The 288358-nt window shown below is 39.5% G+C and overlaps 23 protein-coding genes and 4 pseudogenes across 23 annotated transcripts; 7 read left to right on the top strand and 20 right to left on the bottom strand.

Moving 5' to 3' along the window:
- The window catches only part of LOC115814132 (NLR family CARD domain-containing protein 3-like), a 4445-nt pseudogene extending 2824 nt beyond the window's left edge, over positions 1 to 1621 (top strand).
- A 38381-nt stretch (positions 1622 to 40002) lies between these two features.
- On the bottom strand, positions 40003 to 44337 carry LOC115814134 (deleted in malignant brain tumors 1 protein-like). The gene is made up of 6 exons (XM_030776862.1): positions 44280 to 44337; positions 43406 to 43714; positions 41763 to 42071; positions 41300 to 41434; positions 41126 to 41187; positions 40003 to 40011 (listed from the first exon to the last, which is right to left on the bottom strand). Exons 1-6 carry the CDS (start codon positions 44335 to 44337, stop codon positions 40003 to 40005), a joined length of 882 nt encoding a protein of 293 aa, XP_030632722.1.
- Positions 44338 to 46000: 1663 nt separating this feature from the next.
- On the bottom strand, positions 46001 to 56369 carry LOC115814138 (hephaestin-like protein 1). The gene is made up of 18 exons (XM_030776863.1): positions 56221 to 56369; positions 55761 to 56005; positions 55046 to 55258; positions 54603 to 54779; positions 52780 to 53034; positions 52434 to 52608; positions 52219 to 52349; positions 51483 to 51614; positions 51099 to 51304; positions 50782 to 50926; positions 50423 to 50635; positions 49777 to 49990; positions 49379 to 49509; positions 48715 to 48843; positions 48327 to 48433; positions 47576 to 47801; positions 46571 to 46704; positions 46001 to 46458 (listed from the first exon to the last, which is right to left on the bottom strand). Exons 1-18 carry the CDS (start codon positions 56367 to 56369, stop codon positions 46279 to 46281), a joined length of 3162 nt encoding a protein of 1053 aa, XP_030632723.1. The 3' UTR covers positions 46001 to 46278.
- Positions 56370 to 59981: 3612 nt separating this feature from the next.
- On the bottom strand, positions 59982 to 69416 carry LOC115814140 (hephaestin-like protein 1; annotated as a pseudogene).
- A 5888-nt stretch (positions 69417 to 75304) lies between these two features.
- LOC115814141 (hephaestin-like protein 1) lies at positions 75305 to 84909 on the bottom strand (annotated as a pseudogene).
- A 1647-nt stretch (positions 84910 to 86556) lies between these two features.
- LOC115814142 (NACHT, LRR and PYD domains-containing protein 12-like) lies at positions 86557 to 105548 on the top strand. The gene is made up of 11 exons (XM_030776866.1): positions 86557 to 86949; positions 87059 to 87180; positions 87612 to 87773; positions 95491 to 97296; positions 99452 to 99625; positions 99796 to 99969; positions 102393 to 102566; positions 102909 to 103085; positions 103939 to 104106; positions 104682 to 104855; positions 105371 to 105548. The coding sequence occupies exons 1-11, from the start codon at positions 86557 to 86559 to the stop codon at positions 105546 to 105548; spliced, it is 3702 nt and encodes a 1233-aa protein (XP_030632726.1).
- Positions 105549 to 107920: 2372 nt separating this feature from the next.
- On the top strand, positions 107921 to 110812 carry LOC115814481 (transmembrane 4 L6 family member 1). The gene is made up of 6 exons (XM_030777341.1): positions 107921 to 108186; positions 108887 to 109063; positions 109319 to 109387; positions 109703 to 109848; positions 109983 to 110169; positions 110329 to 110812. The coding sequence occupies exons 2-6, from the start codon at positions 108893 to 108895 to the stop codon at positions 110341 to 110343; spliced, it is 588 nt and encodes a 195-aa protein (XP_030633201.1). The 5' UTR covers positions 107921 to 108186; positions 108887 to 108892; the 3' UTR covers positions 110344 to 110812.
- Positions 110813 to 113429: 2617 nt separating this feature from the next.
- vstm5 (V-set and transmembrane domain containing 5) lies at positions 113430 to 117586 on the top strand. The gene is made up of 4 exons (XM_030778719.1): positions 113430 to 113557; positions 116154 to 116480; positions 116735 to 116878; positions 117512 to 117586. The coding sequence occupies exons 1-4, from the start codon at positions 113470 to 113472 to the stop codon at positions 117571 to 117573; spliced, it is 621 nt and encodes a 206-aa protein (XP_030634579.1). The 5' UTR covers positions 113430 to 113469; the 3' UTR covers positions 117574 to 117586.
- Positions 117587 to 120023: 2437 nt separating this feature from the next.
- On the bottom strand, positions 120024 to 128121 carry med17 (mediator complex subunit 17). The gene is made up of 12 exons (XM_030777534.1): positions 128053 to 128121; positions 127068 to 127327; positions 126689 to 126852; positions 125993 to 126349; positions 125662 to 125743; positions 125097 to 125249; positions 124832 to 124962; positions 123754 to 123938; positions 122925 to 123062; positions 122116 to 122233; positions 120651 to 120810; positions 120024 to 120435 (listed from the first exon to the last, which is right to left on the bottom strand). The coding sequence occupies exons 2-12, from the start codon at positions 127300 to 127302 to the stop codon at positions 120227 to 120229; spliced, it is 1932 nt and encodes a 643-aa protein (XP_030633394.1). The 5' UTR covers positions 127303 to 127327; positions 128053 to 128121; the 3' UTR covers positions 120024 to 120226.
- A 648-nt stretch (positions 128122 to 128769) lies between these two features.
- spcs2 (signal peptidase complex subunit 2) lies at positions 128770 to 132302 on the top strand. The gene is made up of 5 exons (XM_030777681.1): positions 128770 to 128832; positions 129526 to 129609; positions 129724 to 129884; positions 130376 to 130510; positions 130718 to 132302. Exons 1-5 carry the CDS (start codon positions 128794 to 128796, stop codon positions 130902 to 130904), a joined length of 606 nt encoding a protein of 201 aa, XP_030633541.1. The 5' UTR covers positions 128770 to 128793; the 3' UTR covers positions 130905 to 132302.
- A 5790-nt stretch (positions 132303 to 138092) lies between these two features.
- abcg1 (ATP-binding cassette, sub-family G (WHITE), member 1) lies at positions 138093 to 156069 on the top strand. Its single transcript, XM_030777443.1, has 14 exons — positions 138093 to 138327; positions 147846 to 147963; positions 148704 to 148836; positions 149419 to 149469; positions 149945 to 150090; positions 151814 to 151937; positions 152141 to 152255; positions 152708 to 152856; positions 153303 to 153404; positions 153701 to 153869; positions 154096 to 154196; positions 154827 to 154985; positions 155492 to 155610; positions 155841 to 156069. The coding sequence occupies exons 1-14, from the start codon at positions 138108 to 138110 to the stop codon at positions 156067 to 156069; spliced, it is 1935 nt and encodes a 644-aa protein (XP_030633303.1). The 5' UTR covers positions 138093 to 138107.
- Positions 156070 to 161027: 4958 nt separating this feature from the next.
- Positions 161028 to 172365, top strand: pgm2l1 (phosphoglucomutase 2-like 1). Its single transcript, XM_030777788.1, has 14 exons — positions 161028 to 161126; positions 163011 to 163178; positions 164698 to 164804; positions 165694 to 165778; positions 166073 to 166156; positions 166506 to 166699; positions 167243 to 167432; positions 167847 to 167944; positions 168090 to 168270; positions 168634 to 168727; positions 168904 to 169033; positions 170990 to 171179; positions 171441 to 171574; positions 172263 to 172365. The coding sequence occupies exons 1-14, from the start codon at positions 161028 to 161030 to the stop codon at positions 172363 to 172365; spliced, it is 1857 nt and encodes a 618-aa protein (XP_030633648.1).
- A 3068-nt stretch (positions 172366 to 175433) lies between these two features.
- LOC115814143 (olfactory receptor 6N1-like) lies at positions 175434 to 176360 on the bottom strand. Its single transcript, XM_030776867.1, has one exon. It carries the CDS (start codon positions 176358 to 176360, stop codon positions 175434 to 175436), a length of 927 nt encoding a protein of 308 aa, XP_030632727.1.
- A 6109-nt stretch (positions 176361 to 182469) lies between these two features.
- On the bottom strand, positions 182470 to 184468 carry LOC115814144 (olfactory receptor 6C65-like). Its single transcript, XM_030776868.1, has 4 exons — positions 184423 to 184468; positions 183703 to 183794; positions 183220 to 183327; positions 182470 to 182505 (listed from the first exon to the last, which is right to left on the bottom strand). Exons 1-4 carry the CDS (start codon positions 184466 to 184468, stop codon positions 182470 to 182472), a joined length of 282 nt encoding a protein of 93 aa, XP_030632728.1.
- Positions 184469 to 196530: 12062 nt separating this feature from the next.
- Positions 196531 to 197469, bottom strand: LOC115814148 (olfactory receptor 4E1-like). Its single transcript, XM_030776874.1, has one exon. It carries the CDS (start codon positions 197467 to 197469, stop codon positions 196531 to 196533), a length of 939 nt encoding a protein of 312 aa, XP_030632734.1.
- Positions 197470 to 199374: 1905 nt separating this feature from the next.
- LOC115814150 (olfactory receptor 2G3-like) lies at positions 199375 to 200307 on the bottom strand. Its single transcript, XM_030776877.1, has one exon. It carries the CDS (start codon positions 200305 to 200307, stop codon positions 199375 to 199377), a length of 933 nt encoding a protein of 310 aa, XP_030632737.1.
- A 4441-nt stretch (positions 200308 to 204748) lies between these two features.
- Positions 204749 to 205681, bottom strand: LOC115814151 (olfactory receptor 4S2-like). The gene has a single exon (XM_030776878.1). It carries the CDS (start codon positions 205679 to 205681, stop codon positions 204749 to 204751), a length of 933 nt encoding a protein of 310 aa, XP_030632738.1.
- Positions 205682 to 210934: 5253 nt separating this feature from the next.
- On the bottom strand, positions 210935 to 211867 carry LOC115814152 (olfactory receptor 8I2-like). Its single transcript, XM_030776879.1, has one exon. It carries the CDS (start codon positions 211865 to 211867, stop codon positions 210935 to 210937), a length of 933 nt encoding a protein of 310 aa, XP_030632739.1.
- A 6031-nt stretch (positions 211868 to 217898) lies between these two features.
- On the bottom strand, positions 217899 to 218831 carry LOC115814155 (olfactory receptor 1D2-like). The gene has a single exon (XM_030776881.1). It carries the CDS (start codon positions 218829 to 218831, stop codon positions 217899 to 217901), a length of 933 nt encoding a protein of 310 aa, XP_030632741.1.
- A 3366-nt stretch (positions 218832 to 222197) lies between these two features.
- On the bottom strand, positions 222198 to 223118 carry LOC115814156 (olfactory receptor 1D2-like). The gene has a single exon (XM_030776882.1). It carries the CDS (start codon positions 223116 to 223118, stop codon positions 222198 to 222200), a length of 921 nt encoding a protein of 306 aa, XP_030632742.1.
- A 9074-nt stretch (positions 223119 to 232192) lies between these two features.
- Positions 232193 to 233119, bottom strand: LOC115814852 (olfactory receptor 10J4-like). The gene has a single exon (XM_030777816.1). The coding sequence runs from the start codon at positions 233117 to 233119 to the stop codon at positions 232193 to 232195; it is 927 nt and encodes a 308-aa protein (XP_030633676.1).
- Positions 233120 to 240218: 7099 nt separating this feature from the next.
- LOC115814693 (olfactory receptor 6N2-like) lies at positions 240219 to 241130 on the bottom strand. Its single transcript, XM_030777623.1, has one exon. It carries the CDS (start codon positions 241122 to 241124, stop codon positions 240219 to 240221), a length of 906 nt encoding a protein of 301 aa, XP_030633483.1. The 5' UTR covers positions 241125 to 241130.
- A 3274-nt stretch (positions 241131 to 244404) lies between these two features.
- Positions 244405 to 245319, bottom strand: LOC115814159 (olfactory receptor 13D1-like). The gene has a single exon (XM_030776885.1). The coding sequence runs from the start codon at positions 245311 to 245313 to the stop codon at positions 244405 to 244407; it is 909 nt and encodes a 302-aa protein (XP_030632745.1). The 5' UTR covers positions 245314 to 245319.
- Positions 245320 to 253418: 8099 nt separating this feature from the next.
- On the bottom strand, positions 253419 to 254345 carry LOC115814818 (olfactory receptor 51I2-like). The gene has a single exon (XM_030777776.1). It carries the CDS (start codon positions 254343 to 254345, stop codon positions 253419 to 253421), a length of 927 nt encoding a protein of 308 aa, XP_030633636.1.
- A 7006-nt stretch (positions 254346 to 261351) lies between these two features.
- On the bottom strand, positions 261352 to 262263 carry LOC115814788 (olfactory receptor 6N2-like). Its single transcript, XM_030777744.1, has one exon. It carries the CDS (start codon positions 262255 to 262257, stop codon positions 261352 to 261354), a length of 906 nt encoding a protein of 301 aa, XP_030633604.1. The 5' UTR covers positions 262258 to 262263.
- A 12953-nt stretch (positions 262264 to 275216) lies between these two features.
- Positions 275217 to 276155, bottom strand: LOC115814164 (olfactory receptor 6N1-like; annotated as a pseudogene).
- Positions 276156 to 282805: 6650 nt separating this feature from the next.
- Positions 282806 to 283720, bottom strand: LOC115814167 (olfactory receptor 11A1-like). Its single transcript, XM_030776893.1, has one exon. The coding sequence runs from the start codon at positions 283712 to 283714 to the stop codon at positions 282806 to 282808; it is 909 nt and encodes a 302-aa protein (XP_030632753.1). The 5' UTR covers positions 283715 to 283720.
- Between the last annotated feature and the right edge of the window lie 4638 nt (positions 283721 to 288358).

The following is a 288358-nucleotide window of genomic DNA, read 5'->3' on the forward strand; positions in this document are numbered from 1 at the left end:
TGTTAACAGTGTTCATCAGGAGAGATCAGATGGGCCCAGGGAAACAAAGAGAACAAAAGAACAGAATATTGAACTTACAGAGGGAGCACACTGTGCAGACAGAAGGTGGGACTACCCTTACCTGTGAAAACAACAACAAAACGGCAAAAATGATAATGTCAGATATCTCTAAAAAAACGATGAAACAACAAAGAACAGAGTTTGACATCGAAGGACACTTAAGCCTTTAATATATCCATATGTGCGTTTACATAAAAGTCAGGAGCCACATCATATAATGAAGGCATATGACAGATAAACAGTATGATTTGGTGTGATAGCCTTCATGCAGCACTTGTATCTGAGGGATGAGGAGTACCATTTAATTCTTATATCAACAAATTGGTGAACAAATGAAATCATTGGTAAATAAAACATTATATAAATGTTTTTTTTCGTAACATAACATAAAATAATATTTCTAATACTTTCTAATGTAATATATACTTGACCATTCCATCATAATCTGGGGCGGAAGAGCGTATGAATGGAAATGGGGATTATAGACCTCTGTTGTGGGATTTAGGGGCGGCGAGTCTCTTTGATGTGTGATCTGCTTTTCCTATATGTGCCTCCATCACTTGTCTTGTAATTTACTGCTCAACATACCTTTATTAGAGACTCAGAGATATGAAGAGCCTTATGCTAATTTGCTGTAATCAATTTCATGTTTGAGGCCTGTATATTGTTATAAAAAACAGCTGTTGAATTGTCATTATCAAATCACTTAAAAGTCTTAATAATGAATATTTGCAGCTAATGAAACTTTATCTGTTGTACTTTTGTTGTGATTTGACAGGTATGAATCTAAGTTGGTTGAGACTGAAATCTATGATAGATTCAAATCGAATCTGAATCAGAAATTTCGGTGCATTTCTGATGGTTTTCCAAAGCAGGGAAACCCTACACTTCTCAATGAAATCTACACAGAGCTCTACGTCATGCAGGGTAAATGTGAAGAAGTCAATAATGAACATGAGATCAGACAGATTGAGACAACACCTAGGAGAGAAACAGCAGAGGACATACCAATCAAATGCAATAACATATTTAAACCCTTACTCCGACAAGACAAACCCATCAGGACTGTGCTTACAACAGGAGTCGCTGGTATTGGAAAAACAATCTCTGCACAGAAGTTCATCCTAGACTGGTCTGAGGGAAAAGCCAATCAGGATATCCACTTTATATTTCCACTTCCTTTCAGAGAGCTGAATTTGATGACTGATCAAAAACAGAGTCTGATGGACCTTCTCAATGGCTTTTTCATGGAAACAAAGAGCCTTGATTTGTCCACGAATGAGCAAAAAGTTTTGTTTATCTTTGATGGCCTTGATGAGTGTCGTCTACCTTTAAACTTTCAGAACAATAAGAGTCTGAGTGATGTAAGAGAGTCAACCTCAATGGATGTGCTGCTGACAAACCTCATCACAGGAAACCTGCTTCCCTCAGCTCTCATCTGGATAACTTCCCGACCAGCAGCAGCCAGTCAAATCCCTACTGAATATGTTGACCAGGTCACTGAGATACGAGGGTTTAATGACCTACAGAAAGAAGAATATTTCAGGAGGAGAATCAGTGATCAGAACCTGGCCAACAGAATCATTTCACACCTGAAATCTTCAAGAAGCCTGCACATCATGTGCCACATACCAGTTTTCTGTTGGATTTCAGCCACTGTTCTAGAGAAGATGTTGGGTGAATTGGAGCATGAAGGGATCCCTAAGACTCTGACTCACATGTACACACACTTTCTGTTCATTCAGACCAAAATCGTTCAAGAGAGGTACAGTGAGAACAAAGAGACAGATAAAGACATGATTTTCAAACTTGGACAACTGGCTTTTCAGCAGCTGGAAAAAGGCAATCTGATCTTCTACGAGGAAGATCTTAGAGAATGTGACATTGATGTGAGAGATGCATCAGTGTATTCAGGACTATGCACTCAGATCTTTAGAGAGGAGTCAGGGCTATACCATGGGAAGGTGTACTGCTTTACACATCTGAGCATTCAAGAGCATCTTGCAGCTCTATACGTTTATCTGTCCTTTGTCAACCACAAGAAAAATGTGCTTAACCAAACAGCACTCTCTAAACTTGTGACCAAGATGAAAGATGATACGGTTTCAGACCTACACAAGTGTGCTGTGGACCAGGCCTTGCAGAGTAAGAATGGACACCTGGACCTTTTCCTTCGCTTCCTTTTGGGCCTCTCACTGGAGTCCAGTCAGACTTTCTTACAGGGTCTATGAACACAGACAGGACAAGCCTCACAGGGCAATAAAGAGACAATTAAATATATCAAGAAGAAGGTCAGAGAGAATCCATCCCCAGAGAAATCCATCAATCTGTTCGACTGTCTGAATGAACTGAATGACCATTCTGTGGTGGAAGAACTCCAACATTACCTGGGATCTGGGAATCTAAACAGATCAAAACTCTCAACTTTTCAATGGTCAGCAGTGGTGTATGTGTTACTGACCAGAGAAGAGGAGCTGGAGGTGTTTGATCTGAGTAAATACATTGGCTCAACCTCTCACAAATCACCAATCAAACCGGAAAAAGTTCTTCTGAAACTACTGCCAGTGGTGAAAGCATCTAGATCTGCTGAGTAAGTATAACTGAACTGAAACACCGTGGATCCATGTGCGGAATTCTATGTTTATGTCTGATATCAGACAATCTGGGACACAAACCGGATGAGTGTGTGAATGTGTTGTGGTTCTCAGTGTTTATTCACAATTTTCTCCTTAAAGCAATTTTGAATTTTAAAACAGGTAAATGGCTACATTTTAAATTCTATTGCATATTACCATAAACATTCATATTTCCAAAAACTGATTATCTCCAGAAATGCATTAATTAGAAAAAATAATCAATTTGGTAAATCCAGTAATCCTCAGTAGGATCTGTTTCTACTCTCTTTAGCATAATGTTTGGTTGGTAAACTGTAAAAGCATCAGGGAACATCAGACTTGGCTTTCAAAAAGAAAGAAAGAAAGAAAGAAAGAAAAAAAGAATGAATGAAAGAAAGAAAGAAACAGACTGAGAGAATAGAAGAATCTAGAAAAGAAAGAAAACAGCCTTTACAGAGAAAAAAAGAAAAATCTAAAGTTCCAAATTATATAAAAGTCTGAAAAGAGTGGCTCCACACATATGCACAAGACTCCAACCACTCAGTTTTTATTCATTAGTATTAATTAGCTGTAAACAGGCTTTAGCAATTCATGAAAATTTACCTGAATGTTGCCACTGTAATTGTAAAAGGAAAATTTTTAAGAATCATGCTGGCAGACAGTTTTCTTATGTTGTTGATTAATCTATCCACACATTCCCATTTTGCTCCCAGGCTCTGTGATTATAATCCAACAGGGAAAAGTTTAACAGCTCTAGCCTCAGTTCTCAGCTCAAGCTCCTCAAGTCTGAGAAAGCTGAACCTGAGTTACAATTATCTGCATGACTCAGGAGTAAAGCTGCTCTGTTCTGGACTGGAGAATCCTCACTGTAAACTGGAGGTACTGAGGTGAGACTCAATATTATTCTCAAGATGAGATTAAAGAGATAAGCACACAGCTAATGAATGTCAGCCTGCCTTACGAGCATCCTTAACATGTGATGATATACATTAATATTGAGGTGTATTTATGAGATTAGTCAACTCCTGAGTTCTGCATGCAGTAGTGCATTAATAATGACAGAAATAGATATTTACTACTTTCACTCAGTGGCCTTTTTTTTTTCTTTTTTAAAGAAAGATCCGTCTCATACTAGACCATTTTGTCACTTTGTTCCTTCCTCCTGCATTGCAGCCCATAATAGTATAAACTGAAGAGAACAATAATCCTCTATGGTGTGTCTGTAAACGTGTTTGTGTCTCTTTGAGGAGAACATTGTTTGGAACTGACAATATTTAAATGAATAGCACATTAAGAGTTTTGTGAGTGGTGTGTTGCTGTTCTCTTTGTAGGCTGGTGCGTTGCGGTGTCACAGATGAAGGCTGTGCTGCTCTGGCTTCAGCTCTGAGATCAAACCCCTTCCATCTCCGTAAGCTGCACTTGACTCTGAATCCTCTAACACACTTCGGAGAGAATCTTCTAACTGCTCTACGGGATGATCCACAATTTAAACTAGAGAAATTGAAGTGAGTATTAAGGAAACTAAATGAGCTGAAACCTTTTATTGTCAGGGTAACCACACATATGTGGTGTCCTGATCATTAAGTATGTATACATGATCACCATCATGTATACTGTAACTTTGGGCTGTTTTATGATTGCTGGTTTTGTGTGTGTGTGTGTGTGTGTGTGTTTGTGTTTTCTGGAGTACTGAGGACACCCAATTCCAATCTGATATTTGATTTTCCTACTGATAAAGACTAAGGAGGCAGGAGGTATATAGATCTGGGTTTGTTTTATGAGAGGAATGGTCCATTCAGCTCAATGTATCTCTGTGTCACTGTATTCTCCTTAAACCTGGTATTTATAGGGAGCTTTTATAATTTGTTACTTAATAGTGGAGACAGCAAAAATGAAGTGTCCTTTTTAATAACCCCTGTTGCTTTCTTGTCCCTTAGAATTCATGATTATGTTTATGATGCTGGTGGGAGTTCCACAAACAACATCGAAGAAGATATGACAAGACTGACTATTGACAAGACTGTGGAAAACTGAGTCATTTTCCTCATGCTCTACACATCTGCAATGACATCCAGACATTCGACTCAGGGTGGTAAACTAGGTGAATCTGGACTGTCCTGATGGTTTTCTGTCCTAAAACATCTATATCGTTGCTACCATGATGCATTGACTCTCCTGTACATATCCAACAACACATTGATCAGCCCTTCTACCAAAATCTTTTATGTGTGAATAACCTGTACTAGTACTATAGAAAAGACAATGAGGACATTCTCTTATATAACCTTTCCCTGCCATCTCATTAATCTAACACTACATTAGTAGGATATTATATTATAAACTGATTTAGATCACTTTGAGCAACAAGCAGACTGGGGCCTCTCTCTCTCCCTCTCTCTCTCTCTCTCTCTCTCTCTCTCTGTCTGTGACACTCTCTCTCTCTCTCTGGATCTCTCTCTGCATTGTTGTTTCCCCACTGAAGGGCTCTGATCTGTACAGTCTAAAGGCTTACCATGTTCAGCATGGTTCAAAGCCTTTCAGCATGCCAGTGCAGGCCCAGGGCATGGCAGCACATGCTGTAGAGACAGTAACTGCAACTGAGTCTTCTTGTCTAAACGTTTGTACTTCTTAAACTTTCCATGCATTGTAGATTAACTTTAGTCAGTAATGATGGGCTCCATTTTTAACAGCAATACTATATAGAATATTGTTCACTATCATGTAATACTGTAACATGTAACAACTCTTGTGTGTTTTTTTTTATTTTTTATGTGAAATCAGCTATTATTAAAAAAGTAACGCATGCACTACAGATGGCTGCTGTGTGATTTATTTATTTATTTTTAATTTTTTTTTTAATTTTTTTTTTTTTTTTGAGAAAATGGCATTTTACAGTAACACATACTGCCGCTGGTTTAACAAGATAAATGGGGCTTCTACTCATGTTCATAGTATGAAAAAGAAAAAAAAACCTTACACTGTTTAATGTAAATTGGTTTTAGTGTCGTCTATTTGTTAGGAAAAAATGTAACAACATGTCACAATCCATATAATTGAGAATACTGAACATTTTCTCAACCGTATCAACAGAAATCTGTTCTTTAGACTGTGTATGTTCTACGTTATGAAACCACTCTGAGCCTCCAACAGGGAATCTTATCAGCCATTCCTATTAACACACTAACTTGCTGTGCAACAATGCAAACAGATCCAGTTCCACTACTTCTGTGACTCTAACAACATTAATATTGACATGTGCTTTATATTTTCCAGAGATTTTGGAATTCAGTTTATAAAGACACCTTTAGTAGAGCTCTAGGACTGTAACCATGTATGTTTTCCAGCTTTTGTGAGCAGAACCTTTGACGTAATCCTCTTTTACTCGTGTCACATATTCTTTTCTATGTCTGAAGACTTTGGAATCATTGTAAGGGACATATAATTCAAACCAGTGATCCAGAGCAGATGATTCAGAGAGCTTCTGTACTAATTTATTGCATATGTGTCGTCTGTAGAGGTTAAGAGGTCTTTGATATAAGTGAGGAAAGTAGGAAAAATTTGGAATAAATGAAGGGAAATAAAGGAAACCTTTACAATACAGAGGGTTACTTTTACTGAAAGTCACCTTCGTACATCATTAAAAGTAACTCTTTAATGAAGCTTTATTAGTGATCTAAACATCCACATAGACCCTTATCATTCTGATAGACATTCTACATCTTATCATTGCAGTTTAGATGACCATGGGTTTTGTGCATGTTGTCTTTGACTTTGCTTACAAAGAGCCCATAAGGAATTATTTGAGCATTCAACTGGTGCCTGATTGATGTAGTGCTAAATTTACACCCCTGCTGGGGTAGCAATTTTTAGCTCAACATCATGTTTTGGTCAGGCATAACAAAAACCATAGCGATCCATGTCTTTGGAGATTTAGTAGGATATGATGCCCATCACTCAACCTCAGAAGCTCCACTAGGGTCCTGGTATAGGTGAGAGCAAATCTATGTGAGCCCACACAGAGAGTGTTTCCACAGAGATGAGAGATCTCACAGAGCTCTTAAACTGTATATATATATATATAAAAAAATGCACCTGACATTGCATGCATCAGAGGATGCAGGAGCTCATTCTTGATAAGAGTATCTGCCAAATTTAAAAAAATATAATTCTATTCAAATTCAATGATTTCTTCATTCAATCATCAATGTTTTTTTCTTTTTTCAGCCATTTTTTTTTTGCTTTATGATCTCTCCTGGAGTGAGATGCGGACATTGAGCAGTTGTCCAAATCTGCCCCCTTTGGGGAGATTGATAAAATGGTAAAGCTGTTCAGATAAAAATGGCCCTTTGTCTTTACAGACTTTTTAAACTCTACAGATGCATGCACCCAAGGACTTTCTCGCTGTGAAGTGACAGTGATGCCCACCCTGCCACCATACTGCCTTTATGAACATTTATGAAAGTTTGTTGTTGTGGAGAGAATTAAATAAGTTGGTTTATCATAGCTAATATTTAATGTTTAGGCACTTTCCCCACAATGTGTACATCTGTGTTACAATAAAATAACAGGAGGCCCCTGCAAACACACATTTTTTCTGTTGAGAGGAGACTGTAATGTAAAGCTCATATTGGTGATTATATCAGGGTAAGCCTAAACAGAACTTGTAAGATGCGATCGACCTTTTGTCAAAAAATGAAAACAAGAAATGAAAACAGCACTTAAATAATCTGAAGCAGACAGGAAACAGCTCACAGAGCGAAAAGAAAACAGTATCACACATCAAGAAGAACATAATCAAGAATCCATCCCCAGAGAAATCAATCAATGTGCTACACTGTCTAAATTAACTGAATGATCATTCTCTGGTTTTGGAAATTCAACGTCACCTGGACACTGGAAATCTTAACGATGCAAAAGTCTCTTTTTCTCAGTGGTCAGCTCTGGCGTTTGCAATATTGAGAGGAGGAGCTCTGAGAAATGACACCAGCTGCGTCACAAAAAGTTCACCCATTAAACCACATGAAGTTCTTTCGAGGCTACACACAGTGGTCAACTCATGCACATCTGACAAGTAAGTAAAACAATAAAATACGCATTATTCATCTCCCTCTCAATTATGTTCAAGGATCAGATAGTCATTTCAGGGTAGACGCTGTGAAGCCAGGTGTGAGGTCAAAAAGCTAGTGGTCAAAGCAGCTTCGTAGTTCCGCCAGTCTCACCTATGCTCATCGATTTATGATTTTTTTTTTCAAAGACATTGCTAATTCTGTGGGGGAATTTTTCTCCTCGAATGAGGTAAGTGCTATTATGCGCAGTTCAATCTGTGAATCCTCTCTTTAAACTACGGTCTTATCTATGAACTGTAAATGTTTGTCTGAGGTAGGTCACAATTGTCTTTCAACTGACCAAATAAATTAAAATTTTTGTCAGTACGGTTGTCAGCAGTCATGGATCAAGTAAGTCCTAACCACATGTTAAAGATATCTGAACTGCACTGCACTGCACTGTTCTGTTACAGAGCTCCATTGCCTGGGCCCTTTCCACAACTAGAAACTGAGTTCTAATAGGATTGAGTATAAAGGAGCCAGGCCACAAATACGCTACATCATATGACCGCCTCAGAGTTTTTCTCAACTGCAATTATGAGAGTACAGTCACAAAGGTAGCCCTGGCCTAATGGTTTATGTTAATGTGTTATGTTAATGGTTTATGTTAATGTGTTAATGTGTTCACTACTTGCTGCTCACTGTGTGTGTGTGTGTGTGTGTGTGTGTGTGTGTGTGTGTGTGTGCGATCACAGAGATTCTAAATTCTAAGAAAGGCAGCACTGAACTGACCTGGGACAGGTTAATCACATTAGGTGTTGTTGAGTAGTTTATGAAGTCTTCGTGATGTCATTTATGCTCTGCCATGAGTTTCTGAGAACAAAGCTATTTTTTTTCATAGGGTTCCTATGCTGAAATGGTGTACGCTGAGTAGTTGTGCAGAGAAGTTGTGCAGTTTTGGGCTCGGCTCTAAGCTCAAGCTCATGTAAAGTGAGACCTCTAAACCTAAATAAGAATAATGTGCACTGTTGGTGAAGCTGATCTCGGTTTGGCTGGAAAATCCTCACTTCAACTGAAGGTACTGACATAAGATTAACTCTTTCACAGTGTAACGACCTCACCTTGTCAGCTTCAGCCACTAAGCGTTCAGCATCGCTGGTCTACTGATCACCGGTCTGATCACCACTAACCTTCCTCACCTGTTCACACTTTCTTTTCATTGATTTTCTACCTTATTTAACCCCTTTGCTACCTTATTCAACCCCTATTTAACCCGTTTTGCACCTTTCTTGCGAAGTCTTCACATGTTTTCCAAGCACGAAACTTTGCCTGACTACTTTGTGAGACAAACCCTATTTGAACGAACTTTGTAGGACGAATCCTGTTTGAACAAACTTCGTGAGACAAACCTTTTTGATTTAGCTCGATCCATTCCCTGTTTGGCTTTAGTCTTTTTCACAACCTGAACCAAACCTGATCCTTTGTTTAACTCTGCCTTGTTTAATAAATCCTGTGTTGCGCACTTGCATCCTGCCCTGGTTTCACTTTCTGACATAGCGTTGTGACATGACCTATGGAATGTATTTTATAAAATAAAATGCTCTTTCCAAAGCCTGTTTTCTCAAAAGGAAATAGAGTAGCAAAAATCAGCATGATGATTTGCATTCTGGATGTTTGTGTTATGTACAAATTATTTTAGTGAATGTCTGAATTATATTCAAATGAACTTAAAGAGGTGATAAAGTCGATTATGGGATGATCCACAGGGCGGGCCAAGAGAAGTGCACAGAGACGGGAGTGGGAGTGTAGTATTTTGTGTCACAGTCACTCAGTCTCACAGTGTAAAAGAGGGAGGTCATTCGGGCTTCTCATTGCTCCTATATTAATCTGCATTATAAATGTGAATTTTTATGGACTGTGAAATGAGCTGTTTTAGCACACTGTTTTATTTGTTAAAAATAAAAAAATAAACACACACGCTTTGAGTAATGTTCTCTTCATCTGCCAATATTTATACAATCTCTCTCTCTCTCTCTCTTTCTCTCTCTCTCTCACTCTCTCTCTGTCTATCTCTCTCTATGTGTGTACAGCGAGGAGAGATAATCTCCTTCTTTAGACATATGATATTTGAACATGTTTACATATGTTAAGAGAATATGTGAGTAGACATTTTGGATTGCCATTTAGACCTGCAATTTGACCTCAACTCATTTATACTCTGTAACTGTGCTTTGGGAAAATTTCTAATTGGTTGGTTTATTAATGTCATAACAATATGTGTACCCTAAATATAAATATTCCATATGAACATAAAACGTAATTAAATTAACATAAAACACATCATTACTGCTCTACATGTGTACCCTACGTTCTGGTAATGATGGGATTTTGGAGGATTTTACAATATGATTCTTACCTTGTGTAAAATTATGGATTTTCATTGATAACATGCCTAACTGAAACGGATATTATTTAAATGTACAGTCTCAGTAAACACACTGTTTCCAAATCTCAGTGCCATCTTTTTACTCCACACAACTTTTGGTCAAATTATACACCTCTGTATGAATCAGCCTGACTGATCTATTTCATTTTAAACCTGTGTTTTTCTTTACATTTTCAGCATATTACTTAAAACTCCATGTTTCTCCCTCATTGCTGGTACACATTGTCTTACTTTTACGATAAAAGTAGAACAATCTCGTTAAATAAAATATTTTATGTTGCATATATGTTTCAGAAAATTGACAGTGTGAAATGTTTATCTATGTGCATACATCTTTTTCCACTCTGCCACGCTACATGACGGAGCGAAAAAAGGTATGAGCACATGAAGCAATATTTCACACAGTCAGCTAGCGGAAACATATATGCAACATAAAATATTGCAATGTTGCTGCCACTAGGTGGTGCAAAGGAAGGTGTGCATTTTGTATCTTTACAACCTACGGAAGCCAACAGGTAAAACAGGACATCATTAAATCATATTATCTTTTAACGACTTCAGAGAGAGCACTTGTTTCATACGCCAGAGAAACAGTAAGTACATATTATTTTCCATGCATAAAAATGGATTTTTTAATGCAAATAGCTTGGATTGAGCATGCCTATGTTCAGAAATACTAGTTTCTACCGTGTAAAGGAAAGTATCATGTATAGAACAGAGAATACTTAGGCTGAACAGTTTTTTCATTTATCCTGAATGAAAAACAGAAAGCTCCAGAGAGGGCTGTACACATAGTGATGCTTGGTTAAGCTGGACAGTCCTTTTAAAATGTGGTATAAATAGTTTATGAGGAATATTTAGTTAATTCAGAGCAAGTAGTAAACCTCCTAACAGAAGAGCCAAATGGCTTTTTTTTTTTTTTTTTGCTAGGAGAATGAAGCCATAGGGCTCTTCTGTTAAGAGGTTTACTACTAACTCTGACTTAACCAACTCTGAGTTTTCACTAAAACCACTCTCTGGAACACCCCCCTGGACTGTTTTATCAGTTCAGTCACGAACTTTTATGTCAGATGTCGTCACTCAGCAGGGTGTAGTTTAAAATAAAATGTTCCCTGCTCACAGTATAGAACAGGATTAACAGTTTTTTCAGTGCCTTCAAGTTCTCTGGTGTTTGTATTTAAATATTCATTTGCATCCGGATGGGCACAAGTAGGGTGAGCTTAGTTGAGGTAGTTTGTGACATATTGATGAGAAGAATGCTATCTAGATATGAAATGTGGATGTGAATGGCAAACTTGTGGAATTAACTCAGTGTCTAGAGTTCAGCCAAAAAGAGGTGTTGATGTAAAGAAGTAGAATGTTGAACTTGGAGATAAACTTGAACCTAGAGATAAACTTGACATTCTTGGCAATGGCAGTGAATCACAGAAAGACAATCTACATGATATCCTAACTAGAAATATGACAGGCAATCTGATTTTCTCTGGGCTCCCAGATTCCTAAGAGACGCAGTCTTAGTTTGATATGTCTTTGTGCTCTTGTTCTGTGTCTGTCTCCGCCCCTCACCTGTTCCTGTTTGTCTTATTTATTAACCTTGTTAATTTCTACCAATCATGCTTTGCCCTGTTGAGTTCTCCCTTGTATTTAAGCCCTTGTGTTTCCCTTGTCCCTTGTCTATCGTTGTTTGTGTTTTGTGCACACTGTTATGCTGCACCTTTTTGTTATCGGGTTTTTGTCCCAGTTTGTATTTGTATTTTGATCTTCATTTTAAGTAAAGTCCTCCGTTTTGTCACCTTTATCGTGTTTTTGCACTTGGGTCCTGCACCACACCACCAGCGTGACAGCAGGATATCATTTTATAACTGAGACTTTAAAATATCCATAATATCCATAGATTTGCTTAATGGTCAATTCAATTTAATAGTCAAAATTAAATGTCCCTGATCATTTCTACTCACTGGGCAGGTGAAATAGTTTTCAGCTCTATTATTCATTTTATATAGTCTTTACATTATTTATTTTATTAATGCTGGCTGCATCAGGAAACAGAAACAGAAAGCAACAACAACAGCACTGAAGTATTGATAGTTGTCATTTTTCATTTAAAAGAAGCAAACCCATGCAAACACATCCACTGTTATTTTCAAAACTTTTTGGCAGTTTGAATCCTTCAGTATTATTATTGCTGTTATTATTATTAATAATGTATAATTAATCATGTAGTAGTAGTAATAGTAGTAGTATTCAGGCTATGTTGAGGAGATATACAAACCAGAGGTGTGGACTTGACTCATGACAAGTCAGATGACATGGACTCGAGTCAGAATTGAGTCACGATTTTGATGACTTCAGACTGGACTCGAAAAAATAAAAATGACTTGCAACTCGACTTTGACTTTAATACCAGTGGCTGTAGGCCTCAGTCGGATTTTACCTCTTTGACTTGTAATGACTTGACATATTTCATGGGTAAAAATATTAAATTTATTTATCTTATAAAAAAGTATGCAGCTATTTCCTGATATTCTTGCTCATATGGGACTTCAGCGGAGCCTACAATGAGCACCGATGACATTGCATTTACAACGGAGAACGAGGCACTGACGCGCAGACAAGGAAATGATACGTCGGGTTTTTGCATTCGGTTTCAAAGACTACTCTGTTGTAATCAGCAAGCGGATAACAGTATGTAAAACATGCGGGACGAAAATTACAGGTGGTGAAGCAACAATGTCCAACTTTGTTCAACACTTAAAGTTGCACAAAGACCGGTAAATTAAGTATAGCCTACTTTAATATTATAATTACAGGTGCTCCGCAACTTATGATGGCGGTACGTCCCAAAAAAACCCAGCGTAAATTTAAAATATGGTCAGTCGAAAATTCATTTAATACAGTACATCTAACCTACCGAACATCATAGCTTAGCCTAGTTTACCCGAAACACGCTCAGAAATGCTGGCGACACTACACTGTAGAGTATCGATTGTTTACCCTCATGATCGCGTCGCTGACTGGGAACTGCGTGGTAGCTTCCCAGCATCAAGAGGGAGTATCGTTCCTCATATCTATAGCGCAGAAAAAGATCAAAATACGAAGTATGGTTTGTACTGAATGCGTATGGCTCTCGCACCATCAGAAAGGCAAAAATTAACCTAAAACAATGAGTTCTCGACACCCTCTGTGGTAGCACAATCTTTTCTTACTCATTCATTCTTACTCATTCATTCACTTAGTCACCCACACACACCTCGCTCACACACCCACTCAATTCTAGTTGCTTTCTTAGCATGACTCTTAGGATACAGTGTTACTAAAGTCAGTATTCAATAACACTCAGTGTTCAGAAGTCAAAGCCAGTTTACAGTATTCACTCTCGCTTTTTCGTCTGCGAGAAAATGAAGAGAATATTGTTAGTCTTTGGGCTTGTTAGCTCTTTAAAACGTTTCAATTTGGAAAGTTTGAAAATTTGATGTGCTAATTTGAAAATATGCTGTTTAATCAGTCTTTCATTTCTAAATTTTATTTGAAAATAAACATTGTAAAAGGCATTCACTATCTGTGTTCATTGAGTACACTAACTGTTACCCTGCAGGCAAACATGCAGGAGCATTAATTTAGTTGAAGAGTGCACAGTGACTTGTTTAGGAATTGAGACTGGACTTTAGTTTGGAACTGGTAATCCTTGGTTTAGGACTTGCTTGGGACTTCTCTGTCTTGACTTGATAATTTACTCCGGACTTCATCGTTAGGGCTTCAGACTTGTTACTTGCCAAACAATGCCTTTGTCCCACCTCTGATATGAACTAAATAAATTGCAGATCAAACATTTTATTCATGTCATAATTTCAGAAACAATGGACCAAATCAACAGTGGAGCTCACACATGTACGATTTCCATGAGAGATGGAGAAGAGATAAGATTCAGCTCCTGGAACACAAATGGACTGAGAACAAAGATTGGGCCGGGCAAAGAAAAACAGAAAATAGACTATGTGATGGAAGAAATGCATGACAGTCACGTTGTTTTTCTGCAAGAATGTAAAATCACAAACACTGCCAAAAATATCTTTGATCGATTTGAAGAATGGAAAACATTTTGCAGCTGTTCCCGTAAAAAAAAACAAAAAGGTGTGGCCATCATGGTGAAAAGGAGAGTTTTGTCAGATGGCAGGTCCCATGTGAGTACGGATGGAAGCTATGTGGTGCTAACATGTAAACTGAAGGGTGAGCAGTACACACTTGTGCGTGTATACAATCATGTCCAAGATGCAACATGTTTAACAAACCTCACAAAATACTTACAAGATGAAGTTGAGGGTGTTCTAATCATCGGAGGGGACTTCAACGTCACTCTTAGCCCAGTCATGGACAGGTCATCATTAAGAAAATACAGAGACCATGACACACTGCGTCCGGTGGTTTTAGATTTTTTGAAGTCCTTCCGCCTTGTGGATGTGTGGCGACGAAAGCACCCAAATGGTAGAGAGTACACACGAGTGGAGTATAACAGAAGGAACACTCTGATGCCTAAAAAAAAACCACTCATTCGAAGAGAGCTCAGACATTATTTTAACTGGGGAACAAAATGAAGTAAAACAGAAAAGCTGCCAGAAGAGGTCATGGAATTGTGGCTCTAACTCAAATGATGCTAAACCTGCAAAAAAATCCAGACTAGACTATTTCTTCATCCCAGAAGAATCAATGTGGCGAGTTTGGGGCTGTACAATCAAAATCGAAGAGAATGACCAAACACAGGGTATATCTGACCATAGGTGTGTTGTTCTCACGTTGAAAACACCATGTGATCATCACGACAGACAAGTTCCAGAACATGAAAGAATGAAAAAACAAGGAGCTACCACATCATCCTGCAAACCTAAAGGCAATGTTAAACGAACTAAATTCAACATAACTGATTCTGAAATTAAGGATGCTATATGCTCTCTTTCAGCATCTGAGTCAATTAGAAGACCAAATGGCTTGTTTTTGACACATCAAAACATTCGCAACTTTCATCTAAGCAACATTCAGGATACAATTAATTGTTCAAAAAAAATGATTAATCAAATCTTAAATGGATCAAGGGATCTTAATATGAAGTCTTTTCATGCCTCTACACAAGTCTCTTCAAAGGGCACTAATGTACACTTCTTCAGCTTTGAGTACCTCATCATAGCAACCATACTGGCAAGACGTTTGGATACATGGATGACTGAAGCTACTTTACTGAGAGTAAACAGCAGATCAACTCAAAAAATATGGGTAACTTTTAGAGAACTTCCAGTGATTGTCAGTTGGCCATATCTGAATGAAGAGATTAAAAAACAAAAAGAGAGAATGCCCCCTTCTCCCAACCATGATTTCTTAATCCCAGAAAAGTTTCTAAAAGATGATGAAGAAGAACCTGCCTCTGAGGCTTACAAAAAGTTGTGTCAAGGCTGTCCATTGACACCTGTGCTGAAAACATTTTGCCTGAAAATAATTGCAGAGATATGCACTGAGCATGTAAAAAAGACAAGGATCATTACAGACAGAGAAGCAATCACAATCATGGTTCCATCAGAGAGTGTACACATAGTTAAACATAAACTTCACTTCTACTCAAGGGGTCCAAATGCCATCATAAATATTGCCCATTTAAAAGGGTAACAATGAAGTGGTTGTTTGCCATGAGAGTTTTTTTGGGTTCATGTACTTGTGACAGTTTGATTGTCAGAAGTGCCCGACAAATACATTTGAATTTGAATTTGAAACATTTTTAAATTCAAACTCCATTTTCAGATCTTGAGATGCATCTTCAGAGACTTCCTTTTCTGTCCAGGCCAGTCATTGAAAGTGACTGACCATACCATACGAGGGCATGCAAATGTCTTATTCAGCTTTAGCTTTTCCTTCATTTTTACACTGAGTTGAACACATACCACTGTTCTTTTTCATTTTTGTGACATGAGCCAAGAGATGCCAAAGTATCAAATGGCTTGTGGTATTAGCTTAAAGAAAATTTGTAACTCTCAGCAAAGTGTGATCAAATTCGTATACATTTATATTTTTCTTATTGTGATATTGTATTTCTTGTTAGATATTTTTTTTTATCTTTTGTGGATTTATGATTTACATTGTGAAAGTCCATCATGGAAGTGCAACCGCAATGTTATCCCTAAACAGTGGAGGGCAGTGTGGGACAGTGGTTTACCCTGGGACTGCAGTATGTGACAAAACTGTGGTTTCCTCTCATAATTACTCACGATTTGGCCAATGTAATTCATACCTTCCCATCCCGACATTTCTGTCCTTCCCTTCGGGATTTTCCTTTGACTGTTACGGTGGTACTGCCTCCTGGCACCTGTATCACACTAACACCAGCAATGACACTTCTACCATGACTGCTCTGAGTCCATTGTAGGACAAACCATTCATTGTTCTGTTTAGTCAGCTACTCTTGAGTGAATCCAAATATGTATAGAATATGAACAGATTTATGAAAGAAATTCATTCAGCATGAGCTATAAAGGATATGAACAGATAAAAGCTGACACTTCTGCAAGCTACACAAATGATCATCAAAAAGCTGCCTGACAGATGATCAGTCTGATATCAAGCACTTCAGCCAGATTGAATTTCACAGTGAAGAAGGTCAATGCTTGGTGCAGATACAGTGATGCAGGTACTATGATTAGAAGGCTTTGAAATCTGTTGTTTTGGCAAAGGATGTAGTGCCATGGCCACAGGGAAATGTTGAGCAATCCAGGAAACCTAGCCTAGCTTACCAAAAATTTGTGTAAACAACACCAGGACCACTCTGCACTCTAACCGAATTTCAAAACCCTATTTAAAGAGTGGGAAAAGATTTGTGTTGCAAAATATTTCACTTTTTTGATATGTGTATGAGCTTTTTATTTCTTTTCTAGCTTTATGTACCTTACGTAGGAGACGTGAGCTATGTAATCAGTTATTAAATAATTTTCTCATTTGTCAACTTTCATCCTTTGAACTTTTGTTTTGTTTGTGCTACTCTTTATTTATGCACTTATATGTATTTGTGTTACATACTTACTCTTAATTGCAAAATGAAAAAAAAAAAATCACTTACTATACCAAGCTGTTTGTCTGGATTTCAATATTTATTCCCCATTGTGGCAGAACTGCTTCCCTGCTATTTATAATTACCCTTCCCATTTATCAAATGATCATATATATACATGTATGGATGGGCTAAAACAAGACCTTTTGTTCAACTATGAACTCCTTATTAAGTTGTGCCATATGCTTTATATTTCAGCAGCTTTGTTTCAGATTCAGATTCTACTACAATGCTTATGCTCTGCACTAAACGTTTTGTTGCATTTACTGATACAAACATTTCAGACTTTTAGGATGGATATATCCCACTTTATTATAAACTAGAATTTATAGTCAAAAAGAGTTTTTCCAGTGATCAAGGGCCTGATATTCTGTTCTCAACTTTAAAAAATCATCACAAATACACACAGATGCAAGATGTACATGCATGGCAAGCTATTTAATTCCAAATGTTATCCAAATCCAAATCACAACACAGACAGACTTTACTAGTCAGAGCCAGGCTAGTAAAGGGAAACATATATAAAGAGAGACAAGATGCATTATTTTTTTCAGCAGTAATTCTTTCTAAGAGATTCTCTATGTACATGTCAATACAAACCAACACCCCCCCCCCCCCATATCTTGGTTACACCCACGCAATAAACTCAGCACTTGAGGAAATACGCATGGTCACATTTGCATGAAGTGTATTCTTTTGCCCACATTACAAGTGTCTCATTAGAAATGAAGCACCTACTGAAGCCTAGTTTTTTCCTCTAGATTCCCTTCCAACTATAAAGGCAATCAACAGTATAAATGATAATCATGTGATATCAGGAATGTATGCTGTCCAACTGATCCTGCAAGAACAAAGCCAGATGTAATAACACCATGAGAAATAAAAAGAAGAAAAAAGAAAAAAAAAGAGAGACAGAAAAAAATGCCCTGCTTGCAAGTTAAGATTCCATAGGCAGCTACTGAAAAGGTTCAAAAAATTTCCTTAGACAGGCACTCTCTATTAAACTGATAATTTTCCACACATCTGATGCACTTGGCTGCAGTACAGCGGTAAAGGGGCACCAAGGCATTCACTTCTTTTAATTTATCCGCAAGAGTAATGTTATTTACATCATGTTTCCAAACGTGTCTGAAAACAAACGCTTTATTACCTGAGTATTTTTTGAACATTTCAAGGGCTTTAATGATGTTGTTTTCTCCATTAAGGCAGGTTTTCATGCAGGGGGAGTTTAACGTAAAGAAAACAACACAATTGCCTTTCTTGCGGTTTAAGAGATTTTGCATCGGAGAGTGAGAGGGGTCCTTTGGATTCAGCAAAACAGACTCAGAATGCAGGGTGACTCTGTTACTTATGTGTTTTGGTCTGGCACCAATCAAATCTTCACTTTCATACAGCCTTTTTTGTGGATCTGACATGTCCCTCTTCACCTTCTCTGGATCATTATGAAGGAAATCAAGAGGTGAGGACAGCTTCATGCAGTTGTTTCTGTTGACGCTGATGGCCAGGGCATACTGAGGCTCAGGTTTATACCTGGAGCAATGAGAGAGAACAAAGAAAAAAAACGATGGTGAGCGAAGCCCCTGTACTTTCTGTGCAAATTTTGTTGCTCAGCAAACTCAGCTTTTAAGCGTCAGCCATGTGTCATTCTTAGAAACGTTTTGCTTTCTACTCTACAACATAATGTCAAGAGCAATTTTTATCTACTGATTAAGTCATAATGAAATGTCTTAAAACGCAATATTATTATAAAATGATTTTCTTTTAAGAATACTGAATAGATATATACATCTTTACTTATTTGGTTATTTATTTGAACTTAAGTCTTAGACTTTTGATGTGTCCTTGAATCATTTCTTGGCACTGCTTTAAAACCAAGCAGCTGTCTCATTTTACAAACATACAGCAACTTACTTGTCCTCAAAGAATTTAATAATCTGGTGGAGATTGCCGATTTTTTGATCCCTCCTCACTCCCGTTAAGACCACAGGAGAGACCAGCGCGAGGAGAAGACACCCCCTCAGCATTCTTGTCCATACCTGCTTAAAATAACAATGTCCATAGTATCACTGCTTACTTATTTATAGTTTTAACCTACTGTACTTTCTCACGGAAACTCATAGAAACTTATTGACAGTTATGAGAACAGGTACAAGAGCTTCCTGGTGCATCCTAGTGCATTATGTGCCATTCCTGGTCACAGATGGTGAGTTAATTTGAACATAAAATCCCACACTGAGGACATATATCTCTGAATGAATCAGTACCTTAATTAAAAATATTCTAAAATTTCTGCAAGAGGCAGGGTTTTTTGAGAGGCAAGCATTGTACCAGAAATATGTTTGACTCAATTAGGAGTATAGTGGAGTATGGTGGAATATAGTTTTAAATAAAGTTTATAAGTATAGGATGTATAGTTTAAAGTATAATTGCCACTGTTTCCAAATAGCGAACACTTTTAGGAACACTCCTGCACTTCTAAACAGTAAGAAAAAAAATCAGTCAAAGACGGAGAGCTACTTGCTACTTGCCATGCTGGTAGAGCAAAGGTACTGCTCAGATGAAGTGAGGGTTGTTGGTGTTCAGAGGAGTCTTCTTATAATGATGGCGATAAATTTGAGTAGTAGACAAGTGTCTTATAATTCTACATCACCAATAGTTCAGCCCATTTTTCTATGAAATGTGACATGTCTGCCTGTGGGATGGTATGTGCTGTGCACAGTGAAACCGCACTCTTATCAGTGTTGCAGTTTTTCAGAGTCAGAAGCAGAAATAGAAGTCCTTCAACATAGGTGTGACATGAAACTCGCCTCTAAACTACAGCAGAGTCGCTCACTTCAGTGTGAGAAGTTCAAATGACAACACTGCCCACGGTGCATCTTGACACATTCACAAATGAGACTCTAGAAACTACATCAGTTTAGAAAGCCAAACTATTCTGTCAAGATATTTAAATAAAATATTCTAAAATCAGTCTGACCGTGCTACAAAGTGGAACTAACTCAATGCTAAATATTGATGAATATTATGCAAATATAATACAGAGTATTGTGCATTGTGAAAAGACAAAAGAAATTCTCTCTTTCTAAGTACTGTGCTCCTAACCTGGCATTTGTATTCAAAATATAAAATATAATGTCTCAGAGAAAGTGCTGATTGGTTGTACAATATGTCATCGGCGTACATTGTAATAAACCTACACTCATGCAGTCCAGATACCACAAAACAAAGGACAAAAACTTCAGAATATATATCCCAGAATGACTGGAGAATATTCAGAGTGCTGCTCCTGTACAGAAATGAAACGATACCCACTGACATTATTCAGTAAAATTATACTGATATCTGTTGATTGCAGGCATGTCTGCTTGTGTGTATAGATGGGACTTTCTATAAACACAGAATGCATATGTACGCGCTCACACACACACACAGACACAGACACACACACACATACACAGACAGACAGACCCACACACACGCACGCACGCACACACACACACACACACACACACACACACACAGATACATTCATAGATAGATAGACAGACAGATAGATAGACAATACAGTAAAATAGCAATATGCCAAAAGATAATATGAATATATATGTAATTTCATAAACCTTCAAACCTTCACATGTAAAGTCCCGTATTCAAAGATATATTTTAACTAATCCTAAGAGAAGGAAAATGAACCAGCTTTCAGCAGAAGCCAAACCTTAAACCACATGTAAAGGTGACAAAAAGCACCCTCTAGTTTCAATGGAAATGACACCACTGACCACAACTTGCCATGTTGTTAGCACTGGCTTGACACCTTTGCAAAACGTCAGGCATTTTGTCAAGCTACTTGCCAGTTGCAAGATAACATGCCAGTTGTCATGCCCTCTCGTCAGCCCTTTGAACAAAACTGAACAAAACCCTGATGTTATCTGTAAAAACTATGCTGATATTTGCTGGCTGCAGGTCTGCGTGTCTGCTTGTGTGCAAGTATATATGTGAATTACTCTATAATCACAAAACACATAGATAGAAGACACAGCTATGTTTACAGATTTACTTTTTTGTATTAACTGCCCCCCTCCCTACCCCCACTCCCACCCCCATTTTTCATGTATGAAATCAATATGCATTATCTGTTCATTTTCAGTATACACCCTATGTTTAGACCAGAAGACCGATTACCCTCAGTGGGGACTTCTTCCTCTTTGGGAGCTTTCTCCAGCAAAGACAGATCTCTACTGGCGTGATTCCAGCCTAGGTAACGTGTCATGCTGGCTGAAGGGGAAAAGGAACCCTATGAAAGGACACCGCTAACCGGCAATAACCCATTTTCAAGGCTTTGCATGCTGCCAGCTGAGCTCAGTTCATGCCCTCACCACGGTGGACTGCTTTACCAACTGGCCTCCACCACCGCCGCTGGATATCTGGAGGATAACGTGTTCTAATGGTTCTGACTTCCCAGAGTGCTACAGAGCCAGCACGGGCAGAATTTTGAAACTCTCGTATTTGGGGAAGTCTGGCATTGCCTGAAGGTGTGGAGGACAGGAACAATAATGAGATTGACAGGCAAGCCACGCCATCTTCACCATCAGCTTTTTGCAGACTGCTGATTGGGTGGCCCAGGGAGGAAGGAAGGGACCTTAGGCCAATGGAGTAATCCTCCGTGGAAACTGTGCTGGTGATCGGGGGACGGGTGTGGCCATCAGTCCTGTTTTAATACTGTTTGAGTGTGGGAAAATCCGAGAACGGTTTCATATGTGACAGAGGATGCATGCAGAGGAGTGGTGCTGACATTTACATGTAAACATCTGAGATAGTTAGTAATTGAAAGAGAGAGATTGGGAGAAGTTCTTTCAAAGTAGCTAAGAAAGAAGCAGTTACTGAGAGGCAGCCACCCTAACAACATTCATTTATATCTCTTATTAACATAGTAAATGTACCTGTTCAAAGTCCCAAAATGGACAGTTTTTAAGCAATCTGCAAAAGTTACATGCAGACACTGTCAGTAAGACCTACTAGAAATGAAAATGAATAATTTAGTTGACAGCAATGAATACACAATAGTGACTGCTTGAAGCAAGATTTATTGTTCATGAGAAGTATGTGGAAAAACAGTTAAAAAAAGAAAGAAAACAGAACAGAACAGAACAGAAACATCCATTTATAACAAGCATAACTGAAGAACTAACAAAATAATATTGATTAATTGAGCACCTCTGAAAACAGGTTTTTGAAAAGTGTATGTTTAAAGTTGATTTAAACAAAAAATAGATTAATGAAATTCTTACTGCTCTCAGATTACTGGTGCTGAGTTTGTGGTGAATATAAGCATATGCAACACTTTGGGATCAATGTTTTTAGATAGGTGAAATATATAAAAATGTCAAGGCATGTCAGACTACCTCAACAGTGGCTGACAGGCCTCAGACTCCAGAGGGTTAAAAAAGGTATTGTATTGAAAAGTTTCTTGTATTGAATAATATTTAGCACAGGGGCACAGATATGTACAAAAAATAAAGCATTTTACTTATTTTCACCAGACAAACTTTTATTTTGTTTCAAAAATCTTTGGACATGCACTTCGCATCAATTTGACCATTCACTTTGCATTCAACGCACCTGACTGAAGAACACCGGTACAGAGGGACCCGGTCACTTACGCTCTTCAGTACATCTTTCAGTTTACTGTTATTTTCATCACCCTGCCTGATATATTTGAAAACGAATGCTTTCTTACCCTTGTGTTTCTTAAACATGTCCAGTGCGATGAGAATGCTATCCGGCTTACGGTGAAGCCATACAGAGGGGAAGTATAAAGAAAAAAAAGCCAAACAGGTAGTATTACCTTTATCCATGAGCCTTTTCAAAGGAGAGTTAGAGGGATTGGTTGGATTAAGCAGAGTATTCTCACAAACACCGTTGTCTTCATCTGTCATTAACGCAGAGCCGATCAGCTCTTCCCCTTCATACAGTCTCTTGTTGCGATCTGCCATTTCTTCTTTCACCTTCTCTGGGTCATCTTGGAGGAATGCCTTTTTAGTAGGGTCAAAATCCTTCCTGCACTTTTCATCTGGAACATTGATGGCTATGGCATACTGAGGTTCAGGTTTGTACCTAAGATGGACATGAAACAGAAATGGAAGGTGCCATTGAATTTGGGTTAAGTGCCTTGCTCAAGGGCACACAGCCATGGATGTTGGGCCTGGGAATCAAACCAGCAACCCTCCAGTCACAAGCCCGGTTCTCTAACCTTTAGACTGTGGCTGCCCTAGCATTGTAAATTTACTGATTCGCATGTAGTAGCTAGGTTCAGTCTAGGTAGGTCTAGTGTAGTCTAATAAAAACACAAACCTGCCCAAAAATAATCTAAAAATAAAAAAAAGTAATGATCTCTACCCCAATTAAAATTACCTTACCAATCTACTTGTGATTATTAATTTCAGGCTTTAAATAGCAGCACATTCAGTTCAAGGTATCTTTCAGTCATAAAATCCAGCCAGTGATAGATACATTAAAACAAAGTTTCAGTACTTTCCAGTTACAGTGTTGTAACCTCTGTCCCCTGTCCCAACATTGTAAATTTACTGATTTGGATGTAGAAGCTAGGTTCAATCTAGGCAGGTCTAGTCTGTGTCTTTTTCAAATGTAAACTGTAATCATCCCATCAGTGTGTTTACATGAAAACAAACAATTTCAATTGAGTCAGGCACCATTTTGTGCCACATTCTCATAACAGTGATTAAATAACATGTTTAAATTATCCCAGAAATGTCCAGTATCACTCTTACTTTTCCTCAAAGGTTTGGATAATTCGCTGGAGACCTGACATCTTGGCAGGTTTTTTCTGTTCACCTGCTTTGACAAAGGCAAAGCACAGAAGAAGGAGGAGAAATCTTCTCAGTAGACCTGCCCACACCTGTTGACAGCAGCGGTCAGTCAAAAAGCAACAGTGGTCTGTTAATCACAAAATTCCTTCGTTAATCACAAAAACCTAAACATGTTAAGATAACTCAACCATCGTGAGACAAAATCTATGAACAGGTGTAACTGTACTGTTTTAGTAGCTCTAATGAGAGTGCCTGAGAAGAAAACTACTTGCCATGCTGTCAGATGAAGCCCCGTTGCTCAGTTCAGTTCAGTTGTTCAGCTGAATATTCTCTTGTCAGACAGAGATAGAAATTGTTTAGAGGAGGGTGTAAGAGGTGAATAATGTAGTGCTCATAACAGTTCAAGTCCTTGCTTGAAAAAAAAAAGAAAAGAAAGAAAACTGACACGTTGTCACGTTGTGCATGCGCCAAAAAAAATAAAAGAAAAAGAATTCTCTTTTTCCTGTTGTTGCTGTTGTCTGATTTTGAGGCGGCGATTTATCGGTACCCTCCCATCTCACTCTTTGGCATGTTAAGAGAGATAAAAGACTAGACACTTCGCCATCTAATGGTAGACTGAAAGCTCAGTTTTATCATTGACTATCCCTGATGGCCATGTCGGTAAAATATGCACGCAAGCACACATACACACACACACACACATACACACATACACACACACACTTAATGATCAGTCAAAATTAATTACTTTACTTCTGGATTCCACTCATCAGATAGTTCTTCTTTTGGCTGATTGTACTGAATGTATTGCATTGAGACAAAGCTGTTTTATGCAGAATGATGAGCGGTAATTAATGAACATCCAGGAAAGATTTAATTAATGAGCTTTCTCTCTGTACGCCTTAACTTTTATGAACATCCATCTGTTAATTTAACACTGCCACGGTCATTTGGTTGACAATATTAAGATGACACATGGGAAAGACACATAGTCTGTATTATTTATTCATTTATTTATTTATTTATTGGGAATGTCTTTGAATCATGGGAAAGGATGTCTTTAGTGTATGCTTGAATTTAATGCTCCAAATAAATGTTTTTGTTAATATCTATTGTGTCCTCACTATGGAGAGCTTTGAGGAGTTTGTCTATAGAACTACAGCAAGAATACCATGTGCTCTTGGTCCCCTCCCTGTTGTTAACCGTCTGTGAGAGGTTCCATCGGAAGTTCCTCTCAGTGCCTGATGTGCTGTATGTTTGTGGGAAAGCATCAACATATGTCCTGGGTGCAATTCTACATTCTGTCCACTAGATGTCATTATTTGACATGTCCTCACCTCTTATTTTTTGTTCTTCATTTTTTAATGTGATTTCACAGATTTCATTTCACTCAGAAATGTTACAGGCAAAGTTCTGTACACAGTTAAGATTAGGGTTAAGGTTTGGGTTAGGGGATAGTAACTTTTCTCCCTTTTATTGGCATTTCTCAAATGTGAAGGAACAGGTCGTGCCATGACTGTCACATATCACATATGTCAATATCTGATGAATTTTTCCTGCTTGAGTTGATGCAGTCAGTATCACTTGGCTGCGTGAGGAGAGAGTGAATGTGCGCATGCCATTCAGACAGGATGTCATTTCGTTCGGTTAGTCTCTCACCAGAGGTGGGGTTGGCAGGGTGTCAACCAAATGACTGTCAGGTTCATAAAGAAGCCTATCAAATCACATCTGTTTTATACTCACTGATATCTTTGTCTTCTGTCTGTCTACCAGCAGTTTGGCGTTTGGTTTCTCTGAGACTGGCAGGTATTTCTATGTTTTTTCTTCTTTTTATGCCTGCGCGATGACATTATTTCTGACATTATTGGTAACTGGAAATAAGAGTTTTACACACCACAGGAAACTGGGCTGTTGATGTGCTTGCATGTGGACTGCCTACTTCTGTACACTCACATCCTGCATGCATGAGTCCCCACAGTGAGATCCATATCTTATGACATCAATGTCTCAGTCTAACACAGCAGTCGACAGTAGGACTGACTTGTTCAGGTGATGTTCAGGTGCTGTACTTGTTCAGGTGATTTCAAGAAAAAAAAAATCCATCGTTTTTTTTTTTTTTATTTGTCAAATCACACCTGTGCGTATTTTCAGTCTAATTGTACGCACACTTTTAGAGTTAAACCTGATTTAAAAAATGCATTAACAAGGCCCTTGACCCCCGCAAACGGAGGTGTTGGGTTTATCAGTTTTGATAGGAACAAAACAATATCGATGGAGATGATCTGGATGTAATGAGGAGTTTTGACTAAGTCAGGTGTTAGGATGTGTGGAAACTGTGTACATACACATCAGTAGGACAAATGTTTAGTCTATGTAGTTCAACTGCCCATTTTGTAATCGACATTTTTCTTGGGAAACTGTAATTTGGTATTATCTGCCTTATTGGCAGAATCATTGCCACAATTTATTTGTTGTTAAATGTCTGTTAAAAGACTGTTATCTGACAAGTGGTGGTTGTGGACCACAATGACATGGTGAACACAGATCCAGGGGCTTTCAAAATGGGGTCTCACCTACATAAACCCAGACAAAAATGAATCAGTGGAAAAACATTGGTAACCCTCAGATGTTGAACCGGGAATGAAATACATATGAATTACATTTAAAATCTTGTGAGTGACAGATTATTAAGCCTCTATGACTGCATGCTGTCTCCTGTCTTCATTCCCCTCTTTGGGCGGAGCTGTAAAACATACACAAACACCTTTTTTTTATATTTTCATTTTCTTCCACCATTTCTACATGGCCATGAGAATCTGATGTCTAATCTTTCTGTTTATGACAAATCATTCACTCATTTGAATAAAACTCAAATCAGAACGCTTTTAAGAATTATAGAAAATGTATTCAGGATTTGAGATTAGTTAGATTAAGAACTGTAGTCAGAACGAGAAAGGTCTTACCTCGAGCCCTCCAGAATTTGACCGCAACTACAATGGTCACCACTGCGTACGGAGAAACCACCAGCAGAGAGCAGATCAGTCTGAAGGGTGAGAAGTAGGCCTCTGAACCAGTTGAGGAAAAATTCACACACACACACACACACACACACACACACATGCACACAAACATGTACACACACACACACACACACACGCACGCACGCACAAACACACGTACACACACACGCACCCGCACGCGCACATGCGCACGTGCACACGCACACACACACACACACACAGAGCAAGAAAGAGACATAACTACACACATTTATCCAGACCTGTGAATTAGTATATGACGAGAAAGCTGAGAACACCACCTTTGACTTCAATCCGTCTCTTTGGGGACTCTCCTTTCTCAGGGTATTTACACCAGTACAGACCCTCATCTGACTTGGAGACAGTTGGGATGGTCATTTTTCCTGTAGTCTGGCTCTGGAGGAATTATCCATCTTTATAGAAATCAGCTCTGAGGTCAAAAGGGTTATAACGATATTCACAGCTCAGGGTCAAAGTATCCCCCTCAGTCAAAGGATGGACAGGACTAATCAGGATTACATCACCACCTATGAGACAGAGCACTGTTAAACACACTGCAGAGAATACATAGATACACACACACACTCTCACACACACACACACACACACGCACACACACACGCATGCACGCACGCACGCGCGCGCGCACACACACACACACACACACGCAAACACACACACACACACGCAAACACACACACACACACACACACACACACGTAAATGTAAATAAATAAATAAAATCAATTTGAAACATTTTCATTTTACTGACAGTAGTGAGGCGTTAGAGGCTTACTGGTTACAGTTATGTTGACAGGATTGCTCTTCCCTCCGGAGTCAGACTGACACCAGTACACTCCACTGTACGACGGGTAGAGGACGTTGATGTCACATGTGCATCCTGTTACTGATCCCCAGCCTGATGAACAGTTGGACACCTGTCCATTATATGTATATCGTCTCACCGTCCATCCGCTAGAGTTCCTCTGTACCTCACAGCTCAGTGAGACAGACTCAAACATAAAGTGTTGAGCTCTGTTGGGACTGATGAGCAGAGAGGCTGGAGACAGACCTGAGACACAGAGAAACAGATTAAGGGACCGTTCCCACAGGAACACATCGTAAAACCGGTTTGTTCCTGTTTTTCCTGCATAGGTGAGCCGCAGGTGGACTGCTAAACGAGAAGCAGTGCGCCGCGCGTTTGTGTAAGAAAGGGGCCCATGGCGCGTCGAGTTGAAAAGTGGAACAACGGCACTGGATATCGTTGCTAGAACTGCAAACAATCAAAGTTCTGAGAGTGCATTCATTACTGTGGGACACAGCAACATTGAATGAATATTCATTATTGCCGTGAGAGTGAACTGCTCTGCACATATTGCTGCTCTCATAAAAGCTCCCACATATGTCCTGTCTGGGACTGACTCTCCACTGATTGTCTTTATCTTCTAGGTCACAACTCTCATTCTCATCTCCGTGCAAAGATATTTCATCATTCATACAACATCCGCTATTTTTAACATTTAAAATATCTGTGCTGAGTTTAAGTATGTTTAATAGGTGTATTGTCATGCCTCCTTCTCAACGTCCTACCGACTTTTCTTATCAGCGTTCAGTGTCACCAGCTCACTGATCTTAATTTAGCTTAGTTAACAATACATATGGTGTTCATGTATACTTTTACCTACCTTATTGGTTTTTGCAAAGTCTTGCTTTGCTATGGGTACTGAGCTGTGAGAAGTCTGCTGGCCTGATCTTGTTTCGAGTTCAAGTTTAAGTTTATTTCAAGCCCAATATCACTGTTTACAGTCTCAAAGGGCTTTACATGCCCACAGGACTACAACAAAGAGAGCAGGGTGGCACCCCCTGACTTGATCCTCGTAGCGGGCAAGAAAAAACTCCTCAAAAAACCCAGACACTAGGGAAAAATAGGAGAAATCTTGAGATGGACCACAGAGAGAGAGGAGACCCCTTCTAGGCCAGTCAGGCGTGCAATAGGTGCCAACCCAGGGGGCAAATTACAAAAACAACACAGTGATAATGAACATGAAAACACAACTAGTAGGCAGTATGAAGGATGACAAGACAGCATGGGGCTCAGTTGGGGTGGACGACACAGCCACAGCAGCACAGGAAGCCATGAAGCCGCAGCGGCCATCAGGATGACGATGAAGAGAGAGATGACAGGAAGGGAGGGGGGGCACACCTAAGAAGAAAGTAGCCACATTCAAACCAGACACTCATGCTCAAACAGATGAGCCACAGCCATGCAGGAGAAGAGGGAGTGAAGGAGAGCATTATTTGGAGTAGCAGCACTTAACAGATGAAATAAGGAAAATAATTTTATAGAAGCATGAAAGTTGCAAGACTAGTGGCTGTGGAGGGCGCAGGAGGAGCAGGGCCACGCGGGGAGAGCAGGGCCAGAGACAGCAGGGCACAAAGTCATTCGGCCGGCCAAGGGAAGGCGCCACATCCAAGAAGTAGTTGTGAGAAGTCTGTTGGCCTGATCTAGTATCTGTGTTATGACGCTGATCTGTTTCCTGGGTTTGATTCTTATCTTACCTGAGTATATCTGTTTACTGTGTCTTGGACCTTAGCCTGTTTGTTCTCCGGAATTTGGATATTTGGTCTTATTAAATCTCTTGCTCAGAACAGACAATAGCCCAAGAGCTCACATAGTGAGTTCTTGACAAAATTCCTCAATGTTCATGATGTCATTTAACATGAAAATGAGGGGATATTACTAAACTACTAAAGCATTAAAATTCTTTGGTAATTAGTCAAAATGTAACTGTGTCCAGTGTCAACACTTTTACTATATCCTTGAGTAAATTCACAACCTGTATTGTGGTGCTGAAGGTCCACTTGACCTGAGCAGGTGTCGGAACTATTTTTTTGATCTATGTAACCTGTACAGAAGAGAGAGAGAGAAAGAAAGTTAATGTTAAATGCATACTGACAATCAGAAAAAAACATAATAGAGCATTATATTGATTGTAGAGTACAAATTAACAACTGTGAATGCAAAGTTTGTAGGCTTTTCAAGAGAAAAAAACAAAAAGGTTGTACAAAGGTTGGATGCACCACCAGTTCTCATAGGATGGAGAAACGACAGACCTAAACTATGACTATTTCTGATATTAATCACGATTGGTTGAATGACAAGAGGATGAATATAGCTGATGGAAAAACTAATTGTAAAGCTTATTCATTTGAATTATATTGGGATTTGGTTCAGCCCACCTGAACAGATGACTCCAGCATCCTCACCATGGTGACAGTAATGTACAGCCCAGCCCAGTGATTCACAGTTCTTCAGTGAAGTTTCTGACTCAGCACAGTCCACAGAATTCTTCCAAATTTGTCCTGATCCTGGGCCAAAAAAAGCATTTCTTGGTGCCTCTATGGGCACCCCACAGCCCAGTTCTCTACACACCACTGCAGCATCAGTCATATCCCAGCCATCACTACAGACTGTCCCCCACTGTCCGTCATGAAAAACCTCCACTCTCCCAGCACAGCGACGACCACCATTCACCAGCCTCACACTGTCTGTAGACAAGAGCAAGACAGTGAGAGGGAGAAAGAGAGAGAGAGAAAGAGAGAGAGAGAGAGAAAGAGAGTGAGTGAGAGAGAGAGAGATAGAGAGAGAGAGAGAGAGTGAGAGAGAGCGAGAGGGAGAGAGAGATTGAACCACATCATGTAAATTTTTTTGTATGTTTTCTTTTATTCATAGGATCGGGATCTTTCATGTTAAAACTTGGTAATCTTTAAAAGCATGTGAAAAATTTGTGAACACATCATGTATTTCCTCTTTCATATGACAGAATGGCCACAGTTTTGTTGTCTTTAAACATATTGGACATTTCACGTGTAAAGCATGTCCACATGTCAGTATGTATTATTTAACATTACAATCATGGCAAACCCATAATAATTCAGCCATCCATTCACCTTTTGATCACGAGTGGCACTTACCAGCTGTGGTGAGATGAACCATGGAGGACAGAAACATGATCCACAGACTGGTGCCCATCTCTCTCTGCTCCAGATGACTCCGTTTCAGCAACTTGGCCGAGAACACAACCTTCTGAAGGAACTGTCTCCTCTCAGCCCCTCCAGAGAGCAAGAGCCCTCCCTCCCTCACCTGCCAATCAAACTCATTATTCCCTTATCAGGATTCGTTGTTCACTTTTCTTGGCTGAGAACACAACCTTCTACTCTACTCTCCCAGAGTGAATGAGATTACTATGTCTACTCAGCCAAGCTCAGTATGGGACTATGAGAGATACTGAACAAGATCAGTCACAACTACACTGACAACTCAATTTCATTCTCCTAAAAACCTCAGAACAAAATCAGCTTTAATGAGCAGCACTCTCCCCTATGAATTGTCTTATCTATATCTGATCGTGTGTAAGACACTTGACTGAAAGTGAGGAAGTCAAAAACCTAAAAACAGATTTTTTTTTGAGTAAGTGATTGAGGAAGTACACACACACACATTCACACATACACACACGGGAACACACACACACACACACACACACGAAACATGAAAACAAATGAAGATACGTATGATCTAAAGTGAAAATAACTTTCATTAGGTTTATTGTTTGCATTATTTTATGATGATTCACTTGAAGAAAGACAGAGCATCAGCAGAAGGAGGCTCCCAGGAGGAGACTTTGATAAGCCACTAGGGGGAGACACAGTCTGTGTTGTGTGGCATGCGATTTGTGTGTATGTGTGTTTTACAAACAGATGGATGTTATCAATTGATTTTTTTTTCTTTTGCAAGCAAAAATAAATAGCTAAATAAACAAAGTTCTCACTGTAACAAAGGACTTTGAGTAACACCTCCGGTTTCCAGCAGCAACCAACAGCGCAAGCAGTCACTCGCTATTGGTTGTCCTTCTCCATTAGATGCGCCAATCACAGCTGCACGAGTCTCCATAATTACTGCAGCAAAAGCCGCCGTCTTTGTCGGCGCGAGATTCAAAAGGAGAAGACTTGTGGGGAGACTGCAATTGTGCGTACACTTTCGGAGAAACTGCTGTGGTGTTCATCGCGGAGTACTGTTGTATTCTGCATTCATCAAATCTTTGTAACCACACAAAGCACCACACAAAGAACACACAGTTACAAACACACCAATACATACATCCCCAAACAACAGCGCTGTATTCACAGTAATTGTATACATACCACACATTCACACATTCTCTGTACCGTCCATTTTCTACTTAATAAAACCCACTAAAGAAACATCTTGTCTCGCATTCGAACTGGATGCGCCATAGCAGCCACACCTTTCCTGTGAACCACACAGTCCTTTCACACACACATCACAAGACTCACCACAGACAGTTCAGGAGGTCTTACACATAAACACACAGCCACAGTGTACTACACTGTGAGGGAAAAACATGAAAAGCAGTTCCTGTCCATTGTTTATAATGGACACAGTAATACTAAAGATGTGACTATTTTAATTATTTTGGTGTATTTTGTGTGTGTATGCGTGTGTATGTTAATGCCAAGAGAGGAAGAGAGTGAAGATGAACTGGAAAACAAAAAACCACTAGGTTACTACCCATCCATCCTTTATAACATGATGTCCCACTATGACCAGGGATTCCAGTGCCCTGTAAGACTCACATAAAAGCTTGTTTATCTTACTGCGTATGCACCAAGTTGCACCATTACAGACCAGAGAAGGAAACAAACTCTCTGCATGTTGTGAATGTGAAGGATCAACATTGACTCAGCTGTGAAAGGAAGAGAGAGCTAAAGGAACAGAGGAAAGCACCGAGAGATGCTGAGGTTTTGCTCAGTTTTGGACCTGTGCACACTTCACCAAGCCTGAGATGTTGATTTTAGGCAACGAGCACGTGACAAGGCTGATTTGAGAAAACGAGGGATCGTGTCATCGTGATAACGAGGGAAAATCGTTTGTTGTTCTCTTTCTCAAGTTGAGAAAAAGTCGGAACTTGATGGTATCCCACTGCATGGCAGAATTTCAGAAGTTGAGACAGAAGATAGATAAGTTTATAAACTTGTGTTAATCCAAAGTCAGGAAACAAATCCAATGTGTCCTGTCATATTTTAGCATTTATTTATTTATTTAACTAACATTCTGATCAGCTCTGAAACAGTAGAAATATTATTAATAGTTGTTACATGGATATAGTAAACTATAGAAATACTGTAGGCAACGTGAGTATCAATAGAAATGACCCACCCACTTTCAAGGCTCTTCCCTACTCTCTGTCTCTCTCTCTCTCATCAAAGCATAATGCATACGCGCGCGCGTGTGTGTGTATGTGTGCGCGTGCGCGTGCATGTGCACGTGCATGTGCGTGTATGCGTGCAAAGTACTGAAGATAGCTGATCGCTTAAACTCAGCTCCAGTTTGGTCTATAATCTTCCCATAGCACTGATAAACATCAAGGCCTATGGGTGATGTGTGCTGTGTTGATATCCTGCTCTTCGTGAGGTATCTCAGTGTTAGATTGTTTTACGAGATTAGGAATGGTACATTCAGTCATCAGTATGAAAACTCACATACCTTGAGAACTCAAAAACCTTGGTCAGTGTCTTTTACAGTAGCATGTAACACAAACATACTAGAAATTTTTACATATGTGATTTTGAGAGTGTTTTTGGTCATTTTTCAACATTACAAGGCTGTGTTTATGTCTTTACAACCAAAGTAGCACACTTACTAAGAGCGATTTTGACATATGTCTCTTTTCACTCCTTTGTCAGTTATTTTTGACAAATACTCTGTGTCAGTACACAGAAAGCACGGTGACTCCGGGGGAGAGACTCCTGTACAAACTATGAAAAGACACTGATCTGAAAACACAAATTAGAAAAAAATATATAATTGCATGTAAACACTGTAATGAAATAAGAAAAGAACTTCATTGAGCTGATAAAGTAGTAGTCCAGGCAAGAGGGAATATGTACACAATGGGAGAGTTCATTTCTTTCTGAATAAGTGCTAAGGCAATTTAACACACCAGTTAGTGTCAAGTAGTGTTAAATTTTCATTGTGGAGATATTAACTCCAGTCTGCAGATTTTGCCATGTGTGTTTCTCACCATTTCTGTTTTATGAAACTGAGAATTTCTGTTTAAAACAGAAATACAGAGGTTCAGTTTCCTAGAAGAGTTCCTTTATCAAACTCAAGATTTTCTTAAGCTGCTGTGTGTGTGTGTGTGTGTGTGTGTGTGTTTGTGTGTGTGTGTGTGTGTGTGTGTGTGTGTGTGTGTATGTGTGTGTTGGGGGGGGGTCTCAGTTGTTGATAATATCAGCTTATACATCATGCTACCTTAGTGACTTTGCTGATGTGCAACCACTTACCACTTAACCACAGGTGGGAAACTTTACATGCATTGAGACCAGCATTAAAGCAAAGAATGTTTTAGGAGGTAAACAGTTCTAAGCAGTTTTTATAATACATGGAAATTCAAGGATTTTTAATGAACAAAATTAAAAAGAAACCATATTTAACTTTCTTTATGTGAATTTGAATAACAAAAGGGTGGTCACAAACAGTTAATGCTAAATTTGTGTGAATGGTTGACTTGTCAGCATGAAAAAAAAAGGGGAAAAATCCAGTACAAGACATGAAAGTGAAGGGTTTTTTTTGCACCTACGCTTGGATTAGAAAAGTATTCTGAATTTGAAATTTTAGTACTTTAACCTCATCACTCTAGTTCTTCTAAATTGAACCCTAAAACTGTCATGTGGCATGACAGAATATATATTCTCTCTAAAAAGAACATCTTTCTAAAGAAATGCACCCTATATTGTTTTCCAATAATTTTCCTACTTGGATAAATAAACAATCCATAATTAGGCACTACTTAGATAATTGGATAACAGCCCATTAAAAACAATTTCATGTCACACTATAGGACATCAATTCCTAAGACAGTATCTACTCACCCAGAGCTAACCCTAATGTAATGCATGGATCTCAGAATTTTTGTGTCATTAAAAACATATGTTTCTACATACTAAACTTAATGATTAGTAATTATTTATTTTTTTATTTTTTTATTTTATTCAATTGTGAACAGAGGATAACAAACTCACTGAATATTTTGATGTTCAGTTCAAAATTCTGGATAGAAATGTTTGACCACTGATTGAAATTCCAGCATACTCTACAAATGATCAAGAATATAAACATATGTTTTTAGACAGTTTATTACTTTCTATCTATGTATGAGCCTGGACACGTAAAACAGTATGTCATATGTCCAGCCACCTGAGTGTGTGATTATCTTATGTAGTACTGAAAATAATGAGTCTCTTGATCTCTTAAACTCCACCAGTTTAATCTCTGATCTTCCCATAGCACTGATTAAGAGTGACAGGGCACGAGACATATAGATAGCGTGCAATGCGTTGGTTGCCAGGTCATGGTGAGGTCTCACAGGGTCATATTACGTCTGGGTTTTACAGTGTTTCAAATAGAAATCTCAGAGAGATTTAGGCTGATTGTCTTTTTTTTTTTTTTCAGTTCACCAAGCCCAACTTTTTTACATACTTTTGAGTATTGTCCAGATGACTTTGGAACTTGTTGTCTTGATTCTAAGTGTGAAAACATTCCTTAATTCAGAACTAAAGAACTTTCAGAATTAAAAATTATAAGTGATGTATTCATAGTTATACAACCATGTCAGACTGTGACTGAACTGAGATGATTTAGGACGTTATGACCTTAGGCCTTTAGGCCTTTCAAACATAGCAGGGGTGATTAACCTTTTGTGGACATTTCCTCCCGTTTTTCTTCATAACTTAGCATATCCAATTCCCTGAACTTTTGTGTTTCTGTAGCATTACATGACACCTTTGGCAATGCAGGAGAGTAAGGACTGGTGTGTGCATTCTTTGATGCATGCAAAGTCAGCCACTGTTTCTTTTCAGTTGCCAAATTGAAATGAGATGGAATGACAGTAATGATGAGGTTGAAAATCGATCTTTATCATTAGCTGTAATGCATCAGGAAAGCAATATTTGTACATCAAACATCAGAAAATGATCTAAGCAACACAAATGTTTGAATTGGCATGTTTTATATCTCATGTACTGTTAGCATACGTTTAAATGAAATTTGTAGTAATAGAACTAAAATAATTAACTTTGAACGAAAACATTAAAAAGAAAGTATTACATTTTCATGTAAAACCATTAAGTATAAAACCTCATGAAAAGTGCTGTTAAATATGTCTGTACATTCAAATATTGAGAAGAAAAATGTGCAGAAATTATTGCAAAAGTAAGCAAATAATGATAATAATTATAATAGTAATAATAATAATTTTAATAATAATAACATCGAATCTGCTGCTTCGGTTATGGATAGAATTGCATTTTAAATGTGATAATTACTTTATTTTATTATTTTATCTCTATGACTGGGTGCTGTCTCTCATCTTCATTCTCCTCTTCAAGCTGAGCTGTAACTGTAGCCACATAAACTGTAGACATAAACAAGCCTTTTTTTTTTTTTTTTTTTTTGCATTTTTATCATCTTCTGTTATTTTTACATAAGCGCTTTAAAAGTGTAGCCATGAAGAAATGATCTGATCTTTTTCTTTCATGATAAATGATCCACTCGTTTGAATGAAATTCTAACACCAGAGGACTGAGAGAGGTCTTACCTCGAGCCCTCCAGCATTTCATCACAATTACAATGGTCACCAGCACATACGGAGAGACTACCACCAGAGAGCAGATCAGTCTGTGGGGTGAGAAGTGGAACTCTGAACCTGTATCAGGAAAAGCTAATTAACAAACGCACATGTTCAGGAAAGGAGAGAAAGAGCATAAATTGAGTGTGCTCACCCAAAGCTGTATATGAACGTATTCAAATCATGCTCTGTACCTTTGACTTTAATCCGTCTCTTTGGGGACTCTCCTTTCTCAGGGTATTTACACCAGTACAGACCCTCGTCTGACTTGGAGACAGTTGGGATGGTCATTTTTCCTGTAGTCTGGCTCTGGAGAAGTAATCCATCTTTATAGAAATCAGCTGTGAAGTCTGTGTTGTTATACTGATATCTACAGCTCAGGGTCAAAGTATCTCCCTCAGTCAAAGGATGGACAGGACCCTCCAGGGTTACATGACCACCTATGAAACAGAGCACAGTTAAACATGCTCTAGAGAATATACTAGTACTAATATTAGGATTAATGTAATTCATTGTAATCAGTATAATGAATCACATTTTTAGTAGAACACCCATATGAATATGTGGCATGTATATGAGGCAGGCCAGGTATCAACTTTTCGCATTTCCTTTTTCTGCTGGTTACTTGTTTTACTATTCGTGACAGTGTATAATCAGTGGGATGCCATAACATGTATAGGTCCAGGTAAACATTACCTGAGTGTACGTTTCTTGGAGGAGCACTGACCCTCCCCCTTTTTTTGTCGGTATCCAATGTTCCCAGCCTAACGAAGTGAGGTGTGTGTCAGCCATCAAGGCCTCTCCCCATCTTGTGTAGTATGGTTTACTTAGTTGTGTATACTAGTAACCTGTTTCAGGTGTTGTCTTGATGATCTGTGAACTTGAGTTTCCTCTTTTTGACCTGTATTATAATAAGAGCTGATTGTCCCTGGGGAGGAAGCTAGCTCTAGCATGCAGGGAGACCCCTCATTACATACTGCGGTTAAAAGCACCGGGGTTGTTTTTCACCCTGTGCTGAACGAACACATGTGACTGGTCAGGAGCTGGAGAACCCCCCCCCCCCCCCCCCCCCCCCCCCCACCTTGTTGTTAGTGGGCAATAGTTTTTAAAATTCGTAGGAAAATATTACTATTGGTGCATCATATTGTTGACTCTTTATCTTTAGTAATGAACAAAAGTATTCTTACTGATTGTTCTCGGTAATTTTCTTCATTTTCTTAGGTTTTTGTGTTTGTAGGTCTTACCCCTATTTCTGTTCATTTCCATAAAGATTGTTTTTTGGAAGTCCCAAGGTGGTGTAGTAAGCTCTATCTATATAATTTCTATCTATCTATCTATCTATCTATCTATCTGTCTATCTATCTAAAGAAAAAATGTATGCTACACTATTACATTTGGTCAAATCTGTTGATTAATCTGTACAAACCTGATAAAAGAAACTGCTAAAGGACTTGACATAATCCTGACATGATTAACACAGAAAATTATCAGGATTATGATCTTTACTTTAAAGTATAACAGCGTTTTGTGATGCTTACAGTAAGAAGTACAGTTATATTCCATCTGCTATTAATGACAACTCAGTAGATGAAAAAAAGGTTACATGTTGTTAAGCAATGTTGCTTAGTTGAAGGCTTATTTCTGCCTACCTGAGCAGATTACTCCAACATCTTCCTTATGAACGCAGTCATGTTTTCCCCATCCTCTTGAATCACAGTTCTTCAGATTAGTATCTGACTTTTCACAGTACACATCATCCATCCAGATTGGTCCTGATCCTGAACCAAAACGAGAATTCGAGCAGCACTGTATCTGTACCGCCTTCCCACAGCCCAGCTCTCTACACACCACTGCAGCATCAACCATATTCCAGCCATGACTACACACTGTCCCCCACTGTCCCTCATGAAGAACCTCCACTCTTCCAGCACAGCGACTACCACCATCCACCAGTCTCACACTGTCTGTGGGCCAAAGCAATAGAGTGAGAGAATTATGATTTGCTTTTTAATTTTGTAGAAGATGCTTTTCATAAGTCTTTGTAAGTCGACTTTTATCAAATTTTCTTTGCTTTAAAAAGAGTCTACATACAAATGAAATGCTTAGATTTTTATGATACAGTTGCTACAGTGATATTGCTATTTTTCTTTTTAGATGCAGTAGATACTTTTTTGGGAGAAAAAAATGATATAAGCTGATGTGAAACTTTGTTCAATTGCTGAAGTTCAGAATTGTTTTAAATATGAGTACCTTAAAGTTTTGTAATTACTGGTACCTCACATCATTTTACTAATACAACAGCTAATTTCTAAAAGTAATGAATGCACAGCGAGTTTGCTGTTACAAAATAATTTTATTTGTGACATTGATCATGAAATTTTATTTGTGATATTGACCATGGGAAATTTTACATTCATTTTTAAATACCAACAGTCATGGTATCTGCTTGCTCTGTAGAAAAAGCTTTGTATTGCAAACAACAATTTAGATATTTGGACAAATGATTTTTTGAATATTACATAATAGTTCCTCAATGAGTGTGTTCATCGCTTAAAGTGGTGTCACTGTGTGTCATGGAACCTTCATCTGAAATATGTATGCGTATGTATGTATACATATGTATTTGTGTGTGTGAGAGTGTATACACACACACACACACACACACACACACACACACACACTCAATAAAACAAAATTGTCTTTATTGTCCAATTAATTACTGTCACAGGTTATACAGCGTTAACTGGTTGGATGTAAAGGGGTTGAATATTTGTAAAATATGTTAGTAAATTTTAGAAAATATCTATTAGTGAATATATTACTGAAAATAATATAATATATTCTTAGAATTTATCATTGAGATTAATTTGTGCCTACCTGAACAGACGACTGAAACATCTTCACCGTGATCACAGTCATGTTTACCCCATCCTCCAAACCTACAGTTTTTAAGTGTAGTATCTGACTTATCACACTTTACATCATTCATCCAAATTTGTCCTGATCCTGGGCCAAAATGAGCATTCATCAGTGACTCTTCAGCGTCCCCACAGCCCAGCTCTCTACACACCACTGCAGCATCAGTCATGTCCCAACCATGACCACACACTGTCCCCCACTGTCCCTCATGAAAAACCTCCACTCTCCCAGCACAGCGACGACCACCATTCACCAGCCTCACAGTGCCTGTACAAATGGCAGAAAAATAGAAATAATGAGAGAATGCATGAGAGGGAGAGAGCGAGAGAATGCATGATGGGTGATTGGTTCATGGTATTATGTAGACAAAGAGAAGGAGAGACTGCAGAGTAAGAGGGACCGGGAGATCAGTGAAAAAGCCACTCTTTCTGTTGCCACATGGTGGCACTACACCAGAGTGTCACTTTGGGCATGTGGATATCATCATAACCATCATAACCAATAACCTGTGAAGTTTGAGTCGTGTCAAGCAATGTATGACGAATTTATGACACATTCCTATTTGTGTGGCGAGACATTTAAGTTTATCATTTCGCCATTTCAACACCTTGCAAGATGTCAAAAATCCCTTTGCAAGTTAAAATAAGCAACAACTCGAAATCACATGTCGCAGATCTGAAATGAATCCGATGAGCCGTCTAGGAGTATGTCAAAATGTAACGTGTCAAAACGCACAAAATCCAAAATAACTCACTTCCTGTTGAGTATGACTGATACAATGTACTTCAGATTTGTTCGTCTTGGAGAGACCTACAGGCCTACCAAATTTGGTGTGTGTAGGTGAAACTATATGCCACGCATAAGACTCAACGTCATATAGGGGCGCTATGGAGTCCCTGGGCAACACCTAGGGCCAAGCCTCTGTCCCTGAGTAACTGTCACAAGCACTGATGTGTGTAACAAATTTCATGAAGACAAAGTATAACAATCCTTAGGAAAACAGTAGGGCCTTGCACCTCTGGTGCATGCGCCCCCCGGTGGACAAGTGCTTGGGCCTTAATTAGGGTGAGACCAAGGACTTGCATGAGATAGCAGCCAGGGATGTGGATTCACTGGGTTTGAAACAATGAGCTATTACAACTGTCACAACAAATATCGACATGATACTCTCTTCTTCAAACGAATTCAAATATATTACATAGCAGAATCATCGTCCCTGTCTAAGATGACAACTGGAAGGTTTATAAAAATGACCAATTGCTACTGTGATGTTTTATCTGCAGTAAAGGATGACTGTGAAGAGGCTGAGCATGCTGCTGTGTAAATGACATAAAATTTTATAAACTTATAAAATCTATAATTGAGGTTTAGTTCAGCTTACCTGAGCAGATGGCTCCAACATCCCGACAATAAGCACGGCCATGTCTACCCCCTCGTTTCGATCTGCAGTTTTTCAGCATCGTATCTGACTCACTACACTGCACGTCCGACATCCAGGTTGGTACTGATGCTGGTCTATGAAAATGAAACGTTTTTGAAGCTTCAGCCTCCCCACAGCCCAGCTCTCTACACACCACTGCAACATCTGTCTTATGCCAGTGAATACTGCACACTGTCCCCCACTGTCCGTCATGAAGGACCTGCACTCTCCCAGCACAGCGACTACCACCATCCACCAGCCTCACACTATCTGTGGACAGATGGGCAGAGAGGAAGGATACGTCACTATATGTTAGCTATATGTATGCCAGTCTGTACTATTTCTAGAGAGGTAATGGTCATGTACTGAAAAACAAATCATCATGAAAATTTGACTGCGTATATAGATAAACCTATACATAAAAAAAAATCTGAAAGTTCCCTGTACTAACAGGATAACTGAATTTTTGAGATGACCAGAGAAATAATGACAGTTATGTGACATTGTGCAATCATGGTTACAGGCTGGATGATAAGATTAATGAAGTTGTAAACTTTTTCATCATGTCATCTCATCTCTGAGGTTTTGTTTGGCGTACCTGAACAGACGACTGAAACATCTTCACCGTGATCACAGTCATGTTTACCCCATCCTCCAAACCTACAGTTTTTAAGTGTAGTATCTGACTTGTTACACTTCACATCATCCATCCAGATTTGTCCTGACCCTGGGCCAAAATGAGCATTCATCAGTGACTCTTCAGCGTCCCCACAGCCCAGCTCTCTACACACCACTGCAGCATTAGTCATGTCCCAACCATGACCACACACTGTCCCCCACTCTCCGTCATGAAAAACCTCCACTCTCCCAGCACAGCGACGACCACCATTCACCAGCCTCACACTGCCTGTACAAAAAACAGAAAAATAGAGATAATGAGAGAATGCATGAGAGAGAGAGAGAGAGAGAGAGAGAATAAATTATAATTTGCGTATGTAATTTGCGTATGTTCACTTTCAGCAAAAATTCTTTTCACCTGAGCTCGTGTAATAGAAGAGAATGTTTATTTTGACATTAAGACATAAATTTAATTAGGAAACACACCCATGATCATCGCTGGATGTCACAGTGTGCAAAAGAGGCTGGATGTAAGTGCAGGCCAGTGGTCTCTTTATTCAAAGTAAACATAACAAAAGAGTTTCAAAGACTTACAAAATGCAGATTCAGAGATTCAGGTAAGCAGGAAAACCAAGGCAACACAGGACGAGCACCAAACAACGTCAGACGAAGAAACAGAGCAAACTAAGGAGTACTTATACAGAGCTAAATGAGGCTGAACGAGGTTTAACTAACTGAAGACAGACGTGGACCATGATAGAACTGATAGGGCTAAACCAAGAAACCAGGGAGTAAAAGACTTGAATCAAAACAGGACTGAACCAAGGAGCCTGGAAGAAAATAGCGACCACAACCAACACTGACCACTAGAGGGGGGAAAACAAGATAAACAAAGAGGGACAGAGAGTGATAGAGAGGAGCAGGTCGTGACACTGGGGTAAAACTAATATCTGCTATAATGAAAAACTATGCCAAAATAATGACAAAAATACAAGTACCTGATTTTTGATGATGATAAGAATTATGATGACGACGATGATGATTATTAAATTAAAACAAATCAAATCTGGATAATGATGATGACGATGACATTTCAAATGCGACAAACAATTAAATTGCAAAATACAGAAACATGGCATGTTGTCTAATACTGGTCCTTACACACCTGTACAAGAAATGTTTAAAACCATATGCTACTGCCATCTAACATAATGTTTTTGACAATTAAACAAAGACTTTCCCGGAAATAAGAAGTAGTGTCTAAAATAGGATTCCAGTGCAATCAGTATTGATGAGTAAATTAAATTTCATTTTAGTATTTTTGTTCAGAGTAAAATTAAGTATAAATAAGTAACTAAAATGTCACTGAATCAGATATAGAATTTATTCCAAAGACTAAGACTAAATCTACGTAAAAAAAAACAAACAAAGAAACAAACAAACAAACAAAAAAACGTTAGTCACCACAACAACGTGTGCATTACACTTAAACGTCTTTCACTCAAATGGAAATGAGCATAATAGGTTGGAAAATAGGAGGCATGAATGTTTTTGTTGCTTAAACGAGTTGTAAAATATATTAAACAAAGAACAAAATCATTACCAAGCTTTAGTTCGACCCACCTGAACAGATGACACCAGCATCTTCACTGTGATCACAGTTATTGTTGCCCCATTGTTCTGATTTACAGTTTTTGAGCGCGGTATCTGACTCACGACAGTCCACTAAAGACATCCAGATTGGTCCTGATCCTTCTCCAAAATAAGCATTTCTCGGTGCCTTTACAGTCTCCCCACAGCCCAGCTCTCTGCACACCACTGCTGCATCGGTCAGATCCCAGCCATGGCTGCACACTGTCCCCCACTGTCCATCATGAAGAACCTCCACTCTCCCAGCACAGCGACTACCACCATCCACCAGTCTCACACTGTCTATTTATGAAAGAGACAAAACAGTTTGATGAGGGTTTCCTCTAAAAGGGAGAGTCTGGAAAAGAAAACCATGGGGAGTAAACTGGAGGGAGAAATCAGATGCCTCCATGACTTTAACAGGGACCTGAGAGGTGAGCGCAGCACAGTGTGTGTGGCTATGTGTGCGTGTGTGTGTGTGTGTGATTGTGTGTTTGTGTGATTGTGTACACATGTGCGCATGGTTGAGAGAAAGAGAGAGAGAGAGAGAGAGAGAGAGAGAGAGAGAGAGAGAGAAATCAGTGCTCTGTTTTTATTTAGCCATCTAATTTCTTATTTCATCGTAATTACTTTGCACATTCATCAGTACCACAATAAAACATTTTGTGAATAAATTTGCATAATTTTACAATAGACATGAATCCTTTGTGAGTATAAACATATATTTTCTCTTTTGAGTGACATGATCGCAAATGTTTTTTCCTCACACATAGATACTTTTAGATATCAGCACATAGTGTATGACATTACAGTCATCCCAAACCCATAATCATTCAGTCACTTCTTGACCTGTTGACTAAAAACTTACCACCTGTAATGAGGTGAAACATGGAGGACAGAAAAAACACTCGTAAGCATCTCTCCATCTCGTTCTCACCAGCACTTCCTTCAAACAACTTCACCCAACGTTCTCCTCTGCTGTCCAAGAGTAAACTGTCTCCTCTCAGCCACTACAGAGAGAACAGGCCCTGCCCTAACCCCCCAGTCACACCCAACTATTGCTGACTAAAGAAAATAATCAAACATCAACACTGATATATCAGGTGCTTTTTTTCTCTCTCTCTCTCTCTCTCTCTCTCTTTTTTTTTTTTTTTTTTGCTGATACATCAAAATAACTTAAGCCCTATTGAACAGGAATCCTCCTTATCAGCATGGCTCTCTGAGAAGAAGCAAGACATCTGAGCACAGTACGACAGTCATATATATGTACACATGTGTATACACACACACACACACACACACACACATACAGGCAGGTGACAAATTAAAGGAAAAACCTGAATAAATGAGTGGATATATATATATGTATATAATTTTTTTAAAAATTATGCGAAGGAAGGAGAGACTAGAGTGAACTTATAACAGTCAGCATCAAAGATATTGAACATGTGTAATGCTATCGACACAAATTTAAACAGATTGTCAAAGTATGAGAAATTCTGAAAAGACACAATTAATTTGCTAATAAAATTAAATTTTATGATAATATTTTGTGCATTGAGAAAAACACAACTCCATTTCCATACATTGATTTCAGCTGTTGTTGTCCAGCAGGAGGCAGTATAATACAGTGTATTCTGCATTTCAGAAATGCAATGCATGGTGGATTACTTCACAGAGTTGCAGGGGGTAAAGGGTTAATAATACCAGTAGAGTGGTAAGCTGCATCACATTCCAACTCCTGCTAGTTTCATGTTTTCAGAAGTCATTAAGTTGCTCCTTAATACTTATTATTAAACTGCATCAATATGGTGCATGTTAACAACCATAAAGTAAAATAATAAATACAATTAAAAGTTGAAAAAATATAAATGTCAGTAATGTCAGTTAACACAATGAAAGACTATGGATTTACACTGAACTGAGCAGGACTTACTGTGTACTCATGTACTTAAGGAGGGGGGTCCGAATGGCTTGATGAAAGGTTTTATTTAAGTAATGTTTGCAATTTAATTTTGTCATTTCGGGACCACTGACCGTGTTGCGACCTGTGTGCCTATAGTGTAATTTGTCCTCTAGGTCTCTCATGTGGCTTACTTTGGCCTTTCACTTTTTCAGAAGCCTCAAGGTAAAAAAAAAACAAAAAACCCAAAAAGCCTCGTTATGGCATTAACCATAGTTCACTTAAAATCTCTGCTAGCCTGATTTACAGTTTAGTGTGTGTGTGTGTTACAATATTCCTGTTTTCTCACAGAAATTGAAAATGTAGTTGAAAGACACGTTTTGTAGTGTTTAAGTGTTTCACTTTTCTGATGTTTGTCAGCACAATCGTTAATGGTTTATTGACAACATTACAGCATCACAGAAGGATTGCTAAAAACACTTCTATAAACATCAAATCAAAATATGCAACATAGGTATGACTAAAATCTGTGAGTAGTAGGCCACAGACTGCCCCTTTTAGTGTTCTGATCCAATGTTGGTCATGAGGCCAGGAAGGGCTGGTGTCGAGGAGTAGAGGCCCTCATCTGTGTGGACGCCGAAAGGAGAAAGGGGCAGTGCAAGAATGACCCTTAAGCAGTTGTTCGTGGTAACTGTTCTGCCATATACAATAACCTAATAATTTGCTAAATGTGGTTTTGTTAAAATGGTTTTTGTGTGTTAGTTCAGAAAATAAAATGGCTCAGAAAACCGTTAAAAGTGCTCCCCGATCTGCTGACTTTAGATATTGAGAAGAGAAAAAAATATAAGTCTAGGTATGCGACAAAAACGTAAGTCTCCATTTCAAAAAAAATTTCCTCAGGCCCAGACCCAATATAGCTAGAATCAAACTCTCAATCTCTCTTTCTCTGTCTATCTCATATGAACTATGGTTTCTGACTTCCTCCAACAGGTAAAATTTTGAAGGTTGTTTCCATGCCAGAGTGTATGTGGTCAAACACATAAGACTGAAGCAGCCATGTCCCAGGGTTCCCTGCAGTCATCTCTATAGTCTGGAAGGTTCCAGGGACCAAGCTGAACACATCAGCAATGTGGGAGTGATCCGTCTGAGATAAAAAAAGAGACCAAAAAAGGAAGATAGGAGAGAATGTCCAACTACACTATTTCTTTAAGTAAGCTTATTTGTGTGTGTGTGTCTGTGTGTTTGTGTGTGTGTACCTTGTAGATGAAGCTCTGACCATGGAAATTGACAGTGTGGATCTCATTACCCAAACCCATTAGGTACCAGTTAATCTTCTCTCCCACATTCATCACCAGACCCTGGAGGTTAGCATACAGCTTCCCATTTATACCTGAGAGTGTGACAGAAATATGTCAGAAATAAACACAGAGTTTGACATTAGCACATCCCTGATAGATCATTTTGACAGATACAGTACCAGCTGCTCTGCAGGCTTAACACCTGACCTCCATTATCACTGTTCAGGTGTTCAGAACTGAATTAAGGTCCGTGTGTAATCATTTATTTGAATCTACAGGGTTCCTACAGCTTAATGCAAGTTAGATTTAAGACTTTCTAAGACTTTTTTAATGGCATCTAGAATGAAATTTAAGACCAACTTTACAACAGCTAAAATATGAATAAAGTGTATTCTTCATACTTATGCTTAAAACATTAGTGTGTTTTGTGTGGTATAACTAATTTGCATAGGCTCTTAACAGGTCTGACAAAAACTTGTAGAACAAAATATTTTTTTTTTTCCGTGTGCAGTCAGATTCTCATTCCCGTCTTAATGGCTTGATATCATCTAGTAAAGATAACCTCCCTCTCATTGATAAAAGCATTAATGCAAGAGGCTTTCGGTAAAGTATTTAAAAAACAGATGTTGCCAATTATTTTGAGATTTTAAATCGCAATGTCAAAAAAAAACAATTAATAAAATCCTACTTCCCATGTCTTAGCATTTTTAAAACTTTTGAAAGATTGATTTAAGACCTTTTAATACTAATTAAGGCCTTATTTTTAAATGAATGAATTCAGTGCCTTTTAAGACTTTTTAAGGATCCGCGGGAAGTGAAGTGGTTTCGTAAGTAATTTCATTGGTGTTTCTAAGCTGTTGAATATTGAATTCCAATTCACCGATTCAAGCAGGACCAAAAAAAGCTGTTGTATGATTATGTCTAAAAACTGAAAACAGATGACACACACAAGCATACACTCACCGTGCATCAGGTTGCTTTCCATAAACTCAGAGTCTTCTGTGTCAAAGTGTTTTGGATCCTTGTTGAGGTAAGTTTTAATGTTGTCATCCAGGTACCACGACTCATTCTCATCAAACACCATGAAGAGCAGAGCAAACTCTCTCTGTACGTCTGTCCTCTGTCTCTGATCATTCAGAGTCCCTTTACGACACACAACCAGTGGTCCCACTAAACCACTCATCAAGTCCTGCAACACACACACACACACAGTAAAACATCAGTGTACACACACAGACACAGATACATGCAGACACACACACACACACACACCACCAACAGTCCAGCTAAACCACTCATCAAGTCCTGCAACAAACACACACACACATACAGTAAAACATCAGTATACGTACAAACACACACACACACACACACACATACACAAATCACCAACAGCCCAACTAAACCACTAACCAGGTCCTATAATTCACACACAGTCAGACATCAGTGTACACACACACACACTAATACAAACTATCAATGACCCCTGAACTAAACCACTCAACAGACAGTTCTGCCAATTGCTCAAACATGTTGGAGAGGCAGGTACAAATACCCACATAACACATAAAGACTGCAGTTATTATAGCAAGAAAAAGACATCACCTTAATTTAAGTGCCTTCGTGTCACATCTTACGTTTTAAACATGTAAAACACATTTTGTGAGAATCCACTCACCAATACAATATTATTGCTTTTATTATTGTTAGTTACCTTGACGAAATCAGCTGTGGAGTAGTAGGCATATGTTATACATGCTGGGTCAGACGGTCCTGGGCCGGACCTTTCTGGAACATTCCACTCATATACCCTCACACTGCCTGTATAGCAAACACACACACACACACCACACACACAAACACACACACAAACAAACAAACAAATGAACATAGAGAGATATTTCAGAATATCTCCTGTAAACTTATCTAATTCGATAGATGCATTACGGGTGTGGTCATACTTGGCTTTGTCATAAATAGGCATTGTTAATTGGAAGAGGCTTAAAAGGTGACAGTTGGGTGTGGTTGGTTCACAGTGGGAATGGGAGTGGTTTGAGTGTATGTGGTTGGATACATGATGAGTGGGCGTGGTTAATATGTACCTGGCTGAGCAGGTGACCGGTGTCCCCCTCTGGTCTTCACACCATGAGCGTAAAGTGAAAACGGTTTAGTGGCTTTATTCTTAAACACAACCTGAATCCTTTCACCAACCTCAGCCCTGAGAATAGGACCTGTAACACACACACACACACACACATTAGCATTTCAACTGCATTCATCAGAGGTGATCTTTTTATTGTAAGTAAATTCAAAGAAAAGTTTTTCAGCTCTCACACTTATTTGTATGACTAGTTGTCATTGTAGAAAAATAAACCAGTATAATGCTAGACTCAGAGCACTGGATTTTAAACTGGTTGTACAGCAATGACTAGCTCCCTTTACTTTAGCCTACTCTGTTAGTCCCCTCATTTGGCAAATAAGGGAATCATATTCCACCAGAAAGTGCTGAAAATGAACCTCATTAATTTACATTTCAAAAATGTAGTTCCAGTTTCAATGATGCAGCAACCAGAGCTGATGGCTTTATTGACCACCTGACTATCTCTCACAGAAACATGATCAGTGGACTACAGCTTGCTAGCCATGTTTGTGTGTAAATCTTTATGGCATTTTAATAATAGTATTATTCATTTGTCCTATCAGCTCTGTCTAATAATGTATTGCCATTGTTCCAGGTATCATGTATAATGTTCAGAAAAAATTTACTCAGAATGCCCAGATGCTCCTCATGTTTTTTCTGTGTCCTGAAAGTGTCGTCTGTGTATTCACGAAACACGACCTTTTTGTATTTAGAGCCAATCTGATCCTCTGAGTGAGTGAGGAACACACTTCCATAACTGAGAGACTGACTGAGAAAGAGAGAGAGAGGGAGAGAGAGAGAAAGAGAGAATTAGGAGAATAAAGGGTTATAAAAAAAGAGAGAGAGAGAAGTAGCAAAAGAGGTAAACATCATGTAACCATTACTAAAAAGCTTTGAATGAAGTACAGAGATGGACACAGGGAGCTGTGCTCAGCTGTGATATTTGATTGTGTACATTTATCTAAATTCAGGCTGATTGTGAAGTTTCAGTCCCAGAATGAAAGAGATGTATGTTTGAGTGTACCTATCGTTGATACTGGCACTATATCTCTCCACTTCCCAGGTACGATCAGTGGCGTAATCCCACTCCACCTCTACAGCAGCCAGAAAGTAACGAACAGGAGGCTGAGAGGGCGTGGCTGTTGACCTTTGACTCCCCTTACAGTGTTTCACTGTGTAGTGTTGCCGCATGCCCGCTCTGTAGTGATCACTTGTTAGAGAGCTCACCTCAAATGGACCTAATGTCAGAGGTCAAAGTTCACAGAGAGGTCAAAGGATCGTGAGACAGAGGGTAATGGTAATGTAAGGAGTAAAACTGAGCTGAAATCATACAACCAAAATGATGTCTATCTGCAATAAGAGACAGAAATGCTTCTAGAGAACTGTCTGTAAATATTAATGTGTCCAGTTCATCTGCCTTGGCATTCACCAACAATTTGTTTCTGTATGTATTTATTGTTCCTGCTAATCTGTGTGCATGATTTATTATGTTTTATTGTCGATGTTTTCCTGAGCTTAGCAAAATCATTTCAACTAAGCTTTGGCAAGTAATATTCTGTGCTCTTCTATAACTCAGACTGTCCCCTGGAAAGCACTGAAGCAATAATTCCAGACGGTGTACAATTCAAAGGAGGATCTTCCTAATAACTGACTGTGGGAGATAGACACACCGTCGTTGTCTGGCGTCATGGTAACAGTAACACTGGTGTGGGGAAAGAGACTCAGTGTATCCTGGTTCGTGTTGTCCCTTTTAAAAGTGTTCCCCTGGAAATGAACACCATGAATGTCTTCTTCAGTTCCCAAACCCAGTGTGTGCCACACAACATGGTCCCCCTCACACGAATCCAGTCCAGGAAGGTTCCCGTACATATATCCATTCACCGCTGGGTGGAAACACAAAAATCAGACATGTAGATACATACAAGAACATTAAAGTTCAGGAGGGTTTGGCCAGGGAAGTAGGTGGAGTGAACACACACACAGACACACAGGCACACAGATTCACACACACACGCGCGCGCGCACATACCATGCATTTTATTGCTCTCCTGAAAGTCTTGGCTATCTTTGTCAGACTTGTCACTGCCAAACTTCTGAATGTTGTCATCCAGGTACCAGCTCTCATTCTCATCAATCACAGAGAACAGCAAGAACAGCTCCCTGTCTACCTCTTTCTGAAATACATATACACAGATGTGCAACAAATGTACTTACAAATACAATAACACACACACACACACAAACACACACATGCATGTATACAAAGCATGCAAACACATATTTATGCACGCTAAAATTTTTGCGCATGCATGCATGCGAGCGCGTGTGCGTAAGTGCGTGTGTTACCTGCTTCATACTGTCATCCAGTGCTCCTCTCTTACACACCAGTAGTGGCCCCACCAGGCCTGAGTTGGTGTCAGGGACGGGGTCAGAGGCAGAGTAATATAAATATGATAAACAGGGCGGGTCACTGTCAGAGGGACCTTCAGTCACTTTCCACCGATAGATGAAACGTTCACCTGGAGGTACACTAGCTCCATCCTTCTGGGATCCTGTATAGAAAGGGGTTTAGAATCTGTTCATCTAGTCTTTGAAGTTTGTGTTTAACTACTGCTGACTTAATCTGCACAGAACAACAAACATGATGACAAATGTACCCTTCCTAAACTATTTTTAATTCAATATAATGTGTGTTTTGTTTAAAAGTGTGTGTGAATGTGATCATCTCACCATCTTGGTACTTGGCTCCTTCATAAGCTTTTTCATAATGCAGACCGTGAGGCTGGATACTGTAGTTATACTTGGCTTTGTTCAGGAATGTTACCACCACAACATCACCTGTCTCCGCCCGGATGACTGGGCCTATCAGAGGAGATGGTGACGGATGTGAATAGTGTGAGCGATGAAAAAGATTAATTAGTAAAATGCACTAAATTTAACACGGAATAATTTATAAATACAGTATCTAACCAGTGTAAGGCTTGACAAAGGCTGATTTTTTGCAGTGACTGCAGCTGAGTTAGAGAGTGTGATAAAGGTATTGAATAGGAACATGTTCACACTGGAACAATCTAAACTGGGTTAACATAGCAAGTATATGAGTTGTCCTGAACAGATGTTAGTTAAACTGAAGTGAACTCATATACTTTATGGGTATCACATTCGTCTTTATTACATTGATACACTGGGTCAGAAACACTGGGTACTGGCTTGGGAGGTTTAGTGTGCATAATGATTAGTCTCATATAATCAGATGGTAACACAGAGGTGTTAGATTTTTTTAAGAAGGTCCTTCAACAAGTTTAACAGCTGACAGACTTCATCCATTGAACCGATACCAAAATATTTTTCTGTAATGTAATATATGCAGTACCAAATAAAACTAGAGAATATGTAAGAATATGACCCTGTGTGACTTCAGTATTGTCACAGTGAGTTTATGGTTATACTTTGAAAAATATATTACCCAGAATGCCTAGGTGTTCTTCTTGGCTTTCTACAGTGGTGAATGTACTGTCAGTGTACCGTACATAATGAACTTTCTGGTAAATTCCACCAAGTCGACCATCTTCTCTGCTGAAGAAAACCTCCGAATCACTGCACACAGAGAACAAGCAATGATGGTGTGTATGTCTGCATAAGTGTGTTTTTTCACTAGTTTACACATGAGCGTGTGTTTACCTGTCCGGTGTGGTTAGAGGTTGGCCAGTAAAGGTGTTCATATCAAGGGGAGCATAGTCCCACATAATCTCTTCTGCTGCAATGTAGTAATGTCTCTCATGGCCAGGGGGCGCTGTAGGTGCTGCTTTAAACTTTGAGTCACAGGCAGAGACCTGGTAGAAGGCCTGCATACCCGCTGAACACAGGACCAGAAAACAGAGGGAGAGCCAGAGAGAGAGACACACACACACACACACACACACATAGAGAGAGAGAGATCTAATTGTTTAAATACTGGCAGATAAAGAGAACATTAATCAAATCTTTATTTATTTATTTTTAACAAATACACAGTAATTATGAGTACCTTGTATATGGGCATTGACCTGACAGCTGAGCAACCATTTTCCAATTGTCCTGGGAATCATCTCCGCAGTAACAGAAGTGCCGGGAAACAGACTGAGGACATCAGTACGGTGACCTCTGTCCAGAAGGGTGTGGCCATGGAAGTAGGCGGAGTGAATATCACCTTCATTACCAATACCAAAGAGATGCCAGGATACCATGCTGCCCTTACAAACCTCCAAACCAGGCAAATTACCATACACATATCCATTTATAGCTGAGAGAGAGAGAGAGAGACAGAGAGAGAGAGAGAAAGAGAGAGAGAGAGAGAGAGAGAGAGAGAGAGAGCCCCTGTTTACACCTTGCATTAAGATCCGATTTTGGTGATCCAATCAAAAGTGGACAGCTCAAAAGTACAGGTGTAAAGCATCCAATGTGCATTGAGGTCGCATCGAGATTCGAACACTCAGACCACATTCTGAGGTGGTCTGGAAAGCATATGACCACATTCTTACAGCAGTGTAAAGGCGAATGCGAACTCGACCACATTGAACGACCCCCTACTCAACTGACGTTCTCTGCTTACGCGGAAGTATGAACTCATTCGTGTATGTAGCCTACATATTCGCTCGCCCGTTCGACGTCATATTGAATTGCGACAACAGGCAACAACAACAACAGGCAAAATGGATATAGTTTTGATTTCTTCTTCTTCTTCTTTTAATTTCCGGTAGACTTGGCACGGATCGTGCATTGATGCCTCCCGCCAACGTTTAACGTGAAAAAGCTTAATGTGGCTTAATGTCCGAAAACTGCGATCAATGATCACCAAATATCTCTAGGACATCTCTTGTTAGAAACGCCTCTTCCTGTCAAACATCTAAATCGAAATCCTAGGAGTATGGTCGTTATCTCACGTTAAGCGTCTTCCTCTCCACTGACGCCCATTATACGGAAACAGTTTAACGTGCTTTAATGTCCCAAAACAGTGATCAATGATCACCAAATTCGTCTGACATCTCACATGTTATAAGCACTATTTCTAATTTAAAAAAGCAAAAGTGAAATTCAGTGAAAGGCGTAACGCGTTGGAGATAATTTACGTCTTTATTTGCATGTAGAGCGGGGAAGTGAGATCCGATCTCAAGTGGTCATTCGAGACACGGATTCTAAAGCCAGGTGTAAACGGACATACTTAGAGCCAACCACCTGTGATCGGACCACCAGAATCGGATCTTAATGCAAAGTGTAAACAGGGCCAGAGAGAGTGTGAGAGAGAGAGATTAGCGATGTCAAGCCTTCAAAAGCCTAATATGTAAGAACACCTGTCACAAATAAATTGTATCTCACATTTTTTACTTTGCTTTTTTTTACTTTGTCTTTTCTTTTCTATTCTTTGCTTTTATTCTTGAAGTACACCCTCGTAGCCAATCATATTAGAAAGACAGCCATAATCAGAAAAAAGGGAAATGACTTCTTCATTTACGTTGTAAGGTTATCATAACAAATGTACTTTTTTTTTTCACTGCATTGTAAATTGGTCATGAGGAGAAATGTTACCTGAGATTTGAGTAAATTCAGAGGATTTCTGAGAAATTACAGAACGCAGTCTTGTTATAGGCTAACACAAGGTCTGCAGCTGACATGAGAGAAATCAAAAAATGATGTATGGAACCAAAAGGTATAAAATTTGAAATTACTGCAATAAGAATTTTAAATACCAGGTAAGTAAACTTAGAAAAGGTACTGTTTTAAGGAAGAGTTACACCTTAAGTTGTCTATCTGACACATTTTTTTCTGTAAATTAATGCCAGTGTGTTACAGGTAAAAGGTTGGGTGGCTTACAGTGCATTAAATTGGACTCCTGAAATTCCTCATCCTCCGTGTTAACCCCATCTGGGTCTGTGCAGAACCTCTTAATGTTCTCATCAAGGTACCAGCTGAGGTTCTCATCCACAACACTGAACATGAGGATGAAGTCCTGATCCACATCAGAGCGACTCACATCATCTTTCAGAACCCCTGAGGAGAGACAGACAGAGCTGTCACCGTGACAGACAAGAGAACATCATTATAGTAATATTATTTTAGTCACGACTTTACATGTTTTTGTTTGTGTGCTACACATAATGCTACGTATTGTTATCTGACTCTTTCATTTTAATGAGGGCATCTGTTTATGTGTTTGTATGCATGTTTTTTTAACACAGACATTTTGTGTGTGTGTGTGTGAGAGAGAGAGAGAGAGAGTGTGTTTGTGTGTGTGTGTGTGTGTGTGTATGTCTTACCTTTCTTACAGGTGAGCAGAGCCCCTATCAGTCCTGATGCGATGTCTTTGGGTGCATCAACATGGGAATGGTAAGGCCAGGTGAGGCAGTTGGCGTCGCCCTCTGCTGGAGCATATTCTGGTGTGACCCTCCATGTGTAGGTGTGAGTTTGCCCAGGTTGGACATGATCGTCCTCCTTCAGTTTTCCAGATGTTTCATCTGGATACCATGCACCTGAGGGGAAAACAGCATGATGTCATTCAACTGACCCATTCTCAGTGTTCATCAAATTTACTGAATCCTGACTGACTTACTGAGATACACTTGAATAGTTATGATGCTCATAAAAATTAGATAGCATGATATAGTATCCTGTGTAATACATGGTGTGCCACTAACATAATATCAAAATGTGGCCCTTTACTGATCATTTATACACGTATGACATAAGCATCTTCTAGATATGTGAAAGAATATGTTTACATATATTCATAAATAAATGAAAGATTTTTGCATATGTTTTACGTAGTAGTGGGAGGAAGGGTCTAATAGTTTAACTGAGAGTTACTAAATCTGTTATTATGTGCAAATGATCTCATAAGAGATAACCTGGCGGATAGGGTATTTTTAATGCATCAAGTATTGTTCATCTTCAATGTTTTTCCTGCATCTGAGTACGTTTTAAAGTAGATAATCTTTAAAACATGTATGTGTCTGTTAATATGAATAACATTACCCTCAGAGTCTTTCTCGTAGAAAACTCCATGTGGATGAAGAGAGTATGGTCTTGAGGCAAAGTTCTTCAGATGGACCACAATCACATCACCGACCTCAGCCCGGAGCACTGGGCCCAGGAAACCTAGCCAGGCGGGTTTAGGGATTTCAGTAGAGTATGTAGAATCCGTGTACTGTCTGTAGATGGCTTTCCTGTACACTCTGCCAATATGACGAGGGCCTGACGTCAGGAACACGGAGGAGTGTCTATACCAGACAAGGATTCAACAACAATGACCAAAGTGAAACTATTTTTTGTAGAGGATTTATTTATTTTGACATGGACTGTTTTAAGTTGTAATTGTAGTTTAAGATAAGTTGTATACTACTACTACTACTACTACTAATAATAATAATGAACTATATCAACTATATGTCACCAGCTCTGTTCATTCATGAAAATAATTTCTGAGAAGCCTCACTCATCGTCAGCGATGTTCTGGCCGCTGATTATGTTTTTGCCGCTGGGTGCATAGTCCCAGTCTTCTTCCCGAATACCGATAAAGTACGTTGTCTTGATACATTCGACGGTATTCAGGGCTAGCAGAACTACTAGCGCTAACAACGCCATCCCAGTTTTTTGTAGCTTTTTAAACAGCAGATCAAAGTACCTCGCCTTGAAGCGTAGAGAAACGCAAACAAACATCTAGCCAACCTAAAAGACAATGTCACGTAAAGTACATTTTTCAGCTATAAAATAAACATCGCCAGTAAATTCTTGACCTAACAGAAAGGTACTCTCCGTTAAAACCAAAAGTAGCAATTCAAGCCACGCCTTTTATTTATGGACATTTGGGGGTGGAATGAACTCCACACACCAACACCATCAGTCTCTGGTATCATTCATTGTAGATTCTCATACTTTCGTATGGTACTGGATGTCCGCAAATGCAAATGCATCTCACAAAATATTAAAACTGTGTTATAATGCTTCAAACAATTATTACTTTGTTATAGATAATACAGTTGTAGTTCGTCGAAATTGTGGAGTAATATGTACTGTTGGTCCTTCATGTGGTTTACTGCGGGAATTCGCTCCCTCTAAAGTCTCCTAGTAAAAATTACCCATTTATGACCACTATTATCCTCAGTCCACTTACAATCTGTTTAACTAAATTTTTCTTGTTTTGTTTCTGATTTTGGTTTTTGCAGAATTTCGAATTTTGCTATCAGCAATAGTGGTTTACTAATTCCTCTCTGTTACAAATGTATATATATATATATATATATATATATATATATATATATATATATATATATATATATATTTATTTATATAGCACAGTTTTAAAACAGCCTGTGGCTAACCAAAGTGTTTTACATGGTAAAAGTAAGGGGTATAAAAATTTAACAGGCAACAACAAAAACATATAAAACTCAGCTTTAAACATCTTAAAATCCAAAGAAAACAAGTGGGTTTTTAGCCTGGATTTAAAACATTTGATGGTGGGGGCTGATCGAACATGTAAAGGGAGGCTTTTCCACATCTTGGGCCTGGCCACAGAAAAAGCACGGTCTCCTTTACGCCTCAAACGACTGTTTGGGAGAAGATCTCAGTACCCTAGGGGGACACTGTGTATGTATAAGGTCACTGAGGTATGCTGGAGTTAGCCTGTGCAAAGCTTTAAAAACAAACAATTACATTTTGAACTCGACTCTAAATTTCTCTGGTAACCAGTGCAATGATGTTAAAATCAGAGTAATATGGCATGATTTTTTTTTTTACTTCCTTAGCAGGCGTGCGGCTGCATTTTGCACTAGCTGAAGACGTTGCAGAGTAGTTTGACGAAATATAGTGCGTTGCAGTAACTCAGGCGAGACGAAATAAAAGCACGGATAATTTTCTCGAAGTCTTTAAAAGAGAACACGTGTTTGACCTTGCTTAAAACTCTAAGATGGTAAAAAGACGACTTGACAACAGCATTGATTTGCTTATTAAATGTAAGATCAGGATCAAATAAAATCCTGAGATTCTCAGCATAGGGTTTCACATAACCAGAGAGTTACCCTTGAGTGCAAGCTACATTTCTAGCAACATCTGGAGATCCAACAATTAAAAATTGCATCTTACTCTCATTCAGTTTTAAGAGGTGGCTAGCCACCCAGTGTTTGATCTCGTTTAGGCGTTCGAACAAGCATTTCAGTGCACCAGGACCGCCAGGTCTCAAAGGGAGGTACAGCTGTGTATCATCAGCATAGCAATGATAGGATACTCCATGTCTTTTCATATTTTGGCCCAGGGGTAACATGTTTAATGAAAATAAAGTACAGCTGAGCCTCCTTGTGGTACACCATACAAGAGAGTGGCAGGGACAGACAACGAACAGCTAAAAGAAACTGAAAAGGTTATCCTCTCTAAGAAAGAAGCAAACCATTTAAGTGCTGTGCCTGAGATGTCCACCCAGTGCTCCAGGTGCTGTTGAAGAATGTGGTGGTCATATAGTATCAAAGGCAGCACTAAGATGTAACAACATTAGGATTGCACCGTCTCTACCATCCACAGACAGCAGTAAGTCATTCGTAACTTTGAGTCATGCAGATTCAGTGCTGTGCTTTGCACGGAAACCAGACTGGAAAATATCGAAATGGTAGTTCTGAAATTGGCCTTTAGTTATTTGGATCGGTGCCATCAGAAACAGGCTTTTTGTTGAGTGGATGCACTACGGCATGTTTAAAAAAGGTTGGCACTTGGCCGGAAATGAGAGAGCTATTTATAATTGATAGAATGGAGGAAAATTTGACTACGCTGTCAAAACCCTCTTTCCGAACTCTGGGAGGGACAGGGTCGAGTGGGTATGAGGAGGGTTTTAAATCTGAGATAATTTTGCTTAATTGGGAGAGGGAGATCGTGTGTATTGGAGAACCTGCTACAAGGGCACCTCTGGAACAAACATGGGCTCAGGTAGCAGATATCTTACTCACAAAGAAATTAAAAAAACTATCACAGCTGAGTGATGATCACTTATCACTAAAATCACTTATATGAACAAAAGATCAAAATATACAACCTATACAACATAAGTCTGTCTTAATTCTGTGTAAGGTAACAAGAGATTTTTCACGGAACAGGTTCAGCTCAGGACCAAGCAGGACCAAGCCTGTTCTCAGACAGAGTTTTAGAACAGAGCTGAGAGATTTCCTTAAATAGGCAAACCCTGCCTTTTCCCCTTTACATGTAACAATGACACCAAAACAGTAATGTGCATTTTTAATATTGGCTACACAAGGTTCCAAGTAGGAGAGATATTGGTGTCTCAAGTTTATTTTAGTGTTCCATAATCATAAATAACACGTATTACAGATGTAACAATTCAACAGCTACTGATTTTCTCCTATCTGAGCAGTGGAAGACTATAATTCCTGAGGTGCAAGTGGACTGTTAAGAACCAACTCTGCCTGGTAAACAAACAGGAGACTGGCCATATTGCAGGATGCTTCCATTAGTTCATTCTGTACCATAAAAAAATGAATAAATACTGATTGTGAATGTAACATTCATAGATTTAGACTGATTTGTATGTGTATATGTATGTGTGTGTGCGTGTATGTGTATGTGCATGTGTGTGTGTGTGTGTGTGTATGTGTGTGGCAGGCCATCAGCTTTCATAATCATAAGTAACACATAAAGCAGATAGAATGATTAAACAATTCAGTAATTTTCTCCCATCTAAGCAGTGGAAGACTATAATTCCTGAGGTGTCCGAGGACTTGTAAATGACCAACCCTGACTGGTAAGTGAGTAGGAGACTAGAAATGCTGAAGGAAGGCTTCCAGGAAGGCTCTGTGCCATGAAAAGTTACATAGCACCATTCATCTAAGCATTATACGTCATTCAAAGATCTACTGATAAAGAAAATAATAAGTATTAAGGTTTACACAGTGTTCATACATCGATTCAGACTGACAAATTCTATCTGTGTGTATGTGTGTATGTGTGTGGCAGGTATCAGCTACAACAGTGACCTAACAGAACCAACTGAAATTCTACATTTGTTATCTTACAATGCTAATCTGACTCATGCTGAACTATGACTTCAGTGAAATGTGTCCATTGTAAGGGTTGCTAAGATACAGCACTGCCTGATGTAATCAGAAAAGACGAGTCATATGATGTCACAGTCAGCTGTGATGCTAGGTGTGATGTCACAAAAGCAGTAGAAGCTTCATGTTGTGGTTTTCTCTTCTATTTTGGTCCTAGGGCCAGGAGAACCAATCCAAGAAGAGCCAGTGTCAAAGGGGAGTGACCTCTCATATGACTGGAACCTGAGAGGAGAAAAGGACAATAAAAATTACCTTCAAGCAGCTATGTGTGGTGACTACTCCACTTTCACATGTAGTCACAGAGGAATGGCTAGTCAGATTCTATAAAAATGAGTTTAAAGTGTAAATTAAGAGGAACTGAAGATGGCAAGAGAACCATTATGAATTTGTCCTGATGTTTGGTCTTGGGATCCTGGGTCGTCATTTCTAGTCACAAATCAACAAAGGTTTGTCACACTAACCATAGCTCTCTCTCTCTCTCTTTCTCTCTCTCTCTCTCTCTCTCTCTCTCATATAATTTTTCACTCCCGACCTTCGTTGATTTTGAAGGTTGTTTCCATGCCAGAATGTATGTGGTCAAAAACGTAAGACTGAAGCAGCCATGTCCCAGGGTTCCCTGCAGTCATCTCTATAGTCTGGAAGGTTCCAGGGACCAAGTTGAACACATCAGCACGGTGGGAGTGATCCGTCTGAGATAAAAAAGAGACCAAAAAAGGAAGATAAGAGAGAATGTCCAACCAAACAAGGCACATTTGGATGGATATTTGGATATGTGTGTGTGTGTGTGTGTGTGTGTGTGTGTGCGTGCATCTGTGTATGAATGTGTCTGCACATGCTCACGCACTTGTGTGTGTGTGTGTGTGTGTGTACCTTGTAGATGAAGCTCTGACGATGGAAATTGACAGTGTGCATCTCATTACCCAAACCCATTAGGTACCAGTTAATCTTCTCTCCCTCATTCATCACCAGACCCTGGAGGTTAGCATACAGCTTCCCATTTATACCTGAGAGTGTGACAGAAATATGTCAGAAATAAACACAGGATCTAACACAGGCACATCCCTGATAGAGCATTTTAACATATATTTGATTTGATTTAGCATAGACACAGTACTAGCTGCTTAATAAGTGACCTTTATTATCACAACCTTATCATGACCTCTGTGTGTAAACATTTAGCTAAAGGACTTTAATCTAAAGTCATTTTATTGGAGCCCACAGCTAATCCGCCGACTAATAAATGCCTTTGTAGGATTATAATTAAAAACTGACAACAGTCACACAAGTGTTCACTCACCATGCATCATGTTGCTCTCCAAAAATTCCGGGTCTCCTGTGTCAAAGTGTTTTGGATCCTTGTCGAGGTAACTTTTAATGTTGTCATCCAGGTACCAGGACTCATTCTCATCAAACACCATGAAGAGCAGAGCAAACTCTCTCTGTACGTCTGTCCTCTGTCTCTGATCATTCAGAGTCCCTTTACGACACACAACCAGTGGTCCCACGAAACCACTCATCAAGTCCTGAAACACACACACACACACACACACACAGTAAAACATCAGTGTACACACACAGACACACACACCACCAACAGTCCAGCTAAACCACTCATCAAGTCCTGCAACACACACACACACACAGTCAAACGTCAGTGTACATACAGAGACACACACACACACATACACACACAAACCACTAACAGCCCAACTCAACTACTAACCAATTCCTATAACTCACTCACAGTCAGACATCAGTGTACATACACGCACACACAGACACACAGACAGATTCACACACACACACAATACCAATGGCCCCTGAACTAAACCACTCAACAAACAGTTCTGCCAATTGCTCAAACATGTTGGAGAGGCAGGTGCAAATACTCACGTAACACATAAAGACTGCAGTTATTACAACAAGAAAAAAGACATTACCTTAATTTAAGTGCCTTCGTTCCATATCTTACGTTTTATACATGTAGAACACATTTTGTGAGAATCGACTCACCAATACAATATTATTGCTTTTATTATTGTTAGTTACCTTGACGAAATCAGCTGTGGAGTAGTAGGCATATGTTATGCAAACTGGATCAGACGTTCCTGGGCCGGACCTTTCTGGAACATCCCACTCATATACCCTCACACTGCCTGTATAGCACACGTGCACACACACACACACACACACACACACAAATGAACATAGAAAGATTTTTCTAACATGACCTGCATAAACCTAATTAAACAAATATATTGTGGGTCATACATGGCTTTGTCATTGTGGGCATGCTTAATTAGAAGCTTAATTAGAAGTGACTGAAAAGGTGACAGTTGGGTGTGGTTGGTTCACAGTGGGGGTGGGAGTGGTTTGAGTGTATGTGGTTGGATACATGATGAGTGGGCGTGGTTAATATGTACCTGGCTGAGCAGGTGACCGGTGTCCGCCTCTGGTTTTCACACCATGAGCGTAAAGTGAAAACGGTTTAGTGGCTTTATTCTTAAACACAACCTGAATCTTCTCACCAACCTCAGCCCTGAGAATAGGACCTATAACACACACACACACACACACCCATTAGCATTTGAACTGTAACCATTTGAAGTGCTATTCTACCGTAACTTCAGCTGTCTTTCTGAGGGCAGTGGTCACACTTATTTGTATGACTAGTTGTCATTGTAGAAAAATAAACCAGTATAATGCTAGACTCAGAGCACTGGATTTTAAACTGGTTGTACAGCAATGACTAGCTCACTCTACATTATCCTGCTCTGTTATTCTCCTCGTTTGGCAAATAAGGGAATCATATCCCACCAGAAAGTGCTGAAAATGAACTTCATTAATTTACATTTCAAAAATGTAGGTCCAGTTTCAATGATGCAGCAACCAGAGCTGATGGCTTTATTGACCACCTGACTATCTCTCACAGAAACATGATCAGTGGACTACAGCTTGCTAGCCATGTTTGTGTGGAGTGATATAATTAGATCATTAAGGAGCAGCTGTCACAGAACAATAATCAATGTTTTTTTCAATAAACAGGTTCGAGTGGAATGAACTAAATCACTGAAAAATTTCTGAATGCTGTAATAATTATGTAATAATATAGGTGGCATTACATAATGTAAATCTTTATGGCATTTTAATAATAGTATTATTCATGTGTCCTATCAGCTCTGTCTAATAATGTATTGCCATTGTTCCAGGTATCATGTATAATGTTCAGAACAAATTTACCCAGAATGCCCAGATGCTCCTCATGTTTTTTCTGTGTCTTGAAAGTGTCATCTGTGTATTCACGAAACACGACCTTTTGGTATTTAGAGCCAATCTGATCCTCTGAGTGAGTGAGGAACACACTTCCATAACTGAGAGAGTGACAGAGAAAGAGAGAGAGAGGGAGAGAGAGAGAGGGAGAGAAAAAGAGAATTAGGAGAATAAATGGTTATAAAAAGAGAGAGAGAGAGAGAAGTGGCAAAAGAGGTAAACATCACATAACCATTACTAAAAAGCTTTGAATGAAGTACAGAGATGGACACAGGGAGCTGTGTTCGGCTGTGATACGTGATTGTGCACATTTAGCTAAATTTAGACTGATGATGAAGTTTCAGTCCCAGAATGAAAGAGATGTATGTTTGAGTATACCTATCGTTGATACTGGCACTATATTTCTCCAGTTCCCAGGTACGATCAGTAGCGTAATCCCACTCCACCTCTACAGCAGCCAGAAAGTAACGAACAGGAGGCTGAGAGGGCGTGGCTGTTCACCTTTGACTCCCCTTACAGCGCTTGACTGTGTAGTGCTGCCGCATGCCCGCTCTGTAGTGATCACTTGTTAGAGAGCTCACCTCAAATGTACCTAATGTCAGAGGTCAAAGTTCACAGAGAGGTGACAGGATCATAAGACAGAGGGTAATGATAATGTGAGGAGTAAGACCTGAGCTGAATGAAATCCTTCACCAAACTGAAGTCTGTCTACAGTAAGAGATTAAAATGCATCTAGAGAACTGTCTGTTAATATTACTGTGTCCAGTTCATCAGCCTTGTCTCAATGCATTCACCTACAATTTGTATCTGTACATTGTTCCTGTATTCATTGTTCCTGTTAATTATCTGTGTGCATGATTTATTATGCTTTATCGTTGATGTTTTGCTGAACTTAGCAAAGCAATTTCAACGAAGCCTCAGTAATAAATGATCAATGCTCTTCTGTAACTCAGACTGTTCACTGGAAAGCACTGAAGCAATAATTCCAGACAGTGTAGAACTCAAAGGAGGAACTCAAAGTCTTCTTAATCATTGACTGTGGGAGACAGACGCACCGTCATTGTCTGGTGTCATGGTAACAGTAGCAGTGGTGTGGGGAAAGAGACTCAATGTATTCTGGTTCGTGTTGTCCCTTTTAAAAGTGTTCCCCTGGAAATGAACACTATGAACTTCAGTCCCCAAACCCAGTGTGTGCCACACAACACGGTCCCCCTCACACAGATCCAGTCCAGGAAGGTTCCCGTACATATATCCATTCACCGCTGAGCCGGAACAAAAAAAAGATCAAACAAACATGTTATTAATTAAATGCAGATGGCAAAACCATACACAAACACGCCCACATCCATACACACACATACGTATACAGGTACACAGACATAGACACACACCATGCATTTTATTGCTCTCCTGGAACTCTAAGCTGTTCTTTTCGCTCTGTTCACTGCCAAACATCTGAATGTTGTCATCCAGGTACCAGCTCTGATTCTCATCAATCACAGAGAAAAGGAGGAACAGCTCCCTGTCTACCTCTTTCTGAAACACACACACACACGCAAATATGCACAAAATAAATACAAATCAGGTAAAAATATAAAACACTAACAGAAACGCAAAATTAAACACACTAAAACTTAAACACACTAAAAGCATGTGTGTGTGTGTGTGTGTGTGTGTGCATGTGTGCTTGCAGATGTGTGTGTGTGTGAGTGTGTGTTACCTGCTTCATACTGTCATCCAGTGCTCCTCTCTTACACACCAGTAGTGGCCCCACCAGGCCTGAGTTGGTGTCACGTACGGGGTCAGAGGCAGAGTAATATAAATATGATAAACAGGGCGGGTCACTGTCAGAGGGACCTTCAGTCACTTTCCACCGGTAGATGAAACGTTCACCTGGAGGTACACTGGCTCCATCCTTCTGGGATCCTGCAAGAAAGGGGTTTAGAATCTGTTCATCTAGTCTTTGAAGATTGCGTTTAAACATTTGTTTTGATAGCTATAATGGGAGGGGGTCAGGATCTATGAGCTATGTGATTAAGACTTCATCTTTACAGAACAACAAAAACAATGACAAATGCACCTTTCATAAAATATTTTAATATAATGTGTGTTTTGTTTAAAAGTGTGTGTGAATGTGACCATCTCACCATCTTGGTACTTGGCTCCTTCATAAGCTTTTTCATAATGCAGACCGTGAGGCTGGATACTGTAGTTATACTTGGCTTTGTTCAGGAATGTTACCACCACAACATCACCTGTCTCTGCCCGGATGACTGGGCCTATCAGAGGAGATGGTGACGGATGTGAACGATGAACAAGATTAATCAGCAAGATTCACTGAACTTAACACAGAGTAATTTATTAATACAGTATCTAATCATTATAAGGTTTGACAGGCTGGTTTTATGCAGTGACTGCAGTTCGGTTAAAGAGTGTGATAAAGGTATTTAAAGAGGAACATTTGCACACTGGTACCATCTTAACTGAAAAGTATACATTTTTAGGTTAAGGGTTAACAAAGCAAGTATATGAGTTGTCCTGAATTGATATTAGTTAAACTGAACTGAATTCATTTACTTTATGGGTGTCGCGTTGGTTCTTACTACATTGATAAGTCAGAAACATTGGGTATTGGCTTGGGTGGTTCTGTGTGTATAACGGTTACGTTAATGTTAGTCTTATATAGTCAGGTGGTAACTCAGAGGGGTTAGACAGATATATTTAAGAAGGTCCCTCAACAAGTTTAAAAGTTGACACACTTCATCCGTTGAACCAATACCCAAATATCTTTCTGTAATGTAATATATGCAGTACCAAATAAAACTAGAGAATATGTAAGAATATGACCCTGTGTAACTACAGTATTGTTACAGTGAGTTTATGGTTATGCTTTGAAAAATATATTACCCAGAATGCCTAGGTGTTCTTCTTGGCTTTCTACAGTGGTGAATGTACTGTCAGTGTACCGTACATAATGAACTTTCTGGTAAATTCCACCTAGTCGACCATCTTCTCTGCTGAAGAAAACCTCCGAATCACTGCACACAGAGAACAAGCAATGAAGGTGTGTATGTCTGCATAAGTGTGTTTTTTCACTAGTTTACACATGAGCGTGTGTTTACCTGTCCACTTCAGTTAGGGGTTGGCCAGTAAAGGTGTTCAAATCAAGGGGGGCGTAGTCCCACATAATCTCTTCTGCTGCAATGTAGTAATGTCTCTCATGGCCAGGGGGTGCTGTAGGTGCTGCTTTAAACTTTGAGTCACAGGCAGAGACCTGGTAGAAGGCCTGCATACCCGCTGAACACAGCACCAGAAAACAGAGGGAGAGCCAGAGAGAGAGAGAGAGAAAGAAAGAGAGAGAGAGAGATCTAATTTTTTAAATACTGGCAGATGAAGAGAGCATTTATCAAAGCTTGTTTATTTATTCATTTATTTATTTATTCATTTATTTTTAACCAATACATAGTAATTATGAATACCTTGTATATGGTCATTGACTTGACAGCTGAGCATCCATTTCCCAGTTGTCCTAGGAATCATCTCCGCAGTAACAGAAGTGCCGGGAAACAGACTGAGGATATCAGTACGGTGACCTCTGTCCAGGAGGGTGTGTCCATGGAAATAGGCGGAGTGAATATCAGCTTCATTACCAATAGCAAAGAGATGCCAGGACACCCTGCTGCCCTTACAAACCTCCAAACCAGGCAAATTACCATACACATATCCATTTATAGCTAGGAGAGAGAGAGAGAGAGACAGAGACAGAGAGGGAGAGAGGGAGAGAGAGACAGAGAGATTAGCAATGTCAGGCATTCAAAAGCCTAATTTGCGAGAACAACTGTCACAAATAAATTGTATCTCATATTTTTTACTTTTCTTTTTCTTGGAGGCATAGTCTTTTCTTTTCTATTCTTTTCTTTTCTTGTTGAAGTACATTGTTGTAGCCAATCATATTAGAAAGACAGCCATAATCACAAAAATGGAAGTGACTTCATCATTTATGTTGTAAGGTTATCATAACCAATGTACTTTTTTTTATTACTGCATTGTAAATTGGTTATGAAGAGAAGTCTTGCCCAAGAGTTGAGTAAATTCAGAGGATTTCTGAGCAATTACAGTACGCAGTCTTGCTATCAGCTAACACAAGGCCAGCAGCTGACATGAGACCAATCAAAAAGCCATGTATGGAACCAGAAGGTTTAAAATTTGAAATCACTGCAATAAGAATTTTAAATGTCAGGTTAGAAAACTTTAAAAAGGTACTGTTTCAAAGACAGTTACACCTTAAGTTGTCTGCCTGACACATTCTTTTTTCTGTACATCAATGTCAATGTGTTAAAGGTTGGGTGGCTTACAGTGCATTAAATTGGACTTCTGAAAGTCCTCGTCCTCCATGTTAACCCCGTTTGGATCTGTGCAGAACCTCTTAATGTTCTCATCAAGGTACCAGCTGAGGTTCTCATCCACAACGCTGAACATCAGGAAGAAGTCCTTGTTCAAGTCATCCTTCAGAAACCCTGAGGAGAGACAGACAGAGCTGTCACTTTGTCAGACAAGAGAACATCATTATACTGATATTTGGGTCATATTTTAGTCAGGACTTCTTTGCGTGTTTCTGTTTGTGTGCTTCACAAAATACTATGGCCTATACTGTTATCTGAGTCTTTTTTTATTTTGATGTGTGTTTGTATGCATGTGCAATGCAGGATATTACACAGCGTGTTTTGGATCTTTTTTAACACAGACATTTTGTGTGTGTCTGTGTGTATGTATGTCTTACCTTTCTTACAGGTGAGCAGAGGCCCTATCAGTCCTGATGCGATGTCTTTGGGTGCATTAACATGGGAATGGTAAGTCCAGGTGAGGCAGTTGGCGTCGCCCTCTGCTGGAGCATATTCTGGTGTGACCCTCCATGTGTAGGTGTAAGTTTGCCCAGGATGGACATGATCGTCCTCCTTCAGTTTTCCAGATGTTTCATCTGGATACCATGCACCTGAGGGGAAAACAGCATGATGTTATTCAACTCTGACCCATTCTCAGTGTTCATCAAATTTACTGAATCCTGACTGACTTATTGAGAGACACTTGAATAGTTATGATGCTCATAAAAATGAGATAGCATGATACAGTATCCAAGGTGTGTCAATAACATAATATCAAAATATGACCCTTTACTGATCATTTATACACGTATGACATAAGCATCTGCTACACATGTGAAAGGTTTTGTTTACATATATTCATATATATTCATTTACATATATTCAATGAAAGGTTTTTGTATATGTATGCACTTATTCACATCAGTTTATGCTAGTTATGTAAGAGTAGTTATGTATCCTGTGTGTGTGTGTGTGTGTGTGTGTGTGTATATGTGGGATATGTGGGTACTAAGTCTTGCCTTATACTTATTGTTCAACATGTATGTGTATGTTAATGTGAATACCTTACCCTCAGAGTCTTTCTCATACAAAACTCCACGTGGATGAATAGAATATGGTCTAGAGGCAAAGTTCTTCAGATGGACCACAATCACATCACCGACCTCTGCCCGGAGCACTGGGCCCTGGAAACCCAGCCAGGCAGGTTTAGGGATCTCAGTAGAGTATGTAGAATCCCCGTACTGTCTGTAGATGGCTTTCCTGTACACTCTGCCAATATGATGAGGGCCTGACGTCGGGAACACGGAGGAGTGTCTATACCAGACAAGGATTCAACAACAATGACCAAAGTGAAACTAGTTTTGGTGGAGGATTTTTTAATTTTGACATGGACTGTTTTAAGTTGTCGTTGTAGCTTAAGTTAAGCTGTATAAAAATAATAATAATAATAATAATAATAATAATAATAATGATAATAATAGTAATAATAATAATTATATTAAGGGCGTAGTACGTCGAATATATGTCTTCACAGTCATATACGTGTCTGCAGTCAGGAGGTGCGTGTATACGTGGCCATGTTTTAACAGCAGACAATAACCAAAGTGAAACATTTGTGCAGGTTTTTTTTTGTTCCTTTGACCATTAACAGTCTTAAGTAGTAACACGTGTATAATAATAGTAATAATGATAATAACAATAACAATAATGAACTATATCAATTATATGTCACTACAGCTCTGTTTGTTCATGAAAATAATTTCTGAGAAGACTCACTCGTCGTCAGCGATGTTCTGGCCGCTGATTATGTTTTTGCCGCTGGGTGCATAGTCCCAGTCTTCTTCCCGAATACCGATAAAATACGTTCTCTTGATACATTCGACGGTATTCAGGGATAGCAGAACTACTAGTGCTAGCAACACCATCTCAGTTTTCTGTAGCTTTTTAACCTCCGGCGCTGATCAAAGTACCTCGCCTTGAAGCGAAGAGAAACGGAAATAATCATGTAGCCAACCTAAAAAACAATGCCACGTACAATACATTTTTCAGCTATAAAATAAACATCGCCAGTAAATTCTTGACCTAACAGAAAGGTACTCTCCGTCAAAACCGAAAGTAGCAATTCAAGCCACACCTTTCCTTTATGGAAATTTGGGAGTGGAATGAACTCCACACACCAACACCGTCAGCCTGTAGGATCGTTCATAATGGATTCTCATACTTTCGTAAGGTACTGGTTGTTCGCAAATGCAAATGCATTTTTCTCTCTGGTTAAAGTTGCAAATGACCTCTTACTGGCCTCTGATCAGGGTTGTGTCTCCTTGCTTGTGCTACTTGACCTCAGTGCAGCCTTTGACACCATTGATCATACCATTCTCCTTGATAGACTAGAAAATGTTGTTGGAGTTAAGGGAACGGCCCTCTTATGGCTTAGGTCCTACTTAACTGATCGTTATCAGTTTGTTGATGTAAATGGTGAGTCCTCTGCACATACTGAGGTAAAGTTCGGAGTCCCGCAAGGTTCTGTTTTAGGCCCACTGCTTTTCTCTTTATATATGCTACCTCTAGGTAATGTTATTCGTAAACACGGTATTAGCTTCCACTGCTATGCTGATGACACACAGTTGTATGTCTCAGCGAAGCCAGACGAGAGACACCAACTTAACAAAATTGAGGAATGTCTAAAGGATATTAGGCACTGGATGCTTACGAATTTCCTCTCACTCAACACTGAAAAAACAGAAGTACTTGTACTAGGATCACATGCAGCTAGGAGTAAGCTTTCCGACCACATAGTTACTCTGGATGGCCTTTCTCTTTCATTAGGTGCAGCAGTAAAAGATCTTGGTGTAATTATTGACCCCAGTCTTTCATTTGAAGCTCATGTAGATAATATTACCAGGATAGCCTTCTTTCATCTTAGAAATATTAACAAGATAAGAAATGCATTGTCATTTCAAGATGCTGAAAAATTGGTTCATGCTTTCATTACCTCTAGATTAGACTACTGTAATGCCTTACTGTCTGGATGCTCTACTAGGTGTATAAATAAGCTACAGTTAGTTCAGAATGCAGCAGCCAGAGTTCTTACTAGAACCAAAAAATATGATCACATCACCCCTATCTTATCCACACTGCACTGGCTCCCAGTCAAATCTCGTATTGATTATAAAATCTTACTATTAACATATAGAGCATTAAATGGTCTTGCGCCACAGTACCTGCGCGAACTCCTGGTCTTTTATGATCCACCACGCCTACTTAGATCAAAAGGTGCAGGCTATTTGTTGGTACCTCGAGTTATGATGGCTACAGCAGGGGGCAGAGCCTTCTCTTACAGAGCCCCACAGTTATGGAATAGCCTCCCAATTAATGTTCGAGACTCAGACACAGTCTCTATGTTTAAGTCAAGGCTGAAAACTTATCTGTTTAGCCAAGCCTTTTGCTAATAGCTCTTTACTAGGCAAAGGAGCAGATCTGGAGGGTTCTCGGGCATAGATTGTTTGGTGAACTGGGATGTTTGGATGCTGTCGCCCCCCCACTTTAACATGTTCACTCAGGTTTGTTGACTGTGGAGTGGGTGGCCGCCTTGTGTCCCAGAGTGCCATCATGTCCATATTACCTTCTAGCTCTCCCTTTTAGCTATGCTGTACTAGTTAGTCTTGCTGGAGTCCCTGCCTGCACTCGGCACACGATGTATATTTACCTCAACCATTATGTGGAAATGAACATCTAACAATGTCCCTCTCTCTCTCTCTCTCTCTCTCTCTCTCTCTCTCTCTCTCTCTCTCTCTCTCTCTCTCTCTCTCTCTCTGTCGAGCCACACATGCTACTCCTGAGACACCAGTGATCCTGACTCCTCCCGCCCTGTGGACTGATCCATCCTGGTGTCATCATCTTCCATCCCCCGTCAGCCTCCTGTCTACATCACCATCCCCTTTGTTCATGCCCCAATTTATTTTCAGCTGTAACTGCCCACGTGGTCGGCACCTATTGCACACCTGTCTGACCAAGGAGGGGTCTCCTCTCTCTGTGGTCCTCCTCAAGATTTCTCCCATTTTCCCATTTCCCTCTTGGGTTTTTGGGGAGTTTTTTCTTGCCCGCCATGAGGATTAAGTCAGGGGGTGCCGTCATATTTTGATTTGACTGTTGTGGCCTGTAAAGCCCCTTGAGACTGTAAACAGTGATATTGGGCTCTAAATAAACTTGAACTTGAACTTGAACTTGAACTTGAACATTTAAACTGTGTAATAATGCTTCAAGCAATTACTTTGTTGTAGATAATACAGTTGTAGTCCATCGAAATTGTGGAATAATATGTCCTTCATGTGGTTTACTGCGGGAATTCGCTTCCTCTAAAGTCTCCTCGTAAAAATGACCCATTTATGACCACTATTATCCTCAGTCCACTTTCAGTCTGTTTAACTAAATTTGTCTTGTTTTGTTTCTGATTTTGGTTTTTGCAGAATTTCAAATTTTGCTAATACCTCTCTGTTACAAATGTGTGTATATATATATATATATATATATATTTGTATAGCACAGTTTAAAAACAGCCTGTGGCTGACCATAGTGTTTTACATGGTAAAAGTAAGGGGTATAAAAATTTAACAGGCAACAACAAAAACATATAAAACTCAGCTTTAAACATCTTAAAATCCAAAGAAAACAAGTGGGTTTTTAGCCTGGATTTAAAACATTTGATGGTGGGGGCTGATCGAACATGTAAAGGGAGGCTTTTCCACATCTTGGGCCTGGCCACAGAAAAAGCACGGTCTCCTTTACGCCTCAAACGACTGTTTGGGAGAAGATCTCAGTACCCTAGGGGGACACTGTGTATGTATAAGGTCACTGAGGTATGCTGGAGTTAGCCTGTGCAAAGCTTTAAAAACAAACAATTACATTTTGAACTCGACTCTAAATTTCTCTGGTAACCAGTGCAATGATGTTAAAATCAGAGTAATATGGCATGATTTTTTTTTTTACTTCCTTAGCAGGCGTGCGGCTGCATTTTGCACTAGCTGAAGACGTTGCAGAGTAGTTTGACGAAATATAGTGCGTTGCAGTAACTCAGGCGAGACGAAATAAAAGCACGGATAATTTTCTCGAAGTCTTTAAAAGAGAACACGTGTTTGACCTTGCTTAAACTCTAAGATGGTAAAAAGACGACTTGACAACAGCATCGATTTGCTTATCAAATTAAAGATCAGGGTCAAATAAAATGCCAAGATCCTTAGCATATGGTTTGACGTAACCGGAGTTGTCCTAGATCGCAAGCTATATTTCTAGCAGCATCTGGAGATCCAAAAATTAAAAATTCTGCCTTACTCCCGTTCAGTATCAAGAAGTGGCTATCCATCCAGTGTTTGATCTCATTTAGGCATTCGAACAGGTGTTTCAGTGGACCGCCACGTCCCGAAGGGAGGTACAGATGTATAGCATCAGCATAGCAATGTTAGGATACTCTGTGTCTTTTCATAGTTTGGCCCAGGGGTAACACGTGTAATGAAAATAAAACACAGCTGAGCATCCTTGTGGTACGAAATGCAAGAGAGGGGCAGGGACAGATGACGAACCACTAAAAGAAACTGAAAAGGTTCTCCTCTCTAAGAAAGAAATGAACCATTTAAGTGCTGTGCCTGAGATGTCCACCCAGTGCTCCAGGTGCTGTTGAAGAATGTGGTGGTCATACAGCATCAAAGGCAGCACTAAGATCTAACAACATTAGGATTGCACCGTCTCTACCATCCACAGACAGCAGTAAGTCATTCGTAACTTTGAATAGTGCAGATTCAGTGCTGTGTTTTGCACGGAAACCAGACTGGAAAATATCGAAATGGTAGTTCTGAAATTGGCCTTTAGTTATTTGGATCGGTGCCATCAGAGACAGGCTTTTTGATGAGTGGATGCACTACGGCATGTTTAAAAAAGGTTGGCACTTGGCCGGAAATGAGAGAGCTATTTATAATTTATAGAATGGAGGAAAATTTGACTACGCTGTCAAAACCCTCTTTCCGAACTCTGGGAGGGACAGGGTCGAGTGGGTATGAGGAGGGTTTTAAATCTGAGATAATTTTGCTTAATTGGGAGAGGGAGATAGTGTGTATTGGAGAACCTGCTACAAGGGCACCTCTGGAACAAACATGGGCTCGGGTAGCAGATATCTTACTCACAAAGAAATTAAGAAAACCATCACAGCTGAGTCACAGCTGATGATCACTTATCACTAAAATCACTTATATGAACATCAGATCAAAATATACAACCTATACAACATAAGTCTGTCTTAATTCTGTGTGAGGTAACAAGAGATTTTTCACTGAACAGGTTCAGCCCAGGACCAAGCAGGACCAAGCCTGTTCTCAGAATGAGTTTTAGAACAGAGCTGAGAGATTTCCTTAAATAGGCAAACCCTGCCTTTTCCCCTTTACATGTAACAGCGACACCAAAACAGTAATGTGCATTTCTAGTAGAGGCCACACAAGCCTCCTAGTGGGAGAGACATCGGTGTTCCAAGTTTATTTTAGTGTTCCATAATCATAAGTAACATATATTACAGATGTAACAATTCAACAGTTTCTGGATTTTCTCCTATCTGAACAGTAGAAAACTATAATTCCTGAGGTGCAAGAGGACTGTTAAGAACCAACCCTGCCTGGTAAACAAACAGGAGACTGGCCATATGGGATAAAGCTTCTGTCAGTTCCCTCTGTATCCCATCAATTTGCATAGCAACATTCATCTCAGCATTACAGATCATTTTTCAAAGCATATTCATTCAAAAACCTAAATTAATAAATACTGAGGTGAATATAATGTTCATAGACTCAGACTGATGTGTGTGTGAGGGTGGTATATGTGTATGTGTATGAGTATGTGTATGTGTATGAGTATGTGTTTGTATGTGGCAGTATCAGCCATCAAGTTTCATAATCATAAGTAACATATAAAGCGGATAGAACGATGAACTAATTCAATGATTTTCTCCCATCTGAGCAGTAGAAGACTATAATGGCCATATTGCACGTAGCTTCCATTAGTTCCTTCTGTACCATAAAAAAACAAATAAATACTGAGGTGAATGTAACGTTCATAGATTTAGACTGATTTGTATGTGTATATGTATGTGTGTGTGCATGTATGTGTATGTGCGTGCGTGTGTGTGTGTGTGTGTGTGTGTGTGTATGTGTGTGGCAGGTACAGCCATCAGCTTTCATAATCATAAGTAACATATAAAGCAGATAGAATGATTAAATAATTCAATGATTTTCTCCCATCTAAGCAGTGGAAGACTATAATTCCTGAGGTGTCAGAGGACTTGTAAATGACCAACCCTGACTGGTAAATGAGTAGGAGACTAGACACGCTGAAGGAAGGCTTCCAGGAAGGCTCTGTGCCATGAAAAGTTACATAGCACCATTCATCTAAGCATTATACGTCATTCAAAGATCTACTGATAAAGAAAATAATAAGTATTAAGGTTTACACAGTGTTCATACATAGATTCAGACTGACAAATTCTATCTGTGTGTGTGTATGTGTATGTGTATGTGTGTGTGTGTATGTGTGGCAGGTATCAGCTACAACAGTGACCTAACAGAACCAACTGAAATTCTACATTTGTTATCTTACAATGCTAATCTGACTCATGCTGAACTATGACTTCAGTGAAATGTGTCCATTGTAAGGGTCGCTAAGATACAGCACTGCCTGATGTAAGCAGAAAAGACGAGTCATATGATGTCACAGTCAGCTGTGATGCTAGGTGTGATGTCACAAAAGCAGTAGAAGCTTCACGTTGTGGTTTTCTCTTCTATTTTGGTCCTAGGGCCAGGAGAACCAATCCAAGAAGACCCAGTGTCAAAGGGGAGTGACCTCTCATATGACTGGAACCTGAGAGGAGAAAAGGACAATGAAGAATTACCTTCAAGCAGTTATGTGTGGTGACTACTCCACTATCACATGTAGTCACAGAGGAATGGCTAGTCTGCTTCTATAAAAATGCGTTTAAAGTGTAAATTAAGAGGAACTGAAGATGATGAGAGAACCATTATGAATTATACCTGATTTTTGGTCTTGGGATCCTGGGAGGGAGAAATAGAGAAATTATGGGAAAAAATGTAAGTCTTCATGTGTCACAAATCAAACAAAAACTTCTCAGACTAACCATCGTTCTTTCTCTCTCTCTCTCTCTCTCTCTCTGTCTCTCTCTCGCTTGCTAGCTCACTGTCTCTTTCTCCAGGCAACAAATGAGGGAAGAGTAATGCAAATGATTTGTATTAGTAATGTGGTCCTCTGTTTTTACCGGAGTCGACTGGCAGATCTTGGACTGTTGTGGTGGATGCCAGGGCAGTAACATCACAGTCTGTGCACAGGTTGTCCCTGTCATGGCCTGTAGCGTTCAAGGGAATGATCATGTCCTCTGAAATATGAGTCATGTACAAACACTCATTTGCTTTCAGATGAATCTTGGTCATTGATAAAGCCACATTTAAATTTTTGATGGTCATTTTTACATCAGTCTAGTCACAAATCAAACAAAACTTTCTAAGATTAACCATAGCTCGCTCGCTCACTCTCACTCACTCTCACTCTCACTCTCACTCTCTCTCTCTCTCTCTCTCTCTCTCTCTCTCTCTTCCTCTCTCCCATATAATTTTTTACTCCCGACCTTTGTTGATTTTGAAGGTTGTTTCCATGCCAGAGTGTATGTGGTTAAACACATAAGACTGAAGCAGCCATGTCCCAGGATTCCCTGCGGTCATCTCTATAGTCTGGAAGGTTCCAGGGACCAAGCTGAACACATCAGCACGGTGGGAGTGATCCGTCTGAGATAGTCACAGAGAGAAAAAAGAGACCAAAAAAAGGAAGATAAGAGAGAATGTCCAATTTTTGTAAGTAAGCTTATTTGTGTTTGTGTGTGTGTGTGTATGTGTGTGTGTGAGTGTGCATGTACCTTGTAGATGAAGCTCTGACCATGGAAATTGACAGTGTGGATCTCATTACCCAAACCCATTAGGTACCAGTTAATCTTCTCTCCCTCATTCATCACCAGACCTTGGAGGTTAGCATACAGCTTCCCATTTAAACCTGAGAGTGTGACAGAAATATGTCAGAAATAAACACAGAGTTTGACATTAGCACATCCCTGATAGAACATTTTAACAGATACAGTACCAGCTGCTCTGCAGGCTTTAACACCCAACCTCTATTATCACGACCTCATCACGACCTCTATTATCATAACCTCAATAACTGACCACATTGTTCAGATGTCCAGTAATTGAATTTAGGTCTCTGTGTAAACATTTATCTGAATCTTAAGTGAAGTGGCTTCACAAGTCATTGTATTGGCATTTTTAAGCTGTTTAATGTTGACAGCTTTCAGCTAATTTGCCAATTCAAAGAGGACTAATAAATGCTGTTGTATGATTATATCTAAAAATTGAAAACAGATGACACACACAAGCATACACTCACCATGCATCATGTTGCTCTCTATAAACTCCAAGTCTCCTGTGTCAAAGCGTTTCGGATCTTTCTTGAGGTAAGTTTGGATGTTGTCATCCAGGTACCAGGACTCATTCTCATCAAACACCATGAAGAGCAGAGCAAACTCTCTCTGTACGTCTGTCCTCTGTCTCTGATCATTCAGAGTCCCTTTACGACACACAATCAGTGGTCCCACTAAACCACTCATCAAGTCCTGCAACACACACACACACACGCACAGTAAAACATCAGTGTGCATACATACAGACACACACATACACACACACAGACACACACGTACCACCATTAACCCGACTGAACCACTAACCAAGCCCTAAAATGCATACACACAGGCAGACAGCAGTGCACATACACACACAAAACCAATTGCTTAACCTAAACCACTCATCAAGTCCTTCAATACACTCACAATCAGACATCAATACATGCACACAGATACAGTCTGATGTACACATTAACATGCACGCTTACACACACACACACACACACACACACACACACACAAACTACAAATGGACGTCCACAACTAAGTTCTAACACACATAACACACAAACACGGAATTTGACACTAACAGGAGTAGAATCAAATGTAACAGAAACATGCTGCCTAAATATAGATTTACTAAATGTTTGCTGGTGTTCCAAACACATAATACTGTGAATGCAAGTCAAAAGACATGAGCTGGTTCAGCTGATTGCTTGAACTCTTCACCAAGTTGGAGAGGCAGGTGCACATATCCAAGCACTGCATGAAGACTGCAGTTACTGCAGTGAGACAAAAGCATTACTATAATTAAAGAGCTTTGTTTTCAAATGTTGCTCCAGTTATTTTTAGACGTGAAGACAAATTAGTGGAGAACCAACTGGATTCCACAGTGTTATTATTATTGTTAGTTACCTTGATGAAATCAGCTGTGGAGTAGTAGGCATATGTTATACATGCTGGGTCAGATGGTCCTGGGCCGGACCTCTCTGGAACATCCCACTCATATATGCTCATATTGCCTGTATAGCACACGCACACACACACAAACACACACACACACACACACACACAAACAAACAAATGAACATAGAAGGATATTTCAAACATGACCTGCATGAACCTAATTAAACCAATATATTGTGGGCGTGGTCATACTTGGCTTTGTCATAAGTGGGCATGCTTAATTAGAAGCTTAATTAGAAGTGGCTGAAAAGGTGACAGTTGGGTGTGGTTGGTTCACACCTGACAGGACAAGTGGTGAGTGTTTGAGTGTATGTGTTTGGATACATGATGAATGGGCGTGGTTAATATGTACCTGGCTGAGCAGGTGAGCTGTGTCCCCCTCTGGTCTTCACACCATGAGCGTAAAGTGAGAACGGTTTAGTGGCTTTATTCTTAAACACAACCTGAATCCTCTCACCAACCTCAGCCCTGAGAATGGGACCTGTAACACACACACACACACACACACACACACACACACACACATACACATCACACACACACATACACGCATCACACACACACGCATGCACCAAACACGCACACGCATGCACCAAACACACACACACACACACACACACACACACACACAAATTATTATTTAAACTACAACCACAAGAGCTCACAGACATGTAGAGATCTCATCGATGTAAATAAAATGAAAGAGAACAAGTTCAGCTGTCGTTTTGATGACCAGTCATTTTTAAAAAATAAGCCAGTGTAGTTATAAAACAAAACAGAGAGATCCAAACCACTGCCAGGGAGTATGTAACCCAATGAGTAAAAATGTAGTAAAAATATAGTACCAGTTTCAATAATGTAGCATGGAGCTAAACTTTATATGATAAAATGCATGGGATTTCTTGAATTCTATATGGAATACAAATAACAATGTTATTCATATATGGTATCACTTGTCTCTAATAACTTTCTAATAATGTTTCCATCTTTCTAGGCATCGGTTCAGAGAAAAAACTTACCCAGAATGCCCAGATGCTCCTCATGTTTTTTCTGTGTCTTGAACGTGTCGTCTGTGTATTCACGAAACACGACCTTTTTGTATTTAGAGCCAATCCGATCCTCCGAGTGAGTGAGGAACACATCTCCATAACTGAGAGAGAGAGCGAGAAGTGGCAAAAGAGGTAAACATCACATAACCAATAATAGGCTTTGAATGAAGTACAGAGATGGACACAGGGAGCTGTTATATGTGATTGTGCACATTTAGGTAAATTTAGACTGATTGTGAAGTTTCAGTCCCAGAATGAAAGAGATGTATGTCTGAGTGTACCTATCCTTGATACTGGCATTATATCTCTCCACCTCCCAGGTACGATTGGGTGCGTAATCCCACTCCACCTCTACAGCAGCTAGAAAGTAACGAACAGGAGGCTGAGAGGGCGTGGCTGTTGACCTTTGACTCCCCTTACAGCGCTTGACTGTGTAGTGCTGCCGCATGCCCGCTCTGTAGTGATCACTTGTTAGAGAGCTCACCTCAAATGTACCTAATGTCAGAGGTCAAAGTTCACAGAGAGATCACAGGATTGTAAGGCAGAGGGTAATAGTAATGTAAGTAGTAAAACTTGAGCTGAAATCGTCCAATCAAACCGAAGTCTATCTGCAATAAGAGATTGCAATGTCTCTAGAAAACTGTCTGTTAATATTACTCTGTCCGATTGATCAGCCTTGTCGCAATGCAATCACCCACAATTTGTTTCTGTATGCATTTGTTGTTCCTGTTAATTATCTCTAGACATGAACTATTATGTTTTATTGATGATTGAGCTTAGCAAAATCATTTCAGCTAGGCCTTGGTAAGAAATGCTCTGTGCTCTTCCGTAACTCAAACTGTAAAAGCACTGAAGCAACAAATCCAGACAATATAGAACTCCAAGGAGGAGCTCAAAATTCCTAATCATTGCCCAAAGGAGACAGACTCACCGTCATTGTCTGGTGTCATGGTAACAGTAACACTGGTGTGGGGAAAGAGACTCAGTGTATCCCGGGTCATGTTGTCCCTTTTAAAAGTGTTCCCCTCGAAATGAACACCGTGAATGTCTACTTCAGTCCCCAAACCCAGTGTGTGCCACACAACACGGTCCCCATCACACAAATCCAGTCCAGGAAGGTTCCCGTACATATATCCATTCACCGCTGAGTGGAAACATAAAAATCAGACAAACACATTCATAAACACACCCACATTCACACACACACACATATACATTTACACACTCACAGACACACACACACACACATACCATGCATTTTATTGCTCTCCTGAAAGTCTGGGCTGCTTTTGTCAATCTGGTTACTGCCAAACTTCTGAATGTTGTAATCCAGATACCAGCTCTCATTCTCATCAATCACAGAGAAAAGCAAGAACAGCTCCCTTTCTACATCTCTCTGAAATACATATAGACAGATGTGCAACAAATGTACTTACAAATACAATAACACACACACAAACACACATGCTTCTTTCTGAAACACACACACACACACACACACAAACACAGCTATGCACATGGCATGTGTATATACAAAGCATGTAAACACAAATTTAAACACCCCAAAAATTGTGTCTGTGTGTCTGTGTGCTTGTATGTGTGTGTGTGTATTACCTGCATCATACTGTCATCCAGTGCTCCTCTCTTACACACCAGTAGTGGCCCCACCAGGCCTGAGTTGGTGTCACGTACGGGGTCAGAGGCAGAGTAATATAAATATGATAAACAGGGCGGGTCACTGTCAGAGGGACCTTCAGTCACTTTCCACCGATAGATGAAACGTCCACCTGGAGGTACACTAGCTCCATCTTTCTGGGATCCTGACAGGCAGGGGTTTAGAATCCATTCATTTAGTCTCTACAGTGTGTCTTTAACTACAAATTTAGGTTGATATGATAGAGGGAGTCAAAATTACTGAGTTATGTCTGATTCTATGACCTGTGAAACAGACCAGCTGCCTTCATCTTTACAGAACAATGAAACCAGTTGCAAATGTACCCTTCCTAAACTGTTCTAAATTTAATGTAATGTGTGTTTTGTTTTAAAAAGTGTGTGTGAATGTGACCTTCTCACCATCTTGGTACTTGGCTCCTTCATAAGCTTTTTCATAATGCAGACCGTGAGGCTAGATACTGTAGTTATACTTGGCTTTGTTCAGGAATGTTACCACCACAACGTCACCTGTCTCCGCCCGGATGACTGGGCCTATCAGAGGAGAATGTGGAAGATGTGAATGATGAACAAGATTAGTTAGTAAAATTCGCTAAACTTAATGCAGAATAATTTAATACTGTAGTATCTAATCATTATAAGGTTTGACACGGGCTGGTTTTATGCAGTGACTGCAGTTCAGTTAAAGTGTAAAACAAAAGTATTTGAGGAGGAGGAGGAACATTTGCACACTGTGACCATCTGAACTGAAAATGATACATTTTCAGGTTGAGGGTTAACACAGCTAGTATATGAGTTGTTCTGAACTGATATTAGTTAAACTGAACTGAATTCATTTACTTTATGGGCATCACAATCATGCTTATTACATTGATAAGTCAGTTAGACAGATATTTTTTAGGAAGGTCCCTCAACACATTTAACAGCTGATAGACTTTATCTGTTGAACAAATACCCAAAGATCTTTCTGTAATGTAGTATATGCAGTACCAACTAAAACTAGAGAATATATAAGAATATGACCCTATGTGACTACAGTATTGTTACAGTGAGTTTACGGTTACTCATATATTACCCAGAATGCCAAGGTGTTCCTCTTGGCTTTCTTCAGTGGTGAATGTACTGTCGGTGTACCGTACATAATGAACTTTCTGGTAAATTCCACCAAGTCTGCCATCCTCTCTGCTGAAGAAAACCTCCGAATCACTGCACACAGAGAATGAGCAAGGGTATAAAGACGGTGTATATGTCTGCATAAGTCTGTCTTTTTGTTTGTTTGCATATGAGCGTGTGTTTACCTGTCCAGCTCAGTTAGGTTTTTGCCAGTAAAAGTGTTCATACCGAGGGGAGCATAGCTCCAGGTAATCTCTTCTGCTGCAATGTAGTAATGTCTCTCATGGCCAGGGGGCGCTGTAGGTGCTGCTTTAGACTTTGAGTCACAGGCAGAGACCTGGTAGAAGGCCTGCATACCCGCTGAACACAGAGCCAAAAAACAGAGAGAAATCCGGTGGGGGTGGGGGGAGAAAGAATGTTAACATAACATGCTAAATCTGGAAATATTGACAGATAAAGAGAATGTTAGCTTGTTTTCATTTAGTTACTTATTTTTAATGACATTAGTTATTATGAATACCTTGTACATGGTCATTGACTTGACAGCTGAGCCTCCATTTCCCAATTGCCCTGGGAATCATCTCCGCAGTAACAGAGGTGCCGGGAAACAGACTGAGGACATCAGTACGATGACCTCTGTCCAGAAGGGTGTGGCCATGGAAGTAGGCGGAGTGAATATCAGCTTCATTACCAATACCAAAGAGATGCCAGGACACCCTGCTGCCCTTACAAACCTCCAAACCAGGCAAATTACCATACACATATCCATTTATAGCTGAGGAGAGAGACAGAGAGAGAGAGACAGAGAGAGAGAGAGGGACAGAGGGAGAGAGAGAGAGATGAGAGATGAGAGATGAGGCATTCATAAGCCTATAATGTAAGAAGGAATTCAGCCAAAGAGCTTTAGCATCTTTTCTTTCTCTCTTATCAAATGAATTTCTCTGTCTTCTCTATTCACGAATGCTCTTGAATTCATCAATATTCAACCTCACTAATTTTTTTTATTGTTATTCTGCTCAGAGGAATAAAGTGATGATGTAACAACACAAATGAGCGATAGCTGTTTGGAAATCAGAGAAATGACTTCTACATTTATACTGTCAGTGGCTCTGATCTCATTTTCTAGAAAAATGTTAGACCTTACACAGTTGCAAAATTGAGCGGAAATCTTTTTGGTCAAAAGATATTTAGACAATACATCTGCCTACAACTAAATATTATCTCAAGGAGGCTACCATGAGTGTCAAATACAGAATAACATTTTCAGGCTGTATGGTTTAGCAGGTTACACTGATGAAAATTTAAAATTTCAGGTTAACAGGTAAGTAATTATAACGGATAACTTCAGTGACACATTCAGTTCAGTTACACATAAAGGTGTTCATGGGACTAGACATGAGGTATTTTTTTGTGTATTACATTCAAAGAGTTAAAGATGAAAGGTTGAGTGGCTTACAGTGCATTAAATTGGACTCCTGAAAGTCCTCGCCCTCCGTGTTAACCCCGTTTGGATCTGTGCAGAACTTCTGAATGTTCTTATCCAGGTACCAGCTGAGGTTCTCATCCACAACGCTGAACATCAGAAAGAAGTCTTTGTTCAAGTCATCCTTCAGAAACCCTGAGGAGAGACAGAGATCTTATTCAGTGTGAGAGTATGTATTAATGTGTGTGTGTGTGTGTGTGTGTGTGTGTGTGGTGTGTCTGAGTGTGTGTGTGTATGTGTGTGTGTGTATGTGTGTGTGTGTGTGTTTGTCTTACCTTTCTTACAGGTGAGCAGAGGCCCTATCAGTCCTGAAGCGATGTCTTTGGGTGCATCAACATGGGAATGGTAAGGCCAGGTGAGGCAGTTGGTGTCGCCCTCTGCTGGAGCATATTCTGGTGTGACCTTCCATGTGTAGGTGTAAGTTTGCCCAGGCTGGACATGATCGTCCTCCTTCAGTTTTCCAGATGTTTCATCTGGATACCATGCACCTGAGATACACAAGTATGATGTCATCAACCTACAACCCATTCTAAGAGTTCTTGAAATGTATTGATTCGTCACAGATTTTCCTGATGTAAAGAAAATATGAACCCATGTCTGATGAACTTATAGTGATCATAAAAAATAAGGATGGAGCATATCGTGCAACATACAGTATCACTGTACTGAAATATCAATTATGCACTTATTCCCATCAGCTTATGCTAGTTATGTAAAAGATGAAGAAACATAAGTATTATATACACATAATTATATATACATACATGTATGCTGTGTGTGTGTGTGTGTGTGTGTGTGTATGTATGTATATATATATATATATATATATATAAGATTTACATATCTTTTTTACATAGTGTACCTAGGTACCTTAGCTATGGTATGTATGGTATACGTAGTTATGATATGCACCACGTACTGTTGTATCTTACCTGCTTGCCCAAAAAGGATATATGGGTACTAAGTCTTGCCTTATACTTATTGTTCAACATGTATGTGTCTGTTAATGTGAATACCTTACCCTCAGAGTCTTTCTCATACAAAACTCCACGTGGATGAATAGAATATGGTCTAGAGGCAAAGTTCTTCAGATGGACCACAATCACATCACCGACCTCTGCCCGGAGCACTGGGCCCAGGAAACCAAGCCAGGCAGGCTTAGGGATCTCAGTAGAGTATGTAGAATCCGTGTACTGTCTGTAGATGGCTTTCCTGTACACTCTGCCAATATGATGAGGGCCTGACGTCAGGAAGACGGAGGAGTGTCTATACCAGGCAAGGATTTAACAACAATGACCAAAGTGAAACCGTGAAAGATTTTTTTTTTTGCCATTGACAGTTTTAAGTTGTAGTTATCATATACTACTATTAGGCCTACTACTACTAACTACAACAACAACAACAACAACTACGACGACGACGACGATAATATTATGGGTGTTCTAAGTCGAATATATGTCTCCATGGCTATATGCATTTGAGAAGACTCACTCGTCTTGAGAGATGTTTTGCCCGTTGATTAGGTTTTTTCCACTAGGTGCGTAATCCCAATCATTTTCCTGAATTCCGATAAAATACGTCCTAGTAATACATTCGACAGAATTAAGGGATAGCAAAATTACTAAAGCCAAAAGTGTCATCGCAGCGTTGCCTTCAGCCGCTTATCGCACAGAACTGGCTGTGAGTTTTCGTTTCGTGTCCTTGAACTGAAAGCGAAACTTTCTCCGACCTCCGCCCTTATTTACCTGACTCACTGAAGACATGATCTGACGGGTTGATCGTTTAAATTATACAACACGCGAAACTCAGCTCAGTCGGGAAGATTTTGACCTCGCTGCAAATCCGTGATTTCCTCAGAGTCAGCCACGTGCAATAACGTGGATTGGAGATAGCAGGTTTTCTCATTAAGATAGCAATCCACTGTTAACTTGTAATCTCAGTTTTGTTGCCTTGATGTCACAACGTAACACGCGATCACATTTGTTTCAAAAGATCGTAGTCTGTATGCAGTCTGAAAAATACAACTTTGAATAGGGATTAATACTAGCAGAAATTGCGTTGTAGCTACCTTAAAGATGACATAAAAATTTCTTTGCATAATCAATAACTCAGAACGTAAACGACAGCCATACTTTTCATTAATCTGACTTCAAACTTTACTTTTAAACAATTATTATTCAATTCAGCGACAGCCTTTTTCTTCCACTCGACGAATAACATGTATAGAGGTAATTAAGATACACATTATAAAATTGTGCTGCTTCCTAAGAAACAAATTACATGCACGCTCCGCTTCTCTATTTCTAACATAACATGGCGAATAAAAATCCGAGCATCCTTGTGTCTTTAAAAAAATTGTAATAGTTAACATTTGTCAAAAATACACAACAGTTGCACTGATATTTCCATTCTTGTACAGAAGTGTTGGCTCCACATTATCTCTCTGAATCGCCTGTTACCCTCAGTTTTGAAATGAGTCCATTGTGTGTGCCCAGACAGGTTGGAGACAGTAGGTGAAAATAATAAGGATTGTTAAGTCTGGTTCTCATTTCCTTATATGGCAGAGAAAAAAAATAACATCTTAAACATGGCATAATATCACAGACTATGACAGTATGTCATATGATGCTTAGCAAAATTTGACAAGAAGACTAATGTCTGTCTATATATTCTACAGTTAAAGTTAGTGATGGCAGCTCACATGATAGCCAACACCTAATTAAGGTTTTGCTTTGTTTTTTTCCCCCCTCACAGTTGTTCTTGATGTGTGTAATAAGGTATATAGAGAGCTGGGTGATAACAACTAGGGCTGGCTAGTTATGTTTCACACTAGTGCATATATCAATCCAAAACAAATCTTTTCTTTTTTTTTTTTTGGTGCCTAGCTCATATGACAGTTTACACTGTGATATGTTTTTTTGTTTTAATATTTTATCTAGCATACTGCATTCAGCCAGTTGAGGTGGTGGCCCACAATTTTACAAGAGAAAATACTTCCGTTCATTCAAATGAGTGCCACACCTGTACAAGCATTCCAGCACAATCCAATTCTGTTGTCTTGATCTTGGAAAAACAGTCTCTAATACAGAAGTTCATTCTAGACTGGGCTGAAGGGAAAGCCAGTCAGGATATCCACTTCATATTTCCACTTCCTTTCAGAGAGCTGAATTCAATGAAGGACCTAAAGTACAGCCTGATGAATCTCCTCCACCAGTGTTTCACCGAGACAAAAACATATGATTTCTCTAACAATAAGCATAAAGCTCTTTTTATCTTTGATGGCCTTGATGAGTGTCAACTACCTCAGGGTTTTAAGAACAATAAAAGTAGCAGAGTCAACCTCACTGGATGTTCTGTTGACAAACCTCATCAAGGGGAATCTGCTTCCCTCTGCTCTCGTCTGGGTAACATCCCGACCAGCAGCAGCCAGTCAAATCCATTCTAAAAATTTTCACGATGTCACTGAGATACAAGGGTTCTATGACTTACAGAAGGAGAAGTGCTTCAGAAAAAGAATCAGTGATCAGAACCTGGCCAACAGGATCATCTCACACATAAAGTCTTCAAGAAGCCTGCGCATCATGAGCCACATACCAGTGTTCTGTTGGATTTCAGCCACTGTTCTAGAGAACATGTTGGGTGAAGAAGAGAGGAGAGATTCCCAAGACTCCGACTCAAATGTACACACACTTTTTTTTCATTCAGACCAAAATCGTTCAAGAAACATACAATGAGTCCAAAGAGACAGGTAAAGACATTATTCTTAAACTAGGGCAACTCGATTTTCAGCACCTGGAAAATTGCAAACTGATCTTCTATGAGGAAGACCTGAGACAGCGTGGCATTGATGTCAGAGAAGCTTCAGTCTTCTCGGGATTGTGTCCTCAGGTGTTTAGAGAGGAATTTGAGCTGTACCAAGGGAGTGTGTATTGCTTTGTACATCAGAGCATTCAGGAGCATCTTTTCAGCTTCGTTTGTGTATCTGTCCGTTATCAGAAGCAGCAGGATTGTATTGAACCAGTGTCTATTCTCAGTATATGGAACCAGGATAAAAGGTGTTGCAATTTTTGACTTACACAAGTGTGCAGTAGATCAAGCATTGCAGAGTAAGAATGGACACTTGTCCTACCTTTTCTGTTCCTCCTAAGAACTGTCTGTATTTTTTGTAATCAAGCCCTTTCTTCCTTTTGGCCTCATACTTTTACAGCTTTATCATATTTTTTTTTCTTCTTGAATTTCCTGCTCTTCGTTCCCTGTTTGAGCCTGTTGCTATGTATTTTCCTCATCTATGACTGAGGATGTCTGACGATACAGATCTACCATTTTCTTTTGAGTGCTGCAGACTGAAAGAGGAAAACTCTGAAGCTGTGGCCTTGGTTTCCAACTCCAGTGTTTCCTGTCGGAGACAGGATGTGGATCTGAGTAACAATATTCCACAGGATTCAGGACTGAAGGTGCTCTGTACTGACCTCAAGTATCCTTACAGTAAACTGGAGGTCCTGAGGTGAGATAATCTCTCCAAGTCACCCATTACCTGCTTCTCATGACAGCACAATTTCTAATGGTGTGTTTACAGTTTACATCTAAAGCTAATTTAATCTCTGAATACAATAAATTAATTGTTAATTTGGAACTGAGAATCTTTAGTTATATTCATATGTTCTCTAACTCTGGTTTTGGGGAGTAATGTTTACTGATATCATGCAACATTTTTTCATTTATTATTTTGTCATCTAATAATTGTACAATTGTGTGTGTGTGTGTGTGTGTGCACTCGCATGTGTTTGTGTTTATATTTCATGTACATTTGTGTTTGCACCATGTTTTACTAGACTGTGGGACTGTAAACTGACAGAAAAAAGTGTCAGTGGTGAGTCTTTAGTCTACATTGAAAGCTCCTTCGCTTTGAGATGTGTTAAGTGTGAACCATAAATTACGTATCTTTAATTGTATGTAAATCCTCGGGTTGCGTCTCGATCAACCAGGGGTGTCCAAACTTTTTTTCAAAACGGGGGCCAGATTAGATCTTGTGAAAATACCTGAGGGCCAGCTTGTTGTTTTTAATCTTACATATGCTTTTATTTTCAGCATTATAATAAATCAACAATAAAATGGGCTATAATAAATAACATTAAATAACAAGCCATGTCTGCACCTCTTCTTACACTGACTTTTAGTAAAATTCAAAATGCACTGTGCAAATTTCAATGAATTATGAAACAGTAATATAGCAATGAAAAAACACATTTTTAATATCATTTATATCATATTATACTCAAAATATTCATTATGTCAAATCTTAGGCCTACTGTTGCTAGACACAGGTGTTTAATATGATATTGTATGTATTATTTGTAGACTTATTATGTGTTAGGTTTATGTATTCATTTTAATCTCATGAATAACACGACAATTTTTTCCAATCACTCTGACACTTGCAGTTATGAATCCAATCTCAAAGTAGGTTGCTATCCATTTGACAACCAAGAGACAGGCCCATAGCTTATGAGATGGATGAAATCGGGATTTAAATTCCAGTATATACATCAGGTCTGGGGTGGGATCTGTGGTACTGATATGTAGAGCATCACGTAGGTGGGAATCTGTCAGTCTGGACCTCAAACAATATTTGTTCAAGTTCATAACAGAGAAAGTTTATTCACATATGTACGTTGACCCCAACCAGCTCAGCATCCTCTTTGCGAGTGTCCAGCTTTATCTAGCTGCCGATAGAAGTTCGCCAGAGAGAGTTGCTCATGTTTGCTGTTCAAAGCATCATTGTGCTGAAAGTCGATAAGTTCTTGGCAAATGAGACAGGCAAAATTATCTTGGCTTTCTGTGAAAAGGTACTCCGTCTGTTTTCCATCTCTCTTGAAAGGGAATGACTGGTGGGCTACTGACTGAATAATCAATTAGTTTGTTATTAAGGGACAAGTTGAATTTCTTCCTCAATATTTTGCAGGTCTACAAATTGTAGTTACTGATGCCATCTTGTGGTGAGCCACTCGAATAGCACATTTCATGTCTTCACCACATAGCTTAATATTGTACTGTAGCACTGGCACTGTGGTGGGCCACTCACAGTATACTTTGGGAGAGAGGCAACGGGCCTTTTAAAGTCTGTCCCCGGGCTGCGTTTGGCCTGTAGGCCGGGCTTTGGCCACCCTTGCGATAAACACATCATAAGTTGAAACTGTTGTAAGTCGTATGCATTTCATAAAGTACATCTAACCCACTGAACATCATAGCTTAGCCTAGCTTAGCCTTACTAGAGTAACTAATGATCTTTTATTAGCCGTGGATGCTGGTGCTACTTCTATTCTTATTCTGTTTGATCTGAGTGCAGCGTTTGACACGGTCGATCACACTATATTGTTGAAGCGCCTGGAAAATCAAACTGGCATTCGTGGCCTGGCGCTCTCTTGGTTTAACATTACTCATAGTTACAACATTAACTTCCATTGTTATGCTGATGATACTCAGATTTTCTTACCTGTCCAGCACAATGACCGCTCTGAATTGGCTAACCTTGAGGAGTGTCCTTGTGCTATTGATGTCTTCAAATTTGCTGATGCTTAACGCAGGCAAGACTGAAATGCTGGTCATTGGTCCCCCTATGCATGAGCATCTTTTTAGTGATCTTACCCTACATTTTGACAACTGCATCAGCTCTCAAAACTCTTTTTTAACAAGGATGTTTGATCACATTACACCTGTCCTGACTTCCCTTCATTGACTCCCAATTCATGCAAGGGCAGATTTTAAGGTCCTCTTACTAACAAAATTGTACACCTTCCTATCTTTCTGAATTAATTACACCCTATAACCCCCCTCGCACCCTGCGTTCCAAGAGTTAAAAAGAAGTCCGTTGGCAACTGAGCCTTTTCCTACCACTCCCCCTTCCTCTGGAATGGCTTACCTACAGAAGTTAGGGAGTCAAACTCCACCATACCTTTAAAAGACTAAGGACCTATGTATCTTCTCTAACTTATGGATAATATGAGTTCTAAATAAACTTTTTATTATTATTATTATTATTATCATTATTATTATTATTATCATTATTATTATTATTATTATTATTGTACATACTTTCATAGTTTCTGAAATAAATCATTATGTAACAAATTAACCAAATTGTCTTATATTGATTCATCTCTGACTGAATCAGCTTAAATCAAATCAGACTAGAATGGAGAAATACTCAGCCCTACTCTGCTGCCATTGCACCCCCTAATTTCTGTAGTACACCAGTCATTCAGAATTAACAGTGGACGGAATATTACATTGTGCTCCATAGACAAGGATAAATGTAATAGGCTGTGGACTGAAAATAATACTGTCTGGGATTGAATTAAGAATCAGTGCAAACAAAGTTAATTCACTAAAATTAATCAACAAAACTAATTAATTCTGCAACAAAATTAATTCTAATGATACACACATCAAGATTATGCGCTAATGATACATACATCAATATTATAACATTGTCTCTGGTGCATATGGGACATTATCATTTATGAAAATATCATCAAATATCACCAGGTAAGTAATCCTTTTTATTTATTCATTTACATTTCATTTCATTTATATACATTTTTATGAAATGTTATAAAAGCAGTTGTTAATTCAAAAGTATTAAGGTAAACGCAAGAATTATGTCAAGCTTAAATTGAAATGGATTTTGATACGTGCTAAAGAAATTCAAGAAGTCTTAACAACTTTTTTTTGTAAGTAAACTGTAACAGAACAATCTACAGTAACATACCTGAAAGGGTTAAGTAGGTGGGAGCTATCCTTTTTTCCTTTTTTTGTGGGTAACTTGTAAATCAGTTGAAAGAGGAAGTCTGTCAGTAAAAATTTCCAGGCTTAGACAATACATGATACAGGGCTGCAAGTATTGAGCGTGAGACTTACGCAGCTTACACAGATATCACGATCTCACGCCACACATACCTTTTCTCACACTAACGTTTTGTCTTCACTTCCTCCGATGTACAATATGTGGTTTTTCAGCGAAGGAACAGCAGTGTGTACAACAACACACTGTGGAACGGCCAATCACAATGATTTTGTGGTCAAGCAACTAACCTGCTGAGCAGGAGTGGAGCAAGGCTGGAGCAACAAATACATGAAGAAGGTAAGTGCAATGGTTATTCGTCTAATTTTATGAATTTGCAGGATGTTACTCAGGATCTGTCGGTATAAAGTTGTAGAGCTGGCCTACATAGAGCAAGGTTAGCAAAGTTATCGCAGCATTGCAGCACTTATTTACATCGTTTTATGCTTAAAAACACGATAAAAGATACGCATGTGATATGCAGATATGCATGTGAAGATGCAGCTGACTTGGGAAAAGCAATCAATACAGGAAAGATTTTTTTTTTCCATCTTGTGTTCAAATAAAACGAAGCAAGTCTGCATGTATCCAGAACTTCCTTCGGTCCATGGAGCCATTCCATACAACCAGAGGGAAAACTGGGACTATGTAATAATAATAATAATAATAATAATAATAATAATAATAATAATAATAACACATGTTAGCAGTCATATGCTAGCTTGATCCACTTCTTCTCTGTAAACTCTAAGCACTATTGTCCTTGAAAATTGATTCAGCTTTGCTGGAACAGTTTGGCTGATAACAACAATTGCACCACATTCAAACTCACTGAGGTCACTGATTTTGCCCCTACAAGTCTTCACTTGAACTGAAACTGGACTTCATATGCATGCCTGAGACTCACTGTCGGTAGGAGTGATCTATTTTCAGGGTGGTATACCTAATGAAAACATGCATGCATTCAGTAGTCAATTTATTAGGTATACCTAATAAACTGGAAAATTGCTATATCAGGAATGTCTTCTGATAAATACGTGAAAACTTTTGGAGCATGGGAAAATGATTATGCGAAACTCATACAGAAAGTTCCTCTCATACATGAGTCATGTTTAGTTTGAGAGCCTAGGGGGCACTGAACTTGTTCAGAGACAGGAGAGAGAACTATAGGCCCAATCTATCAATCTCTCCCCTATGAGACTAGGCACAGCAAACACTTCCTGTAGACCAGTATGGTGTGACATTTAACACTGCAAAACCCCTACACTCCTACAAAAATTTCACAGTGACCCGCCCCCCCCCCCCCCCCCCCATCATAGATATTTCATAGATATTAAATTACAGACCTACAGAAAGATGGAATGTCTTGATTTAAATTGTGCCATGGTTGTTTCCAGAGACTGGATGCTGGTACAAATCGTCAGAGTTTTATTGAACACACAGCAGATTATGGAGTTTTGGACATGGCTTACAGTCAAACAGGAGGGCCAGTGACAAGAAAATTAATGAAAACAGGGCACAGTAACAGATACAGGTATGGATTCTTAAAGATTCATTGGCTCAGAATACCTCAAGAGTGTGGCAGAACATCACTGAGATGGTTTAGAAAAGAAGGGGTATATATACACAGAAAACACTAGGGTAAACGAACACAAAACAGTTTCACAGAACTGAACAACTGACTGATTAAAACAGAGAAACAGCACAGATTGGCCAATAGAGGGTGTGGTGAGGGCACAGTCATGAAAAATGAGATAGAGGAACCAAATTTGTCTGACTAGCTTGCTCTAACAAGTTGGAATGACATGTCTAATTCATTCATTCTGACTTCTGCTCAATTTGAATTAGTCAGGTAAATGAAGTTCATTTTGATAACTGAAAAACCTTTGGACTGGGGTTTCCGCTAGCCCGGAATAAATGCCAAGCTTTATTTTGAAAGATATCTCAGATATCTATGTGCATTTTTATACTGATCTGTGCATTTTCATCAGTATTTTCAGCAATTTTCATGAGTGTGTTTGTGTGTGTATATTTTGATGTGTTTGCAAGTAGAAATGGGTAATAACTCACTTTGGATGAACTGTAGCAAAATTGTCATACAAGGAAAACTTGTCCAGTGTTCAGTTTTTATGAAATGTGTTTCAATTTTTTAGACTCTTTGGTTTCATAACTTTTCTAATTCTTTCCAGTATGAGAAATCAATGTAGCAAGACTGAGCAAGCAGAAAGTTTTCAGTAGCTGTGCATCAGAAGTGTCTGGTATCAGTGGGCGGGGGTATTGCAGCTTAGAAGGATAAGCACTGCTGGGTGGAGGTCTTCACCAAATGCCTCCTGTTTACAATACAGCTTAAAGCATACGATGCAAATTCAATGACAAATTCTTAATGTTACTGCTAACATTCAACTTTTGAGTTATTGTGCAAGGCAGATTCTACAAAAATGGATTTGGAAAAATGGATCTGCACTCAGAAGGTCTGCCAACACAGAAACAGTCTCTGCCTTTGAACTAAGTCTTTCTGAAGAGTGAAGCAAGGATAATGTTTCTAATATGAGTCTACCTGGAGAACTTAGCACTGAGCATGAGGCTAAACGGTAAGATAAGGTCTTTTGTATGTATGAGAATGTTTGAGACAATGTACCTATTCTTTATTCACAAACACAAAAGGTCAGCTGTTAAATTATGTCATCGTAAAAACTACATTTCTTTAAATGCGTGCATGTTTAAGTACTCCCCAGAAGGAGAGCTCAATCTCACCAGCACCCAGCTGCATCTCCATTAGGAGTGACTTTTCCATGGATCCCCCACTAAAGTTTGGAGATGGAAACTGTTATCCTGAACATGGGTAAGAATTCATTATAGTTAGTTACTTCCTTCACAGAGTTTACATGAGAGTAGTAAAGGTTGTATGATCAGGCAGGTTGGGATACCATGTTTATTGCTCTATTTGGAGTATGTTGTGAGTAATTTGCTTCATTTAAATGCAAAAATCTGTTCTAAAGAAGATTCATGTGTCTGTATGGTTCAGGTTTATGCCAGACAAAAAAAGATGACAAGAAGAACTGTGGAGATCAAATTAATTTCCAAAGCATATGAATCCAAATTTCACATGCTTCAACACACTCAGCCTCAAACATACACCAGCCATTCAAGATGACAAGTAGATTTTTAGTTTGTTAAAACCCCAATAATGATCATTTCAGAAGAGTACACTGAATTCAGACAGACAATACATTTCAGAAAGACAACATGTTCACATGCATTAATAACTTAATATTCCTCTGTGCTGTGTGTTTCATAAACTGACTGAAAAGAAAAGATCATTTGTAATCTATCCCAGACCAACTGCTAAAATTAGACATGAAAATAATGTAGTGTCAGTATGAGAATTTATGCCAGTCATTTAGTCCCAGCATAAAATACAGCTTGAAAATCATGTTGCTTCTACAGTGACCAACAGAAGAGATCAGACAGTGTGTCCAGAAAGTGCACTGAGAAGCAAAACACACAATCAGTGTAACAGAGAAAGAAAGCTCTGTAGACAGAAGGTAGGACTACAACTTTGACCAGATCTGTTAGAGAAAAATCTCTTCGGTAAGAATAATGAGAATCAGAAAAATAGACGTATTTACATTAAAAGCATTAAAGGAGGCTGATGCTCTCAGTAACAGGAGGTGTGAATGCACGGCAGGACGAGAACTTACTCATTTGAGGGAAGCACGACCAGAGACAAAAACAAAAATACAAACACTAACAGTAAAAAAACACTGTTTCTTGTTATTTACTAGTTAGCCTTTCTGTCTGATAATACTATGGTAGAACATGTTACACTTTATTTGTTGGCTTGTTTCACTTAAGTCTAACTACCAATTCTTTCTGTTGGAGAAGCATTTCACACCAATATTTCTTCTTATTCTTCCTCTTTATATTATTATTATTATTATTGTTCCTATGTAACTGTTTAAATATTTAACTGCATGGCTCTGTCCTTAAGTCAAGAACTGACTGCAATAACAGTAACAGTCAAGACATCTTTAGATCTATCAATGCAACCAAGCTGTGCTTGGGTTCATCTGCTAACTGTCATGACGTTGAATGAGGATAGGATTTTGAAATGATATTATTCTGACATAAAAGTCTTGGGTCCTAAAATGGTTGAAAACAAGTTGAAGAAGTGGAAACCCTTGTCCACCCTATCTCACTTGGTTTCTCAGAATTCTAAACAGTGTGGTACTCTCTGATTTTCTAAATTTAAGTTATACCAATGTTAACTGAAAGAGATTCACAAAGCTGAAATCAAATAAGCAGTGTGTTACCTGAAAAACACAAAACAGTTGTCATTACACTGATTGGAATTTGTACTTGACGTAATTTGTTCTGATAGGTATGGGACTTCAATGGCTGAGCTGATAATCCGTGAGAAATATAAATCATATCTGAGAAAGAGGTTTCAGTTTATCAGTGAAGGTACAATGGAAGACCGAAACCCTAGAATTCTTAATGAGATCTACACAGACCTCTACATTATGCAGAGTGGAAGCAATGAAGTCAGAAATGAACATGAGGTCAGACAGATTGAAACACTGTTCAGGACAGCAGCAACAGAGGACACATCAGTCAGATACAATGACATATTTAAACCCTTACCAGGGCAAGACAAACCCATCAGAACTGTGCTGACAACAGGAATTGCTGGTATTGGAAAAACAATCACTGTGCAGAAATTTATTCTTGACTGGGCTGAAGGGAAAGTCAATCAGGATATCCACTACATATTTCCACTTCTTTTCCGGGAACTGAACTTTATGAAGGACCAAAAACACAGTTTGACTGAGATACTCAGCGTTTTCTTCACGGAAATGAAAGAATTTGATTTCTCTTACAAGAAACATAAAGTTCTGTTCATCTTCGATGGCTTAGATGAGTGTCGACTATCTCTAGATTTTCAAAAGACAAAGAATTTTTGTGATGTAACAGAGTCAGCCTCATTGGATGTACTGCTGACAAACCTTATCAATGGGAATCTACTTCCCTCTGCTCTCATTTGGATAACATCCCGACCAGCAGCAGCCAATCAAATCCCTCCTCAACATGTTGACAGTGTCACTGAGATACGAGGGTTCAGTAACTCACAGAAGGAGGAGTACTTCAGGAAGAGAATCAATGATCAGAATCTGACCAGCAGAATCATCTCACACATAAAGTCTTCGAGAAGCCTGTACACCATGTGCCACATACCAGTGTTCTGTTGGATTTCAGCCACTGTTCTAGAGAGAATGTTGGTTGAAGCAGAAAACGGAGAGATCCCCAAGACACTGACTGAAATGTACACACACTTTCTGTTAAAAATCATAAGACAGAGGTGTGCTCAACAGAGAGAAAAGGATAAGATGATTTTCAAACTTGGGAAACTGGCTTTTCAGCAGCTAATGAAAGGCAATATGATCTTCTATGAGGAAGACTTGAGAGAGTGTGGCATTGATGTTGAAGAAGCATCAGTGTACTCAGGAGTGTGCACCCTGATCTTTAGAGAAGAGTTGGGGTGGTACCAGGGGAAGGTTTACTGTTTTGTGCATCTAAGTGTTCAAGAGCATCTTGCAGCTTTATATGCGCATTTGTCTCTCGTCAACAACCACAGGAATGAACTGAACCAACATGTATTCTCTGCACTTGGAGACAAGATCAAAAGTGTTACAATTTTTGACCTACACAAGAGTACAGTAGATCAAGCTTTGCAGAGTAAGAATGGACACCTGGACCTTTTCCTCTGTTTCCTTCTGGGCCTCTCAGTGGAGTCCAATCAGGTACTGCTAAAAGATCTTCTGACACAAACAGAAAAGAGTATGCATAGCAATGTGGTGACGGTTGATTACATCAAGAAGAGGATCAGTGAGAATATCTCTTCAGAGAAATCCATCAATTTGTTCCATTGTCTTAATGAACTGAATGACCGCTCTCTGGTGGAGGAAATCCAAAAGTACATCAGCTCAGGAAGTCTAACTCACTCAAAACTCTCTAATTCCCAGTGGTCAGCTGTAGTCTTTGCTTTCCTGACCTCAGAAGAAGTGTTGGATGTGTTTGACCTGAAAAAATTTGCAGGCTCTATTTTGGATGACGACAATTCATGTATCACATCAGATGAAATTCTTCTGAGGCTGCTACCAGTGCTCAAAGCTTCCAGAAAAGCTTGGTAAGAAATGTATTATTTTGTATTATATTCCTCTCAGAACAATGAGTGTTTTGAGAACCATTTATTGATGAGAATGCCCAAAATGAGTAAAGTAACTAGAGTGCGCTTAATAAATGTGTGATAGCCCAGTGTAACGCTAACCAGTGATGAGAAGTAGGCTCTCTGAAGTAGCCTGAAAACAGCAGATTGTTCTGAACAATCTTGCCTCTGAACTTTCCAAACATATCTTTATAACAATTTAAAATCTACATCAGCCAAACAGTTAAAAACCAGAAAACTGCTTTTAAGGATTCTGTGTTTTCTATTTTGATTCTATTTGGAGCTATTTTTTTTGCTGTGCCTCACTCCTATATAGCATATCTCCCATTTTTGTCCTATGCATGACTAACTTCCTCTTGTATTTGCGGTGTAACTTAGTCTTAAACCCTATTGGCACTTTTACCCAAGGGCTGTCAGAAGCCAGACTCAGAAAGTGGCATGAAAAGCCTAAGCAAAATGCATTGTAACAATGAAATGAAATGAAAAAAAAAATCTCTTGAAAACACTAATGAAGACGGTTTCTGCAGAAAATATAACAAGAGGCAATGAAAAGACCAAAAAAGTAATGTGTCAAAGATTAGGAGATGGAAGGAGCTTGCAAAGGGAGGACTTCAATCCACCATATCAGTCTAAGTCGACCCTAAAGAGGTCGCTTACTTCCTTTTCTTGACACAAGACATATATTAAGCCCTTGACAATTCTTAAAAAAACAAGCAAACAACCAAGGGAGGGCACCACCTGTCCAAAATAAAGCTGTTCACAGGGAAAGAAGGCACAGTGAGAGAGATGTTGCAGTAGACACAATAGCAAGTCAAGAAGGTGCTGCTCCAGACTGGCAGCATTAAACACTTACCATATCCATATGGTTTCTCTGGGCCATCATACAGATTGGAAAGATTTTGCTTGCTCAATAACATTTGGCAAGTCATATGACATGTATGATTCAACTGACTGTTCAGTTTGGAGTAGCTGGGTGATTCTTCAACTGTGGTAATTTTTGTGTCCCTTGAAATAATAAGAAAAACAACAAAAAACATCTCTACATTTTTATTCTTGTCATACTTCGCACCAAGAGGAACTTACAAAAAAAATAATAATAATAGCTCAGTCATTAATTTTACTTTATAATAGGAGGCCTTTTATGTATGGCTTTTACTATATTGCCTTTGTCCTTAGGCTGGACTTTGGACCTGCAAACTGGCTTTATTTTGAAATTAATATCGAAACAATGTTGAGTTCAAATACAAATTAGACATTAATGTCTATTTTAATGAAGTCTATTATGTATTATAATATTTCTTCACATGTTCTTGTATTTTTCGTAAACAGAACCTATGTCCCTTGGGTTCACTGTCATTTCCACCACACTATACAAAATAGAATTCTGGGATCATGTTTTAGGATTTAGGCCGCTAAACAGAGGAACACATGGCTGGAGAAAAGAATGACCTCCATAGGGGGTAATAAAAAGAGGAAAATCAAGTATGAGCTAAATTGATAATATGTCTATTGGGTGTGATTTCCGAAGAGCTCATATTTCATATGAATATAAAGACTGGACCAATTTCATCTAATATTGTTTATTTTGTGTATATCAATGCTAACTCTCAAACTGACATTAGCAGGCTAACATATCATGAAACTTTAAAAGAAATATGGCAAAGTATCATTTCCACAACAGGAAATGATGATTTCCTCTGAATATTAGAGTGAAATATGTATTATTTAACAAAATCACCACAGCCACTATCAGGATCTGTTTCTACAGAATGGAGAAATAAACCATAGCAATGCATTTTTTAAAGAACATGTCAGATGCTAAATGCTAAAATTCTCTTGACCAAAATGGACCATAGTTGAAGAATTACCCAGCTATAAACGGTCACATTTACAGCTTGCAAACATTTTAACGATCACTTGTTGTTAATGGCAAAAATACATTTTTTGGGAGGCAAATCTTTTTACTCATTTTATTTCCTTTTCACGCAATTTTTATAAGTCTAACATTTATACACCCAAAAGAGTTGCTTTCTCTATCTTCCCGTCTTTCTGTCTCTTTGACACGTCTCCAAGGATATGAGAGGATTATTCATATGTGTACTTTTTTATTCTCCAGGCTAAGTCATTGTAAACTTACAGAGAAAAGCTGCGCAGGTCTGGCGTCAGTTCTCAGCTCAGATTCCTCCAGTCTGAGAGAGTTGAAGCTGAGGGATAATAACCTGCAAGATTCAGGAGTGAAGCTGCTCTCCGCTGGACTGGCAAATCCTCACTGTAAACTGGAGATTTTGAAGTAATATCATTTCTCTAAGAGTCACACACAGCTTAACGTTCAGTACAGCACTTTGTGTAGGAATGAAGCTATTATGTAGAAGAAATGTAGCATGCTACAGAAAAAGTGAGATGAATACATGATCTGTAAACCTTTCATTTGTTGTTGTTGTTTTGTCATTGTTTTTACAGTCTGAGTGACTGTAAACTGACGGACAAAAGCTGTGCTAGTCTAGCCTCAGCTCTCAACTCGAACCCATCAAGTTTGAGAGTGATGAATCTGGGTTTCAATAATCTGCAGGATTTCGGTGTGGAGCTGCTTTCTACAGTACTGCAGAATCCTCACTGTAATCTGAAGGTACTGAGGTGAGATCATCTCTGTGACTCATACATGGTCTAGACTTGGGTACAGCACATTCTGTAGACACAGGTACACAGTGGGTGATCTTGATCCTCATTAGAGCTCCATTTCATTTACATGGGGTGAAGATATTTTGGTTTTCAAAAAAGAGGATGGGACTGGGGGGGGGGAGGTGGGGGCAAATGCATCCACAACCATGCATCTACGTTATTGAACTTTAATACTGTAGCGTGTTGGGGGGTTAGATGGATGGAGCGTCCCAGCATGCATTGGGGCGACAAACTGTAAATTAGCGCCAGTTCACTATTGTTGGTTCATGTTGTCTTTGTGTTGTAATGTTTGATCCATGTGACAGTTTGTGTGCCGTCATTGTACTCACCTGTGCGAATGATGCATTCCCATCCTAACGTATTGGAGAATCACTCCTGGCCCCTGCTGTTGTGTATGAAAGGAAAGGCTGATGCCTAGCAATTACAAGTAGAACTGCATTATTACCTTAACGCAAAAATACATAGCTGGCTAGTGTTTAATAAGACAAACAGCTGCAGGCGCAGCGACAATGGCGAGATGACTGTTCTTCTTTCCATTCAACTTTCGACAATGTTTGGTTTTCTTAAGGTCTCTTGGCTGTTGATGTGGTGCTAATGGTAATGAATGAAATGCAGTTTGATTGATGTTTACGCGTGTGTACGTGACCGCCCGTCAGGGCCGGCCCAAGCGTTTAAGGAGCCCTAAGCAGAATTTGATTGGGGGCCCCTCGACCGCCTCATGTGCCAATGCTATTGACTGTTGCCAATGCTTGATCATCTGCACACCTACTGTAAATCTAACACGTGTATTATCAATTTTATTAGTGGTAGCTGTGTTGCTTACTTCATACCAATGTCAGCCTGGCATGTTTTCACCCATCTATGGTTTTTAACTCAGGTAGCAAACTCACAAGAGTGGTTTGGTGTTAATTTGCACTTTAATATTCAAAATGATACAGTACTGAACGTGGCATACTGAACGTGGTGTACTGAAAGGCAACAAAATAAACCAGCAGACAGTGCGTTTACTGTAAACAAGTTCATAGAGCATTAGGGCCACATATAGGGGAAAAAAATCTGAGATTTCAAGAATAATGTCATAACATTACGAGAGTAAAGTCGTAATTTATTGAGAATAAAGTCGTAATGTTTCAAGAAAAAAACGTTATATGACCAGAATAAAGTCATAATTTTACAAGAAAAAAATCATAATATCATGAGATTTTACTTAATCATCTTATCATTAAACGTTTGATAAATGCAGTTTGGCTTGTTGAGCAAACACAGGTTTACAGTTTGGTTCCTCATTTTAATGCAGGTGGCAAGCTGCCCTCATGATAATTCCCCTCTTAAGATAACACATAGCCTAAAATTATTACTTTATTCTCATAATATTACTTTTTTTCTCATAATATTATGGCTATATTCTCAAAATCTCAGATTTTTTTTCCCCTCAATGTGGCTCTAATACCCTGCTGTAAAAACAACAATCAGCTACAATTAGAATCAAATAACTTAGATAAACGAAGTCCTTTTGGGCGACGTTACTTTTTTGCTGCTTTTTCCATCGATTTAGAAATCGTGGCTGGACGCATTTTTAGGTCTGAAAAAGAGGATGTATGGTCACCCTAGTTTACAGTACAGCACAGTCAGCTTAGTTAAAAATAAAAATACAAAAATAGCAAGAGAGATGAAAAGCACAGTATGAGGATGTGGAAATATATTTCACAATTCATTATCTGCCAGTATTAAATCAATTTGATGCTTTTGAGGCACAAAAATTGCATTGCCAATGAATATCAGGTTAGAAAATACAACATTTGCCCAATTTACATGACTTCCAATATCAACCACTTCCGGTCTACTATCTAAATACAGATACAGATACAGACACAGACACAGACACAGATAATGATGTCTCTGTACACCTCTATGCTGTAGACTATAAGTAGATTCCAAAGAGAAAACTTTCAAAATACTTTCAGTGGAAATCCTGAGTGAGAATGATGGGGCTGATGGTCTGCTGATGGAGTAGTCATTCTGATTGGTCATGGACATTTTCGTTCACCTCTGCTTTTACAAATAACCTCAGGTCAAACAGTAACAGCGCCTAATATGTATTAAACGCACACGAAACCCTTTTTAAAAGAGAATTTTTAACTTCGATTTAATTCAGTTTTAGTGAATTAATTTAGTGAGCTGAGGGTATCCATTGCTCATCAGTGCTTAACACAAGTACTCACTGAAAAAAAAGAGAATCACAGGAGACTTCAAGGTTACAAGGGTAAAAAAAAAGTGTTGCACAGATCATTATGCCCTGCATCTCACTATGTCCTGCAATTTATGTAATCATTTTAGTAATCTAACTTCTGATATACTGATAACTGTATATTACATAGGCTGGGGAGATGTAACCTGTCAGAGAGAATTTGTGCAGTGTTGGCAGCAGTTCTCAGCTCCAGCTCTTCCAGTCTGAGAGAACTGGGTCTGAGTGACAACTGCCTGCAGGATTCAGGGGTGAAGCTGCTCTCTGACGGACTGAAGAATCCTTACTGTAAACTAGAGATACTGAGGTAAAATCATCTCTCTGTGAGCCATGCATTACACGCTCTGCACTGCAGCACATGCTCTAAAAGGAATTTATGATGTTATTTAAACACTATAAATCTAAGTGTTCACACATATTTGAGACTTTGTTATTTTCTGAAGATAGACAGAATTGACTAATAAACTGCCGAGCCCCAAATGATCCTAACATGTTTTCTCCACAAGAGGGAGACATGGTTTCCTTACCGTCAGAACAAAACTTGTTTACATAGGATATCATATAAGGTCACATCTACATTGGTAGTTCTCCTCTTTCTTGCTTTTGGCCATTCATTTCTGCCTGAAATGAATAAAGTGTTTGTTTTTAGGCTGAGATTTTGCAAACTGACAGAGGGAAGCGGTTCAGTTCTTGCCTCAGTCTTGAGCTCAAACTCCTCTAAGAATCTGAGAGAACTGGACCTGAGTTATAATAAACTGCAGGATAAAGGCATGAACCTGCTCTCTGCTGAACTGGAGAATCCGAATTGTAAACTGGACACACTGAGGTAAAATAAGTTCTGTTTTATCACCTTTGTGTCAAGTAAAGCACTTAAGTTCACAAGTCAAGGTCAGATATGTCTGCTCTCATCAAAATGACTGAGACATACGAAAGACATTTTTACTTTCAAAGCTCCTTCAACACGTATTCGCTTTCCATTCTGTTAATGTGTGCAACACAACAGTCAGAGAAAAATGACAGAGCAGTTACAGCTGTTACTCCGGTCAGTTTCTTTAGCCTGCCAAAGTTAGTCATTTGGATCATACATTTGTAAAGTGTTTTACGAGATACACTTCTGTTTTTTAGCTCCTGGTTTATATTTTTTTTATATAGTTTTTTTCCCCCTTGCTTTTAATGGGGGCAGCGTGGTGACACAGTGGGTAGCGCTGTCACCTCACAGCAAGAGGGTCTAGGGTTTGACTTCCGGTCGGGCAGCCAGAGTCCTTTCTGTGTGGAGTTTGCATGTTCTCCCCATGTCTGTGGAGGTTTCCTCTGGGATATCCGGGTTTCCTCCCACAGTGCAAAGACATGCAGGTTAGGCGAATTGGAGACACTACATTGCCCCTAGGTATGAATGTGCCCTGGGTGTTTCCCTGCCTTTTGTCCTATGAGCGCTGGGATAGGCTCCAGCACCCCCGCGACCCTAATTAGGATAAGCGGCTTAGATAATGAGTGAGTGAGATGAGAGTGTTTTTAATGGTTGCGTGTTGACAATTTTGGAATCATGAATACAAATGTTCATTTTAATAAAAACTTGCACACATGTCCAAGCAACAACACACCTCTCTCCCTCTGTTTTTTATGTGTGTGCATTTTGTGAAAGTACTATCAAAATAGTGTACTATTGGTTTTTCTCCCAGGCTGATTTGCTGTAACCTGACAGAAAAATGCTGTTCTACTCTGGCCTCAGCTCTCAGCTCCTGCAGTCTAAGAGAGCTTGATCTCAATCTAAATTATCTGCATGACTCAGGAGTAAAGCTGCTCTGTGCTGGACTGGAGAATCCTCACTGTAAACTGGAGATACTCAGGTAACATCACAGGTGTTGGGGTCACTCATGACGGCTTACTCTTTACCAGTGACTTTACACTCCAGATTTAGAGCTCTGTCAGACTGGACTATGTTATTGGTTAACTTGGTTGACATATCTGAGACCAAATCTGAGATGTGAGATTTATGTGTTCTTTTAAACATGCATGTATGATTGAGATCTTCTCTGTTCCACCATTTTGTGTGCATTTCTGCTGAGTTCATATTTTTGACACACAAAACAATGAAATAACAAGAGATATCTTCCTTACATCTTTAATATAGGATTTACAAAAAGGAAATATATGAACACTATCAACATGCTATTTATATATAATTAAATTTTGTCAGTTTGTAGATTGCACCGTAATAATGGATCATACTGTAAAGTATTCCACAACATAAAGATGAAAACCAGATTTATCTGCAAATTATTAATCCAAATGGAAAAATTTGTGTTCTTGCATGTGTCTGCTGGCGTACCTCTCTTTCTGCCTGCATGACGTTTTGAACAATAACAGTCATGCAGGTGGATGTGATCAAAGTATTCAGATATATTATCTTTTTTCCTCTCAGGCTGTATTGTTGTGAACTGACAGAGAAAAGTTGTGCAGTTTTGGCCTCAGTTCTCAGCTCCAGCACCTCCAGTCTAAGAGAGCTGGATCTGAGTGGCAATAAGCTTCAAGATTCAGGAGTGGAGCTGCTCTCTGTTGGAATGAAGAATCCTCACAGTAAACTAGAAACACTGAGGTAAAATCATCACTTGGAAGGTTGGCTTGCATGCTTAGCAGAACATCAACAGGTGCATGGTGTTAATGTGAAAACCACTCAATATTAATGCATGTATGTGTGTGTGTGCGCACGTGCATGCGTGTGTGTATGTCTGTGTTTGCGTGTGAAATAATGAGTACATAATCAAATGAACATTTTTTTTTCTAGATTGGTTTGCTGTAATTTAACAGAGAAAAGCTGTGCAGTTCTGACCTCAAATTTCAGCCCCAATTGTTTGAGGGAGCTGGATTTGAGCCTAAATTATCTGCATGATTCTGGAGTGAAGCTGCTCTCAGCTGGACTGAAGAATCCTCATTGTAAACTAGAGATACTAAAGTAAGGATGCAACGGTTCAGTTTGTCCCCAAAACAAATTTTTTATATATTTATATTTTTAATGAGTACTTAATGTTTTTGATTAGTTTGAAATAGGTCAAGATTGTGTATTAAGCCATTTATGGTTGATTTGCTTTCTGAATCGTTTTGCTCCCACAGGTTGAGGGGTTGTGAACTGACAGAGAAAAGCTGTCTAGCTTTGGCCTCAGCACTCAGCTCAAACTCCTCAAGTCTGAGAGAACTGGACCTTAGTAACAACAATCTGCAGGATGTAGGAGTGGAGCTGCTCTCTCCTGGGTTGAAGAATCTTCACTGTACACTGGAGATACTGAGCTAAGACAGTCTCTTTTAAGTTACACAAATAGTCAAGAGCCTGATAATGACTGGATAAACAGAATCAAGTGTGTCGAGGCAGGGAGAGAACTACAATTGCCTGCAGGAACAGGATTGTCCTGTACTGAATTGATGGTTTAGATGAGGACAGATGTCACAATAATAATAATAATAATAATAATAATAATAATAATAATAATAATAAGATAACAATGCTTTGGAAAGCACAAAACTAAGACCTGAATACAATGAAGACTTGACGGCCTGCCAGTGTTGTTTGTCTGAGACAACCTTTGAAGACTTTTTTTTTTAAGACTTATTCGCTACATTGTTTTGGAAAACACTTTCTTCAAAAGGCGCTGTTTTTTAAAGTTATTGATTCATTTATTTTTGTGTGTTGTACTCTGTGTTACCCTATATGTGTTATCTTACATTTGATACTCTTGGTGAATTTGACTTTTTTAAAAATGTTGTATGTGCAATCTAATCTAACTGTTGTTGTCACAACCTGCACCTCCATTTTGGACTTTTAGTTTGACATGTCTTTGTGCGCCTGTTCTGTCTGTCTCCGCCCCTCACCTGTTCCCGTTTGTCCCAATTATTAACCTTGTTAATTTCTACCAATCCTGTGTTGCCCTGTTTAGTTCTCCCTCTATTTAAGTCCTAGTGTTTTCCTTGTCCATTGTCTATCGTTGTTTGTGTATTTTGCGCACTGTCAAGCTGCACCTTTTGTTATCGGCTTTCGTTACCAGTTTTTGTTCCTGTTCTGCACATGTATTTTAATCTTTAGTTTGACAGTAAAGTCTTCCGTTTTTTCACTATCGTCGTGTCTTTGCACTTGGGTCCTGCACCACACCACCAGCGTGACAGTTGTGTACTGAGATAAATGTGAAATGACTCAATATAATACTGAGGTAATATGCATCTTAGCATGCAAGGTGATATTAGTCACCCTGTGTACAGGTGTATTCTACTAAAGAAAAATGTATAGGAAGTTGCCTGTAAGAGACCTCTCAGTAGCTTTTGTCACAGTACCATAGTTATACATATTATAATACATACATATTATACATATAATACTGAAGCATAACAGTAGCCATATATACTGTAAACTGTAGTGTTTTATACCTTACTTCTTTTGAAGAATGTTGAACAGTATGTAATTAATGAAACGTTATATAAATACATTTTTATTGATATTGCCTTCTCATCTGTTTCTGATCTACAGTTGTACCCAAATGTCCATAAAACAGTCTTTCACAAACTGTAAGGAGACTGGATGCAAGTGCAGGCGACATTTAGGGTCAACTAGGGTCAATACACTGGAGGGTTAACAGAGTGAACAGGGCTAACAGGGGAGCCAGGAACAAGGCTAACACAGCTAACAGGGAACAAGGCTTACAAGGAACAAGGCTAACACAGCTAACAGGGAACAATGCTTACAAGGAACAAGGCTAACACAGCTAACAGGGAACAATGCTTACAAGGAACAAGGCTAACACAGCTAACAGGGAACAATGCTTACAAGGAACAAGGCTAAGACAGCTAACAGGGAACAATGCTTACAAGGAACAAGGCTAACAAGGAACAAGGCTAACAAGGAACAAGGCTAACAGGATACAGGTTAACAAGGAACACTGAGAACAAGGAAACTAGGAACAAGACACAGCTCAGTATGTACAGCAAGTGTCAGACTTCACGAGGGTACAAAGATCGATATTTGAGATACGCTTGTCTAAAATTGTCATTTGTATTTTTAATCAGACACTAGGGAGCAAACAGAGTTATTTTAAAACTAAAATGAAACTGGCCATCCCCTAAATATTTCAATGCTATATGATAATTAAAATTCTTCCTATCAGCACATAAGACACATAAGGACTAATTTGGCACAATTATAAATATACAAATACAAAAAGTTACAAATATATTGAAGAACAGTTCAAGAATTTAGGGGTTAAGAAGTTAAAATTTTAATAATAATGACAAAATGGCCAGAATAAAAGTAATGGATGGACATGATACACGCTCTCAAAGTCTAAGTCATTCCTAAGTGAGTAGAAATTGCTTCCCTCTCTCTGTGTTATTCTCTGACTGATAACTACCCTCTTCCTTCTCTTGACATCACTGTCTCTCAATTCTGTGAACGCAGTGTGTCAACATTACCTAAGTCATTATGTCAATAAAGTCTCATCAATACATGTGCTTAACACAGCATGGACATACTCACACAGAGATGTTCATAACCACCACACACACACACACACACACACACACACACACTCAATCAGATTAAAAACAGAAACTGGATGAGGTTAATATTCCACAGTTCATTTAAGCCAGTAGCTTCAATAACCTGCAGTGCTCATGTAGAGAGGCGGTTATTGACCGACCCCGTCAGAGAAGAGAGGACGCTGACCGAGAGGACACGAGGCCCCCCTGTCTTCCCTGAGTTACCTGAATCTGTGCTCACGTTCCTCCGACAGTTTCACTCTCCCACGCTTATGAACCAGTAGCTATCTATATGGTCCACGGACTAAAGGGTTTTCAAACTGGTTTCACCCTTTCCAAACTGTTCAAAGGCCCAGACGGATTACGCACTGATTCTTTCATCTTGATAACTACTAAACTACCAGCCACAGGTAATTTATGACATAAATACAATCTAATGCTTTTTTGCTCTGTTGGTTTACTTAAAATTTTTCTACCTTCAGAAAAGAAAGCCGACGCATTTTAGCAATAGAAATTTAGTAATTATTAAAAAAGAAAAAAAGTTATGTATTGTGTACAATAACACATGCTATATGTATTTACCAAATAGCAGCTCTACATACTCTCTATTTAATTTGTACACAGAAATATATAAGCAGTATATGGTTCTGTATTATAGAAACTACTTGTACAGATTTGTGACCTGTGAAAACCATTGCGCATAAACAGGTTCCAAAGCAACATGTGCAATCACAAGATTACATTATTTTTAGTCGCAGTGTTTTTGAAAAGACAGATCACATATAAATATCTAGGAATTTAGGGCTGCCATAAAACATTGAAGTTTACTTTGTACAGCTGTAGAACGTATGTAGAGGCCCATACATAGCGTCATAGCTTAGTCTCGGCTTCCAAATATACTTTAGGGCGATACAGTATTTCAAAGTGGTATTGCTTTGTATGTTCCAGTCCTTACGCCATTTTACTAATAATAAAACAAACAAACAAACAAACAAAATCTAGATGATAGAGATCTGATCTGTTTGTCGTGATTTAGAAGACAATGCCACATTTTAAGCTATATTTGAAAGGTATTCTTGTTTATTCTGTCCTCATTTCGTATCTGGACAGGCGAAGATGTGTACTGGAAAGTGTGCAAAGTGTACTGGGGACATGCTGTTTCCACTGGGACTGTTGGCCGTTGTAGCGAACATTCTTCTCTTTTTCCCCAATGGAGAAGTGTTGAGAACGGAAGAGATCACTGAACAAGTCTGGTATTTCCCAGGAGTCATTGGAGGTGGCTTGCTAGTGAGTTTTTTAAAACTGTGTTTGTATTTAACGGCCCCAAAAAAAAACAAAAAAAAAACAAACTAATTATGTATGTGGTATTTGAGTGTAAAAGATAAATAACTACTTTTACTGTGAATATAGCTACTTTGTGTGTGTGTGTGTGTGTGTGTGTGTGTGTGTGTGTGTGTGTGTGTGCGTCTACATGTGCGTGTGCGTGTACATGTGCGTGTGTGTATATGTTTATTCGTACATTATAACTCTGTGAATATACAGATGTTCCTACCTGCTTCAATAATGCGGGCTGCAGGAGTGGAGGGGAGTTGCTGTGCCAACAGGTGTGGGGTGAGTGACCACACCGTGTGAATGAATATACTGATCTGTACGTGTATTTGTCTATTTCTCTGTTCATGTGTATAACTATGTGTCTTCCTGTGAGTGTGGAAATGCATCAATGTGGAAAATGGAAAGTGGAAATGGAAGTCCTGTCTTAATACAGCCTTCAAGTGTGTGCATGTCTGTGTCTATGTATGTCTCTGTGTTTGTCTGTCTAAATCTTCAACTCTTTAGCCTCTTTTCATTTTTAAGAAACATATTACATGCTGACTACATGTTCATGATTTGTGCTTGGAATGTGTGTGCACTTTGTTCTTGCTGTAGATGATGTTTGCCATGGTGATGTCTGTGGTGGGTGTAGCGGGAGCACTATACTGTATGGTGGTCTCTGCTATTGGCCTGCAGAATGGCCCACTATGTGATACAGGCAACGGAGAGTACAACACCCCTTTTATCAACCAGACCACCGAGTAATGCATAGACTCAACAAACAAACATACACCATACCACAACATCTTGTGATATATTTGCACTTATTTGTGGAAGCTCTCACGCCTGCGGCTATATTAAAAAGGTTTTTGTTTTTTTTGTGTTTTATTGTCAGGGAGAGTTACCTGTTTAACCAGACATTATGGACAGAGTGTAAGAATCCACAGAATGTGGTTCTGTGGAACGTGGTTTTGTTCTCCATTCTGCTGGCACTGGGAACACTGGAGGCTGTGCTCTCAGTTTCTCAAGTGGTCAACAGTTTGCTGGGATGCCTCTGTGGAACCTGCATGAGTAAAAGACAGGTACATCTCCTTTCTCCATGGCGCTAAGCTGTTGTTTCATATGGAGTTGGCATTTTCAGATGTGCACAAAGTAGAGCAGACATGCATACTCAAATATTGATTCTCTGTTTTTGTTTTTTTGTTTGTTTTGTTTTGTTTTTGTTTTTTTTTTTACTACAGGCTGGGATGGCGTAAGGAATAACTGACACACTCCACATCACATAACACACTGACATGCTCTAAGTATGAAATCTGTTCAACTTTTAACCAAATTGTTATTACTACACTCAAAAACAAGTGAAGATTTCTATGCTAATTATATTCTCAAAAGAGCCTTTTTATCTTCTCATGTATAAACAGCTTTAGACTGAAAATGATTCATAAACCAGTTATATGTAATTTTACACACAGGCTAACAATAAGGAGCGATCCCTCCTCTTGCCACAAACTGTAATTAAATCCTTTTTTTAAGATGCAGAAATAGGTGTGTAAATTGGTAATGTAATGTTTGGAGGTTGTCAGAAGTTCTTATTGTTAGACCTCAGTGATTTTCTAAAGGCATGTATGATTAGTTAACATTCCAGTTGTTTTGTTACATATATATGGATGATTAACTTGTGACAGTTGGTTATGAGATAAATTAAATTACCTATCTTAAATATCAGAGTTTGTGTGTGTGTGTTGCAGTACAAAAGAATATTTCAGCAATGATTAAACATTCAATCCTGCACCCCCCCCCCCCACCCCCCCCCACACACACACACACACTCGCACTCGCACACACACACAACACATACCACTCACTCACTATGTCCATGAAAAGTGTCCATGAAGGGTAAATAAAAGCACCGCCTCACTGTTAATATGTAACTGTGGCATTAGTTAACTTTTCCAACAATAGCTCCTTATATCTGATATGTTAACAAATCAACAGTGATTAATGGTGGAAAAACCACAAAAATTCCTGGTGGACTTACTACCACCCCGAAATCAATCCACAGAGAAATGGAGCCAAAATCTGCAGATAGAATTCCAGTGAACATGGTAAAGAAAGACGTTAAAATGAAGAACTGAATGAGACTGGAATCAAGACGGGGGAGAGAAAATAAGATGTGCCTATAGAAAGAGAGATATAAATAGAGACAAGGATAAAGAAACAGGGACAGAGAGTACTAGGAAGAGAGCATTTGGGGACCACTGACACCGATTACGCTCTTAAAATATGATGAAAGGTGTTGGACTGTAGGGTTAATTACATACCTACATCTAAATATAGAGGATTTGTAGGTTATTGAACTACACACACAATTAACAATTTAGTTGTTTGATGCTCTATATATGTGTGTGACGCTGTTATTTTACTCCATTGGCTACGACACAAAGGCATCATTTACTTCCTCTTTCATTGCCTTATATGGGTACATATCCTCTCTTGTACAGTGTGACCACTTTCATCTGGCTTATGCTGCTCCCTGTGTGTGACATCACGACATTTTCTGTACCCTTATGTAGAGATATGATATGATATGATATGATATGATATGATATGATATGATATGATATGATATGATAGATATTACTGACACTCCACACCATTGAACAAAAAGCCATTGTGTGTGTGTGTGTGTGTGTGTGTGTGTGTGAGATAGAGAGAGAGAGAGAGAGAGAGAGAGAGAGAGAGAGAGAGAAAGAGACAGAGAGAGACAGAGAAGGGGAGATTTCCTAGTCTCACTAATTCAAGAACTATGTGGGATTACGTCCAGGATTTCACAGGTGATAACATTGCAATGACTGAATCTGTTCACTGTTCGCCTGTGTGTGTGGGTGTGTGAGAGTGTAGGTATCTGTGTGTATTTCAAGCCACTGAGTCAACATTTCCTGTTTGACCTGTCTAATAGGCGTGGTCCAAGTCACCATCAGGTACTGAGCTGTGTGTGAGATACTTGGAATATGAGAGAGAGAGAGACAGAGGGAGAGAGAGAGTGAGAGAGAGAAGGAGAGAGACTAAGAAATCTATTTCCAATGTTCTGTGTCATTCTCTTTACCAGAGCAGTCTGGTTACATGCCATATACTGCCCCAAAGCATTTCTAGCTGGGAAAGAGCAACAATCCTCGGTCTAAAATGTAACACTTCAAAATCAAATTGAGGTCTACTTTCTGCAGAGATATTTGAGTGTCATAAAACTAAGTTGTTAACTCAAGCAGAGATTTAAACCCACACACACACACACACACACACACTCACACACGCATGCCCACACACACACACACACACACACACACACACACACACACACACACACACACACACACCTAGAAAAAGTGTTCCTATCTGGATAGTCAAATCAGGGGTTGTTTTTTTGTCCTGCAGCCCTTCAGTGTGTGCTCTGTAATGAAAGCAGGTGTTTGACTGTTGACTCAGACGTTTATTTTGGGTTTTTTTGCCACTCTGATCCGTAGAAATCTGTAGGTGCGACCAATTAAAAAAAAAAAAAAAAAAAAAAGGGAAACAGGCTCGGTTACTGTCCGCATTTTTGGGCACTGGAGAGTCTTAGGTGAGTCCTTAGCTTATCGTTGTGGTCCGTCAGTGTTGGTGTTTGTATATCTCCCTGTGCACTTTGGACCCAGGTGCCAGAGGACCACAGCGTATCTGACTAAATCCTCGCTGGTATTGTATTTCCTAGTGACTTTTTTTTCTTTCACATATTTTTCAGCTAGTGTGTATTGTACAGACAGCTTCTTGTGTACAGTGAGCATGTGCGAGTGTGCACACGCTCCTGCTCTGCTGCGTGTTTTTTTTTTTTTGTTATGTTTAACCTGTGCTATCCTGTTGAACCTGTCTGATAAGCTCTGCAGTGCAGGCATGCACTGATGAACAACTCTCATTCTCCACGAACACTCTGACGGAGCCAAAGAGCGAGAGAGAGAAAGAGAGAGCACTGAATAGGAAGACAGCACGAGGGAGAGAGAGAGAGAGAACGAAATAATGAAGAGATAGATCAAAGACTGTGAAAAGGATAAAGGGAGTGAAGCCAAAATATAAAAGTGAAGAAACAGAAAGAAAGAGAGATAATGAGAAGATAAGGTGAATGTGAGAGAAATGATAGGGACAGAGTGACAAATAGGGAAAAACAGAGGATGAGACGGTGAAAGAGAGAGAGAGAGAGAGAGGGAGAGAGAGAGAGAGAGAGAGAGAGAGAGAGAGAGTGTGTGTTTAGAGTGTTTAGAGAGAAACACCACAAGTCAAAGACAGAGAAAGAGGGACAGACTTACAGAGATAATGCACTTTGGGGCTTAGTGTGTATATATGTAAATAAATGGATGAGGGACTCAATGTGGCCCGTGAGGATTCGGGGATACTCTCAGGGAATATGGGCACTACTCATCGTGGTCTACCTCTTCAGTTTCGGTAAGTGCATTATACAAACATATAGACGTGTGTGTGTGTATGTGTTTGTGTGTGTGTGCGTGTGTGTGTGTGTGTGTATGTGTTTGTGTGTGTGTGTGTGTGTGTGTGTGTGTGTGCACGTGTTTCTGCAAATAAAGAAATCTCAGGTCTTGAAAATTAAACCTTCATAGCCTTTTTAAAGAGATAATCCACTTTTTTTTTTTACCCCAGAAGGACAACTGTGGTTACAGTGAGGCCATAAACGTCAGCACACACAAAACAGGTTAAACAGACACAGAAGCCGGGGGGGGGGGGTAGTAATTCTAGAGCAAAATACTGCAGCTCTTAAAAATATCCTGCTATTCAGGAACTGGAACATTTTTTTTTTTTGCACAATAAAGTTTTGTATCTGGACGAATAGCACATACTGCATGCATTTCCAACTGTGTGGAATGGTATTTTTTGAAGGACTGGATCATCCTACCAGTGGGTTGTTTACTACTGATGTTTGAAAATGCTTCTAAAGTGCTTCTTCTTTTGAGTGAGATGGTGTGTACGCATATATCTCCAAGGGTGCACTATACCAACAAAATAGTTTGAAATTCCTGACAAGTTGGTGCATTAACCACCAACATTGCAATAAGCACATTCAGTCAGGCAGTCAGGGCATGAAAAACAAGAGACAATGCCACAGCTCAATTTTCACGTCCCTGATGTGCGAACACATGTCGTTGTGTCATGGGGTGATTCTGTCATTTTTATGGTAGTAAAATATTAATCACAGACGAGGACCTAGATACAGTATTATCTGTTCTGGCTCATTATAAAATCATCAGTCATCTTTATCAAACTATACTTTTTCATCTTATCTCACTCCCTCTCTCGGTTTGTCTTCAATCACATTTCTTGTGAGCTTTATAGCTTGGCTAAGGGTTACATGCGAGTAACTTTGTGAGATACATGTTTTCTTGGCTTCGTGACTGTTTTACATACATCCATTTATAGGAGATCAGAGGTCATTTATGATCTTCCTGGTCGAGGTTGTTTTGCCTGCAGCATTTCTGAGTCAGTGTTGGTTAATTTTTAGCAAGGCAGATGAAGGTGGACGTAACTATTGCTGCCGTTAGATAGATCTTCACATCTTGGATCTCTGGATTAAAAAAAAAAAGAAAGAAAAAAGAAAGAGTTTGTTGCATTGTAGAGTCAATTATGAATTCGAGTGAATGAACTGATTTAAAAAAAAAAAAGCAAAAAAAAAAAACGTAAAGAGATGCAACTGATTTCTGGTGGGATTCGTCAGCGAGGCGGCGTGTGTGTGTGTGTCAGAAATACTGCAGATTATTTGATTTTTTCTGTTGGTAGATAATCCTTCTGAGATCAAATTTTACTTTCTTTATGTGGTAAAATCATCAGATGCTTAGATCTGTCTCAAAACAAATTCTGTGAAGGTAAAAATAATTTTTAAAACAACAACAAAAAAAAAGTTACGCCCATGAAACAACAGAAAAGAAGAAACACGCTGTACCTGAAAATGTGTTTGAACAGGAAACGCAACACAATAGGCCAACCAAGCAAAGCACGTTCCCTGTGATTCCACCTCTGAGGCCTAGCAGTCTCAGATGCAAATATTCACACGGTATAAAACCAGGCTTATGGATGAGGTTCCAAATACAGTGAATAATGTCCATTTTACCTGACAGTGTGAGAAATGCACACATATCTATTGTGTAAGAACAGTACAGAGGAATGCAGACTACCTTCTTGTCAGTAAAAACCAGGGCAAGTGATGTACAATACTGACAAGCAGTTATTTCTCATCGAGTTTGTAGTCATAAGGGGGGAAAAAATGTAACTAATTAAGGAATCAAATTAATTTAAGCATATTAAATTTAATAATTCAAAAATTCCTTCTCGAAAATTTAAGATTCAAGTCCTTTTATTCATTGAAAAGCAGAAATCTGGCTAAGGAAGGGACAGTGGAGTTTGCGTTTGTTAAGCATGGCCTTAGAATCAAAAGCCGTGAAGTAGTGATAGCTATGAGATCAGTCATGTACAGTTTTAAGACAGACTGGACACAAATGCAGGCTTCTGAAGAATGTCCAGTTCCTCACTTAGAATACCATCCACTGTGCAAATAGGGACACACTCAAGCACATGACTCTCACCTGTGTTTGTACAACCCAGTTCAAAACACCAGTGAAGCCTGGGGCAAAACTGAATCTTAAGTGATATAATCATTGGTAAAGATCCTATAATGTTATTAACAATAAATATCCCCTTACCTTTGCCCACACATTCAGCATAAGTCTTCTCAGAAATAATGGTCCTTTTCTGTCCAGATGTGCACTTATTTGTCTTTTACTGATCACCCAACAATCCAACTTAATTAAAGTAATAAGAGCTAAATGAGGATGGGTACCCTTCATGAATGGAGTCCCCTTCAGTGACCCTTACTGTCCACATTGAGTATTTTAACCAATGTGGCAAACCTGGAATTTTCATTTGTGAAGTTCAGAACAAATGAAAACACTCTACATTGCTTCAATGAGACTTTTTATTTCTCTGTGTCATTTTCTCTCTCACTCTCTTCCTTTCTCTGTCTCTCTCTCTCCTTAAGTTCAAGGTATCACCATTCGAGTACCAGAGCGCTCCATCACAGAGCCGGTTCAAGGCAGTGTGCTCTTCTCTGTGGACATTGCATGTACCGGTATACCAACCATCGGATGGACCTTCACATCCGAAAGCGAGCAAAGGAATGTTGTTTCTTGGAAGCACGGGGGGATTGTGAACATCTCCGAGTTTTACCAAGAAAGGGTGCACACATTTTCAAATGGCTCCTTCATTCTGTCAGATGTCAAGCTGCAGGACACAGGCTACTACATCATCAGCGTAACAGAACCTTCTGGTAACAGCAGAGATGCTGGTCTGGTGCTCCATGTTACAGGTGTGTCTGTCTGTCTGTCTGTCTGTCTGTCTGTCTATCTATCTCTCTATCTATCCATCTTTCTATCTATCTATCTATCTATCTATCTATCTATCTATCTATCTATCTATCTATCTATCTATCTATCTATCTATCTATCTATCTATCTATCTATCTATCTATCTTTTTTCTGATGTTGTTGGAATTCCTGGGTATGTAAATAATATGAACGTTTATCATAACTATTTCGTAACTATGTCATTCATCTGTTTCAGAGGTTATTTATGAGGATGTGCAGTACTTGGCTGTGTCAGCTCTAGCACTGGGGGCAGTAGCTGGTACACTGATGCTCTCCATGTGGCTCCTGAATAAACTGTACCACTATGTGATATCACTGAGGAAGAGGGGGCGGATACCAGGTAAATCAAACAAATCTGGCCCAAATCTCTTTCACTGGTCTTTCAAGTCTTTCCTGCTCTGTGAATCGGTTACGCTGCCGGCATTTGCGCTCACCTTGTACGACTACACCTGACCTAGCAAATGAGCTACCCTCCAAAGCTTCAGGCATGAGCTAATTAGATACAGTGCTGTAGAGTCTGGTTCACAATGTATATTATCACCTGGACTTGTAGCATAATTAAAAGGGCCTTTAGATGAGAGCCAAAATCACATGATTAGGTCTGGTTAGAGGCTCTTACTTGGAGGTCATGTGTCCTTTGAAAACCACACTTAACATCAATGCTCGACTCACAGTGAATGGGTAAGGAATCATTGCATGGATCAGCTTTTCCGCAGCTTGGAGCTGCACTATGTGTTTAAATCATTGTATTTGATAGTAGAGCAAAGGTAGTTCAGTGTGAGAAAAGGCTCCAGGCTCAACCTTCAGCACACTGCTTCTTTGTTAGGATCAGTAAAAGCTTCTGTTTGTTTGAACTGCGAACAGGAACAACAACTCAGGCAAATATCATTGTAAGTGTAGCTGATCCCAGATCAGTGTAATAGTAAGTGATCTGTAAATCATCTGACGGTGTTCCTCCCTCTTCTGTACACAGAACACTCCCATACTGAGCTGCAGATACTCCGGGAACACCCAGCAAGGTCCGGAGACAATTGATCGCCCGAAGGGGTGTGTGATTTTCAAAGTTCCCACGGTGACAGTATCCCCACTTCAAACTGCAGATTCTGCCTCTGACGTTCAGAGCAAAGTCTGTGAATTCAAACGCTTCCAAAGCAAAGTCATGGATTATGGATTAGAACTTGGATTATAAATTTGTTGTGGATCATTGTACGTTTTAAGCGCTTCGCCTTTACAATATGCGGCACATGAAATATCACCAGCTGACTTTCATCTACAGTGTTCAGCTCTGAAGAAATATATCTGGAATTTTCCACATGAAGAACATTTTCACAACAACCTTTAGCAGAAATGTCAATTTGTATAGGGATATGGACGGAGAGGAGGGAAGGCCCAAAAGAATTCCTGCAGGTGGTAGAGAATGACACAGGAATTTTCTACAGAGGGAAACTCTTTGATGAACCGTTTCTGAGGGTGTCCGTCCTCACTTTGCAAATATTTATTTACCTGGTGACATGTGACCTTTGAAATTTTTCTCAGGCCCCTCCCATTTTTTTTTCCTACACTGACTCCAAATAAATAGTGTAAAAAGAGATGACAAATAAAGGTTGTCAACCAGACATGAGGATCATTATGTATCAATCTACATCCACGATTTTTCCTGAGACCTTAATGAGGTCAATCAAAGTATGGTTTCAGTCTTCCAAAAACTTTATCTAACACATTTCTGATCCAATCCCTGAAATAATTGTCAAATAAAACCCTTGCTACCTCCACTGAGAAAAAAGTAAGATGAAAATCAGTCTCTTAGAGACATTTGAGTTGCCACTCTACTGTTATACACAACGTGGATTGATTAATGTAGATTTTGTGATATTTTGTGTGTGTGTGAGTGTGTATATAACTTTGTAAAATTATGACTTTGTTGTTTACAGCTAGCCAAAGCGAAACAGCAAACATGCTTCTCATGACATTTGTTCAAAAAGTGAATGTGCGTGGGTGTGAATGAGTGATTTACGTCAAATGAAAAACTGTAAAACATAAACAGAATGGCACGAACATATTTCCCGTTCGTTTCATTTTCCTCAAACCAAAGCACCTGCCCAGTTCCACTGTGAGATCCCTTTCTTCACGTCATTTTGTGGTACAGACATCACTGTCTGTTACCAGTCCTGTTACCAGTAGCTTTGTATGCTTTTTGTCTCTGTCGACTTACTGAACGCTCAATAAGAGACTTTCATCTTGGGGATGTTTCTAATTAGACATTCCACCACGCTATCACGTCAAGGCCATTATACAAAACCACAATTTTTCCGTTAGAATGTAGGGAGGGAGCGTGAATACACACATGTATAAAGCTACTGTTAAATATTACGTTTGTATGACAGGGAAAAAAAACCAAAACACACACAAAAAAAAAAAAGAAACAAATGAACTAAAAACCATCATAACCACAGACAAAAGAGGCAAAACCCAACATGGGCAAAAGCTATTTTAAGATTATGACAGATGAGACCATAACACTGAGGAGGGAGGGTTCTTTTTATTTTGAACTAAACATTAATTTAGCCTCCAAGTACCATCTCATTATTACTACTGTGAAAACAGTGGTAAAAGAGCATTAAAGGACTGTTTAGGAGACTCCATGTTAACTAATACCTTATCATTAACACACAAAAGAAGTCATGATCTCTACGTACAAAGCCTACTTCTTGTGAACATAGGAGGGTGAGTTTTGGCGTGTTTGAGCACATCCGTGTACATGCAAGACCGTCATGGTTTTTACTGTAGGTCTTAAGGAGTGCTCATTTTTGCTTCATCTCTCAGGAACATTATGCTCAAGCCTGAAATGATGTGACTGAACTCTTCAGATCCCAATCGGTGTGCATGTCTTAAAAAAGCCTTGTATGTTCTGTACATTTCTCACGTGTTTCGCAGTGTACACAGTGATGTTTTCAGACAGAGAGACCTGTTGAAAGGGTCTATGGTGTCTCTAACCAACAATATTTTCAAGGGCTTTCAAAGTCTCCAGGGCTGATTCTGTACGATGGCTTCGCTATCTGACGTTTTTAACTTGGACTAGCAGACAGACTGATGTCTTCAGACATCAACATGTGGAACTTCAACACAGATTTTTGTGAACATTTTTGTGTTCAACTCAAAAAAAAAAAAGAGACTTGAAGGCAATACCAACAGCCTTATCAAATGCACAACCAATGGCCAAGTGATATCTTTGAGAAATTTCATCAAATTTACTCTGAAAAAAACCAAACACAACTTCCAACACTCCGCATTCTCAAATTTGAGAAAAGAAATTCAGAAATGACCAACGCTACAACCTTGTACAAATAAATGAAAAAGTTTATTCACCCAACAAACTGGATATTTAACAGAAAGTTATATTTATGCTTGAAATAAAATAAAAACATTAAAAAAAAAACAAACAAAAAGACTACTCGTGGGGTAGGGGGGATGTGTGTGTGTGTGTGTATGCCTGCATTTGCATGTATTTAAATATCAGAGCATTTCAGACATAATTCAAATTTGAGAGCAATGCTCAGCAGCGAAAGAGAGATGGAGAGAGAGAGAGAGAGAGAGAGATGGAGAGAGAGAGAGAGAGAGAGAGAGAGACAGATGGAGAGACAACGGGAGAGACAGACGATACGTTTGAAAAGGACCGATAAAGTCAGTTCTAGGGACATGGCGTCAGAGCTGCCATCAGGAGCTCCATCTTATAGACAAAGTTCTTTCCCTCCATTCGGCTCCAGTGCACTTCCTTATACAGGCCCCGCAAATAGTTCCATTTGGCGTCCTGGACCACGTCGCTCTTGGGCAGGTCCTTGGCTTGACTGCGCGGGAACTGAACCAGTACTTTACAACCACTTTCAGGCCCATTTCGTACTACAGACAGAGGGATTGTGAAAAAGAGAGAGAGAGAGAGAGCGAGAGAGAGAGAGAGATACGGAGAGTGATGCACACTGTGTAACAGTAACATAATAGCATATATGGAGACTTGAGTGATGTCATATCACAGCTCCATTCACAATTTTAGTCAGTAGAGGCACTGGATATCTTACAGTGAATACATGTGTGTGTGTGTGTGTGTACGCGTGTACCTGATATAGCGTATTCCCCGTTTGGAGACGCCACAGTGATGGCTGAGGCGTTGCCGATGCTCTCGATGGGGCCATGGCCGACGTGGTTACTGAAACTCAACACGTGCCAGCCCATGACCTTGGCCAGCTGCTGCACTGCATGGATCTGGTGCTGGGACATCTGTGGAACACACAAACACACACACATATATGCATACAGAATGACACAGCACTGCTGATACACATATACATACAGAATGACACAGCACTGCTGATACACATATACATACAGAATGACACAGCACTGCTGATACACCTATACATACAGAATGACACAGCACTGCTGATACGTCACACTCACACAAACTGCCTTGACATTGCCACAAATTCAGAAACAAAGTAAAAAAAAAAAAAAAAAAATTGAAAAAGTTTAAAAATGTATTGTGGTTTATTAGAAATGTAGGAACAGCTATTAATACATGTATCCACAAACATAACATTTTGTAATCTAATAATGTATTTTTTAATAAATTTAATAAATAACTTTGTACGATCTGTCAATCCTGATGCGCTTAAGTAAGAGTTAAGTCATTTTAATACAAGGTACATGTAAAAATTTGCCCGAGGACATGAAAGTACCTTAGTTGTGAATCAGAGTGTGAAAAGACGCATTGTGTAAAAAGTGTGATGTAATAGCTCATGATCGTACACAGCCAAATGTGACAGCGGTTTAATCTTCCTGTCTAGCCGCAGTTATGAAGTTGCAAAATCCAATAGTTCCAATGATAAACACGGCTCAAATCTCAGCCAACACGTTTTCAACTACGCACCTGTGTTGCAAAACAGTTAAAAAAAAAAATACCCTCTCTGCGTACGTTCATTTGAATAATACAGAATTCAAAGCACTTTCTTTTGAAAATGTTTTTGCGGTATTTTCAGTGAATCCACTTTGGCCCTGCAGTTTTCTCTCCACCCTGACTGTTTTTTTTTCCCTTCTCTCACAGGTATGGCAAAGACGCAGAAATGAACAGTTTTAAACATATGCCACAAAACATAAACAATTTTTTTATTTCACTGCAAACTGCAAAGCCTGTGCAAAGTTTTGCGCGCACTTATGAGATAATATATCCTTTCATCCACCTTCATTCTCACTGTAAGAAGACTGATTTCCCCTGTTACAAATGTATTCTCTTATAGATCATACCAATGGCTAAGTGACCACCAGTTCACATCATTCAGTCAAGCACTTACACATTAATAATCAACTTCTATTACTGCTATGTTATTTCTTTTCTTCTGTTTTTTATTTTATTAAGACAATGTGCATTTTGCCTGTTGTTGACTACAAAGGCAGAAAGCCTGAGTATACTCATGAAAGGAGAAACGCTCTGAGACAGCTCTGTTTCTGTGTCTACACATGATGAAAAATGAGTGTGTGTGTGTGTTCAAGCATGCATGCGTGTGTGTGTGTGTGTGTGTGTCTCACCTGAGAGAGTAAGAAGTCCTGTAGCTCCTGCTCTTGGTGTGAGAGGGTAATGACTCTACCATCTCTGTGTACCACCCTGATCTGCTCCACACCAATATTCAACTGCAGCTGGATGGACCTGGGAGAGGTGATAGAGACAGGGATAGAGGGATAGAGAGACAGAGAGAGAGAGAGAGAGAGAGAGAGAGAGAGAGAGAGAGAGAGGGAGGGAGAGAGAGAGAGAGTGAGGGAGGGGGAGGGAGGGGGGGGGGGAGAGAAGGAGAAGGAGAGACAGAGGGAGAAGGAGAGACAGAGGCAGAGGGAGGTAGAGACAGTATCAACTGAATAAGACTCTTATTCTCAACACACTCTAAATCTGAGAGTATGTGCATACTCTTAGACAGTTCTCATGTCAAGCCCAATACATGCTGTTTTTGCTGTTTCTGTTAAAAACAAAAAGGCATCTCTCAACCCATCAGAGACGTGCCATGCCTGGCGGAAACAGAGTCCGACAGGGCTTACGATTTTGAGGGCTTGAATTGTGGAGCCCTGCCCAAGCCGATAACACTCACATGGATCTGCCTTTGACAGTCCCTGATTAGCGAGGTCACAGATTATCAGTATCAGCGTTTACACAAACAAACACTTTTCAGCTGCCAAATGCTTCTAATCACAGAGGTGTCAAAAGTCCCGATTAACTTGTAATCACGCTATCCTTAGCTATTCCATTCTCTATATCACAGCTGGTCCACTGATTGGCTAGTGACTGATTGGCTGGCGACTGATTGGCTGGTGACTGATTGGCTGGTGACTGATCGCTCTGGTCTTACTTGCAGATCTGTTCGTAGCCCTGAGACGTGATGAGCACTTTGACACTGGACTCGTAGACGTCGTTTATGTTGGACCAGTGGGCCTGGATCTGAGGGTCTTCGATTCGACTGGCCAGGCTGTCAATGGTACGTGCCGTCCTGAGAGAGCGATGGACAGGTAGAGAGAGAGAGAGAGAGAGAGAGAGAGAGAGAGACGGGTGTGAGACAATAAAAGAGAGAAAGAGAGAAAAGTATCACAGTTTCATACAGTTATACTGGATTAATTCATGTGTTACCCATAAATTCACACAATGTTGTTTTTTTTTTTTATTATTATTATTATTATTATTTAAATCTTAGATAAACCTCCTGATACATCAATCATTGTTTGTTTATATGGTGCGCGTTTATAGAGAGAATCTCATTGGAAAAAAAAAACAGTTGCAACAGTCCTGGGTTACCCTGCTTTATATTCTGGTTCTGAACAGGGAATAAAAATGGTATTTTCCACAGAAGGAGTGAAAAAAATGAAATTTTATGCAAACTGTAAAGCTTATGCACATATGATTAACATACTGGTTGCATAACATTTACCATCATTGTGTGTGTGTGTGTGATCTGAGAAGAATGTGTTTGTTTGTGTATGTTCTGAGAAGAATGTGTTTGTTTGTGTATATGAACATGTGTTTAGTGTGTGTGTGTGTGTGTGTGTGTGTGTGTTCTGAGAAGAACGTGTTTGTTTGTGTATATGAACATGTGTTTAGTGTGTGTGTGTGTGTGTGTGTTCTGAGAAGAACGTGTTTGTTTGTGTATATGTATGTATGTGTGTGTGTGTGTGTGTAGTCTCTACCTGCTCCTGAGGAAGATGTGTTTGGCCTGTTTGATGATTTTCTCCAGCAGTCCTTCACTCTGTTGCAGAGCGTTGATCTCAGCTTTGTCATAAGCCATTGGCCCAGCCAGTCGCAAACGTTTATGTCCAAACGGTGCACTCGCCGGGTGAGGCATTACCACAGAGCTCAGCGTTTGCTTATGGAACTACACACACACACACACACACAGACACACACACACACACATAGAGGTAAGACAAAAATCAACATAACCACATGTTTATCGAAAACAGTCACAAATGAGTGAATGATGTAGGAGTACATGTATGTGTGGCTCTGAAGACTCTGAAGGTTTGGAGGGTGTTCTGACCCTAAAGGTGGTGCTGGGACAGAGGTCTGTATGTGTGTGTGTGTGTGTGTGTGTGACAGCTGCACACTGCAGAATCCGCGTTACGCCCAACCTCAGCCAAGCGGCGCCACTTCAGTGCCACACACAGAGACGGCAACCGCTTGGCCGAGGTAACGTCAAAAACACACAGTCAACCAAAAAACACCACCACGTGGATACCACGTAGAATTTTTCGGCAGGAGCCCCTAAGGAGACACGACCGGTGGCTTGCTAAGTAATCCATTAAGTCTCAGCTAAGAGGGTCTGGGAAGAGATACAGAGAGACATCAGGGGAATCTTATGAACGCGCTTCCGCTTCCACACATTACCAGCTGAGCCGCCTCCCTAAATGAGTGCCACCGGCCGGGCCATCAAGAGGAAGAGCTCTCGTAAGCCACCCAGGGTTCGAATCCCAGCCGGACCTACAGAGACCGGCAACGTGGTCTTCCGTGTCCAGAGACTGAAAACCAACACCGCACAGAGCACCTCCTAATACCAGGTCGACAGCTAAAGCATCCCCTCATGTGTGTTGTCTGAGGCACAGAGTGCAAATACAACACCCATCCTGGGGTTAAACCTTTTCCCCCAACTCTTCCCTCATCAATCTCCTGCCATAGTGTGTAAATCTGAGGTTTTGTACACATGGGATTAAGTGCGTGCGCGTGCGTGTGTGTGTGTGTGTGTGTGTGTGTGTGTGTGTGTGCGCATACCTCTCTAATGAGCTGGTGCAGGTTGTGTTCCAACACGTAGAGATGATCGTCTGGTTTGGTTTTCTCCGGTGAAGCCCTCTGGTTCTTTTTCTCTCCCGTTGAATGACATAGAGATATGGACAGCTGTAGACCTACACACCAGTCAGAGAAACGTATTACACAAACAGACACACACACACAAAAAACACACTCTCCAGCAAATCTCACACAAAAGTAAAAGTGACTTCTGCATGTATTCGACTGTGCGCATGTGTTATGTACACACCTGGAAATGGCTGAGAGATGATTTGATTTTTTACCACAATGTGGGGGATTTGGGATTTAATCTGAACAGCCTCTCGGGAGAGCTGAGCAAAGATCTCCTTACACAGCAGCACATTCTGAGCTGCCTCCAGCTTTAAATGCCATGCCTGGGAACCTGACACAACAACAGGGAGAACAGGAGAGTGAACAGAAAAGGATGAACAATAGAAGCAGAGTATAAGTAACATCAAAAGGGAATAACAATAGAGATGGCAGAATGATCTATAAAAAGAGGGCTTAATAGTTGAACAATAATAAATGTAAATCTCTGTGAGCGCACACACACACACACACACACACACCATGAACAGTGAATTTGTCCTCTGCATTTAACCCATCCAACACACCAGTAGTGAGCACACACATCAGACGCAGGAGCAGTGGGCATTGGGGGTTAAGTGCCTTGCCCAAGGGAAGCGAACGGGCAACCCTTTGGTCACAAGCCCAGTTCTCTAACCTCTAGACCACTTCTGCCCACAAAAAAGATAAACAGTTGAAAAGTTGGCGTAAGAAGTGTATGTTTCTACCTGGTTTGGTTTTGGGTTGTCTCCTAAAGAGATTTACGGTGCCAAGATCACCTATATCAGGTGCCTGTTTCTGAATAGAGACCTGTGTGGAGGAAGGGAGGGAGAGAATGTGAAATCACTGCTGCGTGTGGTCCATTTAGTTTGACCACTATCTTCTTCCACGTCAGACTAAAATCATAGCCACTTGAGTTACAGCTTCCATTCCTTATACTGAAACACATGAAGAAACCAACTAAACTAAACTTGACTTGACGCGACGCTCTAGCTGATCTGAGCTCAGTCAAAGCCGAATCTAAGGAACACGCCTCTTCCCGTGACCTGTGATCCTTACCTTGATGTAGGCAGATCCCTCCAGGTCACTGGGAATCTGCACGTTGAGCGGACAGTGATCCTCCGGGATCTTCTTGTCTAGATCGATGTCTGTATTTTTAATGACTTCAAACGTGCCCTGGTGTGGAAACAGAGACCCAGCGCTGCGATAGCTCAGGTCTCCCAGGATCTTGTCTCCGACTTTACGGAGCTTCCACTGAGAACGCAGTCGCAGGAGCTCGGAGTTGAAGTCCCGCTGCCGTCGGTTCTCCTGGTTCTCGGCCACAGACTTGCTCAGTTTCTCTGCCCCTTTCAAGAGGATCTGGGCGGCAGTAGCCAAAGACTTCTTCTTACTGATCAACTGGAAGACCTGAGGCGTCTGTAAACACACACACATTATACGCACATGCTGTCATTTAAGAGAATGCTTAGGAGTCTGCATAAGCCATGGATGATTTCCAGCTTCACTTTCAATTTTCCCCCCCAAAGTACACTGAATCCATTTATCCATTTCTCTCTTTTTGTGAAACATTTCTGTAAGGCATGGTTGAATGGCAAAACAAGAGCAAGCTATATATATATATATATATATATATATATATATATTTTTTTTATAACCTGAGTCAATCAGTCTGTTGATCAGTCTTTAATCTGTTAATGTCCAAGTATACTTTTACATGTGGAAACTTGCGGAAGACTAAGATGGGCTTGCGGTTACCTTGGTAACAGCGGGATCCTGGGATACAGGGTCAAGAGCCATGTATTTCTTCTCCTTGACAATGCTTAGCACGTCATGCAGCACACACATCTCTGTCAGAGCACTGCGCAAGTTGTTACGCACAGAGTCCCAGGGCCAGAGAGACGGCTGGAACTTCACGGTCCCTGTGGGACAGACAGAGAAGAGGGAGGCGATAAAGTAAAGAAGGAGAGAGGGGGTTAAAAGAAGAGAAGTAAATTGAAAACAAAGCAAAGAGCAAGAAAAGAAGAAAGAGAGATTAGCCTATGACTCTTCACGTTTACATGGCTGTTCAAATGCTGTTTATTTTATTTTTTTCAAAAGCGAGTTAAAATCCGTCACAGATCTGTACTCGACTGACCCTCGTCCTCCTCCTGTTCCTGTTTGGTCCACTCCAGCTCTCGGCTCTCCGCTTCTGTCCCCTCTTCGTCCGAGTCGGAGCCCTGGCTGAAATCGATGCGCTGCGCGAGCTTGGCCAGGTTCTGCGACATGGAGAGCGGCGGGACGTAGGTTTCCGTCCCGTCCAGAGAAACCTCCTGGACCTGCTTCTCGCATGACGACTCGATGCTCACACGCACCGCTGGCCCACCAGACATAGTGCTGAGTGGATGGGTCTTCAATCTGGGAGAAAAAAAAAAAAAAAAGTTATGATGTTTACATCGTCACGGCTAAAATGACAACCACAACAACTACACTTTCGAATATTTACTAAAGGTTTCAAAGCCGATGCAGTCATTCTTGAGTAGATAAAAATACACAGATGAATTTCGCAGTGTCTTCACCCTCTAAAATTCAGACTTCAGCGTGTGGAGAAACTCACTGCGTGCATCTGTCAGTTGCAGCTGCAGTAGCCACGGATTTTGCCTAGCCCAGTACAAATTAGAGACATAGTATGGAGGCATATTGCTAACAACGGACCAATCACACAAGACTACGGGCTCCTAAGGTAGTATCGTTTTTTAACACCCATAATGTCACTAATAACAAATCAGAAAACGACGTTAATCCACTATGCCCTGCTGATACAGAAAACGGCTACACATGTCGCTGTTTTTTTTTTTTTTTTTTAATGACAGTTCACGTAATTACCTGAACATTCAACACTTTATTTCAACCTAGAGAAAGAATGCTTTGGACACAGTTGAAAAAATTAATAGAACAGATGTTGAGGAGAATGCTCATGAAAGCTAAGCTAACATGAGCTAAATTTGCTAATGTTTCACTGACAGATTCAATAATGCAATTCGTGACTACTCTGATTATACACATTATGAAGCTGCTACCAGTATTTCTTGCTGCTTTTCAATGTGCGTGTTTTATGTCAAAGCAACATATACGTTACTTACAGTACAATCTTTGGGAGCTGCAACCAATTGCCCGGCTATCTATCCCACCGCGTATTGCTAACAATAGTTTAAATCTCGCGACAAGTTGGGCCGGGATGTTCTGCTATCGCGATATATCTTGATGCTGGGGTACGTGCAACTTAAAGCTATGCTGAGGAGTGTTACAATAATAAAATAAAGTAAACTAAAATAAAAATGTGTGCTCAGAGCTTTAGTTTTGTGAGGCCGAGAATTTAAACACTGTCCATTGTTGTCTCGTTATGCTCTTATGGCTGATTAAACTCTTTTGGTAATGTTTTTCTTGTCCATGGAAAATCACATATAACTGAGGCACATACTTATTTCTATTTCAACACACTTTTCTAACAATGCACTTGCAATACAAATTATATGGTACATAAAGAACACTACAGCAGACTTTCATCTGCATTTCTGCAGCTTGGAGACGTTCAGTGAAAGTGTGCCTCACAACGTTTAAGTATATCCTAATGCATGCGTATTTCAATAACAATAGACTGCTGACAGTCGGTTGACAGTTAGTTATCTCCATCTGCAGCCAACCACAAAATGACAACCACAACAATGTGAAGTTCCGGGGAAACGGTTGTGGTGATGGTTGTTTTGCGTTTTTAAAGTCTTCCGCGTACGTAGAAATGTTCTGTTGAATATGGTTGGATGCTAAAATTATGATGTTATCCAATCAGGTTGTCCCAGGTCACAGCAAGCGAACAGGAAGAAAAGATGGCGGCGAGGAATGGGAAGAGTGGCATCTTGGAAAAAGTAAGATTTACTCTTTACTTTCCCCCGTTTACAATAAAGCCTTAGCAGTAGCGTTCGCTGTCTCGAGACACAATGTGATTAATGGTGTAGATATTTTCAGCAGTAAAATCTGCATCTCATTCCATGTTGTAGGCGCGCGCGTCACCGACCCCATTTGTGTATGAGCAGTAACGGTAGCTAGAAACTAGCTTAAACGGAAATTGAGATTTCAGTGTGCTTCGTGCAATCAAAATTATTTTTGCAAATTGTGCTCCTAGTATGCTGACATGCTGAGAATTCGCACGAGGGGAATTAGAAGTTATAGGGCTATTCCGCCCTTTTTACGTGCAAAATATCATCCATGTTCTGATACATTGGCATATAGAGGTTTCGCCCTCTTTCATATCAACCCACCATATGTTAAATATACATACCTCTCTGCCTTTAGTATTGCATTGCATTTTTTCAAAATTTGGACACGATAACAGATGGCTAAGGGAGGGATTATGGTGTTCTGGTTACTGTAATTTTTGTTGTGCCCAGCCGCCAATTTAATGGGTACGTGTGCATCAGTCATTTGGAGAGACATCACCCCATGTGGCATAGAAATGAGTTTTAAAACAAGTGAGTCACCATAATCTCAAAACTTAAAAAAAAAAAAACGGAATCCGGTTTGTAATTAAAATACTGTGATCCTTTTCTGCCGATTTGCAGTGGAGGATTGACGAAAAACCTGTGAAGATCGACAAATGGGATGGTGCAGCAGTCAAAAATTCTCTTGATGATGCAGCTAAAAAGGTATGTGTATATAATCTAGGTTTTAATTAGGTGATTTCTTCTTTGTAAACTATTAACTGGCTTTACATCGGATGCAGTTTTTTGAAACCGCTTTTTTTCCCTCTTTATTCACAGGTTCTCCTAGAGAAATATGGCTACGTTGAAAACTTCAATCTTGTTGATGGTCGTCTCATCATTTGCACAGTCTCCTGCCTTTTTGCAATTGTAGCTTTAATTTGGGATTACCTTCACCCATTTCCTGAGTCCAAGCCAGTCCTGGCATGCTGTGTTGTATCATATCCTTTAATAATTTAGCTGCAGCATCTTTATGCAACTTAATATGTGCCCGCAGGGTCATAGAGAACTGGTTCATTGTGTGTATCTTGTGATCAGTATGTATCAGTTTATGAACACTGGCCAACAGCTTCTGGTTGCTTATTAGTCATGATTAATATCAGATGTGTTATATGTGTAATTTTTGGTGTATGTTTTTGACGTAATTATTGGCTGTGTCTGTGATGTTTAGTTTCTTTGCATGTGTGTGTGTGTGTGTGTCACATGCTCACACAAATTTGCCCTACGTAACAGTCGAGTCTCGGGCTCCAGCGAACACAGCACCCCTTTACAATACTGGGTTTCACCCGGTCCTGAGTTTATAACTGCTGGTGAAACGGTTTAGTCTGTAGTTAAAGTCAAGAGTGACAACATGAAGATGTTGGTCTCACCACTTGAAAGCCAGTGTTTCTGCTGTTTGTAAAACAGTGTCATTTCCTTAATTGGTCATCACATATTTCATAATGATGGGTATTCTGACCCTCTACACAACCTACAAAGAGAAGAATATCTTTCTGGTGGCTCATCAGAGGGACCCAGCAGGCATGGACCCCGATCATATTTGGCAGCTGTCGTCCAGTCTCAAAAGGTAAACCAGCCCCTGATTTGAGTAAAACGCAAGAGTCACAGCTTTCTGACATTACATTGAATTCTCTTTTTGCATAACCAGTGGCTTTTGAAATCTACACGTTAAAATGTCGTAGTGTTTCAAACTAGTTTTAGAGGGAATTGTTTTGGTTAGCGCCGATCAGCCGTTAGACGTTTATATATTGCATCAAATTCTTTTTTTCTGCAGGTTCGACGACAAGTACACGCTGCGAGTGTCCTTCACCGACGGGAAGACCAAGCGGACGCGGGACAAAGAGGACACGCAGTCGGTCGCGGTGTTCTTTGACGAAAACGGAACGTTGGTCATGGACCAGTTTGAAAAGTGCGTCTCGAAGCTTCACGACACGTTGACGTCGGACAAGAAAACAAAGTAGGGCGAAGAATTAGGTTATTGGCGCCAGTCTCATTGTAACCCAACACCACAGGGTCACGGTCGCTGAAGAGGGAAACGCTGATGTTAGTTGGGTGTTTGTAACCAGTGGTCAGCTACGCAATTGCGTAGGAGTCTACACAATAGTATTGTGACAACATTTACATCTTTTCATCGGTTCGTTTTTTTGTTCGTTTTGTTTTTTTTTTTTTAACTTAACCGTAACTTTTTTTTTTTTTTTTGATGGGTCAGTTTGTTTCTCATCTTGCTTCTCTTTTTTTTAAAATTGCCCATTGGTCCAGTCTTTGTTCCCTGTCATCGTCTTTTTAGTATCCAGATAGATGTCTCAGATCTCTGTTTTGCTTGAGAATATTTGAATCCATCTTTTTTTTTTCCTTACAGAAGATGTAAACTCATTCCTGTAGTGCATAAACAGTATTAGATTTTTTTTTTTTTTTTCAGGTTAAACAAATTGAACTATGGCAAAGCCAAAATAAACACAGGCATATTACAACCCTCCATTTCTTTAATAAAAGGAAAGTTGTTGTTTTTTCTTTTCTTTCTTTCTTTCTTTTTTTTTTTTTTTTTTTACTTTTTCCGTTTAAAAAGAAGCCTCACAAATTGAAGGATGGACAGTGAGTGTTCTTCTCATGTTCCTCCATCCGCTACAAGTCACAAGTCGTATCAATGGATACAACGCCTTATAAAGAGTATGAAGACTATGACTGGAATCATGTGTTTTTATTTCTTCTTCTTGCAGATACTGTGTCCAAGAGACAGTGTGTAAATATATATATATATATACATATATACACATATGTATGTATATATATGTACATGTATACACACTGTAAATATATATTGTCCCAAGAGCCTTATTAAATGTGACTCTGCTTCTTCTTACAAAACTGCATTACCACTAGATGTGTTTTTTCCCCCAATCAGATTGTAAAGGGCAAACATATAAGAGTGAAAAAGGGACTGTATCCATAAATATCTTTGTGCTATTCACATGCTGTAGGTTTTAATTTGAAGCAGAGGTAATTAAGTTGGTTTTTTTTTGTGTTTTGTTTTTTTTTGTAATTAAAACGAGGGTGTGAAAAAGGAGCAGTCCTTTTTCACTTATCCTCACTCAGGAGAGCATGCCCGTGGGTTTTCTGTCTAAATGGACGTTTATCACAAGGGTGCAAGAGTTTTTAATTATTTAATTTATTTTGTAATGGTTAGATACACCTGGATACAGTTTCTTTCTCTGTATTAAGAGGTTAGATAAAGCAGAGATGTCTGCAGGTTTTTTTTGTCTTTAGATTTCCAGCTTTAGCTACCCTTATTGTATGTGCCTGTTCAACAATGATGACAAAAAAAACAACAACTTCAAAATAAAACGGTAAAGGCATTTTTACACCTGTCTGTTACTGTTTTCTTACATATTTATTTATTTCCCCGCTTGCAATTCATTTCCTGTGTATGTATATTTCAAAAGCAATTGACAGCATGCTTGTTATGGAAAACGGCAAATCGCTACATTGAGAACGGATCTCGTATACAATCACAAATGTCATCTTTATCTTTAAAGTCTTCCGTGACCTTTTTCGCAACACCGAAACAAACAAATTAAAAGTCAACCGTTCCTCGGCCAGCCTCTCTAAATCTCATTAAAGGATTTTTTTTTTTTTTTTTTAAACAGCACTCCGTGCTAATTATGTTCAACTGATCCTGTCTGTTAGGGCTTTCCTCAGCATGTGGGATTTCAGCCAAATTTGAGCCAAAAAAAAAAAAAAAGTATGTTCAGTCAAATGGCATACCACGAATGACGTGTTGTGAGTGGCATGACTGGTTGGAAACATTGGGCAGATTTTCAATGTCATTCACCCTTTTCTCTCCCTCTGAGACATATCACGAGTTTAACCTCTTTTGACTGGCTGTGTCTGGCTGTTCAGTGCACTCCGCAGACATTGTGCATACCCGTCACTTAAGCCCTCGTAAACAAATCTGTCGGCTTTTACTCCATTGTGGCAGTGGCACGCTGTGCTGACAGAGAGAGCAGGGGTACAGAAACGGAGCGATTACCCATAAGACAATGCGGCGCATGGTTCCCTCATGCTTGTTTACAAATGCCTTTAACCCCTGACGTGCCGGAGCGCGTCATATTTCTCTCCACGTACGCTGTGTACATTGAGAATTTCAACAGCACTGTTCATGTTGGGCTTAAATTGCAATAAGCCAGCAATATCTATCTATCTATCTATCTATCTATCTATCTATCTATCTATCTATCTATCTATCTGTCTGTCTGTCTGTCTGTCTGTCTGTCTATCTGTCTGTGTATGTGTGTTTTTGTGTCTGTGTGCATCTATCAATATATCTTTAAACAAAATATAGTAATATCTTAGTTTTCAATTTGATGTGAAGGCTTAGCTTTCAACAAAGATCTTCATAAATAGTGTGTTTATTAAAAGCATCACTGGACAGTTTTAATCAGTTACATATACAACACTGAAATCCCTGTGGTCACTGGAGTGTATTCAGCTGCGATGCAGAAAAAAGAACTCTCTTTGCATATCTCGGTATTTAGTTTCACAATGCAAATATTGTATGTTTCCATTCACATCTATGCATGTCCGTATAAACTATACGAAACTAGTATTAAAAAAAGACATTAGTTCATTTGACCAGAGATGACATACACAGTAAATTCCTCAGTGAAGAGCAATTTTATTTCAAATGTCTTTCCAATAAAATATGTGGACTGTAAAAATAGTATCATCATTAGATATGTTTTTGACTCTGTCAGCATATGGTGGACTTAACTGTGGCTCAGAGTCAACTCAGACACAGTCTCTCTATAGCACACAGATATCTAGGTCAGTCAACATGGTAATTGTCCTGTATGAATGTAGTGCATGGCACTGCATGACACATTGCATGACAGTCCTCACAGCAGATCAGCTTTGACTCTTGTAATCTACTTAAAACCAACAGCAGAGAGAAATGCACTGCATGCTCAAAGCAACCTTTGTCACACAGTCAGTGCCATCTCTAGGTAACAGCTTCTATGGAAACCGTTCTCTGGTAAATCGAGTGGATGTGTAAAGAACGTGTGTACTTTGCATTTCACAGATATTGCAAGGTTCCATTTGTGCCATGTGTCACATATTTTGACCGTATGCTAAACATCAATGTGTTCATAATGTTACGATTTTAGATCATGATCACAGATCACTTTTTTTTTTCCAGTACATGATTACAAAACTAGTGCTTAGATAGACAGTGATAATAATCCAGATGATATACATACTAAAATATCAAAATGTAGCAACGTGGAAACTCCGACTGCATAACAGACTGACGGTTAAGTTTGACGGAAAGACACAGCAAACCACAGCAAGAGGAAGTGAGACCAGTGTGATCTCTCTTTTCAGTAGTCGTTAGAATCTCAAAGCGCAGCATCTGCAAATGAACAGATGAAGAACAAATGATATTTCTATTCAGCACAGTGCAACAGATTCACACACACACAGCCACATCCCAGTCATAGCATCATATCTTATCATTAGCTTCAGGTCTTTCTTTAAAATTCGCTCAGAAATTCAACTGTTCTGCGTTGATCTGTCACCTGTATCTGCGAGGACAGCCGTGGTAACCAACCATGTACTCCTGTGCATAGCAATGCTTCCTGCACAGACCCCTGTAACCACACGTCCAAACCTGTACATCTGCGTCATTGGCTGTAAAGGTAAAAACAAAACAAAACCAAAATGATCACACACTGAGTTTCAAAATAGAATTTGTTTCCTTTTTTTCTGAAAATGGGAGTCTTCATCAAAGAGAGTCATACTGTTAGTAGCTGCTGAAGTCAAATGCTATTGCTCAGCACACACTACACAAAGGTGTCTAAACACAACAAGCTATTTCACTCTACGTATGCCAGCTATGCAGTGGGCCCTTGATTAACACAGATGACTAGACAGACTACACTCCCTACCCTCTGCGGCTGTCAGCAGCAGTAGAATAAGAATGAGCAGTCCCAGTCTCTCCATACTGGTTCCCAGTGCCCCGGACATCTCCAACACCGGGGTCATAGAGACACTGCCAGCATTTATACAGTGTTACTGCACCCTAAAAGGGGAGGGGGGTGGGTTGGAGAGAGCCTAGCCAGTAGCTCTCCACTATATAACACTTGTTGAGAAACTCACATCTTACGTAAGGGAAATATTTTTCATTTCAAAGTTTGATCACCGTAGAATATCATCCCTGTGTCTGAAAATGCAGTCCTCAAGACACAGAATAACAGAATATTTTTGGTTCTGACCTAGCTCTAGCACACCTGATTCAACTTGTCAGCTTATCATGGGGCCCCTGAACAGTGGAATTAGGCGTGTTTGCACAGGAACTGTGTGGTTCAGGGGGGTCTGCAGAACTTTGAGACACGTCAAATTAGGCAAGAGCACAAAAGGAATATTGTCACCGCCTTATCTTATAATGTCATTGATAGTGTTGGCCTAGGTTAATTTGAAATGTGATAGAGATTTGGCTGAATTATTTCTTGTGTCAATGATTATACGCAAATCAATAATGAGATGGGAGTGGGGCTGGTTTGTAAAAGTATGTGGTTAAAATAGAACTCATAAAAAAAAGTACCCTTAGTTATATATCTGTTTGAAATATGTAAGCCTGTACCTGACTGTTCCCTCAGCCTGCATCATTTTTTTTATACATTACTCCTTTACAATGACATACATTTTACATACAACTCAGCGATGATGCAGTTTGATCATGTTATTAAACAGGTTGTGGTGGGGAACAGATGATAGGGGCACCGTCAGCAGAAATTGCTATTCAGGGCCTGCAGTAACAGCCGCAGCCCTGGCAGAGGCACATGCAAGACCCTGTGACTGCCCCCCCCCCCTCCCTCCACCCATGCAAAACAAAGGAGTACTGGGTGGGAGTGGGGGTTGCTCTAGGTATATTAGTGTGGAGAAATGGGATGAGGTAAGACCTATGGTGATATTTATTATGTAATATATAAACTCTGTCTGTATGTTTTGTTAAATTCTGTTAATTTCTCTTCACGTTCATCTCCGCACAGAAAGAGCAACCTGTGTGGAATGGAAAGGGGAAGAATGTTTCTTTGTTCGTCGCGTGAATTTCAGGTACAAAGTACTGCGTTTATGTATCTTCCTAACACTTGGAATTGATGCTGAATAAATTTTTTGCAAAGAGACGATGATTATTTGCACAGAAAATCCACTAGGTGGAGCGTGCGCGCTGATGCATCCTTCCTCCGCATCCACGCACTGCACCTGAGAAGTGAGCATTACTAAGCGTTTTCCCCCAAGTGCTGACGAATTTCATTTCCCCTCGATTTCTCTTTCATTTTTGAATCGATTTTCAGTAATCACTGAAAACACCAATATAGGATTTGAACCAGGCTACTCTACACAACAGCTATATGTTTTTCGATAACGATGTCACTGTCCAAAATATCATTTTCAGTATTCAGAATAAGTAGGCACATTTCACGTGTAGCGCATGCATTAAGTTAACGGGCTATATAAACGAGTTGCATAGAACGTCAGACACGTTCTCAGTTCAGTTTTTACAGAACGTGCAATTTTGATATATGGGAACAATAAGAATAAAAATGCAATATTTAAAATTGTTATGTTGTGTGTCCATAAATTTCTGTCAAATAATGCACTCAGGTGTTCAAATGTCTAGCTAACAGCGCTGAGCAGACCGAGAAAGAACATCTTTGGCACTGTCCCTCCTTTAGAACATCAAAGCACCAGTAGCCGACGTTACAGTCGGTGACGTCACTATTTAAACACCCGGACCGAGTTGTTTGCTTGTAAACAAAGCAGAACGACTCCGTCTTCGGTAAGACAAAGTGGAAGACTCTGGCACTTTTATTAGGGGCAAATCGGACAGATGCTAAAACGTTTCTCCTAGTGGCCCAGCACATCTGGATTCTTGTAGTGTTCCACTTTCTAAAGGAATGGCTTGTCTGATGGCAGCCTTCTCAGTCAACAATACCACAGTCACAAATTCCATCATTATGGTGAGTGTAACTAAATGTACTTGTGTTTTATTGCAATGACAACGCTTGCAAACTTCTGACATAACATTTTTGTCTCAGTCTGCATGAGAATGTTTCTCAATATAAAATGCGTACATCACGTATAGACCACCGCAACTTGATGCTCAAAATAGCTTACTTGTCTCGTTGCGGGTCCGCTGAATGCACTAGAGTAACCTCCGTTGCGGGTGGACTGCCAGCTGATTAATGTCATCATTTTAAAGCATAAATGCAAAAGAGACGTTGCAAAATATTAGCTGTGGTTTAGATTCAAAGTGCTTGATATGCATGTAGTTCCATAAACAGAAACTTGATAAGATGTTGTAATAAGAAAAACTGATTTAATTAGACTTAATACATTCGTATAATTAATATAACCTAATTATGATATTAAACTGAAAACAAAAAAATTGTCAAAAAGCAATGTCAAAAGCAATGTTTACTCTACCTTACTACGCAACGCAGTTTTTATTTGTGTATTGTTTAACCAAATAATTAAATCATTAATGTAATGCTCACTGGAAAATGTGCTTAGACATAACAGAGTGTTGTCTTTAACAGAGTTTTCTCGTTTAACGTGTAACAAAACAATCGTTCTGGCTACCGTTAAGACTGAGAAATTTTTTTTTTTTCAAGCTTTGACCGATAGTAACCCCAGCTACCTCAGTAGATGGAGCGGATTAGGTTATCCCGTCTATATTTAGTTTGCTCCACAGCAAGGCTGGAGCTGATTTAAGAGATGCACTAGATGAGATATTTATTGTATTCATAAAAAAATATACTTTCATTAGACCTTGGGAATAGCCAAAATGCTAAATATGTTGTCAATGTATCCACAACATGTTGTTACTACTGATGCTTGCCATAACTGTTATATTAATAGATGTAGACTTTTCTGCTTAATCAATAAGGAAGTTTTTTTATGTTTCTGAATGTCTCATGATGGGGAAGGATAATACTGAAACCCTACTAAAGCCCCAAATTTCCCCCTTTCATAAATGTTTGGCAGTCTGCAGTGTGAAAATGATTTTGTATTGGATTTATTTTCCTTTAAAGTTCATTAGCCTGTGTGTAACCTTCAGGCTGTTTTCTACCTCCCTTCAGAATACAAATGGACCACCTGATCTGATGCTAGACCCCAGGACTGTGTGTGTATCCATCGATGAAGTGGTGTCTAACCATGTTGGAGGTCAGCAGACCCCACTGCTCCATGGACACCTGAAAAAGGTGGAGAACAGTCTCACAGAGGCTCAGCGTTTCTCTTACTTACCAAGGCGACCAGCCGTCAACATTGAGTTCAAAGACCTGTCCTACTCAGTGCCTGAAGGACCTTGGTGGAGAAAGAAAGGTATGGAGAAATATGCCAGTGCTGTACAGATGCCCTCAAATGGATAAAGTGACTGTTTTATAAGAATTACCACTCCGATAAGATGACTTTGATTACAGTTACAAATCCTTTCATCATAGAAATTCCATGTCTATTTCATTTCGATTTTTAAAGTCTGTTGTATAATTTGAATTACAAACACCAATGAACACTGAATCTTCATATAATCCAACTGTTATGGGTAAATTACTGCATGGTTCAGAGAGCAAACAATGCTGTTTGTTCCATAACAGACCATCAAGTGGAGTATGAAGAATACAAATGAATCCTGTAGATGTGTGTGTGTGTGTGTGTGTTTGTGAGTGTGTGTGTGCGTGTGTGTGTGAAAGAGAGAGAGAGGGAGAGAGAGAGAGAGAGAGTGGGAATACAGACGAGACCTCAGGGCAGTAGTCAGATGAATATGAATGTGCTCTGTGGTCCCATTGTGTGAGCAATCAAAAATGGAGCAAACAGCAGGTTTCATGGGACCATTTTATATCACCGTGACCTCATTATTTTATTTATTTCAGTTTATTTTGTTCATCTTGAGGTTAAATACAAAACGGACAATTAGAACAGAAAGTCTAAGTAGTTTAATTACTCACTGTGACATGATTACAGGTTCTTCCAAAGCATTGTCCTTTAAACTCATTTAAACAAATGAAATGGGTGCAGGCATATAAAAATAATTCGGTACAAGAGTAGTCTAAGAAAAAAAGGTATCGAGGAATATTTTTTCTTGTCACTGTTACAATGCACTGCCAAGCAAACAATGGGGATCTTAGGTTACTTCTTCCAATGAAAATTCTTTGAATGTGAAACATATGAAAATGTATTAAGTCCCTGCTGGTGATCAAGTCCTTGCAGCTAGCAATGCATGTTGTAGATCTCAGAGAAAAGCAGCAGTAAGCCAGCGATGAAATTAATCTTAACAAATAATGCTTAAATATCTTAAATAAATGTATTTATCTTAAATAAATAAACTCCTTAGTTGAGTAATTTAGGATTCAAAACTCTTCTTAGTCACCTGAGTTCAAAGTGAAACAGGATCCATATATCAAAAAACATGTAATGTGAATGCACTTTTCAAACTGAAACAGGATCCATACATCAAAAAACACATAATGTGAATGTATTTTTTTTAAATTGAAACAAGATCCGTACATCAAAAGGTACATAATGTGAATGTACTTTTTTCCCCTTCATGTTATGTATTCCATATTCATTTTTACCCAGCAGAACGCTGTGTTGACCACTGTTATGTAAGTGTATTTCAGTTTATTCATAATATATACGGAGAAGCTGCCTTCCAGTATTTTGAGGCCAAAAAAAAAAATCATATTTAATATTTAATGGACCAGTGGCCAAAAACTGAACCATTAACATTCTCTCTGTACAGGTGATATCCCAGGGCTTTGCTTTCTAGCTTAGCACAGTTCTTTTGTACAGTCTGTTTCTATTTTGATACTGTACGGGCCAAAAGTGTGTACATATTTGATGAACTGACAAAAAACCTCACATGGTCTCTTTAGCGATGCATGAGATATTACGCAATAACTGATCTATCTAGGTGGTATGTGATCTGTAGAGGAGGATTTGCCTTTTTCCTTTTTTTTTTTTTTTTTTGATCAGAAATAGCAACAGAATTGGATTGATTTGAGCTGGACGGATTTGTTTTCCCTGCTCAACAAGATGAAATGTGATTGACTGTATGGGCCAGAATGTGGCTTACAAACAGTGTGTTTACACTCTCTGTCTGAAAAAAAAAAAAACATGGGAGAGATAGGCTTCCAGCATTACTCCAATCCCAAGTAGCACTATGTGATCTAAATATGATAAACAAAGTCTGGAATGGTCCTCGCGCGTAAATATTGTTTCTGCTGTTCTCAATAGCTCGGTGTTTTTTGTTTCCTGGAATAAACACACTTCTAATTTACGCCCGTACGTTCTGGCCCGGAGGAGGACGGTTCATATCCCTACGTAACTCAAAAAGTGAAACGTATTAATGAGTTTGTGCCTTCATAGATGTGCGTAAGAGCGCAGGTGGCTGGTTCGTGCAAGGACAGTTTTACTTGAGGGATGATTTTCGCAGCTGCCCAATTGTTGTCTTCATTAACCCAGCCATCTGGACGCTTCTCGGCGTTTTTTTCCTTTGTTTTGCTTTACCTGCTTTATGTTGCAGTGTTTTTACTTTCCATTTCCCCCTTCCCTTTTTTCTCATCGTTTTCTTTCCTCGCCTATCCTTTTCTTCGGCGTTGCTCTCTTTTCCTCGGCTGCGTTGCTTAGATGGCGAAGTGGCAGTGTTTTGGCTCCTCTGCGTTGCCTGAGGGAGCTTTGTTGTCTGTCTGTAATTCTCCTTCGGCTAGACTCCAGATGAGGGTCAGAGATCAGAGTCCAGAAGAGATGAATCTTTCAGGCAGAGAAAGCGGTTTAGACTGACGTGATATTCGTTCTCAGTTTCGTTGGTTCTGTATTGTTGATTTGTGTTTCTGTCAGCATGTGACATCACATTTCTGTTTCCTGGGCTGCACAGAATTACTGTCCTTTCCTTAAAGCACGAAGATGTTTTTTTTTTTTTTGGAACAACTCATTTGTCCTGCAGTGACCTAATCAGCATGCAGTATCTTTTTGAAATGAACATCCAGTTTTTCATTTTTGTGTGAAGCTGGAAAAAACCCCCCCTGCTTATATTATTCATAAGTATTTGGAATCGCTTTGTTGGCATTAGACATAAAAATTCCAAACATACAAGGTGATTGGACAGCTTAGACTGATTAGACAGACGGCTGCCTTTTCCCCAACATTTATTCATTTATTTATTCAGTATCATCTTAATTCCTCATTCTCACTCAAAAACTGTTCTGTTATTCGACACTGAAGTCCACATGTATGTCCAACTGTGATTTAAAGTCTAGAATCACAGGTATGTGCATTATCCGCATTATTAATGAGTACAGAACACTATAAGCATGAAACATTTATGAGCATCGGTCCCATGGCTCATTCTGGGCATAGGTGACCTCTCCCTCCCTCTCCCTCTCCCTCTCTCCGCCCCCCCCCTCTCTCTCTTCCCCATCTCTCTCCCTCTCTCTCAGTCTGTCTCTGTGTGACTTCAGTTCACCTCTCCATTAAGGGCATTTGGGTATTTTTGACCCTAAAGGCACCAGAAAGAGCAGCCATCACATATGTACATATGTTATCTGTGGGGACAGGACCTTGGATTTTAGTGGAATGCAGCACAATCTCAGCCGAGACAGGGATGGCCTGGGAATGGAGTCAGCTTGCGGCTTGCGCTGAGCAGATGAGCAGCGTAGACCGGTTTGATCCTGTTGCATTGTGATGCTGTGTAGTCCTGTATGGAGGTCAGGGCTAATAAAGCCTAAGGGTGCATATGGATCAGTGTAATGCGACCCTTTCCCCTTTGTGACACACAGAACGTGACACGTGGTTACCATGGGTCACAGCTGCTTTTCTCCGGTGCACTCACTCGGATAATGAAGTTTGCCTGTCTTGGTTTGAGGGGTTTCGGAGGACGCGAGTGGGACGGGATAAGAATCGCGAAAAAATATATCACGACCCTTTAGAAGAGAGTCAAAAGCTGCCTCTGAGAATAAAATAACTGATGAATTTTCACATAATCATATATTCGAATCATATAAATCAGTCATCTTTCTGTGCCACGCAGGTGGAAACATTAACAGTTTTGGGAGCAACCAAGGCAGCGTGCACGTACAGTTGCTTTTCTCACTTTTCACCCAGCACCTGTGTGTGCAAACTCCTGAATGTGCAAATATTTCTTCTGTTTTCTCTGCAAACTTGAAGGAACCAAACTGGGTCACAAATGGATACGTCTCTCGATGGTCATTCCTGACTGATTGCAATCGAAACCCACGGCCCTCAGAGCCCTGTTCAGTAAATCTTTGTAATCCACACTCAGAGGAAAGCGAGAGCTCTCTGTCTCTCTTTTCTGTTGATCTGTTTTCTCTGTAGCAGCAGTAACAGCTCCGTTAGCTGAGGCTGTGTGCTCGCTCGCTCGCTCTGACTTAGCCGGTTACTATCGGTCAACAAACCATAGTAACCTCGGCAGAGCAGGGGGGAGGGGGAGGAGGCGGGGGGGGGGAGGGGGAGCTTGCTGAAAAGAGAGGGTGAGAGAGCGTCAGCTGTGCACTTGACAAGATAAGAGCAAAAAGTGAGAGATGCAATGTAGGAGGAAAAAAGGATGCTTGTTGCCAGGTAACACGTGAGTCTGTTTCTGTGGAAGGATTTCTCTTTTATAAACTGTCTCCTCTGGTGCTTGGACGAGGTCACTCAGCTGTTTCATAACCAGTAGCCAATAGCATACTTAACATACAATAAACAACAACAATAGCACGCAAGATCGTCTAAACAAGTGGAGTTGCATTTTGTAATCATCAGTTCAATAAACCATAAAACATCAGTTCATCTGTAAGTGAACGAACTGTCTTAGCTGAACCATTTGATAAGTTTGATGTATCTTTCCCACATATACATTTGTTATTCCATCCAGTCATCTGATGTTGGCATAATTATATAAAGAACATTCTTTTGTTTGAATGTTTTTACAACCCATTTATTTGGTGTTCAGTTGATATCACTGATAAATCCAAATAAACATATTGTCAACACCAATTAAAGGACATCACTTACACCTCATATAAACCAGACTTTGTCTTTCCATTGAATTCTAGGGACTGCACAAATATTGGGAAATACAGGGATTGGTTTTCACGTGAAATTACATTGTTTGGGATATTTAAATGATAGTTTCACTATAACGGTCAACTGTTCATCACTAATGATGTGACTACCTGTCTGTATATGCTTGTTTGGAGGATTTAGGTCTGGGTTTGTTAATATGTTAGTGTTTTTTGGCTCTTTGGTTATCTATGCATGATTATTAATATGTGGGAGGTTTTATATTTGTGGTTATCAATGCATGATTGTGTGTGTGTGTGTATGTGTGTGTGTGTGTGTGTGTGTGTGTGTGTGTGTGTGTTTGTGTGTATGTTTGTGTATGTGTATTTGTTTGTGTTTTTTTAGCGCATGAGGCAGGTTTAATTCCTCAGAACTTCTCATAAGCTGATGTACTCTACCATTGCTTGAAATAGCTCGCTCAGAAAGTTTGTGTACATCTCTCTCTCTCTCTCTCTCTCACACACACACACACACACACTCTCTCTCTCTTTCTCTCTCTCACACACACTCACTCTCTCTCTCCCTTCGGCTTTTAATAGCACCTAGTGCACAGCACCGATTAAACTGTGACATTTGGCACAATTTCCTTCATTTCAGCTTTTTTAAATATGAAATGAACCAAAATATTCTTATGATGAAGGCTCCTATCCTCTCCCCAGTTTGAAACCATGCTGTCTCGCCTCCTTGAGTTTCTTTGTATCCTCGTCGTGGTGTTGCTTTCAATATCTAGTTTTGAAATCCAGACGGCTGAATGTATAGAGAAAAGTTTCAATGACATAAATAGGGGCTAAAAAAAAAACAACGACTCCTTGATTATTCCAATCCAGATTCCACCGGTGACTTACGCACAGGCACATCCATTATAGAGCGTTAAAGACAGAGAACCTTGGAAAGGCTAGTGTCTGACCGTTCAGTGCCTTGTCTAGAAGTACACATAATTTTTCACCTTGACACCAGTGGACGGATTTTTTCACCTTGCCCGTAAGTGGCTTGTGACTCATTTCTTTGTCGTGGTGTCCCCTTGAGATACGGGCTGACTGCCCATCACGGTCGAACAGAACAGAAGCTACAGTAAATGGCGCTGTCTGCCTAAAACACCCAAGTTCTCAAGTGTATGCTGAGGCTGTGTGCTCACGGGTAAACAGTCCTCCAAAATTGACCAAAGGCAGGCTCTAGTCAGCCTTTAGTCAGCTTTTGGTTTTTTTTTTGTTGTCATCTGCCGGCACTAATGACATGTCTCTGGATGTTTATGGTTAGGTCAGGACAGGAACATTTGTGAGAAGGAAGGTTACAGTATTGGAGCGCCCCCCCCACCCCCTTGCTCAGAACTGGAGCCTCCAGATAAGCACATGTCATCAAGGGAGGATCAGACTGTCTTTCCACAGAGCAGATATGCAGCAGTGTTGATTTGCTGGAAGCTTAGTTAAAACACAGAGCCAAAAAAAGACAAGAGTCAAGAGTTACATAACCATAGCACAACTGAAAAACAGTCATTAAAAACACCGTGACGCTGTAAACACAATAAAGTTTAATCATTTTGAGTGGGTAAAAACCCCCCGATCCATACTACTCTGAGGACAGGCTTATCATATGTCTGTCATTCTGTAGCAAAAGTTACAAAGTATATTGGATATCATCTAGGTAGGAGTTCGCTTCACACCACCTAACATTAAATCAGGTTACAAAGATATCTACTTGTCTGCTACCTTCTGTAGTGGAGGAAACACTATCATGCCAGATTTGATTAATTTTATTTTGTTGTCCCAGATCTGGAATATTCTATTCTATTCTATTCTATTCAGTTCAGTTCAGTTCAGTTCAGTTCAGTTCAGTTCAGTTCAGTTTAGTTCTGTTCTGTTCTGTTCTATTCTATTCTATTCTATTCTATTCTATTCTATTCTATTCAGTTCAGTTCAGTTCAGTTCAGTTCAGTTCAGTTCTGTTCTATGCTGTTCTGTTAATTTAATTTCAATTCAGTTTGATTTGGTTTTATTTGCGTAACATATTTACAACAGACACAAACACAAAACTTTATCGAACATGGGGCCTGAGAATTAACCATTAAATGGCATTGCCTGTATTTATTTATTTATTTATGAGGTATCTTCTGGCCATCCTTGAATGTTACTGCAATGTAATTACAGCTGAATTATTACTCAATGACACTGTCATTTGTTGAGATTGAAAAAAGTGGAACTCAGAGGAATATTTACAGACTGATACCAAATTTTCTAAAATTGCATCTGTGACTGTAAGGAATACGTAACTCTTTAGCTTATGATTTCATATCAAGCCAAAATCTTTGATGTTATGAAAAACTGTGCTGTCCCTCCAAAATCCTGCATAATCTGATAAGAATTTTATAAAGCTGGCGTGGCACACTGGGGAATGAGACCTTCCCACACATGGGTCCTCCTCCCTGTTCAATGTAGCTGAATTTCTTTCTAGAACAAGCAGACCTCCTAACTTCTAATGACACACACACACACACACACACTCACACACACACACACACACACACACACACGCACGCATATTTGCCATGGCCAAAGCAGCTGTCACACTGTGGCGCGAAATGTACTACCCTCTCTCTCTCTCTCTCTCTCCCTCTCTGTCTGTCTCTCTCTCTCTCTCTCTCTCTCTCTCTCTCTCTCTCCCTCTCTCTCTCTCTCTCTCTCTCTGTCTCTCTCTCTCTCTCTCTGTCTCTCTCTCTCTCTCCCTCTCTCTCTCTCTCTCTCTCTCTCTCTCTCCCTCTCTCTCTGTCTCTCTCTCTCTCATCCCTCTGTGGGTTGACGTGGTTAGCCATGCACAGTGCAAGAGCAAGATCTGTTTTAGCTCTTTGCACCCGTTTTTGCATTATCTTTGCATGCTACCTTTGCTGAGAGTACTTGTACCAACCTAAGAAACAAAAACAAAAAGTGAAACAAACAAACAAACAAACAAACAAACAAAAAATGAACAAACAAAACAAAGGAAACAGCCTATTATGGGACTGTGATAAAATAACTTCTAAACAACTGATAGCTGTCAGATTGCAGATAGCTAAACAAATCAACTAAAGGCAAAATAAAATGGTGACCAATGCACAAAAAAATATCACAAAGCAATTATGTCTTCTCCACATAATTGCTTACCTCCACCCCTGGTGCGCTACCTGTGAGGACCATTTTGTGAATTGCAACCTAATTACTTAGAAACCTGATCAGTGTGCCATGGCAGAGAATTATTTTCCGACACAGTGAATCTCTATGAGTTCCCACGTTAAATAGACATTAATCCTATTGTTAGGAAATGCAAAGGTTTGGAGTAAAATTCTGTGTACCTCTGGTTGTGTAAGATCAGGATGTTTATGACTGCCGTGATCATTTGACTGTTGGTCAAACGGGTTTCTGTGGACTTTTGAACTTCCTTATGTTAAACACATTAGTTCTGAACTCTAAAAAGACACAGAGTAAAATGTACACAGGCTCCTGTTTTTCTGTATTCTACTTTGGTATTTGCAAAGCTTCTTATGCTTTAAAATATGAAAAAAAAAGCAAAAAAAAAAAAAACTTTGAATGTGACCTGCAGTAACCTGTACTTCATCAGTAACCTTGGATAACTGAAATCTTTCTTCTTATCGATTAGCTGCACAACACCTCAGCTGTACTTCAGAGGAACCACTTTACACTTAGACTCTTGTGTTGTTGCCAAGAGTGTAATAAGGGGGTTCCCTGTATACTTTATTTAGTCTTTTTCCACATGGTGTTGTCTGTGAGGAGCAGGAGGAGGAGGAGGATGATAAGGAGGAAGAGGTTACTATAGTGCAGACCCTCTGTGTGAATCCGCAGGGCTCCATAATAAAAGGAGAGCGGGGAAGGTCGCAGGTATTTGTGTATTGCTCTGAGGGATTTTCGTTGGAAATCCAATTAAGCTGGCAGCCATTGCAATCAACTGGATTAGCATCTCGGCAGCAGTCATTAGATAAATAGCGGGTTACCACCGGGCATTTGACTGGGGTTTGTCCTTTATTTTCATGTCCAGGCAGGAATGGAGTTATCACATTCCAGCTCAACGCAGGACATGCATTAAAAAACAGTAAAGACCTTATTAAAGATGCTATTGTTTCTGTAATTATTTAAGATAAAATAAAATACTCGCGTAAACAAACAAACAAACAAACAAATAAATAAATAAAAGGTGTTGGTTTGGAATAAACAAAGGCTAAAGAGAAAGAAGGGGGAAAAAAATCTAACAGGCATGGTTCCTGTTGATGTACAAAACACCTTAGTTCATACAAAGCCTTAATTAATGAGATGTAGAATGCACAGTGTAAACGAGGTGAGGCATTGTACATTTTGGAGGCAGGGAGTGGAAAAGTAAGATGGAAATCATAGGTTATCATGTGACCCTGAGTCTTTCGGGGCTCTTGAGAGAGTGTGAGTGAGTTCTTGCGACTTACAGGTCAGAGAAAGGTGAGAATGAGCTTACACCGTAATCAGCACTGCACACAGAAACCGGCACATTCACTGGAACGTTCCACAAAACAAAACAAAAAAAAAAAACTAAAAACAAAACGAGACCAAAAAAAAAAAAAACCCCCAACTAACAAAACGAAAAAAAGCACCATTTCACCTTGAATCACAAAGAGTCTTTTCTCTGTGAAGGAGGCCCCTTTGGAGTAGACTTTTAATCAGGTACATAGTGTGACAAAGAGAAAGAGCCTTGGCATTGATTGTGTGAACTGTGGAGTCTTTTTTTTTTTTTATTCATTGTGGGCTCTTTTTTGTTCACATGTGCTTCAGGTTACAAGACCCTACTGAAAGGGATCTCTGGGAGTTTCACTAGCGGAGGCTTGGTTGCCATTATGGGTCCTTCAGGAGCTGGGAAGTCTACACTGATGAATATCCTTGCAGGCTACAGGTGAGACTGGCCGTGTCGGATTGCAGTCCCTAAACTGTTGGGAAAATGAATATGTTATGTAAATGACATAGTTCAGAGATAAGTCAAGAGTTTCACAGTATATCGTGAAATTAACATTGCATAGTGCCTTTTTAAAAATGCACTTTTCATTTTTTTTATTTTAAATTGTAATGATTCTTAGCTGAAACATATTTCATACAGCGTGACCTGAGGAAATCCGGACATAATGCGTTAAGTCTAGTGTTAGGCCATATGTGCACAGCGAGCGATAAGCCCTTGGATGTACACATAAACATTGAAATGTGGGCTTTGGCGAGATGGAAAATTACTTCCCACAGTGAACTCACCCTTTAGTGGGAGTTCTTAGTCATTTCTGTTTTCTAGGTTATATCGAAATGAATGAATACTGAAGAGAAATTTACACAATTTTACATTTAAAAACAATGCAGTTCATTTAGCTATTTCATCTCATCAAGCTGTGTTTTTTAGCCATTGTGCTGCCCACTCGTCAGTTTGAGAAACAGACAAACAAAAATAATGTCCCATTAAATACTTCAGTTTCATTTTTTAAAAACTAATTTTTAAATGTTACTTTTTCAGGGGTGCCCAGAGCTCTCCCATGTAACCTTGTTTTAATTAACGACAGCTTCTCTTTACCAAAACACTCAGTACTAGGCTCAAACAGAGCACTAAAATTTGATTTTTGGAATTTTGTTTTTTTTTCTGATTCGCTTCTTTAGAGAGACAGGGATGAAAGGGGAGATTCTCATCAACGGACAACCTCGGGACCTGCGCTCCTTCAGAAAGGTGTCCTGCTACATCATGCAGGATGACATGCTGCTTCCCCATCTCACAGTTCAGGAGGCCATGATGGTGAGACTCCCCTAGTCACCGCTGTACTAGAGCAGTTTGCCGGTTATATCTCCTTCTTTTTTAGCGTGCATACAACCGCCATCAAAACTTCTATCTGACGTAAAATGTAGGCGGCGTATAAAAATCGTTTGCAGGCATGTGGAGCAGGCAATACAGAGTTTTATACACTAAAGCGTTCAGTACATGTTAAAAGTCTGAGCATGTACAAAATCAATAATAAAATCTAGGACTGATTAAGGAATATGTTCATCAAGAGTCACTGGACAATTATGTTGACTTTTCTGTACATTTTACGACAATTTTTACATAAACATTTGTGTATTATGTGTATTGAGGCTTTGACCTTAAATATTAAGTATATCTAATAGCATCGCACAGTAGTTTCTCAAATGGAGAAAAAAAAGGGCCTTCATAATAGAAGCTCTGTTAACTACAAACAAACATAGAGCGGTTTGTAGTTTGTGGCACCTTTGTAGTGCAGTTTCTGTTTGTGGCACCTTTGCAAATCCTTGTGTTGTTTTTAATTCTTTCTGTCTGTGCACTGTCAGCATGCTTTTAATCTCCTCTGCTCCTCCTCCTTAGGTGTCAGCTAATCTTAAACTCCAGGAAAAGGACGAGGGGAGGAGAGAGATGGTAAGCGTCCATCGCCGAAAGGCCACACCTCGTGCTACACCTTTAGGCTAATTTGGCACCTGTCTCACAGACATGCAAATGGAAAAAAAAGTGTTCTTTGAGCTTCTAGAAAATTCTGCAGTAGTTCAAGGGGCATGTTCTTGTGTTTCGTGTGAGCAAGTTTATATGTGTGCAAATGTGTGTGTGTGAGTGTGTGTGTGTGTGTGTGTGTGTGTGTCTGTGTGCGTGCGCACGGGCGTGCACAAATTCTGATTATTTATTTTGAAACCACGTTTGAGCTTTTCTGAGCGCACAAACAAATCCAATATTTTGTGCAAGTCACAAAACACAAGGCATAATATGCTTTAATTTTTCAAATCAAGAAATTAGTGCAGCTGGTCAACGGCTGACAAAATATTTCACCTTCTATGTAACTCATGATACGGAAGCACAACCTTCCACTGTAGAGCTACATTTCCCTCACTCTTTGTTGTAGGTGAGAGAGATCCTGACAGCTCTCGGTTTGTTGGAGTGTGCTAAAACACGCACCTCCAATCTGTCCGGAGGACAAAGGAAACGACTGGCTATTGCGCTGGAACTTGTCAACAATCCCCCTGTAATGTTCTTCGACGAGCCCACCAGGTGAGACGTGTGTGTGTGTGTGTATGTGTGTGTTTTGAGGACTCTTGTCAAGATCCGTATGTGACATGGGAATTATATGGAATGATACAGCACACACCCTTCTAACTATATCTCTCAAGGAAGCTGAGATGTAAACCACACCATAAGACATGTTTATTATCTTGTCCTTAAGCTGTGAGGTCAAATTTAGTGCTCTTTTCACTTAGGCTGTCACCCAGTTGGGTTGGGTCATATTGAGGAGGAGCTGACAGTAACAGAGGTACCCATTCCTCTGTAGATCCAATTAGACAGTCAGTGAATAGGCAAATAGTGAATTTGTCCCTCAGCAGATTTGTGTCTGAATATTCTCATAGGGTTTGCCTTGGGACATGAAACAGTCCCATTGCCCTCTGGGTAATTTAACTCAAGGGAGCTCAACTGAAATTAATTTCAGATATGAGAGCATGCCGCATTGATACAATTACCATGCTTATGCAAGGACAGGCGGAACGCCTGTGCCCATGGTCATGCTTCTGTTCGATCATTTAATTACATCCTCAGCGTGTTACCTAATGGCAGAACTGAAATTCTTAATGGATGACCTCATAATAGCGCAGAAAATTGTCATCTTCATGTGGAACGTTGAGCCTGAAGGTTCCACTTCATGGTCCACAGGCAACACATTGTACATTAGATTTACTGAACCAAGATCAGAGTCCATGAAACTTCTGCCAAGCTTTACATTCTTTCAACTTCCCTATACATTGTAAGCTTCTAGTAAGGTTTATGATCTTTTTTCTTTATCCAAAGAGTTGCAATACGCTTGAATGAAGCTTTAGAATCTAACGTATCATTGGAATTCTATGAGGATGTAGCATTAGACTCTTAACAACATTCTTTCCCTCTATCAACCATTTAGACTCCCTCAGTGTTCCATGCAGCATTAAAAACCACAATAGCAACCAAATTCTATCAAGCCTCTGTCAAGCATTCCACTCTCTCTGGCCTTTGCTAAGCACTAGATTAAGCGGACTTGCATTTGGCATGATGTCAGTGGGATGATGTCAGTGTTTTAGGGTGCAGCATTGCTAATGGAGGATTTGCGTCTAGCCCAATCCTCCGATGGTCTTTAATAGGGACACTTCATCTGTCTCTTTATCCAGTGTCTCTTCCACCTCTGGCAGCTTGATGTGGCTCCAGTACTCCTTGGCTTAGCCAGAAAGCTCACTAATCTCACGTTTTCACTTTGACTGGAATTATTTACACATTCTTACATAAACAACAACATTATATATGGAATAGACCGCTGCACCTATTGTTCTAAAGGAGAACAACCTTTGGGATTTTGAACTAAATATCATGAAACTGTAACAAAACTACCTGTTCTCGCCCTTCGGTTTCACCCTTCAATCATTGCTTGCCGATCATACGCGCAGAATTGCTTTATGAAGCACGTCTGTGATTAAAGTGATTATTAAGTCAAATGAAGCGCGACGATCACATTACTTTTAATTTGAACACTTTGGAAAACACAGTGGTGAAAATGATTCTGTCTCCCGCTGTCTCCAGTAAACAGACATCAGCAGAAAACGCTGCCGCTGTTTTGTTTTTTTTTGTTTTTTTCATTGAAAAACAATGGAGACGAGACATGCATTTAGCCCTGGTCTAGTAGACACTGTATTGACGAGAGTTTGGCTCATCGTTGTGTCTGTCTCTGTCTGTGAACTTTGAACCCCCCCTGCAGTGGTTTGGACAGCTCCTCGTGTTTCCAGGTGGTGTCACTCATGAAAGCCCTGGCCCAGGGCGGACGAACAGTCATCTGCACAATTCACCAACCCAGTGCCAAGATCTTCGAGCTTTTTGACAAGGTAACCGTGATAAAGTGTCTGCACGCAGCTGAGTTAAAATCCATGTTAGGTCTTTAAAAAAAAAAAAAAAACAGAGAGAAAAAAGTTTATGCAGTGAAAAAAAAGATATAAGAATCTCCTCTATCTCTCCTTGTGTAAATCTCTTTGCTGTGTTTGATATGCGTTTTGTTTTGTTCTTGCTTTTTTTTTTTTTTTTTTTGCAGCTTTATGTTCTGAGTCAAGGCCAGTGCATCTACAGGGGAAAAGTGTCCAACCTTGTCCCATATCTCAGAGAGCTGGGGCTAAATTGTCCCACCTACCACAACCCTGCAGACTTCGGTAAGAATAAGCCACATTACACAATTTACTTTTCAGTCAAACTCGTTTATTTTAAAAACCCTATAAGCTGAGAAGCAGGGTTGCATAAATACTCTCAGTTTTGTCTGCAGAACTATGACTGCATGTATTGACAGTGCATTAACACTGTAGATTTTAACCAACAAGTTTTGAATCAGAATACTAGACAAACACATGCACACACACACACACACACACACACACACACACACACACTAACAATGCAATACAATAAAACATAATAACAATGTAAAATAGCCAATGGATCTACACTCAAAAGATGGGTATTATAACATCAGCTGCACCAGTCTAAACAAGCGTCACAAAACATGTCCGTAAGGCTCATGGCTGAGGGCAGCTGTCCCATTGCAGCTGTTCTTTGTCATAGTGAACGTGATAACTGACAGTGGGTATATTTCTGCTGTCATTGTCAGTAATGGAGGTGGCATCTGGAGAATATGGTGACCAAACAGCTCGTCTGGTGAAGGCAGTGCAGGAGAGGAAGTGTGAGAAAGACTACAAAAGTGAAATGAATGGAGATGGTGCCCTTAACCCCTTCCTATGGCACAGACCCTCTGATGAGGTACAGGCTTTTTTTGGTTGTAACTATAGAGACCATATTTAAACCACTTCAGTACTGAGACACTATTTTTGTGTTGTTGTTGTTGTTGTTGTTGTTGTTGATATTGTTGTTGTTGTTATTGTTGTTTCCTTTTTACAGTAGAGGATGTGTTTTAATGAACCTCAAAAAATATTTTTGAATGCTTTGATGTATGTTATCAATACAAATGTAGGTGACCTCAATCATTTCTGCTGAGTTCTGTTTTGCCATTGGATGTTGTTACATTTAAAGCAATACATTCTTGTTGTGCTTACGATCTCATTAGGTATCATGCATATTTACAATCATAGCCTGTCAGCTGTGAAACTTGATAACAAAGAGATGCATGTCAGAACATCCTCCATTTGAGTCAACACCCTTAGCTGTCCAGCGGTATTCTTTAAAGGACATTATGTCTGTTTGTCTAGGATTCTTCTTCCACTGAAGGCTGTCACAGTTTCTCTGCCAGCTGCTTGACGCAGTTTTGCATCCTTTTCAAGAGAACCTTCCTCAGCATCATGAGAGATTCGGTGAGCAGCACTGCCACCTAGTGGACGACATGAGTAACACACATAATGTTTTTAAAATCCTCAAAGGTAGCCAAATGGCAGGGAACTGCAGTAGAACACAGTGGGATGATGTCATCTGCCTGCATTTAAGCATGCTCTCTGAATGTTAACATGGCTAACTAATGCCATTAATTACATCTCAATTTCTCATAGTAACACACGAACTGTCATTTCATGTCAATAGCCTGAATTATATATTCTTTTCAAATGGTGTACACTTCACTGATTTAAATGAAATGAATGTCTGTCTTTACCAGGTGTTGACTCATTTGCGTATTACCTCTCATATCGGGATCGGTATCCTGATAGGACTTCTGTACCTGGGCATTGGCAACGAAGCCAAAAAAGTCCTCAGCAATTCTGGCTTCCTCTTCTTCTCAATGCTATTCCTCATGTTTGCTGCTCTTATGCCAACTGTACTTACCTGTGAGTACCGTACTGTGTAACTGGCGTGTTCAAAATAGAAATTAGGTTTGCAGAGCACATGAGATGCTTACTACAACTACCATTTGAGATGTACCACGTATAAACATATTTGATAGTACAGTGTAAAATATGACAGGAAGTCACCATTACTTCTTTACATAACTTTAAATGCATGCATTTTGGCACGAATAAAATATAGCAATGTTTATTTCAATTTATGTTGTAGTTCCACTTGAGATGGGTGTATTTTTGAGAGAACATCTAAATTACTGGTACAGTCTGAAGGCATACTACTTGGCTAAGACCATGGCTGATGTTCCATTCCAGGTAAATACAACCCGGCTTTACTAATGTCACGTACACTGTAGGATTAGATGTATTGAGGTGACTAAATGGTGGGCTCACGGTTTCACGCCGAGGGCTTCTGTACTGAATAAATTAGGTAGTCAAATTACGTTTTCTCAGAGGTGAACAAATAGCATTGTTCAAACAAATAGTAGAAAAGAGCAGAGGAAAAGTTTGAACTCTGGGAACATGTAAACATGTTACTGGAGCTCAGAGTGGATTTAGACACTAGGTCACAACTCTGTTTTCTTCATGTAGACCAATCCCACAATGATGTTACATAACGTGGATTTTGTTCTAAATCACAAATGTTCCCTGTGCACTTAACCTAAACAAATATTTACTAATGTTTCAGATCTTTAGGTATTAACAGTTTGGTTCAGTCCAGCAACTTATTACATTCTGCACTTTCATTTGGAGGCTATTTCTTTCTCTTGAATATTTAATATATGTTTAGGTATTTTCTATTTACTGTTCATTTAATTGCACTGAATCATAATTTTGAGGGGACGGTCTTAGTGATAAGTTAACCACAGAGACCACAGAAACTATTTCTGTACACGAATCCTTTGACAACAAAATCAGTTTATCTTGCCATATTCTCCCCTCCAGGTGGTGTTCCCAGTAGCGTACTGTAGTATAGTCTACTGGATGACCTCCCAACCCTCAGATGCAGTACGTTTTATACTCTTCTTGGCTTTGGGCACACTCACATCTCTGGTGGCACAGTCGCTTGGATTGCTGATAGGGGCGGCATCTACTTCGTTACAGGTTCGTTGGTCTCATCCCCTTACCTTTCCCAGGTCCACTGTGTGGAAAATTCTACACTTTTATCCATAAATATCCTACGAAAACATGATCATGTCTGAGGGGATGACCAAGATGCTAGCCTACCCTCACCTCCTGAAATACCTTTAAACAGCCACTTAACCCCTGTCTGGAAATCTTTAAGCCTGGATAATAGTGTAATCTAAAGGGTTAACTGAAGAGGAGGAGGTCAAATGTTGACAAATGGTGGGACTGCAGTACCTATGCCATTCCCTTAGACTTGTCCATAGCAGTGGAGATAGTCATGGTGCTTACACCAGTACTTTGTGAATGAGAGTGCTTTGAATGCCCCCCTGTTTAGTGTCTTGATATATCTGCGGGTGTCCAAAGGCAAAGAGCTATACCTCGCGTCAACACTGACATCAAACAAAATGTCATTTTTGTGATCATTATTAGTTCACCCAAGTCAAGGCTCTTAAATCTTATTCTGTTGTATGTCATCCACTTAGGTGGCCACATTTGTTGGTCCAGTCACAGCAATCCCTGTCCTTCTATTCTCTGGCTTCTTCGTCAGTTTCGACACCATTCCCAAATACCTTCAGTGGATGTCTTATATTTCATATGTCAGGTGAGTGGACCATATTTTTCGCAGATGAGAAATAGTACTGTGAAATTCTTTAACATCTGGGTCTGATAAAAGGATCTCATGGTCATTCTCACAATATCCGCTAAAGAAATATTTGACAGAAATATTTGAATATATGAGCTGATTAAAGCCAGTTCATTAGAGGTTGAACAATAAGAAAACTACATAGTGTTGATGTAAACATACTGAAGTAGCTGCTCAATGCCTTACAGGTATGGCTTTGAAGGGGTCATCTTGTCCATCTATGGCCTCGACCGTGAGGACTTACACTGTGAAAAGGATGAGACATGCCACTTCCAGAAATCAGAGGCCATTCTGAAGGAACTGGATGTGGAGGATGCCAAGCTGTACCTGGACTTCATTGTTCTGGGCATCTTCTTTGTTTCACTTCGTCTAATTGCCTATTTTGTCCTACGCTACAAGATCAGTGCAGAGAGGTAGACTGCTTGGGGGTTAAGAGGGGGAAGGACAGGAGAAGCCTACATCCCCAGGACAGGTTTGGCGTCGAGGGCCAACAGTGCATGAGTGGTCCCATTTTCACAGCCATGCAGGAACAACTCTGAACTCAAGACTTACTTCTCCTGAGACTTACAGTTTGTAGATAGCCGGTTGAGTTACAATGCATACAAACTGGCTTTTTGCTGCTTGGTAGAAAAGCAAAGAGCCTAGAGAAGGACTCAACCATCCTGGAGTGCTTGACCCTTCAGTGTGGACTGACAGTATCATCTCCACCGGGATGAAGCCTCACATTGTTACATCTCCAAGATGGGTAGTGTATACAGTCAATAAGGGCAATCCTCAAGAAGGAAATGCTGAACTTTCTTGTGCCAGGTTGTTAAAACTTAAAAGGGTGGAGCTGGACTCTTGTCTAGAACCTAAGCTAAATGAAATTCCTCAATGTTTTGCATCCAAATGTAGAAATCTCTTGCTATATGTTGTACGATTTTGAGCTGTGAAGTTTAGGGATTTCAGGTGAGTTCTCCGCGGTCTGACTGCTGTCGTTTTCTTCTCTCTGATTCCGGCCTAGCCCCTCTCATGGCTGTTCAGGAGCAGACTGGCAAGAGGGGCTGAAGACTCAATAAAAAAAGAGCTGGTCTCTATGAAGTGAGTCTAGCAGATGAGAACAGGTTAATATACATTACCGTACGTAGAGGAAAAATGTATGACCAAAACAATTCCATATGAAGGTTTTTTTTTTATTATTATTATTATTATTTTACTGTTGGCATGTAAATACACATTGAGGTCCACAAGCCCATTCAGACCAAACACAGAATGTTTAAGAGAGCCTGACAGAGCAGTGAATGTACTTGTTCTGTTTTTGACTGGATGGTTAAGCTCATGTGAAATGCCACCTCTTTTTCTTGAGATGAAACCAGGTGAATACATCTCTTTGTTTTATTTCTCATATTAAAGCACATACGTCCATGCTATATATCAAAGAAGCAAGAGTGGCATGTTGTCTCAAAACAAATATGCTGGCTAAGTCAGGAAAACTTCTCTGGATTCTCTGGAATGACAAGAGCATATGGCAGCTTTTTTCATGTAAAAATGGCTTTTATTTGTTTACTTTAATGAGATGAAATTACACATAGCCAATTATGTTTCACATGTTAATACTATTCTACCACATAAGCAAACAAAATATCAATCAACTTCCCAAATCAATTCAAATATACAGAGCAGTATGGTCTTCAAGTGTTTTTAAACAAGATCTAAAAAATTAACTCATCTCTTTGAAGGTTTACAGTTGCAGTCCTATATAAAGTTTTTTTTTTTTTTTTGTATTCCACTAGTTTACATGCCTTTGACATACCATAAAATTCAACTTCAGCTTGGTCACAGTAACAGTATGCCAAACGATTTCAAACAACTGCACACAATAAAATACTTCATATAATATGGCATATCTACACACATACCGGCATATTTTCAACTGTTATAGCTACAGATTTTTAAAATCATCAGTGAAACTCATTGCAAATGACAATCTGTTCCTAAAACTTAAACAGATAATTCACCTTATTACCTTTTACTACCCTTTAGGAGTCTTTTTTATTTATTCGACAATAACAATTGTTTGATTTCTCTGATTTAAAAGTTACATTTACATTTTGACGCAGCCTACGACATTTTCTGTGGGAAGAACCAAAAAAACAAAATCAAAAACATCAACAAAACTATTGGTCTGCTTCTACTGGAGCCCAAAGATGTGTAACCAAAATTGTAATCACCAAAAGAGAGGGGAAAGTTTATGCAAAGTCAATGCAAATGTGTAAATTAACTTGATATTGTGACAAAATGTTTAAGCTAAATAGTATTTATTTCCATGATCTTTGTGTTACATAACCAGTTTCCAGCTAAACTCCCAGTTAGGTCCTAAAAGCATTATTTACAGGATGTTGTTATATAATTTCAAAGCTAAGATTTCACTGCAGTGTTATGAACATGTTAAGAATACTCATAGAATACCAAACCTTTGCCGTGGACCTTGATGTGGAAGTTATAATCTTTAAATGATGTAAATGTTTATTCAGAAACAGTCCTTGGTAGATGCACAATACTCCTGAAACATTTTGGAGAGAATTTCTACCGAGGATGTGGGGCATTGTCTTTTTGTTGTCAATTTTTTTTTTCGTATTGGTTTGTTTCCCTCCTTTATTTTCCTTCTCTGAAAGTCCTTTGCATACACTTAGGGACATTTTTTGCTGAACCATAGCTTTTCACAGACATTTAATGTCTTCTGAGCTGTACTTTACTCTTCATTTTAATGTCAGGCAATTAAAAGCTCCGTTGATAGTTTTGAACTTTTTTTTCAGTAAACTAAACATGTGATGTAAAAACCTGATAGAGAATAAAATGCATTATTTTCCAAACTGCTCGGTTAAAATGTTGAGCATCAATTATTTATGTACTGAACTGTGTCCAGTTACTGACCTAGTTTGTAAAGTCAGGTCGTTGTCCATAAGGAATTACTGAAAACTACTGATCAGCACTCACTGTTCGCTAGTTCACTCACTGTTTTTGGGGTGTCCAAACAGCCTGAGTTAATAATATTCATGGTCACGGTTTGTAAACCTTTTAAACTGAGTCTGCTCTGAGAATATGGAAAGAGCCCCCAAACACTCAGAGCAAACACTATCTTATTATTAATAAACATCTTTTTCATACCTAAAGAGGTTAGAAAACATTTCGGAATCATGTATGATAAGTTCTATATTAATATTTTAAACAATTTATTGTCACCTTACAGAGAAAAAGCAACTCATATTTAAATGTATTTTTGAGTTCTAAAATGTTTGTTATTCCTCACAGATACCAAAATGATTTTCAGTCATATTTTAATTTAATGTGTGCAGGAGATCTGATGTAGGTGAAGAGGATGACAACAAGAATGCCTAGGATTGAGGAGTAATCTACGATCATTTGAAATAATAATAATAATAATTATTATTATTATTATGATGATTATTAATCATTATTATTATTAATTATTATTATTATTAATAATTATTATTATAATAATTATTATTATTTAGAGCCCAATATCACTATTTATTGTCTCAAAGGGCTTTACATGTCTATAACAAAGTCACATCAAAATTATATTATGCATAAGTTCGAGAAAATAGATAAGTCTTTAGTCTTGTTTTAAAAGTATTGAGAGAGTTTGCCTTTCTAATTTCTGTAAAGTTATGCCAGGACAAGTTACCCATTGTTTGAAAAAAGTTGGTAAAATTATCAGTGTGTAGGATTTTTTTGCACATTTATACTGTGCTATATGGTAAACCTACTCGACTGTGGATGTACTATCATAATCACTGATTTCACATGGTTACCTCTCAAAATCCTTGCAGTAGACCCTATAATCTGAGGCCTGCCCAGGGAGAATCTACTGTATTTTTGCCCTGTTTATGCCACATTTATTGGTAATTTTAAGTTATATAATCTATTGTTTTCCTCTTTCCAAGTGCATAAAAAGTCATTCTTTAGAAGGTTTTTGGGGGGTCTTAAAGCAGTTCAGATCAATAAATTCATCATGTGTCTGTATGGAGGACATTACCCCCAATAGTCGAACTCCCTATGACTTTAAATATAAACCAGACAGTAAGATCCTCAGTCCTTTAATTAGTTCCTTCTCTGTATTTACAGTTTTAAATGTTTAAAAGTGAAAGTTTCTGCCCACGGGGCTACATTAAGAATAAATCCAGAATCCTTTTCAAGGCAGCTAAAAAGACACAGATTAGTAAACCTGTGCGAGAGACAGTTTCCCCTGCTCCGACCGACCGCTGCTGGGTTTACCGTAAATCGTTGTTCAAACGCACATTTCAATCTCTGTAAACAATGCGTTTCAACACATCCTTTAGTTTCAGAGAGTGAGAGCTTTTGCCTCATATAAGTATGAATTAAATGTATGGATACGAAGACAGTTTTAAGATAGTTTTATACATGTTCATAACTCTTGCATCACAAGACAACGTTCGGAGTGCTTTTTTTAGTTGCTTCAGGAATTATTACAAAGACTACATTTCCCAGTGTCCAATTCGCTATAGTTTCTGAACGGAAAGCAACATTGCCGCAAGACCCGATGGATAGTTTGTTGTTATTGCTTAATTCATTTGGATAATGAGTTGCACGATCTCAGAACTGTTTCGGTCGCAAAGAGGTTGTTGGAATAGCTGAATAAGTTGCTGGACGTCAGAACAGCTGCCTCACTAGATAATTTATGTCTTTCTACTTGCAGCTGCGCATATCATGTTTTTAGCTTGCTTTGCTAGCTGGTCCGTGGCGATTGATAGAGAGAAACTACTCACGCTCCTTTGGGTATCAGCGATACCCCAGAATTGATTTGGACCTGCTGAACGAACAGAGAAACAAGCCAAAGCCAGCAGGGGATAAGTAATCAGCTCGCGCTAAATTATGCTCACAAACGACTGCTTACCGACAATTTAGATAACGTTACTGTTAATAACTACTTAAACGGGCACCTCTGGTAGGTTTGCTTTGGCAAGTTGTCTTTAAAGTCAGGAAGTTAAGCAAAGCGCATCATTCTCAACGTTACTGATTCAGTTCTGCAAACAGCGAGCCTTTGTGGCTGTTGACTGTCTCAAAAAACACAGCAAGGGACCAGTGGGATGACCCTTTTTAGAGAGAATGAAGCCGGCAAGTCATGAAGTACTAGCTTGTGCGGTCGTGGTGGGTTTCCTTCAATCAAGCGCTCGGCTATCAGTTACACAGGAATAGGTTTGGCAAATGGGGACCCAATGGTAAAACCAGCGACGTCATTATCAATGCGCGTGCTTTTTTGAACACGTTCGCTAACCTACAATTCGCTTGCTACCGAGAGCTCCTAAAACAGCCGAGAGAAGAATCACTCCCGGCAGAATTTAGAGGCTGCCATGGGGTCAAATGGAGATTTCGACGCTAACTTGAACTGCCTTGGTACTGGAGACCCTGTTTTGGACAAGGCGATTAACCAGTGGATCACCTGGGATAAGGTTAGTGTGTCACCTAGCGGATTTGTTTGAACCTTCGAGCACTTTCCAGAGGTTGATGTTGTATTGATGTAACTATTCAGTTGTCGTAACAGCTGTGAAAACCGCGGGTAAATTTCCGTTTGGCTCTTCTAGTGTGCTTTGATGAATATTACGTAATTGCCTCATTTGTTTTAAATTCTTCGCCAGGTGCAGTGTATAAGTTACAGTTTAAAGATGCAAACTGGTTGACAGCACAGACGTTATCGTAACAATACGATGAATTTCGTCACAAAAGTTAAGCACCGTACTTATTGTGGCTTGATTCAGTCGTGACAGAAGCCATTCGGAGGATCCTGTGTTGCATGTTGCAGTGTAATGTCACATGCTGCATACATGCTGCAGAACATAACACATACGACTAAGGAAATAACTGATCTTTTATTAATGTTTTTTGAGCTCTCGCTACGGCTATATCCCGATTATATACAGTCATTATGATGTAGGAAAATAGATTATGATTTGTGTTTAGGTTAACACTCCGTCATCCTAGTCTTTGTTGGCAACCATTTGTGCTTAGATCTCAGGTATTGGTATACCAGTTTGAATGTGAACTAGAGTTATCTCTGAACCTTTTTTTTCTTTCATTTTTTAAATCATGCATGCTCTACAAACTTAGCCAGTGTAGCTGTCAGTACTGCCTCATCACCAGTGCTGGAGGACTGATGAGAAAGAACTGCTGAGTAACTGCATCTTAGGCCTATATTGAAAACAATTCAATTCATCCATAGACCCAGCTGTTCTGCCATAACATAACGTGGTATCAGTTTTCCTGCAAACTGGCTTATTTTGAAATCAGGCCCGAGTTTCCCTTGCCGATAACTGAGAGGGCAGACTGTTATTATCAGTTGTGAATCATTGAGTTGCACAGGACAGAAGCCAAAATACAAAAATAAAACACTCACATAAAACTCACAGGGTGAGCAAGGACTTGCTTCGACTATGCTTCTTTAAATTTTTTTGTGTCCTTCAGACTAAAATTGGTATCACAGTACACAGTAAAACAGTGTTTATTTTGATAAGGTTGCTTTAACTGCATGAAGGCAGTGACTTTCACACAGTGTCACCCAAACACTGCGTTGACTCAGCTGCAGAAAGGGTCTTTTTAATGATCTTGAACGGCATAGGCTAGATCTGGCTGACCCCCCTTTTTTAAATGTCAGAGCCGTCCAGCAGTGGAAGGTCTTTAGATCCAGTCTACCACCCCCTTGGACACCACTACTATCAGACCCAGTCAATTTATACCTTAAAAAGATGGCTTAAGTCTTTATGGATATTCATGAAAAGCAGTAGTGATTTTATTTATTTATTTATTTTTCCTCCACATTTCCTGTTCAGTTCTTGTCACTCAGTCTGAGGATAATGAATACATTTTGTCTGAAGTTAGGATTATACAGTAATCCCAGAGAGGTACTGAGATTAAATTTGAGCAAAAGGACACACAAAATTGGGATTTTTCCCCCCCCCTGTGGCCTCATTAAAAATAGGTCTGCATCTAAAGGTTTTGTAACTAGTTCATTATAGTCTTTTGCTGATGCTGTTGTTTGACTTAACTGTCAACATATTTTCCATAGTGCTAACCAGACACTGAGAGACATGTCCAGGTTTGTATTGTGCAGACCCACCCACGCACACACAAACACACACACACATACACACACACACACACTCACACACGTTCTGCTAAGAGATTTTTAAAGAGAGATGTGTGGAATTTTTTTTGTTTGTTTGTTTGTTTGTTTTTTTTTGCTGTTATTTTAAAGTGAGCTGCAAATGTTGTAGAGGAGCTTTATGATCATTATCCTTATCCTGTGTTGTGTTTTTTTTTTTTTTTCTCTCCCTTTCTAGAATCCTTTGACAAGAGCTCAGATCGAGGGTTTGGTGCAAGATGGGTGCGTGGAGGACCTCAGACGAAGGCTATGTTCTAGAATGTCTTTTGGAACCGCGGGGCTGAGGGCGGCCATGGGGGCAGGGTTCTCCCGCATCAATGACCTCACGGTGATCCAGTCCACTCAGGTCAGCCGTGTTCTCTCTTTGGATAGGCTTAGCTGGTACATGTGAATAATAAAAAAAACAAAACTGTTTTATAACTTTCTTAGTACAAGGGATAAAGATACCAGAGAACTGTGAGATTGTGGATGTATATTGCCCCCAAAAGACCTTTGGACATAGGAATGGTATGAGTTTAAAACTGTGACTCAGAGGCTTACCTGGCCTATTGAGACTATAGATAGTAGGCTATAAGTTGAAGCAGACAATGGGAATGATCATTTTTTTTTGGGTTGAAGGTGAAGAGCTGAAGAAGGAGAATGTCACGATCAATCCGAGAGTTCCGTATTTTTGTTTGTTTGTTTGTTTGTTTTAACTTGCAAGTGGATATTTGCATTGACCTTTCGATCAGCTGCCAATCGATATCTGGAAATCTTGGAGAGAGTGCGAACCGAGTGATTGCCTTGGAGTTTCGACGAGGCGCTGCGTGACCTTGGCCTCTCGGAGATGGACTTTTGGAATTCCTGCTGTGAACAGTTCACTGTTGCATTGTGCAGATTAGGCTGAGCCCGCTGTTGCACTTGAACAAGAGTAGCTGGAGGGTTTCCGGGGTCTTTAGGCATCGCTCCCGTGTTTTGGGTAAATAAAACAGTTTGGTTACTGTGTTAAACGCAAAAGGATTCAGGCCAACCGAGCGTTCTTCGGTGCAAGTGTGTCTAACGCATTTTAGAATGAAAGAGAGTTTTCAGTGTGAATGAGTGGTCAGTGTTTTACCTTTCTCACCTTTGCTGAGGTAACACTTGGGGTGTGTCTACGTGAGCTGCCTTGCTCCCTACTGCCTGAATAGGTAGCTTTTTCACCAAAACGGAATCTTAAAAGATAGCTTATCAAGATGCTCCAATTCGACAGCCATTACATCACTCCCACATGTTGCGTGTGACCAGTGTTTGCTCAGCTCAGCCATAAGCATTTGTCAAAATGTGCTGGCCATGGAACCGATACTACCCTTACATGGACGGTTAGTGCTTATAGTAATAACCTGAGGTTAGTCAGGTTAGCTTAAGGTTAGTCAGTTGGCCTTTTGAAACAACAGCCTGAGGTCACAGAGCTACCCAGCATGCTAATCTATGAATGTCCTCGTGTACTGAAAAATGCAAAGTGAGCATCGACAACTAAAACTTGTAAACAAAACAACATTTGTCCACTTTAAAGACAAAGACACAAACATCATATATTGGCTGAAAAGAGATGGATTGTTGTTAACATCATGGATTGCCTCATTGCCTCTGTCAGATATCTTGAATGAAAGTTTTTCAAGAAAGTTGATCGTTGCATTGTATGGTACCTTAGTAGGGGACATATTTCATCTGTCTAGGATTTGAGACAGCCTTTGTATCGGGGGCACACATTTGATGAATTAAAATGCTGCCTGTGTAGATTTTGGGACACACCCTTGATGTCATACTTGTCCACCAACATATCTACTCTTTTAAGCCAGTGGTCTAATTACTGAATGCTGTTCATGTCCTCAAAACACTTACTCCAGGGCATGTACAAATACCTAGCCAAATGTTTCTCTGACCTGGGAAGCAGAGGAGTGGTGGTTGGCTATGACACGCGTGGACAAGCGACCAGTGGATGTACCAGTGAAAGGTAGACTCTCTCTCTCTCTCTCTCTCTCTCTCTCTCTCCCACCCACCCCTGTCCCTCCCCCATTTTCCCGGTCCACGCTTTTACTCGTCCCAAACCGAAAACCCCTTACACCAGTCAGACACTCAAGTAGACTGCACTGCACCCAGCGACGTGCTGTCATTCAGGGGGGTACTCCCACGCGTAGGAGCTCGAAAAAGTTTAGACCTTTAACATTTTGAATAACCTTTGACATTTTGACCCTGGCGCGGCTTACCCTTACACACGACTCATAATGTTACGCACAATCAGGCCTATGGCACTGATTCTCCTAAGCTGTCTGTCACTCCCCCCAGTTTATTCTGGGGACTGCTCTGAAATGTCCAAGTGTATATATATATATATATTTAGAAGACTTTGCTGTGTGTAACAAATGGTCACAGAAGTACAGTAGCACCCTGTGGAGCCTAACTGTTCGCCGGCATGCTTTACTGTAAACTGAAATGTAACACCCTCCCTTCTTAGTGATGTAATCTCTCCTGTGGTGGTGACAGACTGTGGGAAGGTTTACACGTCACAGATCTCCAATGGTTTTGCATGGGGGGGGAATGAAACCCTGCATTCTGATGAAGAATGTACATTTACATTTAAAGTAGCACAACGGGACATGGTTGGTTACTATAGGATTCTCTACACAGATTATACACTATGCGTATTTGCTGAGAAAGCATTTCTAGACCATTTCCAGATAGCAGAACCGGAGGGACATGGAATTAAGCACAATGTTTTAAAATACTGATCTTTACCATAAGAATGTATGTACGCACTTCTAACAAGAAATGATGTGTATCAAGGTTACTGGATTGCAGTTTTCTGATTTATTTTTAATTTTTCTTTTTCTTGTTGTCTGCAGGCTCGCAAGGTTGACCGCAGCTGTCTTGCTTAGTAAAGATATTCCTGTTTACCTCTTTTCTACATATGTACCCACCCCATTTGTGGTAAGATCATCGATAAGAGTCACAGTTTCCACTATTTGTGTAGTTTTTAATCATGGCATTTGATTTTTGAAATTCAGTTTTTGAAGGTTTGTTCTGACTCACATAGAACTTATTTGAACGGGCTCACAGGCATGTGTTTTGGCCGAACATGTTGTCTGTGTACTTTTTTATATTACTACAACCTCCCTTTTTAAAGCCAGTGAAATCATCGTTTGGAATTGCAGTTATTGTTGGCTTTGAGTTCCACTGACCCTGGACTGTGACTCTGACTGCTCTCACTGTGTCCTCATGTAGCCGTATGCTGTGAAGAAGCTGGAGGCTGCTGCAGGAGTGATGATTACGGCTTCTCATAACCGTAAAGAGGACAATGGATACAAGGTGGGCAGCCGTGTCCTTCTCGCTGGATTCCTGACTGTCCTGTAACGCTAACGTCAGCATAGAAAAACACCTCTTTTTTTTTTCTAATTTTCACATTTTTTTTTTTTTTTAACTCTCTCACAACTCTCCTCACACATCAACTTCACTCGTTTTTTTTTATGCATTACCTTTCATCCCTCTCCTGTGTGAACTCCAGAGCATTTCTTGACTATCAGCGCTACGTGCATCAGGGAGAGATGATGTGGTTTATCACTGATAAAAACGTCCTTTTCCCTTTTAATGGGAATGCTGCTTCGTCGGAGAACCTGACCCCCCTCTTATCAGCTTACCTGTCCTGTGCTTTCTTCAGGTTTATTGGCAGAATGGAGCTCAGATATCCTCTCCGCACGATAAGGAGATCCTCCGGTGTATCGAGGAGAGCACGGAGCCTTGGCCGGACTCCTGGAACGAGAGCCTGGTGGAAAGCAGCCCCCTACGCAGAGACCCGTTAGGGGACGTCAGCTGCTGGTACATGGAGGAGCTGAGGACTGTGTGTTTCCACAGGTATCACCTGCACAAGAGCGGCGACAGAGTGGTGCTGATCTGAGCTGACGAACGCCGAGCTTTTAAAAAAATACACCCTGACCAAGCTTTTAATGTTGCACCATCTCATTTAAATATGCATGCATTCATACATGGTAAAATAATGCACACATGTATAAATAATGTCTTATTTTTTTTTGGTTGAATCCACTGGTTAGCCTTTTTTTTTTAACCTCATCTCGGTGGTGTAATAGTTCATCTTAACTTCTTAATGGTGTGTTCTTCTGTGGGAAACTAATGAACTTAAGTTCTAGTTCTTCTTCCCTGGTCTGATGTCAAAGGACCCTTGAGACAAACGGGTGGCTGGGGTTTGAATGACAATCCTGTGGGAAAAGTAAAAAAAAAAAAAAAGAAATTAGTGGCTAATTTTGGTAGTACTTTCAGTCCTCATACTATAGTCATCTGTTTAATGACTGTAATAACCACTGGACTCTGCTGTTAATTTATTCCACATTCCACATTTAAAATGATTTTATTTTATTCTTTTTTTTTTCCCCCCCATAGAGAACTGAATGCAAATTCTCCCCTGAGGTTTGTGCATTCGTCATTTCATGGAGTTGGACACGGCTACGTCCAGCAGGCGTTCAAAGCCTTTGGGTTTCCCCCTCCTATCCCTGTCCCCGAACAGCAGGATCCAGATCCAGATTTTTCCACAGTCAGCTGTCCAAACCCTGAAGAAGGGGAGTCTGTCTTGGTGAGCGCGTGCACACACACGCGCGCGCACACGCACACACACGTGCGCGCACACACACACAGTGCTGAAATGCTGATGCCACCTTTGTGTTGGTCAGGTCACATGTAATTCAGTCTCTCCAAAGAATCAATCAAAATCCAATCCATACACTGTAGTCTAAATCATGCACACTTTCTGTGATTATTTTTCGTCCCTGAATTGCATTGCTTTTCATCCCATAATTTGAATATATTGAAAATGAACAGGGCTCAGCCGTTCAATGATCTCCTTAAACCCCTACTGTTAAGAACATATATGGCTCTCAAAGATGAAAACCATTCGCTCTTAAATTTTTGTGTAAGGGTAAACACCAGTGATTAGAGTGAATGCCAAAAGTTGTCCACAACTCAATCTCCTGTTACCATGACGATATAGGAGCTTTCCCTTCGCCTTGCCGAGAGAGAGGGTGCCAGGGTTGTCTTGGCAACAGACCCCGATGCTGACCGTTTGGCGGTTGCCGAGCAGTGTTCAATGTAAGTTGTTTTTGGAGTAACATTGAAGAAAATTTTTGTTTAAGCCTTGAAACAGAGTTCTTAAAAAAAAAAAAAAAAAAACCTATAAAAGCATAAATCTTCTGAGCGTTTCATGTCGTCCTGCAATGTCTTGTGCGTTTTCAAGGTGCGGTTGGAAGGTTTTCACAGGTAACGAGCTGGCTGCTCTGCTAGGCTGGTGGATGCTCTTTAACTGGAAGGAATCTCACCCTGACCCAGCAGACACTAAAAGAATGTACATGTTGGCTACCACAGTCTCCTCCAAAATCCTCAGCGCATTTGCACGGATCGAGGGCTTTCACTTTGAGGTCAGCAGAAGTGGGTTTCATTTGTATAGTCGCCCGATGGACATTTTTAAGCACGTTTACACTGTGTTCTGATTCAGAAGTTGATTTGAGTGTGACAAAATTGGCTCTGTGACGTAGCACTGAAAACATGCAGGTTAGCTGCCATGATATTTTTATTATAGCTTTGACAGTGAATAGCACCTTTCTTTTATGTTGTTGGCTCGTCTGGGAACGTTGCCAGAGTGTGTTATTCAATACAGCTGGGGGAAATTTTTACTGAGACTCAGTTTTGCTGATGCAGTTCCGTTCACATGACCAGACTTGTTCATGGCAGGGACAGTCAGTTACCCGTTTCATGTTAAAAATGGTACTTTTCCATCTCAGGAAACATTGCCAGGCTTCAAATGGATCGGCAACAAAATTCACGAGTTGACAAAAACAGGAAATGAGGTTATATTCTCCTTTGAGGAGTCCATTGGTGAGTGGAACTCTCCGTTTACCCCTTGTGACACGTTCGCTGAGGTGAAAGAGCTGGTGTAGTGAAAACAATTGGAAAACATGACATTGATTTTCCCTTTTAAACAATGAAAAATCAATGATCTCCTCATGCTTTGGAAATGAATTGTGTTGTGAATTTTGTTCTTTGGGCTTCAGGCTTTCTGTGTGGAACTATGCTGCCTGATAAGGACGGAGTCAGTGCTGCAGTTGTCGTGGCAGAAATGGCTGCATACCTAAACAACCAAAACCTTACCCTCAACCAGCAACTTGAACACATCTATGAAATGTGAGTCTGTCCTCCCCTGTATATATATGAAACATTTATAATATAATTTATAAACACACACACACACACACACACACACACATATACAGTGTAGTTTATTTTTTTTTGTTATTTCAGACTCATCTTAAAATGGATTCAGTTCATTTTCTTTCTCACTGGTCTACACACAATACTCCACAATGACAAAGCAAACTCAAGTTTTTGGAGTGTTGTGTAAATTAATCAAAAATAAAAAAAACTGAAATATCCCATTTACATAAGTATTTAGACCCTTCACTGAGTACTCAGTTAAAGTGCCTTTGGCAGCAACGACAGCCTCAAGTCTTCTTGGGAATGATCCTACAAGCTTGGCACACCTTTCTTTTGGAAGTTTCTTCCATTCTTCATGGCAGAATCGTTCAAGCTCAACCAGGCTGGATGGGGAGCGTTGGTGCACAGCCATTTTCAGGTCTCTCCAGGGATGCTTTATTGGGTTCAGGTCCGGACCCTGACTGGGCCACTCCAGGACTTTCGCAGAGTTTTACCGAAGCCACTCTTTTGTTTTCTTCGCAGTATGATTCAGGTCGTTGTCTTGTTGAAATGTAAACCTTCGCCCCAGCCTGAGATCCTGAGCACTCTGGAAAAGGTTTTCACTCAGGATTGGTCTGTATTTTTCTGGATCCATCTTTCCCTCTTTCCTGACCAGTCTCCCAGTCCCTGTCGCAGAAAAATCTGCCCCCAGCATGATGCTGCCACCACTGTGTTTGACTGTAGGGATGGTATTAATGAGGTGACATTCAGTGCCAGGTTTCCTTCACACACGCCGTTGAGAATTGTGGCCAAACAGTTCAATCCTCGTTTCATCACACCAGAGGATTTTGCCTCTCATGGTCTGAGAGTCGTTCAGGTGCTCTTTTTGGCAAACTCCTAGTGGGCTGTCATTTGCCTTTTAGTGAGCAATGGCTTCCGCCTGGCCACTTATCCATAAGGGCCTGATTGGTGAAGTGCTGCACTGCTGCTCGGTTGTCCTACTGTAAGGTTCTCACATCTCCACAAAGGACCTCTGGATCTCATTCATAGTCACCATTGGGTTCTTGGTTACCTGTCTGACCAAGGCACATCGTCCCCGATTTACTCAGTTTGTCTGGGCGGCCAGCTCTAGGAAGACTGTTGGTGGTTCCAAAACTCTTCCATTTGAAAATGATGGAGGCTACTGTGCACTTGGGCACTTTCAGTTCTTGTTCTTCCCCAGATCTTAGTCTTGGCACAATCCCGTCTCGCAGGTCAATGGACAATTCTCTCAACCTCATAGCTTGGTTTTCACTCTGACATACACCATCAACTGTTGGACCTTGCATAGACAGGTGTGTGTCTTTCCTAATTATGTCCAGTGAATTTAGTTAGGCACAGGGGGACTCCAGTCAAGTTGTGGAAACATCTCAAGACCCACTGATAGAAGTAGGATACACCACAGCTCAGTTGAAAGTGTCATAACAAAGGGTCTGAAAACTTATGTATTCAGTTGAATGCATAAGAATCCAGTTTCATGAATACTGTTAATATAATGAACGGAACACTCCAAAAACCTGTTTTTGCTTTGTCGTTGTGGAGTATAGTGTGTGCACCTTTGGGGGGGGGGAACAGAAGAAAGAATCGATTTCCATTGTAAGATGAATCTGAAACATAAAATGTAGAAAACTTGAAAGGGTCTGAAAACCTACCTAATGCGCTGTATATGTATGTATGTATGTATGTTTATGTAATATATATATATATATATATATATATATATATATACACACACACACACACACACACATTTATATAATAGAGAGAGAGAGAGAAATCGAGAAATACAGAAATATGTATAGATTTTTTTTTCTTTTTTCCTCTCCTTTTTGTGTCTGTAGATAACATTAAATGTGACCTTACCTAATCCTGCTCCTTCTGTTCCCTTTCCTCAATATGTCTTTGCAGCTATGGCTACCACATCTCCAAAACCTCGTACGTCATCTGCAATGACCCGCCCACGGTCAAGAGAATATTTAGTCGTCTGCGCAACTTTGAAGGAGAAAACGTCTATCCGAAGTCGTGCAGTGGATACTGCATCACTCACATCAGAGACGTGACCACGGGATACGACAGCAGCCAGCCTGATAAAAAATGTGTACGTCACTGCGTTGGAATGTGGGAGATAAGAGAGGAAAAAAAACTGTTAACAACTTAATTGGAGAGTGGAAACAAAGAGTAGAAATTTTATTTATTATGATTATGTTGTTGTTATTTGTTTTGTCCGTTGAGTATGTTCCGTCTCGCCAAACTGTGCTTCATCGAAGCGTAGTGCAGTTCTTAAATTAACACCACTACCACCACCACCAACAACAGTAATAATAGTAATCAAAATAATTCTCTGTCTCTCTCTTTCCAGGTATTGCCTGTGTCAAGAAGTAGTCAGATGATCACCTTCACATTTCAGAATGGCATTGTTGCGACACTTAGGACGAGTGGCACAGAGCCCAAAATCAAGTATTACACGGAGTTCTGTGCACCCCCAGGAAAGAGGTCTCTGCATAAGCACTCACACTTTCACCCCTGCAGCATCTTACAGTGCCAGTGTGCCCCAAGTCCAGTGTGTGGGGGGGCAGATCTCCTGCCAGTTTTAAAGTCAACTAGATAATGTGGTCTCTAGTACCACACACTTATACCCCCAAAATTAAAAAAACAAAAAAAAAACCAGCCTTCAGTTAAGAGTTGAAGGGGGGAGGCTGCGATTTTAACTACTTGAATTGATGCACACATACATACATACATACATACATACATACATATACATATACACACACACACACACACACACACACACACACACACACACACACACACGTGTGTGTGTGTGTGTGTGTGTGTATGTATATATATATATGTATGTATATGTGTGTGTGTGTGTGTGTGTGTATATATATATATACACACACACCTCCATATGTAGTGATGAATCATGCTAGATTTTGAAGGATGATGGGGCAGCATTCAGGTTCACAGAATGTTTTGAGTCTTGTTAAGGGCATATTAGCATACAGCATAAACTCTTTAGTGTCTTGACAGTAAACAAAAGTTTGTTTTCAGATTAACATGGCATTATCATGTTTTTCTCTATGTGGCTAATATCCATACCAATGACCTTTTTTTTTTGTGTATCTGTGTGTGTGTGTGTCCCCCTCCATTTCCCCCCTCCTTTTTGGACCTGCAGTGACATCTCAACTCTCGAGGAGGAGCTTAAGAAAGTGTCAAACGCCCTTGTTGAGGAGTTTTTGGAACCGGAAAAGAACAATCTCATTCGACGGTCCTTGTAGTTTGTGTTCCACACTTCCGTTAAGTAGTCATTCACATGGGCTTAGTAAAATTTGGTCTTAGTGCCCTGTCAGTGTAAGTTCTGTGAACATCCTATGAATGTTATCTCTCACTGTGAAATTATTTCAGGCTGAATCACTGGTTCCTTAGTGGTTTTTTAGGACGAGCAATCCTAATCAAGCTGCTTGACTCTTTGTTCCAGCTGTTTTAATTTATACATTTTAGGTGTTTTCAGCTGAACCTTGATCACAGTAGAATGTACTCTAACAATCAGGTCCGTATGCACACAGGTTCAGGCTCAGACTTGGGCAAACTTAAACAAGTTGTTTCTTTAAATAGATAAATCTGTGTAGCGAAAGCATTAGGTTGTTCTCCCTTTGTAAAGAAGAGGATTTGACTGGTCGTTAAGAGATTTCATTACCGGAAGATGGACAGTTCATTCTTTGTATCCATAATCCCAGTAGTGCGGGATTCCTCCTGTTAAGGCCTGGAAGTCTGGAGTCTTGCTGGTTTTCCAGTTCGCTAAACAGTGTGGTCTCTAGTTGCCTGAAAACTACATACACACACTGTTCAAAATAAATAGCTGGCATCTAATTATGAGGTGAGAGGAAAGAAACAGTAATACTTCAGACCCACAGGGCCAAGTTTGAGGAGGCTTGCAATAGAGCACTTTCCATACCGCTGCTGTTTACTTTATGAAGTGTGTGTCTGTGTATATGTGTGCATGTATCTGTGTGCTTAGGAGGACATGTATTTATGAGTGTGTGTGTGTGTGTGTGTGTGTGTGCGCGTGTGTGTGTTGCTCATGATGGCACCTCTTCATGTGTGCTTTAGGGTAATTATTTAGGACATATGTGGCATTGCACTTGACCCCATTTGTCTCCATTCTTCATGCTATGCACCACCTGCTGTGACAATCAATAGAAGTTGACTCGTGTTACTGTGCAGAGTGTTCACTGCTTATGCCGACACACAGGGTACTTCGCATAAGTCACTACAGTGCTTACCAAATGCAAAGTCTTGACTCACTGTGTGATTATTAAGATGTATATCACCATTTATTTATTTTTTTTCCATAGCTAAGCTAGAGAGAGGGCCTCACATAATGAGACAGTGGATTTCAGGGGATGCGATAGTTCTCAGTCAGTTTAAAAGGGTTATTTCCGATCACGTCACTTATATTCTGCCCTTATATACTCCGACGTGTCTTAGCTTGTGTTGGTGTTATCCTGATACTGATCCTCATTTCATTTTCATGCACAAGGTGTCAGTGTTGAAGCAAAAGAAGGCATTGTCATTTTTTTTTTTTTTTTTAAGGGTTAAAACAGGTTAAAATTCCAAGTGTCGAATCACAGCAGGGTTCAGCAGCTAAAAATCACAAAGAAAGAATACACAATGCGTGACAAAAATAAATAGCACTGGGCACATGACAGATTGATCTCATTCAGAAGCCCCAAAATTTGTTTTAAAAAAAAAAATTGTTCCAAATGGTTTGTTTCTGTCCAGTTTTTTTTTTTTAGAAACCAAAGTGGTCTGTATTTGTTCAAAGATTTTTGGGTTGGAAAATTATGGTGTCTGGGCAAATGTTGCTAAGTCGCCCCCCCCCCCCCCCTCACATGACTTTTTTTTTCTCTTTTTTTTGAATGCATCGCTGTCTCTTGGCATACGTATAATTATTTTTTTTTCTGCGATGTCATGGGGGGGGGGGGGGGGGGTGGACATGTTCTATGCGTTTGATGAAATTTACCATAGTACTGAACTTATTATTGTTATCAGTACACGTTTAGTCATTTGGTATCTTTTGAGGTTCTGTATTACTTTGTCACAGTGAGGTTACCCAGAAATATGACATTTATTTATTTCAGTCTGTTTCATGTTTTGTTTATTTTCAAATGTTGCGCACATTACCAAAAAGGCCAATCTCTTATTATTATAAAAATTAAAAATATATATATACATATTGGCATTGTCACTGGTTCAGTGAAAAGCCTGAGTTAGTCCTTTAGAGGATGCACATAATTGCTGTCTCTGTAACATGTAAACTAGAGCATCTATTTTCAATCATATTTTGAGTGGAAGTGATGGAAATGATGGTAGTTTTGATAAAATGATAGTTTTTCATTGTGATATTGTGTAAATATTTATCCTTTTTCCTCTGTTTCTGTTTGCAAGTGTTATATGTACTTGCAGCTGTGGCACTCTAAATGCATACATTAGATTGCATGATGTTGTGAACCCTATTTGCTCCCGTTGACCAGTAAAAATTGATCTTGCAAAAGCAAGTTGTCCTGGTGAGTGTATTTAATTTGGTACAGGCAGTTTCACTGTACTATGGAAAAGTCCTGCTAACATATGATCCATGTTCCCCTCCAGGACAGTGAATACTAACCCATGTGTCCAATCCATACAAAATCAGTCATTGTCCCTTTTCACTGGCTAGTTTACAGGCATCTCTATGGGAATGTAATGTAAGTGGAAGCCCACATTTCCCCAGATTCACCCTGACCTGTGCAAGTGCACCACTGTTGTTATGAGTTAGCAAAGTGCATTGACTGTGCAAGTACCTAGTTAAGAGAGCAGCTGGGAACACAAAACAAAACACTGTTCTTTTCCCCACACCACCTAGATGGCAGTAACACAGAATTTCAACCTGCAACCTCAGGAATCGGGTGCAGTCTAAAACTTTTTTTTTTTTTTATAAAATAATTAGGTCAACATTTAAAAAGTGAAATGCTTTTCATTACCAGAAATTTCACTTCACCAGAAAACATTTTGAAGTTCCTCATACACTCAAGTTTCATTTGGAATTGGGAGTGTTTTGACCAGTAGCTGTTTAAGCAGTTTTACTGTTTGGCAATCAAGACATTTAACTTGAGGTAAAGTCCATCTCTTCTAAGATATAATGCAATACACAAACAACATAGCTTTTAAAATGCATTTTATTGTGAATTATGTGTGCAAAGTTCTCTAGTTTTCCTTCTTAAGCCTCATGAGTGTCTTTCTTACACACACACACACAGATGTCTTTGTGTTTAAATGGGAGCTAATGAAGACTTAAGTTTTGATTAAATCAACTCCTGTCTTTTCTGCAGCATTTCCTCAGTACTTTTCTTCGAATTTGCTGTAACTGCAGTCCATAGACAAGAGGATTAAGGAGAGGTGGAAGAACTAAGAATTGCAAGGCCATAGCATTCCGCACATTGAGAGGGAGATTTTGAGTGGCTTGCCAGCCATAAGCAACGTCAAAAAGAGTAGTCGTGATAAAAATAATCAGAGTCAGTAAATGTGGTACACATGTATGCATGAACTTAGTCCTTCCTTCACTGGATTCAATACAAATTCTCACAATACGAATGTACGAAAAAACTATCAAAAAGACCTGTGCAACTTGAATTAAGATGATGGTGAAACTCCACACCTGATTTGGAGTTGTGGAAATGCATCCAAGCTTCAGTATGGATGGATTGTCACAGAATAGTTTACCAATGTGAGAGCCGCATAAGGGAATTCTAAGTGTTAAAATCAATGAAACAATTGATGTGAGGAGAGAAAATCCCCACACAAAGCACAATAACCTAAAAACGGTCAGAGGGGTCAAAATAATGTGATACTGCAAAGGCTTGCATATTGCAATGTACCTGTCAAAAGACATCACGTTTAAAATAGTGATCTCACTTACAACAGACGAATAGATTATGTATCCTTGAGTCAAACATGCAGAGTAGGAAATCACATGAATTTCAGAAAAGAGGTCAAGCAAAAATTTAGGGTAAAAACCTACAGTCCCATACAGCCCATTTGCACATAAATTACAAACAAAAATGTACATAGGCTCATGGAGACTTTTTTCAACACAGACTGTGCTGATAAGAGTCACATTCAGAGCAATGATGAGGAGATAGGTGACAATAGTAAAACTGGCAGAAACACCCCTGAACGCCTCCAAATCTTGAAGTCCAGAGAGGCTAAAGAAGTTCACAGTGGATGAGTTTTCCATAGCCTTTGATATCCACGTGGTCTACAGAGACACAGGGTTTCAGTTGTTCAGCTATTTTCCTGTACCAGTTTTTGCACTATTGGTTGGTCTAGCATACTATTTTAGCATGGTTATTTTCACCAAAAAATGACCATATGTTATTTACCTCAAATTTGATGCAGGAAGTGCAGTGTGAAGATTTTTTTTTAACCTTCAGTTACCTTCTAACTGTGGCATGTGTGTAGTGTAAATTTTAGACATTTTAGATATATGTATATATATGCGGTCTCTGCACCACCCATTTATCTGGTATCAGAAAATTATTGGGTAGAGATATGAGTACTACTGAGGGGGTGTGGTGATGCAACCTGACAGGAACGATGTCAGTCAGTTGTTTTGGGAATAGCAAATCAAATATCTCAACCACAATGTTAAATTAGTCTGTATTACAACTGAAATGTGAACTTAAAAGGTTTCTTAGGCAGCATATATAAATAAATATACCAGTAAATAAATAGTAATCAGGGACTGATCTGTCATAGTCTTTCACCATGTAAAATGCAATCCATACGTATATTTATAGCAGTGGCTAACCGTGCCTATCAGAACTGGGCCTTCTGTATATTGGTTGTATTTTTTTTCCAACACAAAACCACTCAGATGCGCAGTGCATGGACAGAAAACAACAGAAACAAGTCGGCATAACACTGCAATATTACAGATAAGCAACACAGAGACAATTTTTATTTATTTTATTTATTCATTTTATTTAAGTTATATTTTATTTTATTTATAGAAGTAATCAGATACATTTGTTCATTTCTTTCATCTGAGGATTCCAGGGCCTTCTCTGAATACCTTGAAGGCTGTGATGGTGGGCCACTGATCTATAGCTAAACTTTCTGCTTGATAAAATCAGCAGTCCATTCATGGATTGCAAAATTCATAGATTCTGACGATTGTTTGAAGTGGCATCATTTGAGTGAGTGCTCATTTAATTGTTTGTATTCAAATCAGCAGAGGGCAGTAGATAAAAAAAGTGAAGAAATAAATACCAAACATAATGAACCAGCTTTCACATAATGTACCTGAAACGCCTTCATGTTTTTCCTGTCCTGTTAAGTTCTGTTCAGTTCTGTTCTGTTCTTTTCTATTTAAAATGTCTGGTGTCACAGTTATATTGAGAACATCCTTATCTCCTGAATCTATCAATCAAGATTCCAACCTTACAGTATAGGAAATTTAGATAAAGTTTGTTACTTTAACCCAAAGCTAAATCTTACAAAATAATACCCCATTTTGATAGATAGATAGATAGATAGATAGATAGATAGATAGATAGATAGATAGATAGATAGATAGATAGATAGATAGATTACGCTCCTGGAATTCTGTTACAGTAAACGATAAACACAAGACAAGGTTAGTAGTTTTTTTTTTTTTTTTTATTTTTAAAGAAAGGGAGGTTAGGAAGTGGGGGACAGGTGGGTGAAGAGGTGGGTTTTCAGTTTCCTGCGGAAGATGGCAAGAGATTCTGCAGTCCTAAGGAGGACTAAGGAGGTCATTCCACCACCGCGGAGCAATGGCGGAGAAGAGGCGTGGTCGGGAAGAACGGGTGCCGGGTTCCCGAAGTAAGAGGACCGTCAGCTGACCAGAGGTGGTAGAGCGGAGGGCTCTAGCAGGGATATAAGGAGTTATCAGAGACTGAAGGTAGGATGGGGCGGGGCCTCTTGTGGCCTGGTAGGCCAGCACCAGTGTCTTGAACTGGATGCGGGCTGCTACCGGAAGCCAGTGGAGTGCAGTAAGGAGTGGAGTGACATGAGAGTGCTTTGGGAGGTTGAATACCAGGCTAAACTTATAAACTGTCTGTGTCTTTATGAAAACACATATTTTCCAGGTAAGAATCTTTGGAAAATCAATCTGGTTAGGCACTCACTGCTCTAAAGTTAGTAATACTTGGTGCTACAAGTCATTCTAAAAAAACAGTCCAGGAAATGACATTTAGTAAGCAAAAATGTTTGCATTTTGACGGGAATTCTTTGCGCATTTTGAGAAGATGCGTGCTGCTGAACCCCTGAGTTGGGCAAAGTGAGTCAGTGCACACGAGGAAGCCACTCTAAAGATCAGGAGACAGAGTTTGTTTTGATGTGCAGCTGGAATGAAGAAACAGCCAAAATATTCCAATTTATACCCAGAAATAATTCCATGGCACAAACCCACCTCTAAAAAACTGAACTGAAATGAAACAGCCACACAATTTGTGCCTGTGACCACATTGTATTTTGTTATAGACATGCCCCCAGGCCCTATAACTGTGTTAACATTAAGAGAACTCAGCATGAATTTGAGAAATGTAGGTTCATATTGTTAGTATTACTGTACTAATGCGCCTTTAGGCAAAACTATCTAATAAGCATTACAAAGCTGGCAACAACATTTGGACCCTGGACAAAGTTGAATTGTTTTCACTGTGGTCTGGTAACTAAACAAACTGCTTCCCATGTTCTCATTCATTACACCAGTTGAAATGACATTGCATAAATATGGATTAATATGTGATTTGAAAATATTGTCAAAATACTATGTCTGCAATTTGTGATATTTTTATTGTCTGAAAATCAAATGCTGACAATACTTTCCCATAACATATTTGGTCCACATGTATCTTCAAGCGCTTTGATTATTTCATCACTCCCTCCTAATTTTTTTCCTGTCCCTTTTTTAGGGACAGTTCTGTCTCTATTATGTTCATGTTAAATCAGTTATGATAAATGCAACTACCTATATGAGTAATTAGTTGAACTGGTAGATTGATTGTGTCAGTATGGTGACATACCAGGGTTATCTATTAATTTTATTTTAGACTTTACAAAAAATGTGTATGTTAGAGGCCTGTTTTAGTCTTCACTTTACTCAATTCTTTTTTTTTTTTTCTTGAAAGAGCTTTATTTAACTATTAAAAGCAGGAAGACTGAACGAGTGGCAGTGGCAGTCGCTTAACAATTACTTTATGAGCATAATGCTAAATGAGCATAAGTTTAGCCAAATCAGTTGATACTAAGGCAGCATTTAGGTAGAAACAGTCATATCTGTTATGTTTTTGCATTTTAGATGTTTCTTATTTTAAATAAATATAATTGTCATCCGTACGGATAACATTCATTATGTTATCTGTTATGTGATCATTTAAAAAGCAAGTCATCAACAGGTATTTGTCATAATTTTAGTTAACAACAATAACACTGTGACGCACAGGATTTTTGAACAACTTTAGATAACCATTCTTGTTAGTGAGTCATCTAACTGAACAGTCTGCTAGTAAAGAGAATAACAAAGACTTAGTTTGCTAGTTTATTGGTTTGCTCTGTGTGCCTTAAACATGTCAGATATGCAGTGAGTAGCATTTAACAGGACTGGAGGTAAGGGCCCGCAGGCTGCAACCCTGTTTAAGCCTGAACAATTAATACCTTAAAAAATAAACAAACAAACAAAAAGAAACAAACAACCAACAACAACACAAAAAACCACCTATCTTGGCTTTCATATCTCCAGAAAATAATTTAGTGTGCAATTCCTCATGCTTTGGAAAAGTTCATGACCTTATCCATCTCTGATTTAGGGTCTGACTGATTTCAAACATTTTTGATGACACAATATAAGTGAGAGTGCAAGGATTACAGCAAATAACTTAAGACATGCAACATAGTGGTGACAAGTAAGGTTGAAATTTTCACATCATACAGTCTGTAAATTGTACATATCTGTTTCAGTCAAGTTATGCAAAATTTAATAATTAGAAAAATGTAATTGTCTGTAAATGCGTAGGATTTTGTTTTAAAATGTTGCTTTGTAAAACCACTTAAATACTGTTTTTCGAATTTGCTGTAGCTGTAAACCATATATGATGGGATTAAAAAAGGGTGGTAAAATAAAGTTTTGTAAGGCCAAAACATTGCGCACAGTACTTGGTTGAGTTTTACTGAACTGCCAGCCAGAAAAGAAGTCAAACATTGTAGCGATGATCAAAATGATTATAGTGAGCAAGTGCGGCATACAGGTTTGTGTGAACTTCACTTTCCCCTCAATGGACTGCATACAAATCTGAACAATCCTGCTGTAAGAGTATACAATAAAAACTATATGCAAAATATATCCAGTCGCAACAACATTTGCCCATCTCTGGTTTGTAGAAGTGGATATACATGCTTGCTTAAGGAGTGAAATGTTGTCACAGTAAATTTTTTCAATTTGAGATCCACATATGGGTACTCTAAGACTTAATATCAATGCTATGGATGCTCCAAACCAGGGTAAACCCCAAGAGTAGCACAGAAGTTTACAAATAGTGACAACATTTACAATGTTATGATAGTGCAAAGGTTTACATATCGCTACATACCTGTCATAAGACATCACTGTTAAAATTGAAAGCTCAGACACCACAGAAGTTTGAATTACATATGCTTGTGTCAAACATGCTTCATAAGAAATGAGAGAATCCCCTGAAGCTAAGTCAAGAAGAAATTTGGGGTAAAATCCTATAGTTCTATACAGTCCATTGACACTTAAATTGGCAATGAAAATATACATAGCCTCATGAAGGCTTCTTTCAACAATTACTGTAATTAGAAGAGTCAGATTAAAAGTAATAATCAGCAGGTAGGTAATGAGAAATAGCACAAAGAAGACAGGCCTGTCACCATCTGCTACCTCTAGCCCAGAGAGACTGAAAATCTTCACTGTGGAAAAATTTTCCATGGCATTTCATATTTACAAAATCTTTACGCTAACAGTTATAATTTTATCATCATAAACTGTTATGTATTCCAACAGTTGATCTCCTTTTGCGGCAAAATATGGCACTGTCATTCTTGCATAGTGCAGTTTTAGAAATCTTTAAACATTTTTCCAGACTTTCAAGTGTAATGTGTCCAAGCAGTCTAAGCGTTCAGTATTAAATTGAATAGATTTGTTAAAAAAAAATTGACAGAATTCTATTTCAGAAAATATTCTTTTTTACACTATGCTTATATCCTGTATAGTATCTTTGGTTGCGTCTCCCTTTTGCCTTTGAACCTCTGTTGTATGTTTCCTGTCAGAGGGTAATGTGCACTCTGCATGTATAATTTGAGGCTTTAATATACTGCTTATTCCACCAATGGTCACACCATGAAACGATCATTGGCTAACAGCACTACAATAGAGTGATGTAACTTGATAGGTTCATTTCAAGTCAGTCATTCAGGAAATGCACCAGAATGCCATGGAAAGCCATTTAATAACTTGAAAAACTGAAAAGAAATTTCTGGAAAAATTAAATCAACATAGTCTTTCCAAAACTTGCATTAGCACTGCATATTTTAGATCTCTGCCTGTCCTAGTAAGCCTGTTCAAATCACTGGGTCACTATGGAGCCCTTAATTAGCTGAGATAGCCGTCCTAAAGCAGGGCGATACCAAATACATGCTAAGTTGTGCATCTGCTGTTAAGGAATTTGAAAAAAAAGGCTATTATGTGGAATAAAGTGTGATTAAAGTGTTAACGTGTTAACATACATGTATTTACTATGTTATCATGGGCATACCAGATTTTTTTTTTCAATCGGTTTGTTCCAAGCAGAATCATTTAAACATTGGTTAAAACCAAATTAGGGGTTGCACAGAGTACTCGAGCATTCGAGTACTCAAGCAGGTACATCAATTCTCGAATTTCTACATTATCGTCGAGTACTCCCTAATTGTGTCCCAGCCAGCATTTCCATGTTTACTCAGTGTTGAGACATCTTTTACCTTTTATCACATTACAATATATTGGTCAACTTGCCCAAATTAGTTCAGTCGCTTTTTTTTCATTCCTGGAGCAAGATCAGCAAGCATTGTGTAGCACCTGCTAGTCATTAAAAATGCAAAAAAAAAAATCACCGTTGGAAATAAACATGACATTCAACATGACAACTTAAGAGATAAGGTTTTTCTTACACAAAGAGAGAGCAGGAGAGAGATTTATAGCTTGAGTGTGTACAGCTTATGACTATCAGTGGGTACAAGGAAATAAAATATGGTTTTGAAAGTATCTAACTAGAACTGGGGAATGCTATTTCAGTAATAAAGTCAACTCGACTATGTAGGGCTCAAACTTCCACACCACTTGTCCTACAGCAGGAAAACTGCAAACACAACACCACAAATGTCATTATATTCATTTTAAGTCAGGCTTACCTCACGGTGGCCCGTGATGATCAAATATTTACTTCTGAATAATACAGACATATATCCGCATTGAAGTCTATGGATTCCAAAACATTTCCCTTTTTAACTTCACATTTATGTTCTCAGTTTCATCATAATTTTTGATAAATTTTGGCAAAGTTTTATGTTTTTTTTCTGAAAAGAAAATGAATGTGAATGGACAATTTATATATATCCAGTCCAATATGTCGTGAATCAGAAGAGGGCAGCATATCTCAAGAAATATTAAACATTTCTTTCTTTCTTTTTGAGACAGACCTCTTCAACCATTATTGCTTACAAACATTCATACCTACAACCTTATGGACCAAATTCCAAGCAAAATGCACTTCTTCTCATAGTTGGAGTATTATTTCACATCTTTATTTGATATTTACATATAGCAACAGAAAGAATCCCCCGCCCCTTTAATAGCTCAGCAATTAGAATTTCTCAGTTGCTTAAACATGATAAGACATTGTATTTAAAAACATTTCGTAAGTGCTACAATTTGCAATTAAAAAAAAAATACAGCACTATTAGATAAAAATGTACAGAAACATTGTGTGTAACATTTTACATTTTACGCTTTGTCACATAAACTTCATGCCTGTCTGCACTTAGCACTTTTAAAAATGACAAGTTCTACATACAGCCTTTCGGATTTGCTTGAGTTGTAGACCATATATAATGGGATTGAGAAGTGGTGGTAGAACAAGGAATTGTAGGGACATAGCATCTCGAAGGCCTACAGGTAAATTCTGAGTAGTTTGCCAGCCATATGAAAAGTCAAACAGTGTGGTAATGATGAAAATAATCATAGACAGTAAATGTGGTACACAAGTCTTCATGAATTTCCTCCTTCCTTCTCGGGATGTCATACATATGACAATAATTTGAATGTAGGAATAGACAACGAAAAACAGCTGGACTCCTTGTGATAGAACAAGAATATATGCCCATATCTGATTGGGAGTGATGGGAATACACGCTTGTTTAAGAACTGATGAATTATCACAGAAGATCTTCTCTATCTGAGATCCACAAATAGGAACTCTGAGTGTTAAGATTACTGCCACAACAGCTAATAGAGAAGGGAAACTCCAAATATAACACAGTAGATTAAGAACAGCGACTTTGGATAGAATGCTTTTGTAGCGTAATGGTTTACATATTGCTATATACCTGTCATAAGCCATCACTGTTAAAATAGCAATCTCACATGGAACTGAGGATTGAATTACAAATGCTTGTGTTAAACATGCACTGTAAGAAACAACAGGAAAATCAGAAAGAAGGTCAGAAAGAAATTTCGGGTAGAAACCCACTGTTCTGTACAGTCCATTGACACTTAAATTACAGACAAAAATGTACATGGGCTCATGAAGGCTTTTTTCAACACAAACTACACCAATAAGAGTCATATTCACAACAATGATAAGGAGATATGTTGTAAGAGATAAAACAAAGACAGACTTATTGGTTTTTGCCTGATATAGTCCAGAGAGATTGAAGAAAATAACAGTGTTGTTCTCCAGAGTCTTAGACATGATCACATTAGAGCAAAGCAGTGTCAGAATACCAATAGATGGTTCTACAGCTTACTTCAAACATGAAAATTTCTCGGTCATAATACCTGTAGTGTCTGTTGCACTGGGGTGTGCCGTAATTAGGGGAGTTAAGCCAGTGCAGTAATTATGCTGAATGTCCAAACCTTTTAGAAATAGTTTTGAAGACACATGAAAACCAAAGCACAGACATAAATTATGTTAAGCTTAACTGGAGTTGTTCAAGACAAAGTAGAAAGAGTATACATCAGTCAACTGTTGACTAACATTACATTTCACTCAGGTTACCCTCAAGTTGCCCCTTCTTCCAGTGGTGCATGGAAAATGGAGGCATATTCATAGATGAACTGCTTATTTTATACTCTCAACCCTCCCATTATGTGATGTCCCTTGGTTAATACATCATAACTCTAATAGGAAGTGCTCTGGAGGGGCGGATGTCTGGGAAAGTGGGAGAGAGTAGGTAAATTCTTATGAATAGTTAATTTGTCTGTTTTGCTCTGTTTTTGACCATGCTTTTAATGAGCTCATTCCACAAGGGCATTCTTTAGAGCCAGGATTAAACCCTGTGTCTGCTTCTTGTGACCCCTTCTCTATCCTGCCACCTTCAGTGGTGCTGCACATCAGTGGTGGTATTATGTCATATCCTCAGGAACCATGTTAAGTGGAGGTGCCTCCTGAAAGGCTTTATGCCGTGAGGCCTGTGTCTTAGATACTGTCTCAGTTCCCATCTTAGTCCTTGCAGCAACTGTTGCAGCTCCAGTTTCAGTCACGTGTTCTAGGGAGACACAGTATTTCAGTTGTTCAGTTGTTCATTTTCCTGCACCAGTATTTGTACTTTTTTTTTTTAATTGGTTGCTCTAGCATGCTATTTTAGCATGGCTATTTTCACCAAAATGATCATATGTTATTTACCTCAAATTTGATTCAGGAATTGCAGTGTGAAGATTTTTTATTTATTTATCTTCAATTACCTTCTAACTATGGTATGTGTTTATCATACATCCTACATTTTAGACATTTTATATACACACACACACACACACACACCCACCTACACACACACACATATATATATATGTATATATTAATTAGTCTCTGCCCCACCCATTTACCTGGTATCAGAAAGTTATTGGCTGGAGAAATGAGTGAAGTGAAGTGCTGAAGTGGTATGATGATGGAACTTGACGGGAATGCCACTGATCTATAACTAAACTTTCCACTTGATAAAATCAGCAGTCCATCCATGGATTGCAAAATTCACAGAAGCTGACAATTGTTTAAAGTGGCATCATTTGAGCGAGTGCTCATTTCATTCTTTAATTCCATCACAGTGGCAGACATCCAAGAAAGAGTCTCATGTATAAAGTACTGGATAGCACCTCTCCCTGACATGGTCCATACCCACTGGCTAAAGAAGCTAACTTCACTCAATGAGTGCCTGGCTGCACAGATGAACCAGCTGATAATGGATGTGACCCACCCTGAATGGTTAACCAAAGGTAGGACAGTCCTGATCCTGAAGGATCCCCAGAGGGGAACAGTCCAATCCAACTACAGGCCGATAACCTGCCTCTGCACAACATGGAAGCTCCTGTCAAGCATCATAGCAGATAAAATGAGTAGGCACATGGTTCAATACATGAGGGGGGCCCAGAAAGGTATCGGAAAGAATATCAGAGGAGCAAAACACCGGCTACTGGTAGATAAGACAGTCACTGGAGACTGCAAGACCAGACAGACCAACCTGTGCACCGCCTGGATTGACTACAAGAAAGCCTACGATCTGATGCCTCACAACTGGATCCTGGAATGCTTGGAGATGTATAACATCAACAAGACACTAAGAGCCTTCATCAAGAACTCAATAGGGCTCTGGAAAACAACACTAGAGTCCAACTTCAAGCCAATAGCACAAGTCGCCATCAAGTGCAGTATCTACCAGGGAGATGCTCTGTCCCTGCTGCTGTTCTGCATATGCCTGAACCCCCTCAGCGACATCATCACGAAGAGTGGCTACGGCTACCGACTATGGAACAGAGCAACCATCAGCCACCTCCTCTACATGGATGACATCAAACTGTATGTCAGGAGTGAGCACCACGAGGATGTACAGCAATGACATTGGCATGTCATTCGGGCTTGAGAAGTATGGCTGGATGGTAAAAAAGAGAGGGAAGGTAGTCAGTACTGAGGGGATTGTACTACTAGAGGGCAACATAGCAGATTTTGAGGAAAGCTACAAGTACCTTGGAATCCCACAGGCAAATAGGAATCATGAACAGGTCGCAAAGAAAGCAGCAACTGCCAAATACCTGCAGAGAGTAAGGCAACTCCTGAGAAATCAGCTGAACGGGAAAAACAAGTTCCAGGCTATCAACTCCTACACCCTGCCGGTCATCAGATCCCCTGCTAGAGTAATAAGCTGGCCAAAGGAAGAGATACATCAGGAAGATGGCCCCAAGCGATGAAGCGCTTATTGAATACCTCAGGCAACAGAAACCTTGTCTCCTGCCATGAAAGCCCTATTCTTCCTGTTGAGGAGGGCTTTAAATGTCCTTATTAATCCATGGTTTATTGTTGGGGAAACAGTGGACCTTCTTGGTGGGTACAACACTGTTCTCACAGAGCTCTACATAGTCTGTAATGCACTGGGAGAATCCCTCAATGTCCTCCACGTGGTCCACCAGGAACAGGTTCCACTCTGTGCTGCGGGGCCTACTCAGCTTCTCTAGACCACACCTTCACAGTCCTGGTGGTAGCAGATTGCAGTCTGACTACAGGCTTGTACTGGGGCACAAGATGTGTCAGGTTGTGGTCTGATCCACTGAGGGGAGGGAGGGTGGTTGAGTTGTATGCCTCCTCCACACTGGCATGCAGCAAGTCCAAGATTTTATTCTCCCTTGTTTTGCATTCCACATACTGACTGAGATTAGTGAGGATTTTGGAGAGGGAAACATGGTTGAAGTCCCCACTGATTATCATGAAGGCTTCAGGATGTTGTTTCTATAATCCTGCGACAGTAGAGTGGATGATGTCACAGGAGTGGGCAGCAATCGCTGACGGTGGGATGTAGACAACAACAACAATGATGTGAGAGAACTCCCGAGGCAGACAGTATGGCCTCAGTCTCACAGCCAGAAGCTCTATATCTAGAGTGCAGATGCTCTCCTTCACTGTTACATGCCTGGGATTACACCATTTCAAGTTAACAAGACGGCTAGACCTCATTTCTTCTTACCACTCTGTTGTCCCCTGCCCGCTCGCACTAGTGCAAAACCGGCTAGTTCAACCGAACAGTCTGCATTGTTCCCTGTCAGCCATGTCTCCGTGAAACACAACAAACTGCACTCCCAATACTTGTGCTGGCGACTGCTCGCCAATGCTGTGAGTTCATTCATTTTTGTTGGCCAGCAATCTCATGCTCCCCACGACAGTCGATGGAAGGCAAGGTTTATGTCTCCTGTTCCTCTCTCGCCTCTCCCGTGCCTTCGCACCGACTCTGGGATAGACTCCAGCACCCCCCGCAACACTAAATAAGATAAGCACCTTAGATAATGAGTGACAGAGTGAGTATTTTTGTTTAAACAAAAATAAAACATAGAAAGGTATAATTTGAACCTGGTGGAAAGCTGTGATATCCCTGAACTGGTCTCAACCCATATGTATGTATGTATGTATGAATGTATGTATGTATGTATGTGTATACATATGTACATACATATGTGTGTATATAAGTATGTAAGTATGTATGTCTGAATGTATGTATGTATTTGTTTGTTTGAAGATATAGGATTGTCAAGGTATGAAGCGATAATGTAATGTGTATGCTAGATGTTTAAAAGTTGATGTCTTGGTGTCTTGGTGTCTTTTAATCTTTTTTTAATTGGATTACTTTGCTTAGTATGCATTATACTGTTGAAAGTCTCCTCTAATGCCCACTTCTAAGAAACTGAACTGAAATGAAACAGCCACACAATTTTTGCCTGTGACCACATTGTATTTTGTTGTAGACATGCCCCCAGGCCCTATAACCGTGTTAACTATTTAACTATTAAAAGCAGGAAGAATGAACATCTAGAGGCAGTGGTGTATATAGTCGCTAAACATTTATGTTATGAACGTAATGCTAAATGAGCATATGTTTAGCCAAATCAGTTGATACTAAGGCAGCATTTAGGTAGAAACAGTCATATCTGTTATGTTTTTGCATTTTAGATGTTTCTTATTTTAAATAAATATTATTGTCATCCATACATTCATTATGCTGTCTTTTTTGTGATCATTTAAAAAGCAAGTCATCAACAGGTATTTGTCATAATTTTAGTTAACAACAATAACACTGTGACATACAGGATTCTTGAACAACTTTAGATAACCATTCTTGTTAGTGAGCCATCTAACTGAAATGGTAACAGTCCACTTATAAAGAGAATAACAAAGACTTAGTTTGCTAGTTTATTGGTTTGTTCTGTGTGCCCTAAACATGTCAGATGTGCATGGAGTAGCATTCAACAAGACTGGAGATGAGGGCCCCAAGGCTACCCTCCGTACCTCTTCTGAAACTAAAAAATCCACCCCGTTTAAGCCTGAACAATTAATACCTTTAATAACAAACAAACAAACAAACAACAACAAAAAACCCAAACACCTGTCATGGTTTTCATATCTCCTCAAGGTGATTTACTGTGTAATTCCTCATGCTTTGGAAAAGTTCATGACCTTATCCATCTCTGATTTAGGATCTAAGTGATTTCAGACATTTTTGATGACACAATATAAGTGAGAGTGCAAGGATTACAGCAAATAACTTTAGACGTGCAAGGCAGTCATAAGGCTGAAGTTTTCACATCATACAGTCTAGTAAATTGTGCATATCTGTTTCAGTACAATTACACAAAATATAATAATCAGAAAAATGTGACAATCTGTAAATGAGTAGGATTTTGTTTTAAAATGTTGCTTTGTAAAACCACTTAAATACTGTTTTTCGAATTTGCTGTAGCTGTAAACCATATATAATGGGATTGAAGAAGGGTGATAAAATAAAGTTTTGTAGGGCAAAAACATTGCGCACAGTAATTGGTTGAGATTTACTCAACTGCCAGCCAGAAAAGAAGTCAAACATTGTAGCAATGATCAAAATGATTATAGTGAGCAAGTGCGGCATACAGGTTTGTGTGAACTTCACTTTCCCCTCAGTGGACTGCATACAAATCTGAACAATCCTGCTGTAAGAGTATACAATAAAAACTACATGCAAAATGTATCCAGTCACAACAACATTTGCCCAATTCTGGTTTGAAGAAGTGGATATACACGCTTGCTTAAGAATTGAAGTGTTGTCACAGTAAATTTTTTCAATGTGAGATCCACATATGGGTACTCTAAGAGTTAATATCAATGCTATGGATGCTGCAAAATAGGGTAAACCCCAAGAGTAGCACAGAAGTTTACAAATAGTGACAACATTTACAATGTTATGATAATGCAAAGGTTTACATATCGCTACATACCTGTCATAAGACATCACTGTTAAAATTGTAACCTCAGTCATCACAGATGTTTGAATTACATATGCTTGTGTCAAACATGCTTCATAAGAGATAAGAGAATCCTTTGAAACTAAGTTAAGAAGAAATTTGGGGTAAAATCCTATAGTTCTATACAGTCCATTGACACTTAAATTGGCAATGAAAATATACATAGCCTCATGAAGGCTTCTTTCAACAACTACTGTAATTAGAAGAGTCAGATTAAAAGTAATAATCAGCAGGTAGGTAATGAGAAATAGCACAAAGAAGACAGGCCTGTCACCATTTGCTACCTCTAGCCCAGAGAGATTGAAAATCTTCACTGTGGAAAAATTTTCCATGGCATTTCATATTTACTTAATCGATATGCTAACAATTATAACTTTATCATGCTCCAAAAAGCAGTATTAGTTACAAAGAACTAGCATGACATAGAAATAATCAAAAACTGTTATATATTCCAACAGTTGATCTCCTTTTGCAGCAAAATATGGCAATGACATTCTTGCATAGTGCAGTTTTAGAGATCTTTAAACATTTTTCCAGACTTTCAAGTGTAATGTGTGCAAGCAGTCCAAGCTTTCAGTATAAGAATTTAACCTTTTACAAATTTGTCAAAAAAATTGATAGAATTCTATCTCATAAAATATTCTTTTTTATAATATATCCAGTATAATATCTTTGGTTGTGTCACCCTTTCACCTTTGAACCTCTGTTGTATGTTTCCTGTCAGAGAGTAATGTACACTCTGCATGTATAATTTGAGGCTTTAATATACTGCTTAGTCCACCTGTAGTCACACCATCAAACGATCATTGGCTAACAGCACTACAACAGTGAAGCAACATGATGATGTAACTCGATAGGTTCACTTCAAGTCAGTCATTCAGGAAATGCACTTGAATGCTATGGAAAGCCATTTAATAACTTTCTGGAAAAATTAAATCAACATAGTGTTTCCCAACCTTGCTTCCAAATCTTGCATTAGCACTGCATATTTTAGATCTCTGCCTGTCCTAGTAAGCCTGTTTCAAATCACTGGAACACTATGGAGCCCTTAATTAGCTGAGGTAGCTGTCCTAAAGCAGGGAGATACCAAATACATGTTGAGTTGTGCATCTGCTGTTAAAGAATTTGAAAAAATCTGTGTATCATGTGGAATCTTAAAGTTTAAGTATGCCCCCAAATGTATGTTAACATACATGCATTTAATATGTTACCATGGACATACCTGAATTTTTTTTTTCAATCGGTTTGTTCCGAGCAGAATCACTTAAACATTTCTGGGTTTGCGTTGCACCTTATAATCACTGTTCCCAAACCAGTTAGAACCAAATTAGGGGTTGCACAGAATACTCGAGCATTCAAGTACTCAAGCAGGTACATCAATTCTCGAATTTCTACATTATCGTCGAGTACTCTCTAATTGTGTGATGCTAGATCTCGCGTGCACACACAGTTTCCAGTTACAGCCCTTGGTAAACAAGAGGAACGATGGCGACAGCATAAAAGGGTTAATCGATTATTGGTTTGCTTTATTGTTGTATTTCACTGTGCAAGTTTTCTTTCCCAACTGTCATTGTGATGGAATAAATGTGCAACATTTGTGAGTTGTGGATGGATTTCTCAAGGATGGCTCTAACATCGAGTCTGTCATATAATAGACTAGGCTACTAAAGCGGCTAAACAAATTAATTAATGTTAGAGGGTAGACGCAAGCAAATATGACTAATTTCATTTTTAAGTTGGGCAGGCTTACTATTGGTGACCAGGCAAGAAGCCATGCGTTTTTAAATTTACCCAGGTTTAACCCACTTTAGTTTGCACAAAATGCCTTGTTGACTGAGCTTTCTATCTTGGGCTACCGCAGAATGTTTCAAATGCTAATAACAGTCAGTGGTATGGGTGGGACTGGGTACAGAAGCCTGCCCCCCTTCCTCGCTGTAACCTTCTATCAGATAGCCTATATGTAATATTTAGGCTATATTTTGATAACCACAAAAACTTGTTAGGTGTTGCATGGTGTATAATACAGCAGTGGTAGGCCCATATAGCCTTTAATGTCATTGCACTGTCGTGCAGCTAAATTAAGATGGACTCTTCAAATGGAGCATACAAAAACACACTGAAAACATAATTTAAAAGGTTTGTTTTATAGGGTTTTACACCACGGAGGCAACACCTTTAGGCCCCACCCATTTCGGCCCATTGTTTTATTTTTAGTAATTATGTTTTATAAATTTTATATGTATATTTTATAAGTTTTTACTTGTAATAAAAACAACCATTTATTTTCTGTATCTGGGTCTTGCTCTAGGACTGCAATTGGACTGTACCTCTGTTGTTCACCCACTCCCAATTTGTGACACTAATACTAAGCGTCAATGTTTTTATATTGTGAAATAATGTTACCCATGCATAGCAATTATATTCATTAAAATAACAGTAGGCCTGCTATTGTTAATGCATGAGATACTTAAAACAAGACACTTGTTGTTAATGCACGAGATACTTAACAACCTAACGTATTCAATGGACTACAGTTTAGATAGCAACTAAAACAGCTAAACAGCATGAACAACGAAGATTTCGCAAATATGGATCTGGTATGCGTTTTACTGATATCTGTTGAAATCCTGCTGCTCAGACAGAGAAGGAGAAGAGCCACTGCACGGTAGAGACATTTGAGGACTATGCTCACTAGGCACTGTCAATGGGTAAAAAGTCATATTAGCTACCAGCTACCGTAGCACCCAACCTGTTGTGTTAGCGAGGTGACTTCAATTGCAGTAGTGATAAGTATACTAGCCTGTACATTCAAAAGTGTGTCGACACCCTCTCTAATTATAGAATTCAGCTGGTTAAAAAAAAAAAAAAAAACATGCTTACCTTTGTTGTATTAAACTGTGTTTTCCCATAATTTAGGAGACAACACTTTTAATTTTGGCATGTATTGTTTTATAGACAGTGCACAAAACTTTCTTTGTATAGAGCCCTGCATAACGTGTCCACATACTTTTTGGTCAAACACTATACATAAACATCAACATCACAGGGCACAAAAAATTAACAGTACTAACTGAAACACAAAATATAAGTCACACATCGGTGGGTTTTCTGTATTAGTGACACTTGTTATTGTCCATAAGAGCCAGAGCCTTCAGTGAGGTCTCGAGTGAATGATTCTCCAGTGAATGATTTTCGATGGAGTCACTGATCTGAGGGGAGATTTTAGACTCAGCAGGCCAACCCTGCATAAATTGATGGGGTTGATGACCGCCGACGACCACGCGTGCTCTGGCTTTGGACTTTAGCTAAAGATCCTCATATACCTTTTTTGGCTCACAAGTGCCACCTCTTACAGAGTTGTTTCCTGGGCATTCGACATCATTCACGGAATGTCGAAAAGAATCCTGTGGCTGAGGTAATCCTGTGGCTGAGGTAAAAAAATAATTTCACTCCCTCAAGCCACAGAATTGGGAACAATAGGCCGTGGATTTTATCAGCTGGCAGGCTCACCCGCCTTCTCAAATGTTGTGGGGAGTATTGATGGCTGCTAAGTCTGCATTAAACCACCCTCAAAGGATGCCTGTTATTTAAAGAGGGAACTGTTTTTCTCAGTTCAGCTCCAGGCTGTGTGTGACCACAAGGGGGGGTTAATTGACTACTTTATTGGGTACCCTGGATCCGTGCATGATGCCAGGGTGTTTAGGAACAGCCCCATCTGCGTGGAACAACTTTACCCACCACAATGATATGTTCTCCTTGGCAACAGTGGATACCCCTGCACTCCCACCATAATAACACCATATTGGGGACCTGGGGTGAGGGTAGTGCAGAGAAGATTCGACCACCACCATGCCAAGACCCGTTCAATAATCGAACCAGCCTGTGGTTTAATGAAGACAAGGTGCAATATTTTTGAAAGCTCTAGGGGTTACACCTAGAGCTTTCACAAGGCTAAGCAGCATTGCAGAGCCCAAAGAAGAGGCTGTCATGGGTCTTTCTGAGCTGTGGAGGAGTGTTTCTAATGGGTAGATAGGCCTAATCCTCTGTCCAGACATTTTGCTCCATCGTATTGCCCCTTTTCTTCCATAACTGTTTCTGACAGTTTTCACGATTCAGACGGATGCAATGCATGATGGTATAGGTCGACCGATGTAGGGTACAGCTTCTGTAAACTACAGTTTGGCGTTCCACCCGATGATTTTGTAGCGCGCTATATGGTGTCGTAAATTTTCAGTTGAGATTTTGAACAGCACTACAACATGGCCGACACGGTACCGCTCTGTTCGAAATGTCCACTCACCCACTATATAGTGCACTATATAGTGAGTGAGTGGACATTACACACAGAGCGACTGGTAAATTTATGTCTGCTATCCGAAGATGTGAGTGATGTTCAGAGGAAGACAGGAAGTAAACTCTGCACCAAAGTTATTGCAAGCAGAAAATATTTTCATTTGTTGGAATAAATAAAAGAGCGAAAAAATAACGTTATGAACCGGTTACCATTATTTCAAGTAAATGTTTCTGTTTTAGAACATTAAAAAATATAACGTTTCCGGTTTCATTTTTGTTCCTTGCGAAATATCATTTGTTTCTGGTTTTCGTTTTTTGAACCGGTTCAAAGCCTAGGTATTTACATGCATTAACTTAAAGTAAAATTACAAATTGAAGAGATAAGTCTTTTCTTACACAAAGAGAGAATGGGAGAGAGATTTATAGCTTGAGTATTTATTACTATCAGTGGGTACAAGGAAAAAGTATGGTTTTGAAACCTTTTTAAATCTAACTGGCACTGGGGAACAGGGGCGCCTGCAGCTGTATGGATGTACGCACAGTGCCTACCATGAGATTCCCGATTTGTTAGTGCACAACGAGTATGACAGAGTATTAGGGCCAGATATTTCCAGTATAATGTTGTACTTTAACGAGAAAAAGTTGTAATATTATGAGAATGCAGTCGTATTTTTACGAGATAAAAACAATAAAGTTCTGAAATATTGAAGGAAAAAAACCCATAATTTTTAGGAAAATATATTACCAGCAACCAGCCAAATGAGCGAGAGGACCTGATAATTATGATAATGTCGTGCTGATGTGCCAAAAGATTAAGTATTTCGTTATTTGTAAAACCTATTGTTGTGTCCTTGTTACACTGTGAAATACACATACGGACGAGAAAGGATGGGAAACAGAGAGCAGAACAGGAGGCAGGAGAGAGCACGTGTCATGTTGAAAACGTGGATGTAGAGAATAATCGAGGCTGAATCAGTAAATACTGTATCGGTATTATTGCAACTTTACACCTATACTACAGTCTAACCTCACAAGATGCCCTGCGTTCCTTATCCTTATTGCAGGCGGCACGCTGACATTGCCCCTCTAAAATAACATATAGCCTGAAATTACAATTTTATTCTCTAATTCATGCTTGCTGAGAAAGCAGCCAAGCTCAACATGGTGACAGATGGCAGACTCACTGGACCTTATGAACATTCATTCTGAAATGAAAATGGACAGTTAGGAAGTGCTCAAACAATTCAATGTGATCGACAGAAGGAGACTAAACTTCAAATTGGTAGGCCAAGTTTAATTATTCATTAATCAGTCAGTGGCGCTTCTCTCTCTCTCTCTCTCAGCTCTCTCTCAATGTATGTGTGTGTGTGTGTGAGTGCATATGTGCACGTGTGTGTGCGTGGTCAGGTTTCTGTGTGTACCCTAATGAAATCCTGCAGGCGCCCTAGCTGGGAAATACTGTTTTTAGTACTAAAGTCAGCTTGGCCATGTAGGGCTCAGTCTTCCACACCACCTATCCTACAGGAAGGGTGCAAACACAACACCACAAATGTCATTATATTCATTTTAAGTCTGGCTTACCTCATTTACCTCTGAATATTACAGACATATATCTGCATTGAAGTCTAGGGATTCCAACCATACTTCTAAAGGAAAAAAAATCCCCTTTTAATTTCAGTCATGTTTTCAGTGTCATCATAAGTTTTGATAAATGGCAAACTTTTATGTTTTTCTTTTTTTCTGAAAAGAGTAGACCAAATTTATGTGAAAAGGAACTTGAAGGTCTTAAATAATTGAAACATTGAAAATGAGTAGCTGCTGAGTTGCTTAAAAATTTTAAGCATGATTATGAAAGTGTATTCACAGAATTGACAGCTTATATACATCCAGTCCAATATGTCATGAATCAGAAGGGGGCAGCATATTTCTAGAAATATTAATCATTTCTTTCTTTCTTTTTGAGAGAGACCTCTTCATCCATATCTTAGCAACACTGTGTGTGTGTGTGTGTGTGTGTGTGTGTGTGTGTGTGTGTGTGTGTATCTGTGTGTGTGTGGGAAGGGGAGGGTGCTTTTTGGAAGAGCCACTGCCCCTCCGAACGTCTGAGCACATCACTGTTTAACATTATCGTTAAAATACAATTTTCCAAATATAAGATTGGTCATCATTGTTTCTAAACAAATAATTAACCATGGTCTCAGATAGTCTTCTTCATTAAAGATGATAAAGTACATTTCTTTTTCACTAAATGAGAAGGCCATGTTCCTTCTGGGAAATGGGGAGTAAAATCTACAAATAAAAATACTTGTCATGGCACTGTACACAAGATGTTTTGCAGAGATTTTTAAAGGTCATGCCATTTGTTAAGAAATCATAAAAATGAATGATGTATCATGTTCTGTGGTCAGTGTCAAGATCCACAGCTTAATCTGAAGTCTTTGTAAACTGTGTTTTTGGAGTTAAATCAATAATGTTTATCACCGTTCAGATGCATTTTTTTTATTAAGTTTCACTCAAAACACTGACATTTTACATAGCTATGAAAGAAGGAAACACTTTCCTAGTTAATGACTACTCCTTTATTTTGTCCAACACATATTTTCAACATGCTGCTTCGCACTTTGTGTAGACTCAGACCATATACAATAGGATTAAAAAGGGGGGGAACGACTAGAAATTCCACTGTCAAGAAATTATATAGGTTCTGAGAAATCATACTGGACCTGTATCTGCTGTATATGACATCAAAGAGAGTCGATATTATGAAATTTGTAATGGTCAGCAAATGTGGCAAGCATGTTTGTATAAATTTGGTCCTTCCTTCTCTGGACTTCAGACATATCCGTATTATCTGCCAATAAGAATACAGAGTGAAAGCTGCTTGAGATGCCTGTGTTAGGATTACAATAATTCCAATTATATTATTCTTGGTGGTAGGCACACAAGAGAGTTTGACAACTGACCAGTTGTCACAGTACAGTTTGTCAATGTGGGAACCGCAGATAGGAAGCCTCGCCGTGAGCACGATTAACACAACTGACCACATAAGTGGAAAACACATGGCAAGGAGCAGTAAATTTACCACCATCAGAGGGTTCATTACATTGTGGTACTGCAGGGGTCTGCATATTGCTACAAACCTGTCATACGCCATAACTGTTAATATACTTATTTCCCACAAAACAGATGTATAGATGACAAATATTTGTGCCAAACAGAAGTCATATGAAATGACATGAATTTCAGATGTCAGGTCCATTAAGAATTTTGGGTAAAATCCAGCAGTCCCATAAAGCCCTTTGCCACAAAGGGTGCACAAAAATATATACATAGGTTCATGAAGGCTTTTTTCTGCAGAGATGATAATTATCAGAGTCAGATTCACTACAATGATCAGAATATAAATGCTAAGAGTTAAACCAAAGTACAAGGACTTACTTGTCCTTGCTTCTTGTAACCCACTTAAAGTGAAAACGTGAACTGCAGATCTGTTGTCCATTTTCACACTAGTTTTATCATGTAAGAAAGAAAATGAGAGACGTCACCACAGCATGTAGAACTTTTCCTTTGCAAACATCAGTGTTTGTGAAGTCTTTGGAGGAAACCGACAGCATCAGATATACCTCTCAGAAAATAGTTCTTGCTTGTGACTGAGACACTGCTCCCACTGAGTTCAGCTTAGTTCATTTTATATTGTTCACTTTTAGTCTTACTGGGATTGACCCCTCATTCTTATGAAACCCCATGAGATTTGGATATTTATATGCTATGACTTCAGTGTCACAGTTATGAAGATGCTTCCCATATAACTATACACAGTTAATTAACCTAACAGCTCCAAGTAACGTATAGTCACATAGTCAACTAAACTTTAATGAGAAGCTGCCTAAAAATGAAGAGAAAAATCATGACAAATCCAGAAGTAAAATATACACATTTAAAACAGAACTAGATAAAAGAATGTGGAAACACACAATAATATTACCTTTGTTATATACATATATGTGTAATGAAATGGCAGAAAATCTAATTTACAGCTTCTTTATACTGCACTGGTTGCCACAGGCTACTCATTCCATGTGTTTATACAGAATAAGAAGCCAGTATACTCATTCTCTATGTTAGTTGTTAACATACTTAATTGCGAAGGAAATGGGACAGCATACCAATGCTAAAAGTGATCAAAGCCAAAGACGCTTTAAAAAGATTAATAATTAAAGTGTGGGCAGTGATATGCACCTCATATGTATTTCTAGTCTGTTTTAACTTTGAGTATGAGGTCATTCTTGTGCACACATCCGTATTCATCTATAGGAAATGGAAACATTTATTGATTGAAAAAGCATGAAATATCTTTTGTATATGTGACACCCGCTGTACACACCTCAGTAATGTGTCTGGAGAAGATTTGTCTTTTGCAACACATTAAAAGAAATTGATCAGTTAAAATGATCACACTGGTTTCTGTCAAAGCAAGAAGTGTTCTTAACATAGATTGTACTGAATTGATCTTGAATATATAATGGGCAGTTAATCCACAAGCTTCTGGGAAAAACAACAACAACATAAACAAACTAACAAACAAAAAAAACTCAATTTCTAAAGATGAGTAAAGCATTAATGATAAAAATTGTAAAATGTCTGCTGTCAGATTTTTTGTTCTATGATAAGGTTTCATTTACTTGTAGGTAGAGAAAGGCAGAGTGATCCAAAGGCTAGTTCTGTTTGAATTGTCACTTTTTTCTTAATGATATTTGTTGAATGAAGGATGACATGGTACATGCAGAAAATATTAATAATATCAGCAAACTTTTAAAATACCTTTTTCTTTCTTTCTTTCTTTCTTTCTTTCTTTCTTTCTTTTAATGCAGAATTCTTTGGATGATGCCTAACTTTTGCATGAGCTCTTCAATTCATTTATTCATTTATATGTGTTCAAAATTTTATGCATTCCCAGGGCTAAAAGAAGAGGCATCTTTGATCTTACATACAAAGATCTTTATATAAACTTAAACTTAAACTTAAACATACACAAAAAATTCAAGTGCATTATCTGTGATATGTGGAAGTATAAAATTTAAATTTATGAAGTAAAATATCGTCATCATAATATGCAAACTTGTAAATCCACATCAAATCCTATACATAATAGTAAACCAGTTTTCAAACAAACAGAGAAGCCAACAATATGGTAATAAGTGAGATCATACGAAGATCTTTTCATAAATATGTTATTCTGAAATCTTCAGCATAGAAAAGAGAACAGAAAATATTATGGTTCAGTGTTATTGACACCAGTTTATCCCCTGTGGCGAGGCATGACAGATTTCACATAATGCAAATTTACTTAATGTACTCAGACACGGGTTTAAGGAACCATTTGCAGTACAGCTATTTGCAACACTCAGTTTACAGCATTAACTTTGTGATGGAAAATTTTCAATAATCTGCTGCGGATAAGAGTCAACTTCATACCATATATGATGGGATTTAGGAGTGGAGGCACAACAAGGAACTCCACAGCCAAGATATTGCGTAAAGCCTGGAGTCTGTGGCTGTTGCCATAGCGTGCATATAATACATCAAAGATCGTGGAGACAGTGAAGTTTATAAGGGTAATTAAATGTGGTAAGCATGTTTGCATGAATTTCGCCTGCCCTGCCTTAGATGTAAGGGAGGCTCTAATGATGTAAATGTATGAAATCACAATAAAGCCGGCTTGAGAGACATGATAAAGCATCAGGATGTACCCATACAAATTGTTTAAAGTTGTGTCTGTGCATGCAAGTTTTACCACAGCCCAGTTTGAGCAGTAAAGTTTGTCAATGTTATATCCACACAATGGCAGTCTGATCGTCAGTGCGGTCCCGACTGCTGTTTCTAATAGGGAAGAGAGCCAGATAAGAAGTATTAATCTTCCCACTCTTTGAGGGGTGATGATGGAGTGATATTCTAATGGTTTACAGATTGCCACATACCTGTCATAAGCCATCACAGTTAGATTTGTGAATTCACAGAACATATAGCTATAAATTACAAATATTTGTGTCATACAGCCCGTATATGAAATAACATGAAAATCTGACAAAAGGTCGGCAAGCAGCTTCGGGTAGAAACCAGAGGCACCATATATTCCATTTACACACATATTGCATATAAAGAAATACATGGGTTCATGTAACATTTTGTCCAAGAAAATTATTGTAATCAATGTCAAGTTGATAAAAAGAGTCAAGAGGTACAGCAAAAAAATAAATGCAAAGTAGGTTTGTTTGTTTGTCCTTGTGTCATTCAGTCCACTAAGCAAAAACAAAAAATCTGTAGAGGAATTATCCATTGAACTTGAGCCTCGGCATACAATCAAGCAGACAGTAAAATCAAAAGAATATTACTTGCAGTTGTTACCTTAAGACATACCAAAGATTGAAGTTCATAAGAAAAAAAAAAGAAAGAACAAAAGTAATCTGTCATGTCAACAAATCTCAGAAAAGCCCTGTAGTCCCAGGTCTGTCATTGCTATGAAGACAGAGCATGATGCTTCAAAGGCCCTCGCAATATGTGCCTGGTACCTGTGTCTGTACATCCAGATTTTATGTATCACGCATGTGCATTTGGGAATTATCAAGTGGGCATGTCTTTAGCATTATGGAGCTGAGCCAATGAGATTACCTCAGTGATGGTGTAATAAACAGATATTTTTAACAACAAAAACCATTAACAAAACAGCATAATACACGTGCCACTGAAATAAAATGGTAGAATCAATGAATCATTACAAGACCAAGCATATCCAAACATGCCATGCTCAAACTGCAATGAAAACATGTCTCTTGTACTTTTGCTGTTTCATTTGCACGTTCATGGCCACTTGAAAAGTGGTGTTGCTCTTTTATTGAAGTTTCAGCTGTAGTAGGCTGACCATCAGAAACGTACAGAAAATGTCAGATGAGCCATTTGTTTGGATTTCATTGCCTGGGACATCTCAGACCATGTTCTATAGCCCATACCATTTTTCTCTCTCTGGTTTAAATTGTCTTGGGGTGACTCACATCTAAAATAAATAAGTGTCCAGGTTCTTTATAGTATGAATAAAAAGACATGCAGGCTGTCCTTGACTGATGATGGGGTCCTGTTCTGATGGCCCAATTGTGAATTTAATTTGCTCTGAGTTGGAAAGTTGGACAGATGTATAAAAAAAATATATCACACATCACTGCAACGTTGTGTGATGGGGCTTGTCAGGTGGCAATTGAAGGAGAGACTTCTTACAATGCAATATATGGCCAAATGAAAATGTACTTGTTTGTGTATTAGAAATTGCATAGACTCTCTCCCTAACCCCCCTGTCTCACCCCGCCTTGACACCTTTTCCTGCTCTCATTCCTCATCCCTGTGTCTGTCCCTGTCCCCTTGATCATGGCCCAAGCTCCTCTGTGTTCAGAGACAATGCAAAAACTCAGACGTGGTAGCACCTAACAGACGGCAGGGTTGACAACTCAACAGTGAATACTAGATAACCTCAGTGATTAGCTCACCCTGTGAAGGGAAATTGGATCACGTTTCGAGTCCAATCAACATTCCCTCACTCTAGACAGAGACAACCCCAAAAGGATAGCAGCAGATAAAATGCTAGATGCCCTGCTTTCCTACAGTTCTGCTACGCTACAAGTTCAGCGACACTACAATTCAGCTTAGCGTCAGTTGGGCTCCGGTTGTGTAAACCGTAATGTAGTCCGTCCGTTCCGTCCTGCTTGTCTCTGCGAAGAATCAGCTCAGCCTTACCACTTCAGAAGATCGATGATGCTACTGCCAACCTCGGCAATTCTGATCTCTAATACCTGAACGCGGCTGGGCCTGCTCTTCTTCCTCCCTGCTTTCTCTCCTTCCCTCACTACCCTTTTGTGGGTAACTATCTATCACTCAAATGAGTTCTTTTGGTTAAGCGTGCCTCTCCGTGAGTAATGCCTCATACTCGCATCATTTTTCAGTCACAAATACTTTAGGTAATGAGGATATTGTTATTGTCTACCGTTTGTTGCTTGTCTTCTTGTGTGTAGTTTAGATGCTGTTGTATGCGTGTGTATGTGCGTGTGTAGCGGATGTACCTTGTTTCCAAGGGAATCGCAATTTTTTCAAAATTAGATTCATTCTGTGCTGTTTGAGTTTGATTGTTGTAATAAATGTCTACATTTGCATCTCTACTCCTTGAATATGTGATAAATTATTGAAAATCTCATTGACAAGAATGTCTCAGCCAATAAGCAAGAGGAAATCAGCAAAAACCAGCACCTGATATGGTTTATATTAGATGGCATTATAATTAGATTAGAGGGATGCACAAAAAAAAAAAATCCTTCTAGTCAGTCCCAGAGTCTGTGATTCGAGCTCTATACTCGCTATTAAGTCATAGTTACCATAACACATAGTGAAAAGATAATCCTTATTTCTGTAAAGGGAGGGGGGGGGGGGGCTGTGAGCACCATTGTTGATTGCTGGATGAATGTGTGGTTAATTAACTTTCCAGATAACTTAGCACTTTTCTTGCTCAAAGAATCTTTCTAGACTTTTATATCCTTTAGAATGCAATAACTGACAATATCCTTTGGCTGCCATATTTGGGTTTTCAAGTCTGGAGGCTGAGATGTTTGAATATAAGTAAAGTAAGTAAGTCAGTAAATAAATAAGCAAATAAATAAACAAATGTTTGAGACTTGTGTGCCTTAATGTATACTTTCATCTACTTATTCATAGTGAACTTAATTTGTATGCCCTCAAAGATGTATTGCTTGATTCTCTCAAAATGTACTGAATATTTATGGGTTTTAAATTGACATTTAGTGAACTTAAAAATTACTTTATTTCCATGTACTTGCATTGTACTGAGGTAAAGCAGTCTGTACTGAAGTAAAGCAATCTATACAACAATTTAATTTAAAATGTTTGACATATGTTAAGAATGAAATTCTGTGTCATATTACTGATTAGAATGTTAAAATAAGTTCATACCACTGAGCTTTAATCATGAATCAGAATAAACAGTGGGCCTCATTCACCAACCATTCTTAAGAAGAAATTTGTTCTAAAAACCCACTTACGCAGTTTTCTGACATTGACCATGTAGGATTTGTTCTGTGGTAAGAACAGAATCTATGTACACTCAAGAGCACACTTATGCACATTTGGGTGCTGACATGTTTGTGCGAAATAATTGTTTATTGCATTTTCTTTAATTCTGCAGTTGTATAATATTATAGGATTTAAATTACAATAATATTTTTATGTTTTATAATATTTTTAATCATTTTCATTATTTTACAAAGCATTATGGTCATTGAAAATAAATAAACAAACACTACACTAACACTTCATGCAACACTCCAGAATGTAGTGCATATTTATTCATACTTTTGTACAATAAGCAAAAAGAGCAATATGAGAATATAACAGTTGATGGAGACTGTGACAAGTCACCAGTAGTTTTGCATATACTACATATGGGTTACCCTACCTGAAACCAGACAGGTTGTAGAGCAGTTGTGTGAGAATCAGTCAATTATACTTTTACATACGGATAAATATGAAAATACCTGGACAGAGCAGACGCAGCCATTGTAGCCTTTGTTCCTGTCTGCTACTGTACATGCGTGATGCATTGAACCATTGAGAGAGTGAGAGCAGAAGTGAGGGCTCAAGCTACTTGTTGGTTGTGAGAAAAAAACTCAGAATTACAAGAAATAAAGTCAGAATTGTGCGAAATAAAGTCGGAATTCCATGAAATAAAGTCTGAATTCCGTGAAATAAAGTCAGGATTCCGTGAAATGAAGTTGGAATTCCAAGAAATAAAGTTGCAATTAAGCAAACTTTTTTTTTTTTTAATGTGGCCAAAACAGGCTTCCATAGATTTTTCTCTAGTCTCATGCCCTTTTATGGGGATTGGTGGGGCGTTTACCTATGCTAATTATGAACAACTGGCACAAGCTTTCAATTTAGGAAGACAGTGGGATTCATTGTTTTAAGTGCAAAGATGCAAATCTGACTATCATGAATCTGACTTGGCCTTTTTCTTAGGACCCTTTAAGAAAAAAACGTACGAAGATATTGGTGAATGAGGCCCAGTGTTTGCTTGTGTCTGCCAAACTTGTCCAATTCAGTTGAATATTGCTGTGATTAGACTGTCGCTGTCAACAGCAAACTCTAATTCATGCTGACTAAATAACACAGAAATTATTATAGTACACTGTCACAGAAATGTATAATTCCCATTAAGCTAAATTTTTAATAGCATTTCCACAGTGATCTGCTTTCTGCATTATACTTTCACACTTAACTGTAATTTCACAGTAAACCTTCAAATATAGCATCTGCCTGTTGCTTCAGGTTTTTGCATGGTCAGAAGATAAATTCAAATGCAGAAAATCAGTGCAAATACACATTTGAATGTTCATGGAGGATAAATTAAAATGCACATTTCAATCAAATTAATTAATCAAAAATGAACATTGTCTTTGTTTTTCTTAAGATATTTGTTTATCTAAGAAAGAATTATTATCTATTGCATGTGTATTACTTTTTATGTGTTTGGTTTTTGAATATTTTAAGTTGTTAGAACTTTTCATACAGAGCAATTTTTTTTTTTTTTTATAAATTTTTGCTTTTGGGCAAGGAACACTGGGCTGAACAATAATTTTAAATAATCAGCCAAAGGGTACCCTGTCACTCTTTAGGGAGGGGAGCATATTAAACAGGCATGAAATTTTACTTCAACCATGACGAAGTATTCATGTCACGGCTCTTATTTTCTGACCCCAAAGTTTCAATAATCCATTACGGATTTGAGTCAGTTTCATACCATAAATGATGGGGTTTAACAGTGGAGGCACGATAAGGTAATCCACTGCCAAGAAATTGCGCAAATAATAGAGACTGTGACTGTTGCCATAAAGTGAATAGAGTATATCAAAGATCAGGGCAATTGTAAAGTTAATGAGGGTAATTAAATGTGGCAAGCATGTCTGCATGAACTTTGCCCTTCCTGCCTTAGATTTCAGGGAAGCTTTAACAATGTAAATGTACGAAATCACAACAAAAATGGCTTGGGAAATATAAAAAATCATTAAGATATACCCAAATGATTTGTTCAAAGTTGTGTCTGTGCAAGCAAGTTTTACAACTGCCACGTTTGAACAGTAAAGCTTGTCAATGTCAGAACCACAAATGGGAAGTGTGCTTGTTAATCCAGCCATTATGGCAGCCTCTAACAGACAGATAAACCATGTAAGAAGCAATAATTTCCCAGCTCTCCAAGGTGTGATGATGGATCGATATTCTAGTGGCCTACAGATAGCTACATACCTGTCATAGGCCATCACTGTAAGATTTGTGAATTCACAGAAGACATAGCTATAAATCACAAATATTTGCATCAAGCACCCAATGTATGAAATAACTTGAGAATCCGACAAAAAGTCAGCAAGCAGCTTTGGGTAGAAACCAGAAGCACCGTATATTTCATTAACACAGAGACTGCATATGAACAGATACATAGGATCATGCAGCATTTTCTCAAGACAAATTGCTGCTACCACTGTTAAATTCACAGAAATAGTCAAGAGGTAAAGGAGGAGAGTGAACACAAAGTAAATTTGTTTGTTTGTCCTTGTATCATTCAATCCATGAAGAACAAACAGAAAGTCTTCAGAAGAGTTATCCATTGGATTTCAGCACTAGAACACAAAAACTTGTACACAGAAAGCAAAATCAAAAAATTGTATTGAGCTGTTACCTTGAGACATATCTAGGACTGGTTTAAATGAACTTCAATATCAATGTAATCATTCCAAGAGAGATCAGTATCAAGCAGTAGTAACTGTGTTAAGTGACAGAGCATGGTATTTCTGAGGCATTCACCTCCCTCCATCTTTATAAGAACCATTCACACATGATCTTGTTAATTCTCAAGTGACCATACAATCTTTGACAACAAAATTGTCCACACTAATGACATCCTGGTCTATTCTCTGTCCCTGCAAGAACACAATGGTCACACGAGGGCATTATGACTAGGCTACTGGGACACGGATTATGCGTAAAGGCAGAGCAATACTAGTTTCACTTGTGCTCTGTTTCTTCCAAGTTATATCATTAGTCCAAAAGGAGCCCCAATGAAGGAGGTGATAGTTAATGCAGTGCTGGATTGCCCAACCAAAAAGACAGTCAAGGACCTACAGAGGTTTCTGGGATTGCTAATTTCTACTGAAAATTCATTCAGAATTTCAGCACAACAGCTGCGTCCGTCACGGCACTGCTCAGAGGCATTTCGTGCAGACATCAATGGTTACAAGTGGTGAATGAGTCTTTTCATGAATTTAAGAGATAATTAGTTCCAGCTCTTCGCGTGTGCCTTGTAAGAAGTCTTTCCCAGTAAAGAGAAGCAATGACATTGGGAACAGAGAGTTTCTTGCCAGCAAACGAGCCCTTGTAGATTGGAGGCATTAACTAGAGGGAGCTAACCACTCTTTTGTCGTTTATACTGAGCATGGGCAACATTTGGGACGTATGTTGGGCGGGCAAGCCTTCTCAGCCAACTAATGTACAGTAGCTGGATGTGTTCTGTCTAGATTTTATGTTTTTGCCATGTACAAACTTGCCATTCTGTGTTTGACTTTGCATTATCGTTTACTAACTTCGTTTTGGATTGCGTTTTGGCTCTGGTTGTTTTCCGCAAACGTGGGAGTAGGACAGGTAAGGCAGGGGATTCCCCGCGTTAGGTCTTTTACTTGTATAGGATTAGGGTAGAGGCGGATGCCACTTGTGTAAGTTTTGTTTTTGTAGATAGTTAGCATAGCTAGGTATTCTTTGGCTCTGCTACCTTTTTGTTTTGTAGTGAGTTGTGTGTTTGGTGGTATTTTAGGTATTTTACGGCGTTGTTTTTTTTTTGTTTCGTTCATTCCTTTGGTACCGTCTGTCGTCCTCTCTCCCCTTTATCTACGTTTGTATTCATTTCGTAAATATTCTTGTATATATTTGTAAATATTTTTTTATTTTGTAAATATTGTTGATATACTTCAGTTTTTTGTACATTTTTCCCCTCTCTTTTTTTCGTCATCGCACCTCCCAAACCAGCACTAATAATGATCTAATAATGCTGTGATTGGCTGTCTAACATAATGTTACACGAACATGCCATAGAGGCATGCAAGAAAAACACTACATTACACCCTGAGACAGGGCTCATGTGTGTGTGTTGTTGTATTTTGAGCGGCTTGACTACAGTGAGCGTGGCATAGTTGGTGTAAAAATGCCTGTGTACACAAATAGCATCTTTTTTGATGAGAAACGCTGGCCAGGGCATTTTTTCAGGAAGAAAAAAATGCTGGCAGCATTTGTTCCAAAAAGCAGTTGAGAGTCTTTTGTTGCCTTAACAACAGGTACCAGAACAGGCTAGCTTTGCTAATGACAAGCAGTAAACACAAACGCTCACCAGACACTTCTAGGATCTGTCCAGTCTGACTGCAAACAACCTCTTTACGATGACTGTTATGATGCAGTTTAACTGTCATGTCGTACAGTTCACTGTCCTCAGAAACTACCACAATTAACTTCTCCATCGCTACCCTCTCCATTTTTGGTGGTTGTTATTGGAAATGTCAGGTCTCACTACTCCAGTTGTGATTGGTCAGCTGTCAAAATAGCCCTTGACATAGGGCATTTATGTAAAACAGACGCTGGCAGCCACAAAAAGACATTACGTGTGAATACAGCCTAACTACGCAGCAGTGAGCATTAGACACTGACTTGGAGCTGTCCGTTTTGCACTGAAAACTGTTTGTACTTTGCATCTTTTACACTTCGTTCTCTTGTACCCTAATATTTTCTGTTGGGGCGGCAGTGGTTCAGGAGGTACAGCAGTCATTTGGAAATCTGAAGGTTTCCAGTTTGATTCTGGCTTTTATACATTTTTATTTGTTGATATTACGACAGACAGCTAACAGACAACTTCAAGTTGTGGTAAATAGGTTTATTTTTTATGTTGTAAAACTGGCTTGAGTGGAAAAATGCCAAGATGCTGAAACATGAAACTAAAGAGTTGAAACAGAAAACTTAAGTTGATACTGTGGTTGATAGATTTTTTTTATGTCATGAAACTGCTTTGAGTATGTAAAAATGCCAAGGAGCAAACAAATAACAGTAAATACTATCAAATACTATCAAAACTAAATGAAACTATCATAACGTGTAATGTGATTTTCTTTTTGTTAAAATGGATTTTATAAAATTGGTATCGAAAAACATGCCTACCATGTGACCAATTTCTGTTGATTGTTATTGTTATTGACTAATCCGTTGATTGCTATCACTACTCAGATGCCCCCTAGTGTCGCAGGGCTCAGTCTCTATATATGGTATATAATTTTAACAAATGTCAACATTCCATTATTAAAGTGAGTTGATGAACATCCCCCTGAGAATAAAGGCGCAATTTTACAAGAAAGAAGTCATAATATTACGAGAATAAGTACAATTTTAAGAGAAAAAAAATCACAGTCGTAATTTTAGGCTATGTGTTATTTTAGAGGGGAAATATCAGAAGAGCAGCCTGCCGCCTGCGTTAAAATGAGGAATGCAGAGCATCTTGTGAAGTTATATTTTAGTATAGGTTTCACAAATAACGAAAAACTTAATCTTTTGGCACATCAGGACCAGTTGCCAGAAGCAGGCTCAGGCTGCTTTCCTCAAAATTACATATATTTTTTAATATTATCACATTTTTTCTCAATTACAACTTCATACACATAATGATTTGAACTTATTCTTGAAATCTCAGAAATTTTTTTCCCTCAATGTGGCCCTAATACTCCATCGTAGCCTCATGTTATTGTTCCATTATGCTAAATAATTAATGGCCTAACTGTGTGGTGACCTGGGAGAACCTGTCAGATGTCGCTGCCACTTAGATACTTCAATCCCTATACTTTACCATGGTGTATACAGTTAGTATGGGTTTTTATTTCTCTGTAATGTAGTACAGTGTTAACAATGTTCTTTCTCAGCCCTGGAACTCAAACCATTTTCTGACCCCCCCCCCCCCCCCCCCCCCCCCAAATATATATTTAAATAATTAAATTAATATCAGAAATGTGTGACGGCTAGTTGACTAATGGCTTTGACAAAGGACTACTAGTCGACCAGGAAAATCTTTGGTTGGGGGCACATATATACTCAATATGAGGCAATATCACCAAAAGAGCTACAAAGCTCTAATGATCTCAGTTCTTCCTCCCACTGGAGTTCTGGGTTGCTAGTCTACTAATCACAGACCTGGTCATCCATTTAGTCCATTATCCCCTAAACCTGTTTTCTGTTCATTTAGTCCTAATTTCACCTGTTTTCTCTTCATTAAGACAAGTTTTCTGTTTGTATAAATATCCCTGCTTTTCTGTTCATTTTTTTGTGAAGTCTTGCCCTTTTCCAAATGCATTACTCCTTTGATTTCTGACCCATGCCTGTTCATGAGAGTATCCTAGTCAGACTATACCTTGTCTTCTTGTTCCTGTGTTTGTTCTCCTGTCTTGTCTGAGGTCTGCCTTCCTGTGTGCATCATCTGCCTGAGACTTGACAATAAAGAACCTGGGTTTGCATATGCATCCTGTTTGCTGAGTCCTCCCTAAAAGGAAGAATTTTCCTCACAAGTTTAAAATCAAAAACAGTAAACTGAACTAATAAATTGGTCATACATTTTCTTCAGCCATATTATAGTTTTCGAGACAATACTTCAGTGAACTGTTAATGAAACATAAACAAATTAAATTAATGCACCTCTGTTATAGGCTGATATATGCTGTATGTATTGTTAAATTAAGAGTCTCAGTTTCAGCATCTCTGCTTTAAAGGATAATGTATGCTTTTTGCTTTTAAACGTAGCAATGACACAAATATATTCTTATGTTTTCTGAGATCATTTAGGTTGAATCCTCAATAGAGAATCTTTCCAGTTCATCGTCATCCTTTTTCTGTGTTTGTGAAATGCTTGTGAAATGAAGTTCAACCACCACAACTGCTTCCTCCAAATTTTCAAGAAGATTCAAATGAGTAAACAGAAACGGACACTGATTTTGTGGTCAGTGTAAACTGATTAAATTGATACTTCCACTTCCAGAAGCCCCAATTGTGGCATTCACATTTTACATCTTCAGTGGGATTATAATGCCCTTGATGAGAACAAGTGCATAAAAACCAAAGGAAAGAAAACAACTGCATGTCATTAAAATCTTACATCCTATGTTAGGGTAGGAGGTTCATTTCCATGTGTGCTCCTTTCTTTCTCAAATGACCCGCTGGTGAGAGTGGTGAATTTTTTTTTGGGCCTCATTCCCCTTGTAGAGGCTTTTTTGCTCTAGCAACAATTTCAAATAATCTCTTGAAATGGAATGTAAATTTGCATTTGTAATCTCACAAGATGCAACGAAGTTCTGTAATTCATAAAATAGGACCCTTGTGTGTCTTTGCCTACCTCTGTGAATGTTTTTCCTCTTTTTTTATCTTTATACTGATGGGTAAGTTCCCCTTATATCCTCTGCCCATCAAGATTTATCCAGCTACCCATTGCACAAGTGAATGTACATATCCTATTTTTTGTCCTTTTGAGGTAAACAAAAAGCAAACAAACAGAAAACAAAACAATGGAAAAAATAGCCGAACAAGGCCATACAATATTTCCTTAATTGTGTCAATGTAAACTTCATTTTACTTCATTTTAGGACAATATTTTATTTTTCTATTTCAAAAGAAGAGTTTTACTTTGAGTAATGTAAAAGTTTATTCCATTTTCCAAAAATATTTTTTTCCCCATAATTTTAAACATAGCTCACTGAACTCATGTTTTGAATCTATGAAATTTGTCAAGAGTGCAAACATTTTTTTGGTCGTTAGTGCAACGGGGGAGCATTTGTGTAGTGTTCAAGAGTTCATGTAAGCGCTCTAACTCCCTGATTCAAAATTTTCATCAGGCTCATACGGATACGACTCAGCTTCATACCATATATGACTGGATTTAAGAGTGGAGGCACAATAAGAAACTGTACCGCCAAGATGTTGCGGAAAGCCACATTTGTGTTGCTGTTGCCAAAAAATTCATACATGATATCAAATGTCACTGAGAGGGCAAAGTTAATGAAGGTAACTAAATGTGGTAAGCATGTCTGCATGAACTTTCCCTGCCCTGCTTTAGATCTAAGGGAGGCTCTAATGATGTAAATGTATGTGATCACTATATAAACAGCCTGAGCAAAATAAAACATCATTAATACAGCCCCAAAAGTTCTGTTCAGAGGTGTCTCTGTGCAAGCAAGTTTTACTACTGCCACGTTGAAGCAGTAAGGCCTATTAATTTCATAACCACAAATGGGTAGTATGCTTGTCAATATAGTACCTACAGAGACCTCTAATAGACAGACAAGCCAAATAAGAAGCACTAGCCTCCCCGCTCTCTGAGGTGTGATGATAGATTGATATTGTAATGGCTTACAGATTGCCACATACCTGTCATAAGCCATCACAGTTAGATTTGTGAATTCACAGAACATATAGTTATAAATGACAAATACTTGTATCAGACACCCAGTATATGAGATAAGACAAATCTCTGATAAAAGATCAACAAGCAACTTTGGGTAGAAACCAGAGGAACCATATATTCCATTTACACACAAATTACATATGAAGAAATACATGGGTTCATGTAGTGTTTTATCCAGGAAAATTGTTGTAATCAGCATCAAATTTGAGAAAACAGTCAAAAGGTAAGTCAAAAGAGCAAGTGCAAAGTAGATCTGTTTGTTTGTTCTTGTATCATCCACTCCTTGAAGTACAAAAAAGATTTCTTTTGTGGAATTATCCATTGAATTTGAAGAGTACAGACACACAAAAACATTATTTCCGTAGATGGCAAAATAAAATCTATTGCAGTTGTTCCCTTAAGACATATCTAAGAATAGAGGACAAGAACAAACTCAACAACAGCTTAGTAAGTCCTAGAGACCATCTGTGGTCTCAGCCCAGAGTGTGCACAGAGCCATTGTTTATCACGTTATGTATGTGCTGCCTTAACTTTTATACAGTATGCAGATTTGCTTAGTCATGCACATGAATCTTTGGGAATTAGTAATTGGGTGTGTCTTCATCAATCTGGATTTCAAGGAATCAGACTGCAACTGAAAATGTTTTTCTCAGAAAAGACACAAATAGTTTATAAAGACTATGGGCTCCAATTTGATAGTTCAAAACCCAGTGTAAATGTAAATGTCGGTGAACTTGAGTGGACTTTCTGTTATCAAACTACTTGGGAGAAACCCTGTCATGATCAAGGTTCTTGATTTGAACCACAATGAAATTGGCATCTCCTTTTTTGGTTTCGTGACAACGAATAAGAATACGTTTACAGTATCCTGTGAATGATTGTCATGATTTTCTCACTAAATGCTTATTCAATATTATTTCTAATTTCTGAACATGTGATACAGTTCGGAAATTTAAACTGTTTTCTTAATTGCCTTCAGAATTTATAGAGTGGTTGGTGGTGCTGTCCCTCACTCTTTCTATGTGGTTGCAGTGTTCAAGCAGATTTATACTTCTGTGTAGGCTCTATGCGGGGCCTACGCCTTAGCCTACGTGAATGGCCTACGCCGTTGTTAGCATCTATACTTCTGCATTGGTGTGTCTGCGTCGCTCTGTAATTACATCGTCAAAATGCTCGCTTGCGGGTGGATTTCTATGCCACTGTGTTGATTTTTTTTGTGCATTACAAACGATAGAGTAATGTTAAATAAAAAGTCGGAATTCAATCCTTGCACAGCAATATCTGAAAAACAAGTTTTGCATTCAAAGAAGGACTCATTTCTTAACTTTGGGGGACAAACAATCGATGGTATGTGGATGTACAGACAATATCGACGGGATGCTCTCCTGATCTTGAATACCTCATGATCAAATGCAGACCCTTTTATCTGCCCAGGGAGTTTACAGCGGTTTATATCCCCCCACACACCGACACCACTCGGGCGCTGGATGCACTGTATGGAGCCATCGAGAAGCAAGAAACCCTGCACCCAGAGGCTGCTTTCATAGTGGCTGGTGACTTTAACAAAGTTCTGCCGAAATATCTCCAACATGTGAAATTTCCAACGCGTGGTGTAAACATCTTAGATCATGCTTGGATTACTCTCTGTTCAGTCAAGCCTACAAAGCCCTCCCTCGCCCAGCCTTTGGCAAATCAGATCACGCCTCGGCCCTGCTGCTGCCAGCCTATAGGCAGAAACTGAAGTGTGAGCAGCCCGTGATGCGCACAGTGCAACGTTGGACAGACCAATCAGACGCCATCCTGCGGCACTGCTTCCGCACCACGGACTGGTATGTTTTCCGGATCGCGTCTAACAACAACATCAACGAGTACACTGAGCACGTAACAGGCTACATAAACAAATGCATTGACAACGTTGTACCGCGGATAACTGTACGGACTTATCCCAATCAAAAGTTGTGGGTTAACGGTGAAGTTTGTTCGGCACTCAGTGCGCGGACAGCAGCCTTCCACTCCGGAGACCCAGATGAATAAAGGAAAGCCCGGTACGTGCTCAGGAAGACAATCAAAAAGGGTAAAGTGTCAATACAGGGAAAAGGTAGAGACATGTTACAGTGGCTCCAACACCAGGCACATGTGGAGTGGACTAAGAACCATCACAGACTTCAAAGGAAAGGGCTGCAGCATGAGGGAGGTGTCTGTTTCTCTTCCAGAGGAGCTGAATTCCTTCTATGCTCGCTTTGAGAACAACACCAAACTGGTGCTACTGCTAGAACAGGACAACTGCCCACTTCAGCTATCTCAGGCAGACGTGTGTAAATCTTTCAGAAGGGTAGACACACGTAAAACTCCTGGTCCTGACAATATCCCAGGCCGCACTCTCAAAGCATGTGCATACGAACTGGCAGATGTCTTCACAAACATCTTCAACCTTTCCCTGAAACAGTCTGTAGTCCCCTTATGTTTCAAGAAGACCACCATCATTCAAGTGCCGAAGAAAACAAACGCGAGTTGCCTTAACGACTACCGCTCAATAGCACTCACCTCCATCGTGATGAAGTGTTTTGAACATATGGTCAAAACTCACATCACATCCACCCTGCCCACCACACTGGACCCACTCCAGTTTGCCTACAGGCCAAACAGGTCCACAGATAATGCGATAGCACTAGCACTGCACACCACCCTCTCACACCTGGATCGGAAAAACACCTATGTGCGGATGCTGTTCATTGACTACAGCTCCACCTTTAACACTGTAGTGCCGTTCAGACTCGTCACGAAGCTCCAAGACCTGCGCATCAGCCCCTCCCTGTGCAGCTGGATCATGGACTTCCTGACAGGCAGACCCCAGGCAGCGTCACCTCCTCCACATTAACACTCAGCACTGGTGCCCCCCAGGGATGTGTGCTCAGCCCCCTGCTGTTCTCCCTGTTCACCCACGACTGCACGGCCTCACAAAGCTCCAACACTGTCATCAAGTTCGCCATCGGCTGCATTACTTACGGTGACAAGTCTGCTTTCAGAGCTGAGGTGAGAGCCCTGACATCGTGGTGTCAGGACAACAACCTCCTGCTCAATGCCAGCAAGACCAAGGAGCTGATCGTGGACTACAGGAGACTGCAGAGAGAGGGACACACCTTCATCCACATCGGGGGTACAGCAGTGGAGAGGGTCAGCAGCTTCAGATTCCTGGGGATTAACATCAGCGAGGATCTAAGCTGGTCACACCACACAGGAGTGGTCATGAAAGCAGCAAGACAGCGGATCTTCTTCCTCTGCTGACTGAGAAGGTTTGGGATGGACCCCAGGATACTCACCAACTTCTACAGGTGTACCACAGAGAGTATCCTGACTGGCAGCATCAGGGCCTGGTATGGCAGCTGCACCGCTCACGACCACAAAGCTCTGCAGAGGGTGGTCAGATCAGTGCAGCGCATCACCAGGACTGAGCCGCCAGCCATCCAGGACCTCTACAGCCAGCGCTGCAGGAGAAAGGCACAGCGGATCCTAGCTGACCCCAGCCATCCCAGCCAAAGTCTATTCATGCTCCCGCCATCTGGAAAATGGTACAGGAGCATCCGGACCCATACCAGCAGGTTCAGAGACAGCTTTTTTCCCCAAGCAATTGGACTTCTGAACCACTGACACCACACATGCACACATTGCTTGGACCCTTAGACTGAAAGTGGTCTACATTACATTGCACTGCATACCCACTCAATATTGCACTGTTCATCTACCCAATCCAATATTGTATACACCACTACTGTCTATGCTGTTGCACATGCTGTTGTACATGCTGTTGCACATGCACTTTAAGATTATTCCACTCAGGACTGTTCATCCACTACTCATTCTTATACTCCTATACTCTTATATCTATCTTATATTTTTTTATTTCTACATTTCTGTACATTTCTATTTATTGCACATGTACATATATATTCCCTTATATATCTCCTTATGTTACCCTTATATTTACCTTATTGTTCTTTCATTATTATTATTTACCTGCTACACTTTGCAAGTTGAGCTGGCCCCGAGCCCAAGAATTTCATTGCTGATAATGATGTCCATTGTTATCTAGTAAATGACAATAAAACTTGAAACTTGAAACTGAGCAGATCATGTTGGAGTTGGAGCTAATAAATGTTGAAGAACGGTTACTTTTACTGAAATTACCGCAACAAAGAAAAGAGAGAAGACATCAGAGGAGATGGTGTTTACATCCATTGAACCGATTGAGGCAGAAGGAAGGTGATGCTACCAAGTGGACCAATCACAGTTGTTGCAGTCTGCTTCAACGTGCATCGCACACGACTATGCAGAGCCTAAGCCGTACCTTTGCCATAGATTCAACGCAGAAGTATAAATTGGCCTTTAGGGCTGAGTCATAGACAGACCCAAACTTACATTGAAATACCATGGAAACTGTACCATGGTCCTTAAAGAGCATATTCCGGCAGTCCTGTTAGCTCAGGCTAAACTCACATCTTCACACAGTTGAATTATTCAGGACTGCAGCTAGGTTTCATTCTTTATTAGTAGCAGTGGTGAATGTTGCCTTTGAGGGAAGGTGCAGGTGTATGCACATGAGGGGTCAGGTGTCTGTTGTATGTAATATTTACCACACCTCGAATTAATCAAGTCATGTTAAACTGAATAAGTAACTAAACAGCAATGTTTTTCCAGCAATTAGCCTCTTGATTAGGAATAAATTAAAAATATTAAATATATCTGAAATACCAACAATCCAGTGTTTACATGACCAGTAACACCACGGAGATGCATATAAGTGTGAGGTCTTAAGTCAATTCCTCATTTTTCCTCCAGAGGGCTTCAGAGGATACACCTGTATGTGTTTTGGAATGGTCATCTGGTCACTGGAGCATTTCTGGTTGATTAGAACTGATTATCCTGCCCTGTCCATTGTCAGTAGTTGCGTCTGTGCCTTGTTAGCTTTGTTTATTTAAGCCTTGTATTTGTTACTCTTTGTTGCTCAGTCTCAGTCATGCATGGTGAAGTGGTAAAAAGAAGGTGCATGTCATTGATAGCCAGGCCTGAAATCTGCTGAGCTCCTTGGTCTCACGCTCTCTTCTGTCAGCTTGGTTACAAGGCTAGAAACATGAGCTTCAGGTGGTGATGATTGGGATGCTCTCTCATCTTAGCCTGTGGCCTGCGGCCTGTGGCTTTCCACAACAATGGTGCTGAATTGACAGTTCTACATGATGCTGAAGTGTGTTAGTGACTGCCTGCAATTTTTGTGGATTGACAGAAATGGAGTATGGCATTGTGCACTGCTGTCACATCGTTATGTTCTACACATTTAAATGGATCATGTTATTAACTTATTCCTTAACTACACCTGAATAAACTGCAAACAGAGCCATCACTATCATAATAGCATTTTCAACAGCGCATTATCTCACAAAATCAATACATAGGTGCATGTCAGAACAAAGCTCTTTGTGCATTTATATGTTGCAGCATTGAGCCTTTATTTGGATCACTTCCACCACAGAATGTTCTCTGGATTTTAGTAATCCTTCGGTCTGTGCTTGTGGTATTCCCACTTGAATTTAAAACACAAATTTTCAAGAAGGTTCTAATGTGGACAAAATGATGAAGATTGATTTTTCTCCATTTCAACTGATATTTCAGTCTCCTGAAGAGGCAGCCCCAATTTTTTTGCTTGCACATTTCTCGTGCAGAGATCACAATTCCCCAGACTGCTACTAAAGCACTGATGTAAAACAAGTCAAATTTTTACATTGTGGAGGTAAATTGCCCAAATCTAATCTCGGGCAGCCAAAGTACTGCTGCTCTTTATTTTTACCTATTGATCAGATGCTGATTTTTAACTGGAAAATAGGTGTTTGCACTTTTCAGCTAATCAGAGGCCATTTGTGGCTAGTTGACAAGAAAAGCAGCAGGACTTTGGCCATCCAGGAATGGATTTGGCCCTCCAGGAAAGGACATCACAACTGGACACAATTCTGCCCATCTACTCATTGTGTTGGAGGTTGTGCATTTCTCATTTATTGCCCTACATGCAGTAAACAAATTTTTCATATGAGATACCTCTGCAAGGCCATAGAACACGTCACTGAAAATAAGTTTCAAAAATACACTGTAAATGCACATTCAATTTTATTTATTTAATGTATGAGAACCTTTTATATCTATATTTCAGAAAGAAAGAGTTATTTCTGGTAGTATTAGATCTTTCACTATTTTTTTTAAGTTTCTTTTCCCATAAAGAACGTAGCTCACTTTTTTCTGTTTATACAGCTCTTTATCAAAAGTGCAAAAAAGTCATTAGTCGGGTGGTCAGTGTGCAGAGAAAGAACTCATGTAAGAGCTCTGAGTTTCAGATTCCAAATTTTCATCAGGCTCACACGAATCCGAGCCAACTTAATACCATATATGACTGGATTTAAGAGTGGAGGTAAAATAAGAAACTGAACTGCCAAGATGTTGCGCAAAACTACATGTGTGTTGCTGTAGCCCAAGAGTACATACATAACATCAAATGTCAGTGAGATGGTAAAGTTAATAAAGGTTATTAAATGTGGTAAGCATGTCTGCATGAACTTTGCTTGCTCTGCTTTAGATCTAAGGGAGGCTCTAATAATGTAAATGTATGAGATCACTATGAAAACACCTTGAGAAACATAAGAAATTATTGTGATATACCCATAAGATCTGTTCAATGTTGTATCTGTGCAGGCAAGTTTTACTACTGCCACATTTGAGCAGTAAAGCCCGTCAATTTCATAACCACAAATGGGTAGTATGCTTGTCAATATAGTACCTACAGAGACCTCTAAAATACAGACAAGCCATATAAGAAGCACTAGCCTCCGCACTCTCTGAGGTGTGATGATAGACTGATATTGTAATGGCTTACAGATTGCCACATACCTGTCATAAGCCATCACCGTTAGATTTGTGAATTCACAGAGAATATAGTTATAAATGACAGATACCTGTATCAGACACCAAGTATATGAGATAACATGAAACTCTGATAAAAGGTCAACAAGCAGCTTTGGGTAGAAACCAGAGGCACCAAGCATTTCATTTACACACAAATTACATATGAAGAAATACATGGGTTCATGTAGTGTTTTGTCCAGGAAAATTGTTGTAATCAGCATCAAATTTACAAAAATAGTCAAAAGGTAAGTCAAAAGAGCAAGTGCAAAGTAAATCTGTCTGTTTGTCCTTGTATCATTCACTCCTTGAAGTACAAAAACAATTCCATCAGAAGAATTATCCATTGAGTTTGGGGATTGCAGGCACACAAATCATCTTTTCCACAGATGACAAAATAAGATAAGGATGTCTTGCAACTGTTGCCTTAAGACATACCTAACTTTGGAGGACAAGAACAAATTCAATATCAGCCTTTCAAGTAGACACTATCTGTGGTCAGAGTCCTGTATCTCACATTGCATTTCACAGCATGCAGCTGTTTATGCAATCAACAACTGCTATGTTAGCATTTATATAGTATGTAGATTTTCTTAATGGGAACACATGGGAATTATTCACTGGACATACCGTCAGCCCTCTTGTCAGATCATCACCTTCCCCTCCCTCTGAAATCACCTATCAGCATTTAGTATTGTTGGTCTTCTGATCACCAGTCTAAACAGCGCATCATCCCATTTTTATCTACACCTGTTTTCTGTTAATTATCTCTTTAATTGTATATTTGTACCCCTTGGTTTGTTTTCTTTAACACAAACTCTACTTGTTATTTGAGTGTTCTGACCGTATAATGAGATACATAATGAGATTACACTTATGACCACACAGTTTGCAGAAAAAGATTTTTTTTTAAGCAAAGACTTTATAAATAAAGAAACATTTGTTTTTGAAGTAGATTGTAAGCTGTTGTTTCATATTATGCTCTATCGTTTCTTTCATTGTGTCGCAAATCGCACTCTTTACGGCAATATTTTTTGTCATCAAATGTATCAAAATAAAATACAAAATGCTGATTTGAGAAAATGTATTTAATTTAAATACAAGGGATTTGTAATTTGGAAATAAAAAAATGCATACAGAATTATCTGTAACACCATTTTAGGCATTTAGATGTCTTTTTCAGGAGCAATTTACAATAAGTATAACCATAGAGTAAGCTAATTTCCTAGATCTCTGACTTTACAAGCAGTCATTTGAAAAAGTGCAACACATCTAGTATAAGAGATTAACCGCTATACGTAAAAACGCCTGAATTTAGCTGTTAGAAATTAAGTTTATCCTTGGAAATAAAAGTAGCTAGCCTGATTTATCGCTCATGAAGGCTTCCATAAGACTAACCACAAGATGCCACTGTCCCAGGCTGTCTGAGCATGCCTGTGGCATTAGCTAGAATGCCACTAGCAGGCTAGCAAGTAAATTCACAAGTTTTAGAGCACAGCTATTTGCTAACTGCTCTATTCCTCTGTCCTATAATGACATTCAGTGCGCAATGTCTGATAGTATATTTTTCTGCATACTTTTCCTTAAGGCAGTGGTGCTGAACTCCAAATCTCAGGGCCCACTGTCATGCACTGATCATTAGCACAGTTAATAGAGCTAATCAAGGACTTGGTGATTAATTGATTAGTCGAATCAGGTGTGTCAGTCCTGAGCTCAGTAGAGTTAAAACAAAGGACTGGAGTTGAGAACCACTGCCTCAAGGCAATTTGCACCGAGCACCAAAGCAGCTTCCTTCCTTGGGTTAGTGGTCATGAAGAAAACAAACAGTGTCACAGCCTGCACCTCCATTTTGTTTTGTTCCGTCTTTGTGCTCCTGTTCTGTCTGTCTCCACCCCTCACCTGTTCCCGTTTGTCCCAATTATTAACCTTGTTAATTTGTACCAATCATGTTTTGCCCTGTTTAGTTCTCCCTCTATTTAAGCCCTAGTGTTTGCCTTGTCCTTTGTCTATTGTTGTTTGTGTTTTGAGCACACTGTTATGCTGCACCTTTTTGTTATCGGTTTTGTTCCAGTTTGCATGTGTATTTTGATCCTCATTTTGTAGGTAAAGTCCTCCGTTTTGTCACTTCCATCATCGTGTCTTGCACTTGGGTCCTGCTCCACACCACCAGTGTGACAAATGGTTCACAATGAGTGCACTGGACTCAACAGGATGTGTCACGTGATTTACTTGCATCTAGCCAAAGACTGTGATAGGCTATATTTAGTAGTTCTATAATTTGTAGTCCTATAGTAAGCCTGGTGATGAAAGTTCTTGTCTTACTGTGTCATGCCCTGTCCCTTTCTGTGCCTCTCTGTTCCCTTTTCATTTCATTAGTTCATTTTGTCCCCCTCTAGTGATGAGTCTGGTTTCTGTTTCCCTGTTCTTCTTGTTTCCCCCTCTTTTACTATGCTGAAAATGTCATTTGTCTTCAATAAAATGAATGAGTGACATACAATATTCAAGTATTTCACAATTATTTCAAAACTTAAGTAACTTTATTGATTTGTTTTTGCATGTTTGCAGGGGTAAGTAAAATAATATTAATAGGAACAATTTGAGACAGCTGTAATGACACACTGTCAAGCTTATGCAGCACAAGGTATTTAGAAATTTAAAATACACATTAAAATAAAAATGCAGTCTATGCCATTTTCACTTTTGCATTTTATTTCAAGTTTACACTCCAGATGAGTCTTGAGGCAAAATTATTGTCCTGTAGAAGCATGTCGCCAAACTTCAGCGACAAACTGGTTAACTGCTTTGAAATGTGATTGTTGGGGCCTCAGACCAAGAAAAGTTATGTCATGGACAAGTCATCATAACACAGTAATGCTTGTGGGAGAGCTGAGAGAGTTTATCAGTCAGAGGGTATATTTGACTTAACAGCTGAGTAAAATATGCTTTTCAATGCATCTCAGGACTACCTCTTCTTCTTTTGTACTTCAACATTGAAATATTCTCTGTTATAAGAGCAGCACCATTAATTAATCACATGTGTAGAATACAATAGAAATTGGAGAACAGTATAAGTTTTTGTGAATTTTATATACATGGGGGAGAAATCGCTGTTCTTGAATCTATGGTAGATTCCAAATATGTGATTTATAAATCATGTGTTGCTCTTATAATTTAGGCAATTCAACATTAAAAAACATATATGAAAAGTAAACTCAAAGCTACATATTATGTGATGAGCATTTACTATGCAGTTAAGTGCCAGACCAGTAATGCAGCTATGTAACAGCCTACTATGTTGTTTATGGAGGGTAGGAAAAACATTGTATATACCAGCAGGAAAAAAAGACTTCTTTGATGGTAATAATAAAGCTGATTAAAAAGAAAAATCATAACCCTAACTTTTCACAGATTTACAGCATATCCTAAGTCAAGAATTCTGACAGATTCACAATTACATTCATTTTATCTGACTCATAGGCAAATGCAATTACTGCATGTTTGCCAACAAGAGGTTACAGGGGTTCTTAGAAAGCAAATGCATAAAAATAGATGAGGCTGTTACCTGGTATAAAATCAATGTTTAAGCAGTTTTACAAAGAAAATTCCACAGTGGAAAAATATGTATCCAAAAAAAGAAAAAAATCCATTTTCTGACAAACACATTCTTCCCTGTTTGTGTAAAAATGTTTCAACAACTGCACCACCTTAAATCATTACTTATATTTAATACACCACCAAAAAACTCTACTGCGCACTTTAGTCAATTTGAGACCATATATAAGTGGGTTGAGAAGAGGAGGTATGACTAAAAACTCTATTGCAAGTGTATTTTTCAAATCCTGTGATATGTCCTTTGAGCCATATCTGGAATACATTAAATCAAAAAGCAGAGCAATAGTTACGTTCATTAATGCAGCCAGATGAGGCAGACATGTCTGCATAAATTTGCTTCTATTTTCTTTGGAATTCACGCATGTCTTGATAAGTTTAAAATAAGTACACACAATATAAATCATGTGTCCAAAATAGATAACTATCACACAATATCCAAATATATTATTTGTTGTAACAGAAAAGCAAGACAGCTTAACAATAGCCCAGTTCTCACAGTACATTTTTTCGATGTGTGAGCCGCATAAAACTTGACGTAAACTTAAATAAAGAATCAGGGATTCAAAAACGATTGGAACAATCCAGCAATAGACAATCAGCCATGTAATAGTCTTCTTTGTCATAATAGAATGATACTCCAGTGGTCTGCATATGGCCACATACCTATCATATGCCATCACAGCCAAAATTGAATAATCACTTTTAACATAGGAGTAAATAATAAACACCTGAAGGTGACAAGCAACCCTTGAAATTACATGCAAGTCAGACAACAAATCATGTAAAAACTTAGGGTAAAATCCAGTTGTTCCGTAGAGTCCACTGAAGCACAAATTGCACAAAAATAAGTACATGGGTTCATGGAGATTTCTATCCCAAACAACAACAACAATTATTGCCAAATTTACAAGCAAAATCATCAAATAGCATAGGAGAGTTGGGATGAAAAGGATGTATTTATATTCTTTTTTTTCATTCAATCCAGATAGTGTGAATACTTCAGGGTTTGTCACATTTTCCATTTCTGCAGTATATTCAAATAGTAGATTCTTTCTTATTTGTTTCTTCGATTTTTTTGAACAAGGCAGTTCCTAATTCCAGCCGATTAGATGACACTAGAAATAGCACACAACTATAGAATCAGCCTACAGTCCTTAGCTCTTTAAATAATGAGTGATGCTAACTCAGGGAATAAGGTCTCTTCCCTGTTCAGTTACCTTTCATAAAAAAAAAAAAAATCTGTCGGGAAATAGAGCAACTATATGCAACAATGATTTGTTGTTTGTATTTCTCAGCAATCCAACATATAATTGTGACAGTACATCACACGCTGATGCTCTCAGGTTTATTTGGGTAAAGAGAGAAGGGTACATTATAATTATATTCTAAAATTCTTTTGAGCAAAAGATCAAAGAAGACTGATATTTTAAGATGAGCCGGAGTGTAGGCTAACAGAAAAATGTTCATGGCGACACTCAACAAATAACATATGAGTGACAAACTGTCCAGTGTCTGACTTCGCTGCAGCAAAAAATGTAAAAGAATTAAACAAATTTAGACCAGTTTAAACTTATAGTTACTCATAATGTCTAACCTAATCTGACTAAAATTGTCTATTCATGACATCTGCTATAGCAGCAATTGCTTATTTATCTTTTTATTGTTATAAGTATATACTTATTTGACATGAAAACTTTAGATTTTCATAACGGGAATGGCTTGCCACAGAAGAGCCCAAATCACCCAGTAACATACATGTGATAGATTCCACTGGCCGGGACTGACAGCAGAGGTCAAGATCTTCTGTAAGCACTGTTCCACATGTCTGTGGCAGCTCTACAACTGCCAACTCCCAGCCCCTTGATTACACATCTTGTCATTGAGGTAGCCTCTTAATGCATTGACCTGGTGTGGCCACTGATAAAGTTGGCCAGTGTTCATGAATACATCCTCATTCTGGGTTATGCCCCCCCCCGGTACACAGAGGCCGTTCTGAAAGGTCACACCCAAAGCCATCGTCTGTGAGTTGTTCCTACTTTATCAGCTTTGGGATCCCCAAGGACATCCTGACCAAGAGGGGGACACCATTTGTCTCTCTTCAGATGGCAGACATTTTTAGGCTTGTGGGCTTTCTGATTCTCCTAGTCCTCCTGGTCTTCCCGAATTCCTCCTTGGTCTCCTGTTCCCCAAGAACCTGTGAGCCTGTCAGAGGTGGGACCTGCCATGCCTCTGTCCTCACTTCCCCTCTTATGTTGATTGTATAAGGTTATGGTTTCTTTGGTTTAATTAGTCAGTCAGACACTTTCATTCAGACTGCATCCTGCAGCGAGCAAGGTAGACGCTATCGTGGACGCACCAGCTCCATAGAATGTTTCTGAGTTGAGATCCTTTTTAGGACTGCTCAACTACGATGGGAAGCTTGTGGCAGACCTGTCCACATTACTGCACCCTCTTCACCAACTGCTACAAGCCGACTCACAAAGGAAGTAGTCTCCACAATGTGAAGTTGAGTTCATGAGCTGTAAGCAACATCTCCTAGATGGCAAGTGCCTCGCACACTATGATTCAGAGAAGCCCCTAAGATTTGCTTGTGACACTAGTCCGTATGGTGATGGAGCAGTTATTTCTCATGTGTTACCCTCCGGTGAAGAACATCCAATCGCCTTTGCATCAAGGATTCTTTCATCAATTGAGCGGAATTATGCTCAAATTGAAAAAGAAGCCCTTAACTTAGTTTCCGGTGTTAAGAATTTCCATAAATATCTGTACTGGAGAAAGTTTGAGTTCTTGACAGACCACAAACCCCTTCTGACAATCCTTGGTCTCAAATCTGCAGTTCCAACTCTGGCTGCACTTTGCAAACAATGCTGTGCTCTGGTCTTGTTGGCGTATAATTATGACATCCAGTACAGACGGTCCAGTGACCATGCCAATGCAGATGCATTGTCACATCTCCCTTGCAAACGTGACACCGAAAGTGAAGAGGAGGGAGGAGTATTTCGGGTGTCACATGTTGATGAGCAAAAGACATGACCCATATCTGCAAAAGACAATTGCAGAATAGACGAGACATGACCCAGTCCTTTCAAAAGCCCTTGATCTGTCATTGTCAGGATGGCCAAAGTTTGTGCCAAACCCAGATCTTAGACAGTTCTGTGTGAGGAAGGACCAGTAGTCCACAGATCAGGGATGCATTCTGTAGAGATCAAGGGTCATCATACCACAGAAGTTCAGACAGAGGCTACTATCAGATTTACATGACAGACATTCTGGAATAATGCAGATGAAGGCATGAGCCTGAATTTTCCTGTGGTGGCCTGGACTAGATCAGGGGGTACAAAACTTTGTAGGTCAGTGTGTAGTATGCGAAACCACACTGAACAGGCCTGCAACAGCAGCTCTCCATCCTTGGTCATGGGCTATAGCACCATGGGAAAAAATATTGATTTCACAAAAATAAATAAGCAACACTACCTGCTGTAGTAGATGGAAGCCCTGCCTACCCAGAAGACGATGGCTGAGAAGACTGCACAAGAAACCTTTTTGCGGCAGATGGCCTACCAAAGGTGCTGGCCCTCCATTTACATCAACAGAGTTTGAGCAGTTTCTCCAGAATGACGGAGTCTGCCATGTTCTGTCACGACCTTACCACTGTTGGGTTGCTTGGTTGCAGTAAGCATGCGAAGTACGCTGGACGGTGAATGGTTACGAACTTTATTCGCTGGTAGCAGGCAAGGTATCAATCATACGTACAACAGGTTATCTACTCAGTCACACTCTTATTCTACTCACATACTCTAACATACTGCACTTTGTCCAATACGCCATCCAGGGGTGAGGAGGAGAGCAGCATCAAATGCAATAGAACACAGCCAATACACAGCACAATGTATTAGGACACAACACACTCTGTATCCAGTGGAGCAGTGGAGTGAGCTGTGCAGTCATTCAAGAAAGCTTGGACTTGACTGGAGGCTCAGTCTGTCACCCCATCAGCGGCTGGCTCAGTTCCTGTTCACATACAGAAACACTCTACATACAGTCACTGAATGCACTCCAGTTGAACTGTTTATAAAGAGACAACCACACACTTGCCTCTCATTATCGAAAGCTGATATGTCTGCAGTGGTGGTCAAGCATCAGCTACAGCAGAAGAAGGTTCATGACAAGTGAGCAAAGCCACTCCGAACATTCAGTCTGGGAAAGCGAGTGTTAGTTCGAGATTTCAAACATGCGAAGAAGCTGTGGATTCCCCGGACAATTCTGCAATGCAGGGGACCATTAACCTATGAGGTACGAGTTGGTCATCGTCAAGTTAAAGCGCATGTGGATCACTTGCTACCATCTAAAGCTTCAGGACAATCAAGCAGAGGGGATGTCAGTGATTTCCTGGACTACTCAACAGGATGTGAAGTACAAACAAGAAGCACAGCCCAAGAGGATGTTCCGGTTGGTGCATCTCAAGGTATTCTAAAAGAACGTCGCTCTTTGGAAGGTAGTGGACAGCACCAAAAAGACTTAATCTCTAAGTGTTCATGTAGAGATAATCAGGAGTGAATCCAGTATTCACGTTTAGTGTGCTTAGTGTTGTGTGAGTGACAAGTTTGTTAGTATAACTCAATCACTGCATATGGAGTTTAACAAATATGGTTACAACCAGAGGTGTACTGGGATGGAAATTCAGCCCTGGGCTTGCCTGCTGGGACCGACCTGGGTGTGGGGGTGGGGGGAGGTGTGGTTAGTGGTCGTTTTGGTGGGAAAATTTGGTCGGTGAGGGTTGATTACATATGTACAGTATATACGTTAGTCAGTTATGGTGGGGTTTAATGTAATTACATATGTATTTATTGCAACCCTAGTCTACACAAAAAATATGCAAATGTTTATCACATTTTGTGTTATGTTTTAAGGTGTTTCAAAGTGAGAATTGATTACATATGTACAGTGTATACAACATCTTACCGCTTCAGTCTGCTCCTCGAAAATAGCGCTGCCGGCTACATGAGGATGCTGATGCCCAAACATTTTTTCAGTTTTTTTTTTTTTTTAACATTTGGAAGCCTGTACCTGCTTCCTTTTTTCTCTAATTTTTTCTGACCCTCCTTTACTTTTTGACATTTTTTTGTCCATGGCTTTCATTGGCCATCTCACTGCTGTGCGCTTCTTTTGCACTACTCTAGAATGTTAACGTACATTAACTAACTTGGCTGTGATTAGCCAGTGAGCCCAGTCCCGGGAACATGCACGTCTCTGAGTACAATCATTCCTACAAAAATATTACAACAAGAAAAACAGTATGTAGTACATTTGTCACACAGTTGAATTATATTCAGGAACACAAATTTGCGTTTGTTTTGCATTTGCCTGTTTACAGCTCGTGGGTGCTGGTTCAGCATTCGGTCAGTCAATGGTGGTAGAGGTAGTCAAGCGACATCTTGATCAAAATGGATTCTTTCTTTGATAGTCCTTGCTGGCAGTCGGTTCCCATCGTTGTCTTGGGCCAATGAGTGAAGATTCCATTGAGTCTGGATGCTGACCTTTTGTTCGCTGAAGAGCTGTCAGGCACTCGCAAAATTTCTTGCATGTGGCGAGTAGCAGCATTCTAGGTGGGTTAATGCCTTTGTATATTACAGCTTGCACAAGCAAACCTCTTGGGTCAGCTGACATTTCAGTATCAAGTTGCCAGACAGTTAGAATGAGTGATGGAGGACATTTACAAAAACATTTTTATTCCCCTTTTTATTTTCATGTCTAGCCCTTTAAGGCTCATTTCCCCAAGTTCATGTTTGAGGGCATGCCTAAGCCTCAGCCAATGATAAGCTTGTGAGGGAGAGCATGCAGGATGGAGAGAGAGAGAGTGAAAGAGAAGAGATGGCAGTGTGTCGGTGTGGCTGTGCATGGAGCCTCTGCAGCCTTGCTGTAAGATATCTTCAGTCTGCCAGTTGAGCACACAGTCAGTTTTGTTGTTTTCAGTCGCAGTCGTTGCGCCCCAAAGTGCCGGTAAATGCGGTCTATTCTCATCTGTGAGAAGAAGAGAAGGAACCACTTTCAGAAGAGGACCGGGCCAGCTAGTTGCTGTCTGCTGTGGCGAAGCTGCTTTGCTAGTGAAGGAGTGATTTTGTTTGGTTTATACTCGTTTAGACGAGGCAAACGCCTCCTAGACAGAGAGATGCGAGCAGCTTAAGTCGGTTTGTGCTTGCTTTTTCGGTTGCTTGTTTTTTCCTATTTCATTTTATTCAGCAAGTGAATGGCTGGGACTAGAACAGTGACAGTGTGCACGGTGGAGCCTTTGATGTGCCCGATTTCCCGCTCTCCCCCTGCACCCACGCTGACTGCAGATACAGCTCTACCTCATGCAGACTGTGAGTAGCACAGTGTCCCGCTTTCTCCCTGCATCCACTTTAACTGAAGCTACAGACATTCTTCAGCGCAGACTGTGAGTAGCCTATTGTTTTCCTGCCATTCGAGACTCTCTATCACAAACACTAGGTTAAGAAAGAAGAGTGCAACAGACAATAATATCATTGTGAACTGTATACTGCACTCGTGGATCCACGCACGGGCATTTCACCTGACTCTGCTCGGGAGATACAGCCTTACCTAGCGGTTGTCTGACCCGCGGTATAATACTTGTGATACACATTGGTCTCATATGCACTGCTGCTACATGATAACGGTGGTGTTCTTTTTCACTCGTTACCAGGACAGCTGTTAAGTAATTGCTGTCACTTTTAGTTGTAGTGTACTGTACTGATTGTCTTTACTGATGTTCTCTCACTAATTCTCTGTGTTGTCTTTGTTGAATTTGTTTTTTATTTGGGGTTTGCAGTCACCATGGTTAAAGAACAGTTACAAGGTATGCATTTAAGACTGTTAAGTGATATTGCAATAGAATTGGGGAATTATTTGTGAGTTTTTATTTGGGGTTTGTAGTTCCCATTTTTATGGTACCATTCAAAGGTTTGTATTACACTGGTATTGTAATAGAGTTAATGGATTTATTTTTATCTCACCGGTGAGAGTTAGGCTTAGAGGGGTAAGTGTAATTTTTTTTTACGTTAATTTAAATTGAAATGGTCCGCTTGGCAATGTTTAAAAATTTACTCCGTTCAGCTAAAAGAATAACCCCCTTCATTGGTTTTTCTTTCAACTTGGGGCCATTCATTGACGACTTTATCGAAGTGATTCTCCAGAGTAAGGGCAAGTTATACCTGCTACTGCAGGTATAAGGAAAGTGGCTAGGTGTTATTACATATAAGCACAGTTACGGACATACTAGGCCACACCTCACTTCAGGTAAGCCCCGTGACATTGAAAATTCTGGAAGCCCTCTTCTTCCTACCCATAATACAGTGTAGGTCTGAGTTGAATTGTGCAGGGAGTGCAGGACCAGATCCTTGGTTTTCCTGCCGTCTGGAGATAGTAGCAGTGTTCCCCTACTACACAGGTACAGCTCCACCTGTCACAATGGCATTAAGAATGAGGGTGCTCTAATGAGGTGTAACTGTACTACTTTGTGGTTAGAAGGAAAACACTTAAAACATCATTTTGTACTTACATAACAAAATAGGTTACGTAATACATACCATTTTGGACAATGCTTAAACGGAGCAGCTGTGAAGAGGTGGAAAAGTACTTTACAGCTGGACAGCTAATATGCCTGTGTCAAGATACTTCAGGTGTATATGACCTCTGTTATACTCAAAATTTAAATGGAATACAAACAGAAAGATGTATCCTTTGAATATGTGTGTTAGATAGAAGGCTGAACATAACCTATAATGGATTGACAGAAAAAAAAAATAAAATAAAAACAGAACACTGCTTAGTCCTATAGAATATTGTTGCATCTAACTGAGTGGTTGTCTATGTTTTTGATTTTCTTTGATTAGTTCAAGGTTTAAAGAAAAAAATAAATAAATGTAGTTAATAGTGCAGGTTTACTCCACTCACGTTTCGGTGTATACCTTGTTTTTTGGGCCAAAGTTTGTGTCAGGCTGGTGGTGCAGGACCCATGCGCACGACACTAAGATTGCAGTGACAAAAGGAGGACTTTACTTACAAACTGAGGATCAAAATACAAGTGCCAACTGGAACAAAACCGATAACAAAAGGTGCAGTGAAACAGTGTGTTCAAAACACAAACAACAATAGACAAAGGACAAGGCAAACACAAGGGCTTAAATACAGAAGGAAAACTAAACAGGGCAAACATGATTGGAACAAATTAACGAGGTTAATAAATGAGACAAACAGGAACAGGTGAGGGGCGGAGACAGACACAGAACAGGAGCACAAAGACATATCAAACTAAAAGTCCAAAATGAGGTGCAGGCTGTGACAGTTTGACTTGAAAGGAAAGTGAACAAACACATGACTGAAGACTTTATTTCCTTTGTAAATATATACACATTTAATGCAAAACCAACAAATTTAATATAAACTGAAACAAACACTCTTTCGTTCAGCCATTCAATGTCCAGCATTGCAAATCTACTGATCACTGGTCTGATCACACAAATCATTGAATTATCTGTTGCATGTGTTTCTTTTCCTTTTCTTCCAGCCTGTACCTGGAATTTGTTAATTAACTCTTGATTTTAATTTGTATAAATACCCCTTCCTTTTCGGTTCTACTTCGCAAAATCTCGCCTTTGTTAGGATTAAACCCTGTCACTCTTGGTAATTAATGATTCTGTCAAAAGCTGTAAGCCTAGTTACCCGTCTCTACCACTTTACCACGGTGCATCCTCACTCCGTGTATGTCATACACAAAAAGACAGTTATGTACAGAAGGTGATCTGGAGGGAGATGAGGGGGGATGCAATCTCCCTTGTTAGAAAAATGACCAAAAGGCATCCCCCCTTGTTAAACTGCCATTATCCTATATACTCTATAGAATAGTGTCAGTGATCGTTGGGCAGTCCTCCCTGTTAAAAAATAACAAATCACCTGCTGGTTATATAGGAAAAGAGCGTATGCCTTGCCTCTGTGTTCTGCATGTTATTGTCTTCTGTCTTGTCCGTTGTCTGTCGGAATTTGATTTTAATTTTAAGCCTTCACTCTTTTTAACTTTAACGGTATAGAAATAAAAAAATTATCTTAAGATTTGAACCCAGAATGACCTTGCTCTACACTAGTAACTGGAGCACAGATTCAAGTCTCAGGTCTGGCACCTATGTGTCCAGTTGCCGGAGAACCGGAGACCTGGACTGTTGGAGACCTGGAGTTCTGGAGCTGTGTCCACGCCTGTCTGCATCCTGAAAACTGGTGCTGAACTCACAAGCATAGCATTGCTTCCATAAATTTGAACTGTCTTAATGTTACATTATAACTTACATCATGCCATTGTCACACACTGGGAAAAGTATCCATGCATTTTTTTTCTTTTCCTTTCTTTCATTTTTAATTTTTTTCCTATGCTGAAAACTTATAAAACCCTCAAAGAATTTCAGAGAGCCTAGCTAATGAGCGATGCATGAGTTGGTTAAGCGAGAGTATTCCACTTTTACGTAAAACCCATAATTCTGTATTTGGTAACTGGATGTTCATTACTATTTATGAGAGTGCTTATCCTCATTTCACACCTTATTATGTAAAGTGGTATTTATACAAATTAAGTGATACAGTTTTAAAAGAAAGATCTTTCTATATCAACTCAGCTTTTTATTTTTGAAGTGAATACATGTTTAAACAGTGGCAGTAAATTCATGGACAACAGAAAAAGTGATGCCTTGCTTTTAACATTGAAAAATATTGAAACTGGCTTGTGATTAATGAATTTTATCACAACAGACAATGACAAAATGAGGATGCAGGGTCAGTGTTAATTCTGATGTATTTTAATTTTATGTAACCTGTAACACTGTTTGTGGACACCACTGACGACACTTGGTGAATGTGGCAGAGTTGTGACTTAAGCTATGAATCACTGTTTTGGAGTACATTGCCATATAACGGTGCCTTTGCTGCATGCTCCCTTTGGAAATGTATGTGCTTTTTGCAGTCTGATTAAATTTGAGTTTATATGTGCAGAATAGTTTGCCATTAAAAGTGAAAAGCCACATTCGTTATTCCTATAAATGATGTATATGCTTTAACGCCACTTTTTGAACAGACAATTTATCTCTCTACGGATATCAGGACATTTAAATCCATAAATAAGAGGATTTAAAACTGGGGGTATAATGAGAAATTCCAAGGACAAAATGACTGTCACAACCACAGGGAGTTCACCAGGCTCATATCGACTTGTAATCATCTCACAGAAAACTGTTGTTGAGTAATTAACAAATGTAACTATATGAGGCAGACAAGTATGAAAAGCTTTGGCTTTAAATTCGGATGAGCGTCTTTGACAAATAATTAGAATTCTAATATAAGAATACAAAATGAATCCCATAGGCAGGAAAACTGTGATTACTGAAACAAAAAGGCCTATAATGTTGTTAGCTGTAGTGTCCTCACAAGACAGTCTATTTATTGACCAGCCACTGCAATACAGTTTGGTTAATTCATTACCACACAATATTTGTCTTGCAGACATAAAAACAGCAAAACCAATGGAAAACACTGGAAACAACAATGCAGCAGTTATCAGACTGACAAGAACCTTAGCAGTCATGATGCTGTGATATTGTAAGGGCTTACATATGGCTACATATCTGTCATATGCCATTAAAGTTAGAATAGTAAATTCATATGATGCATAAGTGTAAACAACAAAAGTTTGAATATAGCAGGCCGGTGGAGATATAGTGTGCACATCAGAGAGAAAATCAGTTAATAGTCTTGGAAAGAGGCCAGCAGTGCCATACAGAGAGTTGAATGATAAACAAGAAATGAGCAAGTACATGGGCTGATGCAGTACTTTTACCCTTAATATTACAAGAGGAATAATCACATTAAAAGATATAATAGCACAATACAAAGTAAGTCCTACTGTGAAATATATATATCTGTTGTGGCCTTGATTTTGATACACGACGAAGTACAAAGAAGTTGGAAAAGAAGCATTTTCCATTGTTTTTTTAATTGTTTCATAACAATGTTGCCCTAAAAGTGAAACAGAACACAATATCTATTTCTTGTTGTATTTCTTATGATAACAAGGAGGGATATCCATTCTCTACAATACTATACTACTATAAAAGAGCTTAATAAATGTGATCCATCAAATAAAGCAGTGATTACATCCACTAAATACTGCTTTTGCTGCTTTGTCAACTTGTTTTTATCTAACACCTCAGTTAGTTATAAAAAACTAACAACATTGCCAGCAGCAGCAACAACAACAACAACAATAATAATAACAACGGAAACATCAAAGACAACAAGATGAAAAAGAAGAAGAAGAAGAAGCAAAAAATATATTTTTAGGAATGAAGGAATCTAATCTTTTGAATTATTCATTAAACATATCAAGTTATGGTTAACTTGCAGTTTAACCTTGAAATGTTCAAAATAATTGAACATTGACCACATGAGTAAACATAATTCATATTCATGGCAAGAGAGACTGCATAACCATACTTACATTTTTCTGAAGTCCAAGTAAAAAAAAGATACAGAGTGAGCTCTTTTTTGTGTTGCTTTATATGTGTTTCTTTTATATCATGTGATTTCTCCTTTGAGTCTTGATGTGAGCACAGATCTGAGTAATGAGGGTCAAAGACGTCACTAATTTAATTAACTGATTTATTGGTGTTTGAGTGGAATCAAAAAATCACTGGCAGAATGGCTGGTATTACCATAGCTATTGTTCAAAAATCATTACGAATCTACATTGTGCATACTTTCATCAACTTACTGTCCAAATCCAAATCATGATGTGAAACTGACACTGTCCTCAAGAAAGTAACCTCTGAAAATATTCACACACAATCATGAAAAAAATAGCTTGAAAATATATGTGACTGTAGAAGAACATATTAAAAGAAAATGATGGAGGAAACAACTGGCAAATAAACAAAAACAACAGAAAAAATAAATAAACTGTCTGTCACAACAAATTTCCAGTTCCCTTTCCTCTGGCCAATCTGACCTCAGTTCAACAACACAGCAACCTCAATATCTTATCATCATGTTCATCTGTTACCTGTTCATTGTCTCATTAAGTCACTTGTGAAAAAATACATTGGTTTCAGTCAATTCCCTGTAAATTCTCTCACTTACAATAGTGTCCTGAGCTGCGTTGCTCTTGTTCAGTCCTGTTTCCCATTAACCTGCTTGTTTCCTGTTAGCATCCCTGTTCTGATCTGGTTCTCTGTTCTTGTTTATTGAACATAGCCTGTTTTCTGATATCTAACTCTATGTTTTGTGCATAGAAGCTTTTTTTTGCCATGTACCAAACTCCTGCCATTTCTGACTTTGCATATGGATTACAATTCGGATCAAAAATTTTCCTGCACTTACATTCAGTCTCCCTAAATTCATGGGAGAAGACTTCACCACCAATATCTGGATGCAGTTGGCAATGAAGAAGTTAATGGGTAAATGGCAACAGCTTACCTCTCCCAAAGAGTGTGTCAAATTTCATGTAACACCTTCTAAGTGCAGGGACTTCCTTCTCCACTCTTCATGATGTGCATCTCTGAAGTAAGGCACCTCCATTGCATATCACCAAAATAGTGTTTGTTGTTAAATGGCTTAGTGGAAATGCAGTGGATCAGGCTGTTAAACATTGGGAGAGACGCCAACAGGAGATCGAGACATTTTCACAGTTCCTTTTCTTATAATAATAATCTCACTCATTCATTATCTAAGCCGCTTATCCCGATTAGGGTCACGGGGGGTGCTGGAACCCATCCCAGCGCCCATAGGGCGAAAGGCAGGGAAACACTCTGGACAGGTCACCAGTCCATCGCAGGGCAGACACACAGACAAACACACTCACACACACATTCATACCTAGGGGCAATTTAGTGTCTCCAGTTCACCTAACCTGCATGTCTTTGGACTGTGGGAGGAAACCCACGCAGACACAGGGAGAACATATAAACTCCACACAGAAAGGACCCTGGCCGCCCAGCCGGGAATCAAACCCGAGACCTTCTTGCTATGAGGCGACAGCGCTACCCACTGCGCCATGTGCCACCCTATAATAATCATCATCATCATAATAATAATAATAATAATAATAATTTTATTTAGAGACCAATGTCACTATTTATAGTCTCAAAGGGCTTTACATGTCTTTAACAAAGTCAAATCAAAATTATATTATGCATAAGTTCGAGAAAATAGATAAGTCTTTAGTCTGGTTTTAAAGGTATGGAGAGAGTTATCTGTCTTTGGCCCTGTTCACCCCTGGCATTTGCATGCGTCTTGGGTGGACAGTCCTAAGTACAGGTGTGAATGTACCCAAGACACCTTGAAGACGCATTGACACCTGATTGCTCAGACCACATTCGCAGGTGGTCTGGGTCGCATATGACCACATTCTTTTAGCAGTGTGTACGTGAATGTGTCCTGGGTAACACTGAAGAACTGCCTACTCAACTGATGTCCTCTGTGTAAGTGGAAGTATGCACCCATTTGTGAATTTTCGAAAAGCCCATAGAGATATACACTACCTTTAGCTTTGATTACGGCGTGCATTCGCCGTGGCATTGTTTCGACAACCTTATGCAACATCACAACATTTATTTCCATCCAGAGTTGCATTAATTTTTGGCCAAGATCTTGTTGACAACAAGAGAGTATAACCACTCCGTAAAGTCTTCTCCAGCACATCCCAAAGACATTCAAAGGGGTTAAAATCAGGAATCTGTGGTGGCCAATTCATGTGTGAAAATGATTCCTCATGCTCCCTGAACCACTCTTTCACAATTTGAGCTCAATGAATCTTGACATTGTCGTCCAGGAATATGCCCGGGCCATCAGGGAAGAAAAAATTCCATTCATGGGATAACCTGGTCATTCAGTACATCCGGGTACTCAGCTGACTTCACTTTACTGCCACATAACTTTACTCAGCCTACACCTGCCCAGCTGAAGCAACCCCAGATCGTAACATTGCCTCCAGAGGCTCCAAATCCAAATGGCGACATTTTCCTTAGCCAGACAGTGTATTACGAGTGCATCAAACATCTTGGGTTATTTGGTTTGCCTGGAACATGCCATGGAGTAGACCCAGTCTGTATTATTTTGATTCCTCCTTCTCCGTCTTTTAATTTCTGGCAGACTAGTCAGGGGGAGGGCACTGTTGCCTCCCGCCGGTTAAAAAACAACAATGCATTTGATCTTCGCAAACGGAAATAATATACGTTTATTTGCATGTAATCCAGGGAAATGAGATCCGATCACAAATGGTCACTCGAGACGCATGTGGAAACGCATTCTAATGCCAAGTGTGAACTGACATACTTAGAGCTGTCCACTTGTGATGGGATCACCCAAGGTGCCTGTTAATGCCAGGTGTGAACAGGGCCTTTGACTCAAGTCTTCATCAGCTTGTTCAGTGAGGTCAAAACACTGCATCAGACATCCATATTAAAGTCCCAGTTCCTGCCAGTCCTCTGCAGCTCCCCTCAAAATGCCTCTGGGACATGAAGTTCCAAATTTTATTCCTGCAATCTCAAACATCCCTATATTTGTTTCTGCTGTTTCTAAGGTCCCTCTGTCTGTTCCTGTCACCTCCAAGGTCCCTGTGTTAGTTCTTGCTTCAGTCCCTGCAGCTTCAGCCAAAGTTCCTGCTGCTACTCTTGCAGCCCCATCCAATGGGTCCAGGGAAGCAATCTTACCCTGCATCCAAGAGGCCAGTTTCAAATCCTGACTTGACATCACTGAAGTTGTAGAAGATGCCTGCTACAGCCTCACTGGCAACCAACTTGAAGACACTCCACTACAACATAGCACCAGCTGCTGAGGCCCCAGTTCCAGCTCCCATCCCTGTCAAATTTTAGGACCCAGCTCCAGTCTCTGTTCCCTCAGCATCAACTGAAGCACCAGTCCTTTGTCTGTCACTGTTGCTGAAGCTCTAGTTTTTTCAGTCCCGACAGCAGCAGGTGTAACTCCTGCCACTATACTTGCCAATGTCCCTGAGGCTTCAATCAAAGTCCCTGTTGTTACTCCCCAGACTCCAACTGCACAATCTATCACTGCAGACACTGTCACTGGAGCCTGAAGCAGCAGCAAATGATCCAGCAGGCCCAGAAACGCCGGCTGTTGAAGCTGCTGCCCCAGCAAAAGTATTAGAGCCTTTTCCTGGGTCAGCTATAAATGTCGCTCCTGATCCTTAGCCTACTCCGGAGACCTCCCCAGAGCCTGTCCAGGAGAATGCTCTAGAATCATGCACTCCTAAATCTGTACCTGAGCCTGCTCCTGTACCTTATTAATCAGTACTGACCAAAATCTCCAGTGCCAGTTTTCATGGTCTCTCTAGTAGTAGTTCCTGTGCAAGAGCAGCTGAAGTACCGGTTCTACCTGGGCAGCAACCAGTCCCAGGTCCCATCCTAGGGCTTACTTCTTATTCCTTGGCCTCCAGTCTTGTTACTGGCCTGTGGCCTGGGTAACCAATCTCACTGTCTAGGTTTCCAGTTGTTGCAGCTCAGTTGACAGGGTCATTTCCTGTTCTGCCTGGGTCTCCAACTCTCCCAGTCCTGTCAGTTGAGTAATCACCCGCTCATTCTTGGTCTTTGGACCTGTCACCCGGATTACCTACTGTCCTGCCTGCTTCCATTCCCTATTGGATGTACTCTGTGTGGTGGTCTCCAGTGCAGACAGAGTTCTCTTTGGCTCCACCCAAATCTCCAGGGTCTCCAGAATTCCCCCAAGGTCCTCAAGATTTGCATGGTACTCCGGATTCTCTGGGTTCTCCAGGTCATCTCAGGTCATCCAGTCCACCTAAGACCACCTAAGACTTCCTGAGTCGCCTAGTCCTCTGAAGTCAACCCAGTCTTTGGAGTCTCCTGGTTTACAACTAGCTCATTATCTCGTCATATACACCCATTCCCTGTTCATTGTTAAATTAAGTCACATGTATAAATATTACTTTGTTTCATCCAGCTCTCTGTGAAGTCTCTTATGCTGTTTTCTCAAATGAACTTCAGACAATGTCCAGAGAATCAGGTTCGGACGTTGTCCAGAGTTGCCCTTTCACACATGTAGCACACAATAGGAAATTGTCCATGTCAGATGCATTCTCGCCTACTGGAAATGCTCAGTTTGGTTTAGGCGAGGGGTGTGGCTTGGGTAGAGCGTGCAGGAGGCAGGACATGATGCAAAAAGGATGCTGCAGAAATGGCAGTGTTTTGTTTACAGTACATCGAAGATGGCGGACGAGGCTACCAACTTTTGTCTGACGGCTTTGCCGTCGGGCCTTACCGACAGAAGTTCCTGAATCTCTTTGTCTCTCCAGTTAGATATTTTTGTTGGAGTCTTCATGTAAATGACCCTTCTTCTTCACCCTCGGATGTTTGTATTCTTCCATTTTCTCACCAGTCGTAAGATAGAAATGGCATCAACACGCCCACTCGCTCGCTGTGAATTCTCCTAACAATGACCTGATCTATTCACACATGGACTCAGTCGGACACTACACGGACTTTGTACTAGGGAGCTGGCAGGGTAAAGTCAGTTTAATGTCTGGTCCAACTGATTGGGACATTTGTGTTTTCACATACAGCTCCTCCAGGCAATATCTAGATAAGACAGATATTAGATATATAATATCTAGATAAGAAGATCTAGAGACCATGTTTATGAATAATATTACCAAGGGGTAGCATATATAAAGAAAAAAGCTGTTGGCCTAAAACAGAACCTTGTGGAACTCCAAACATTACCTTAGTATGTGTGGAGAAGTTACCATTCACGTCAACAAACTGATAATGATCAGTCAAATAAGACCTGAACCAGTAAAGGGCCATTCCCTTAACCCCAACAAGATTTTCTTGTCTGTCGAGGAGAATAGTGTGATCAGTGGTGTCAAAGGCTCCACTAAGGTCAAGTAACACAAGCAAAGAGACACAACCCTGATCAGAGGCCAGTACTACTATTTACTACTATAACCAGCGCTGTCTCTGTGCTATGATGAGGCCTAAATCCTGACTGATACATTCCATGAATGTTATTCCTATGTAGATATAAGCATAACTTCTGTGGTACAGCCTTTTCTAGGATTTTGGAGATAAAGGGGAGGTTTGATATAGACAGTGAACAGGGGTCGAGGTCAGGTTGTTTAATCAGGGGTTTAATAATGGCTAGTTTAAAAGATTTAGGTACATAGCCAGTGCGAAGAGAAGAGTTGATTATTTTTAGAAGAGGCTTGATTGCTTCTGGTAAAGTCTGTTTGAAGAAGTGTGTTGGTAAGGGATCTAATACACAAGCGCTTGATTTTGATGAGGAAATCAATGGCATTAGTTTGGTTGCTTGAAGGGGGGGTAAAACATTCTAATCAATGTTCTGATATAGCTATATTGTTACCTTCAGTATTGGTTATCAGATTGTCTGGCTTTAAATTTATGATCTGAATTTTTTGTCTGATGCTTTCAATTTTCACATTGAAATAGTTCATGTAGTCGTTGCTAAATATTGTAGTCGTTACTAAATATTGTTGCTGTGCGTATTTCTGTGGTGGTCTGTTTTAAGGTGCATGTGTGATCATTGTACCAGGGTGCTAGTTTTTTCTCTCTAGTTATTTTTCTTTAAAGTGGACCTACATCATCTAAAGTATGGCAAAACACTGACTCTAAGCATTTGGTTGCCTGATCAAGTTCAGTGGGGTCTTACGGTGATCCAATTAAAGTTGATAACTCTGGGAGATTATTGATAAAACTCTGTGCATAAGCTAACGAGAATGTACATTTGACATGATAGCATGGCAAGGTGCATGTATTATTGTTACTAAGACCCATTAAAGGAAATTAAGATTTCAAGACAGGTGAAAAATTCTGAGATGTACATATATGTACAAATGGATGATTACTCTTTGGGAAATGTAGATATACATACGTAAAAACACTGAAGTCAAATTATTTGTGGTAACCCATATTCAATATGTGCGGTCCTTGTTTTATATTATATATATATAAGCATTTAAACTTATAAAATTTAAATAGGAAACATGCACTGAATTTATGCGACTTCATACATTTAATGTTCATACACATATACAGGTCTTAAAATCTTAAAACTTGTTTGCGTATTTTGGTAAGTTTTAGCCCATAAATGACAGGATTTATGATTGGAGGTATGATAAGGAATTCCAAAGCCAGAAAATTACGCAAACCTTGAGGGAAATTTGTTGATCCATACCTGCTGTACATCACATCAAACAGCAAAGCAACAGTAAAATTGAGCAAGACAAGCATATGTGGAATACATGTCTGCATGAATCTTTTCCTGCTTTCAGCTGACTTCTGACAAGCACCGACTAGTCTGATATATGAACAAAAAATAAATATTGCATGACAGAAATAAATGATTATTACCAAATATCCAGTTACATTTTCTACTGTTGTAGAAGAACATGACAGCTTCACAACTGCCCAGTTTTCACAATAAAGTTTTTCAATAATGGATCCACACAAAGTAAGTCTGGTTGTTAAACCTATGCCAGTGGACAGGCAAAAGAATGGGGCAAGCCATGAAAAAAGAATACATTTCATAACTGTGTAGTTTGTCACTTTTGAGTGATATTCTAATGGCCTACATATTGCCACATACCTGTCATATGCCATTATTGTTAAAGTTGAAAAGTCACATAAAACTGACGAATAAATGACAAAAGCTTGTGTGAGACATCCTGCATATGAAATCACCTGGAACTCAGACAGTAGATCATACATGAATTTGGGATAGAAGCCAGTAGTTCCATAAAGGGCATTAATACACAGATTACACAGGAAAATGTACATTGGTTCATGTAGCCTTCTATTTAAGATGATAGTGACAATAATAGTCATATTGAACCACAAAATTACAATGTAACATAACAGGGTAATGCTGAAGAGCATGTATTGAGTTTCTGTTATTTCACTAAACCCAGAGAGAGTGAACGCTAAAACACTGCTTAAATTCTTCATTGTGGCTTGACTTTGCAGGAGTAACCATTTCCATGATTCTCCTCTTATTTTCCAAGCGGAATTAAAATTTCAAACTCCCTAGCACTTTTATGTTTTAAAACAATATTATATCAATTTTGCAAAGATATTCCAGTTTTATTTCCATTCATGAAACCTCTCCTGTTCTGGTTTCATCTAAATATTAATACGTACCAAGCATATAATGCATCAGTAAAATACATACATTGAATGTAGAAGATGAAAATACGTACTTATGTTTACTTATCTCCTTATGGGGAAAAAGCTTCATAATAGATCTGATGTACAATGAAACACAAGTGTGTCTAAAAAAAGATTTTTTTTTTTTTTTTTTAATTGCAGTTCTCTCTCTACCTTATGAAAATCATATCTTCATGAAACAATGCATTCTGTGTTTAGTTCTTCCCTGAAGTCAGTAAGAGTAAATCATATTGGAGAATAAATATAAAGAGGCTGTGTAGCACAGCCTCTTTTAACATACAGATCTTAACATTAGCTCTGTGTGTGAGAGGGCTTTTTATATAGTGTGCTGTCATGATTAGTGGTTTGAGGCCCAGTGGCACTGAAGGGACAAATACTGCTATTTCCAACATTAAATGAACAATAATAAGATAATGTTATAATGAGTGACAGGCATACTGGATTTTTCCCCAAAACAAGAAATGAGAAACCTTTCCACAACCCCGGCTCAGCTTTTAGTACGTACTCAAAGCCATTTTAACTTTATGTTGTATGTATATAGGTGGACCTTGGGCCACCATGTGGTCAAGTCGGTAAGTCAGTAAATACCGAGTTAAAATGATCATATGAATAGGAGAATCTTTCTAAAGTTTTGCAAAAATGGTATCTGAAGTTTGATGAAACTGATTGAATTTATAATTGTGTCCACATTTCACAGTGCTTATTGGAAATGGATAGACACATGTTCTTAAGTGGTTTGTTGCTTAGAGCAAGGCTGATGAGCATATGGCCTGTAAGTTTTATGAACAATTTAATTTTTTCCCACATCAATATTTTTTCACCTGAACATTAGTAAAAACATTACATTGTTCCTATAATGCTAAGTTTTGAAAACATTTTTACAAAGTTAAAGGTCAGTTCAAGTGAGAAATTATGATCAAATATACTTCAGTCAAGTTAGATATATGCTACTTCAAAAGAATACTTCAAATATGCTACAAAAAATAGTCTCCAGTTCCCTCTCTTCTAGCCAGCCAGACCCCATTTCACCAGCTCAACAAGCTCATTATCTATTCAACATGTTCACGTCTTTCCGGTTTGTTTACACAAGTCACTCGTATAATTACACTTTGGTTTCAGTCAGTTCCCTGTGAATGCCTATTAGCATTCCCACTCTGATCAGCTTCTTTCTACATATTTATTCACCTGATCTTACTTCACCGGCAATATCTGGATGTCGAAGGCAATGTAGGAGGTAATGAGTAAATGGCAACAGCTTATCTCATCCAAAAAATGTGTTGAATTTCATGGGACACCTTCTAAGCACGGGTACTTTCTTCTCCGCTCTTTATGATGCACTTCTCCACAGTTATGCACCTCCATTACACATCACTAAAACAGTGTTTGTTGTTAAGTAGCTTATTGGAGATGCATTGGATTGAGCTGTTAAACATTCGGAGAGAGGAAAAGAGGCGATAAAATCACTTTTCTTATGTATCTTTGACCCAAATATGAATGAAATGTGCTTGTTCAGTGAGGCTGAAATAATGCTTCAGATATCCATGGTATAGGATCAATGTGCCCGTTCACAGAGGTATAAGTAGAATAAAGGCAAGTGCACTGAAGTCACCCATTTGGCCCAAGGATATTGCGATCTCCAGGAAGAAATTGTAACAAACCACAAAATGCATTAAAAAAATCCAAACAGAAGTAGCAACAAAGCACCAACAAAAGTAACAAAACACCACACACAGCAAAGAGATATAAGATGAAGGTTAATTAAATCAAGGCAATGGTAATATAAACCACCCCATCAACACAATGAGTTTTTTTTTTTATGATGGTAATGGGATAACTGGTGTGACAACGTCTGTGTGATGTGGGTCAAACAACGTAAAAATGACGGAGATACAAGGAAAACAAAACAAATGACCTAAAGCAATACTCTCAGAGCAGAAGCCATGGGCACAAGCTCAGGTGAACAACAAACAGACTGTGGCAAACTGACAGCCAGAAAACTATTAAAATTCAAACTTATTTATACATGGGACAAGGCAACAGCGTCCAAAGCATTAAAATACTGCAGTTAACTCAGCAGTGAATGCATAGCAAAGCATCCGTAAACCAGTAAATCTCAGAAAACAAAGCAAAGAAGCAGCTGACAACCTCTTTACTGTGGGCCAATTTTGGACATCCTCCTTAAGTAACAGCTCCAAACATGTGCCGGCCAGAGCTGTCCTCTAAACTGGGGACTGGGATCTTCCCTGAGTTGACCACTAAGGATAAACCTAAAATATACTTTATAACCATGTTGTGTGAGCAGCTAAAAGAACACTGACAGCGAATACAAGGGAGACATACCTACACGGAGAGGCTGATCAGCTACAACAAAGATAATCAGTGCACCAGTCCTTACACACAGAATTACCTGAAAAGGGCAGCGTTCCCCTATAGGGACATCCTATCTTTTTTTTTCTTTCTTTCTTTCTTTTTTTTTAATACAAATGTGATTGATTAACACTGACATAATCCTTGTATACTCATTAGCTTGATGTATTCACATTTCACAATAAAGAGAGAAAAGTAGAAAAGTAGAGGTCCTATTCCCTACATTAATCCTGCAGGATTCTTTGTGATCATTTGCTGTTCCTCAGGCTCACAGAATCTGACTTTTCTGAAGGTGCTTTTTTATAGACTGAAAATAGGGGCAAGTAGGCTTTACTGCACATTTCTAAACAGAGTTTAGTGCAAATAACATAGAAAACAGTGTTATGTAATTAATACACTTGAAAGAATTTCAGTAGTTGCTATAGCACAAAAGCAATAATAATAATTATAATAGTTATATACACTAATCATGAAACAGTCATATATGGAAACATTTGAATGTTGAAGACAAATTATTTATTTGGTAATCTATATTCACAATGTACAATCCTCTTCTTAAATTAAACATTTAAAATGAAACACAAAGTAGATTCCTACAGTAAGGAATTTATACCTGCTAACATGTGTGTAGTAGTGTTTGAACTACTTCTGTTCTCCTGTTTACTTTTTATTGTAAACAAGCTCTGAAAACTGTCTAATGAAATCTTAGAACTTGTTCACGAATTTTGGTAAGTTTTAGTCCGTAAATGATGGGGTTTACAATCGGAGGTATAATAAGGAACTCCAAGGCCAAAAAATTACGCAGACTTTGGGGGAAATTTGTTGATCCATACCTGCTGTACAGCACATCAAATAATGTAGCAACAGTAAAATTGAGCAAGACAAGCATATGTGGAATACATGTCTGCATGAATCTTTTCCTGCTTTCAGCTGACTTCTGACAAGCACCGACTAGTCTGATATATGAACAAAAAATAAATATTGCATGACAGAAATATACAAGAATTAATATATGTCCATATACATTATTTACTGTTGTAGAAGAACATGACAGCTTCACAACTGCCCAGATTTCACAATAAAGTTTTTCAATAATGGACCCACACAAAGTAAGTCTGGTTGTTAAAACTATGGCAGTAGATATGCAAAAGAATGGGGCAAGCCATGAAAAAAGAATACATTTCATAACTGTGTAGTTTGTCATTTTTGTGTGATATTCTAATGGCCTGCATATTGCCACATACCTGTCATATGCCATTATTGCTAAAGTTGAAAAGTCACATAAAACTGACGAATAAATGACAAAAGCTTGTGTGAGACATCCTGCATATGAAATCACCTGGAACTCAAACAGTAGATCATACATGAATTTGGGATAGAAGCCAGTAGTTCCATAAAGGGCATTAATACACAGATTACACAGGAAAATGTACATTGGTTCATGTAGTCTTCTATTTAATATTATAGTGACAATAATAGTCATATTGAACCACAAAATTACAATGTAACATAACAGGGTTATGCTGAAGAGCATGTATTGAGTTTCTGTTATTTCACTAAACCCAGAGAGAGTGAACACTAAAACACCGCTTAAATTCTTCATTGTGGCTTGACTCTGTAAGAGTAAACATTTTCATGATTTAATCCTTTCAGACTAATGTGTGGAAAGGTAATCTGATTTTATTTTCTTTCATGATATGTCCACTAGTCTGTGTTTATCTAAACACTGAAACTTACGAAGCATAGAAAGCATCAATGAAAAATTATAAATTAAATGCGGAAGATGAACAGATGTTTTAAATCTATATATCAGTATGAACGTGAAAATTAATACAAAATTTAAAATAATGTATCTTCTGAGAAAAATATTCCTTATTTGTATAAAATATTTCATAATAGATTTTAAATATAATGAAGTACTCTGTGACTAAAAAAGAAAAATCGAGAAAAAATCTAATTCTCTCTCTACCTCATGAAAATTATTTCTCCAAGAATTACTTCAGTCTGTGTTTTGTGCTTCTCTGAAGCCAGTTAGAATAATGATTAAAGAAGGGATATAAAGAGGCAGTGTATATGTGCTCAACTACCCTAACATTACCTCTGTGTCTAAGCTGGCTTTTTATATAATGTGCTTCACTGACACTGCAGGGACAAATGCTCCTGCTATTTTACAAAATTAAATAATAAAAAAGGATCATGATGTAATGGATGAAGGGCTTATGGGATTTTCCCCCAAACCTAGAAATAAGAAGCCCTTCCAATACCCCGGTCCAGCTTAAAGTGTGCTCTAAATGCTGTTTCAATGTATATTCTATTTATGTAATTATAGCACCATGTGGCCAAGTTGGTAAGTCTTTAAAAAGAGAGCTATACAGATACATGTGTGTGTGTGTGTGTGTACACACCGTAAATTCCTTTATTTTCCTCAGCTGAAGTTAGAACCAGGCCTTTATTGAGACAGGCTATTATTAGAGACAGGCCATTATTTATTATTTGTCCATTTTTAGTAGTGTATTTTAGTAATGTACCGATACACTTGTTGGTACTCATGTCAGGCCAAGACAGCGTAGTAAACACTCATACGTGATAGCTGCATCATAATTTAATGCTCCCAATGACGAGTGCACTGATGTATAATGGCGTAGCCTGTAAACTAGTGCGAAAGGCCTTGTATTGCAATAAAACTTGGAATCATGTCAGCTATTTGGAATTTCTTTAAAACTGAAAACAAAGAAAGTAAAACTGCTAATTGTAATATCTGTAACTCAACCATTTCAAGGGGAGGCACAAATACAAAGGACTACAACACAAGCAGTTTGCTAAAACATTTAAAGAATCGTCATCCTCGAGTACCGGAGAAGCAACACAGTCCGATTCCCTCCTTCGGCTTCCACAGCTCGGAAATTTCTATCAGCGTCATGCCCTAGTGTTGACAACGAACGACTCCTCAGCACAGCCTCTCAAGTTGTTAATCAGAGAAGAATCCGACTTAAGTGTGAGAGAGCCGAAGTGCTTCTCTTTATTAAGTAAAACCTTCCCCTTGTGTTCACGTATACTCAGCCAAGCTAGATACGGTACGCTGTCATTTAGCCAGACTGTCAGTAGCTGGCTGCTGGTTTTGTGGATAAGGCACTTTTTTTTTTTAAACCCCCAGCCACTATAAGGATTTACGATATACAGCCCCGGAAAAAATTAAGAGGCCACTCCAAATTTTTCTTAAATCACCATCTCTACATGTATGGCAGCCATTCCATTCCAGTGTTTGTTAAATTCCAACACAAGCAAAACTCATCCTACTTTATAAGGTACTGATTAGGTTGTCACCTGAACAAAATCTTATTTAGCAAAGAAAAGTATAAAAAACCCTGCTGTGGTCATCACTATCTTCCTGCAACAGGGCCAGCTGGATGGCAAAAACAGTGATAGTACTACCTCAAAAGCAATTGGAATCAAAAGACAACTATTGACCATACCAAAAGAGTTGAAAAAGAGTGGAGTCGGGTCATCTTCTCTGATGAGTCCAGTTTTCAGCTTTACCTAACACCTGGTCATCTAATGGTTAGACGGGGACCTGGAGAGGCCTACAAGCCACAGTGCATCATACCCACTGTGAAATGTAGTGGACTATTGGTGATGATCTGGGGGTGCTTCAGTAAGGCTAGTAACTGGTAGATTTGTCTTTGTGAAGGACACATGAATCAAGCCACGTTCAAGGTTATCCTGGAAGAAAACTTGCTTCCTTCTGCTCTGACAATGTTCCTCAAGTCTGAGGATTGGTATTTCCAGCAGGACAATGCTCCATGCCACACAGCCAGGTCAATCAAGGTGTGGATGGAGGACCACCAGATCAAGACCTTGTCATGGCAAGCCCAATCTCCAGACCTGAACCCCATTGAAAACCTCTGGAATGTGATCGAGGAAGATGGATGGTCACAAGCAATCAAACAAAGCCAGGCTGCTGGAATTTTTGCGCTAAGAGTGGCACAAAGTCACCCAGCAGCAATATGAAAGACTAGTGGAAAGTATGCCAAGACACATGAAAGCTGTGGTTGAAAATTAGGGTTATTCCACCAAATATAGATTTCTGAACTCTTCCTAAGTTAAAACATTAGTATTGTGCTGTTTAAAAATGTACATGAACTTGTTTTCTTTGCATTATTTGAGGTCTGAAAACACTTCATCTCTTTTGTTGTTTTGACCACTTGTCATTTTCTGCAAATAGATGCTCTGAATGACAATATTTTTATTTGGAATTTGGGAGAAATGTTGTCAGCAGTTTATAAAGTAAACCAGAAATGTTCATTGTACTCAAACACAAACCTATAAATAAATAATTTTGCAGTGGTCTATTTGGTCCTTAACAAATATAACAATATTATGTTGTTGTTATAATGTCATTTGACATTTAAATATTAGAACTTATTCACTAATATATAAAAATGCACAAAGCTCTATTCTGAAACGTAGACCTGTCCATCCAAAAGTGTATGAACTCACCTAGTACAAGCCTGAGTCACCTGGTGCACATGTTTTCCACGCTGGGATAAGAATACCAGTTTGGTAAGTAAACCCCAAGATTCAGCCTTTTGTCTTCAGCCATACACCAGGCATTCATACAACCTATTTTACAGATGTGATATCTAACAAATGGCAAAACTAACAGTCTCAATTAATGTTGTAAGCATGTCAAGGAAGGACCAGTTGTCCACAGATCTGGGATGCATTCTGTGGGGATCAAGGGTCATCATACCACAGAAGTTCAGACAGAGACTATCAGATTTACACGATAGACATTCTGCTATCAGATTTACACGACAGACATTCTGGAATAACGCAGATGAAGGCATGAGCCTGAATTTTCCTGCGGTGGCCTGGACTAGATCAGGAGGTACAGAACTTTGTAGGTCAGTGTGTAGTATGCGAAACCACACTGAACAGGCCTGCAACAGCAGCTCTCCATCCTTGGTCATGGGCTACAGCACCATGGGAAAAAATATTGATTTCACCAAACTAAATAAGCAACACTACCTGCTGGTCGTAGATGGAAGCCCTACCTACCCAGCAGACGATGGCTGAGAAGACTGCACAAGAAACCTCTTTGTATCAGACGGCCTACCAAAGGTGCTGGTGTTAGACAATGGCCCTCCATTTACATCAACAGAGTTTGAGCAGTTTCTCAAGAATGACCGAGACTGCCATGTTCTGTCATGACCTTACCACTCTGTTGGGTTGCTTAGTTGCAGTAAGCATGCGAAGTACGCTGGACGGTGAATGGTTACGAACTTTATTCGCTGGTAGCAGGCAAAGTATCAAGCATACATACAACAGGTCATCTACTCAGTCACACTCTTATTCTACTCACATACTCTAACATACTGCACTTTATGTCCAATACACCATCCAGAGGTGAGGAGGAGAACAGCACCAAATGCAATAGAACACAGCCAATACACAGCACAATGTATTAGGACACAACACACTCTGCATCCAGTGGAGCAGTGGAGCGAGCTGTGCAGTCATTCAAGAAAGCTTGGACTTGACTGGAGGCTCAGTCTGTCACCCCATCAGCAGCTTGCTCAGTTCCTGTTCACATACAGAAACACTCTACATACAGTCACTGAATGCACTCCAGCTGAACTGTTTATAAAGAGACAACCACACACTTGCCTCTCATTATTGAAAGCTGACATGTCTGCAGTGGTGGTCAAGCATCAGCTACAGCAGAAGAAGGTTCATGACAAGTGAGCAAAGCCACTCCGAATGTTCAGTCTGGGAAAGCGAGTGTTAGTTCGAGATTTCAAACATGCCAAGAAACTGTGGATTCCCGGGACAATTCTGCAATGCAGGGGACCATTAACCTATGAGGTACGAGTTGGTCATCGTCAAGTTAAAGCAAATGTAGATCACTTGCTACCATCTAAAGCTTCAGGACAATCAAGCAGAGGGGATGTCAGTGATTTCCTGGACTACTCAACAGGATGTGAAGTACAATCAAGAAGCACGGCCCAAGAGGATGTTCCGGTTGGTGCATCTCAAGGTATTCTAAAAGAACGTCGCTCTCCGGAAGGTAGTGGACAGCACCAAAAAGCTTACTCTCTAAGTGTTCATGTAGAGATAATCAGGAGTGAATCTAGTATTCAAGTTTAATGTGCTTAGTGTTGTGTTAGTGACAAGTTTGTTAGTATAATTCAATCACTGCATGTAGAGTTTAACAAATATGTTTACAACCAGAGGTGTACTGGGACGGAAATTCAGCCCTGGGCTTGCCTGCTGGGACCGACCTGGGTGTGGGGGTTGGGGGAGGTGTGGTTAGTGGTCGTTTTGGTGGGAAAATTTGGTCGGTGAGGGTTGATTACATATGTACAGTATATACGTTAGTCAGTTATGGTGGGGTTTAATGTAATTTCATATGTATTTATTGCAACCCAGCCTACACAAAAAAATATGTAAATGTTTATCACATTTTGTGTTATGTTTTAAGGTGTTTCAAAGTGAGAATTGATTACATATGTACAGTATATACAACATCTTACCGCTTCAGTCTGCTCCTCGAAAATAGCGTTGCCGGTTACGTGAGGATGCTGATGCCCAAACAGTTTTTCAGTTTTTTTTTTTTTTTTTTAATTTGGAAGCCTGTACCTCTAATGCCTGCTTCCTTTTTTCTCTAATTTTTTCTGCCCCTCCTTTACTTTTTGACATTTTTTTTGTCCTTGGCTTTCATTGGCCATCTCACTGCTGTGCGCTTCTTTTGCACTAGTCTAGAATGTTAACGCACATTAACTAACTGGTTGTGATTGGCCAGTGAGCCCAGTCCCAGAACACGCACGCAGCATACTCTCATGGGCACCCGGAATGACAATCACACAGAAAGGGAAGGTAAAGACAGACAGGGCCAGTAAAAACTTTGTGGTGGCCCACCAGGATTTGTCCCAGTATGCCCGACGGCCAGGACACTACTAGCTTTAGGGCAGCCATGGGCTTGTGACTGGAGGGTTGCCGGTTCAATTCCCATGCCCAACATCCACGGCTGTGTGCCCTTGAGCAAGGAACTTAACCCCAATGCTCCCCAAGGAATGCTGCCCGCTGCTTCTGCATCTGGTGTGTGTGTTCACTACTCGTGTGTTGGATGGGTTAAATGCAGAGGACAAATTCACTGTTCACAGTGTGTGTGTGCAATCACAGAAACTTAACTTAATTGTAACAGTACAGTTATTTATTCTTCTTTTCATAGGTCAGTCTTGGGGAGAGGAGCAGAGTAGCCTTATACCAAAACATTAGGTATGGTAATAATGCCAGCAGTAGTAGGGGTAATACAGCAACTGTATAATCACTCATGTTCAGTACCTGTTTGCAGAAGAATCAAAGTGCGACAGTAAACAGCACTTACTTTGGCTCTGTGTCTCTGAGTACAATCATTTCTACAAAAATATTACAACAAGAAAAACAATATGTAGTACATTTGTCACACAGTTGAATTATATTCAGGAACACAAATTTGCGTTTGTTTTGCATTTGCCTGTTTACAGCTCGTGGCTGCCAGTTCAGCATTTGATCAGTCAATGGTGGTGGAGATAGTCAAGCGACATCTTGGGCGGTGATAAAAATGGATTCTTTCTTTGATAGTCCTTGCTGACAATCGGTTCCCATCGTTGTCTTGGGCCAATGAATGAAAATTCCATTGAGTCTGGGTGCTGACCTTTTGTTCACTGGAAAGGTGTCAGGCACTCGCACAACGGCTTTGTATCTTACAGCTTGCACAAACGAACCTCTTGGGTCAGCTGACATTTCAGTATCAAGTTGCACTGCAGTACTAACCATTACAGAAACATGAAATGACCACACTGACTGATAAAAACGATTTTATGGTGTGGCCAGACAGTTAGAATGAGTGATGGACGACATTCACAAAAACATTTTTATTCCCCTTTTTATTTTCATGTCTAGCCCCTTAAGGCTCATTCCCCATGTTCATGCGTGAGCACACGCCGAAGCCTCAGCCAATGATAAGCTTGTGATGGAGAGCACGCAGGATGGAGAGAGAGAGAGTGAAAGAGAAGAGATGGCGGTGTGTCGGTGTGGCTGTGCATGAAGCCTCTGCAGCCTTGCTGTAAGATATCTTCACTCTGCCTGTTGAGCACACAGTCGGTTTTGTTGTTTTCAGCCACAGTAGTTGGGGCCAGATTAGTGCGGTTTATTCTCATCCGTGAGAAGAAGAGGAGGAACCACTTTCCGAAGAGGACCGGGCCAGCTAGTTGCTGTCTGCTGTGGTGAAGCTGCTTTGCTAGCTTGGCTAGTGAAGGAGTGATTTTGTTTGGTTTATACTCGTTTAGACGAGGCAAACGCCTCCTAGACAGAGAGATGCGAGCAGCTTCATTAAGTCAGTTTGTGCTTGCTTTTTCGGTTGCTTGTTTTTTCCTATTTCATTTTATTCAGCAAGTGAATGGCTGGGACTAGAACAGTGACAGTGTGCATGGTGGAGCCTTTGATGTGCCCGATTTCCCGCTCTCCCCCTGCACCCACGCTGACTGCAGATACAGCTCTACCCCACGCACACTGTGAGTAGCACAGTGTCCCGCTTTCTCCCTGCATCCACTTTAACTGAAGCTACAGACATTCTTCAGCGCAGACTGTGAGTAGCCTATTGTTTTCCTGCCACTCGAGACTCTCTATCACAAACACTAGGTTAAGAAAGAAGAGTGCAACAGACAATAATAACATTGCAAACGGTATAGAAATAAAAAAAAAAAAAAAAAATTATCTTGAACCAGAATGACCTTGCTCCACACCAGTAACTGGAGCACAGATTCAAGTCTCAGGTCTGGCACCTATGTGTCCACTTGCTGGAGAACTGGAGACCTGGACTGTTGGAGACCTGGAGTTCTGGAGCTGTGTCCACGCCTGTCTGCACTCATTTGCCATGCTGGATTAAATGAGGGAATAAAGCCGGTGCTAAATTCAGAATCATAGCATTGCCTCCATGAATTTGAACTGTCTTAATGTTACATTATAAATTACAGCATGTCATTGTCACACACTGGGATAAAGCATCCATGCATTTTTATTCTTTTCCTTTCTTTCTTTTTTAATTTTTTTCCTATGCTGTAAATTGAACATAAAACCCTTTAAGAATTTCAGAGAGCCCAGCTAATGAATGATGCATGAGTTGGTTAAGCGAGAGTATTCCACTTTTACGTAAAACCCATAATTCTGAATTTGGTAACTGGAGGCTCATTACTATTTATGAGAGTGATAATTTTTGCTTATCCTCATTTCACACTTCATTACATAAAGTGGTATTTATACAAATTAAGTGATACAGTTTTAAAAGAAAGATCTTTCTATATCAACTCAGTGTTTTATTTTTGAAGTGAATACACATTTAAACAGTGTTGATAAATTCATGGACAACAGAAAAAGTGATGCCTTGCTTTTAACATTGAAAAATATTGAAACTGGCTTGTGATGAATGAATTTTATCACAGCAGATTGATACACAATGACAAAATGAGAATGAAGGGTCAGTGTTAATTCTAAATCACTGTTTTGGAGTGCACTGCCACGCTATGTAACGGTGCCTTTGCTGCATGTTCTCTTTGGAAATGTATGTGCTTTTTGCAATCTGATTAAATTTGAGTTTATTTGTGCAGAATAGTTTGCCATTAAAAGTGAAAAGCCACACTTGTTATTCCTATAAATGATGTATATGCTTTAACGCCACTTTTTGAACAGACAATTTATCTCTCTTCGGATATCAGGACATTTAAATCCATAAATAAGAGGATTTAAAACTGGGGGTATAATGAGAAATTCCAAGGACAAAACGACTGTCACAACCTCAGGGAGTTCACCAGGCTCATATCGACTTGTAACGATCTCACAGAAAACTGTTGTTGAGTAATTAACAAATGTAACTATATGAGGCAGACAAGTATGAAAAGCTTTGGCTTTAAATTCGGACGAACGTCTTTGACAAATAATTAGAATTCTAATATAAGAATACAAAATGAATCCCATAGGCAAGAAAACTGTGATTACTAAAACAAAAAGGCCTATAATGTTGTTAGCTGTTGTGTCCTCACAAGACAGTCTATTTATTGACCAGCCACTGCAATACAGTTTGGTTAATTCATTACCACACAACATATGTCTCGCAGACATAAACACAGCAAAACCAATGGAAAACACTGGAAACAACAATGCAGCAGTTATCAGACTGACAAGAACCTTAGCAGTCATGATGCTGTGATATTGTAAGGGCTTACATATGGCTACATATCTGTCATATGCCATTAAAGTTAGAATAGTAAATTCATATGATGCATAAGTGTGAACAACAAAAGTTTGAATATAGCAGGCCGGTGGAGATATAGTATGCACATCAGAGAGAAAATCAGTTAATAGTCTTGGAAAGAGGCCAGCAGTGCCATACAGAGAGTTGAATGATAAACAAGAAATGAGCAAGTACATGGGCTGATGCAATACTTTTACCCTTAATATTACAAGAGGAATAATCACATTAAAAGATATAATAGCACAATACAAAGTAAGTCCTACTGTGAAAAATATATATCTGTTGTGGCCTTGATTTTGATACATGACGAAGTACAAAGAAGTTGGAAAAGAAGCATTTTCCATTGTTTTTTAATTGTTTCAGAGCAGTGTTGCCCTAAAAGTGAAACAGAACACAATATCTATTTCTTGTTGTATTACTTATAATAACAAGGAGGGATATCCATTCTCTACAATACTATACTACTATAAAAGAACTTAATAAATGTGATCCATCAATTAAAGCAGTAATTACATCCACTAAATACTGCTTTTGCGGCTTTGTCAACTTGTTTTTATCTAACACCTCAGTTGTTGCCAGCAGCAGCAACAACAACAACAACAATATTAATAATAATAATAACGAAAACAATTTAACCTTGAAATGTTCAAAATAATTGAACATTGACTCCATGAGTAAACACAATATATGTTCATGGCAAGAGAGGCTGCATAACCATACTTACATTTTTCTGAAGTCCAGGTATACAAGGAAAAAAAAGATACAGAGTGAGCTCTTTTTTGTGTTGCTTTATATGTGTTTCTTTTATATCATGTGATATCTCCTTTGAGTCTTGATGTGAGTACAGATCTGAGTAATGAGGGTCAAAGACGTCACTAATTTAATGAACTGATTTATTGGTGTTTTAGTGGAATCAAAAAATCACTGGCAGAATGGCTGGTATTACCATAGCTATTGTTCAAAAATCATTATGAATCTACATTGTGCATTGCATACTTGCATCAACTTACTGTCCAAATCCAGATCATGATGTGAAACTGACACTGTCCTCAAGAAAGTAACCTCTGAAAATATTCACACACAATCATGAAAAAAATAGCTTGAAAATATATGTGACTGTAGAAGAACATATTAAAAGAAAATGATGGAGGAAACAACTGGCAAATAAACAAAAACAACAGAAAAAATAAATAAACTGTCTGTCACAACAAATTTCCAGTTCCCTTTCCTCTGGTCAATCCGACCTCGGTTCAACAACTCAGCAACCTCAATATCTTATTATCATGTTCATCTGTTCCCTGTTCATTGTCTCATTAAGTCACTTGTATAAAAATACATTGGTTTCAGTCAATTCCATGTAAATTCTCTCACTTACAATAGTGTCCTGAGCTGCGTTGCTCTTGTTCAGTCCTGTTTCCCATTAACCTGCTTGTTTCCTGTTAGCATCCCTGTTCTGATTTGGTTCTCTGTTCTTGTTTATTGAACATAGCCTGTTCTCTGATATCTAACTCTATGTTTTGTGCATAGAAGCTTTTTTTTGCCATGTACCAAACTCCTGCCATTTCTGACTTTGCATTTGGATTACAATTCGGGTTAAAAATTTTCCTGCACTTACATTCAGTCTCCCTAAATTCATGGGAGAAGACTTCACCACCATTATCTGGATGCAGTTGGCAATGAAGGAGTTAATGGGTAAATGGCAACAGCTTACCTCTCCCAAAGAGTGTGTCAAATTTCATGTGACACCTTCTAAGTGCAGGGACTTCCTTCTCCAGTCTGCATGATGTGCATCTCTGCAGTAAGGCACCTCCATTGCATATCACCAAAATAGTGTTTGTTGTTAAACGACTTAGTGGAAATGCAGTGGATCAGGCTGTTAAATATTGGGAGAGACGCCAACAGGAGATCGAGACATTTGCACAGTTCCTTTTCTTATAATAATAATCTCACTCACTCTTTCATTATCTAAGCCACTTGTCCCAATTAGGGTCACGGGGGGTGCTGGAGCCCATCCCAGCACCCATAAGGCGAACTCTGGACAAGTCGCCTGTCCATCGCAGGGCAGACACACAGACAAACACGCTCACACACACATTCATACCTAGGGGCAATTTAGTGTCTCCAGTTCACCTAACCTGCATGTCTTTGGATCGTGGAAGGAAACCCACGCAGACACAGGGAGAACATGCAAACTCCACACAGAAAGGACCTTGGCCGCCCAGCCGGGAATCAAACCCGAGACTTTCTTGCTATGAGGCGACAGCGCTACCCACTGTGCCACCATACCACCCTATAATAAGCATAATCATAATTATAATAATAATTATAATAATAATTTATTTAGAGACCAATATCACTATTTATAGTCTCAAAGGGCTTTACATGTCTTTAACAAAGTCAAATCAAAATTATATTATGCATAAGTTCGAGAAAATAGATAAGTCTTTAGTCTGGTTTTAAAGGTATGGAGAGAGTTATCTGTCTTTGGCCCTGTTCACACCTGGCATTTGCATGCATCTTGGGTGGACAGCTCTAATTACAGGTGTGAACGTACCCAAGACACATTGAAGACGCATTGACATCTGATCGCTCAGACCACATTCGCAGGTGGTCTGGGCCACATATGGCCACATTCTTTTAGCAGTGTGTACGTGAATGTGTCCTGGGCAACACTGAAGAACCGCCTACTCAACTGATGAACTCTGTGTAAGTGGAAGTAGTGGAAGTATCCCTCTGCGAAATTTCGAAAAGCCCATTGAGATATACACTGCCTTGCCAAAAAAAGTCGATGACTCTAACATTTGTTGGACCACCTTTACAGTGTGCATTCGCCGTGGCATTGTTTTGGCAGCCTTATGCAACATCACAACATTTATTTCCATCCACAGTTGCATTAATTTTTGGCCAAGATCTTGTTGACAACAAGAGAGTATAACCACTCCGTAAAGTCTTCTCCAGCACATCCCAAAGACATTCAAAGGGGTTAAAATCAGGAATCTGTGGTGGCCAATTCATGTGTGAAAATGATTCCTCATGCTCTCTGAACCACTCTTTCACAATTTGAGCTCAATGAATCTTGACATTGTCGTCCAGGAATATGCCCGGGCCATCAGGGAAGAAAAAATTCCATTCATGGGATAACCTGGTCATTCAGTACATCCGGGTACTCAGCTGACTTCATTTTATTGCCACATAACGATGCTCAGCCTACAACTGCCGAACTGAAGCAACCCCAGATCGTAACATTGCCTCCAGAGGCTCCAAATCCAGATGGCAACTTTTTCTTTAGTCAGACAGTATATTATGAGTGCATCAAACATCTTGGGTGATTTGGTTTGCCTGGAACATGCCAAGGAGTAGACCCAGTCTGTATTATTTTGATTCCTCCTTCTCCGTCTTTTGGTTTCTGGCAGACTAGGCACGGGGAGGGCACTGTTGCCTCCCGCCGGTTAAAAAACAACAATGCATTTGATCTTTGCAAACGGAAATAATATACATGTTTATTTGCATGTAATCCAGGGAAGTGAGATCCGATCACAAATGGTCAGTCGAGACGCATGTGGAAACATATTCTAATGCCAAGTGTGAACGTACATACTTAGAGTTGTCCACTTGTGATGTCAACTCGAAGACACTCCACTACACCATAGCACCAGCTGCTGAGGCCCCAGTTCCAGCTCCCATCCCTGTCAATTTTTAGGACCCAGCTCCAGTCTCTGTTCCCTCAGCATCAACTGAAGCACCAGTCCTTTGTCTGTCACTGTTGCTGAAGCTCTAGTTTTTTCAGTCCCGACAGCAGCAGGTGTAACTCCTGCCACTATACTTGCCAATGTCCCTGAGGCTTCAATCAAAGTCCCTGTTGTTACTCCTCAGACTCCAACTGCACAATCTATCACTGCAGATGCTGTCACTGGAGCCTGAAGCACCAGCAAATGATCCAGCAGGCCCAGAAACGCCGGCTGTTGAAGCTGCTGCCCCAGCAAAAGTATTAGAGCCTTTTCCTGGGTCAGCTATAAATGTCGCTTCTGATCCTCAGCCTACTCCAGAGACCTCCCCAGAGCCTGTCCAAGAGAATGTTCTAGAACCATGCACTCCTAAATCTGCACCTGAGCCTGCTCTTGTACCTTAATAATCAGTCCTGACCAAAATCTCCAGTGCCAGTTTTCATGGTCTCTCTAGTAGTAGTTCTTGTGCTAGAGCAGCTGAAGTACCGGTTCCACCTGGGCAGCAACCAGTCCCAGCTCCCATCCCAGGGCTTGCTTCTTATTCCTTGGCCTCCAGTCTTGTTACTGGCCTGCGGCCTGGGTAACCAATCTCATTGTCTAGGTTTCTAGTTGTTGCAGCTCAGTTGATAGAGTAATTTCCTGTTCTGCCTGGGTCTCCAGCTCTCCCAGTCCTGTCAGTCGAGTAATCACCCACTCATTCTTGGTCTTTGGACCTGTCACCCGGATTACCTACTGTCCTGCCTGCTTCCATTCCCTATTGGATGTACTCTGTGTGGTGGTCTCCAGTGCAGACAGAGTTCTCTTTGGCTCCACCCAAATCTCCAGGGTCTCCAGAATTCCCCCAAAGTCCCCAAGATTTGCATGGTACTCCGGATTCTCTGGGTTCTCCAGGTCATCCAGTCCACCTAAGGCAGTACTTCCTGAGTCGCCTGGTCCTCTGAAGTCAACCCAGTCTTTGGAGTCTTTGGTTTACAACTAGCTCATTATCTAGTCATGTACACCCTTTCCCTGTTCATTGTTAAATTAGATCACATGTTTAAATATTACTTTGTTTCATCCAGCTCTCTGTAAAGTTTCTTATGCAGTTTTCTCATTTGAACTTCAGACTATGTCCAAAGAATCAGGTTCGGACATTGTCCGGAGTTGTCCTTTCACACATGTCAGATGCATTCTCATCTACTGGAAATGCTCAGTTTGGTTTAGGCGAGGGGTGGGGCTTGGGTAGAGCGTGCAGAAATCGCAGTGTTTTGTTCACAGTACATCGAAGATGGCGGACGAGGCTCCCAACTTTTGTCTGACGGTTTCGGCGTCAGGCCTAACCGACAGAAGTTCCTGAATCTCTTTGTCTCTCCAGTTAGATATTTTTGTTGGAGTCTTCATGTAAATGACCCTTCCTCCATTTTCTCAGCAGTGGCAAGATAGAAATGGCATCAACATGCCCACTCGCTCGCTGTGAATTCTCCTAGCAATGACCTGATCTATTCACACATGGACTCTGTCGGTCATTACACGGACTTTGTACTAGGGAGCTGGCAGGGTAAAGTCAGTTTAATGTGTGGTCCAACTGATTTGGACAATTGTGTTTTCACATACAGCTCCTCCAGGCAATATCTAGATAAGACAGATATTAGATAGATAATATCTAGATAAGAAGATCTAAAGACCATGTTTATGAATAATATTACCAAGGGGTAGCATATATAAAGAAAAAAGCAGTGGGCCTAAAACAGAACCTTGTGGAACTCCAAATATTACCTTAGTATGTGTGGAGAAGTTACCATTCGCGTCAACAAACTGATAATGATCAGTCAAATAAGACCTGAACCAGTAAAGGGCCATTCCCTTAACCCCAACAAGATTTTCTTGTCTGTCGAGGAGAATAGTGTGATCAGTGGTGTCAAAGGCTTCACCAAGGTCAAGTAACACAAGCAAAGAGACACAACCCTGATCAGAGGCCAGTAGCAGGTCATTTACTACTTTAACCAGCGCTGTCTCTGTGCTATGATGAGGCCTAAATCCTGACTGATACATTCCATGAGTGTTATTCCTATGTAGGTATGAGCATAACTGCTGTGCTACAGCCTTTTCTAGGATTTTGGAGATAAAGGGGAGGTTTGATATAGACAGTGAACAGGGGTTGAGGTCAGGTTGTTTAATCAGGGGTTTAATAATGACTAGTTTAAAAGATTTAGGTACATAGCCAGTGTGAAGAGAAGAGGTGATTATTTTTAGAAGAGGCTTGATTGCTTCTGGTAGAATCTGTTTGAGTTGATTTTGATGAGGAAATTAATGACATTAGTTTGGTCGCTTGAAGGGAGGTAAAACATTCTAATCAATGTTCTGATATAGTTATATTGTTACCTACAGCGTTGGTTATCAGATTGTCTGGCTTTAAATTTATGATCTGAATTTTTTGTCTGATGCTTTCAATTTTGACATTGAAATAGTTCATGTAGTCGTTGCTACTAAATATTGTTGCTGTGCATATTTCTGTGGTGGTCTTATTCCTAGTTGACTTTGCTACAGTATTAAATAAGAATCTAGGATTATTTTAGTTATCTTCTATTAGGGTGGAAAGATATGTTGATTGTTGAGTTTTTGTATAGCTTTGGAGGCTATCCTACCACGCTATTTGGAATACAACCAACTCAGTGTGACGCCATTTACGTTCTAATTTTCGAGTGGTCTGCTTTAAGGTGCATGTGTGTTCGTTGTACCAGGGTGCTAGTTTTTTCCCTCTAGTTATTTTTGTTTTAAGTGGAGCTACATTATCTAAAGTATGGCGAAACATTGAGTCTAAGCATTTGGTTGCCTGATCAAGTTCGTTGGGGTCAGACGGGGATCCAGTTAAAGTCGATAACTCTGGGAGATTATTGATAAAACTCTGTGCATAAGCTGACGAGAATGTACATTTGACATGATAGCATGGCAAGGTGCATGTATTATTATTACTAAGACACATTTTAAATGAGATGAGATAATGATCTGAGATGGCTTCAAACTGTGGTAGTGTAACACTATTTGCTATACTTTATCCGAATGTTAGTATTAGATCAAGAGTGTGACCACCTCTATGAGTGGGTCCTATGACGTTCTGATTAACTCCTACTGAATCTAAAATGGACACTAACGCTGTTCTCAGAGGGTCTTCTGGGTTGTCAAAATGAATATATACTGTACATATTGTAAATGTATTGTGATGACTTTTTGTGATTAAAGGAAATTAAGATTTCAAGACAGGTGAACAATTCTGAGATGTATATATAATTAAAAAACAAACAACAACAACAGAAAACCCTGGATCTCTGTCTTCCCTTCTGCTGGTCATTTTTGTGTTACTTTGTCGTGTCTTTTGCTACCAGTTGTAGTTGTACTTGAGTTTGTTAATCTAGTCCTGTTCTGTTTTGTATAAATACTCATAGTTTAGGCCTGGATGATTATTCTGGGGGAAATGTAGATATACATGCTTAAAAATACTGAAATCAAATTATTTGTGGTAATCCGAATTCAATATGTGCAGTCTTCCGTTTTATATTAAGCATTTAAACTTATAAAATTTAAATAGGAAACATGTACTGAATTTATGCAACTTCATACATTTAATAATCATACACACATACAGATCTTAAAATCTTAAAACTTGTTTGCGTATTTTGGTAAGTTTTAGCCCATAAATGACAGGATTTATGATTGGGGGTATGATAAGGAATTCCAAAGCCAGAAAATTACGCAATCCTTGAGGGAAATTTCTTGATCCATACCTGCTGTACATCACATCAAATAATACAGCAACAGTAAAATTGAGCAAGACGACCAAATGTGGAATACAGGTCTGCATGAATCTACTCCTGCTCTCAGCTGAATTCTGACATGCACCAATTAGTCTAATATATGAACAAATAATAAAAAATGTATGACATATATATAATATCATTACCATATAACCAAATACATTATTTACTACTGTAGAAGAAGTCGACAGCTTCACAACTGCCCAGATTTCACAATAAAGTTTTTCAATACTTGATCCACACAAAGTAAGTCCTGTTGTTAAAACCAAGGAAGTAGATATGCAAAAGAATGGGACAAACCAGGAAAAAAGAATACATTTCATAACTGTGTAGTTTGTCATCTTTGTGTGATATTCTAATGGCCTGCATATTGCCACATACCTGTCATATGCCATTATTGCTAAAGTTGAAAAGTCACACAAAACTGACGAATAAATGGCAAAAGCTTGTGTGAGACATCCTGCATATGAGATCACCTGGAACTCAGACAGCAGGTCATACATGAATTTGGGATAGAAGCCAGCAGTTCCATAAAGGACATTAATACACAGATTACACAGGAAAATGTACATTGGTTCATGTAGCCTTCTATTTAATATTATAGTGACAATAATAGTCATATTGAACCACAAAATTACAATGTAACATAATAGGGTTATGCCAAAGAGCATATGCCAAGTTTCCCTTATTTCACTAAACCCAGAGAGAGTGAACACTAAAACACTGCTTAAATTCTTCATGGTGGCTTGACTCTGCAAGAATAAACAATTTCATGATTTAATCCTTTCAGACTAATGTGTGGAAAGGTAATCTGATTTTATTATCTTTCATGATATTTCCACTAGTCTGTTTTTATCTAAACACTGAAAGTTACAAAGGATAGAAAGCATCAATGAAAATTATAAGTTGAGTGTGGAAGATGACCAAATGTTTAAAATCTATATATCAGTATGAATGTGAAAATTAATACAAAATTTAAAATAATGTATCTTCTGAGAAAAATATTCCTTTTTTGTATAAAATATTTCATAATAGATTTTAAATACAATGAAGTATTCTGTGACTAAAAAGGAAAAATTAAGAAAAAATCTAATTCTGTCTCTACCTCATGAAAATTATTTCTCCAAGAATTACTTCAGCCTGTGTTTTGTTCTTCTCTGAAGCCAGTAAGAATAATGCTGTTAAAGAAGGGATATAAAGACGCAGTGTATATGTGCTCAACTACCCTAACATTACCTCTGTGTCTAAGCAGGCTTTTTATATAATGTGCTTCAGTAACTTGTGATTTAAGGCCTACTGACACTGGAGGGACAAATGCGATTTTACAAAATTAAATAATAAAAAAGGATCATGATGTAATGGATGAAAGGCATATGGGATTTTTCCCCAAACCTAGAAATAAGAAACCCTTCCAAAACCCCGGTTCAAGTTTAAGTGTGGTCTAAATGCTGTTTCAATGTATATTCTATTTATGTAATTGGAGAACCATGTGGCCAAGTTGGTAAGTCTTTAAAAAGAGAGTTATTCATATACATATATATACTTTATTTTCCTCAACTGAAGTAAGAACCAGGCCTTTTATTGAGACAGGCTATTATTAGAGACAGGCCATTATTTATTATTTGTCCATTTTTAGTAGTGTAAATTATTAATGTACCGATATACTCGTCGGTACTCGTGTCAGGCTGAGACAGCGTAGTAAACACTTGTACTTGGTAGCTGCAACATAATTTAATGCTCCCAATGACGAGTACACTGATGTATAATGGCGTAGCCTGTAAACTAGTGCGAAAGGCCTTGTATTGCAATCAAACTTGGAATCATGTCAGCTATTTGGAATTTCTTTCAAACTGAAAACAAAGAAAATAAAACTGCTAACTGTAATATTTGTAACTCAACCATTTCAAGGGGAGGCACAAATACAAAGAAATACAACGCAAGCAGTTTGCTAAAATATTTAAAGAATCGTCATCCTCGAGTACTGGAGAAGCAACACAGTCCGATTCCCTCCTTCGGCTTCCGCAGCTTGGAAATTTCTATCGGTGTCATGCCCTAGTTTTGACAGCGAACGACTCTTCAGCGCAGCTTCTCAAGGTGTTAGTGAGTGATCTAACATCAACACTTTCTGTAGAATGTAAACATTTTAGGTCTAGATTTGGAAACATGTATAGCTCGTAACCTTATACACACATTTACACACTGGAACAGTTACATGGCACTTAGTTAAACACAGCATTGCATGAAAATCTGCACACAATCCACAAAAAATCAACTTCTACTAGGCATGCCCATATCTAAACATGCTTCACCGCCCCCTAGTGACCAAAACACACAACAAAAACTTTGCCCTCATAAATAAAATAAATTAAATCTAAATATTCTGTGGTAATTACTCTGTAGAATTACCACTTGGTCATATTTAGATTTCTGAACTCTTCCCAAGTTAAAACATTGGTATTGTGCTGTTTAATCATTATTTGAGGTCTGAAAACACTGCATCTTTTTTGTTATTTTGACCAATTGTCATTTCCTGCAAATAAATGCTCTAAATAGTGATATCTTTATTTGCAATTTGGGAGAAATGTTGTCAGCAAAACTGTTAATTGTACTCAAACACAAAGCTATGAATAGTAAAATGAGAGAAACTAATAATTTTGCAGTGGTCTCCTGCAGAGAAACTGATAATTTTGCAGTGGTCTATTTTTGTTCCTGTTTTTTTTTTTTTTTACCTTCACAATCCATCCATCCATTTTCTCCCGATTATCCATGACTGGGTCGGGGTGGCAGCAGGCTGAGGAGGGTAGCCCAGACATCCCTTTCCCCAGCTACATCTACCAGCTCCTCCTGGGGGATCCCAAGGTGTTCCCAGGCCAGCCGAGATATATAATTCTCCCAACGTGTCCACAGGGAGGCACCCAGGAGACATCCTGTCTAGGTGCCCGAACCACCTCAACTAGCTCCTTTCAATGCAGAAGAGCAGCGGCTCTACTCCAAGCTCCTCCCGGGTGTCTGGGCTCCTCACCCTATCCCTAAGGATGCACCCAGCCGCCCTGCGGAGGAAGTTCATTTCCGCCGCTTGTGTACGCGATCTCATTCTTTTGGTCACTACCCAGAGCTCGTGACCATAGGTTAGGGTTGGAACAAAGATCGACTGATAAATTGTGAGCCTTGCCTTCTGACTCAACTCCTTCTTCATCACGATGGTCTGGCACAAGGACCGCATGACTGCCGCCGCCACCGCCCCAATCCGCCTGTCAATCTCCCGCTCCATTTTACCCTCACTCATGAACAAGACCCCGAGATACTTGAACTCCTCCGCTTGAGGCAGCAACTCAGTCCCAACTCGGAGGGGGCAAGCCACCTTTTCCTTAACAAATATAACGATATTATGTTGTTGTTATAATGTCATTTGAATTTGAATTGTTAGAACTTATTCACTAATATCCATAAATACATATAGCTCTATTCTGAAATGTAGATCTGTCCATCCAAAAGCGCACGAACACACCAAGTACAAGCCTAAGTCATGTGGTGCACATGTTTGCCATGCTGGAATAAGAATACCAGTTTGGTAAGAAAACCCCAAGATTCAGCCTTTTGTCTTCAGCCATACACCAGGCATTCATACAACCTATTTTACAAATGTGATATCATACAAAGGCTAAACGTAACAGTCTCAAATAATGTTGCACACGTGTCGGTCAGTCAGCAAAATTAGTGATTTCATGTTGCCATACAGAATAAATATTTATATTGTTTTGACTAAAATACATCTTTGTTTTTGTCATATTTTAGTCATTTGTTCATTAATAGCTTTATCCTAGTTTTAGTCAACAAAAACTATACAAGTTAGGTCAAATTTCAGTCAAATGCATTTGTCACATTTGTCAATTTGCGTTTTTTAAATTAAATCATTACATTGATTTCATCAAGCACACGGATCTTCTTAGGCTTGCTACATTCCTTTGGTTTGCGCCTGGAGATCTGTGGTATTTTTCCCACCGATTTTGCACCCATGTTGTTTGCAGTGCATTTTTCAGTTGCGTTATAAATAAAAGTTGTCCTTTTAGGTTTGCTTCCATACGCTGCTGGATATACTCCAGTCCCTGTCTTGCAGTCTCCAGTGCAGCCAGAGACTTGATGTCTTTCATGGCTTCCAGAGACCTCTTTGGTTCCACCCAAATCCCCAGGGTCTCTGGAATCAAGGTCCTCCAGATTTGCATGGTCCTCCTGATTCTCTGGGTCCCTCTGGTCATCTCAATTCATCTAGTTCACCTAAGGCAGTGTTTCCTGAGTTCGGGTCCTTCAAAGTCAACTGGAACTCTGGAGTCCCCTGCTTTTAACCAGCTTATTATCTAGTCATGTACACCCGTTCCCTGTTCATTGTCTCATTGACTTCAAACAGTTCCCAGAAAAAAAAAGTCTGTTTTGGTGTTTATTGAAGCAAGTATCATGAATTGGACAAAATAAAGAAAATCCAATAAACTGTGAAAAATTGAAAGTGGAACCAAACAAAATGAAAAACAAAGTAATGATACAACTAATGAAAAATAAAGTCTACTCTGGCCTCTGTTGGTACAGAGGTCTAAAAACAGCAGAAACAATTTTAGCCCTCTTAGCAAAAATAAATGTCCAGTGCTATGGTACACTGGCACTTAGACAACAGACAGGGACACAGACACATGGACAAAGCAATGGAACGAAAGAAAAAAAAGGGACAGAAGACAGGGAGGTCCCACACACATATAGTTTGGTGGCCAGCACCAAACAACAGACAGAGGGGGTGAAAAACAATGTAACATAACTAATATATAAATATATAAGGTTATAGTCGACAAATATAACAACTGAGATTTACATGCTATTACTTAACAATTAATCGTATTAAACAAATAAAGCAAAACACTTTTAAGGAACAATTAAGAAACACACGGTGATCTTTGGTCCCCTCAGGCAATTAAGGATGGTAGTTTCCTCTGCCTCCCCTTAGGAACCCAAGAAATAGCCCTTGTTTCCACACATACCCCTTTTCTTGGTGGACCAACCTAAAAAGATGACTCAGGCAGGTAACAATGGAAAAAGTAAATTACAGAGTGCTTTAATAACTAAGTTTCAGCACTTAACTTCGCAACTGAAAGTAAATAAAAAGTTGTGGAAGACAAATGCTTGTCACGGGTTGGACTGTTTCTGGCCTCTAGAGGTCGCCATAGACTCTTTATCCTGGCTATGTTTACCCTGCCCTCTCGTTACCTAGCTCACCTGTACCTTATTGTCTCTGTCATGTGCTTGTTAACCTAGTGCATTTAAGCCCAGTCCTTTGTCTATGTCCTTGCTAAGTCTTTGTGATTCCCTGTGTTTCTCGTCCTAAGCCTTTTGCCCTTTGTGATTTTTTGGATTGCTCCTGGTAAGACTCTGCCTGATCACGATACCTCTTCTGGATTGTCCCTTGTAATATTGTTTCCCTGGTTTTTGACTGATTTTCCTAACCTGACTCTGGCCTGCCTTTTGGATTTCGATTTTGGACTTTGAATTGGACTTGTTTGTCTGTGTGCTGTTTTTTTGCCTATTTTTGTCTTTTGCTTGGATTTTTTGTTCCTTTTGATTTTTTGAAAATTTTTCTTTTTTAAATAAACCAATTGAACCAATTCTTGTGTTGCTCTGCACTTGAGTCTCCATCAGTCTCTGGCAGCCATGACAGACTCAGTAGAAGCAGTAGAACACACACAGTTAAGATCCCAGCTACAGAGTTTGAAAAGCTAATGGCAACTTTGAACAGTTTTGGAGCAACTATGGACACACACGGTCAAGCCCTGATGAACCAGCAGCAGATACTAGCTCGCCATGACCAAGTTCTACAGCACCTCGCTCAAAACCTTCAGAGTTTGGTTCCACAAGTTCCTCCAGCTCCAGCACAGCAGCCCATGTCCGCCTCTATACGTTCATCTGGGTTACCACCACCATGTCAGCATCCCAGTGCTGAACCTCACCTTCCAGCACCCCAACAACATGATGGGAATCCGGGTGGATGCCGGGGCTTCCCAACTCAGTGCCAGCTGACTTTTGAACTGCAGCCTACTGTCTTCCCTTCGGATAGGTCCAGAATTGCATATATTATCACTCTGTTAACTGGCAAGGCCCTGGCTTGGGCAATGGCCATCCGGGAAAAGCAGGGCGCAGAATGCTCAAACCTCAAGTTCTTCATTGACCTGCTGTGAATTTTTGATCACTCTGCTACAGGCCAGAACGCAGCCAAACAACTTTTACAGCTACGTCAGGGAAGAAACAGTGTAGCTGATTATGTCATTTCTTTTCAGACCTTTGCTGCTGAAAGTGGCTGGAATGAGTGTGCACTCATCTCTGTTTTCCTAAATGGTCTCTCTGATGCCTTAAAAGACAGCTTAGCTTCACTGGATTGTCCTGGTGATCTTGAATCTCTTATTTCTCATGCCATATGTCTTGACAACCGGCTCCGTGAGCGTCACAGAGATCACAACAATTTCCTGAGACAATTTGAACCATCAGGCCCCTCCTGTCATCCACCTACATCTCCATCTGAGGCTCTTGAACCCATGCAGATTGGACACACACGCCTATCTCAGGCTGAACGGGAACGGCACAGAAGAGAAAGGTGTTTTATCTACTGTGGCAAACATGGTCACTTCAGAACCTCTTGTCCAGAGCTTGTGGAAAAAGAGCAGTCCCGTCCAGCAGAGGGAGGGCTGTGACGGGAGCTACTTGTTCTCCCGAATCCCCTGGTGCGGGTGTCTTCCTTTCCATTACCATCTCTTGGGGTGAGCAGAATTACTCTCGTCAGGCCTTAGTAGATTCTGGTGCTGCTGGGAAATTCATTGATGTCAGCCTTTCTCAAAGGTTACCCTTGACACTCCACTGTCAGTCACTGCTTTAGATGGTCACCCTCTTGGTCTTGGCATGGTAACTTTAACTACTTCTCCTCTGTGTCTCAAGGTAGAAAATCACCAAGAACAGATTTCCTTGCACTTAATTGATTCCCGTGAGTTCCTTGTGGTCCTGGGCTTCCCCTGCTTGAACCGCCACAACCCCCATATTGACTGGATCACTGGTTCTATTCTTGAGTGGGGTCCAACTTGTCATGCTACATGCCTCTTTTCAAGTCCCTCTTTTCAGCCAGAGTCCCCAGATCCTTCCGAGTTAACCCATGTTCCTGCCAAGTATCTGGACTTGAACGAGGTGTTTTGCAAGAAAAAGGCATCTGCACTTCCACCCCACAGGCCCTATGACTGCGCCATTGAACTTTTGCCAGGCACCAGTCCCCTACGTGGGTGCATTTTCTCACTATCTCTCCCTGAATGTAAGGCCATGGAAACTTACATTAAGGATGCACTGACCTCTGGTTTTATTCGTCCTTCCACCTTTCCAGCAGAGGCCAGGTTCTTCTTTGTGGGCAAAAAGGATGGAGGACTGCGGCCCTGCGTTGACTATCGTGGTCTAAACAAAATCACCATTCGCAATCGTTATCCCTTGCCACTGATGTCCACAGCATTTGACCTGCTCCAGGGAGCTATCATCTTCACGAAATTGGACCTGCGTAATGCTTACCATTTGATCAGAATCTGATAAGGTGATGAATGGAAGACAGCCTTCAATACTCCATCCGGCCATTATGAATATCAAGTTATGCCTTTTGGACTGACTAATGCCCCTGCTGTCTTCCAGGCCCTTATCAATGATGTCCTCAGGGACATGATTAATCAGTTTGTTTTTGTTTACCTGGACGTTATATTAATCCTTTCTCGATCTTTGCTTGAGCACCGTCATCATGTACGCCAAGTCCTCCAGAGACTGCTGAAAAATAACCTCTTTGTCAAACCAGAGAAGTGAGTTTCATGTCTCCTTCCTCGGTTTTATCATTAGGGAGGGTAGCGTTCAAATGGACCAAAAGAAGACACAAGCTGTGCATCCATCAAGGAGATTCAAAGATTCCTCGGATTTGCAAATTTTTACCATAAGTTTATCAGAGACTTCAGTTCGGTGACTGCCCCCATTTCATCTCTAACTAAGAAGAGTGATGTTCATTATGCTTGGACTTAAGAGGCGGATAAGGCTTTCAAGGAGCTCAAGCATCCTATCCTGACACTTCCTGATCCGGCTTTGCCTTTCATTGTTGAGGTGGATGCCTCAGATGTAGGAGTTGGAGCCATTCTTTCTCAACGTTCTTCTGATGGTAAATTGCATCCTTGTGCCTTTCTGTCTCACCGCTTGACTCCTACTGAGTCTAGGTATGATGTTGGAGGCCGGGAGTTGTTGGCGGTTAAATTTGCTCTTGAAGAATGGAGACATCGGCTGGAAGGGGCCCAACATCCGTTCTTGGTGTGGACAGACCATAAGAATCTGGAATACCTCCAACAAGCCAAGCGCCTGAACCCCCGTCAAGCGCGGTGGGCACTGTTTTTTACCCGTTTCGACTCTCATACCATCCCGGAACCAAGAACAAGGTGCCAGACGCTCTGTCTAGGCAATTTCTGGCTTGTGTTATTATATACTGCATATGTATGTGTAACGTGATAAATGAGCTGGACACTAAACTGGTGTAGTGGCCTATATGTGCAGCTATCACACACACCCCACCTCTGGTTTCAAGCTGGTAAGCGGCAAAAGTAATCTGCAATAGTGTTGCTTTTACCAGGTACGTGTCAGATGGAAAACTTGTAGGGCTGTATTGACAGATAACAGTGAGTGATAATGGCATTTGAATCCTTCATATGATTCACCCAGAAGGAGTTTCGAGAAGGAGTTCTTGCCCACAGAATTAGTATTTCGGGGTGTCAAGGACCCATTTCATGGCAAGGCACTCCTTGTCCAATGCGGAATAATGAACTTCCCTCGGGAACAAATTCCTGCTGATGTAGGCCACTGGGTGTCGAACACCTGGTTCTCCTTGAAAAAGAACAGCTCCAGTGCCTTTATCAGATGCATCAATTTGTAAAATATTTTTTTTTCAAAGTCAGGACATTGTAAAACAGGACCACTGCATAGGGCATCCTTTATATCCTGAAAGGCTCCCTCTGCCTCCTCTGTCCATTGGATCTGGTTTGGACTGTTCTTTCGGGTCAAATCTGTAAGGGTAGCCATCCTCTATACCCCTTTTCCACCAAAGCAAACCAGGTGCTAGTGCTGGGCTGGTGCTATTGCTGGTTTGCAGTTGGTTCAACTTGCGAAACCCTCTAAGAAATGCTTTCCTTTTCCACAGACTAGAGAGCCAACATAGAGCCATGTCATTACGTTACTGTATACGTGGGCTACCTCAATGCTTCCCAGCAGCAGCAGAGTTAATCAAACATATTAAATGAAATGACTAACATGGCATCATGAGGCCAACGTTAAGTATGTGTGTCTACATTACGAACAAAAAATGTTTCTTTGCATAACAAGATATCATAAATCCCTTCACGTTTTTGTTGTTCAGTCATTTTAAACAGCAGTTTTCAATGACACACGTGTATGTAATGCGTTATTTTGACACTGATAATCAGGTCAAGATTAGCTGAAATAAGTTAAGTTTCAGTGATGGCACACACACACTGTGAAGTGAGCAGAGAATTTGTCCTCTGCATTTAACCCATCCGATACACCAGTAGTGAACACACACACCAGATGCAGGAGCAGTGGGCAGCCTCCTTGGTGAGCACCCGGGGAGCATTGGGGTTAAGTGCCTTACTCAAGGGCACACAGCCGGGGATGTTGGGCCTGGGACCTGGGAATCGAACCGGTAACCCTCCAGTCACAAGCCCGGTGCTCTACCCTTTAGACCACGGCTGCCCTAGTTTTTAAACGATGAGTAAGATAACAAGATACCATAATTCCATTACCGCTATCATTGTTTCATTTCAATTGGCAATTTTCAATCAATGACATGTTCGCATATAATGTGTTGTTTATAAAGTGCACATTAATTAAATAAGAGTCTCAGTAGATAGAAGTTCAGAATCGTAGCCAAAGAAACTTTCATTTCTAAAGGTGGTCAACTATTCTGCCAAGTATATAACAGGATATCCTGACACTGATAGTCACAACATAATTAATTCGAGATCTTGAGAAAACAACTGTTTTGTTACTTTGTGATAATGACAAATAAGCCAAGATCTCAAGAAAACAAAGAAAAGTAACACGTTATCATGGTAAAATGTAATCTGAATTAAATGCAAATTCATGGCATCTTTCAACTTCCATAGGTAGGTTAACCGACCTGCAATGTGATTGGTTCAGTTGAGCTGTTTTCACATATGCACTACGGACTATAACCACAGAATCAGGTTTGCATTATGTCCGAAGTTGCCCTTTCACACATGCGGCACACAGCAGCAGACATTCCCAATGAAACGTGTTCACACATACTCGAAATACTCCGTTTGGTTTAGGTGGGGAGTGGCGCTTGGGTAGAGCGTGCAGGAGGCAGGACATGACGCAAAATTACTCTGCGAAAATTGCAGGATTTTGTTTACAACTTATCGAAAAAGGTGGATGAAGCTCCAAGCGTCAGCCCTTACCGACAGAAGTTCCCGGATCTTGTCGTCTGTTCAGTTAGACATTTTCATTGGCGTCTTCGAGTAAATGGCCCTTCTTCTTCACCCTAGGATGCTTGTTTTCTTCCGGTTTTGTGCCAGTCACATGTTAGAAACAGCATCAACACGCCCACTTGCTTGCTGTGCAAATGCTGGAGTATAATCCACTCCATTCACACATGAACCCAAACAAAAAGAAAACGGAATTTGTACTAGGGGACTGGTAGAATAAAGTCAATTTAGAATCCATGTCATCCCCTGTGGACATTTTTGTTCACACATACAGCCCCTCTGGTTAGAATCCTGATTATTTAAGGGTTGCAGTGCATGTGTGAAATGACTTGCGTTAGAGTTTCTATTTTGAGGACAGAGAAGTTTCTCTTCTTGGACTCTGTGACAGAGGGCTCTGTCTCAGGCCGCGAGCGGCGTCTTTTCCCCACAAACTAACCACTTTCCTCAGTTGTACTTTGTTCGTTCGTGTTTGTGTCCTGTTATGTGTACGCCATGCATACATATCTATAATACACATTTTCCAATAACATAATGCGTTAGCTTCGAGGGTGCACACTCGAAGCATGCAACAGGTTACCCGGTTTCATATACACAAACATTTCCAATTCACGCTCACAATCTTACAGTTTAAAACACCCCACAAACACCCTCAATGTTTGTTAGTGTCTTTACTGTTGTTTGTTTTACCATCTTTATCATGTTACAAACACACACAATTACTCATTGAAATGTTTGGTCCCGTCTTTATTGTACTTAGCGTTTGGTTTAAATGTCTTTTTTTTGTTGTTATAGGATTTTGTTCGTGGTCTTGTCTTCCTCCGTTCCCCGTTTCCTCTCTCCGTGTGTCTGTTTGTCTGTGCCATAGTGGGGTACAACTACCGGTGCAGGGGAGGGCCAAACAGAGCTGGAGCAACAAAGGCTAGTTTATCGAGGTTGACCTGAGGTACGCATGCGCAGTGTAGGAGCAGGAGGGACCATAAAACTAGCGAAGGAGTTGGAGGTGGAAAGGTGATGATTTATGGAAATTATGGGGATAGGTGAAATTGTGAATGTATAAATATGTGTATAAAATGTGTATAAAAGTTGTGGTAATTCTGTTTGTACACTGAAATGATTAGGATGGGCAATGTTATTTTTATTTTTAGACAGAACGAATGTGGTATGTTCTGTGGGAGGGGCTTATGAATGAAAAGAGGGTTCCAATCATTGTATGTTGAGGGAGTAAGGAGATTGACAGAGTGTAGCTTTGGAGAATTGAAGTGAGTTGAAGTTAAGAAATTGAAATTGAAAGTAGCGATTTGTTTGTTTATTTATTTATTTGTTTATTTATCTATCTATCTATCTATCTATATATATAATATATGTATATATATTTGGTTGGTTTGTTTGTTTGTTTTTTTGTGTAGAAATATATATATATATATATATATATATATATATATATATATATATATATATATATATATATATATATATATATACATTTTTTGTTTATTTTTGGTGCGTTTTGGGCAACCCGAACCCCGGTTCGGCTTCACCCTGCCACAGACTCATTATGTATCTCCAGGTTGTAAACTCTAGGGGCAAGGCCTCTAAACTGAGAATATTTAGGGGCATGATATTTAAATTACGATTGTATTTAGCTGCCACATTTATCAACGCTTGATCATAATTATGCTCAGATTGGCGAGATACGGACGTTTCATGAATCACACGTGAACCCTGTCGTGAGATGATTTGTGTGCTCGGATCTGTGCTGGTTTCTACGTTAGACTGATAAATGAGGCCCAGTGAGTTTTCCTTTATGATGGTAATGGGATAACTGGTGTGATGTCTGCGTGATGTGGGTCAAACAAATTCAAAATTAACAAGATACAAGGAAAATAAAACAAATGACCGAAAGCCATACTCTCAGAGCAGAAACCATGGTCACAAGCTCAGGTGAACAACAAACAGGCCATGGCAAACTGACAACCAGAAAACTTTTCAGACTGAAACTTATTCATACATGGGATAAGGCAAAAGCGTCCAAAACATTCAAGTACTGCAGTTAACTCAGCACTGAATGCATAGCAAAGCAACCCTTAACCAGTAAATCTCAGAAAACAAAGCAAAGAAGCAGCTGACAGCCTCTTTGTTGTGAGCTAATTCTGGACACCCCTTAGGACACAGCTCCAAATGTGTGTGCTGGCCAGAACTGTCCTCTCAGCTGGCCCGACTCTCTAATGGGTGTGTTAGATTTACAGTAGGTGTGCAAATGATCAATAGTCAATAGTATTGGTGGTGCCCAGGCAGTGGGCCCCTAGTCCAATTCTGCTTAGGGCCCAGTAAAGTCTTGTGCTGGCCCTGTTTCCTTTGAACCAGGGACTGGGATCTTCCTGGAGTTGACAACTAAATAGAAACATAAAATATATTTCATAACCATGCAATATATTGCATGGTTATGACAGCAAACACAAGGGAGACATACCTGCATGGAGAGGCTGATCAGCTACAACAGAGATAATCAGTGCAACAGTGCTTGTACACAGAATTACCTGAAGAGTGCAATGTGCTCTTGCAGGGACAACCCTAGGTTGTTGTTGTTGTTGTTTTTCTAAATGAATGTGACTGATTAACACTGACATCATCCTTGTATAGCTTGATATACTCACATTTAAACAGAAAGGGAGAAAAGTAGAGGCCCTGTTCCAAATACTGATCTCACATTCTTTGTGATCATCTGCTGGTCCTCAGGCTTACAGAATTTGACTTACTGCAGGTGTGTTTTTTAGACTGAAAATAGGTACAAGTAGACTTTACCGCACATTTCTGAAGAGAGCTTTGTGCAAATATAATAGAAAACAGTGTTATGTAATGAATGCATTTGAAAGAATTTCAGTCGCAGTTGCACAAATGCAATAATAGTAATAGTAATAATAATAACACACTGTAATCATGAAACATAGTCATAAATTCAAATATTTGAATGTTGAAGACAAATTGTTTATTTGGTAATCTATATTCACAATGTACAATACTCTTCTTAAATTAAATATTCAAAATGAAACACAAAATAAACCCCTACAGTAAGGAATTTATATCCGCTAACGTGTGTGCAGTTTATAGTATTTTTGAACTACTTACATTCATTTGTTTACTTTTTATTATAAACCAGCTTTGAAAACTCTCTAATAAAATCTTAGAACTTGCTCACGAATTTTGGTAAGTTTTAGTCCATAAATGATGGGGTTTACAATTGGGGGTATAATAAGGAATTCCAAAGCCAAGAAATTACGCAAACTTTGGGGGAAATCTCTTGATCCATACCTGCTGTACATCACATCAAATAATGTAGCAGCAGTAAAATTGAGCAAGACAAGCATATGTGGAATACATGTCTGCATGAATCTTTTCCTGCTTTCAGCTGACTTCTGACAAGCACTGACTAGTCTGATATATGAACAAAAAATAAATAATGCATGACAGAAATATACAAGAATGAATATATGTCCATATACATTATTTACTGTTGTAGAAGAACATGACAGCTTCACAACTGCCCAGACTTCACAATAAAGTTTTTCAATATTGGAGCCACACAAAGTAAGTCTTGTTATTAAAACTACAGCAGTAGTCATGCTAAAGAATGGAGCAAGCCAGGAAAAAAGAATACATTTCATAACTGTGTAGTTTGTCATCTTTGTGTGATATTCTAATGGCCTGCATATTGCCACATACCTGTCATATGCCATTATTGTTAAAGTTGAAAAGTCACACAAAACTGACGAATAAATGGCAAAAGCTTGTGTGAGACATCCTGCATATGAAATCACCTGGAACTCAGACAGTAGATCATACATGAACTTGGGATAGAAGCCAGTAGTGCCATAAAGGGCATTAATACACAGATTACAAAGGAAAATGTACATTGGTTCATGTAGCCTTCTATTTAAGATGATTGTGACAATAATAGTCATATTGAACCACAAAATTACAATGTAACATAATAGGGTTATGCTGAAGAGCATGTACTGAGTTTCCCTTATTTCACTAAACCCAGAGAGAGTGAACACTAAAACACTGCTTAAATTCTTCATGGTGGCTTGACTCTGCAAGAGTAAACATTTTCATGATTTAATCCTTTCGGACTAATGTGTGGAAAGGTAATCTGATTTTATTTTCTTTCATGATATGTCCACTAGTCTGTTTTGATCTAAATGAAGCATAGAAAGCATCAATAAAAAATATAAATTGAATGTGGAAGATGAACAGATGCAATTAAATCTATATATCAATATGAATGTGAAAATTAATACAAATTTTGAAATAACAAAGCTTCTGAGAAAAATATTCCTTATTTGTATAAAATATTTCATAATAGATTTTAAATAAAATGACTAAAAAAGAAAAAAGAAAAAATCTAATTCTGTCTCTACCTCATGAAAATTATTTCTCCAAGAATTACTTCAGCCTGTGTTTTGTTCTTCTCTGAAGCCAGTTAGAATAATGATGTTAAAGAAGAGATATAAAGAGGCAGTGTATATGTGCTCAACTACCCTAACATTACCTCTGTGTCTAAGCAGGCTTTTTATATAATGTGCTTCAGTAACTCGTGATTTACGGCCCACTGACACTGAAGGGACAAATGCTCCTGCGATTTTACAAAATTAAATAATAAAAAAAGGATCATGATGTAATGGATGAAAGGCATATGGGATTTTTCCCCAAACCTAGAAATAAGAAACCCTTCCAAAACCCCGGTCTAGCTTTGAGTGTGGTCTAAATGCCATTTCAATGTATATTCTATTTCTGTAATTGGAGCACCATGTGGCCAAGTTGGTAAGTGAGTTATTCATATACACATGTGTGTGTGTATACACCGTAAATTCTCGAATAGTGGCCGGGGCATTTATTTTCCTCAACTGAAGTAGGAACCAGGCTTTTATTGAGACAGGCTATTATTAGAGACAGGCCATTATTTATGATTTGTCCATTTTTAGTAGTGTATTTTAGTAATGCACCGATACACTCGTTGGTACTCATGTCAGGCCGAGACAGCATAGTAAACACTTGTACTTGGTAGCTGCAACATAATTTAATGCTTCCAGTTACGAGTACACTGATGTATAATGGTGTAGCCTGTAAACTAGTGCGAAAGGCTTTGTATTGTAATCAAATTTGGAATCATGTCAGCTATTTGGAATTTCTTTCAAACTGAAAACAAAGAAAGTAAAACTGCTAACTGTAATATTTGTAACTCAACTATTTCAAGGGGAGACACAAATGCAAAGGACTACAAAGCAAGGAGTTTGCTAAAACATTTAAAGAATCGTCATCCTTGAATACTGGAGAAGCAACACAGTCCGATTCCTTCCTTTGGCTTCCACAGCTTGGAAATTTCTATCAGCGTCATGCCGTTGTGTTGACAACAAACGACTCTTCAGCGCAGCTTCTCAAGGTGTTAATGAGAAGAGAATCCGACTTACATGAGAGAGAGCCGAAGTGCTTCTCTTTATTAAGAAAAACCTTCCCCTTGCATTCACGTTTACTCAGCCAAGCTAGATACGGTACGCTGTCATTTAGTCAGACTGTTAGTAGCTGGCTACTAAGGCACTTTTTTTTTTTTAAACCCCCAGCCACTATAAGGATTTATGATATACCGCCCCGGAAAAAATTAAGAGGCCATTCCAAATTTTTCTTAAATCACCATCTCTACATGTATGGCAGCCATTCCATTGCAGTGTCTGTTAAACTCCAACACAAGCAAAGCTCATTCTACTTAATAAGGTACTGATTAGGTTGTCACCTAAACAAAATCGTATTTAGCAAGGAAAAGTATAAAAACCCCTGCTGTGGCCATCACTATCTTCCTGCAACAGGGCTAGCTGGATGGCAAAAACAGTGATAGTGATAGTACAGTGATAGTACTACCTCAAAAACAACTGGAATCAAAAAATAACTATTGACCATACCAAAAGAGTTGAAAAAGAGTGGAGTCGGGTCATCTTCTCCGATGAGTCCAGTTCTCAGCTTTACCTAACACCTGGTCATCTAATGGTTAGATGGAGACCTGGAGAGGCCTACAAGCCACAGTGTATCATACCCACTGTGAAATTTAGTGGAGGATTGGTTATGATCCGGGGGTGCTTCAGCAAGGCTAGTTTGTCTTTGTGAAGGATACATGATTCAAGCCACGTACAAGGTTATTCTGTAAGAAAACTTGCTTCCTTCTTCCTTCTGCTCTAACAATGTTCGCCAACTCTAAGGATTGGTTTTTCCAGAAGGACAGTGCTCCATGCCACACAACCAGGTCAATCAAGGTGTGGATGGAGGACCACCAGATCAAGACCCTGTCATGGCAAGCCCAATCTCCAGACCTGAACCCTATTGAAAACCTGTGGAATGTGATTGAGGAGGATGGCCAACTAGTGTGCTCTTATTGCTGAGTTGACCTGTTTCTCTCGTCTCATACATTTCATTGTACCGTTGACCCTGTGTTAACCTACATATGACAAATAAACTCTTAAATTTAAACTGGATGGTTACAAGCCATCAGAAAAAGCCAGGCTGCTGGAATTTTTGTGCCAAGAGTGGCACAAAGTCACCCAGCAACAATGTGAAAGACTGGTGGAAAGCATGCCAAGACACAAGAAAGCTGTGGTTGATAATTAGGGTTATTCAACCAAATATAGATTTCTGAACTTTTCCTAAGTTAAAACATTAGTATTGTGCTCTTTAAAAATGAATATGAACTTTTGTTCTTTGCATTATTTGAGGTCTGAAAACACTGAAAACAGGTTGCTGCTCCTGTCACCAGTGTTAATTTTGGCAGGTGATTTATTATTTAGTCTTAGATTTAGTGTTTTGACTAAAATGTATATTTGTTTTTGTCATATTTTAGTCATTTGATCATTATTAGCTTTAGTCTAGATTTACTCAACAAAAACTAGAGCCGAGTGGACACGGGTAGAGACTGTTCTTGGGCTGGTTAGACAGTGGGGAATTAGAACTGTAGAGTAGCTGTTTCTTTTTGTTGTGGTAGTACTGTCACTTTAAGAGCAGTTTAGGAGTAAAGCCCGCAGTGCTCCTGTGTGACGTCATGCAAAGCAGGGGGTAGAACCGGAGAGCTAAGGGTTGCTGAGATCGGGAAAACGTTCGCTATGTGATATCCTCACCACGCAGAGGGCAACGCGGGGCAGCGTAAGTGGCGACACAGTACACTGCTGAAAAGGATAGTCTAATGCTTATTGTGTAACTTTTAGGTCGTACAAATGCGTATGTTATAGTCGTTCAGTGTTTGATGTTCAAAGCTAATCAACGCAAACTGCGCTGTATTATATCGTGCTTTTGAAAACAATCTGTTTTATTTTTCTTTCGAGTCAGTAAACGCACTGTGGGAGCTATTGTTCAATGCCGCCTGTAATACCCATATTTGCATTGTGTTTACGTGATTGCTAACAGAGTATAACCATGTCAGTGTTATATATTGGCTTTTCCGAAAGCTTTGATAATTGGTACGCTTCTGTCTAACATAGAGGGGAGACAGAATGCCATGCTAATCTCCAAGTGTGAGTGTCTTAGCGAGCAGGCTGAGTTCCTCATTCCTTTCATGATAAACTGATATTGAGTTCATAGAAGAATGTTTGGAAAAAGTATATTTTGTTCATGAATGTATGTTTCCCAGTGAAGTGATGTACTTTATGGTGGGATAACTGTACCAATATATTTGATTGTGTTGTATCTCTATTTTCTTTCTTTATTTAGAAATAAGCCACTACTGTTGTCTGTAGACCTCTAATGTTGTAAGCTCATTTGGTGAAATAATCGGTAACTAGAACTAGAGTGAACAGTTTGGGGATTAAGAGTCAACATTAAGCTTCCACTGGGGAGAGTGCTACGAGAGTGGATGTTCATAAGAAACATATCTGTCCTGTGTTATTCTCATAGTTGGGGTTGATTGAGTAAAACAAAAATGGAAGAAAAGTAGTTTGTTTTGTGATCCTTGTGATTATTTCCACCTCTTAAATTTATAAAATTAATGCTGTACTCTGTTGGGTGCACTCGGGGAATAAAAGACCCGCAAAAATAAGAATTTTGTTCCGTGTCCGGTCCCCTCATTCATGGCCAGGCCACACAAGTTTCATCAAATTTCAGTCAAATGCATTTGTCACATTTTTGTCAATTTGCATTTTTTAAATTAAATCATTACAGTGATTTCATCAAGGACACAGATATTCTTAGGCTTGCTACATTCCTTTGGTTTGCGCCTGGAGATCTGTGGTATTTTTCCCACCGATTTTGCACCCATGTTGTTTGCAGTGCATTTTTCAGTTGTGTTATAGTGTTACATCCCTGGTGTAGTGTGGTATTTAGGGGTATGTAGGGGGGGCATAACATAAAGGAACCCACCACCTGTGCTGGTTTTGGGACGGTGTGACGGGGGGGAGGAAAACACGGACACAGGGAATTAATGTGGGGAAAAAAAAGTGCACAATATATTTGGAATATTACAAAGTGATATTTACAAAATACGTACAGGGATATATTTACAGGGGCACACAAAACACACGAAAGTGGGAGAGGACGACAGACGGTGCCAAAGAAATGAAACTAGTGTCACGGCCCTCTGGGCTTTGCCCCTTTTCCCCCCAGGCCGTGGTTCTGGTTATCTCTTTGTGTTTCCTGGTAGGCATGCTGGTGGTGTGGCAGGAGGCAATCAGCCCAATTGGGTACACCGGCGCGCAGTTGTACCCAGGTTTAAAAGCTCTGCCCGTCCACCTCTCCCTGCCCCTCCTCTCCTTTCTTTTTGTCTGTTTTAGGTTGCCAGGGTGGATGTTAATTTTGGAGGTGGCCGGTCGGACCGACGTGTTTTTGTTTACTGAACTTCTTTTGGGATCCCTGATGGCTCGCATTCGTTTTCTTTTGTACTGATTAAATACATTTTGTTTGCTAAGCCTGATCCGCATTCTCTCCCCCTCATTTATTGTTGCACTCACTTTGTAGGCGTAACACTAGTAAAACAAAAACCACCCTAAATGTCTACCGAAAAACACGCTACAAAACAAAAAGGTAGCAGAGCCAAAGGAAACCTGACTACACTAACTATCTAGTAACGAAAATACAAGAGTGGCACCGGCCTCTAACCTAACCCTATACAGTATGATCACTACCGCGGGGATCCCTTTCCTGACCTGTCCTTCTCCCCGCGATAACCAAAACACCAAAGCCAGAGCGCAATCCACAAACAAAGTCAATAAACGAAAATTCCGGTGTCGAACACACAATGGCAAATTTGTAATAATAGTAGAAACACACGAAAGGCAAAAGGCAAGCAACGAGATCGAATTCTAACACACAGCACATCCAGCGTCTTTAAATGTTGGCGCTCCGTGTCCAGTTGGCCAAGCCGAAAAGGGGCACTCCGTTGCTGGTTGGCCAGGCTGGCACGGGGAGGCGGGACCTAACATCAGGCCAGATGGGACTGACAGCCTTTCGCGCCACCGCTGGGTACCTGCGTCAGGAGAGTGTAGAATACAGGGAGGGAAACAAGATGCACACAACAAAGGAACCCACAGTGCACCGCACATAACATATAGATAAAATTTGTCCTTTTAGGTTTGATTCCATTCACTGCTGGATATACTCCAGTCCCTGTCTTGCAGTCTCCAGTGCAGCCAGAGACATCAGGTCTTTAATGGCTTCCAGAGACCTCTTTGGTTCCACCCAAATCTCCAGGGTCCCTGGAATCAAGGTCTTCCAGATTTGCATGGTTCTCCTGATTCTCTGGGTTCCTCTGGTCATCTCAATTCATCTAGTTTACCTAAGGCAGTGCTTCCTGAGTTCTGATCCTCCGAAGTCAGCCCGAACTCTGGATTCCCCTGTTTTTAACCAGTCTATGATCTAGTCATGTACGCCCGTTCCCTGTTGATCGTCTCATTAGGTCACATGTATAAATACTCTTTGATATCAGTCGGTTCCCAGAAAAAAATCTGTTTTGATGTTTATGGAAGCACGTATCATTAATTGGAGAAAATAAGGAAAATCCAATAAACTATGAAAAATTGAAAGTGAAACCAAACAAAATGAAAAACAAAATAATGATATTACTAATGAAAAATAAAGTCTACTCTGGCCTCTGTTGGTACAGAGGTCTAAAAACAGCAGAAACAATTTTAGCCCTCTTAGCAAAAACAAATGTCCGGTGCTATGGTACACTGGTACTTAGACAACAGACAGGGACACAGACACATGGACAAAGCAATGTGATCAAAAAAACAGGGACAGAAGACAGGGAGGTCCCACACATATAGGTGTGTTTTTTAGACTGAAAATAGCTACAAGTAGACTTTACCGCACACTTCTGAAGAGAGCTTTGTGCAAATATAATAGAAAACAGTGTTATGTAATGAATGCATCTGAAAGAATTTCAGTAGTCGCAGTTGCACAAATGCAATAATAATAATAATAACAATAACAATAACAACAACAACAACAACAACAATAATAATAATAATAATAATAATAACATACTGTAATCATGAAACAGTCATAAATGCAAATATTTGAATGTTGGAGTCAAATTATTTATTTGGTGATCACAATGTACAATCCTCTTAAACATTTAAAATGAAACACAAAATAGACCCCTACAGTAAGAAATTCATACCTGTTAACATGTATGTAGTTTAAACTATTTTTGAACTACTTCTGTTCTTCTGTTTACTTTTTATTGTAAATGAGCTCTGAAAACTGTCTAATGAAATCTTAGAACTTGTTCACGAATTTTGGTAAGTTTTAGTCCATAAATGATGGGGTTTACAATCGGAGGTATAATAAGGAATTCCAAAGCCAAGAAATTATGCAAACTTTGGGGGAAATCTCTTGATCCATACCTGCTGTACAGCACATCAAATAATGTAGCAACAGTAAAATTGAGCAAGACAAGCATATGTGGAATACATGTCTGCATGAATCTTTTCCTGCTTTCAGCTGACTTCTGACAAGCACTGACTAGTCTGATATATGAAAAAAAAATAAATATTGCTTGACAGAAATATACAAGAATTAGTATATGTCCATATACATTATTTACTGTTGTAGAAGAACATGACAGCTTCACAACTGCCCAGAATTCACAATAAAGTTTTTCAATACTGGATCCACACAAAGTAAGTCTTGTTGTTAAACCTATAGCAGTGGACAGGGAAAAGAATGCAGTAAGCCAGGAAAAAAGAATACATTTCATAACTGTGTAGTTTGTCATTTTTGAGTGATATTCTAATGGCCAGCATATTGCCACATACCTGTCATATGCCATTATTGCTAAAGTTGAAAAGTCACATAAAACAGATGTATAAATGACAAAAGCTTGTGTGAGACATCCTGCATATGAAATCACCTGGAACTCAGACAGTAGATCATACATGAATTTGGGATAGAAGCCAGTAGTTCCATAAAGGGCATTAATACACAGATTACAAAGGAAAATGTACATTGGTTCATGTAGCCTTCTATTTAATATTATAGTGACAATAATAGTCATATTGAACCACAAAATTACAATGTAACATAATAGGGTTATGCTGAAGAGCATGTATTGAGTTTCCCTTATTTCACTAAACCCAGAGAGAGTGAACACTAAAACACTGCTTAAATTCTTCATGGTGGCTTGACTCTGCAAGAGTAAACATTTTCAAGAATTAATCCTTTCAGACTAATGTGTAGAAAGGTAATCTGATTTTATTATCTTTCATGATATTTCCACTAGTCTGTGTTTATCTAAACACTGAAAGTTGCAAAGCATAGAAAGCATCAATAAAAATTATAATTTGAATGTGGAAGATGAACCGTTGGTTTAAATCTATATATCAGTATGAATGTGAAAATTAATACAAATTTTAAAATAACGTATCTTCTGAGAAAAATATTCCTTTTTTGTATAAAATATTTCATAATAGATTTTAAATAAAATGACTAAAAAAGAAAAAAGAAAAAATCTAATTCTGTCTCTACCTCATGAACATTATTTCTCCAAGAATTACTTCAGTCTGTGTTTTGTTCTTCTCTGAGGCCAGTTAGAATAATGATGTTAAAGAAGGGATATAAAGAGGCAGTGTATATGTGCTCAACTACCCTAACATTACCTCTGTGTCTAAGCAGGCTTTTTATATAATGTGCTTCAGTAACTCGTGATTTACGGCCCACTGACACTGAAGGGACAAATGTTCCTGCGATTTTACAAAATTAAATAATAAAAAAGGATCATGATGTAATGGATGAAAGGCATATGGGATTTTTCCCTAAACCTAATAATAAGAAACCCCTCCAAAACCCCGGTCTAGCTCTAAGTGTGGTCTAAATGCCATTTCAATGTATATTCTATTTATGTAATTGGAGCACCATGTGGTAAGTCTTAAGTTGGTAAGTCTTTAAAAAGAGAGTTATATATATATATATATATATATATATATACACATATATATGTGTGTGTGTGTGTGTATGTGTCTGTATACACTGTAAATTCTCAAATAGTTTATTTTCCTCATCTGAAGAACCAGGCCTTTATTGAGGATATTATTAGAGACAGGCCATTATTCATGATTTGTCCATTTTTAGTAGTGTATTTTAGTATTGCACTGATACACTCATTGGTACTGTCAGGCCAAGACAGCGTAGTAAATACTCGTACTTGGTAGCTGCATCATAATATATTATCATAATAATATATATATATATATATATATATATATATATATATATATATATATATATATATATATATATATATTATTATTATAAGCCCGGTTACACTGAAGTTCGGTTTTATCAATATCAGATCGCTTTCACCTAAGGCGTTGCTTGTTAGTGACCTGATCAGTGATCTTAGCCTTGACATGATGGGTTTGTGTGAAACTTGGTTAAAGCCAGACGTTTTTCTCCCTTTAAATGAAGCTTCACCCCCTAACTATTCCTTTTCCTGTGCTGCTAGGGCAGCAAAGAAAGGTGGGGGTGTGGCTCTAATCTATAATACCAGATTTACTCCTAACACCCTTAGTTTACCTAATTTTGACTCTTTTGAGTTGCTCTCTGTGAAGCAATATGGTACTGCCTCAACCTTTCTCATAGCAGTGCTCTATCGTCCCCTGGGGCCCTATTGTCAATTTCTAGATGAGTTTTCTGGATTTATCTCTGTTATTCTTACTAGAGTGAATAAAATCCTGATCCTGGGGGACTTTAATATTCACATCAATAACAATTCTGATTCACTTAATAAAGCTTTTACAACTATCATAGACACTTTTGGCTTTAACCAATATGTCCACGAACCAACTCATTTCAGTGGCAACACTTTAGACCTTATTCTAGCTCGCGGACTACATATCTCTCATGTTGTCGTCTCTCCTTACTCTGCTGCCCTCTCAGACCATTTTCTTATTACTTTCCAAGTAACTCTTCCGTTGACGCCAATGGTCTCTACCGCGGTTCGTAGCTGCCGTCGCGTTAATGCTTCCACCACTGCTGCGCTCGCTGATCTGCTTCCTACTGCTCTCAACTCTTTCAGTGATCAGCAAAGATCTTTGAACGACTTGACGGACAGCATAAATTCTACCCTTCGTAATGTACAAGATATGGTAGCACCATTAACTATAAAAAATAGATGTAAACACTTAACACCTTGGTTTAATAATAAAACCCACGCGCTGAAGCAGGTGTGTAGGAAATTGGAACGAAACTGGTGGGCAACCAAACTAGAGTTTTTCGCCTTGCATGGCACGACAGCCTGACAGATTATAAACGCGCTCTCTACACAGCCAGATCCGCGTATTACTCGAAAATAATTAATATTAACAAAAATAACCCCAGGTTCCTTTTCGATACAATATCTAAACTTACCCAGAATCACTCCCCTCAATCTAGCCCTTTTACCGCAAACGATTTTGTTGAATTTTTCTCGCAAAAAATAGACTTAATTCATCGTAATATTCAAATTAATTTATCAAATCAGACTGCCTGCACATTCTCTGTTACTGCGCCTAAGATTAGCCAGGATGTGCAACCTTAACTCAGTTTAACCCTATCTCTCTAGACGCGCTGTCCAAATTGGTGCACTCTGCGAAACCAGCTTCTTGCCTCCTTGATCCCCTACCTGCTAAACTTTACATGGAGCTTTTCTCGGTTCTTGGCCCAGCAATCCTAAACACTCTAAATATGTCACTTAAACCTGGTATTGTACCCTCCTCTTTCAAAACAGCCGTGATCAAGCCTTTATCTAAAAAACCCAACCTTGACCCTGAAGCCTTAAATAATTATAAGCCGATCTCTAATCTCCCGTTTCTTTCAAAAATACTTGAAAAAATTGTAGCTGCTCAGCTGATAGCCCATATGTCCTCTAACAGTCTGTTTGAAATATTTCAGTCAGGCTTCAGGTGTTTTCACTCTACTGAAACCACCCTTTCTAGAGGAACTAATGATCTTTTATTAGCCATGGATGCTGGTGCTACCTCTGTTCTTATTCTGCTTGATCTGAGTGCAGCATTTGACACGGTCAATCAGACTATATAGTTAAAGGGCCTGGAAAACCAAATTGGCATTCGTGGCCTGGCGTTCACTTGGTTTAAATCTTATCTCTCTGAGAGAAAGCAGTGTGTCCACTATAATAATGTGACCTCTGAATAAGCTTAACTATGGTGTTCCTCAGGGATCAGTCCTTGGCCCTCTTCTATTCTCTATTTACATGCTCCCTTTGGGTGACATTATTCGTAGTTACAACATTAACTTCCATTGTTATGCTGATGATACTCAGATTTTCTTACCTATCCAGCATACTGACCGCTCTGAATTGGCTAACCTTGAGGCACGTCTTTGTGCTATTAAGGGTTGGATGTCTTCAAATTTCCCGATGCTTAACGCAGGCAAGACTGAAATGCTGGTCATTTGTCCCCCTACGCATAAGCATCTTTTTAGTGATCTAACTCTAAATTTTGACAACTGCATCATCTCTCAAAACTGTTCAGCTAAGAACCTTGGTGTGATTTTTGACTCTAGTCTCTCGCTAGTCACTCATATCAAGAACACAACCAAAACGGCCTTTTATCACCTCCGTAACATTGCTAAAATTAGCCCCTTTCTAAGTATGGCTGATGCAGAAACCATTGTTCACGCATTCGTCACGTCTCGCCTCGATTACTGCAATGTTCTTTACTCTGGCTTGCCTGCCTCTAGTACCAATAGTCTTCAGCTGGTCCAGAATGCTGCTGCTAGAATTCTGACCAGAACAAAGAAGTTTGATCACATTAGCCCTGTCCTGGCTTCCCTTCATTGCCACCCAATTCATGCAAGGGCAGATTTTAAGGTCCTCTTATTAACATATAAAATTTTACATGGGCTCGTGCCTTCCTACTTGTCTGGCTTAATTACACTCTATAACCCACCTTGCACCCTGCACTCAAGATTCTGGATTATTAGTCATTCCAAGAGTTAAAAAGAAGTCCATTGCCAACTGAGCCTTTTCCTACCACTCTCCCTTCCTTTGGAATGGTTTACCTAAAGAAGTTAGAGGAGCAAACTCTCTCAATACCAAAACTAAAGACTTATCTATTTTCTCGAACTTATGCATAATTTTGGTTTGACTTTGTTATAGACATGTAAAGCCCTTTGAGACTATAAATAGTGATACTGGGCTCTAAATAAATATTATTATTATTATTATTATTATTATTATTATTATTATTATATAGCTAGATTAACAAATAAATAAATAAACAAACAAATCGCTACTTCCAATTCTCAAATCCCACTCAACGCACCACACAGCTGCTTTCTGTTCTCCTGACTCCCTCAACCTACAATGATGAAAAAAAAAAAAAACCCTTTTGTAATATAAGCCCCTTCCCTCGTAACATACCAGCTTTCTTCTGTTGACTTAAAAGAATATGGCAATTAATTATCCACTCCAGTACATATACACAATCACAAACACAAATTCACTCCACAGACACTCCACAGTAATGTTTTAACTTTTACCATTTCCGGCTAGTAACAGCCGATCGCTACATTTTAACGTACAAAAACCCTTTTCCATGGAGTGACCCCTTCCCCGTGTGCATCATGGATGTGCCACTCCAGCTGAACCAAATAAACGAACTTGCGTTCCTACAGCTCTGTTTGGTCCTCCCTTGCACCAGTAGTCCTATGCTACTGCAACCAAACAGACGGACAAACAGAGAAAACAGAGGGAGACACGACAACCAACAAACATTACAACGCAATAAGAACGTTCAAACAAAGCGATATGAATAATAAAGAC

The sequence above is a fragment of the Chanos chanos genome, chromosome 6 (assembly GCF_902362185.1).
Source record: "Chanos chanos chromosome 6, fChaCha1.1, whole genome shotgun sequence".
Taxonomy (NCBI): Eukaryota; Metazoa; Chordata; class Actinopteri; order Gonorynchiformes; family Chanidae; genus Chanos; species Chanos chanos.

What these genes read in the sequence shown, in the direction of transcription:
- LOC115814134 (XM_030776862.1), bottom strand. Translation starts at nt 44,337, where the DNA reads ATGGAGAGATGCTTACGAGTGTTTTTTCTGTCCTCCATGTTTCACCTC. An exon ending in TGCTGGTGTCATCTGTTCAG is followed by an intron (nt 42,072 to 43,405) that starts GTGGGTCGAACT and finishes TTTTTTGTACAG; the next exon opens with GCAGTGTGAGGCTGGTGAAT. An exon ending in GGTGTGTAGAGAGCTGGGCT is followed by an intron (nt 41,188 to 41,299) that starts GTGGGGAGGCTG and finishes GAAAAACTGCAG; the next exon opens with ATCGAAACGAGGGGGTAGAC.
- LOC115814138 (XM_030776863.1), bottom strand. Translation starts at nt 56,369, where the DNA reads ATGGCGTTGTTAGCGCTAGTAGTTCTGCTAGCCCTGAATACCGTCGAA. An exon ending in CTACGAGAAAGACTCTGAGG is followed by an intron (nt 55,259 to 55,760) that starts GTAATGTTATTC and finishes TTTTCCCCTCAG; the next exon opens with GTGCATGGTATCCAGATGAA. An exon ending in CATGACGCCAGACAACGACG is followed by an intron (nt 49,991 to 50,422) that starts GTGTGTCTATCT and finishes CTCTGACATTAG; the next exon opens with GTCCATTTGAGGTGAGCTCT.
- LOC115814142 (XM_030776866.1), top strand. Translation starts at nt 86,557, where the DNA reads ATGAGTGTCAACTACCTCAGGGTTTTAAGAACAATAAAAGTAGCAGAG. An exon ending in AAAGCTTCCAGAAAAGCTTG is followed by an intron (nt 97,297 to 99,451) that starts GTAAGAAATGTA and finishes TTTATTCTCCAG; the next exon opens with GCTAAGTCATTGTAAACTTA. An exon ending in TGTAAACTGGACACACTGAG is followed by an intron (nt 103,086 to 103,938) that starts GTAAAATAAGTT and finishes TTTTTCTCCCAG; the next exon opens with GCTGATTTGCTGTAACCTGA.
- LOC115814481 (XM_030777341.1), top strand. Translation starts at nt 108,893, where the DNA reads ATGTGTACTGGAAAGTGTGCAAAGTGTACTGGGGACATGCTGTTTCCA. An exon ending in TCATTGGAGGTGGCTTGCTA is followed by an intron (nt 109,064 to 109,318) that starts GTGAGTTTTTTA and finishes GTGAATATACAG; the next exon opens with ATGTTCCTACCTGCTTCAAT. An exon ending in GCTGTGCCAACAGGTGTGGG is followed by an intron (nt 109,388 to 109,702) that starts GTGAGTGACCAC and finishes TTCTTGCTGTAG; the next exon opens with ATGATGTTTGCCATGGTGAT.
- vstm5 (XM_030778719.1), top strand. Translation starts at nt 113,470, where the DNA reads ATGAGGGACTCAATGTGGCCCGTGAGGATTCGGGGATACTCTCAGGGA. An exon ending in GGTCTACCTCTTCAGTTTCG is followed by an intron (nt 113,558 to 116,153) that starts GTAAGTGCATTA and finishes TCTCTCCTTAAG; the next exon opens with TTCAAGGTATCACCATTCGA. An exon ending in TCTGGTGCTCCATGTTACAG is followed by an intron (nt 116,481 to 116,734) that starts GTGTGTCTGTCT and finishes CATCTGTTTCAG; the next exon opens with AGGTTATTTATGAGGATGTG.
- med17 (XM_030777534.1), bottom strand. Translation starts at nt 127,302, where the DNA reads ATGTCTGGTGGGCCAGCGGTGCGTGTGAGCATCGAGTCGTCATGCGAG. An exon ending in TGCACCAGCTCATTAGAGAG is followed by an intron (nt 123,939 to 124,831) that starts GTATGCGCACAC and finishes GTGTGTGTGTAG; the next exon opens with TTCCATAAGCAAACGCTGAG. An exon ending in CACATCTTCCTCAGGAGCAG is followed by an intron (nt 123,063 to 123,753) that starts GTAGAGACTACA and finishes TCGCTCTCTCAG; the next exon opens with GACGGCACGTACCATTGACA.
- spcs2 (XM_030777681.1), top strand. Translation starts at nt 128,794, where the DNA reads ATGGCGGCGAGGAATGGGAAGAGTGGCATCTTGGAAAAA. An exon ending in TTGATGATGCAGCTAAAAAG is followed by an intron (nt 129,610 to 129,723) that starts GTATGTGTATAT and finishes CTTTATTCACAG; the next exon opens with GTTCTCCTAGAGAAATATGG. An exon ending in CTGTCGTCCAGTCTCAAAAG is followed by an intron (nt 130,511 to 130,717) that starts GTAAACCAGCCC and finishes TTTTTTCTGCAG; the next exon opens with GTTCGACGACAAGTACACGC.
- abcg1 (XM_030777443.1), top strand. Translation starts at nt 138,108, where the DNA reads ATGCTAGACCCCAGGACTGTGTGTGTATCCATCGATGAAGTGGTGTCT. An exon ending in CAGTTCAGGAGGCCATGATG is followed by an intron (nt 148,837 to 149,418) that starts GTGAGACTCCCC and finishes CCTCCTCCTTAG; the next exon opens with GTGTCAGCTAATCTTAAACT. An exon ending in CGGCATCTACTTCGTTACAG is followed by an intron (nt 154,986 to 155,491) that starts GTTCGTTGGTCT and finishes TCATCCACTTAG; the next exon opens with GTGGCCACATTTGTTGGTCC.
- pgm2l1 (XM_030777788.1), top strand. Translation starts at nt 161,028, where the DNA reads ATGGGGTCAAATGGAGATTTCGACGCTAACTTGAACTGCCTTGGTACT. An exon ending in CTCCTTTGAGGAGTCCATTG is followed by an intron (nt 168,728 to 168,903) that starts GTGAGTGGAACT and finishes TTTGGGCTTCAG; the next exon opens with GCTTTCTGTGTGGAACTATG. An exon ending in GCCAGCCTGATAAAAAATGT is followed by an intron (nt 171,180 to 171,440) that starts GTACGTCACTGC and finishes CTCTCTTTCCAG; the next exon opens with GTATTGCCTGTGTCAAGAAG.
- LOC115814143 (XM_030776867.1), bottom strand. Translation starts at nt 176,360, where the DNA reads ATGGAAAACTCATCCACTGTGAACTTCTTTAGCCTCTCTGGACTTCAA.
- LOC115814144 (XM_030776868.1), bottom strand. Translation starts at nt 184,468, where the DNA reads ATGCCTCCATTTTCCATGCACCACTGGAAGAAGGGGCAACTTGAGG. An exon ending in GAAGAAGGGGCAACTTGAGG is followed by an intron (nt 183,795 to 184,422) that starts GTAACCTGAGTG and finishes TTCAATCCTCAG; the next exon opens with TTCCATGTGAGATTGCTATT. An exon ending in ACAAAAGCATTCTATCCAAA is followed by an intron (nt 183,328 to 183,702) that starts GTCGCTGTTCTT and finishes CAAACTACTCAG; the next exon opens with AATTTACCTGTAGGCCTTCG.
- LOC115814148 (XM_030776874.1), bottom strand. Translation starts at nt 197,469, where the DNA reads ATGGACAACAGATCTGCAGTTCACGTTTTCACTTTAAGTGGGTTACAA.
- LOC115814150 (XM_030776877.1), bottom strand. Translation starts at nt 200,307, where the DNA reads ATGGATAATTCCTCTACAGATTTTTTGTTTTTGCTTAGTGGACTGAAT.
- LOC115814151 (XM_030776878.1), bottom strand. Translation starts at nt 205,681, where the DNA reads ATGGATAACTCTTCTGAAGACTTTCTGTTTGTTCTTCATGGATTGAAT.
- LOC115814152 (XM_030776879.1), bottom strand. Translation starts at nt 211,867, where the DNA reads ATGGATAATTCCACAAAAGAAATCTTTTTTGTACTTCAAGGAGTGGAT.
- LOC115814155 (XM_030776881.1), bottom strand. Translation starts at nt 218,831, where the DNA reads ATGGATAATTCTTCTGATGGAATTGTTTTTGTACTTCAAGGAGTGAAT.
- LOC115814156 (XM_030776882.1), bottom strand. Translation starts at nt 223,118, where the DNA reads ATGGAAAATGTGACAAACCCTGAAGTATTCACACTATCTGGATTGAAT.
- LOC115814852 (XM_030777816.1), bottom strand. Translation starts at nt 233,119, where the DNA reads ATGGAAAATGCTTCTTTTCCAACTTCTTTGTACTTCGTCGTGTATCAA.
- LOC115814693 (XM_030777623.1), bottom strand. Translation starts at nt 241,124, where the DNA reads ATGAAGAATTTAAGCAGTGTTTTAGCGTTCACTCTCTCTGGGTTTAGT.
- LOC115814159 (XM_030776885.1), bottom strand. Translation starts at nt 245,313, where the DNA reads ATGAAGAATTTAAGCGGTGTTTTAGTGTTCACTCTCTCTGGGTTTAGT.
- LOC115814818 (XM_030777776.1), bottom strand. Translation starts at nt 254,345, where the DNA reads ATGGAAAATGCTTCTTTTCCAACTTCTTTGTACTTCGTCATGTATCAA.
- LOC115814788 (XM_030777744.1), bottom strand. Translation starts at nt 262,257, where the DNA reads ATGAAGAATTTAAGCAGTGTTTTAGTGTTCACTCTCTCTGGGTTTAGT.
- LOC115814167 (XM_030776893.1), bottom strand. Translation starts at nt 283,714, where the DNA reads ATGAAGAATTTAAGCAGTGTTTTAGTGTTCACTCTCTCTGGGTTTAGT.